The sequence below is a fragment of the Molothrus ater genome, chromosome 24 (assembly GCF_012460135.2).
Source record: "Molothrus ater isolate BHLD 08-10-18 breed brown headed cowbird chromosome 24, BPBGC_Mater_1.1, whole genome shotgun sequence".
Classification (NCBI taxonomy): Eukaryota; Metazoa; Chordata; class Aves; order Passeriformes; family Icteridae; genus Molothrus; species Molothrus ater.
In genome coordinates, this window is record NC_050501.2 from 5396836 (window position 1) to 5656181 (window position 259346).

General features: G+C 53.0%; 24 protein-coding genes and 1 long non-coding RNA gene across 42 annotated transcripts in view; 9 read left to right on the plus strand and 16 right to left on the minus strand.

Moving 5' to 3' along the window:
* Positions 1-867: 867 nt before the first annotated feature.
* On the minus strand, positions 868-19706 carry HDAC1 (histone deacetylase 1). The gene is made up of 14 exons (XM_036396934.2): positions 19586-19706; positions 14141-14253; positions 13634-13751; positions 12354-12428; positions 9710-9848; positions 8292-8433; positions 7257-7349; positions 6633-6741; positions 5670-5810; positions 4012-4120; positions 3794-3924; positions 2395-2541; positions 2089-2158; positions 868-1007 (listed from the first exon to the last, which is right to left on the minus strand). The coding sequence occupies exons 1-14, from the start codon at positions 19632-19634 to the stop codon at positions 980-982; spliced, it is 1464 nt and encodes a 487-aa protein (XP_036252827.1). The 5' UTR covers positions 19635-19706; the 3' UTR covers positions 868-979.
* A 1005-nt stretch (positions 19707-20711) lies between these two features.
* LCK (LCK proto-oncogene, Src family tyrosine kinase) lies at positions 20712-26890 on the minus strand. Of its 3 annotated transcripts, none has more exons than XM_036396931.1 (12): positions 26789-26890; positions 26587-26668; positions 26411-26501; positions 26169-26267; positions 25610-25713; positions 25366-25515; positions 24413-24565; positions 23420-23599; positions 22542-22618; positions 22288-22441; positions 21884-22015; positions 20712-20914 (listed from the first exon to the last, which is right to left on the minus strand). In XM_036396931.1, the coding sequence occupies exons 1-12, from the start codon at positions 26888-26890 to the stop codon at positions 20712-20714; spliced, it is 1527 nt and encodes a 508-aa protein (XP_036252824.1). The 3 variants fall into 3 exon arrangements, with proteins under 3 accessions (XP_036252824.1, XP_036252825.1, XP_036252826.1); XM_036396932.1 differs by having other exon boundaries at positions 26587-26637; positions 26779-26890; XM_036396933.1 differs by lacking the exon at positions 24413-24565.
* A 6855-nt stretch (positions 26891-33745) lies between these two features.
* FAM167B (family with sequence similarity 167 member B) lies at positions 33746-34640 on the minus strand. The gene is made up of 2 exons (XM_036397203.2): positions 34354-34640; positions 33746-34009 (listed from the first exon to the last, which is right to left on the minus strand). Exons 1-2 carry the CDS (start codon positions 34624-34626, stop codon positions 33746-33748), a joined length of 537 nt encoding a protein of 178 aa, XP_036253096.1. The 5' UTR covers positions 34627-34640.
* A 1586-nt stretch (positions 34641-36226) lies between these two features.
* Positions 36227-41570, plus strand: LOC118695536 (myotubularin-related protein 9-like). The gene is made up of 10 exons (XM_036397140.1): positions 36227-36410; positions 36842-36950; positions 37107-37232; positions 37345-37518; positions 38351-38568; positions 40258-40419; positions 40497-40638; positions 40716-40936; positions 41028-41179; positions 41285-41570. Exons 1-10 carry the CDS (start codon positions 36229-36231, stop codon positions 41467-41469), a joined length of 1671 nt encoding a protein of 556 aa, XP_036253033.1. The 5' UTR covers positions 36227-36228; the 3' UTR covers positions 41470-41570.
* Positions 41571-42444: 874 nt separating this feature from the next.
* EIF3I (eukaryotic translation initiation factor 3 subunit I) lies at positions 42445-47960 on the minus strand. Its single transcript, XM_036397173.2, is given in 12 exon segments — positions 42445-42808; positions 43095-43187; positions 43371-43444; positions 43861-43950; positions 44230-44340; positions 44975-45102; positions 45835-45984; positions 46805-46870; positions 47358-47445; positions 47531-47623; positions 47830-47921; positions 47924-47960. Coding segments are annotated over 12 exon segments (1104 nt in total). The 3' UTR covers positions 42445-42726.
* Positions 47936-51783, plus strand: TMEM234 (transmembrane protein 234). Of its 2 annotated transcripts, XM_036397174.1 has the most exons (5): positions 47936-47971; positions 49307-49458; positions 50651-50717; positions 50843-50935; positions 51458-51783. In XM_036397174.1, exons 1-5 carry the CDS (start codon positions 47959-47961, stop codon positions 51517-51519), a joined length of 387 nt encoding a protein of 128 aa, XP_036253067.1. In that variant the 5' UTR covers positions 47936-47958; the 3' UTR covers positions 51520-51783. The 2 variants fall into 2 exon arrangements, with proteins under 2 accessions (XP_036253067.1, XP_036253068.1); XM_036397175.2 differs by lacking the exons at positions 47936-47971; positions 50651-50717 and having other exon boundaries at positions 48097-49458.
* A 759-nt stretch (positions 51784-52542) lies between these two features.
* LOC118695599 (coiled-coil domain-containing protein 28B) lies at positions 52543-59074 on the minus strand. Of its 3 annotated transcripts, XM_054517192.1 has the most exons (10): positions 57816-58619; positions 57528-57682; positions 56894-57048; positions 56769-56791; positions 56331-56584; positions 55810-55953; positions 55653-55712; positions 54703-55120; positions 54099-54208; positions 52543-53543 (listed from the first exon to the last, which is right to left on the minus strand). In XM_054517192.1, exons 1-10 carry the CDS (start codon positions 58306-58308, stop codon positions 53436-53438), a joined length of 1920 nt encoding a protein of 639 aa, XP_054373167.1. In that variant the 5' UTR covers positions 58309-58619; the 3' UTR covers positions 52543-53435. The 3 variants fall into 3 exon arrangements, with proteins under 3 accessions (XP_054373167.1, XP_054373168.1, XP_036253125.1); XM_054517193.1 differs by lacking the exon at positions 52543-53543 and having other exon boundaries at positions 54201-54279; XM_036397232.2 differs by lacking the exons at positions 52543-53543; positions 54099-54208; positions 54703-55120; positions 55653-55712; positions 55810-55953 and adding an exon at positions 59028-59074 and having other exon boundaries at positions 56446-56584; positions 57816-58052.
* Positions 59075-60089: 1015 nt separating this feature from the next.
* Positions 60090-71478, minus strand: TXLNA (taxilin alpha). 2 transcript variants are annotated; one of them, XM_036397201.2, is made up of 11 exons: positions 71291-71478; positions 70161-70294; positions 68153-68467; positions 67223-67314; positions 65967-66137; positions 64270-64464; positions 63503-63622; positions 63248-63322; positions 62808-62900; positions 62526-62621; positions 60090-61966 (listed from the first exon to the last, which is right to left on the minus strand). In XM_036397201.2, the coding sequence occupies exons 2-11, from the start codon at positions 70267-70269 to the stop codon at positions 61673-61675; spliced, it is 1560 nt and encodes a 519-aa protein (XP_036253094.1). In that variant the 5' UTR covers positions 70270-70294; positions 71291-71478; the 3' UTR covers positions 60090-61672. The 2 variants fall into 2 exon arrangements, with proteins under 2 accessions (XP_036253094.1, XP_036253095.1); XM_036397202.2 differs by lacking the exon at positions 71291-71478 and adding an exon at positions 70636-70895.
* A 593-nt stretch (positions 71479-72071) lies between these two features.
* KPNA6 (karyopherin subunit alpha 6) lies at positions 72072-95608 on the minus strand. Its single transcript, XM_036397239.2, has 14 exons — positions 95561-95608; positions 85249-85358; positions 83862-83957; positions 82675-82774; positions 82302-82396; positions 80634-80765; positions 80373-80461; positions 78779-78878; positions 77837-78000; positions 77132-77210; positions 76916-77041; positions 76280-76407; positions 75264-75442; positions 72072-73641 (listed from the first exon to the last, which is right to left on the minus strand). Exons 1-14 carry the CDS (start codon positions 95562-95564, stop codon positions 73457-73459), a joined length of 1587 nt encoding a protein of 528 aa, XP_036253132.1. The 5' UTR covers positions 95565-95608; the 3' UTR covers positions 72072-73456.
* Positions 95609-96332: 724 nt separating this feature from the next.
* BSDC1 (BSD domain containing 1) lies at positions 96333-105034 on the minus strand. Its single transcript, XM_036397216.1, has 11 exons — positions 105016-105034; positions 104166-104226; positions 103514-103630; positions 102635-102802; positions 102499-102553; positions 101904-102019; positions 101643-101711; positions 101417-101498; positions 100173-100694; positions 98946-99049; positions 96333-97972 (listed from the first exon to the last, which is right to left on the minus strand). Exons 1-11 carry the CDS (start codon positions 105024-105026, stop codon positions 97940-97942), a joined length of 1338 nt encoding a protein of 445 aa, XP_036253109.1. The 5' UTR covers positions 105027-105034; the 3' UTR covers positions 96333-97939.
* Positions 105035-105134: 100 nt separating this feature from the next.
* Positions 105135-114296, plus strand: ZBTB8B (zinc finger and BTB domain containing 8B). The gene is made up of 4 exons (XM_036397231.2): positions 105135-105190; positions 105910-106779; positions 109115-109293; positions 110594-114296. The coding sequence occupies exons 2-4, from the start codon at positions 105912-105914 to the stop codon at positions 110903-110905; spliced, it is 1359 nt and encodes a 452-aa protein (XP_036253124.1). The 5' UTR covers positions 105135-105190; positions 105910-105911; the 3' UTR covers positions 110906-114296.
* A 1092-nt stretch (positions 114297-115388) lies between these two features.
* On the minus strand, positions 115389-117375 carry LOC118695388 (uncharacterized). The gene is made up of 2 exons (XR_004981524.1): positions 117264-117375; positions 115389-117042 (listed from the first exon to the last, which is right to left on the minus strand). It is a non-coding gene; the product is annotated as an uncharacterized LOC118695388 (long non-coding RNA).
* ZBTB8A (zinc finger and BTB domain containing 8A) lies at positions 117079-124676 on the plus strand. Of its 4 annotated transcripts, none has more exons than XM_036396903.2 (4): positions 117079-117096; positions 118449-119434; positions 119982-120151; positions 121935-124676. In XM_036396903.2, the coding sequence occupies exons 2-4, from the start codon at positions 118477-118479 to the stop codon at positions 122265-122267; spliced, it is 1461 nt and encodes a 486-aa protein (XP_036252796.1). In that variant the 5' UTR covers positions 117079-117096; positions 118449-118476; the 3' UTR covers positions 122268-124676. The 4 variants fall into 4 exon arrangements, with proteins under 4 accessions (XP_036252796.1, XP_036252792.1, XP_036252793.1 ...); XM_036396899.2 differs by lacking the exon at positions 117079-117096 and adding an exon at positions 117305-117415; XM_036396900.2 differs by lacking the exon at positions 117079-117096 and adding an exon at positions 117310-117439.
* Positions 124677-124748: 72 nt separating this feature from the next.
* On the plus strand, positions 124749-133738 carry LOC118695386 (zinc finger and BTB domain-containing protein 8A-like). Of its 2 annotated transcripts, none has more exons than XM_036396904.2 (4): positions 124749-127401; positions 128435-129402; positions 131287-131456; positions 132679-133738. In XM_036396904.2, exons 2-4 carry the CDS (start codon positions 128463-128465, stop codon positions 133009-133011), a joined length of 1443 nt encoding a protein of 480 aa, XP_036252797.1. In that variant the 5' UTR covers positions 124749-127401; positions 128435-128462; the 3' UTR covers positions 133012-133738. The 2 variants fall into 2 exon arrangements, with proteins under 2 accessions (XP_036252797.1, XP_036252798.1); XM_036396905.2 differs by having other exon boundaries at positions 124749-127076.
* A 2015-nt stretch (positions 133739-135753) lies between these two features.
* On the minus strand, positions 135754-142155 carry ZBTB8OS (zinc finger and BTB domain containing 8 opposite strand). 5 transcript variants are annotated; one of them, XM_054517203.1, is made up of 10 exons: positions 142007-142155; positions 141802-141901; positions 140723-140759; positions 140571-140683; positions 139241-139265; positions 138356-138477; positions 138084-138166; positions 137774-137826; positions 137571-137607; positions 135754-136955 (listed from the first exon to the last, which is right to left on the minus strand). In XM_054517203.1, the coding sequence occupies exons 4-10, from the start codon at positions 140656-140658 to the stop codon at positions 136869-136871; spliced, it is 495 nt and encodes a 164-aa protein (XP_054373178.1). In that variant the 5' UTR covers positions 140659-140683; positions 140723-140759; positions 141802-141901; positions 142007-142155; the 3' UTR covers positions 135754-136868. The 5 variants fall into 5 exon arrangements, with proteins under 5 accessions (XP_054373178.1, XP_036252803.1, XP_036252799.1 ...); XM_036396910.2 differs by having other exon boundaries at positions 140571-140759; positions 141890-141901; positions 142007-142154; XM_036396906.2 differs by having other exon boundaries at positions 140571-140759; positions 142007-142154.
* A 172-nt stretch (positions 142156-142327) lies between these two features.
* Positions 142328-151029, plus strand: RBBP4 (RB binding protein 4, chromatin remodeling factor). 3 transcript variants are annotated; one of them, XM_036396971.2, is made up of 12 exons: positions 142328-142466; positions 143614-143761; positions 144023-144168; positions 145149-145322; positions 145854-145969; positions 146258-146418; positions 147307-147433; positions 147543-147620; positions 148790-148866; positions 148981-149038; positions 149135-149245; positions 149944-151029. In XM_036396971.2, the coding sequence occupies exons 1-12, from the start codon at positions 142451-142453 to the stop codon at positions 150007-150009; spliced, it is 1278 nt and encodes a 425-aa protein (XP_036252864.1). In that variant the 5' UTR covers positions 142328-142450; the 3' UTR covers positions 150010-151029. The 3 variants fall into 3 exon arrangements, with proteins under 3 accessions (XP_036252864.1, XP_036252865.1, XP_036252866.1); XM_036396972.2 differs by having other exon boundaries at positions 143617-143761; XM_036396973.2 differs by lacking the exon at positions 142328-142466 and adding an exon at positions 142678-142805.
* A 355-nt stretch (positions 151030-151384) lies between these two features.
* On the minus strand, positions 151385-157516 carry SYNC (syncoilin, intermediate filament protein). Its single transcript, XM_036396970.2, has 4 exons — positions 157363-157516; positions 154702-156133; positions 153451-153575; positions 151385-151950 (listed from the first exon to the last, which is right to left on the minus strand). The coding sequence occupies exons 1-4, from the start codon at positions 157404-157406 to the stop codon at positions 151887-151889; spliced, it is 1665 nt and encodes a 554-aa protein (XP_036252863.1). The 5' UTR covers positions 157407-157516; the 3' UTR covers positions 151385-151886.
* A 13193-nt stretch (positions 157517-170709) lies between these two features.
* On the plus strand, positions 170710-185690 carry KIAA1522 (KIAA1522 ortholog). 2 transcript variants are annotated; one of them, XM_036397152.1, is made up of 7 exons: positions 170710-170876; positions 179661-179816; positions 180021-180076; positions 181110-181227; positions 181582-181698; positions 181786-184653; positions 184872-185690. In XM_036397152.1, the coding sequence occupies exons 1-7, from the start codon at positions 170789-170791 to the stop codon at positions 184892-184894; spliced, it is 3426 nt and encodes a 1141-aa protein (XP_036253045.1). In that variant the 5' UTR covers positions 170710-170788; the 3' UTR covers positions 184895-185690. The 2 variants fall into 2 exon arrangements, with proteins under 2 accessions (XP_036253045.1, XP_036253046.1); XM_036397153.1 differs by lacking the exon at positions 170710-170876 and adding an exon at positions 178040-178270.
* Positions 185691-185854: 164 nt separating this feature from the next.
* Positions 185855-191375, minus strand: YARS1 (tyrosyl-tRNA synthetase 1). Its single transcript, XM_036397154.2, has 14 exons — positions 191315-191375; positions 191150-191214; positions 190584-190730; positions 190329-190504; positions 189316-189445; positions 188985-189065; positions 188617-188709; positions 188288-188423; positions 188029-188114; positions 187559-187694; positions 187143-187237; positions 186837-187030; positions 186601-186742; positions 185855-186481 (listed from the first exon to the last, which is right to left on the minus strand). Exons 1-14 carry the CDS (start codon positions 191328-191330, stop codon positions 186371-186373), a joined length of 1608 nt encoding a protein of 535 aa, XP_036253047.1. The 5' UTR covers positions 191331-191375; the 3' UTR covers positions 185855-186370.
* A 1302-nt stretch (positions 191376-192677) lies between these two features.
* Positions 192678-200371, plus strand: S100PBP (S100P binding protein). The gene is made up of 5 exons (XM_054517182.1): positions 192678-192816; positions 192868-193703; positions 193894-193991; positions 194666-194770; positions 200296-200371. Exons 1-5 carry the CDS (start codon positions 192678-192680, stop codon positions 200369-200371), a joined length of 1254 nt encoding a protein of 417 aa, XP_054373157.1.
* A 4128-nt stretch (positions 200372-204499) lies between these two features.
* Positions 204500-219820, minus strand: FNDC5 (fibronectin type III domain containing 5). Its single transcript, XM_036397144.2, has 6 exons — positions 219447-219820; positions 211162-211277; positions 210666-210864; positions 209178-209270; positions 206804-206937; positions 204500-206193 (listed from the first exon to the last, which is right to left on the minus strand). The coding sequence occupies exons 1-6, from the start codon at positions 219523-219525 to the stop codon at positions 206152-206154; spliced, it is 663 nt and encodes a 220-aa protein (XP_036253037.1). The 5' UTR covers positions 219526-219820; the 3' UTR covers positions 204500-206151.
* An 8103-nt stretch (positions 219821-227923) lies between these two features.
* HPCA (hippocalcin) lies at positions 227924-229696 on the plus strand. Its single transcript, XM_036397130.2, has 3 exons — positions 227924-228301; positions 228830-228935; positions 229127-229696. The coding sequence occupies exons 1-3, from the start codon at positions 227924-227926 to the stop codon at positions 229222-229224; spliced, it is 582 nt and encodes a 193-aa protein (XP_036253023.1). The 3' UTR covers positions 229225-229696.
* A 190-nt stretch (positions 229697-229886) lies between these two features.
* On the minus strand, positions 229887-232330 carry TMEM54 (transmembrane protein 54). The gene is made up of 6 exons (XM_054517207.1): positions 232318-232330; positions 231615-231808; positions 230651-230710; positions 230329-230517; positions 230119-230253; positions 229887-229979 (listed from the first exon to the last, which is right to left on the minus strand). The coding sequence occupies exons 1-6, from the start codon at positions 232328-232330 to the stop codon at positions 229887-229889; spliced, it is 684 nt and encodes a 227-aa protein (XP_054373182.1).
* Positions 232331-233244: 914 nt separating this feature from the next.
* On the minus strand, positions 233245-247194 carry RNF19B (ring finger protein 19B). Its single transcript, XM_036397158.1, is given in 12 exon segments — positions 233245-234035; positions 234657-234788; positions 236251-236458; positions 236618-236758; positions 237209-237323; positions 237752-237914; positions 238848-238992; positions 241330-241535; positions 246521-246641; positions 246644-246745; positions 246748-246845; positions 246847-247194. Coding segments are annotated over 12 exon segments (2148 nt in total). The 5' UTR covers positions 247089-247194; the 3' UTR covers positions 233245-233560.
* A 5269-nt stretch (positions 247195-252463) lies between these two features.
* Positions 252464-259346, minus strand: part of LOC118695371 (uncharacterized) — a 17294-nt gene continuing 10411 nt past the window's right edge. The window contains exon 5 of the mRNA XM_036396885.1: positions 252464-252594. Coding sequence (XP_036252778.1) covers positions 252464-252594 — 131 coding nt within the window. The remainder of the gene's footprint in view (positions 252595-259346) is intronic.

The window sequence follows — 259346 nt, forward strand, 5'->3', positions numbered from 1 at the left end:
AAACTTGGCTTAAAAATCAGGAAAAAATTGGGTTTTAAATTTTTTTTTAAGGGCACACATGAAGAAAAGATGGCAGCCGGGCTCTGGGCTGGCTTTGAGGGATTTCTGGGCTTTCAGGAGAAAAATGAAGCCAAAAGGGGAGGAATTTTCTCCCCTCCCAGAGAAGGGAATAAAAACCCAGGTAAAAAATCCCAGCCCTCTCCTCCCTGGAGCTGCAGCAAACGCTGCCACAATCCCTGGATGCACATCTTGGAAAACTGAGCCACCCCTGAGGGTGATTTGCATTGGATAATTTTCTATTTTCCAGATCTGGGGCTGATTCGCTTTAAAAAAAATAAACCAAAAACATAACAAAAAAAGGGAATTTTTCAGGTTTCTTTTCAGCTGCTTCATCTCTTTCCCCAGGTTTGCTGCAGGGAGGAGCCAACTCTGTTCAAGAACTGCACAATTTTGACCCTGAGAAGTGGCACCAGCTGGGCAGGATTTTGTTTTTTTCTTTTTTTCTCTCGGTGGAATTTTAACTGGAAACCACAAAAGTCTCTCCCAGGCTTCGTTTGGGAATTTTCCCATTAAAAACAGCAAAAAAAAAAAAAAAAAAAAAAAAAAAATTCCAAGAAAACCAAGAATTGATGGCCATCTTTCCACCTAAGCTGAAATGCAGACACTACTTCTACTTCAATTATTCTTTTCCAAGGTTATTTCGGAGAAAGGCAAGGGCAGGAAGTGATTTTTGTGTTTGTAGAGCCACACCAAGGAGGGAGGTGGAAGGCAAAGGGTGAAACTCCCTGGGCACCAGAGCTGGGCTGCTCAGAATCCTCCCCTGGCTGCTCCCAGGGCTGCAGCGAGGAATAATTTACAGTTCTCCAGTCATTTGTACAATTCTATAGAAATATATACAGAAAACATATATAAAATAGAAATCCTGTGGGGAGGGGGCAGCCCAGGAGCTGAACCCACAGCAGCCAGGCAGAGCAGCCACTCAGGTGGATTTTGTCTCTTCCTTCACCCTGGGGAAGCAAAAACAACAGAAGGATTTGGTTGAAATCGATAATTTGGGTTTGGATCTAACAGCAAGGATTAAAAGTGTTGCTTATTTGTTCATTTTCAGCTAAAATTTCATTTAATTTGGGTTTGGATGGAATAACAAGGCTTAAAAGTGTTGCTTATTTGGTTGATTTTCAGCTAAAATTTAATTTAATTTAAATATATTAAAAGATATTATTTTAATAGATTTAATAATATTTTAAATATATTAATAATTATATTAAAATGTATTATTTTAATAGATTTAATAATATTAAAAATATATTAATAATTATATTAAAATGTATTATTTCAATATATCTAATAGTATTTTAAATATATTAATAATTATATTAAAATGTATTATTTCAATATGTGTAATAACATTTAAAATATATTATTAATTATATTAAAATATTAAATAAAAATATTAAATAAAATAAATATATAAATATTAATAATATAATATTAATAATAAAAATAAAAACATTACTATTTATATAAATATATAAATAAATAAAATATTAAATATTAAATAAAATATTAAAATATATTCTTTTAATATATTTAATATTTAAAATATATTGTTAATGAAATGTTATTAATTTAACCATTAATTTAAGATTTTATGTAATTATTTTATTATTTTAAAATAATTAATCATTATTAATTCAATTAATTTATTTAACTAATGTATTATTTTGATTAATTACTCTAATAATTATTAAGTTAATTAATTAACTTTTATTATTTTAATTAATTAATCTACTCATTATTAAGTTAATTAATTCATTTCACTATTTTATTATTTTATTATTTTAATTAACTATGATTCATTTAATTATTATTCCTTTATAATTTAAATCTATCACCAATTATATTTAACATATTAAAAATCCGATTTTTTCATCCATTGCTGAAAGAAAGGGCAATATTTTGATTTTTCAGCCCTCTCAACACCTGCAAACTTCTCATGAGGAATTTGTGACAAATTCACCCAAATTGTCACATCAGCCCTTGAATCCTCCTAAAGCCCCTGGGCATGGCAGGAGGAGCCAGGCTCACCCTTTGGGTTCTGCTGCTGCTGTTGCTGCTGCTGCTTTTTCCTCTTTTGCTTTTTCCTCTTCTTTCTCATCTGGGGGGAAAAAAATCAAAATTAAATTAAAGACAAAGAGGAGGAAAAAATGAAATTAAAGACACAGAGGAGGAAAAAATTAAAGACACAGAGGAGGAAAAAGTTAAATTAAAGACACAGAGGAGGAAAAAGTTAAATTAAAGACAAAGAGGAGGAAAAAATGAAATTAAGGACACAGAGGAGGAAAAAATTAAAGACACAGAGGAGGAAAACTTGCAGGCAGCTCTGCTGCTCACCTTTCTTCTCCTGCTCCTCCTTCTCCTCCTCTGCCTTCACACGTTTGGCTTTTTTGAAGTTGGCCACGTTCTTGCGGCCTCCCTCGCCCTCGTCCTCGGAGTCCGAGAATTCCTCATCACAGGAGATTCTCTTGTTGGAATTTCGGACTGGAAGGGGAGAGCACAGAGCAGATTTCAACCTCAGGAGGTTCCCAGCATTCGTTGTCTGAGTGGAGCTCACAGAAATCAGGGTGAGGGTGTGATCAAAGCACTTTTTGTGGCAGCTGATGAATCTTTGAGCTCATCCCTTCCCCACCTGCTCCAAAATCATGTGGGCAAGTGGGATCAGGCACAGTGGGATGTCCAGACCTGACACTGCCAAATCTGTCTGCCAGACCCCAGGCTGGAGAGAAAACTCAAATTTTCACACCCAGGATTCTCCCAAGGATTCTGTCCCAGCCCTCAGCAACTGCTGGAATTCTCCCTTAAAAATCCAAGTTTTTCCCATCGTGGAAATCAGCGGGCAGGAGAGATCCTGCAGGGCCCTGTCCTACAGAAACCCAGCAGGGAGGTGGGCATGGATTCAAAGCAGAGAGGGTGAAACAGGAGTGGAAACCCTGGGACAGAGCCTGAGTGAAGCTCCAGCCCCTCCCTGGGGTTTGTGGGGGATCCACGAAGCTCCAGCCCAAGGGTTTGACTCTGGGTGTCCCCACAACCCAAGGGGGCCAAATCCTTGGATTGAAACCCAACATCCTCCTCATGCAGAGCTCATGGACCCTGCTCAGCTCTGGGGTATTCCCAGCACAATCCCAGCACAATTCCATTCCCAGCACAATTCCCAGCACAATTCCATTCCCAGCACAATCCCCAGCACAATTCCATTCCCAGCACAATTCCCAATATAATTCCCAGCACAATTCCATCCCCAGCAGAATTCCCAGCACAATTCCATCCCCAATACAATTCCCAGCACAATTCCATTCCCCAGCACAATCCCAGCAGAATTCCCAGCACAATCCCAGTACAATTCCCAGTACAATCCCATTCCCAGCCCAATTCCATCCCCAGCACAATTCCAGCCCAATCCCATCCCCAGCACAATTCCCAGTACAATTCCAGCACAATCCAATCCCCAGTATAATCCCAGCACAATCCCCAGCACAATTCCCAGCCCAATCCCATCCCCAGCACAATCCCAGCACAATTCCCAGTACAATCCCATTCCCAGTACAATTCCCAGCCCAATTCCATCCCCAGTACAATCCCATTCCCAGCACAATTCCCAGCCCAATCCCATCCCCAGCACAATCCCCAGCACAATTCCCAGCCCAATCCCATTCCCAGCACAATCCCCAGCACAATTCCATTCCCCAGCCCAATCCCATCCCCAGCCCAGTTCTAACCCAACCCCAGCACCTACCTGAGATGCGTTTTTCAGGATCATCCTCCTCCTCATCCCCGCTGTCCTCCTGGACCGCATCCTCAGGAATTGGCTGCATCTGGACGCCAGGAGCGTGAGGGAGCATCCTCAGGTTCTCAAAGAGCCTCTGCCTAGAGCCAGCCAGGGAAGGACACTTTGTCACCAAGGGCCACCGAGGCCCCCAGCCCCCGTGGAAGGGCCGTTCCCCCGGTGCTCACTTGATTTTCTCCAGGTACTCGTTGGTGTTCTGGTTGGTCATGTTGGAGGGGCTGATGTGGAGCTTAAAGTCTGGCCCAAAGTACTCAAAGTAGTCGTTGTATGGAAGTTCTGAGGGGAAATTAATGGTAATTAACACCAGATTCTCAGCAGGGTGCAGCACTCAGGAATCCAAAAGGGAACATGCAGAGGTAAGAGAAGCCCAGCAGCGGCAGCACGGCCCTGAGTGTCACAGACACATTTTATGGAAAATCCTTTCCTTAGGATTGTTCCTCCTGAGAGGCCTCAGGAACAAAATGTAACCAATGGTTATCTGTGCTGTGGGATGCAACAGGTGCATCTGGGATTGGCTCATGTGGTTGTTTCTAATTAATGGCCAATCACAGCCCAGCTGGCTCAGACTCTATGGTCAGTCACAAGATTTTATTATCATTCTTTTCCCTTTCCCTTTCCTTTCCCTTTCCCTTTCCTTTCCTTTCCTTTCCTTTCCTTTCCTTTCCTTTCCTTTCCTTTCCTTTCCTTTCCTTTCCTTTCCTTTCCTTTCCCTTTCCCTTTCCCTTTCCCTTTCCTTTCCCCTTCTCTTCCCTTCTATTCTTTAGTATAGTTTTAGTATATAATTTTCTTTTAATATAATACAGATCATAAAATAATAAATCAGCCTTCTGAAACATGGAGTCGAGATTCTCATCTCTTCCCTTGTTGGGGTTGCCTGCAAATTCTACACCTGAGCTCTTGGGGTGTTCCAGACTGCAAGGCAGGATGGATTCTGTTACCATCTGCATGGCAGATTGCCTTGGGCAAGTGGGCAGTTTGCCTTATCTCTCTCTCTGAGTGACCACAATCACTCCTCTCTGGGAGGGGACACCTGCTGATAACAGCTCTGGAATGTCCCTGCATGGCTGATAAGAACTACAGCATGCCATTGGCAGATGGGAGCCCAGAGGGAGGAGCCAAGCATTCCTACCCGGATAGAATCTGAGATTTCAAACATTCCTACCTGGATATAATCTGAGATTTCAAACATTCCTACTTGGATATAATCTGAGATTTCAAACATTCCTACCCAGATAGAATCTGGAGATTTCACACATTCCTACCCGGATATAATCGGAGATTTCAAACATTCCTACTTGGATATAATCTGAGATTTCAAACATTCCTACCCAGATAGAATCTGGAGATTCTGGAACACCAGCACGGCTTCTGCACTGGATTGCCCAGAGGAACAGCAGCTGCCTCTTGCCCTGGATCTGCAGAGGCAGAGACTGCACCTTTCTCCAGGATCCCTGCTCCAGCAGAACCAGCCCTGGCACTGCAGGAGGGCTGAGCCACAATTCCAATGGTTCTGCTGCCACCAGCCTGACCCACAGGGTGTCAGGCTGGGTTCTGACTCTGGCACTGTTGTTCTAGTGCACTGCATTGTTTATTTTATCTTTTTTATTTTCTTCCCTATTCAAGAACTGCTATTTCCTGCTCCCATAATTTTCCCTGAGAGCCCCTTAATTTAAAATTTATAACACTTCAGAGGGGTGGGGAGGGTTCACATTCTCCATTTCAGGGGAGGCTCCTGCCTTCCTCAGCAGCCTCCTGGCTTTCCAAAGTGAGGCAGGGGGGTCTCAGTGAGGCCAGGCCTGCCCCAGGGCTGCAGGGGGGGAGTTACCATTGGGGATCTCAGTGTCCAGAGCCACAGCAGTCTCGTAGGTCCAGCAGCGCGCCACGTTGCGGATCGTGTACCCCCCTCCTCCCAGCATCAGCATGGGCAGGTTAAAGCTCTTCACAAACTCCACACACTTGGCATGGCCTGCAGTGCAAATAAAAAGGTCACACTCGTGGTATAAATGCCAGTGTAAGAGCCAAAATGAGGGATGTGGGACTCTAGGGGCTCTCCAAATGCAGTTTATTGTATCCAAAATGCAGTTTATTGTATCCAAGAGGTTCCAGCAGTCCAGGGTTGTGGGTGACAGAGCTGTGCCCACAGCTGTCAGCTCCAGCTGCAGGCAGGCCTGGAGACCCTTTGGTTTTGGTTACAATGCATTCTATACTTTGCTTTGGTTACAATGCATTCTGTACTTTTCTTTAGGTCACAATTCATTCTATGCTTTTCTTTCCTGAGCATCTCAATACAGCAGAACCAATCTATACCTGAACTTTTATCTACAGCCTATCATAACTACTGTAATTACCATATTCATGTCACTGTTCTCCAATCACTAACAGTCAGTACATTACAGTTTAAGGTAGAAGTTGGTTTTCAGTTTTCTTGCATTCTGAGAGCTTTTTTCTCCTTGCCACATTTGCTGCCTTGTTTGCCTGTGCTCTCTTTCTGCTTGGTAAAAACATCTTCTTGTTTGGGGTGGGTTTATCCTTTGCTCTAAGCCATAAAAACCCCTCATAATAACTCACACCCCCTTTGCCTCCTTGGTTATCCAGTCAGACTGGCTCAGCAATTCTTTTCCTCTATACCAAAACTTGCTTCCATCTCTATTCCTTCATCAGACTGTACATTTAAAAATCTTTCTGCCAAGCACACACACATCTGTCAGACTTTTTTGTCAAACTTTCATCCTTCCCAACATGCCAGCTTTTCCATGGCATTCCTGCTGAGCAGCAGCTCAGCTCCTACCTTTGATGGTGAGGTTGAAGCAGCCCAGCCTGTCCCCAGACAGGGAATCAGAGCCACACTGCAGGACGACAGCGCTGGGCTGGAACGTCTCCATCACCTTGGAGATCACCTAAAAATCAAAGGCTCTGTCACCCCCCTGCCCACAGGCCACTGTCACAGCAGCACAGTGACAGCCAGGCGTGTCAGGCCATGCCTGGTGCTCCCACAGCTGGGACAGAGCCTGAGGTGAAGCTCCAGCCCCTCCCTGGGGTTTGTGGGGGATCCACGAAGCTCCAGCCCAAGGGTTTGACTCTGGGTGTCCCCACAACCCAAGGGGGCCAAATCCTTGGATTGAAACCCAACATCCTCCTCATGCAGAGCTCATGGACCCTGCTCAGCTCTGGGCTTTTCCACAATTCCATTCCCAGCACAATTCAATCCCCAGCCAACACTGGGGCTCTCACACCCAGGAGCTCCCACACAGACCCCGATTGTTCTGGGGGGAGAACAGAGCCCTTGGTTGAACCTTGTCCCATTTAAAAAAAAAAAAAAGTCCCACAAAAACTCAATAAAATCCCCTAAAGAATGGCCCTGAGGACAAAGTGGGAGCACAGAGGATCCCTGAGCAGAGGAGGTTTCACTCACAGGTTTGAAAATGGCTTCGTAGGACTCGTCGTCGATGCCGTCCCGCAGGGGATAATTGACAGCGTAGTATTTCCCTTTGCCTGCCCCAATGTCCTGCGGGTTGAGAGAGCAGAACAGAGCTCACCAGAAACCCAAATCCTGCCCCAAACTGGGAAAGGAAGCTTGGAACCCAGCCTCATCCAGATATTAAGCCAGAGTAATTAATATTGTTAAATATTAACGATTTACTGCAGACATGAGCAGCTGGGCTGGGCTGGGCAGAGCAGTCACTGAATTTATTCAGTCACTGAATTCTGCTTTTAAATAAAAATAAAATATTCTGCACTAAAATATTATATATTTTAAGGTTTTTATCACGTTCACAGACAAGTGGTTTATTAAAAATTGGTTTTTTTTCATTTATGGTGCAGCACCAAGTTCTTGGTAGGGCTGAAAAAATACAAATCCCGTGTGAAAGATGAGAGGATTTAGACCAAAAAAAAAATCACAATTCTTGTAAAAATCCCTTAAAAATAAGTAAAGAACCTTTCACCCCCGAGAACAGAAGTTCTGGTAATGTCACAAGTCACAGGTGACACTCTGAGTCACTGCAGGAAGTGCCAATAAAAATCCACTCCCTCAGAAACCTTCACCAAGAGTTTGTGTCACCAAGCTGGGGCTGCAAAGCCACCAAAATGTCACATTTGGAGTCATTTTTGTGAGCACAACCCCACCAGAGAGACTGAGAGCGAAGATTTGGCTTTAAAAAATGATCATCCACCCCTCTGCCCTCAGCAAATGGGTGTCACACAGGGACAGGGTGGAAAAGCTGGAAAAAAACCCAAAAAAAGAAGGAAAAAAAATCCCAAAAAAGCTGGGAAAAAAAACCAAAAAAGCTGGAAAAAAAAACCCAAAAAAGCTGGAAAAAAACCCCAAAAAAGCTGGAAAAAAAAAACCACAAAAAGCTGGAAAAAAACCCCCAAAAAGCTGGAAAAAATCCCCAAAAAAGCTGGAAAAAAAAAACCCCAAATTTCCTGGGAATTTGGTGGCTCTCACCCTCAGGTCCCCAGTTCCTGGGAAATATTCTCCATATTTGTGGAAGGACACGGTCATGACCCTGTCTGTGGTGTAAAAAGCCTCCTCCACCCCATCCCCGTGGTGGATGTCGATGTCAATGTACAGCACTCGCTGGTGGTACCTGGAAAAAATCAGAATATTGCATTTATTTATGGGAAAAACTGCCTCCAGAGCAGGGAATTCAGGCCAGGATCTACAGGGGAAGAAGGGACAGCAGTGGGACAGAAAATCAAGTGACTTTTGCTGCTGAGTTTGGTTCAGATTCAGCCAATAAAGTGGATTTTTCTGCACATTTTTTTCTGCACATTTTTCTGCACATTTTTCTGCCCAAGCCTCCCACAGCGAGGTTTGCCTGGAGCCAGAGGCTGTCACACAGCCATGGGTGGGACAAAGAACAGCAGCAAAATAATGTGGCACCCAAAAAACCCCAAAAATCCTCTGCTCCTGCTGAGGCAAACCCTGCCCTGGTGGAATTCCAAATTCCCTCTCTGATTTCAGGGGCAGCCCTGAATCCATGAATTTCCCTGTGCCAGGGAGAGCCCAGCTACTGCTGGGGGAGAAATAAATCCCAGAGGAGCTGGGATTGATTTACAATCCCCCAAAATTAGAATTTAATTAATTTACAATAAATGTAATATAATTTTTATAATATTTATAATAATATTATAATGAGTATATTTATGGTAATAGTAAAAATATTATAATTATTTTGAATAAAATAGATAACTATAGTACATAATAATCTGTATTATAATTATTATAATTATATATCTTATATATTATATTATGCATATTATTATATATTTTTCTAAATGTTATGCTGTGTAATGTTATAGTATATTATATTATAGTATATATTATATATTTATTATATTATAATATATAATATTACATTATATCACATTGTATCATATTATATATTATACATTATATATTATATGTTATATAATATATTATATATCATATATTATATAATGTAATGTCATGGCATATACTATATTATATTATATTATATTTTGCATATTATATATTATCATATTATCATATATTATATATTATATTATATAATGTAATGTCATGGCATGGCATATACTAAATTATTATATATTATATATTATATATTATATATTATATATTATATATTATATATTATATATTATATATTGTATATTGTATATTGTATATCACATATTATATAACACATATTATATAACACATATTATATATCACATATTATATATTATATTCCCAAACATTTTGGAGGTTTTTTTTTTACCAAAATCCCTTTTGGGAGAGAGGGGAGCAGAGCCCAGAAAAAAAACAGAAAAAAAACCAGAATAAATGAAAAATGCTGAGGAGAAGCAGTGAGGAAGAGGAGGCAGAGGCGCTGCCCGTACTTGAGGAGCTCCAGGATGGCCAGCACGATGTCGTTGACGTAGCAGAACCCAGAGGCTTCTGATTTCTTGGCATGGTGGAGACCTCCAGCCCAGTTGACTGCAATGTCTGTCTGCTGCTTGTTCAGTTTCACAGCACTGGCTGGGGGAGGAAATCCCACACAGGTTAAAGCAGGAGGGGAAAACCTCACACAGAGCCTGAGGGGAAGCTCCAGCTCCTCCCTGGGGTTTTTGGGGGCTCCAGAAACTCACGGGGTGAGTTTCTCCAAGGTGTCTCCAAAAATCAAGGGAAAATGGGAAATATTTCTCATTTTTTCCTCAGAGCAGGAAAATCCCCAAAAATCAGCACCCAGCTGGGGTCACACTGAGATAATCTGGGTTTTTCAGAGCCCTGAACAGGGCAAGGTTTGAGGAGGAAATCCCAATTACAAGAAATTAAGGCAGGAGGGAAAAGCCTCAATCAGAGCCTGAGGTTGAAGCTCCAGCTCCTCCCTGGGGTTTTTGGGGGCTCCTGCTCCAGGGTTTGACTCTGGATGTCCCCATAAATCAAGGGAAAATGGGAAATATTTCTCATCCCTTCCCACTTTGGCCTCAGAGCAGGAAAATCCTCACAAACCCAGCACCCAGCTGGGGTCACACTGAGATAGTCTGGGTTTCTCAGAGCCCTGAACAGAGCAAGGTTTGAGGAGGAAATCCCACACAGGTTAAAGCAGGAGGGAAAAACCTCACACAGAGCCTGAGGGGAAGCTCCAGCTCCTCCCTGGGGTTTTTGGGGGCTCCGGAAACTCACGGGGTGAGTTTCTCCAAGGTGTCTCCAAAAATCAAGGGAAAATGGGAAATATTTCTCATTTTTTCCTCAGAGCAGGAAAATCCCCAAAAATCAGCACCCAGCTGGGGTCACACTGAGATAATCTGGGTTTTTCAGAGCCCTGAACAGGGCAAGGCTTGAGGAGGAAATCCCACACAGGAGGAAATCCCAATTACAAGAAATTAAGGCAGGAGGGAAAAACCTCAAACACAGCCTGAGGTTGAAGCTCCAGCTCCTCCCTGGGGTTTTTAGGACCTCCAGAAACTCACAGGGTTTTTGGGGGCTACCTGCTCCAGGGTGTCTCCAAAAATCAAGGGAAAATGGGAAATATTTCTTATTTTTTCCTCAGAGCAGGAAAATCCCTAAAAATCAGCACCCAGCTGGGGTCACTCTGGAGACAATCTGGGTTTCTCAGAGCCCTGAACAGGGCAAGGCTTGAGGAGGAAATCCCACACAGGAGGAAATCCCAATTACAAGAAATTAAGGCAGGAGGGAAAAGCCTCAAACAGAGCCTGAGGTTGAAGCTCCAGCTCCTCCCTGGGGTTCTGGGGGCTCCAGAAACCCCTGGAGTTTTTGGGGGATTCACAAAGGTCCTGCTCCAGGGTTTGACTCTGGATGTCCCCATAAACAAAGGGAAAATGGGAAATATTTCCTACTTTTGCCTCAGAGCAGGAAAATCCCCACAAACCCAGTACCCAGCTGGGCTCACCCTGAGATAATCTGGGTTTCTCAGAGCAGAGCAAGGTTTGAGGAGGAAATCCCACACAGGTTAAAGCAGGAGGGAAAACCTCAAACAGAGCCTGAGGTTGAAGCTCCAGCTCCTCCCTGGGGTTTTGGGGGGCTCCTGCTCCAGGGTTTGACTCTGGATGTCCCCACAAACCAAGGGAAAATGGGAAATATTTCTCATCTTTTTTCCCAGTTTTGACTGGGAATCAAAGGTTTGATCCTGGATGTCCCCATAAACCAAAGGGAAATGGGAAATATTTCTCATCCTTTCCCACTTTGGCCTCAGAGCAGGAAAATCCCCACAAACCCAGCACCCAGCTGGGGTCACCCTGGTTTCTCAGAGCCCTGAGCAGAGCAAGGTTTGAGCTGAGATTTGTTCAGGTCATGGAGTGAAAATGCATCCAGAGGAAGTTCCCCTACCCCAGCCCCTTCCACCAACTTTGTGCACGTTCTGGAACCTGCCAGGATCCCAATAAATCAGGAATTCTGTGGAATTCTGCAGCCCTGGGAGCAGAGAGAGCACAGAGCTGCTTCAGAAGCTGCTGCAGTCAGTGCTGGGCTGCTGCTGGCACAGGAAATCCAGGCTGGAGGTGTCACTGTGGCAGCAGCAGCCACAGAGCTCAGGCTGTGCACACAAACAGCTCTGCTGGGACTTGTGAGAAAATAAAAAAAAAAAAAACAAAATTTCAATGTTCCAGCTCTCAAACCTTTCAGTTTCTGCTTTGCCTCATGTCCAGAGTTGGTGTTTTTTTTTTAAAACAGCACCTAAGCCACACTGGTCTTTCCTTTTCAGGTTGTGCCTGCTCAGAGTGAGACTTTTACAACTTTTATTTGAATGTAAAGCTCAGGTTGATTTTTTTTTTTTTATTCAACTGTGCTGTTGTGGTTTTGTTTTAACTCTTGAACTCTTTCTGTTTTGTTTTAACTCACTGGTGTTGTTACAGAGCTCCTCACTCCTTCAGGGAGGTAACCCAAATTAGTGATTAACAAATGAAAAGGGATTCAACAGGCAGAGAGCTTGGAGAAACCTGGATTTCATCATTAAATCAGCAATAGGTTCACAGAGACAGAAAATAAAACACAATAAAAAATCCACAGGATTTGTGATCTTACCAACAGAGCCTCCAGCAGAGAGCTGACAGAACTCAAAGAGCCCATCAAACACAGGGCAGTCCTCCCCAACATTAACTGGAAGAGAATGGGAAAAAAAAAAATCATTAAAATAAAAGCAGAAATAAAATCAGAATTTTACACCAATATTTGGATTTGTAAAGTGGCCAAAAGCGTTAAAGGAAATGCAGAGATCAAATGATGCAATGGAAATGTGTGGCTGACACTTTGCACACTCCTTTGACTTCAAATCCCACAGCTTTGGCTTCTCAGCACTACTGGAGTTTTAGCCTCAATAAATTTTTGCTGTAATTAATTCCACCATTAAAAATAGTCACTCATTACCAGAAATTAAACTTCAGGCCCTTTGATTTACTCTGCCCAAGCCTGGCATGCCAAAATGGAATTAGAGACTGCTCCAGCAGGTTTTGTTGAAGAAAAGCTCTGTCCTTTGCATGTTTCATTTTCACATTTTGACTTTTGCTGGAATAACAAACAGTGCAGAAAACACTGAGCACCAGGGAGAGCTGAGTGTTCATGAGCTGTGGCTGCTCCAGGGGTAAACAGGTCACTTTGGGTACAAAAATCCATTTTGCTGGATGTCATTTGGTGGATTAAAGAATATCAGGGGCTGGGGGGAGGCTTTCAGTGTGTATTAATCACGAACCTCGTGCAGAAATATCTGTCCCCTTCAGCTCTCAGGGGGTTTCCAAGAGTGAAATGTTGTTTAAATGAAGCTTGAGCTCTCCCCACTGGTTGTCAGGGCTGGTTAGAAATTTATTTTGCCATAAAAACATCAGCTCAGAGTGGCTGAGACACCAAAGCCAGGGTTTTGTGCCATTAAAGAGCTGCTCCGTGGATTGGAGAGGTTGGAATAAGAAATTAACCCATAAAATCATCAGGTATTGATGAGTATCTCACCCTGCCCTGAAAATCCTTCAGATTTGGGGTAGAATTGAGGATTTGGGGCTTTTTTAATTTGCTGGTTTTAAATTTGCTGGTTTTAAACCAACTCTTCTGGTTGAAGATGAGCACAAACACAAACTCCACACAGGTCAGAAATGGAGCAATTCTGTCATCTCCAACCAGGAAAGAAATTTAGGCAACAAAAAACCCCCCCCAAAATACAACCAGGTGAGAGGATTTCCCTCAGCTCCTTGAGCTGGAGAGTGGGACCTGGTTTTAAATTCTTTATTCACCAGAAAAATCCCCCCCCCCAAAAAAAAAAGCAAAGTCAGAAATTTATCCCAAACTTCCAGGTTTTCAGCTGCAGCATCACTCACATCTCTGCATCTGCTTGCTGTACTCAGACATGTTGTCAGGGCGGATGGACCTCAGGAATTTGATGTAATCATCGCTGTGGTACTTGGTCATCTCCTCTGCATTGGCCTTGTGGGGACGCTGCAAGGACAGCAACACAGCAAGGCTGCTTTGGGATTTGCTTTGGGATTGATTCCCTCCCCAGCTCCCATTTCCAGTTCCCATTTCCCCCCAGGAACTGTGAAAAGTATCAAAGCAGCAGTGCTAAGGGAGAAAAAGTGAATTTGAAAGGTAAGAATGGCACTGTTGGTGAGTGTTACATAGGCAGACGTGGAAATAAATTTAATTTCAAGGATTAAAATCAGTTTTGCTGTCTGCAAAGCCTCTCTGAAGCACAGAACCCCTCACTTTCTGAGAAGAAACCAGAAATGCACCAACACAACGGATTGGGGTTTGCTCCTTTCCTCCCAGAGAAAAGCTCCACAATTAAAGCATGAAACATCAATTATGACATCCAATAATGAGCTTACATAGATCTCCATCTTCCTGTAGAGGCCATAATTGAGCAGGAGGTTGTGGGTCATGCGGATCCTGTGGGGTTTCATGGGATGTCCTTGGCCATAATAATAATTCCCAACATCCCCTGGAAGCAGAAAGGAGTTTGTCAGCAATTCCTGCAGGGGGAATCATCAGCTCCTCTGGGATTTGTTTCTCCTCCAGCAGTGACTGGGATTTCCCACCTTCCTGGCACAGGGAAATCCATGGATTCAGGGTTTTCACCCTCAAATTTCAGACAGGGAATTTGGAATGCCACTAGAGGAAAGGGGCTGGAATTGGATCAGTGCTGCTGGATCATCTCCCAACCCAAACCATCCCATGGCTGCCAACCCAAACCATTCCATGGCTCTGAACCCAAACCATCCCATGGTTCTGAATCCAAACCATCCCATGGCTGCCAATCCAAACCATCCCATGGCTCTGAATCCAAACCATCCCATGGCTCTGAACCCAAACCATCCCATGGCTCCCAACCCAAACCATTCCACAGCTCCCAATCCAAACCATTCCATGGCTCTGAATCCAAACCATTCCATGGCTATGAATCCAAACCATTCCATGGCTCTGAACCCAAACCATTCCACAGCTCCCAATCCAAACCATTCCATGGCTCTGAATCCAAACCATTCCATGGCTCTGAACCCAAACCACTCCATGGCTCTGAATCCAAACCATTCCATGGCTCCCAATCCAAACCATTCCATGGCTCTGAACCCAAACCATTCCATGGCTCCCAATCCAAACCATTCCATGGCTCTGAACCCAAACCATCCCATGGCTCCCAATCCAAACCATTCCATGGCTCTGAATCCAAACCATCCCATGGCTCTGAACCCAAACCACTCCATGGCTCTGAATCCAAACCATTCCATGGCTCTGAATCCAAACCATTCCATGGCTCTGAATCCAAACCATTCCATGGCTCCCAATCCAAACCATTCCATGGCTCCCAATCCAAACCATTCCATGGCTCCCAACCCAAACCATTCCATGGCTCCCAACCCAAACCATTCCATGGCTCTGAATCCAAACCATTCCATGGCTCCCAATCCAACTCATTCCATGGCTTCCAACCCAAACCATCCCATGGCTCCCAACCCAAACCATTCCATGGCTCTGAACCCAAACCATTCCATGGCTCTGAATCCAAACCATTCCATGGCTCCCAACCCAAACCATCCCATGGCAGTGCAGAGGAAGAATCTCCAAGATTGGGAATCTCCAGGGATATCCATGGATTCAGGGCTGCCCCTCAAATTGGAGCCAAGGAATTTGGAACACCACCCATTGCAAGGTGTCCAAAACTCCAGCAGAGAGGTGGGAATGGATTCAAAGCAGAGAGGTTAAAACAGGGACAGAGCCTGAGGTGAAGCTCCAGCCCCTCCCTGGGGTTTTTGGGGGATCCACAAAGCTCCAGCCCAAGGGTTTGACTCTGGATGTCCCCACAAAGGGACATCCCCTTGGGAAGGGGCTGGAATTGGATCAGTGCTGCTGGATCCATGGATGCAGGGTTCACTCTCAAAGTTCAGCCAGGGAACTTGGAATGCCACCAGTGGAAGGTGTCCCTGCCTTTGGAAAGGGGCTGGATCATCTCCCAGCCCAACCCATGGCATGGCTGGGGCAGTGCAGGGGAGGAATCCTGCCAGCTTTGGGCTCAGAGGGGCTCAGGGCTCAGTGCCAGGGATGTTCTCCCAAATTTGGGCTCAGAGGGGCTCAGGGTTTAGTGCCAGGGATGTTTCCCAGGTTTAGGGTCAGGGCTCAGTTCCAGGGATGTTTCCCAGGTTTAGGGTCAGTGCTCAGTCCCAGGGATGTTTCCCAGGTTTAGGGTCAGGGCTCAGTTCCAGGGATGTTTCCCAGGTTTGGGGTCAGTCCCAGGGATGTTTCCCAGGTTTGGGGTCAGTCCCAGGGATGTTTCCCAGGTTTAGGGTCAGGGCTCAGTTCCAGGGATGTTTCCCAGGTTTGGGGTCAGTCCCAGGGATGTTTCCCAGGTTTAGGGTCAGGGCTCAGTTCCAGGGATGTTTCCCAGGTTTGGGGTCAGTCCCAGGGCTGTTTCCCAGGTTTGGGGTCAGTCCCAGGGATGTTTCCCAGGTTTAGGGTCAGGGCTCAGTTCCAGGGATGTTTCCCAGGTTTGGGGTCAGTGCCAGGGATGTTTCCCAGGTTTAGGGTCAGTGCCAGGGATGTTTCCCAGGTTTGGGGTCAGTCCCAGGGATGTTTCCCAGGTTTAGGGTCAGGTTTAGTCCCAGGGATGTTTCCCAGGTTTGGGGTCAGGGCTCAGTCCCAGGGATGTTTCCCAGGTTTAGGGTCAGGGCTCAGTCCCAGGGATGTTTCCCAGGTTTAGGGTCAGGGCTCAGTCCCAGGGATGTTTCCCAGGTTTGGGGTCAGTCCCAGGGATGTTTCCCAGGTTTAGGGTCAGGGCTCAGTCCCAGGGATGTTTCCCAGGTTTAGGGTCAGGTTTAGTTCCAGGGATGTTTCCCAGGTTTGGGGTCAGTCCCAGGGATGTTTCCCAGGTTTAGGGTCAGTGCCCAGTCCCAGGGATGTTTCCCAGCCCCAGCAGGAGCCCTGCAGTTCATCCCAGCTCAGGGAGTGACTCAGCCCAGGAACACCCAGCCTGAGCCTCACTTTCCTCCTGTTTACCCAAGGGAAATGGGATCCAGGGAACTCTGAACTCTGCAAACACCACCCAGCTCTGCTTTTACAGCCCCACTCTTCTTTTCACCCCTTTTTATTCCTTCCAATCCCCCCAGAGCATTCCCAGCCACCCCTCAGGAATTCTTTTACGGCCCCAAAGTCCCCTCCTGATGTGGATTTCCTGCTCCAAGCTGAGAATTGGGATTTTTACCCCACCTCCTTTCCCTGGGGCGCTCATTTCCCTGAAATTCCCAGCAATTTCCCTTTCAGATTTCACCTTTGGCTGCAGGGAGCAGGAATCTCTCCCAAGCCTCATTTTCCTGGGGAAGCAGAGCAAGCTGTTCCTGCTCCTTTTGGGAAGCAGGAGCTCCAATCCAGTCTGGCCAGTGACTCAGAGAGCAGAATTCAGATTTCATCAGCACCCTGCACCTTCAGCACAAGCAGTTTTCCCTCCTCTGGCCATGGATGGATTTTCAGGAGATGCCAGAAGTGCAAATCCCACATTCAGGCAAATCTGCTCCTGTTTGTGGAGCTCTGGGGGAATGTTCTTTCACTAAACAGATTTTTTTTTTTTTTTTTTTATCTAAATACATTTTTTTTTTCCCCACTGGAAATAATTCCATTTTCTGAAATGTTGCCAATCCACACCGTGCCACTTTCAGGGATGTATTTTACCACCTCAAAAATCAAAATTTGGGGGAACTTTCAAGACATATTTGAGGTTCTGCAGAGAGAAAATACAAGCAGAGAACTCAGTGAAGCTTTTTTAAAAAATCCCCATTTTTGAATGGGCCAAGGCTGAGCTCGTGTTCCCTGTGCTGAGCACATCCCTGGATGTCAGAGCAGATTAAAAAGTGTGAATTTAGCAGGATCTGCTGGGGTTAAACCCCTCCAAAGGGAGCTCTGAAAGGAGAAATTCCATCCAAAGCTTCCCTCACACCCCAATTCCTTCATCCCATAAAATTCAGGGAATTCTCACCAGCAGGTTGGGCTGTTTTAACCTCCCAGGGTGGAAAAAAACGAACAAATGATTTATTTCCTCTCAGTTTTTTTACCCCCTCAGCTGTGGATGTTCAAAAGCTGCTCAGAAATGAACAGTGAAAAAGCAAAAAAAAAATTTAAAAATCACCAAAAAAAAAAAAGGCACTAAAAGTTAAAATATTAAAGGCACTAAAAGTTAAAAAATAATAAAAAAAAGGCACTAAAATCTCACCACAAAGTATGGAACTCAAATTTGTAAAATTCTTGTGCAGCAAAGACCTGCAGGGTAGCAGCAGCATTTCAAACAAAACAGCTGCTCTTATTTCATATTTCAGATAGAATTAAATGCCTTTAAAAATTAGAACCCAGCAGGGCTGAAAATCTCCCATTTAAGGGGGGAAAAAAATCACATTTTTAGAGGGAAAAAAAAATCACATTTTAGAGGGGAAAAAAATCACATTTCAGAGGGAAAAAATCACACATTTTTAGAGGGAAAAAATCACATTTAAAGGGAAAAAATCACAATTTAGAGGGAAAAAAATCACATTTTTAGAGGGAAAAACCCCACATTTTTAGAGGGAAAAAATTATATTTTTAGAGGGAAAAAAATCACATTTTTAGAGGGAAAAAAATCACATTTTTAGAGGGAAAAAACCCCACATTTTTAGTGGGAAAAAAATCATATTTTTAGAGAGAAAAAAAATCACAATTTAGAGGGAAAAAAATCATATTTTAGAGGGGAAAAAATAGGATAGGATTTTCTCCTGCACTGGGCACATCCTTTGAGGGGGAAAAAGCAGCAAGAAGAAGTTTTTATTTGGTTTCAGAGGATTGCACAAGGTCTCTGACACAGGGGGAGCCCAGAGCCAGTGAAAAAGGAGCAGGGGAAGGGAGAGGGGCAGGACTGGGATTTCTCAGCCCCACAGGACACCCAGGGAAGGGTTTGGGATTTTTCTGCTGCTCAGGCAGCCCCAAAAGGAGCCAGAGCTGAAGGATGTTCCTGGCTCCCTGCACACACAGCCAGCCTGGCTCCCAAATCCTTTTTGTCCCCTCCTGACCCCAAAGCGCTGTCCGAGGAGTGGCTCAGTCTCCTCAGAGCCCGTCCAGCACCTCCCCAAAATCCTCCTCCAGCATCTCAGCCCCCAAAGCCTCTCCTGGCCTCGAGCCCCTCTCACCAACCTGGACATTTCCCTGCCTTTCCCATCTCCCAAATCCCCAAATTCCACATTTCCCCATCTCCCTGATCTTCTCCCAAATCCCCAGATCTCCCTATTTCCCCATCCCATCCCCCTGATCTTCCCCTAAATCCTCACATTTCCTCATCCCCCCGATCTTCCCCCGAATTCCCAGATCTCCCCATTTCCTCACCCCCCCCGATCTTCCCCCAAATCTCCCCATTTCCTCATCCCACACGCCCAATCTTCCCCTCTCATCCCATTCTCCTCCCCAGTGCTCCCCACATCCCTGCCATGCCCTCCCACACCACCCTTGATCCCCATGCCCTGACCTCCCCTGCCCATCAATACCCCCAAGATCCATCCCCAAACCTTTAAACCCCCCCTCACCTCCATGACCCCAATGATCCCCCATTCCCAACCTCTCATCCCACCCCCAGCACCCCCATCCTCCCTCAGTGACCCCATTACCCTCACCCCCCCTCCCCATTCCCCCTCAGTGACCCCTCGCCCTCACCCCCCCCCATTCTCCCCTCACCTCTCAACCCCGCCCCCTCAGCCCCCCACTCCCCCCCGCCCTGGGACGGCTCCCCCGCGGCCCGGCGGCCCCGGCGGGTGCCCGCAGCCCCTCACCATCGTAGTAGTAGCAGACTTTGCGCTTCGTGCCCTGCGTCAGCGCCATTTTCCTGCCTCCCCTCACAGCGCCCGACCCGCCGCCGCGCCGCGCAACCAACCCTGCCCGCCCCGGGCCCGCGGCCCCGCCTCCCGCGCCGTTTCGTCCAATCGCAGCTCTCCGTTCCGCCCCCTCTCGCCAGCTGACCAATCGCAAGCCGCAGCGGCACCTAGCAAGTTAGGCTGAGCGCCGGGGGAGCTTGGGCTGTACCACTGAGGCGGGGAACGAGGGGGGGAGGATGTACCATCGCTGAGGGGTGTCCAGGTGGGCGGGGAGGAACCATTCCCTAAGGTGGGGGGTTAAGGGGGGGCTGAACCATCCTAGGGGAGGGGGGACCCCAGGGCAGGGGGTGGGCGAGGGAGGGTCTGGGGGGGCTCCCAGGGCTGAGGTGGGGTCAGGGGGGTCCCAGGGGCTCCCCGGGCTGGGTTGGTGCGAGTGGGGTCCGTGTACCCCCAGTGGGGTCCGTGCGCCGCGGGCATCACCCCACATACCCCATCCCATGGCAGTCCGGCCCTGCGAGGCCCCCGCCGCTGAAATGGCCTTTATTTCCCCAAAATTATTGTGGGAGAGGTCCTGCAAACACCCTGGGGCAGGGGGAGAGGGAGCGTCCCGCAGCCGAGGGGGTGCAGTGGGCAGCGCTGTTGGGGGGGCTCCTGCCATCACTGAGGGGTGAAGGGGGCACAGAGCGGGCTGAGGGGAGCCCTGAGGGGCTGGGGCCGGGATGCGGCCCAGGGAAGGGCAGGGACAGCAAAGTGGGCACCGGATAGCAGGGTGGGCACCCTTTGGGCACCCTGTGCCATCCCTTAGCATTTGGGGGTCTGTTCTGGCCATGCCCAGGGGGTGAAGGGGGCACAGAGTGGGCTGAGGGGAGCCCTGAGGGGCTGGGGCCTGCCTGGGTGTGCCCCTGGGAAGGGCAGGGACAGCAAGGTGGGCACCCTGTGCCATCCCCCAGCGCTTGGGGGTCTGCTCAGCCCCTCCTGAAGGAGTCAAATCTGCTGCTCCCAAGCTCTGGAGCGCTGCAAATGTTCACAGAGTTCACCCCCAGGCTGGGGCGGCGTCCATGGGGTCTGTGGGGACCCCAAAGGCTCAGGGCTGCTGCTGGTACTGGCCCTCGGTGGCAGTGAAGAAGTCCTCGAGGACGCTCCTGAGGAAGTCGAAGGTGGGGCGCTCCTCGGGGTTCTCCTTCCAGCACTGCCTCATCAGCTCGTACAGCTCCGGCGGGCACTGCTCGGGCTGAGGCATGCGGTAACCCCGCTCCAGGTTCTGGATCACCTCGGGGTTCGTCATGCCTGGAGGGAGGGGAATGATGGTGGGGATCAGGGTGGGTCACCCCCGTGGTGGAGGAGACACCCTGGGGTTGGTCATCCCTGCCAGGACCCAGTTTGGGTCACCCCCAGGACTCGGTTTGGGTCACCCCAATGTTACAGAGACCATCCGGGGGTTGGTCATCCCTGCCAGGACCCAGTTTGGGTCACAGGAACCATGCCAGGATTGCTCTCACCCCTGCCTGGACAATGCCCAGGACCCAATTTGGGCCACAGGGACCACTCCAGGATTGGCCATTCCTGCCAGGACAATGCCCAGGACCCAGTTTAGGTCACTTCAGGTTTTAGGGACCACCCCAGGCTTGGTCACCCTTGCCAGGACAACACCCAGAACCCATTTTGGGTGGCAGGGACCATCCTGGGGTCAGTCGCCCTTGCCAGGACAATGCCCAGGACTTATTTTGGGTCAGCCCCAGGTTTTAGGGACCAGCTTAGGGTTGGTCATCCCTGCCAGGACAATGCTCAGGACCCATTTTGGGTGGCAGGGACCCCCCCTAAGATTGGTCACCCCTGCCAGAACAATGCCCAGGACCCATTTTGGGTCACCCCAGGTTTTAGGGACCACCCCAGGATTTGTCATTCCTGCCAGGACAATGCCCAGGACCCATTTTGGGTGGCAGGGACCCCCCTAAGACTGGTCACCCCTGCCAGGACAGTGCCCAGAACCCAATTTGGGTCACAGCTGCCACCCCACCCTCCCAAACCCCGCATCGGGGGCACCTCCCACCCCCGAAACCCCTCCCCAGGTGGCTCCGGTGCCCGGTGCAGCCCCGTTGGGCAGGGAGCCAGGCTGGCAGTGGCGTGCGTGCAGCACTGCATGCACACACACACACACGCCCACAGACAGACACACAGACACGCACACCCACAGGCGGACACACAGACACGCACACCGAGGGCGTGCCAGCCCCGCAGCTGCCCCAGAATCCCGACCTGGATACGGGATGCGGCCGTAGGTGACGATCTCGGTGAGCAGGATGCCGAAGGACCACACGTCCGACTTGATGGTGAACGTGCCGTAGTTGATGGCCTCGGGCGCCGTCCACTTAATGGGGAATTTGGCTCCTGCGAGGAGGGAGGCGAAGGGAGGGGATGAAGCGCCCAGGCTGAGCGGGAATCGCAGCGTTAATCCCGGGGACAGTCCCCAGCCCCCAGCCGGGCTCTGTCGCTGCGCTTTGGTGGCAGCCGCGCAAAGCAGGAGCCCCGCTGCAGCTGCGGGCGGCGAGATGGAAAAGGGACAATCATCCTTGCACCCCTCTCCTGCAGCTCCCCGAAGATCCAGGGCCCCTGTCCCCATGTCCCCAAGCCCTGTGACCCCCGGGCCGGGCGGGGCTCACCCTCCCGAGCCGTGTACTCGTTGTCCTCGATGAGCCGGGCCAGCCCAAAATCGGCGATTTTGCAGCACAGAGTGTCCGACACCAGGATGTTGGCGGCCCTCAGGTCCCTGTGGATGTAATTCTTGGCCTCGATGAAAGCCATGCCTTCAGCAACCTGGGGTTTGTGATTATTAATGAGTTGCAGTCGTTAATTAACGGCTCCAGCCGTGCAGAGCTCTCTCAGCTCCGTCCCCATCTCTCTGCTCTGCCCTCACCTGAGCTGCCATGTCCAGGAGTTTGTTGATGCTGAGCTTGACTCCTTCCGAGGTCTTGAGGAAATCCACGAGGCTGCCTGAGATGAAAGCAGCAGATCTCAGCTCCTGGGGGCTCTGGGGGGGTCACAAGGACACTGCCCCCCCCCCCCCCCCCCCCCAAAAAAAGCTCTGGGACTGTGGCCAGGAGAACACACAAAGGGATTTTCGCCCAAACTGGAGGTGGGAGAGAACAAAGGCAAAGCTTCCCCGGGGCTGGAGGCAAAACAATCTCTAAAATTAACAAATTTCCACCTTGCCAATCTTTCATTTTCACTGGTTTTGGAGCCTGCACTGGGAGGTGCTGCAGTCACATCCCTGGAGGGGATTAAGGAATGACAAGCACAGCACTGTGTCCCTGCCAGGACAGTGCCCAGGACCCAGTTGGGACCACAGGGACCCCCCTAAGATTGGCCACCCCTGCCAGGACAATGCCCAGGACCCATTTTGGGTCACTCCAGGTTTTAGGGACCACCCCAGGCTTGGTCACCCTTGCCAGGACAATGCCCAGGACCCATTTTGGGTGGCAGGAACCACACCAGGCTTGGTCATTCCTTCCAGGACAATGCCCAGAACCCAATTTGGGCCACAGGGACCACCTCAGGCTCTGTCACCCTTGCCAGGACAACACCCAGGACCCAATTTGGGCCACAAGGACCCCCCTAAGATTGGTGACCCCTGCCAGGACAATGCCCAGCACACATCACTCTGCCAGTTTAAATGGGAATTTTTCCCAGCTTGAACTTTATCCCAAAGAGCTTTTCCAACCTTAAAACCCCAGACCTCCGTGGCCACATCCCCGAGGACGGGGCAGCGCCTGGAGCCCCCCGGGGTGGCCTCACCCTTCTCCATGAACTCGGTGATGATGTAGATGGGCTCCTTGGTGACCACGGCGTAGAGCCGCACCAGCCGCGGGTGCTGCAGCTTCTTCATCAGGTTGGCCTCGGCCAGGAAGGCACTGGGGGACATGCTGCCAGCCTTGAGGCTCTTCACTGCCACCTTCGTGTGCCCGTTGTAGAAACCTTGGGGTGACACGGAGTAGAAATTTTCTAGAGTAGAAATCCACTTTGATTTAGGTGAAATGTCCATCTTTAAGTTTGTAGTTTGAAAACTACAGAGTAGAATTTTTCTAGAGTAGAAATCCACTTTGATTTAAGTGAAATGTACATCTTTAAGTCTCCAGTTTAAAAACTACAGAGTATAAATTTTCTAGAGTAGAAATCCGTTTTGATTTAGGTGAAATGTGCATCTTTGAGTTCAGTCTGTAGTTTGAAAACTACAGAGTAGACATTTTCTAGAGTAGAAATCCATTCTGATTTAAATGAAATGTAAACTTTGAGTTCAGTCTGTAGTTTGGAAACTACAGAGCAGAATTTTTCTAGAGTAGAAATCCATTTTGATTTAGGTGAAATGTCCATCTTTAAGTCTGTAGTTTGGAAACTACAGAGCAGAAATTTTCTAGAGCAGAAATCCATTTTAAGTGAAATGTACATCTTTGAATTGTCTGTAGTTTGAAAACTACAGAGTAGAAATTTAGAAACTTTCTAGAGTAGAAATCCATTTGGATTTAAGTGAAATGCACATCTTTGAGTTCAGTCTGTAGTTTGAAAACTGGAAATGGATTTCTACTCTAGAAAATTTCTAGAGTAGAGATCCATTTTGATTTAGGTGAAATGTCCATCTTTAAGTCTGTAGTTTGGAAACTACAGAGCAGAAATTTTCTAGAGCAGAAATCCGTTTTAAGTGAAATGTCCATCTCTGAAGTGTCCGGAGTGTGAGATCCCAGCTGGCGGATCCCGCTGCTCTCCCTGTGCCTCAGTTTCACCCTGACTCACCCATCCAGACCTCTCCGAACTGCCCCGCTCCCAGCTTCTCCACCAGCTTCAGCGACTCCCGCGGCACCTCCCACTCGTCCTGCCACCACGGCTTCTGCGGCTTCTGCGTCTGGCAGGGCTTGCCCAGGCGGCAGCAGAGCCCGTCGGAGCTGCCTGGGCCACGGGGAGGCAGAGCTGGGCCAGCGCCGGCACCCGGCAGAGCCAGGGCTGGCCTGGGGCAGCGGGAGCAGCGGGTCCTGCTCATCGCATCCCGTCCCATCCCATCCCATCCTGTCCCGTCCCATTTCCATTCCTTCCTGTTTCACCCCATCCAATTTTCTTCTCTTCCATTCCCATTTCATCTTGTCCCACATCATCCTATCCCATCCCATCCCATCTCATTCCATTCTATCTCCATTTCATCTTGTCCCATATCACCCTGCCCCATCCCATCCTGTCCTGTCCCATCCCACTCCCTTCCCATCCCACAACTTTCCCATCCCATCCCATTCCCATCCTGTACCATCCCCTCTTATTCTCTCCTATTCCCATTATCCCATCATATCCCATTCCCATTCCATCATGTTCTACTCCATCCGATTCTCTCCCATTCCCATTTCATCTTGTCCCATATCACCCTGCCCCATCCCATCCTGTCCTGTCCCATCCCACTCCCTTCCCATCCCACCCCACAACTTTCCTATCCCATCCTATCCCATTCCATCCTATTTGGTGCCATCCCCTCCAGTCCCATCCCATCCTGTACCATCCCCTCTTATTCTCTTCGATTCCCATCCCATCCCAATTCCATTGTGTTCCACCCCATCCAATTCTCTTCCATTCCCATTTCATCTTGTCCCATATTGTCCTGTCCCATCCCATCCCATTCCCGCCGGTTCCCGCCCCATTCCCGTTCCTGCCCATTCCCTCCTGTTCCTGCCCCGTTCCCATTCCCATCCTGTTCCCGTTCCCACGTGTGTAGTGCTGCACCAGCTCCCTGAGGCTGCTGAAGGGGGCGCGGGGGGAGATGTAGAAGCCGCCGTTGTCCAGGTTCCGGATCTTGTAGTGCTTCACCGTCTCTCCCTGGCTCTCGTCCAGGTCCCGCACGGAGAGCGAGTACGAGCCTGGGGACAGGGACACGCGTGGGACCCCCGAGCCCTCCCGGGGACCCCCGAGCCCTCCCGAGCCCCCCGAGCCCCAGGGACCCGCGGGCAGCACCTTTGGAGGTCTCGCTCTCGCGGATGAGGAAGGAGCCGTGGGTGTTGCCCGAGGCCAGGAGCTGCCGCTCGGCGTCCTTGCGGCTGATGTTCTTGAAGAACCACCTGGGGACACGGCAGGGTCAGGGCACAGGGGACCCGGCCACTGGGGATTTGTGGGGTGCTGCAGGCTCCTTCCCAGAGATCAGATCCCGCCGGGACACATCCATCCATCCATCCATCCATCCATCCATCCATCCATCCATCCATCCATCCATCCAATTCTCCATGGATCCATCCATCCATCATCCATGGATCCATCCATCCATCCACCCCTTTGTCCATCCATGGATCCATCCATCTAGGGATTCATCCGTCTCTCCATGGATCCATCCATCCATCCATCCATCCATCCATCCATCCATCATCCAACTCTCCATGGATCCATCCATCCATCATCCATGGATCCATCCATCCAGGGATTCATCCTTCTCTCCATGGGTCCATGGATCCATCCATCCATCCATCCATCCATCCATCCATCCATCCATCCATCCATCCATCCCTCCCTCCCCACTCACGGCTCGGGCTCCAGGCTGTTCACCAAGGCCACGAAGTTGTGCGGGATCAGCCCCTCCTGGCCCGTGGTGAGCGACTGCGCCTTCCACCACTCCCCGTTCCTGCAGGGACAGAGCTCAGTGAGACCCCCAGGCCCTCAGTGAAACCCCCCAGATCCTCAATGAGCCCCCCAGACCCTCAATGAGCCCCCCAAGCCCTCAGTGAGACCCCCAGGCCCTGCCCCAGCCCCTCTGAGGCTCCTCACTCTTCCAGCACTCGCAGCTTCTCCCCCTTGCGCAGCCCCAGGTCCCCGTCGTGCTTGGGCTCGTAGTTGTACAGGGCCACCACCAGCTTGTCTGTGGGGACAAGAGGAGGGACAGGGTGGCAGTGACCGCTCTGGGGGTGTCACAGTCCCCCCCCCAGGCCACAGCCATGCCTCACCTTGCATGGGGGAGCACGGAGGTGACAAGGACTCGTAGGACACCAGGGGGTCTCGGACCTCGGAGCCGTTGCGGATCGGCCTCTGCCAGGGGACAGGAGCCTCGTGAGCCCCCAGCTCGTGGGGTTTGGGCACCTCTGGGGGTGTTTGGGCACCTCTGGGGGTGTCTGGGCACCGGGATCAGGGTCTGTCACCCCTCCTCACCTGGCGCTTGCTGTCGGGCTCGATGGGGTAATTGCAGTGCTCGCAGATGTCGATGTTCTCGATCCAGTCCTCGTCGTAGTCTGAGCTGCAGCAGCAGCCCATGGTGGCTGTGGGGGACACAGGGGACACAGGGCAGCCCCATCAGTGGCTCTCCTACTGCTCCAGGACATCCCCGTTCCTCCATCCATCCATGGATCCATCCATCCATCCATGGATCCATGGATCCATCCATCCATCCATCCATCCATCCATCCATCCATCCATCCATCCATCCATCCATCCATCCATCCATCCATCCATTCCTGGGACATTCCCTGACTGTCACCAGCCGTTATTTCCTCCTAATCTATCCTGCCTTCGTTAATTAAAACCACTGAAGGCAATTAGTGCCCAGCCTGAGGCTCTTCTGTGCCAGCTCCTCCCTGCTGTGCCACCCTGGGGCTGATCCCTCTGCTCTCCCTGCACATAACAACCTCCTCATTAACATCCCATTAGCAATTAACATAGCAATTAACACGCTCCTGCGGCTCGCCTTAACGAGCTCTGGCTGGGCAAGCACCTCCCCGACCCTAAAACCCATCTCACAGCCGGATGTGGGCACGTCCAAACTCCTTTTCCTACAAATTCCCATCCCACATCCCCACATCCCACCCAGCCCCATTCCTGCTGCAGCAGGGATGTTCCTAAACCCCCAACCCTGCAATGCCCTCGAGGCTCAGCCACGGTGACAACGGTGTCCCCACGATGCCACCAGGGTGTGGGAACCTTTGTCAGGATCTCTGCAAACCCCACGGGCACCTCTGGGATTCCTGAGAGTGGCACAAACCCCACGGGCACCTCTGGGTGAGAACACTGAGTGTGGCACAAACCCTTGTGGGCACCTCTGGCATTCCCAAAAACGCTGAGTGTGGCACAAATCTGGGCATCTCTGGGATTCCTGAGAGTGCTGAATGTGGCACAAACCCTGCAGGAACCTCTGGGTGAGAACACTGAGCATGGCACAAACCCCGTGGGCACCTCTGGCATTCCCAAAAACACTGAACATGGCACAAATTTGGGCACCTCTGGCCTTGCTGAGAGTGCTGAACATGGCACAAACCCCGTGGGCACCTCTGGGTGAGAACACTGAGAGTGGCACAAACCCCGTGGGCACCTCCGGCCTTCCCAAAAACGCTGAGCGTGGCACAAACCCGGGCACCTCTGGCCTTCCCAAAATGCTGAACATGGCACAAATTTGGGCACCTCTGGCTTTCCTGAGAGTGCTGAGCGTGGCACAAACCCCATGGGCACCTTTGGCTTTCCCAAAAACGCTGAGCGTGGCACAAACCCCGGCAGTGGCGCGTGGGCCCCGGAAAAGTCTCTTCTGCAGAATCCCCCACGCCCACGGGGCCAGGATTTGTCCCCAACCCCTCATCCCAGGTGTGACTTCCGGCCACCAGCCAGCCCAGGTGTGTCACAGCCCCAGCTGTGGCCCCTGACGTGGCAGCCAGGGCACGTGGGGCCTGTTCAGTGAGGGTTTGGGGTCCCCAGGGAGGGTTTGGGGTCCTTAAGGAGGGTTTGAGATTCCTAGGAAGGGTTTGGGGTCCTTAAGGAGTGTTTGGGATTCCTAGGAAGGATTTGGGGTCCCTAAGGAGGGTTCAGGGTCCTTAAGGAGAGTTTGGGGTCCCTAAGGAGTGTTTGGGATTCCTAAGGAGGATTTGAGGTCCTTAAGGAGGGTTTGGGGCCCTTAAAGAGAGTTTGGGGTCCCCAGGGCGAGTTTGGGGTCCCCAGGGAGGGTTTGGGATCCCTAAGGAGGGTTTGGGGTCCTTAAGGAGGGTTTGGGATTCCTAGGAAGGGTTTGGGGTCCCTAAGAAGGATTTGAGGTCCTTAAGGAGGGTTCGGTGTCCTTAAGGAGAGTTTGGGGTCCCCAGGGGGGGGTTGGGATCCTTAAGGAGGGTTTGAGGTCTTTAAGGAGGGTTTGGGGTCCTGAAGGAGTGTTTGGGATTCCTAGGAAGGGTTTGGGGTCCCTAAGGAGGATTTGAGGTCCTTAAGGAGGGTTTGGGGCCCTTAAAGAGAGTTTGGGGTCCCCAGGGTGGGTTTGGGCTGTCCAAGGAGGGTTTGGGATCCCTAAGGATGGTTTGGGGCCCTTCAGAAGGGTTTGAGGTTCTTAAGGAGAGTTTAGGCTCCCTAAGGAGGATTCGAGGCCCTTAAGGAGGGTTTGGGGACCCCAGGGAAGGTTTGGGGTCCCAGGGTTGCCAGTCTAACCCCCATCCTGCACTTCCAGGTTTGATTTGTGAGGAGCCCAGAGGTGACAGGAGCCCCAGGACTGTCCCCACAGTGCCAGAGGAGCAGGTGACAGCTGATTCTGGCCGGGGGGACACTCAGGAGTGAGGTCCCCACACCCTACAGCGCTGCTTTGGGCACCCCAAACCCACCCCGGTGCCTTCAGCCCCTGGGGACACATCTGGGGACACATCTGGGGACACATTTTGGCACCCAGGAAGGGCTCTGGCCACACTGCAGGAAGGGTCACGGTTTCCAAACACAAATTTCCTTTTGCTGACTCTTTCTTTACAACTCCCAGCACCACCAAGACCTCCTACATCTCATCCAGGTAACCAGGAGAGCAAAAAAATCCAAAAATTCACCAACATTTCGAGGCCTTTTTTGAGCAGGACCCAACTCAGGCCCAGATCTAAGGACCAGAACAACCTCAAAGTGCCCACATCTCAACCAGGTAACCAGGAGAGCAAAAAATCCAAAATTCACCAACATTTTGAGGCTTTTCTGAGGAGAACCCAGTTCAAGCTCAGCTTTTAAGGACCAGAACAGCAGCAAAGTGCCCACATCTCAGCCAGGAGAGAAAAAAATGCAAAATTCTCCAACATTTTGAGGACTTTTTTGAGCAGGACTCAACTCAGGCCCAGATCTAAGGACCAGAACAGCATCAAAGTGCCCACATTTCAGCCACGTAACCAGAAAAGTAAAAAATCCAAAATTCACCAACATTTTGAGGCTTTTCTGAGGAGAACCCAGCTCAAGCTCAGCTTTTAAGGAGCAGAACAGCAGCAAAGTGCCCACATTTCTTACCAGCCCACATTTCAGCCAGGTAACCAGAGAAGTAAAAAATCCAAAATTCACCAACATTTTGAGGCTTTTCTGAGGAGAACCCAGCTCAAGCTCAGCTTTTAAGGAGCAGAACAGCAGCAAAGTGCCCACATTTCTTACCCAGAGCTACAGGACAGCTGAGAGATCCCAAACCCACTCCCCAGAGCCCTTCAGACCCCTCCAGGAGCTGCTTTTCTGTTTTTTCCTCCCGGGCTGAGGAGGGAGGTGCTGCTATTGTGCTTTTCTTTTTTCCTCCCGGCCCCAAGCCACAGCGTAATTTCCACCCAGCAGCCGTTTCACGAGAAAAAGAAAAACCAAAAAAAAAACAAAAAACCCCAAAAAAGGGTGTTTGAAGTTGTGGGTTTTTTTCTCTTTTGGTGCAACCGAATTTCTTTGTGCCAAAGGGGCTGGCAGGGAGGTGCCCCCCGCGCGTGTCCAGGTGGGCACGGGTGTCTCTGCCAGGTGTGTGCTTCAATTTTTGGGTTTTGTTTCCTCTGGGTTTGGGCTCCCTGTCCTGTCCTGTGCTGTCCCTTCCTCCCACGTGGCCCTGCTGCTTTGTCACCGGGGTGGGAGGGCTGAGATCTGCGTTGTCCCCATCCCTGGTGCCAGCCTGAGCCAGCTGGGAGCCCTCGGCATGGGCACCCGGGGCTGGCACAGCCTGGCAGGGCCACCAGGGCCGTGCCCCCAGTGCTGTCGCTGAGCCAGGCACCGAGCCGGCAGCGAAAATGGGAGTTCTGAGGGCCTGAGACCCAAACTGGGCACCAAAAGTGGGAATTGGGCACCAAAAATGGGAATTGGGTACCAAAAATGGGAATTGGGCATCAAAAATGGGAATTGGGCATCAAAAATGGGAATTTCTGAGGGCCTGAAGCCCCAAATTGGGCACCAAAAATGGGAATTGGGTACCAAAAATGGGAATTGGGCATCAAAAATGGGAATTGGGCATCAAAAATGGGAATTGGGCATCAAAAATGGGAATTTCTGAGGGCCTGAAGCCCACGTTGGGCACCAAAAATGGGAATTTCTGAGTGCCTGAAGCCCCAAATTTGGCATCAAAAATGGGAATTGGGTACCAAAAATGGGAATTTCTGAGAGCCTGAAACCCAAATTTGGCATCAAAAATGGGAATTGGGCACCAAAAATGGGAATTTCTGAGGGCCTGAACCCCAAATTCGGCACCAAAAATGGGAATTTCTGAGGGCCTGAACCCCAAACTGGGCACCAAAAATGGGAAATTCCCAAACTGGGCCCCAAAAATGGGAATTTCTGAGTGCCCGAAGCCCCACATTTGTCACCAACCTTGGGAAAGCAGCGCGGAGCTGCCGCGGGTCGCTCGGGCACAGCCCTGGGCACGGAGTCGCTGCTGTGCCCTGGACATGGAGCTCTGGGGAGGGCCCCGGCCCCGGCAGGGCCCCCAGGCGGGCGGGGGACGCGGGGACAGCGCCCTGGGGCCGCCATCCCGGGATGCCCCGGGGGATGCGGGGCCCAGCCCGGCTCGGAACGAACCCGAGCCCCCATTCCCATCCCTCCCGCCCCACGGGTGCCCCCCAAACCCCGCCGGGGCCGGGCCCCCTGCCCGGCTCTCACCTGGTGAGGGAGAGGAGCGGCCGCTGTCACTGAGCCATGTCCTGCGCCCGTCACATCCTCCTCATCCTCGGCAGCCGCGGAGGAGCCCCCCGGGCCGGGAGGGGGGCAGAGAGGAGGCCCTGAGCCCTGTGGGGTGCGCAGAGGAGCCCCCCGGGTCTGTTGGGGTGCACAGTGGAGTCACCCGATCCTTTTGCTGTGCGGAGAGGAGCCCCCCGAGCTGGGCGGGCTTAGAGCGGAGCCCCCAGAGCTTTGTGGGGTGTGGAGAGGAGCCCCCCGAGCCCTTAGGGGTGCAGAGCAGAGCCCCCCAAGCCTTGTGGGGTGCGGAGAGGATCCTCCCGAGCCTTTCGGGGTGAAAAGCGGAGCCTCCCAAGCCTTGTGGGGTGCGGAGCAGAGCCCCCGGGTCCTTTGGGGTGCAGAGCAGAGTCTCCCAAGCCGGGTGGGATGCAGAGAGGAGCCCCCTGAGCCTTGTGGGGTGCAAAGCAGAGTCCCTCGAGCCTTTTGGGGTGCGGAGAGGAGCCCCCAGGTCCTTATGGAGCGCAGAGCAGAGTCCCCCAAGCCTTGTGGGGTGCGGAGAGGAGCCCCCAGAACCTTGTGGGGTGCAGAGCAGAGTCTCCCAAGCCAGATGGGATGCAGAGAAGAGCCCCTCTAACCTTGTGGGGTGCAGAGCAGAGTCCCTCGAGCCTTTTGGGGTGCAGAGAGGATCCCCCCGAGCCTTACGGAGTGCAAAGCAGAGCCCCTCGAACCTTGTGGGGTGCAGAGCGGAGCCCCCCCGGATCTTTTGGGGTGCAAAGCGGAGTCCCTCGATCCTTTTGGGGTGCAGAGCGGAGCCCCCCGGGTGTTTTGGGGAGCGGAGCGGAGCCCCCGGCCCCGCTGCGCCGCCGCTGTCCCCGCCTCGCCCCGGTTTCCGCCTCATGAGCGGAGCCGAGAGGAGCCCGGAGCCGTTCTCAGCTCGCCCCCGACCGCAAGAGCAGCGAGTGACAAACCCCGATGGCTTCCTGCCACCGCCGGTCCCGTGGCGAGGGCACGCTGAGAGCCCCGGGGGTGGCACCTGCTGCCAGCGCCCCTCGGTCCCTGCGCTGTCCCTGCGCTGTCCCCTCTGTCCCTGCGCCGTCCCTGTGCTTCCCCCTCTGGGCCACCCTGCGCTGTCCCTCTTCCCCCCCAGTGTCCCCTCCTGGCACTGCCACCCTCCTCCCTGCGCCCCAATGTCCCCTGTGTGCGGTGGGACACTGCTCGGAGCCCCCTTGGGCTGTCACCGCCGTGTCACCGCCGCCCTGGGCAGCCTGAGAGCCGCGGTGACAAGGAGCGGAGGGGAGCCGCGGTGGCCCCGGGGGTGGCAGCGCTGTTTTAGGGACAGCGACCACAGCGACATTGTGCTGGCTGCTTTGATCGGGCGGGAAGCCGCAGGCACAGGCAGGAAGTGCAGAGGTGACAGGGCAGGGGGGATGCGGCAGCCTGGGGGCACATTCGGGCTCTGCTCGTGTCCTGGGAGGGAGGAGCGGCCCCCAAAATGATCAAAATGATCCCCAAGGCTCCCCTGGCGCTGCTTCACCCGGGGCTCTGTGAAAGTCGCATCCCCAAGTGGCACCTGGAGGTGTCACCCGCCAAAAAAAGGGCGGGAGTCACATCTGGAGGCACAGATGAGGAAAAGCCATCGGCTCCCAGCCTCAGCTCCTTTTATTCCACCTCAAAGCGCTGAACCCCACATTGCCCACGGGGCTGAACCCCAACAACCCCAGGGCCGGGCCCCAAAACGCCCCGGGGGGGTGGTGACACTCCTGTGCCCGTGGGGATGGTGACACCTGTGGGGATGGTGACGCTCCTGTGCCCGTGGGGATGGTGACACCTGTGGGGATTGTGACATTCCCGTGCCCTGGGGATAGTGACATTGCCATGCCCTGGGGACGATGGTGACACTCCCAGTGCCCCACAGGGTTGGTGACACTCCTGTGCCCATGGGGATGGTGACACCCATGGGGATGGTGACGCTCCTGTGCCCCACAGGGATGGTGACACCTGTGGGGATGGTGACACTCTGGGATGGTGACATTACCATGCCCTGGGGACGATGGTGACACTCCCAGTGCCCCACAGGGATGGTGACACTCCTGTGCCCATGGGGATGGTGACGCTCCTGTGCCCCACAGGGATGGTGACATCCCCGATGCCCTGGGGGCAACGGTGGCACCCACGGGCACGGTGACACTCCGCTGTCACCGCAGCGTGTCGCTGCCCCCAGAGTCCCGAGGGCCCCGAAATGCCCGCGGTGCCCCGGGCGGGGCGGGCTCAGCACAGCGAGAAGCGGCGGGAGTTGATGTTCATGCGGGTGACGCCGATGTGCTTGAGCGGCGTGGAGAGCAGGAAGGCGGCCTTGGGGGGGATGGTGCACAGCAGATCCGAGTCTTCCTCGCAGCCCTCGAGGCCGAAGGTGGCGTCGTCCAGCATCTCCTTGTGCTGGTGGCAGGCCTGCTCCACCTTCAGCCGGTGCAGCCGCGCCCGCAGCCGCATCAGCTGCTGCGCCAGCCGCTGGTCCAGGGCCTGCATCTCCCGCTGGGGGGACAAGGGAACCACCGTGGAGCCGCGGGAGCGGTGCCCGGGCAGCGGGGACGGCGCTCGGCCAGGCCACAAACCCCGCGACCGCCCCGCGGTGCCAGGCTGGGCACGGCCACGGCTCGGATCGTGCCCTCCGTGCCACCCCCAGAGCGGCAGGACGGGGTGACGAGGGGGTGACCCCCACAAGGCCACGACCCCGGCAGGGCTGTGGCACCCCAGAGCCACAAAAACCTCGGGAAAATCCAATTCCCGCACGCCCAGCAAGGCGGGCAGAGGAGCCCAGAGCCCCTGACGCTGCCGTGCCCGGTGTCCCCACCGCTCCGTGTCCCCGCGCCACTCACCAGCTCCGTCCTGAGCCACTCCAGAGCCGCCTCCACGGTGGCAAAGCCACAAACGCCACCAGGCTGCTGCTCCCGGGGGTGCGGGGGGCTCTGCGGTGCCCCGGGGGTGCCCCAGCGCTGCCCCCTCACCCGCGCCTCCCACTCCAGGTACGAGGGGCGCCGCGTCTGCAGCTTCAGCTTGGCCGCCAGCGCCTTCAGGCTCTCCAGGTTCTCCTGCTCCCAGGTGGGCTCCTCCTCGCCCAGTTCCTTGAATTTCAGCTGCCTGAAAGCCATGGTGGGACAGAGCGGAGCGGCCCCAAAACCCCGCGGATCTCTGCGCCCTCAACGCCTCCCCACGGGTGAATGAAGCCCCCGCCCTGCCCGCGACCACCCACCCACTCCCTGCCCCAGCTGCGCCCGCTTCCCGGCTATTTATCCACCCCTCGAGGACAAATCCGATGGGCAGGAATTTCCTTATCTAGAGGAGTATTTTTGGCTTGTTGCGTTGTTTTGTTTTTTTTTTTTTTTTTTGATAGCTTTTTTTTTTCTTTTTTTTTTTTTTTTTCCTTTTCTTTTCTTTTTTAACATCATTGTCTCCGCCTGGGAGGAGCCTCCCCGTTCCCGGACGGAGCCTTCGCCAGGCACGGAGGAGCGGGAATGATTTCATGATTTATCCTCGGCCTCAGCCGCCCCTCCCCGCTTCTTGGGGGGGCCCAAAAAAAAAAAACCGAGGAAGGAAAAAGAACCGGGGGGGGGGGGTGCCCAGGGGGGGCAGCCGGGGTCCCGCACCCGGACGGGACCTTAAGGTGGAGCCGCGTCCGGATCTGTCCTGCGCCACCTCCCCCGTGCCCGCCGGGCTCCAGGGGCAGCGGGGGTGGCTCAGGGGTCTCACCTGCCCACCCTCATCCCCTCCAGCCCCCCCAGAGTATCCCCAAAATCCCCCCCGTGCTCCCCCCGCGCCGCTCCCCAGTCCCGCTGTCCCCTCGCGTGTCCCCTCCCGCGGCCCCTCCGGGTCCCCTCGCTGTCGCAGCGCACGCAGGGACCCCAAACCCAGCCCCAAACCCAGCCCCAAACCCAGCCCCGGGCATCGCCGCCTCCCTCCGGGCCGGGCCGGGCCGGGCCACCTTAAACCCGACATCCGCCAGCCGGGCCGGGCCGGGCCGGGCTGTGCGGGGACATCGCCACCCCCCCTTCCACGCCGAGATGCCCCAGCTGCCCCTCCCGCAGCCCCAAACCCCCGCCCGAGCACCCCGAGCTCCCCCGCTGCCACCCCGGGGTCCCCTCCTTGCACCCTGAGCTCTTCCGTGTCCCCCAAAATCCCCTGCTTGCGCCCTAAAATTCCCGTTTGTGCCCCAAAAGTCCTCTCCTTATGGCCGGCAGGTCCCTGTTGGCGCTCTGAGATCCCGGCTTGTCCCCCCAGGTCCCCACCTGCCACCCAGCCCGAGCAGGTAAGCAGAGGGGTGCCCGGGCAGCAGCACCGCCACCCACCCTCCTCCTCCTCTTCCTCCTCCTCCTCTCCTGCCCCGTCCCCAGCCCCGGGGGTGGCTTTGGGGACAGCAGAGCCCGTGGGGACCGGGGTCGCTAACGGGGTCCAGCCCAGAGGGGCGGGGAAGGAGCGGGAGCTGCTCCCTGCGATCCCAAAAATCGCCCCCATAAATCCCCTCCAGCACAGCCAGCTCAGCCCTCCGTGCCTCAGTTTCCCCGCTGCCTGGCGGGGCCATGCCGCGTGCTGGAGGTGGCAATGTCACCACGGAGAGGGGACAGCGCGCCGCCTGACGCGCAGGGCAGGGGTTTCCAGGCGGGCCCAGAACCGCAGGATTTCCCCTTTTTTTTTTTTTTTTTTTTTTTCTTTTTTTTTCCCTTTCCTCCTTCCCCGGCCGGGCCCAGGCGGCGCCCATGGAGTTCTCGGAGCTGATCAAGACGGCGACAGTGGAGGACGTGCTGCTGTCGCGACAGGGGCTGCCCGCGGTGCGGGGCACGCTGTGCATCACCAGCCACCACCTGCTGCTCTCCTCCTGCCCCCGCGGCGAGCTGGAGCTCTGGCTGCTCATCCGCAACGTGGACGCCGTGGAGAAGAGGTGGGGATGTCCCCAGGGCTGTCCCTGTCCCCTGTCCCTGTCCCTGAGCTGGAGGATCCCCCCCTCTCCCGGTGGGCTCCCCACGGGCACCGCGCTGCGCCCGGGCACCGCGTCCTTCCTCTTCCTCCTCCTCTTCCTCCCGGGGGGGGCAGAGCGGGCATTGCCCCCTCTCCTCCTCCTCCTCCTCCTCCTCCTCCTCAGAGTGCAGAATTTAGGCTGGTACCAACCCCCCCGGAGCGGCGGCTCCCTGCGGGACACCAGGTTTGGCTTTTTTGGCTCTGTCCCCTCGCCCCATCCCGGCTGCGGTGGCAGATGAGAGCCTCAAATCCGGCACGGCCCCCGGGGGGGAAGAGGGCGGCTCGGTGCTGTCGCCGTGTGTCCCCAAAGCAGCCCCGACTGTCCCCAAAGCAGCCCTGACCCCGCTCCCGCAGGGTCTGCGGCTCCTCCGGCACCATCACGCTGCGCTGCAAGGACCTGCAGGTGCTGCAGCTGGAGATCCCGGGCATGGAGGAGTGTCTGAACATCGCCAGCTCCATCGAGGTGAGCCCGGCCGGGCAGCAAAGGGTTGGAAAAGCGCTGCCGTGTTTGCTCTGGGTCCGGCATTAACTGGGTAAACACGGCGCTGGCACACGGCGCTGGCACACGGGGACAGTGCCAGCCCCGGTGTCCCCGAGCAGCCCCGGTGTCCCCGAGCAGGCGCTGTCCTCGGTGGACTCGGTGATGATGCTGTACCCGTTCTTCTACCGCCCCCCGAGCCTGCAGCTCCAGCAGGGTTGGCACCTCCGTGTCCCCGAGCGCCACTTCCAGCGGGTGGCCTCGCAGGTGAGCCCGCCCGGCTCGGACCCGCCGCCTTCCCCGCGCTCTGCCGCTCGTGTCGCTGATGTCGCTGATGTCGCTGATGTCGCTGATGTCGCTGATGTCGCCTCTCCCCCAGACGAGCCGCTGGCGGCTGAGCACCGTGAACAGCGATTTCAGCGCCTGCCCCTCGTACCCGCCCGCCGTGCTGGTGCCCGCGGCCGTGGCCGATGACACCGTGGCGAGGGCGGCGCGGTTCCGGCAGGGCGGGCGCTTCCCCGTCCTCAGCTACTTCCACCCCAAAAACGGCACCGTGAGTCCGGGCCGCCGCTCTGCCGGCCCCCGCTACACCCCCCGGCCTCTCCAAAGGGGGATTCCATCGTCTGAGGATTCCAGAATTGGGTGGGAAGGGATCCTAGAGCTCATCCAGCCCCACCCCTGCCATGGCAGGGACGCCTCCCACTGTCCCAGGGTGTTCCAGCCTGGCCTTGGGCACTGCCAGGGATCCAGGGGCAGCCAGAGCTGCTCTGGGAAAACCATTCCACCCCCTCCCAGGGAAGAATTCCTTCCCAACATCCCATCCATCCCTGCCCTCTGCCAGTGGAAAGCCATTCCCCGTGTCCTGTCCCCAATCTCTTACCCCAAATCCCTCTCCAGCCCTCCTGGATCCCCTTTAGGCTCTCTAAGGTCACCCGAGACCTCTCTCCTCCAGGTGGACATTCCCTGTGTCCTGTTCCCCAATCTCTTATTCCCAAATCCCTCTCCAACCCTCCTGGAGCCCTCTCTCCTCCAGGCTGGATATTCCCAGCTGTGCAATCCCTTATCCCAAATCCCTCTCCAGCCCTCCTGGAGCCCCTTCAGACTCTCTAAGGTCACCCTGGAGCCCTCTCTCCTCCAGGTGGACATTCCCTGTGTCCTGTTCCCCAATCCCTTATCCCAAATCCCTCTCCAGCCCTCCTGGATCCCCTTTAGGGTCTCTAAGGTCACACCCTGGAGCCCTCTCTCCTCCAGGTGGACATTCCCTGTGTCCTGTTCCCCAATCCCTTATCCCAAATCCCTCTCCAGTTCTCCTGGAGCCCCTTCAGGCTCTCTGAGGCCGCCCTGGCGCCCTCTCGCCCGTCCCCAGCCGTGTCCCCTGTCCCCAGGCCCTGCTCCGCAGCAGCCAGCCGCTGACAGGCCCCAACCGGCGGCGCAGCCGTGAGGACGAGCAGCTCCTGGGGACGATCCTGGCCGAGGGCGAGCGCGGCTTTGTCCTGGACACGCGCTCGGCGCAGGCGGCCAAGCAGGCGCGGATCAGCGGCGGCGGCACCGAGCACAAATCCGCCTACCCCGGCTGGCGGCGGCTGCACCGCGCCCTGGACAGGTGAGGACGGCGCTGCCACAGCTCGGGGAAAATCCCCTCCTCGCCGGGATTTGCTCCTGGGGAGCTGGGAAGCCTCAGCTGCTCCTGCGTTGCTGCTCCGGGATGTGGGCTGGAGCTGGTTTATCCAGCATGGGAATTGTTTTAACTTCATGGCCAGACACGGCCAGATGGGTCGAGGCTCTGAGGAGTCACCAGCTTGCACTGACATTCTTGTTAAGCCTTCTGTAAGTATCCTTTCTCTATTCTTTAGGATACTTTAGTATAGCATTCATATAATATATCTAAATAAATATCTAAATATCTAAATAAATATCTAAATAAACATCTAAATAAATACATAAATAAATACATAAATAAATACATAAATATAGAATATAAATATACAATATAACTAATAATATAAATATATAATATAAATATTATTGTACTATATAATATAGTATAATAATACAATATTATATAATACAATAATACATAATACATAATATAGAATAATACAATACAATATAATCTATAATACAAAACATAATACATAGTATAGAATATAATGTAATATATAATATAAAATATAATGTAATACATAAATATAACATAAAATATAACATAAAATACAACATAAAATATAAAATATAATATAAAATATAACATATAACATATAACATATAACATATAATATATGACATGTAATATGAAATAAAATGTAATGTAAAATATAATGTAATATACTGTAATATAAAATATACTGTAATTTAAAATAGAAATTATACAATACAATACAATAATAAATGAGCCTTCTGAGTACATGGAGTCAGATCCTCAATTCCTCCTTCATCCTGGGGACCATCACAAATACCACAGGGTAGGGCAGGGTGCTGTCCCCTGTGTGACAGTGCCACCGTGTCCCCCCTGTCCCCTGTGTCCCCAGGGGCCATGTGCTGCAGGACAGTTTCTCCAGGCTGGTGGAGCTGTGACAGTGTCCCCCGTGTGTGAGAGTGTCCCCTGTGTGTGACAGTGACCCCCGTGTGTGACAGTGATCCCCGTGTGTGACCGTGATCCCCATGTGTGACAGTGTCCCCCGTGTGTGACAGTGATCCCCGTGTGTGACAGTGATCCCCGTGTGTGACAGTGTCCCCCATGTATGACAGTGTCCCCGTGTGTGACAGTGTCCCCCATGTATGACAGTGATCCCCATGTGTGACAGTGATCCCCATGTGTGACAGTGATCCCCGTGTGTGACAGTGACCCCCGTGTGTGACAGTGTCCCCCATGTATGACAGTGTCCCCGTGTGTGACAGTGTCCCCCATGTATGACAGTGATCCCCATGTGTGACAGTGATCCCCATGTGTGACAGTGTCCCCCGTGTGTGACAGTGTCCCCCATGTGTGACAGTGTCCCCTGTGTGTGACAGTGTCCCCGTGTCCCCAGGGGCCGTGTGCTGCAGGACAGTTTCTCCAGGCTGGTGGAGCTGTGACAGTGTCCCCCGTGTGTGACAGTGTCCCCCATGTGTGACAGTGTCCCCGTGTCCCCAGGGGCCGTGTGCTGCAGGACAGTTTCTCCAGGCTGGTGGAGCTGTGACAGTGTCCCCGTGTGTGACAGTGTCCCCGTGTGTGACAGTGTCCCCCGTGTGTGACAGTGATCCCCGTGTGTGACAGTGTCCCCCGTGTGTGACAGTGTCCCCGTGTCCCCAGGGGCCGTGTGCTGCAGGACAGTTTCTCCAGGCTGGTGGAGCTCTGCAGTGACCCCGCTGTGACCATGGAGCGCTGGCTGGGCCGCCTGGACAGCAGCCGCTGGCTCGGCCACGTCAAGGCCGCCCTGAGCACGGCCTGCCTGGCTGCCCAGTGCCTGGACAGGTAAGGGGGCCCCAGCTCGCCCGCCCTGCCCCTCTGTGAGCCCCCAGCGTGACCCCAAAGCCGGGCTGGCCCCGCAGGGAGGGCTGCACGGTGCTGGTGCACGGCGCCGAGGGCACGGACACCACGCTGCTGGTGACGGCGCTGGCCCAGCTGATCCTGGACCCCGCCTGCCGCACCCTGGACGGCTTCCAGGGGCTGCTGGAGCGGGAATGGATCCAGGTGAGGGAGTTCTGAGCAGGGTGGGGGGCCCAGCCTGGCCGGGGGCCGCACTCTGGGTCACCATGGGGGTCCCACAGGCCGGGCACCCCTTCCAGCTGCGCTGCGCCCGCTCCGCCTCCTCCCACGCCCGGGGCAAGCAGGAGGCTCCCGTTTTCCTCCTCTTCCTGGACTGCGTGTGGCAGCTGAGCCGGCAGTTCCCCCTCTCCCTGGAATTCGGGGAGCAGCTGCTGCTCACCCTCTTTGACAACGCCTACGCCTCGGCCTACGGCACCTTCCTGTGCAATAACGAGAGGGAGAGGTGGGTGCGGGGGACAAACCCCTCCTGTCACAGCTCAGGTGACACCAAACCCTGCTGGGGACTGGGATGGGTCCCCCCTGTGCCCCCACAGGAGCCTGTGTAAGGTGAAGGAAAGCACCCACTCGCTGTGGGCATGGCTGAACCAGCCCGAGGAGAGGCACAAGTACCTGAACCCTCTGTACTCACACAACCCCTTGGTGATCTGGCCCTGCGTGGAGCCCCAGAGCATCCAGCTGTGGCAGGGTGAGTGGGATCCTCCCAAAATCCACCCTCAGAGCTCAGGGGCGGCTGCTCTGCCTCTCCCTCTCTGACAGGGCTGAGCTCAGCCCCAGTCCCTTCTCTCTCCAGGCTTTTTCCTGCGGTGGATCCGTCCCTCCCAGCACCTGGAGGAGGCCTGGGGGCAGATCCGGAGGTTGGTGCAGGGGAACAGCTCCTCCCTCCAGGAGAGCACAGGGAAAAGGCAGAGCCAGCCCCTCCCTGAGCCCCCTGCAGGGACAGGGAATGGTGAACTGGGGACAGCAGGGACAAGGTGACACTTGGATTGTCCCATGGAAGGGCTGTGCAGGACACGGAGCCCGTGGGCAGAGCTTTCCCAGCCTTCAGCTGCCCAACCTGAGCTTGTTTCAGTAAATTTCTCTCCCAGCCTTTGCCTGTGTCCTGCTCTTCCATAAGGAAGCTGCTTCTCCCCACTGGGATTGCAGCAGGGCCCGTGGATGGTTCTGGGGATGAAGGGCAGCAGATGACACCAAAAATCCAGGAGATCACACAGAAAACCCCAGCAGATCACACCAAAAAATCCAGCAGATCATACCAAAAAAATCCAGCAGATCACACTGAAAAAGTCCAACAATCACACCAAAAAACCCCAGGAGATCACACTGAGAAACCCCAGGAGATCACATCAAAAACCCCAAAAGATCACACAAAACCCCAGCAGATCACACAGAAAAAACCCCCAGCAGATCACACCAAAAAAACCCCCCAAAAATCACCAAAAAAACCCCACCAGGACACACAAACCCAACATCTGCCCCCGAAATCCCAAAGGCTGCAGCCTCTGTGGTGCCAGCAGCTCCGAGCCCAGAGCCAGCCTGGGAATTCTGCCCTTGAGCCCAGTTTTGAGGAAGGAAAAAGGAAAAACATAAAAGAGCCAGGAGGGTGGGAGGGTGAGGATCTGCACAGGAGCTCCCAGGGCAGGAAAAGGAAATATCTGTTCCATGAGGGAGCTGGCTCGGGGTCAGCCCAGCAGATAACGGAGCAGCAGGACCAGGCGTGTGCAAAACAATTCCTGGCTGCTGCTTTTGCAGCTTCTTCACACTCCAGGGCAGGGCCTGAGGCTGTGGAGCCTCCCTGGGAGGGAGTTCATGGATGGCAAGAGGTCCCAGGAGGAGCAGCACTGCTCCATGGGTGTGGAACAAATGACAACAGAGCTGGCAAAACAAAGTCCTTGGGTTCATTTTGATCCAGATGGGGAAAACCAACCTAAAAAAAAAACCCCACAGAGGCGCTTTTCCTTGTGTTTAGAAAATATTTCTATTTATTTCCTCTTTTTTTCCCCACCCCCTGGTTTATAAATATGCCCAGCAGGGCAGGCAGCCAACCCAGTTCCCTTCACTCTTGCCCCAGTAAAAGCCACTGGAGTTCCCACTTCCCCAATTTCCCACAGCTCCCCCCAAAATCGCTGCCAAGAACAACTTCAGGCCTTTCCTGCAGTCCTGTGGTGGAGCCCCTGGGCTGGGCAAGGGGTTGGAGAAGGGAAAAGAAGAGGAGAGGAGAGGGAAATTCCTCCTTCAGGCTTCAAACTCGAACTCGAAGTACTGGGGATCGAAGTAATGGATGCGGACGTAGCCGTCCTCACCCCCACTGCTGTAGCTGCAGGGAGGAAAGGAAAAGTCAGGAATGGCAAAGTCAGGAATGCTGCTGGCAGCAAAACCAGGAAGTTTGGCCTTCCCACCCACTCCTGAAACTGATACAGGAATCACAAAGCGGAAAACAAAAATCAGGGATGTGGCCCAAGTGTGGGGCAGGGTGTGGGCGACTCCCTGGGCTGGCTCAGGATGGGAGAATTCAGGGCCTGGTTCCATTCCCAGCCTGAGTCTGGTCACATCCCAGTTCAAAAGTGGACCTGGGTGGACTGGGGACACTGCAAGGCTCTCACCTCTTCCCATCAGGGTGGAAGGCCACGCTGTTGATGGGCCCAAAGTGTCCCTTGACTCTGCCAAACTCCTCCTCAAAAGCCAAGTGGAAGAACCTGGGAGGAGGAAGATTGAAATTGTCACAAACCCGGGAGGGACAAAACCACAGAATCCTCAAAAACAAAAGAAAAAGAGCTCAAGGGTTTCTCCAGCACTGCCAAGTTCCCAAAGGAAAGGGAAGAGCAATCCCTGGCGTGCTCTGGGTGAGGATTTTCCCTGCCACAGGGAGAAGGACCAACCTGGCCTCGAATTTGCCAATCCTGGTGGAGGTTGTGGTCACATCCATGGCCTCCTGCCCTCCTCCCAGCACCACCTGCAGGGGAGGGAAACCAGAGAAACCAAAACCAGAGCCCTTCAGTGCTTCCCTCTGGGATTTGGGGAATCCTGGCATCACCGGGGTTGGGAAAAACCTCCAACACTGATCTCCACCTTGAAACCAGTTTAGGGCAGTGAGTGCCTGGCCCAGAGGTTCCCTGGCCACTTCCAGAGGTGGTGACTGCCTCCAGCACTTCCCACAAATGCCACAAAGCCACCAGCAGGCTCCAGCCCCCTGAGGAATTCCCCCCTCCCTGGCACGTTCCATCAGAGCACACCAGACTTTGCTCCCAGTGCCTGACCCAGCAAAAACTCCCCAGGTTCATTGCAGAGCCCTGGTTTTGGGCTGGACTGGGAAGAGCCACGATGCAGGAATGCCAGGATCAGTGACAGCCTGAGGGAGCTCATCCTTACGTGGTCAAAGATGGGGGAAAGGGCAGCAGAGTTCACCGGCCGCTCCGTGCGGAACGTCTTCAGGTGCTCCAGGGATGTGCAGTCAAAGAGCTGCAGGGGAAAAAAGAGATCAATTCATTAATTATCTCCAGCTGCTGGGCCTCACCTGCCTGGATGTTCCCTCTCCAAGATCAAATCCCAAAAATATTCCCCCAGAAAGGGAAATCTTCCACCTTCCAGAATTTAAACTGCAAATGTTCTACGGAAATACCAAAATATTTCATTTTCAATGCTTGGCTGTTCATTCCCTTTCTCACTGAACATTCCCAAGGAAAAAAGAAAACCCCTGTGAGGAGAGATCCTGCCAGGAAATGTGCAGGAAAAGCTCACCTTGGCTGTGTTATCCTTGGAAGCAGTGATGAACATGGTCATGTCCCTGGAGGTCTGGATGTCGTTGATTTGCTTGGTGTGCTCCTTGATATTGGAGAGCTGCTCCCCTGACTGGAGGGGAAAGGGAGTTTTCAGGGAGCTGGGAAGTGATTCCCTCATTAAAAATTACATGGAATGGAACCCTGGAAGTGATTCCCTCATTAAAAATTACATGGAATGGAACCCTGGAAGTGATTCCCTCATTAAAAATTACATGGAATGGAACCCTGGAAGTGATTCCCTCATTAAAATTAACATGGAATGGAACCCTGGAAGTGATTCCCTCATTAAAAATAACATGGAATGGAACAGGGAATGCTCAGGGTGGGAATTTAGGAATGGATTCAGTTCCACGTCTCTGTGCTGTGACAATTCCAGCCTCGCTCAGGGGAGCCTCAGATTTAAACAGGGAAAGGGAAGAGGAATTTTCAGGGAGCCGGGAAGTGAAGCCCTCATTAAAATCAACATGGAACAGAAGAGATGATGGAATAAAACCTGGAATGCTCTGGGCTGGAAGGGAATTTAGGAAGGGAATTCAGGAAGGGAATTCGGGAAGGGATTCAGTTCCGCACCCTGTGCTGTGCCGACTCCAGCCTCACTCAGGGCACCCCCGTATTTCAATGATCCTTGCTGAAGCTGCTCTTTGGAGCCCCCAAATCCCACATCCCAGCCCTGATCCCCCCAGGAATGCTGCCCAGGCCCTGACCTTGGCACTGAACTGGTTGAGCTCCCCGTTCTCGTGGCCAGCAATGATGAACTCCCCGAGCGGGCCCCACACGGCGCTGGTGATCTTGGAGTCACTGCAGGGAATCTTCATGTAGGGCTCGTTGTTCTCTGGGGCAGGGAAGGAGCAATCAAGCCACCCACAGCCACCATTGATCCCTTAGTGCCCCATGCTCAGCCTGGATTTGGGATTTTTCCAGCATTTCAAGGCGGATTTTTATTTGTGGAGCTCAGATTTCCAGGGGCAGCATTTTGGAATCTCGTAGGGAAGAGGATGAAGGAATTGTGTCCTTGCTGATGTGATCACCCCCCTCCCAGCAAAGAGATTTTTTTAGGGAAATTCAATTTTCACGTGCAGGAATTCAGGGTGAACCCCCTGCTGCAGCATTCCCACAAATTGGCTCTTCCCTGTTCCTGATGCTCCTGAGGTAAAAGGGGTTTGTTTGGGAGCTTTATAATCCCCTAAAAAAATTAAGATTTATCCTTTTATGTCCCCTGATTAGCTTGGATTTGGGCTTTTCCAGCATTTCAAGGTGGATTCCTTGGTGATTTTTATTTATGGAGCTCAGATTTCCAGGGAGCTCAGGGGCAGCATTTTGGAATCCCATAAGGAAAGGGGATGAAGGAATTGTGTCCTTGCTGATGTGATCACCCCACAACCACTCCAAATCACCCAGCAAAGAGATTTTTTTAGGGCAGCATCCCCTCTGCTCCATCCCTGAAAACGCTCCAGGTTAGAGCAACTTGGGATAGGGAAAGGAATCCCAGCCCATGGGAATGGGGTGAGATTTAACCCCAAAAAGCACAGTGGGACCCCAGAGGGGGATTCCCCTGGCCCCTCACCGATCTGGCTGGGGTCCCTGAGGTCGAAGAAGCTGACAAAGCACTGGTAGCCCATCTGCTTGTCCGTGGAGAACATGATGATGTTCCCTCCAAAGTCGAAGCCGCACGTCCTCACGGCCGAGCTGGTCTTCACCAGGGCCAGCTGCTTCCCTGGGGAGCAGAGCAGGGGAAAAGGGATTTTTCAGGGAGCTGGGAAGGGATTTCCTAATTGAAAACACCTCGGGAGAGCGTGGAATGGAAGCTGGAATGGTCTGGGTGGGAATTAAGCAGCAGATTCAATTCCGCGTCTCTGCGCTGCGACAATTCCAGCCTCGCCCAGGGGAACCTCAAACTTTAAAAAGGAGAGGGGAAGAGGAGTTTTCAGGGAGCTGGGAAGGGATTTCCTCATTAAAAAAACACCTTGGGAGAGCATGGAATAAAATCCTGGAATGCTCTGGGTGGGAATTAAGGAGTGGATTCAGTTCCACACCCTGCACTGAGGTGGCAGTTCCAGCCTCGCTCAGATTTTACCAGATCAGGGGAGGAGGAATTTTCATGGAGCTGGGAAATGATTCTCTCATTCAAAACACCCATCCTCATTGGGAGAAGGTGCTGGAATAGAATGGAACCCTGGAATGGAACCTGGAATGCTCTGGGTGGGAATTTAGGAATGGATTCAGTTCCACACCTTCTGCTGAGGTGGCAATCCCAGCCTCGCTCAGGGCAGCCTCAGATTTTAGCAGAAGAGGGGAAGAGGAATTTTCAGGGAGCTGCAAAGTGATTTCCTCATTAAAAACACCTTGGGAGAACATGGAATAAAATCCTGGAATGGTTTGGGTGGGGAGGGAATTTAGGAATGGATTCAGTTCCAGGTCCCTGCTCTGTGTCAGTTCCAGCCTTGCTTGGGGGAGCCTCAGATTTTAACAGGGGAGGGGAAGAGTCCCAGCTGTGTCCCAGCTGTGTCCCCCAGGGGGATCTGGGCTGGCCTCACCTGTCTCACAGTCCCACAGGCGGCAGCTGTTGTCTGCAGAGCCGGTGAGGACGTGCCTGGTGTCCCCTGGGCCACCATTAAGGGAAAATCAGCCCCAAATTCCACTGCCTGGGCACTCACAGAACGGTTCTGAACCCAAAAAAAGGGAATTTTTGGGCCAAAATCTGCCCCAGGGAAAGGAATACAGAGCACAAGTGTTCTCATGGCAAACCCCATCTTTTCCCCATGAAATTTAAAACAAAGGGTTCAGTTTTTTACATTTAAACAATTTTTCCACACTTTTATCTCTGCTGCCTGTGGAAAACTTCCCCAAATATCCAGAGAAGCAGCAAAAGGCACAACAAACCTAGAAATCCATTGGAATGTTATTTCAAATGGGAAAACACCCAAAAAATGGGAAAAGAAGAGGCAGCAGAAGGAATGGATTCAGTTTAAAAGAAGAATTTAAATGCTGCTCTTGGAGAGGAATATGAGGAGCAGCCGGGAGGAAGCACCGGGAATGATTCAGACACTAAAATATGAAATAAAACCGGTTTTTGGGATCAAAGGATACAGTCAGCATCCACACACCACACAGCTCCCGTGTGTCCATTGTAGGTTCCCAACCTCTCGCCGTTCACCGAATACCAAACATTGACAATCTGCGAGGAGGAGGGAAAAAAAAAAGAGATTAAAATTAAGGATTAATTAATGGACGGTTAATTAGCGGGGGTGGGGAGCACTCACGGGATCTTTGGCCACAGTGAACAGCAGGTCTCCCTCGCGGTTGTATTTGATCTGAGTGATGGAGCGCTCATGGCCTTGCAGCAGGATGGGCTTCTGTAATTCATGATTAAATAATTAATGAGGGTGAGGACGGGGTGGGGGGGCGAGCGCGGCCCCTGGTCCGAGGCTTCTGGGACGCGGGGGGGCGGCCAAGCCGCCCCCCCCACTCCCAGGAGTCTCGGACCGGGGACGCGGAGCCGCTAAATCATCGGTGGGACCAAAACTCGCGGCCCCCGAGCCCGCGGCCATCCCGCTCTTACCATGGCGGCCACGCTGAGGTCTGCTGGGGGCGGCACTTCCGGGATGGTGGCGGCGCGCCGGAAATACGTCACTATCTCCATGGTAACAACGGCGCTTCCGGTAAAAGCAGGAAGTGCGGCGGCGTTGCCATGGCGACCGCGGGTGAGGGGGGAAGTGATGGCGGCGCGGGGAGGGTTTGGTTGGGAAGGGGGGAAACGTGGCTGGGGGGGCCTGAGGGGGTGCGAGGAGGTTGGGGAGGGGGGGTCGGGCTCTTGTGGCAGGACGGGAGCGTGGAGCGGAGCTGTCAGTCCCGCGGGCGGGGACGGCTGGGGCTGCTCCGAGCGCCATCCGGCCGGGCCTCGGGCTCTGGCCGGTGCTGAGGGTGATGCCTTGAGGGACTCCCTGGAACAGAGGCTGGACGCAGTTAAAGAATAAAACAGGGATTTATTGAAAATCCTTCAAAGCGTACATCCTGGGCAGTACAAGAGCCTGGCTGTGGCTACACCCAAGATGGACCCTGAGTCACGAGTTTTCACACTTTTATAAGTTTTGGTCCATTTCCATATGGGGTTAACTGTCCAATTCCAGCTCCAGGTGATGCAGTCCCACCCTCCCAGTTTGCTCCTCTCCATTCCTGCTGTTTGCACTTTTTGGGGCTGAGGCTGCAGCGGTGTCCTTGGTTGTGGGGCTGGAAACTGCTTGTGGGACTGAGCTGTGAGGAGAACTTGCTAAAACACTGTGTTCAGAGTCCCACCCTGAGGCAGTGCAGAGTATGAAAAATATAAAACCTAAAACTGAAGGCATCAAGGGGGCTGAGACCGGGCTGGCTCCATGGCTCTGAGCCCGGTGTTCCCAGGGCTGGGCTGGCTCCATGGCTCTGACCCCGGTGTTCCCAGGGCCGGGCTGGCTCCATGGCTCTGAGCCCTCTGTTCCAGAGGCCGGGCTGGCTCCATGGCTCTGAGCCCGCTGTTCCAGAGGCTGGGCTGGCTCCATGGCTCTGAGCCCGGTGTTCCCAGGGCCAGGCTGGCTCCATGGCTCTGACCCCTCTGTTCCAAAGGCTGGGCTGGCTCCATGGCTCTGACCCCGGTGTTCCCGGGGCTGGGCTGGCTCCATGGCTCTGAGCCCTCTGTTCCAGAGGCTGGGCTGGCCCCATGGCTCTGAGCCTGGTGTTCCAGAGGCCGGGCTGGCTCCATGGCTCTGACCCCGGTGTTCCCAGGGCCAGGCTGGCTCCATGGCTCTGACCCCAATGTTCCAGAGGCCGGGCTGGCTCCATGGCTCTGAGCCCTCTGTTCCAGAGGCTGGGCTGGCTCCATGGCTCTGAGCCCGGTGTTCCCAGGGCCAGGCTGGCCCCATGGCTCTGAGCCCGCTGTTCCAAGGGCTGGGCTGGCTCCATGGCTCTGACCCCGGTGTTCCCAGGGCCAGGCTGGCTCCATGGTTCTGACCCCGCTGTTCCCAGGGCCAGGCTGGCCCCATGGCTCTGAGCCCGCTGTTCCGCAGGGCAGGCGCTGGCCCTGGCGCTGGTGGCCGCGCTGTGGGGCGGTACCGGGCCGTTCCTGAGGGCGGCGGCGGCGGGCATGGAGGAGCTGCAGGGCCGGGGCCGCCTGCGGCAGCTGCTGGCAGAGCTGCACTTCCTCAGCCTCAACTGCCAGGTGAGAGCCCGCCCGTTATAAATTATAAATATCACTAATGGCGTCCTTTCTCCTTGGTGTGTTGGCTTCTGCAAGTTATTACTAATCACAAAGATCCTGATTTAGTGCAATTTGTAATCCCTTTTGACTGTAATATGATATGATATATTATATGATATGATATAATATAATATAATTATTAGATATTAATCTAATATATAATATAATATAATATAATATAATATAATATAATATAATATAATATAATATAATATAATATAATATAAATAATATATAATAATAAATCAATGTAATAGATAATATAGAATGTAATTATTATATGTTAATATAATATATAATATAATTAATATAAAGTAATTATATGTAAGGTAATGTTATAATATAATATAAATATTATATAATCAGTTTTTGTATGCACCGTGTAGTTTATATAAATAATGATCTGATAAATATAGCTTAGACCTTCTCATGCTATTAAAGTAGAAACTATGTGCTGTTAAATACTTTTATTTGTGGAACTAACTCACATAATAGTGTAAAATAGCTCTGTTAGTTCAAGGTATTTGTGGACTGCCTTATCTGAATCATAAGGTAACAGTAACAAGAACCAGGACATCAAGAGAAAAAGTAAACTTTGCTGAAAGTTTAGTATCCTTGCTGAAAGTCCAGTATCCACAATTCCCCATCCTCAGGGGGTTATTCCTGCAGAATTCCCACCTCTCCCAGGTGTCCTGGCCAATCCCCCCGACCCTAGGCTGGCACTGGCACTGACAAAACCACAGAATCCTCAAAAACAAAAGAAAAAACTAAAAAAAAAAAAAAAAGAGCTCAAGGGTTTCTCCAGCACTGCCAAGTTCCCAAAGGAAAGGGAAGAGCAATCCCTGGGGTGCTCTGGTGAGGATTTTCCCTGCCACAGGGAGAAGGACCAACCTGGCCTCGAATTTGCCAATCCTGGTGGAGGTTGTGGTCACATCCATGGCCTCCTGCCCTCCTCCCAGCACCACCTGCAGGGGAGGGAAACCAGAGAAACCAAAACCAGAGCCCTTCAGTGCTTCCCTCTGGGATTTGGGGAATCCTGGCATCACCGGGGTTGGGAAAAACCTCCAAGACTGAGCCCAGCATTGAAACTGGAACCAGTTTGGAGCAGTGAGTGCCAGGTGGGACCCTCAGGCAGCTCCGTGTTCTCCTGCAGTACCTGGTGCCCTTCCTGCTCAACCAGGCTGGATCTCTGCTCTTCTACCTCACCTTGGCCTCCACAGGTCAGCTCCTGCTGCTTGTTTTGGGGTGGTTTGATGGGATTTTATGGGTCAGTGATTCAGCCAAACAGCTGCCTTGGAATAATCCCAAATAAATCAAATTTCTCCACCTGGATCTTGCATTTCAGACCTGTCCGTGGCAGTGCCACTCTGCAACTCCCTGGCTTTGGTTGTGACCTTGGTGACTGGGAAAATCCTGGGAGAGGACATTGGGGGGAAAAGTGAGTCCCACTTCCAGCATTTCCTCAAGAAATCAGCTTTTATTGGATTGAGATTATTTGATTTCTAATGTGGGAATTTGATTTTTAATGTGGGGGATTTGATTTTAATGTATAATTTAATTTATAATCTAATCTGAGGACACCAAATACCCCACAAGGCTTGAACTGGGTCAGAGCAGCTTTGGCTGCAGGGAATTGAAATGGGAATGGAAAATGGGAATTTTTTTTTCCTATTGAAAAGGGAAAGGGAATTGAAACAGATTTTTGGGCAGGACTGGTGAATTTAAAGTCAGAATTGGCTGTTTAAAGCTAAAAGGATTTAAATTTCCCTCAGGAGATGTTTAACCATGAGTAAAATGCCCACCATGGAAAAAGAGTGGCCCAGAAGTCAACGTGCCCTGCTCAGGTGGTCAGGAAAAAGCCGGAAATTGGGGAATTTCAAACTGCAGGAGCTGGAGGTGGTTGTTTGGGGCAGATTCCCAGTTTTTCCCCATTCGCTGATTCTGGATTTGTTCCTTCCAGGAGCTGTGGCAGGAATGCTGCTCACCATGCTGGGGGTGTCCCTGTGCCTGGCTGGGGCCTGAGGCAGCAGCAGAGGCTGACCCAGGGTCCTGCCCGGGCCTGGGGGCGCTCCTGGCCCAGCCCCACCTGGGAAGGGGTTTTGGGATGGATCCCAAACAAAACCCATGGGCTGCACCCCCAGGGTGGCCCCACTGCAGGGACAGCAGCCAGGTTTGTGCCTTGAGGGGATTTTGGTGGCTTTTTGAAGGCCACAGTGACCAAAGGCCACAGTGTCTTGTCCAGCACTGAAGGGGGGTAAGAAAGGGTTAATAAATTATCCAGTGTGACCTCCTGGCACTGATGGATTTTCTGATTAGCCCAAACCCTTCTGAGCACCCCTAAACCCTTCAACCAGCCCCTCACTGAGCCCAAACTCCTCTGCAAAGCCCAAACCAAACCATTCTGGCCACCCCAAACCCTTCTGGCAATCCCAAACCCTTCTGAGCACCCCAAAACCTTCAACCAGCCCCTCACTGAGCCCAAATCCTTCCAGCCACCCTAAACCCTTCCAAGCAGTCCCTCACTGAGCCCAAACCCTTCTGCCAAGCCCAAACCAAACCCTTCTGGCAATCCCAAACCCTCCTGAGCACCCCAAACCCTCCTGTGCATCCTCCTGCCCACCCCAAACCCTCCTGATCACCCCAAACTCTCCTGAGCACCCCAAACCCTCCTGAGCATCCTCCTGCCCACCCCAAACCCTCCTGAGCACCCCAAACCCTCCTGAGCATCCTCCTGCCCACCCCAAACCCTCCCTGCTGAGCCCAGCCCAGCTCCCATGGATGCAGAGGCAGCAGCAGAAGTTGTGGCCACATCCAACACCCCCAGAGCAGCAGGAAGCACAGGGATCTCTGATCCTGCAGGATTTGTCCCCCAGGATCTGATCCTGGCACGTTCCCACCAGGATTTCTGGATCAGCAGCTCGTGTCCCCCCCCCTGCCCAGGTGCTGTCACCTCCCTGTCACAGTTTGGGAAGTCCCAAAGGTCCTGTCCTGTCCTGGCCACCTCCCCTCAGCCATGGACACACCAGCGAGCCAGGCAGGAACAGCTTCAGCATCAGGAAAAGATTTTTTTTATTCCCAAAAAATAAAAAGAATTTCAGAATTCCAGAGCAGAAGGATCCACATCTGCAGTGGGGTCAGGGCAGGGGAGCACAGCACCATGGGGAAAGTCCCTGAGGGAGCTGGGATGTCCCTGGATGTCCCTTTATGAGGGATCTGGGATGTCCCTGGCTGTCCCTTTGTGAGGGAGCTGGGATGTCCCTGGATGTCCCTTTCTGATGGATCTGGGATGTCCCCTGGGATGTCCCTTTATGAGGGATCTGGGATGTCCCTGGATGTCCCTTTGTCAGGGATCTGGGATGTCCCTGGATGTCCCTTTCTGAGGGACCTGGGATGTCCCTGGAGGTCCCTTTCTGAGGGACCTGGGATGTCTCCTCTATGTCCCTTTCTGATGGACCTGGGATGTCCCTGGAGGTCCCTTTCTGATGGACCTGGGATGTCCCTGAGCTGAAGGAATTCCCAAAGCACCAGGTGCTTTCCTGCCTCTGCCCAGGAGAGAATTCCCAGGCAGGAATGAGCCTCATCCCAAGGATCAGGGGCTGGCTCTCCCTCCCCACTCAGCACTCCCAAAAATCCCCTGGGACACCCAGGATAGTGCAGAGCCACCCCAAACCCGGATTCCCCCATGGAATCCCCACAGTTCTGTGGGAAGAGCTCCTTCCTGCAGCTCCAGCTCCTCCACAGCACCTGCTGGGAGTGCCAATCCTCGTGTCCCACCTGGATCCTCCAGCTCAGCCACAGCAGGGATCTCCTGGCAGGGGTGGATCCCTCCAGGACACTCCCCACGGCTGCTGCTGCTCAGTCCTGCTCACACCACACGTCCCCAGCAGGATTTTGTTCCATTTCTCTGGAGTGAGACATCCCCAGCTGTCCCTGTGCCATCAGGGCTGCTGCTGCTGCAGCTCCAGGGCTTCTCCACAGCAGGCCAGGAACTCGGGAATGCTGCTGGGATGGGCAGGAACCCCCAGCTTCTGCTTCAGCAGCAGGAACTGCAGGGACACACAGCCTGCTGTGCACTGCCTTCACACTGCTTCGTAATACCTATCTATTTATTTACATTTTCTTTTATATCCCTTTATATTTTCTATTTCCTTTTCTAGTGTCTTTGATATTTCCTTATATTTTCTATTTTCTTTCTATTTTCTTTTATATTTTCTTTTCTATTTCCTTTTCTATTGGCTTTGACATTGCTTTATATTTTCTTTCTATTTTCATTTTCTTTGATATTTCCTTTCTATTTTCTTTTATATTCCTTTATATTTTTTCATATTTTCCTTGATATTTCTTTATTTTTTAATATATATTTTCCTTTCTATTTTCTTTGATATTTCCTTTCTATTTTCCTTGATATTCCTTTATGTTTTTTAATATTTGCCTTGATATTTCTTTTTTTTTTTAATATTTTCCTTTATATTTTCTTTGATATTTCCTTTATATTTTCTTTGATATTTCCTTTCTATTTTCCTTGATATTCCTCCATATTTCCTTTTCCATTCCCTCCACTCCCCACCCCAGACCCCCCAGTCCCCAGCCCTGTCCCTCACGTGTTTCCTGCTGGCAATGGCCTGTTGGACCCACAGCAGCTCCAGCAGGAGCTGAGTCCTGAGGGCCTGCAGCTCCCAACGGGGCAGCCCCTGCAGCTCCTCTGGGATTCCTGCAAAAAAAACAGGAAAAAACCCAAAATTCAGCCCTGTGGGGGCTGCCCCTGCAGCTCCTCTGGGATTCCTGCAAAAAAAAACAGGAAAAAACCCAAAACTCAGCCCTGTGGGGGCTGCTCCAGCATTCCCAAATATCCCTGAGTTTCTGTGTCCCTCACCTGGGTTTTTGTGTCCCTTGTGTCCCTCACCAGTGGCTCCCAGCTCACTGCTGGCCCTGGCCCACCCCAGGGCTCCCTCCTCTTCCTCAAGGCTCTGAGCAATGCCACACCCCAAATCTGAGGGGTTTTGAGCAGCACCACACCCCAAATCCTCTGGGATTTCTGCCCAAAAACCAGGAAAACCCCAAAGCTCAGCCCTGTGGGAGCTGCTCCAGCCTTCCCAAAATATTCCCAAAATATTTGGTGCCCCTCACCTGGGCTGGCTCCCAGGTGAGAACCCCAAAGCTCAGCCCAGCATTCCCAAAATATTCCTGAGTTTCTGTGTCCCTCACCTGGGCTGGCTCCCAGCTCGCTGCTGTCACTGTCCCACTCCAGGGCTCCCTCCTCTTCCTCCTCGGGGCTTTCAGCAGCACCACACCCCAAATCCGGGGGCTTTGGGGTGGTTTTGGGGTTTTTGGGGTTTGGGGTTGTGCCCCGGGGCAGGGGGGCTGAGGGGGGGATGTTCCCACCCCGCTCTGCTCCACCAGGATTCAGCTTCTCCCGGGTTTTTCTGGGAATGGTTTTGTTCTCTGCAGCACCACACCCCAAATCTGGGGGCTTTGGGGGGGGTTTGGCGTTTTTGGGGTTTGGAGGGGGGATGTTCCCACAGCTCCCACCCCGCTCTGCTCCACCAGGATTTGGCTTTTCCTGGTTTTTTCTTTTTTTGTTCTCTGCAGCCTCCCCTGGCTCCGAGGGTTTCCTTGGAGAGGGCTGGAAAACAGGAAAAAAAAAAACGAAAAGAGGAAAAAAAAAATCCCAATACAATGGGAGAGGGAAAAAATATGAGAAAAATATTTTTAAAAAATCAAGAATATGAGAGGAATAGGAAGAAAAAATGAAGATGAATAGGAAGAAAATAGGAAGAAAAAATAAAGGAATATAAAGAAATATAAAAGAAAATATAAAGAAATATAGGGGGATATAAAAGAAAATATAAAGGAAAATATGAAGGAATATCAAAGAAATATCAAAGAAATATAAAAGAAAATATTAAAATACAATATATACAAGAAAATATAAATAAATTTAAACATACCAAAGAAAATATTAAAATAGAGGAAATATGTAATATATAAAGAAGTATCAAAAATCAAAGAAATATCGAAGAAAATATTACAATAAACAAAATAAAATATATTTTAAAAAATAGAAAGGTCTGGAACATGGCTCTGCTGCTCTGGTTTGAGCCATCCCAAACTTTCCTGGGCTCAGGACAGGTGGGACAGGGAGGGGAATCAATCACCTGGGCAGGCCGGGCTGCACCTGGAGCGCCAAATCCCGCGGGGACAGGGCCGGGAGCGTCCTGCGGGCAGGGGCACACGGTCAGCGCAGCCAACGGGCACAACCCCCGCCCCGGGGATGCTCCCGGTGCCGCTCCCGGTGCCCCGGGGCTCACGGACCTCGGGGCCGAAGCGCGGCCGCTGCAGAACGCGGCCGCTCCAGCGCAGCTGCCTCAGGTCGCCCTCGATCTCCAGCACCACGGCCTCGAACTCCTCCCGCACGCTCCGCAGCCGCCTCCGCAGCAGGAACCCCCTGGCACAGGCCTGGCACGGCCCGAGGAGGACAGCGCTGGAACCGAACCGAACCCAACCGGGCACCGGCACCGAGCGCGGCCGAGCCCGGGCGGCAGCGCCGGCTGCAGCATCGCCCGCCCGGGGGTGCCCTCATGGAGGTGCCCTCATAGAGCTGCCCGCCCGCCCGGGGGTGCCCTCTCACGGGGGTGCCCTCACGAGGGTGCCCTCATGGAGGCGCCCGCCCCGAGGTGCCCCTACGGAGCTGCCCGCCCGCTCGGGGGTGCCCTCACTGCCCGCTCCAGATGTGCCACCCCAGGGGTCTCATCCCGAAGTGCCCCCCAAAGGCCCCATCCACCTTTCCCCTTCCCTTCCCCGCTCCCCGCCGTTCCCCCGGGCCCGTCCCGCACCTGCAGCCGGGTCACGGAGCGCAGGAGCCGCCGCCGCCCCTCAGCCTCAGCCTCAGCCCCGGCCCGCGGGCCCGGCGCGGCCGCCATGGCCCCGGCGCCGCCTGCTGACGTCATCAAACCGCGACCGCCGCCGCCATGGCGGGGACAGGGGCCCGGCCCGGCCCGCGCGGGGCTCCCGGGGGTGGCGGGGACGGGGCCGGGGTCAGGGCCCCGCGTCCTCGGGGTCCGAGCTCTCGGCCAGGTGCAGCTTCTGTCTGAGAGCGGGTCAAGGGGAAGCGCCAGCACCGTCACTGCCACCACTGTCACTGCCACCATCGTCACTGCCACCTCCATTCACTGCCACCATTGCCACCCATCACCACCATCACTGCCACCCCTGCCACTATCACCACTGCCAGTGCCACCCCTGCCACTGCCACTGTCACCAGCCAAGGATACATGGAACTGCTGAGCTCTTCCAGCTGTGGGAGCAAAGGCAGAGCTGAGGGAGCGGAGGGGACGCCGGGGTGTGCCAGGCCTGGCATGGGACAGGGGTGTCACAGAGGTCACAGGGTGCCACTCACGTGTGCCAGCAGCTGGTCCAGGTTCCTGTCAGCCGCCGCCTTCTTCTGCTCCTCGGGGAGCTCCTCCACGCACACGTCCAGCCCGAAGTGCAGCCGTGCCAGCTTCTCCTGCATCTCCCGCACGTGCTCCAGCTGCTCGAAGGAGCACTCCTTCCCTGGGGGCACCCAGAACCTTCCAGAACATCCCTGGGGAGGCTCCAGCACAGCCCCAGAGCACCTTCCCTGTGGATCAATCCCAGTCCCCAGCCTGTCCCTGCTCTGTGGATCCATCCATCCATCCATCCATCCATCCATCCATCCATCCATCCATCCATCCATCCATCCATCCATCCATCCATCCATCCATCCATCCATCCATCCATCATCTGTTCATCCAGCCCATTCCTTCCCTTCAATCCAACATTTTCCCCATCCCACTCCTTCCCCGTGGATCCAAAATTCCCCAGCCCCAAAATTCCCCAGTCTGCTCCTTCCCCGTGCCCATCCCACCTCATAGACCCCATCCCATGGATCAAACCCCATCTTATCCCATCCCACCACATCCCATTCCATGGATCCCATCCCATCCCATCCCATGGATCCAATGGATCCCATTCCATGGTTCCCACCCCACGGACCCCACCCCTTCCCTCACCGAACGCCTGCAGCTTTCCCGAGTGGAAGTCGCTGAGGAGGCTGAGCAGCCCCCGCTCCATCTCGCACACGTCGGACACATCCGTGAGGAAGCTGTGTTGGAGCGGGGCCCCCCGGGAGCCCCCCGCGCCCACCCGCGCCCGCTCCTTGCTGGCCCTGCCGGGGAACGCGGCATCAGCACCGGCACCGGTACCGGCATCAGCATCAGCACCGGCACCGACACCGGTACCTCCCGCTCGGGGCCGCCCCGCTGCCCCCGGTGCTCCCGGTGCCCCCGGGCCGCACTGACCGGCGGGGCCGCGGGCGCTGCCGGGGCGAGGGCAGCGCGGGCAGCGGCAGCGCGAAGGACGCGCTCTTGCTCGGGGGCAGCGGCCGCGGGGCCCCGGCGGGCGGCGGCTGGGCCAGGCAGCTCTGAGGGCTCCGCTTCTTCCTGCGCTCCTCCATGGGGACGATGGCACCAGGACCGGGACCGGGACCGGGACCGAGACCCGGCGTGCGGCGGACACGGCGTGTGGAGGCTCCTTCCCTGCACGGAGATAACGGGGAGAGGATGCGGCTGCCCGGGGCACGGCGGAGGGGCCGGGGGACCCCAGGGACAGCGGAGGGGCTGGGGGAGCCCCCGGACAAGGGGACACAGCCAGGGGCACCGGGACCTCCGGGTTAAGCAGTGACACCCACGGGCACCCCGAGCCGCCCCGGGGCTCGCTGGCGGCGGCAGGACCGGAGCAGGAGCTCGGTGCCCGTTCCCGGGGGGCTCCGCTCCCTCCCCGCGCCCGGAGCATCCCCGCAGGAGCTCAGTCGGGGCCTGAACCGCAGCCGCAGCTCTGGCAGGGCCCCGGCGAGATGGAAAAGTGGATTTCGGCCCCAAAACACCCCGGCGAGAGCGGAGCACAGGGGACCGCATGGGGACCGTCACCCCTTTGTCCCGCCGGGCCCCTCCGAGCCCCGCGCGGCGCCGGGACGGGGCAGCTCCGGTGCGGAGCCTCTTTGTCCCCTTTGAACCCTTTGTCCGCAATCTCGGGCCGCCGTCCGGAGCGCCACGGCCGGGACTGACCTGAGCCAGGCCCGCTCCGGCCTCCGGGACCCGATGGACACCCCGACCCCACCGGACACCCCGACCCACCGGACACCCCGACCCACCGGACGCCCCGATCCCGATGGACACCCCGACCCACCGGACACCCCGACCCACCGGACGCCCCGATCCCGATGGACACCCCGATCCCGATGGACACCCCGACCCACCGGACGCCCCCCGCCCGATGGACACCGTCCGCACAGCCGGGATTTGCATTTAAAGGGAAAGGGAACTTCCTCCGGGAGTTCCCTTTCCCTCCGCAGGATCCGCGGATCCGCGGACGTGACCCGGGATCGGCCCCGGGATCAGCCCCGGGATCAGCCCCGGGATCAGCATCCCGCAGATCGGGAACGGGGCAGGATCCGCTCCCCGAGCCCGCGGAGCCCCCGGGTCGCTCCCGCCGCCCCCCGGCCGCGGCTTTACCCCGAGTCCCCTCCGGTGTCCCCGCGGGCTTCACCCCGAGTCCCCTCCGGTGTCCCCGCAGCGCCGCGGGATCCGTCCCTGCTGGAGCAGCCGGGAAGGGCCTCCAGCCCTGGCGCAGAGCCGGGATTAACAAATCCCGTCCGTCCCCCCCCGTTCCAGCCCGAGCGCGGCTGCTCCTGTAAATCCCGGCAGGATTTTTAACCCATCTTGGACATTCTGGAGCCGATGGGGGCACAAGGGACCAGCCGGGAGGGGGGAGGTTGGTACCCCCAGGGCCGGGACCCTCAGGGCTGGTGGCTCTTGGTGGCTGCGGCGTCCCGGGATGGGACATGCCAGGGACTGGGGACACCTGAGCAGGGACATCCCATCCCCACCGCAGCAAAGCTGTGCAATCCCTGCCAGCCTCCCGCAGCTCATTGCCGGGGAAAGGAGGAGCAGAGCTCTGGGACACGGCAGGAGGAGTTTGTGGGGTTTGGGAGTGGGGCTGTGTGTAGGAACAGAGCTTGTGGGGATTGGGGTCTGTGTGTAGGAACACAGTTTGTGGGGTTTGGGGTACACAGTTTGTGGGGTTTGGAACAGGGGCTGTGTGTAGGAACACAGTTTGTGGGGTTTGGGGGGGGTTTGGAATTGGGGCTGTGTGCAGGTACAGTTTGTGGGGTTTGGGGTACACAGTTTGTGGGGATTGGGAGTGGGGTACACAGTTTGTGGGGATTGGAACAGGGGCTGTGTGTAGGAACACGGTTTGTGGGGTTTGGGGGGGTTTGGGGTACATAGTTTGTGGGGTTTGGAATTGGGGCTGTGTGCAGGTACAGTTTGTGGGGTTTGGGAGTGGGGTACACAGTTTGTGGGGTTTGGGGTACACAGTTTGTGGGGTTTGGGAGTGGGGTACACAGTTTGTGGGGTTTGGGAGTGGGGCTGCTCCCCAATGAGCCCAGCTGTGAACAGCAGGTGAGCCATGGAGTGCCCAGCTGTGCTGACCAAAGGGCACAGAGGGCACACAGGTGCCCTGCATGAACGTGAGGGGTACAAAGTAAAGAAGAGAGAGACACCAGAGGCAGCAGCGAGGTTGGGAGTGTTTCTATTGGATACAGGATACACACGAGGAGGTTTCTGTACCTTAACAGGGAAAAGACAGAGAAAAAGGGGGTTTGGTGAATTTCTAAGGGGTTTTGCTTTTTCTGCAGTCCAGATGTCAGCAGCAGCCCTGCTCAGCCTGGCTGGGTTACATTCATGGATCATCCCAGAGGAACCAGCAGGGGCTGGAAGACAAAGCCACCACAGCTCCAGGGACTGTCCCAGTGCATGTCCAGCAGGGCTCTGTGGAGCCTCAGAGCCCGTCCATGCTGCCCTCCTCAGATCTGGATTCCCAGGAGGAAAAGGAGATGTGGAGGCAGGTCCTTCATGGAGGGGAGATGTGAGAGCAGCTGTGGTGCCAGAGGAGAGTCCCAGAGGGATCCACTGGATACACCCAGGGTGGGGATCAGCTCCCAGCACGAGGGAGGCAATGCTGGGAGTGAAGTCTGTCACAAACAGAAGCTGCAGCGAGGTTCCAAGCGAGCCGAGTCTTCCAAAAGATCAGGGAAAGACAAAGTCCTGACAAACCAAGGAAAATCCCAAACCCTGGTGCCAGCAGGTGCCACAGCTGTCCCCAAACTCCCTCCCAGCACACGCAGGCCCCTGGGGTGAGGCAGCACTGGGGAGATGCTGTTCCAAGCAGGGAGGGAAAGCAGAGGTGGGGCTGGGGTAGCACAGGCACCCCCAGGAGCAGCCCCAGGTGCAATCCAGGAGCTGATCCCGGCTGGAGCAGCAGCTCCAGGAGCTCACACAGCTCTGAGGTTTGATCTGATCCTCCTGCAGCCCCAGCTCCGTGGATGCCTCCAGGGCCAGGGGGCACCTCCCCAGTCCCTGTGCACAACGATGCAAACACTTGGGAATGAGACCTTTGGGATAACTGTTTAATACACTTTGTGCACGTGTGCGTTCAGCAAAGAGGCAACTGTGAATTATAAGGCGGTTTTGAGATTGGCAGGGCCTGGCAAGAGCAAAAAATTCCCAAGGGTGGGACCAGGCACCCCCTTTTGCTGCTTCTCCTGGTCCCCATTGCAGACACAGGGCCCACGGAGAGCAGGGAACGGCCTCTTGTGCCCTCAGCTCACACACGAGCTGCCAGCAGAGCCAGACCAGGAGCTCCCTCCTGCCTGGCAGGGGGAAGAGGGAGAATCCAGTGCTGGGAATGTTCTGGAATTCTCCCAGCTCTGCTGTCACTTCAGGGTGGAGTCCTTGTGATGGTGGAGGCGTGTCCTTTGTCCCTGTGCTTGTCCCTGCCAGTGACCAGGTCCTTTAGTGAGAGGGACAATCAGCTGAGGCTCCATATTTTCAATATTCACACAGGCAGGGAGCTGGGCCCTTCTGCTTCTTATGGATATCCATAGATATAAAGTGTTGCCCTGCACATTTTTATATATCTTATATATATATATGTATATATATATATAAAATCTTAAAAAAAAAACCCTCCAAAAACCTAAACTAGGAAATCTCCCATCCCCAGGAGGGCTGTGTCCTGTCCTTTCCCAGCTGTCCCAGGACAGGGAGAGTGGAATCTAAAGCAGCTCCCAGGTCACCCTCCCTCCCCCAGCTGGGGCTCAGTCAGTGCCCTGCTCAGTCCCGCTCTGCCCTGCTGCCCCCGTGCTCAGTTCTGCCAGGGCTCCTGTGGGATCCGGGCTCTGTGGGGCCTTTCCTGGGCTCAGGGAGTCTGGAGCTGCCTCAGAGCTGTCCCGTGGGGGCTCCTTCAGGGGCTCCAGCAGCTCAGTGTGGGCACACAGGTCCTGCACCTTCTTGTTGAGGTCGTTGCGCTCCGTCTGCAGCGCCCGGCACAGCTTCTCCAGGCGCTGGATCTTCACCTGCAGCCCCTCCAGCTCCTTGTCCCGCAGGGTTTTCTGCAGGAGAGAGGCACAGAGGGAGAGCTGAAACCTCAAAAGGGACAGGAGAGAACAGGGACAGGTTTGAAATGCAGGGAGGGCAGGGTTAGGTGGGATCTTGGCTGGCACAGGGTGCTCCAGCTCCTTGTCCCACAGGGTTTTCTGCAGGGAGAGAGGCACAGAGGGAGAGACAGAAGCCCAGAGGGATAGGAGGGGATAGGGACAGGTGTGAAATGCAGGGAGGGCAGGGTTAGGTGGATATTGGGATGGAATTCCTGCCTGTGAGAGTGGGCAGGCCCTGGCACAGGGTGCCCAGAGAGGCTGTGGATCCCTGAAGTGTCCAAGGCCAGGCTTGGAGAAACCTGGGATAACTGAAGGTGTCCCTGCCCACGGCAGGGGTGGAATGGGATGAACTTTCCACCCAAACCATTCCATGGCTGATTCTGGGGAAACCAAGCAAACCCTCAGCACCCAAAGCACCAAGGAGCTTCCTCCTCCCTCTGCCCTCACAGAGCACGAGGCAGGGCCTGTCCTGTCCCCATCCCACCCTCCCCAGCTGCTCCAGAGCCTCCCTCACCTCCTCTGCCATCTCCAGCAGGGCCTTGTTGCTGCTCTCCCAGCGGGAGCGGTACATGGTGGTCTCCTTCTCCAGCTTCTTGATTTTCTTGGTCATCTACAGAAGCACAGAAAGGGCACAAATCGAGTCACAAAATGTCCTGACCCCCACAGGGATCAAAAGAAACACACCCCAGGGAGAGCAGTGCAGTGACATCCCACAGGTCCTCATGTGTCACCCCAGATTTTGGGTGTAGACCTAAAATTAATGAAATTTGGAGCTGGGGGAAAAAGCAGCACCCACCTTCTCCATCTCCTGTTTGAACGTTGTGAACACTTCACTGCTTTTGGAAAGGGTGTTCTGGAACTCCTCAAACTTCTCAGTGTACAGAGCCAGCTGTGGGGAGACACAGGGAGCTCATGGCACCAGGGCCTGGGGAGGGGAGAGCCCAGCCAGGGCTGAGCTGCTGCCCTGGGACAAGGACAAACAGCAGGAGCTGCTCTGCCAAAGGCAAATTCTGTCCCAGGGAAACATCCTGAGAGCACAGAGTTCCACAAACTCCTCCTGGCTGATCCCATGACTGCTCCCAGCACTGGGAAACAACCCCTGAACAAAGTCTCAGCTCATAAAACCAAAGCCAGCAGGGATCCTGCCCCTCTGTTTTCCAGATTAAAGAGCTTTGGGTTGTTCAGGGAGGGAAGGAGGGAAATCCCCAAACAAAACAAGCTGAGCAGGGAACTCACCTGCTGCTTGAGGTGGGTCTCCTGCTGCTTCATCAGCTCACACATCCTCTGTGATTCCACAGCTTCCTTCAGCAGCTGGGGAAGGAGAGCAAAGGAGTTACCTGGGAATGCTCCTGGCCCAGCCCTGCTCAGGAGAGGCATGAGGAGCACAGCAGGGCTCCAGCCTGGCTCCTGGACATGCCAAGATCTGGGACAACACCCAGGGATCCACACTAAGACCCCAAAAGTGCCTCAATCAACCGCTCCAACACTTACAAAATCCTTCTCCCGCTGGTGCCTCTCCTCTGCCTCCTTCAGCATCTCCTGGGCCTGCTGCAGTTTGGCATCCACCAGCTGCTGCTGCAGCTCCTTGTGCTTGAACACCTTGTCAATGTGCTGCAGGGGGAACAGCACAGCTCAGGGCACACCCAGAGCACCAGGAAAGGCTCCCAGTCCTGACCACAAAATTCCTCTGCCTGCCCTGAAGGCCTCCAGCCCCTGCCTGGGGGGCTCAGAGTCAAAACCAGCTGTGCCTTTGATTTTAGCCCTTAGAATAAACAATTCCCACCTTTGCATGAAGAATTACAAGTCAAGAGAGTTTAGGCAGAATGACAGTGAATTTATCACAGGGTGAAAAATAGATTTTTTTGGGGTTTTTAGAATGAGAGTTCAAGAAGCAAGATAGAAGAATCCAAGTGTGTCCAGTCTTTCTCCTTCTTCTTCTTAGTCTCCACCTCCCACTGTGATGGTGGCACTTTTAGATTAGTTTACAGTAGAAGCTCACTGTCTAACATAGGTAATAGGTATTAGGAAGTTATAGTAAATATTTTACATGTAGTTTTTAGTATAAAAAGATAACACCAGTGTGCCTCAACCTTGCCAGACACACCTAGGGCGAGTCAGAGAAATAATGCTATAAATAAGAAATAATAAACAATAAACACAAAAGAACCCTGACTCGTCAACTGCCAGGCTAAGAAAAAGAAGTTTTCTGTATCTCAGCGTGCCTGTGGCCATGAGAGGCTGTGGAGAAGCTGACCCACCTCCTCCCTGAGCTCGTACTGCTCGATGAGCTTCTTGAGCCTCTCGGCCAGCTCCATGTTCTCCTGGCGCAGCTTCGAGTTGCGCTCGTTGTGCTGCTCCATCTGCAGCTGGATGTCGTTCAGGGTCACCTGGAAGTGAGAGGTCACCTCCTTCCTCTTCTCCTCCTCCTCCCTGGCACGCTGGACGCCCTCCTCCTGCAGCAGGGATGGGGCAGGTAAGGGAGGGACTCCCCAAAGTTATGTTTCCAACCTATCTGCTCTCCCGTTATTCCTTATATCCATCCCAAAACGATGTCCTTATGTCCACCACAAAACCTTCCTAAAACTGTGTTCACAACCCATTCAGCCTCCCATTACTCCTTATTTCCATCAGGAAAACTTCCCAAAATTACTCCTTATATCCATAAGAAAAACCTCCCAAAATGATGTCCTTATAACCATCAGGAAATCTTCCCAAAATGATGTTCACAACCCATTCAGCCTCCTGTTATTCCTTATATCCACAAGAAAAACTTCCCAAAATTATGTTCCCAACTTATCCATCCTCCCATTATTCCTTCTATCCCTCAGAAAAACTTCCCAAAATTATATTCCCAACCCATTCAGCCTCCTTATATCTATAAGAAAAACTTCCCAAAATTATGTTCTTACATCCATCAGGAAAACTTCCCTAAATGTTCCTAACCCATTCAGCCTCATTCCTTATATCCATGAGGAAAATTTCCCAAAATTATGTTCTTATTTCCATCAGGAAAACCTTCCAAAATTATGTTCTCAATGAATTCAGCCTCCCATTATTCCTTATTTCCATAAGAAAAACTTCCCTAAATGATTTTCCCAACCCATCCAGCCTCCCATTATTCCTTATAAGAAAAACTTCCCAAAATGCTGTTCTTACATCCATGAGGAAAACTTCCCAAAATTATGTTCCAAATCAATTCAGCCTCCCATTATTCCTTATTTCCATAAGAAAAATTTCCCTAAATGCTGTTTTTACATCCATCAGGAAAATTTGCCTAAATGTTCCTAACCCATTCAGCCTCCTGTTATTCCTTGTATCCCTCAGGAAAACTTCCCAAAATTATGTCCTTATATCCCTCAGGAAAACTTCCCAAATTATTTTCCTAATCCACTCAGCCTCCCATTATTCCTTATATTCCTCAGGAAAACTTCCCAAATGATGTTCCTAATCCACTCAGCCTCCCATTATTCCTTATATCCCTCAAGAAAACTTCCCAAATGATGTTCCTAATCCACTCAGCCTCCCATTATTCCTTATATCATCAGGAATGGATATAAGGAATCCCAAGATGATGTTCCCACCCCACTCAGCCTCCCACGACTCCTTCCACCCCTCAGGAAAGGACTCTGGGCTCTCCCCATTCCCTCCCTCCAGGGCACAAACCCTGAGACACCACCTCAGACACTGCAGGCAATGATGGCCCAACCCCAAACCCCAAACCCCAAACCCTGCCCCAGAGGGGTGAGGGCGCCCAGATGGCCCCCGGGGAGCAGCCCAGGGGTAGGGCAGGATGAGGGGGCACCCTGAGGGTGCGGTTGTGTCTCTGCAGCTCCCGGCACAGGCTCTCCAGCTTGCTGCGTGCCAGGATGGCCTCAATCTGCAGGTGATCCACCCCAAAACCACCCCAAACCCCAAACCCTGCCCTGCCCCAGAGCGGGGGCACCCCTGGCAGCACCTTGAGGGTGCGGTTGTGCCTCTGCAGCTCCCGGCACAGGCTCTCCAGCTTGCTGCGTGCCAGGATGGCCTTGCTGTGCTCGCTCTGCAGGTGATCCTTCTCCTGCACCAGCTGGCTCTGCTTCTTCTGCAGCATCCTCATCTGCTTCTGCGAGGTCCTGTGCTCCTCCAGCTGCGACAGGGCAGAGCACAGGCTGGGGGGGCAGCAGGGCAGAGGTGTCCCCATGAGGGGACACCATGTACCCTGCTGAGGGGACACCTGAGGGGACACCATGTACCCTGCTGAGGGGACACCTGAGGGGACGCCATTTACCCTCCTAAGGGGACACCATCTTCCTTCCTGAGGGGACACCATCTCCCCCCCTGAGGGGATACCTGAGGGGACACCACCTGCCCTGCTGAGGGGACACCTGAGGGGACACCATCTTCCTTCCTGAGGGGACACCATCAGCTCCCCTGAGGGGACGCCTGAGGGGACACCATTTACCCTCCTAAGGGTAAATGCTCAGGGTGTTCAGGGTCTCCATCTTCCTTCCTGAGGGGACACCTGAGGGGACGCCATCTTCATTCCTGAGGGGATGCCATCCATCCCATTGAGGGGATAGCTGAGGGGACACCACCTGCCCTGCTGAGGGGACACCTGAGGGGACGCCATCTTCCTTTCTGAGGGGACACCATCTCCCCCCCTGAGGGGACGCCTGAGGGGACAGCATTTACCCTCCTAAGGGGACACCATCAGCACCCCTGAGGGGACACTTGAGGGGACACCATCCTCCCCCTGAGGAGACACCATCTGGCTGTGTGTCCCAAGGCCAGCAGGTTTGTGACACCTCAGGGCAGAGCAGCAGTGACACAGAGCCCAAGGGCTTTTCCTTTTCTCCTTCCTCAATTCCCACCCTGCTGGAATTGGAAGGAGCTCCACGCTCCCCCAGCACAGGGAAAAGCCACCCATGGGGCACTTTGGACATGCACAGGCAGCCCCAAACCTCCTCCAGCTCCACATCCATGCTTGGAACTCCACCTTGGCTCTGGTTAAACGTGGGATCAGGCTTTGTGTGGCTCAAACTGAGCTCCTCTTGCACCCGGATTTGCCAAAATCCCTTCCACAAACACCACCAGGCTTCACCCAGCAACACCCACCCTCTCCTGGGCAGGGATGCAGTCCTGCAGGGATGCCAGGACACCACAAAGCTCCAGTGTGACCCTGGAAAGTCCCTCTCAAAGGGCTCTCCTGCCTCCCCCAGCCCCAGCACTCACCAACTCAGCGTATTTCTTGCACAGAGCTGCCAGTTTCTCCTCTGACGTGCTCAGGGTGTTCAGGGTCTGCATCAGCAAAGTGATTTCCTTGCCTGGAATGGGAATGATGTAATAAATGGCATAAAAATGGCTTTACACAGAGATCTGGCTTGGAAAGGTGGAAAAAGGAGGGGCTGAGCAGGTTCCCAGTGCATTCCCAGGATCTCCCCATGGTGGGAGAACAGCTGGAGCAGCTGGATTTTGTTGATTTTGGAGGGGAAAACCATCCCTGGGCTGGCTGGAGCCAGCTGTGCCCAGCAGAAGACAAACCCATAGAATTCAGAGGCTGCACTGGGTGCAGAACAGAATGGAAGGATGCTCCCAAACACATCAAGGCTCTGACTTCCCCCAGTGGATAAAACGCTCTTATCCCCAATTTTATCCACCTTAAATGGACAAAATCCATTTATCCATGCACTGATATCCTCAGGAACAGGTGGAGCAGGGAATCCTTCCCCTAAACCCTTGGGGAGCTGGGAATCCTTCCCCATAACCCCTGAGGAACAGGGAATCCCCTATCTAAACCCTTAGGGAGCAGAGAATCCTTAATCTAAACCCTTGAGGAGCTGGGAATCCTTCCCCTAAACCCCTGAGGAGCTGGGAATCCTTCCCCATAACCCTTGGGGAGCAGGAAATCTTTCCCCATAACCCTTGGGGAGCAGAGAATCCTTCACCTAAACCTTTGGGGAGCTGGGAATCCTTCACTTAAACCCTTGTGGAGCAGGAAATCCTTTATCTAAACCCTTGGGGAGCAGGAAATCCTTCCCCATAACCCTTGGGGAGCAGGAAATCCTTCATCTAAACCCCTGGGGAGTTGGAAATCCCTCACATAAACCCTTGGGGAGCAGAGAATCCTTCCCCTAAACCCCTGGGGAGTTAAAAATCTCTCACCTAAACCCTTGGCTTTCTTTTTCTCCTGAGCTTTCTTCTGGTCCCTGTCCCCAGCGTCCTCTCCAGGCCGGAACTCCTCGCTGCCCTTGGAGTTCTCCTTCTCGCCGTTGATCTCGGGGCCCCCCGGCTCCTGCTCCCCGTTCCTGGGGGAGTCACTGCGGCCCTTGTCGGGCTCCTCGGGGGTGTCCCCGTGCCCCCCATCCTCCCCTGGGTTCTCCTGGCTGGCATCCACACAGTAGGTGCTCAGGATGTCCTCCAGCTGCCGGCTCAGCTCCTCCGAGACGTCGCGAGAGGATTTGGGATCCTCCTGGGGAGCTGGGAGGGCAAAAGGAACAGAAAAATGGATTCATTAATTGGTTTGTTCTCCTCCAGCCAGCTCTCATAAGCTCCTGGAGGTTTATATCACACCCAAGATAGCTCAGCTACCTTAGAAGGTATAAAATCAGCAGGATGGGTTCTGTGGGAGTGTTGGAAACCAAGCCCCTGACATCTGTCAAAAGGGAGAATTTCCCCTCTCCCTTCTTCATTTTTTTTTGTGTGTGAGCTTGGAGCTTTTTAGCATGAGAATGGATTTGAAACCTGGGTAAGAGCAGCTGGGGATGGAGCAGGCAGAACATCCTGGCAGCAGGCAGGAGAGGGGAACTCCTCCAGGAAAACAGAAATAGGGGAAAAACCAGACTTAATAAAAGGCAAAATAACAAAACTCTTTACAGAGAAAAACCCAGCCAGGTGCAAGAGGTTCTTGCTCCTGGTAAAACACCTCACAAAAGCAATTGGTTTCTTTGGGCTCTTCTTTTTCTACTAAATTGCTCAGGCAATTTTTTTGCTCCTGTCCAATTGTCCATCCTTACGTTTGTGGTGAAGTCCCCCAAGTCCTATGAGATTTCTTTTTACCTAATTAAAGACAGAAACTTCTGAGCTTATTTCCTTTTTAAGGGGACAAAAGACACTTTTGTCACTCCATCAAGGGGGCAGATTCCTATAAATTGGGATTTTTTCCCCCTTCCTCTCACCCTGCAGGAAACAGGGGGTTTTTCCTGGCTGGATTTGCAGCAGGACAAATTGCTTTGTTCCATTCCCAACAGCCTCTCCTTTGATCAGCAGAGCATGACCAAGCCCCTGACATCTGTCAAGAGGAAGAATTCCCCCCTCTCCCCTCTATTTTTTTTTTAAAGGAAAGCAGGTTGTGTGTGAGTTTTCCCCATCTCCAGAGGAATTGGAAGCTTCAGGGCTGGGATTTTTAGCATGAGAATGGATCTGAAACCTGGGTAAGAGCAGCTGGGATCAAACCGGGATGGAGCAGGCACAAAATCCTGGCAGCAGGCAGGAGAGGGCAACTCCTCCAGGATGCACACACAATAAAATAGGGAAAAAAACCCACAGTTTTCTGCTCTGGAAAACCAGGATTTTCTGCCCAGGAAAACCAGAATTCTCTGCCCAGGAAAACCAGCATTTTCTGGCCTGGAAAACCAGGATTTTCTCACCAGGAAACCCAGGATTTTCTGGCCAGGGAAACCAGGATTCTCTGCCCTGGAAAACCAGGATGTTCTGGCCTGGAAAACCAGGATGTTCTGGCCTGGAAAACCAGGATGTTCTGCCTTGGAAGCCCAGGATTTTCTACCCAGGGAAACCAGGATCCTCTGCCCAGGGAAACCTGGATTTTTCTGCCCAGGGAAACCTGGAATTTCTGGCCTAGAAAAATCACAGTTTTCTGGCCTGGAAACCCAGGATTTTCTGCCCTGGAAAACTGCAACTTTCTGCCCAGGAAACTCAGGATTTTCTGCCTGGAAAAACAGGATTTTCTGCCCAGGATTTTCTGCTCTGGAAAACCAGGATCTTCTAGCCTGGAAACCCACAATTTTCTGCCCAGGAAACCCGGGATTTTCTGGCCTGGAAACCCAAGATTTTCTGCCCTTGAAAAGCCACAATTTTCTGCCCTGGAAAACCAGGATTCTCTGCCTGGAAACCCAATATTTTCTGGCCTGGAAAACCAGGATTTTCTCCCCACCTTCTGGGGGAGCTGCAGCCTCTGGCGAGTCTCCCTCTTCCAGCCCCATCCCGCTGCTCGTTCTGGAAGGACGTGGAGCTGCCTTGGTCTCCACTCCCTGGTTCTTCATCACAGCCTTTGCACCCTGTCAGGCTCTGCAGAGACAGAAGGGAGAGGTTTTGAGGACATCTGCAGGATTTTAGGAGTCATCAGCCCTGGCTGGCAGGAAGGAGCCTGTTCTCAGCAGCAGCTCAGTGCTGAGGAAAGCATCTCTTGATTCCCAGTTTGTGTCAGGATAATTCCTGGTGGAATCTCCCTCTGGAGCAAGGCAGCACCTCCCAACCCACAGATACAGGATTTTCCCACTGGGAACATCCCCTCAGCCCTTCCCAAGTCTGGGATTTCAAACCTGACCCAGAAATCAGAGCTGGCACAGCACAGAGGTCAATTCCTGCTCAATTCCCTGGCTGAAATCCCAGCTCATCCTCATCCTCACCTCTGAGGGGTTTGGATGTTCTCAGCTTTCCCATTATCACCCTAATGAGGAGCTGGGGGTGCTGCTCCTGCTGGTCCCGAGGGAAAGAAGGGTTCCCGGTTATACTGGGAGTTACCGGGGTTCCGGGAAGGGAAACCCGCGGGCACAGCGGCGGCAGAGCCCGACCCACGTGTGGGTGTCCGGGCAGCGCCCTTCACCTTCACCGGCACCTGCCCCGCGCCCCGGGCGCTCCTTTTCCGCTGCTGCACCCGCGCAGCTCCGGGGCCAGAACCGGGGCACGGGGGCGAGAACCGGGGGGCCAGAACCGGGGTACGGGGGACGATAACCGGGCCACGGGGGCGATAATAACCGGGATACAGGGGCGATAACCGGGATACGGAGGTGATAATAACCGGGGTACGGGGGGGATAACGGGGTTCGGGGGTGACCCAGCCCCGCAGCCCCCCGGAGCCCCCGGCCCATGGCTCCCTCGGCACCGGCAGCCCCGGTCCGCCAAGCCCAGCCCCGCTGCCCCCGTTCCAGCGGGACCCGGCCCCCCCCAGCCCCGTTATGGCCCCGGGCGCGGCCGAGCCCCCGGTGCAGCCTCCGCCTCCCCCCCGGTTAAAGCGGCCCGGCGCTGCCCCCTCCCCGAACCGCCGTGACGTCACGCGCGCACCCCGTGACGTCAGCGCCGGCGGTCTGACGCAGGTGTCTCCTCGCTCCTCAGCCAACGGGCGCGCAGGGCCCGGCGGGGGCCCGGCGCATCGGCGGGGCGCTGGGTGCCGGTGCCCGGCCGGTGCCGCTGTGGCGGCGGTTGTGGCGGTTCCGGCGGTACCGGCGCTGAGGGAGCGGCTCGGCCCGGGGCCTCCAACGGCCGCGCGTGCGCCCGCCCGCGCCGCCGCCCAATCAGCGCCCGCCGCGCGGGGGCTGCCGGGAAGCACCGGGGAGACGCGGCAAGCGCGGCGGGAGGCGCTGAGGGGACTACAGCTCCCGGCATGCTCCGCGAGAGAGCGGCCACAGGAACTACAGCTCCCGGCATGCTCAGCGCGGGGCCCACCACAGGAACTCCAGCTCTGTAGGGCTCGAAGAGGATGAGGAGGAAGGGAAGAGGGAAAGAAACTGTATCCTACAACTACCGTCATGCCCCGCGGTTGGGAAAGAAGAGGATGAGAAGGGAGACTGTGGCCTACAACTCCCAGCATGCCTGGCGCATCCCTGAGGACAACAATTCCCGCCCTGCTCCTCTGGAAGAAAAAGGAGATGAGGAGGAAGGAGGGGGAAGAAGGGAAGGGAGTGGAGGAGGAGGGAAAAGCGTGGCCTACAACTCCCAGCATGCCCTGTGCGTGCCCACCCCGAGACCACAACTCCCAGCATGCCCCGCGCGCCCCCGCCGTTACCGGGCACCGGGAACCCCTCCCAAGGTCACCGATCACCCCCGGTACCCCCAGCACAGCACAGCCGGACACCTGCACAGGTGCAGTTTATTCGTTCCACAACAAGGGACACCCCAGAACCGGGGTTTGCTCCTCTGCTTTGACCGAAATCGTGGCAAAGTGGCCCAAAAAGCGCCGCGGGGGCTCGGGGAGCTCCGTGAGCACCGCGGGAGGAGCGGCGGGGCAGCCCCGAGCCCGGGGGTTTGCAGGTGTGCCTGCCTCACAGTGCTCATGTACAGCAATCACAGAAATTTCATATAGAGTTTTCTCTGTGGCCCAATTAGACAAATATCTCCCTATCTATAATATAAAAAATACAGAGATTTGTTGGTTTTGGAAGTAAAATGTGCATTTATCTGACTGTGAGCAGGAGGTAAACCTGAAAACCTGGTGCTGCTGGAGCTCCCATCACCGCTGGCAGGTGGAGCCAAATCTTCCTCCACCCCAAACCACCCCAAGGCAGGAAAAACCCAGAATTCAGCCCATGTTTCTCATGGCAAATAAAGTATTTCAAGTAAAGATGAAGGTGGGTTTCAGCATTTCAGAGCTCTCAGATCAGTCAGTACAATGCAAACCAAACCTGTGCAACAGCAGCTGTGCTTCCTGCTCCAAAAAAATCCACCCCAGTTCCCATCTTTGGGCTCTTGTTGCTTTTTACTTTTGCTTTTTTTTTTTTTTTTGTTTTGTTTTTAATCCTTGGAAATACCACTAGCAGTTCTTCAAAAAAAAAAAAAAAAAAAAAAAAAAACAAACCAAAAAAACCAAAACAAAAACAAAAAACAAAACAAAAATCTAGACAAAGGGAAGCAGCAGAAAAAAATTAACTTCCCAGCAGTGAGAGAACTTCTCATTTTTTCTGTCCATTTTCAGTATTTTTCATCAGGGAACTGGTCCTAGCTTCACCAGGACTGTCCACCTGAAGGAGGAAGGCCAGGGCTAAATTTTTGCTCTTGGCATATTAAAGAGTCTTTAATAAAGAGTAACATGTGCAAAAAAAAAAAAAAGAAAAAAAAAAGAAAAAAAAAGAAAAAAAAAAAGAAAATTTAAATAGATCAAGCCAGGTTTTGCAGAATTACTGTGGCCAGAACAGCTCCCTCCTCTCTGTGTCCTCACCCAACGAGGTAAAAACTGCACTGGGGAGACACCACCACAAAGAAGAAGCCACCAAGAGGTGTCACCTGTCACCTCAGTGTCCTTCCTGCCTCCAAAGCCAAGGTGAGCAGCACCCAAAGGAACCAGGAGCAGAAATTCCCCTTCTCTCCAGGAGCTCTTGGTATTTGCAGTTTTCCTAAACAGGTGCAGTGGGTGTCCAAACCTTCCCAGCCAGGACCAGCAGCTGCTCTCCCAAACTTTCCAGAGAGTTTGTGGTGGGTTTTTTGGGGGGTTTTGTTGAGTTTTTTCCCCCAGGATTATAGCTGGAAGCCTTCCATGGGAGCCTCAGCTTGCTGGAAGATGTATTGCTGCTGGTTCTCGTCCACCTGCGGAGCCACCGCTGCGTCCTCCTCCACCCCAAAGTAGTGCTCGATCAAATCAAAGGCTTTCTGGTAGATCTCCTGGTTCTCGTGGCTCTGGAGGAATTCTATCTTATCCAAACCTTTGGAAGAAAAGAAAGTGGAATGGGATGAAAGGCAGAAATTCACTCTCTGTCCTCTAAAGAATTCTGTGAGCAGAACAAATCCACAGAGCCAAACCTGGCCCTATGGTATTTTATGGAAAATCTTTTTTGCTGAGATCTTTTTCTCCTGAGAAGCCTCAGAAATTAAATGTAAACAATAATTATCTGCTGCTGTGGAATGCAAAAGGTGCATCTTTGATTGGTCTCATGTGGTTGTTTCTAATTAATGGCCAATCACAGCCCAGCTGGCTTGGACTCTCTGATCAGTCACAAGATTTTATTATAATTTCATTCCATTCCTTTCCTTCTAATGAAATCCTCACTTCTATTCTTTTAGTGTAGTTTTAATATATCATTTTCCCTTAATATATTATATTTTTATATATATATATATATATATATATATATATATATATATAAATACATATAATATATATTTAGTAAGTATAATATTCCATATATAATATATTAATAAAAACATATAAAAATCATATTTATATATAGATATATAATTTTTATAAATACTTATATATAGGTATATAAATATATAAATATTTATTTATACATAAATATATTTATATAAAAATATATATAATTTATATCTATTATTTCTTAAGATATATGATATATAATATAGAATTATTATTTATAAATTTCATAAACATATATTTCTATATAAATATATTTATATATTATTTATTAAGATAAATTATATATAATATTACACATAATTATTATTTATAAATTTTTATATTTATTTATATAAAAATATATTTCTATGTAAAGATATAATTTATATATATTATTTCTTAAGTTATTATATAGATAGAATATTATATTTATAATAAAACAATAAATCAGCCTTCTGAAACATGGAGTCAAGAGTCTCATCTCTTCCCTCATCTTGGGACCCCTGTGAGCACAACCACACAAACCCAGCTGTGCCAAAGCTCTGGATCTCAGGTTTAGCCCATCCAGATGTGCTCCCAGCTGCAGGATGGTCCCAAATTCCAGTGGGATTAGAGATGAGGGATTTGGTAGCTACAGGAGCAGGTCCCAGGAGCCTCCAGCTGCCCCAGCTGAGTGCAGTGAGCACAGCAAACATCCATGCACACTGCACCCTCAGGAATTCCAGGAATTGTCCTTCCAGGGAGAATCAGGACACTCAGAGTAATGAGAGGGCAAAGCAGCCACTGCCAGCCCACAGGGAGCTTCAGACCAAAATAGGAACTTGTTCCTCCTCGAAGCATCCAGAGCAGGACCAATAAAAAAATAAATCCATCAGCGCCAAATTAAGTCACTCCAGGGAAAAGCAAAGTCTCCCTGGGTTTAAAGCGTAAATCTGGGTAGATTCAGAGCAATTTTAGAGCCAGAACTGTCACTTTTTCCTTAGCTCAGCTCATTTCTGGTTCATATTCCCACCTGGTGCAAGCCACGATTTCCAGCTTGGACTCCAGGTCAGAGTTTTTACTTCCAAGTATCTTCTCATCACCCACGAAATGAGTTTGAGAAGATTTTGGAACAAATATTGGCTACTTTGGAATACAAAAAGCCCTTGGACAGAGCAGAAAAGCACCTGCAGTGCCCAAGGCCCCACGTACCATAGGCCTCCTCAATCAGGCTGCAGTAGGGGTTGATCCCAGTCCCACTCTGGTTGGCTTCCTGCTCTCCCAGCCTCAGGATGTTCTCCAGCCCGTTCAGTGCCACCAGGACAATCTTGGAGTCCATGACAGTCAGCAGGTCACACAGGGGCTTGATACAACCCAAATTCACCAGGTACCTGCAGGGAGAGAGCAGCACCAGCATCACTGCCTGCTCCATGGGAAAGCAAAGGAGATGAGTCCAACTAAAATCCAGAAATTTACCTTAAAATACACATTCACTGCTCTGCAAGGTTAATTTTGATCCATTTATTTGCATTGCATGCAACCCTATTTTCTGAATTTTTGGTTTTTTTAAGGAAAGGAGCCACTTCTGAAATCCAGGTGCTGCTCAATTAACTCCACACTGGAATTTTATCTGTCATTAAATTCGGACATTTAGCCTCACCTAACGCCTTCTGAAATCCAGGTGCTGCTCAATTAACTCCACACTGGAATTTAATCTGTCATTAAATTTGAACATTTAGCCTCACCTAACCCCTTCTGAAATCCAGGTGCTGCTCAATTAACTCCACACTGGAATTTAATCTGTCATTAAATTCGGACATTTAGCCTCAACTACCCAAAGCCTCAACCACCTCAACTACCCTACTGCCACTTCTGAAATCCAGGTGCTGCTCAATTTAACTCCACACTGGAATTTAATCTGTCATTAAATTTGGATATTTAGCCTCAACTACCCTACACTGCCACTTCTGAAATCCAGGTGCTGCTCATTTAAGTCCACACTGGAATTTTATCTGTCAATAAATTTGGACATTTAGCCTCAACTACCCAAAGAAGGATGGAAGATATTTGGGATTAAATTATCCCCATCCAGAAGGAAATCAATCACAAATTACACCCCAGCTCTGCCTGGCTCAGTTACTCTCTGGAATCCCTCCAAATTCCTCCTTTGCCTGGCAATTCCCCTGCAGGCAAAGCTCCCAGGAGCTGAGGCAGAGGCTCAGGAATACCTGATCTGCTCGGGGGTCCCTCCTGAGGTGGCGTTGGTGATGGCCCAGGCCGCCTCTTTCCTGGTGCGGAATTCTGCCTTCTGCAGGATCTCGATCAGCACCGGGAAAATGTTGGCATCAATCACTGCCTGGGAAGAGAGGGCAGGAGAGGCCTTGGCATTGGCAGCACTTCCCAAAAGGCTTCCTGAAAGAAACCTTCATTTCCATGGCCCCCACGTGAAGAACATCCCCAGCTGAAGGGTTTATTCCTCAGCCAAATCCCATGAAAAGCAGATATTCCACAACCAGCACCCTGGAATTGCAGCAACACTGGAGGAATTCTGAGATCTCTGCTCTGCTTGTGGAGGTCAGGAAAAGGGTAATTAAACCTCAAGGAGCTCCAGCTCTTCCAAGGGATTGAGGATGGACAAATAGGGGCTGTATCTCCTCTAATTCCCATGATCCAGGCTGTGAGGTTCACTCCATGTGCTGCTGCCATTCCCTAATTTTCATCCCCATTTTTTAGCTCATTTGGCTGCAGAATAAGAGAAATGAACCAATCCAGCCTCTGAGGGTCAGGAGAAGGAAAAAGCTGCAAATCCTTAATGCTGAGATTGGAATGTGGGATCACTGCAGGCAGGCTGGAGAAGACTGTACCTGGATTTGTGCTCTGTTCCCTGCTGTGATGTTGGATATGGTCCAGCACGCCTCTTTCCTGATGGATTCCTTGGGACTGCTCAATAAATGGAGGAGGCAAGGCAGGGCTGAGCAGTTTAGGATCACCTTTGGGGGGAAAAGGAAGCACAGGTGAGATCACCAGTAGCAGGCACTGCATTCCCTGCAGGGAATTCCTCTCCTCTCCTCCCCTCTCACCTGGGTCTGGATGTCATCCCCTGTCACGATGTTGCCAACTGCTCTCAGAGCTGGAGAGGCCACTTTGTAATCGTTGTGCCTGCAGGAAAAGTGGGCAGAGACAAACCCAGCTCCATCAGATCACCGGGATATTCACCATGTTCCCTCCCCATGATCCCATCTGCAGGATTTCCTTAGGATCCCGTCCCCTGCCACACAGGACACGGCATAAAGCCACTGAAAACAAAGCTGCAGCACAGTTGGAGCCTTTGCATCCCAACTCCATCCCCTTCTCCACAGAGGTTTTGGAGAAACAAAGCCAAGCTGATTTCTCCTAGCCACTGGTTTTGATGTGCCTCGTAACCAGGCTTCCATCTGAAGTTTGAGAGCACACAACACTCTGCAATCATTAAGGAAATCTGGGAAAGGAGAAAGTTCTTCCCAGTTGTCTGGGCAGTTGGCCCACACTCAAAAATTGGCTGAATTCAGAAATTTATAGGGATAATGTTTGTTTTATCAGTGAATTTGTAATTTTTGAGGCAGATGTTGAGACCAACACAGGTATCTTTTCACAGTGTAGAGCAGAACTGGAAAATCTCCAGCTCAGGAAGCCAAGCCAGCAAATCCCAGCTGTGAACCTGCTCCAGACCCTCCTGGGGTGCCTGGATCCCGTGTGCAGGAGGCGTTTGGTGGGATTTAGATGGATTTAGATGGGTTGTCACTCACATTAAGAGCTCCACCAGCCTTCTGCACACCCCAGAGTCCACCACAGCCTGGATCTTCTCGTTGGGACCATCGGACAGGTAGGACAGAGCCCAGCACGCGTCTGCCAGCAGGTCAGAGTCACTGTTGAACAACAATCGGGACAACACTGGCAGGCAGGGGGACACCTGCAACAACAGCCACCACCCAGGGTTAGTCAGCAGGCCAGAAGCTCCACAGCTGCAGGAAAACACCCCCTGCTCCTGCTCTCTGCTCAGGTCAAGCCCTGCATGGCCACAGATCCCTTCTTGCACAGCTCCAAAGGCACCTCAAGCTTGGTTGCTACACTTAAATTACACTGAGGAGTTACACTGAGCTTCAGGGGCTCCTTCTGCTCCATTTCTGACTCTCAATGTTCACCTCAATCATTTCTAAGTGGGTTTATATTTACACTCAATTCAGGTTTCACCCCTCACCAAAGGCTCCTCAGCTTTGATATGTGAGGTTTCACTTAAATCAGCATGTTTGCACTTTTTTTTAAAAATATTTTTGTGTTGCCAAAGGAGGATGAGATAGCTGAAAAGGCAGCAGGACCTTTAGTTAGGTCCCCTGAACAGGGAAAGGGAAGGTATCACAGCTCACAGCTGTAATATCACAGCTCAGGAATTCTGGTTTCTATCATTACCAGGTCTCAGAGTAGTTGTTGATCATAACTGAAGTTTCAAAATTCTAAAGTTCATAAGAAAATGGTTTAGAGAAACTTTCTAGGGAAGCCTGGGCCTGTCCCTCATTTGAGAGGTGCAGCAGAAATGTTGGGAAAAATGAAACATGCAGAAAAAAACCTCAGCAGGAAGGAAAAACCTCATCCTGTGCCCTCCTCGAGTTCAACACCCCAAAATAACCCAGGCAAAGCTCTTAAGTGGTGTCTCCCCATCTCCTGGCTGCCATCAGGGCATTTCTTCTCACCTTATCAAATTCAGGAGGAGGACTCTTCCCTCTGCACAGGTTTGACAAGGCCCAGACAGCGTTTCGTGTCATTGTCAGCCTGGTGGACGTGGTGAGGAGCCTGAAGAGAGAATCAGCAGGGATTATTGTCCTTGGTGTGGAAGAGAAGGAACCAAAAGAATTAAAACTAAAAATATTTAGCTCCAGTTCAGCCCAGGAGAACGCTCCCAGTTATCACCAGAAACCAAGTGACACAAACTGCTCAGCCTGAGCTCAGAGTCCTGTGGGGTGAGGAGCCAGGCTGACACCAGGAGCAGCAAAATCAAATTTGTGGGACAAAACCTCACTTTTCCAGGGTGGAGAGAGGATTAATTCTTGAGCAACAAGAGCCCAGGCCTGACAGAACTCTATCACCACTGAGGGAGGTGGTGTGAGAGACCTGATCCTGCTCCAACCCCAAAAATCCACAGAGAGCAGGAGCTGAGGGACACCCTGTGACTCCACAAGGAGCAGCACCCTAGAGCAGCATGAAGGAGTTTTATCCACAAAAATCTCACTCCTCTGAGGCAGAGGTTTGATTCTGAGGGATCCCACAGTGACAGGGAATCTGTGAGGAACGTTATCCACAAAATCCCACTCAGAACCAGAGGTTTGATTCCCAGGGACTCTGTAGGGAATGTTCTCCACAAAATCCCACTCAGAACCAGAGGTTTGATTCCCAGGGACTCTCTAAGGAATGCTCTCCACAAAATCCCACTCAGAACCAGAGGTTTGATTCCCAGGGAATCTCTAAGGAATGCTCTCCACAAAATCCCACTCAGAATCAGAGGTTTGATTCCCAGGGACTCTGCAGGGAATGTTCTCCACACAATCCCACTCCCCTGAGGCAGAGCTTTGATTCCCAGGGATCCCACACTAACAGGGAATCTGTAAGGAATGTTACCCACAAAATCTCACTCAAAACCAGAGTTTTGATTCCCAGGGACTCTGTAGGGAACATTCTCCACACAATCCCACTCCTCTGAGGCAGAGGTTTGATTCTGAGGGATCCCACAGTGACAGGGAATCTGTGAGGAACGTTATCCACAAAATCCCACTGAGAACCAGACTTTTGATTCCCAGGGACTCTGTAGGGAATGTTCTCCACAAAATCCCACTCCTCTGAGGCAGAGTTTTGATTCCCAGGGATCCCACACTGCCAGTGAATCTATAAGGAATGCTCTCCACAAAATCTCACTCAAAACCAGAGGTTTGATTCCCAGGGACTCTGTAGGGAATGTTCTCCACACAATCCCACTCCCCTGAGGCAGAGGTTTGATTCCCAGGGATCCCACACTGCCAGTGAATCTATAAGGAATGCTCTCCACACAATCCCACTCCTCTGAGGCAGAGGATTGATTCTGAGGGATCCCACACTAACAGGGAATCTGTAAGGAATGTTACCCACAAAATCTCACTCAAAACCAGAGGTTTGATTCCCAGGGACTCTGCAGGGAATGTTCTCCACACAATCCCACTCCCCTGAGGCAGGTTTGATCCCCAGACAATCCGTGGCCCAGCTCCAACCCTGCCCCCTGGTACAGTGGCACTCCCAGAGCTGCTCATGGCTACTCACATTAACAAGGGAGGGAGAATGGCACAGTTCAGGACATAATCTCTGCACACAGAGCTGTCTCCAGCAATGTTCCCCAACGCCCAGACAGCCTGAAAGGAAACAGCAACAGCTTCAGCATTCATTTTCTGACAGGGAGAACACAGGCACTGTGCTGAAAAAGCGATTTTCCTGCAACTCCAGGCAGCTGGGATCACTCCATTTGAACACTGCATTTTGAATATGTGGTTCTCCCCAAAATCCCAAAGTGAGGAGGGATCTTACCTGCTCCTGAACATCCTCAAAGTCAGAGTTTAGGAGCTCTATAAAGATGGGAACTGCCCCAGCCTCGATGACTATTTTGGTTTGTTGGGAGGTGCCCGAGGCGATGTTCGTCAGGGCCCAGGCAGCCTCAAACTGAAAGGAGGGATAAAGGGAATAAGATCAGCCTGAGCCAGCAAAATAAAGGAATAAAACCAGCCTGATCCAGCAAAAGAAAGGAATGAAATCAGTGTGATTCAGAAAAATAAAGGAATAAAATCAGCCTGATCCAGCAAAAGAAAGGAATGAAATCAGTGTGATTCAGAAAAATAAAGGAATAAAATCAGCCTGAGCCAGCAAAATAAAGGAATGAAATCAGTGTGATTCAGAAAAATAAAGGAATAAAACCAGCCTGATCCAGCAAAAGAAAGGAATGAAATCAGTGTGATTCAGAAAAATAAAGGAATAAAATCAGCCTGAGCCAGCAAAATAAAGGAATAAAACCAGTGTGATTCAGAAAAATAAAGGAATAAAATCAGCCTGATCCAGCAAAAGAAAGGTATAAAACCAGCTTGATTCAGAAAAATAAAGGGGTAAAATCAGCTTGATCCAGAAAAATAAAGGAATAAAATCAGTGTGATTCAGAAAAATAAAGGAATAAAATCAGCCTGGAATAAAACTAGCCTGATCCAGCAAAACAAAGGAATAAAATCAGCCTGATCCAGCAAAAGAAAGGTATAAAACCAGCTTGATTTAGAAAAATAAAGGGGTAAAATCAGCTTGATCCAGAAAAATAAAGGAATAAAATCAGTGTGATTCAGAAAAATAAAGGAATAAAATTAGCCTGATCCTGAAAAATAAAGGAATAAAACCAGCCTGATTCAGCAGAATAAAGGAATGAAATCAGCCTGATTCAGCAAAGCAGCTCTCATGACATTCTGGCTACAACTCCTACAAAGGTTTTGGGAGAGAAAGGAGGAGAATGTCTCAGCACTCAAAGGATTTTATTTTCTTGAGCAATAAAAGAGCTACAAAGGATGAGCAAGAGATGGCACCACCACCTCATTTCTCTTCCACAACCATTTCCCAGTGCAGGAACACACAAAATAGAAAATTTTCTATATTTCATCCAACAACCCAAAGATGCTGTGAGTTCAAGGGAAGCTGAGCAGAAATTCCCTGATTTTGGTTTAAAACCAGATTTCCATCCAGCTCTCCTGGAAATGAATTCCCTTTGGTCCATGGGGCCAGAAGGCAGGGAGAAAGAGGAAAGCAGTCATAAAAATTGGATGAAATTCCATGTATGGGAGTCTCTTTAACCCCTCCAAAGAAACCAGGATTGTTTTCCCTCAAACATTTTCCTCCTGCAGCTTCATCCCATGGCTCCACCAGCTCCCAGCAGAAATATCAGCTACAGGAAGGCCAAACTCTTTTCTGCTGCAGCTGAATTAGGTGATTTTTGCCAGAATTAAATTTTTTTTTGCCAGAATTAATTTTTTTTTCCCAATAATTTAATTCAGAGCAATTTACAATTTAATTTTTTTTTTTGCCTGAGCATTACAGACTAGTTTTGCCTTCTCCCATAGATCACATTTTTGGGGTTCAAAATTTCATTTTCCCCTCACAGCACCTGTGGGTTCACAGGATAAACAGCTCCACACCCCGAAGAATTGATAACAGAATTTCCTTTACCTGTAATGTGCAATTTTCACTTCTTTTCAGGAATTCCACGAACCTCTCCACCACTCCCTGAGTGTTTATCACCTCATCTATTGGAGGATTTGGCTCTGAAACAGCAAGGCAGTGTCAGGGAGTGAACAGGTCTCCTGCAGGGGACTAACAAGCCTGAAGTGTTAATTAAATTATCTCAAATTGGGCTGAACTCATCAGGGCAGCTTGGGAGAATTATTTTCTGTACCAATCACAACTGGCAATGATCAGTGATACAAAAAATGATCACATTTCTCAATTATGGATGTTTTTTTTTCCCCAACCTGCAAAGCTTTGTGTACAAATCCCTGTAAAAGTCTCTGTTGGATGCTGGGCAGGGATGAGTTATTTTTACCTTTGGAGAGTAATTTCCTGAATTTTTGAGTGGTTGCTAGCTGGAGGTCAGGGTCATCTGAGAACAGCATTTCCACCATCTCTCCTGTGATCAACCCCTCCTGAAAAGAGGCAGAGGAAACAGGAACGGTTTCATTTCAGACTGGGATTATTCCAGGCACCACAGACATCACATCCAACAATTTGGGCTTAGCCAGAAATCCAAAGATTCAAACCTGGGGATCCCAGCACAGCAGAAATCCCCCAGTTCACATTTGCAGTGCTGGGGGGAATGGGATAAAAGAGGAGGAGAGGGGATAAAATGGAATAAAAGGACACTGGAAGAGGATTTTGAGGATTTTGCAGCTGGGAATAACCCTTGATAAATCAGAGTGAGCTGTGGGATGAGGATTTCCTGGCAGGGGCTGAGCTATGCAAGGCTCATGGCTCTATTGGTGTCCCTCTGGATCCCTCAGGAATGAATTTTCCCCTCAGGAATAGGATTTTCCCCTCAGGAATAGGATTTTTCCCCTCAGGAATAGGATTTCCCCCTCAGGAATAGGATTTCCCCCTCAGGAATAGGATTTCCCCCTCAGTAATAGGATTTCCCCCTCAGGAATAGGATTTTCCCCTCAGGAATAGGATTTCCCCCTCAGGAATAGGATTTCCCCCTCAGGAATAGGATTTCCCCCTCAGGAATAGGATTTTCCCCCTCAGGAATAGGATTTTCCCCTCAGGAATAGGATTTTTCCCCTCAGGAATAGGATTTTTCCCCTCAGGAATAGGATTTTTCCCCTCAGGAATAGGATTTTCCCCTCAGGAATAGGATTTCCCCCTCAGGAATAGGATTTCCCCCTCAGGAATAAATCTCCTCTTTGCATTTTAGCCAAGGGTTTGTGGCTGTCCCAGCTGCCTGCACCAACTTACACAAACATTGTTGACAGTAAAGGAATAAAACCATTGGATTTTGGCAGTTCCATGGAAGCACAGAATCCCAGGATGGTTTGGGTTGGAAGGAGCTTAAAAATCATCCAAGTTCCTGTCCAAGGGCAGGGACATCTTGCACTACCCCAGGGTGCTCCAGCCCCATCCAATCTGGGATAATTCCAGGGATGGGGCAGCCACAGCTTGTCTGGGAATCTCTGCAGGGCCCCAAAACATGACATTAAATTAAATCTAATTAATGAAATCTGTCTGAAGGCACCTTACCCCACACGTTGTGGAAGTGACATAGGAATCCACCAGGAGAGTGTCAAACATGGAGTCATCCTCACTGATCAGCTCCACATTCCTTCTCTTGAAGAGCTGGTGGGGAGCAGAACACAGGGATTGTTATTAGAAAATAACCATGAACAGGCTCCACAACTCGATTTTCTTGTTCCTCAACCAAGATCCCTCCTGGACTGAAGCAACCTGAATAAAAAGGGGTCATTAATGTCAGCTCTGCACTCTCAGGGACAGTCTGGCACACAAAATAAGGGTTAATTCTTGCTCTCAGATATTCAAATGTCCAAATCACTGAGCCACAAGGGAAGGCAAGTGCAGAATTTGACCAAAATCCGGAAAAATGGGCAAAAAGGTAGCTTGGATAAGGTGCTAATAAAGGAAATATTTAGTTCCAGACATATCACTTGGGAATCACCTCATGCTTCCAAAAAAGAAATGCACCCAGGGTTGAGGCCATGCTTTCACTTGCTCTTCCTGTTTCTCCAGGAAATAATCCCATTTACTAATTATATCTAAAAAAAAAAAACCAAAACCCACCTTTAAAATCAAAGATCTGTGGGAAAAAAAAAACAAAAACAAAAACAAAAAACCCCAATCCAAGCAAAAAACAACTCGAGTAGCCCAAGAACAAAACGCCTGGGAAGCTCTCCATGTGAGCTGGGCCCAGAGAAAAGAAAGGGAAAAAAGCAAGAGCTCAGTTAGAATAGAAAACATGACTGCAAACAAATGTTAATGAACAGAACCTTGAAGATTGCAGCAGTCTGGGCTGTGCTGAGGCTGACACAACCTGGTACAGGTGAGTTCCCTACAAGATCCCAGTCAGAACAGGAAAAATAAAGATTGCAAACAAACTTTAATTGACAGAAAATTGAAGATTGCAGCACTCTGGGCTGACCCAGCCTGCTCAGGTGGGTGAGTTACTTGCTGTAAGGTCTCAGAACAGAAAAAATAAAGACTGCAAACAAACTTTAATTGACAGAACCTTGAAGACTGCAGCACTCTGGGCAGACCCAGCCTCTCCAGGTGAGTTACCTGCTGCAAGATCTCAGTCAGAACAGAAAAAATAAAGACTGCAAACAAAGTTTAATGCACAGATCCTTGAAAATTGCAGCAGTTAGGACTGACACAACCTGGTACAGGTGAGTTACCTGCAAGATCTCAGAACATAAAAAATAAAGACTGCAAACAAAGTTTAATGCACAGAACCTTGAAGGTTGCAGCAGTTAAGGCTGACCCAGCCTCTCCAGGTGAGTTACCTGCAAGATCTCAGTCAGAACAGAAAAAATAAAGATTGCAGACAAATTTTAATGCCCGGATCCTTGGAGGTTCCGCCAGTCCGGGCCGTGTGAGGCTGAGCTGAGTGATTTACCTGCTGCTCCCGTTTCTGCTTCCTCAGCTGAATCCCCTCCTCCTCCCTCCTCCTGCGCATCTCCTCGGGGTTCAGGGCTTTGTTCTTGTAGCTCTTCATTCGATAGTTTTCTGTGAAAACAGGAGGGATTCTGCAATTCTGCCCCAGGGCTCCTGCACTGCCTCTGTGTGTCCTTCCCATGGGATAACCAGATGGAATACCTTTATTTACTCCTCGGTTTTCAGCAGCAATTCCTATTTCCCTGCCAGCAGCACAGCATTTTTCCCAGATATTTATTCCCAGGGAGCAAGGAATGGAGTTTATAACACCAGAGCAGAGCTGCAGTGAGGCACAGGCCCTGTGTCCCACCAGGTGTGCAGGACCTGACCCACTTCTGAAAAATGCAGCAATTCCAACCTGATTCCTACACAATTTCCCTCCCAGTTTGTGTTTGCTCCCACTTCTGAAAAATGCAGCAATTCCATCCCGATTCCTACACAATTTCCCTCCCAGTTTGTGTTTGCTCCCACTTCTGAAAAATGCAGCAATTCCAACCTGATTCCTACACAATTTCCCTCCCAGTTTGTGTTTGCTCCCACTTCTGAAAAATGCAGCAATTCCAACCTGATTCCTACACAATTTCCCTCCCAGTTTGTGTTTGCTCCCACTTCTGAAAAATGCAGCAATTCCAACCCAATTCCTACACAATTTCCCTCCCAGTTTGTTTTTGCTCCCTCCCTGCCAGGGAAGGGACACTCCAACGTCTGGCACAGCTGAAGGCAGCCAGGGCCAAGCTGTAACTGAGGACGGCAGCCCCTGACTGCCCCAGCAGGGCAGGAATTCCCCAAACTCTCTCATTTCTGACATTATTTGCACATTTGTGCCTTCCTCAGGACAAACCTCAGAGGCTCAACTAGCCCTGGACCGAGTCACTCCTTCAGAACTCATTTGAAAAGCAGTATTTTTGTGGGTTTTTTTTTTTTTTTTCCCAGCTGCAGGGAGGAAGTTTGCAGTTTTATCTCCTCCTCATTTCGTGGCTCACAGAAAGTTTCAGCCTCACTTATCAACAACCTCCAGCCACTCTGGAGCCCTTCCAAGATCAACTGCAGAAGTGTCAGAACCAAAAGTCCACATCCAACCCAAGAAAAAACATCAACTAAATACAAATATCCAGCTTTTCATTACTAAGGAGAGAGAAAACAACTGGAAAAAAATTAATATTTTAACGGGAGAGGAAACAAAATACTTTCAGTTCTGTGATTTCCCAAAACCAGCTAAAAAGACACCAAAAAAAGAGAGAAATCTACAGACTTTAGGGGTTTATATCTGACCATACAACAGCCAGGTGTCAATTTTCATTCAGAAAATCTACTGAAGCAGCACTGTTAGGTTTTTATTTGTATTTCCACCCCATTGTGCCTCACGCAGCCACAGGGGAGAGCCGGAATCGACAGCTTAATTCTCCAAACAAATTAAGGATTTCATCCTCCTTTTGGAAAGCAAAGCCTCCAGTTAAAAGGTGGTTTGGAGGAGGAGGAGGAGGAGGAGGAGGAAGGAGAAGCGAGGATGCCCAGGAGTGCCATGAATAGCCCAGGGACTCAGGACAGCTCAGCTGCTCCAGCCCAGCTGGGCCAGACCCAGGGACACTCAGCACCTCCTCCCTTAAGGGATTTTATTTTCTGTCCCAGAGCACCCATAATTCTCACCCTGCAGGGAAACCCCAAAGAGAATTCTTCAGGGCTGCTGTAACAAAATTCCCTGGTTTTTATCCCACAGTTTAGCCCTGCAGATGATTCCCATTGATTTTTGGGGGTTTTTTTGTTTTTTTTTTTTCCTCCCAGCCCATCATCTTTTGGCAGGAGAATGCTGATTTGGGACATTCCAGCCCATTTCCATGGCAACTTTAGGGTTTTATAGGGTGGGAGAAATGCAGGATCAGGAGCTCCCAGGGAGCTCTGGGCTGCAGCAGGACCAAAGCCACGGAATGAAACACAGCAGGAAAAATTCTGTGTTTGGAATATTTCAGTACCAAATACTCAGTTCATTTAAACTCCAATTCCATCTGTGGGAATATCCCCAAACCCATTAATCAGGATCTGGGAGCACTGGGCTCTCAGGAATAGGGAATAAATACATATATATTTATTATATATAAATATATAAACCCATATATATTTATATATAAATATATTTTTATATTCATATTTATATATTTATATGTATTTATTATACACAAATATTAAAATTATATTTATAGTATTTATATTTGTGTTGTTTATATTTTATAATTTATAATTAAAATTTTATTTATATATTATATTTAAATTATTATAAATAAATAAATAAATAAATAAATTATATATATATATATATATATATATATATATATATATAAACTGCTGCTCCTAAGGAAGAGATTCCAGTCACAGATTTTCACTTTATTCTGGAGAGATTTGCTTTTACAGAAGAAGTGCCAGTGGGCACTGAACTCAGAGATTTCACTCAAGAAAACAACAAATCTTCCAAGATTTAATTAAATTTAAAAAGTTCTGATCCAAAAGCTTGGACAAAACATCGCTTCTGCTTTGGGAATCCCACAGTTCCCCAAGCTGTGCCTTTTGTGGCTCCCTGGATTAGTGCACTTCATTCATAGCTCCAGCAAAAAAATTAAAAAAAAAAAAAATTAAATTTAAAAATTAATAAATTAATGAAAGAAATAAAATATAAATAAATGAATACATTTAATAATAAATTAAATTTTAGTAATAAATAAATTAAATAATAATTAAATAAATTTTAAAATAAATACGTTAAATAAAAATAAATTTAGAATAAATTTTAAAATAAATTAATAGATAATAAAATAAATTTTATAAATAAATTAATTAAAATTTTAAAATTAATTAATTAAATAAAAAATAATAAATAAATTTTAAAAATAAATTAAATAAATAAAAATTAAAATAAATTAAATTTTAAAATTAATTAATTAATAGATTTAAAATAATTTTTTTAAAAAATCAGTATTTGCTGAAACTTAAGGATGAAACTGAACTTTCCCAATTTCCTGTGCAAAGGAAACTCCCTCAGGAGCTGGAAGGAATTTGGCCCCTCTTGCTTTCACTGAGGGTAAAAAATTCCTGCAGCTGTCAAAGCATTACAATTCCAAGCTGCCCCACTCATAAACTGGAGGGTAAGAAGGTATTTCCCACTTGAAATAAAGGAAAAATGAGGTGAAATTTTGACTTGGAAGGCTCAGCAGGGCCCTGAAATCCCTGTAAATGCAGCACAAAGTACAACAAGAAACCGGAATTCCAGAATTGTTACTGCAACAGCTTCTGGATGCTCCTGGGTTGGGGAATCCAAGCCTGCCTCTTTTTAAATTTTTTTCCAAGACAAGAAAATGTTGAAAGCAAATTTTTCTTCACTGCTGAAGCCCTGGGAGCTGAGTCACTGCAGGATTTTGTTTTCACTGAGGGTAAAAAAATTCCTCCAGCTGTCAAAAATACAAGCCCAAGCTGCCACTCATAAACTGGAGGGTGAGAAGGCATTTCCCACTTGAAATAAAGGAAAAATGAGGTGAAATTTTGACTTGGAAGGCTCAGCAGGGCCCTCAAATCCCTGTAAACGTAGCACAAAGTACAAGAAACCGGAATTCCAGAATTGTTACTCCAACACCTTCTGGATGCTCCTGAGGGGGGAAATCCAAGTCTGATTCTTTTTAAATTTTTTTGCAGGACAAGAAAAATTTGCTTTCAACCTTTTCTTCACTGCTGCTGAGGCCCTGGGAGCTGTCACTGCAGGCTTGTCCTCACTGAGGGTAAAAATTTCCAAAATTCCTGCAGCTGTCAAAGCATTACAATTCCAAGCTGCCCCATCCATAAACTGGAGGATGAGAAGGTATTTCCCACTTGAAATAAAGGAAAAATGAGGTGAAATTTTGACTTGGAAGGCTCAGCAGGGCCCTGAAATCCCTGTAAACGCAGCACAAAGTACAGCAGGAAACCGGAATTCCAGAATTGTTACTCCAACAGCTTCTGGATGCTCCTGGGTTGGGGAATCCAAGCCTGCCTCTTTTTAAATTTTTTTCCAAGACAAGAAAATGTTGAAAGCAAATTTTTCTTCACTGCTGAAGCCCTGGGAGCTGAGTCACTGCAGGATTTTGTTTTCACTGAGGGTAAAAAAATTCCTCCAGCTGTCAAAAATACAAGCCCAAGCTGCCACTCATAAACTGGAGGGTGAGAAGGTATTTCCCACTTGAAATAAAGGAAAAATGAGGTGAAATTTTGACTTGGAAGGCTCAGCAGGGCCCTGAAATCCCTGTAAATGCAGCACAAAGTACAAGAAACCGGAATTCCAGAATTGTTACTCCAACAGCTTCTGGATGCTCCTGGGTGGGGAATTTTTTATTTTTGTTTTTTTCCAAGACAAGAAAAATTGGATTTGAACCTTTCCTTCGGGTGCTGAAGGCCTGGAGCTGAGTCACTGCAGGATTCTGTGCTGCTGAGTCAGGGCCAGGGCACGGCCAGGCCTGACCGGGCTCTCCTGGAGCCAAAGTGTCCCTTCCCAGGGGGAGATTCCAGGAATATTCCAAATATTCCACAGGGAACCTTCCCAAGGTGGCTCTGAGCACTCAGCAGCTGCTCCCTGCTCTGGGAATTATGCAAGTGAAATAAATACACTTGAGGAACTCCAGCAGCACCCAGTAGTGCCCCATGGGGACGCTCCCAGGTGACCTCCAAAGGACCTTTCCACTCAAATTTCCCCTTGGGATGGGATAAAGTTGGTGATTTACAATTTAAACTCCTGGACAAATTCATTTTAAATTTATTTTATTTAAATTATATTAAATTAATAAATAAATTTATTATTTTTATTTAAATTTTATTTATTTAATATTTATTTTATTTTATTTAAATTATATTAAATGAATAAATAAATTTATTATTTTTATTTAAATTTTATTTATTTAAAATTTAAAATAAAATAAAATTTATTTATTTAATTTATTTATTTGATTAAAATAAACTTTAAAATAAATTTTAAAGTTTAAAATTTTAAACTATTTAAAGTCCTGGACAAATTTATTTTCAACTTATTTTAAGCTTTAAATTAAAATAAAATAAAATTTATTTATTTAATTTATTTATTTGATTAAAATAAAATAAACTTTAAAATAAATTTGAAATTTTAAAATTTTAAACGATTTAAAGTCCTGGACAAATTTATTTTCAACTTATTTTAAGCTTTAAATTAAAATAAAATAAAATTTATTTATTTACTTTTATTAAAATAATATAATTTTTTAAATTTTAAAGTTTAAAATTTATTTTAAACTTTATTTTAAACTATTTAAAGTCCTAGAGAAATTTATTTTCAACTTATTTTAAGTTTTAAAATAAAAGCTTAAAATTTTATTTTAAGCTTTAAAATAAAATTTATTTATTTATTTATTTTATTAAAATAATATAATTTTTTAGATTTTAAAGTTTAAAATTTATTTTAAACTTTATTTTAAACTTTATTTTAAAATAAAGTAAAATAAATTAAAATATATTTATTTCTTTAATTTATTTTATTTTATTAAAATAAACTTTAAAATCAATTTTAAAATTTTAAACTATTTAAATTCCTGGACAAATTTAGACAAATTGCAGTAAAATAAATGGAGTGAACTGCTGAGTTTCACCTCATTCCTCATCTATTTCCAATTCCCTGAAATCCCAGAGGATCCTCCCATCATTAACAACTCCAGAGGACTCTTCTAGAAAGAAAAATGTGTCCAGGACAACTTTATTAAGTGAATTCAAACCCTACAAAAAAAAGACTAAATCATCTGGACTACTTAAATCCAAATCAAATGAATAACTCCATCAAAATAGCTGAATTCATGTGTAAAAGAACAGCTCTGAGCTGCTGGCAGAAATCACTCAAAATCACTTTTTTTAAAACTGTCAGTGATAGTTTTGCAGTGAATTAATAGAAAAAAATAAAAGGAAAAAAATTCACTTTGTTTGCTCAGAAGACACAACAAAAAAAATCCTGTCAAATAACCCCAACTAACCCATTTACTACTTAAATCCAAATCAAATGAATAACTCTATAAAAATAGCTGAATTCATGTGTAGAAGAACAGCTCTGAGCTGCTGGCAGAAATCACTCAAAATCACTTTTTTCTGCTGTCACCAATAGTTTTGCAGTGAATTAATAGAAGGAAAAAAATTCACTTTGTTTGCTCAGAAGACACAACAAACGAAGCTCAACAGGAGAACAGCTACACAAGAAAAATCCTGTCAAATAACCCCAAACTAACCCATTTACTACTTAAATCCAAATCAAATAACTACATAAATATTATTGAATGTGAATAACTACATAAGTAGTTATTAGTAGAAAAAAAAAAAATTAAAGGAAAAAAATTCACTTTGTCTGCTCAGAAGACACAACAAATGAAGCTAAACAGAACAGCTACACACAAAAAATAAATAAAAATTCCTGTCCAATAAGCCCTGGCAGGCAGGGATGTGATATCAGCCTGGAATGTGCAGCGCTCACAGGGGGAAGGGACAGGCAGAAAATTCTCTTTGGGGAAAGTTCAGTGGCAGGCAGAGTCTGCTGCTCGTGTGCCAGGGCTAAAACAAAACCAGGAATCTTTTTGGAATGTCCCCGAGCTGCTGGAAAAAGGAACCCAGCAACTGCTCAGTCCATCCCAACACCTGAGGGTTTTCAGTTCTCTTCACTCTGGTTCGTGCCCCAGGGTTAAAACAAGATCAGGAATCCCTTTGGAATGTCCCTGCCCTGCTAACCCAGCACTCCTCAGTCCAGTTCTCAAAGATTCCTACCCCTAATTGGATTTTTTCATCCCAAAATTTAAGGGTTTTAAGCTCTCTTCAAGCTGGTTCGTTGCTCAGGGTTAAAACAAGATTATTAGGATATATTATTATATATATATATATATATCTACTAGATATTATTATATTAGGATATGTTATTAAAAGGATCCTGACAAGCAAGATCATTTTAAATGATCATTTCAAAATGATCACAGGAACCCTTTTGGAATATCCCTGCCCTGCTGGAAAAGGAACCCAGCACTGCTCAGTCCAGTTCTCAAAGCTTCCTACTCCTGATTTATCTTTTCTTGAGGGCTTTAAGTTCTCTTCAAGCTGGTTTGTTGCTCAGGGTTAAAACAAAATTATTAGGATATATTATTATATATATATATATATATCTACTAGATATTATTATATTAGGATATGTTATTAAAAGGATCCTGACAAGCAAGATCATTTTAAATGATCATTTCAAAATGATCACAGGAACCCTTTTGGAATGTCCCTGCCCTGCTGGAAAAAGGAACCCAGCACTGCTCAGGCCAGTTCTCAAAGATTCCTACTCCTGATTTATCTTTTCATCCCAAAATTTGAGGGCTTTAAATTCTCTTCACTCTGGTTCGTGTCCTAGGGTTAAAGCAAGATTATTAGGATATATTATTGTATATATCTAATATATATTATTAAGTTAGGATATTATTATAAGGATCCTGGTGAGATCCTGACAAGCAAGATCATTTTAAATGATCACAGGAATCCTTTTGGAATGTCCCTGCCCTGCTGGAAAAGGAACCCAGCAACTCCTCAGTCCAGTTCTCAATGTTTCCTACTCCTGATTTATCTTTTCATCCCAAAATTTGAGGGCTTTAAGTTCTCTCCAAGCTGGTTTGTATCCCACGTTTACAATAAGATTAGGAATATTTTTGGAATATCCCTGTCCTGCTGGAAAAAGAACCCAGTAACTCCTCAGTTCAGTTCTCAAAGCTTCCCTACCCCTGATTTAATCTTTTCATCCCAAAATTTGAGGGCTTTAAATTCTCTTCAAGCTGGTTCGTGTCCCAGGGTTAAAACAAAATTAGGAATCTTTTTGGAATATCCCTGCCCTGCTGGAAAAGGAACCCAGCAACTGCTCAGTCCAGTTCTCAAAGCTTCCTACTCCTGATTTAATCTTTTCATCCCCAAATTTGAGGGTTTCAAGTTCTCTCCAAGCTGGTTTGTCCATCCAGATTTCCCTCAAAAATGGACAGATCAAGCACAGGTGTGAGCTGAGAACAGTCCCTAAAACAGGGAACAACTTCATCCACTCAAACTCGAGCCAGCAGAGCTCCAGATTAAAACCAACCAGAGATAATTACAGAGAAATACGAAATTCCAGGAAATCCATCCCTTCCAACATGTGCTCTGCCTCAGCAACAAGCAGGAGTGTGTGATTTGCTGAGCAGATTTACCTGGAGCTCAGCAGGACTGAAAGCCTGAAGGAATCAGGACTTTCACTCTCGCAGGATTTTAATGATCAAACTCTCCCCCTTGACAAAGTTCATGTTTGCTCTGCTGAACTAAAGCAAACAGAGCAGAGCAGCCAATTAACTGTTAAATTCATCAGCCACGGGGGTTTTATTGAGAATTGAGCATTAACGCTGCTCCATGGGTTAAACAGCACTAAAAAAGGCATTTAAAGGGCTCATTTGCATGGCAAACAAGGAATGAACTGATGACAATTTCCAGCAATATCATTAACTTAAAATAATGAAAAAAAAAAACCCAGCCTTAGCTTGTTTAAAAAAAATAATAAAGTTACATGAGGATAATTAAAACAAGGGGGAGATTCAACTCTTATGGGGTGGGGAAGCTCCTGTGCACAAAGTTCTCAGCTCCACACAAAACATAAAACCGAAATTCTCAGCTCCACATAAAACTGCCCCAAGAATTTCCAGACATTCCTAGCAGGCCCCAGGACATTTTTCTCCTCAGAGCTGCCACTCCAGGTTTTACATCTGAATTTTTCCAAGCTGTCCAGGGCAGCAGCCACACACAGACCTGGTCACTGACTTCTCCTAGAGCACCACAGGAGGGTTTGGAGGGGGAAGAAAAGTTCCTGGTGAGATCCTGACAAGCAAGATCATTTTAAATGATCATTTTAAAATGATTACAGAGCATTTGTGAAGCTTCCCTGGTTTGGAAGGAGCTGAAAACTCATCCAGTGCCACCCCTGCCATGGGCAAGGACATTTTCCACTGTCCCAGGCTGCTCCAACCTGGCCTGGGATAATTCCAGCCACAGCTTCTCTGGGAAATCCATCCCAGCCCCTCACAGAGAAAAATTTCTTCCCAATATCCAATCTAACCTTGCCACTTTAAAGCCATTAAGCTTCTGAAGGAGCTCTGGTTAAAAGACAACATTGCAGGTGGAAAATGGAAACATTTTAATCTTTATTTCCAGAAGAGCCTCACAGGAATCTTAAAAAAATAAAAATAAATAAAATAAAATCCACCATTCCTCCTTGAGCTGGGACCTCCCACATCAGGCACATCAAAACTAAAAGCTGCTGGAATTAAAACACTTTTTTTGAAGAGGAAACAGAGCAGGGATTTATTTGCAGGGGACAGAGACCTGCCCGTAACAGATGCCATTGCTCCCTAGCAGTGTGGTGTCACCCACGGTGGCACAGGGACACCCACGGTGGCACTGAGGGCTCAGGATGGATTTTAATAAAAATCCCAACACCCAAAGCCCCTCTGGGTTACCAGAACCCAGGAGAGGTTTGTGGGGTTCTGCCCTGAGCCCCGAGCTCTGGGGGAGCTCAGAACTGAACTCCAGCACTGGGGGAGAATTTAAACAGAGCAGGGATCTGAGAGCCAGGTGAGACCCCAAATACCCCAAAGTGAAACAGTGACACCCCAAAACCGGGCTCTTACAGCTCTCACACCCCAAAGCTGGACACTGGAGCCCTGGTACCCCCAAACCCGGGGTATCCCACCCTGGCACCAGCAAACTCGGGTTCTTACAGCCCTGGCACCCCCAAACCCGGGGTATCGCACCCTAAACATCCCCAAACCCGGCGTATTCCACCCTGGCATGCCCAAACTCGAGTTCTTACAGCCCTGGCACCCCCAAACCCGGCGTATCCCACTCCGGTACCCCCAAACCCGGGGTATCCCACCCTGAACACCCCCCGCAGCTCCCGCCCCACCCGGAGCTCCCCAAAGGCGCTGTCGGCGCTGCCCAAAGCGGTCACAACCCCCGGGCCACCCTCACCGAGAGCCCCAAAGACCCCCCCGCCCCCAGGAGCGGCCCCGGGATGACTCAGCGGCCGCGCCGGCTCCGCCACTTTCAGCCCCGGCAGCGCCCGGGACGCCGGTGAAAGGCGAGGGCGGCGGCAGCGCGGTGCGGAACGGGCTGTGAGCGCTGCCCGGCCTCGGGACGGCTTCTCCGGCTGCACCCCACGCCCTCGGCCGTGCCCGGAGCTCCCCCGGGCCGCGCCCGCCCCTTAGGGCCCTCACCCATCGCGGCGGCTGCGGCGGCGGCTCCGGTGGTGGCGGCGGCGGCCAAAATATGGCGGCGGCGGGCGGGGCGCGGGCCGGACGGCGGCCGCTTGGGGCCAAACCTGTGCGCGCGGAGAGCGGCGGGGGCGGTGCTAGGGCGCCCCCAGCGAGCGGGGATGGAACTGCAGGGGCGGTCGCATCCTGTCACTCGTGTCTTGTCACTCGCGTCCCCTCATTCGGGTTTTGTCACTCGTATCCTGTCACTCGTGTCCCCTCTCATGTGTCCCCTCCATCCTGACACTCGTGTCCGGTTCCCTTGGCTGCAGGAAGGGAAGGAGCTGCTGCAGCCCAGCGCTGCCCCAGGAAGATCCCTGAGGAACCCTTGGGACCAACTCCTGCGGTGCCAGCAGCCCCTGGAACCCTGAATGTCCCCACTGGGAGGGACTGGGTTGGTGTTTGTCACCCACCCTGGGAGCTGTGCCAGGCAGAGACGAGCTCTGGGGCACACCCGGTGGATTTATGGGGTCACTCAGAGCCCCAAAAAAGCAGGGACAGAGTTTGAGGACTGGCTGGTTTTATGGGGTCACTCAGAGCCCCGAAAATTGGGGGACAGAGTTTGAGGACTGGCTGGTTTTATGGGGTCACAGTTTGAGGACTGGCTGCTTTTATGGGGTCACTCAGAGCCTGAGGAGCCTGGGGCAGCGGGGGCTCCTTTCCCTCTCCTGAGGGAGATGGGAGGAAAGGAAAATTTGTGTCATCCCCACCCCGGAGGAAATGAGAACACGGCAGAGACTCTGAGAACTCCTTTAATTGCTGTTAACTGCAAGTCTGTAAAAGGTTTGGAGAAAGTCATTGTTACAAAACTACCAGCTGTTAGAATTGTTCCTGGTTTGTCACCCCAGCTAGAAAAGGCTCAGGGAGATGCGGAATAGTTCAAGAACAGAGAATATTGCACAACCAACCCCACGGTTAATTCCACTAAAAAAAGGAAAGAAAGTGACACAGATGCTGCAGCCTCGAGCTCTGCTGTGGGATCAGCTGGAGCTCACAGCAGCCCCAGGTCCCCACTGGTGTCCCCTGTGTCCCCTGCCCACCACAATCCCAGCCAGGACAAGGAGAGGCTCTGCTGGACCCAGGGCTTTGGCAGGACAGGGATGCTCCCAGCAGGAATCGCCCTAAAGAAGGAAAACCCAACCCCAAAACCCCAACTCTTCCAAGTGCACCTCGTTTAGTGCTGTCCAAAGCCAGCAGGAAACCCCCAGCCCTGGAAGGGGCAGGACAAAGGCAGAAAGTGTCACCTCAGCACCCCAAGGGCCAGGGAGGGCACTGTCCCCTGGGGGTAACTGTGCATGAGCAGCATCTCCTGTTGTGACATGAAACTGCCCCAAAAAGGAGTCGTGGGGCTGAAGGGAGTGAAACAAACAGTGCCAGGGGCTGAAGGGAAGGAACCCAAAGCTCGTGGTGGCTGCAGGGGCTGGCACGGGTGGGACAGGGCTCAGATGGGGACACACAACAGGGACACCCCAATTTGGGAGCCTCTGTCCCCCCCAGGCTGGCCAAGCTGAGGTTGAAGTGGGGCCAGGTTGGACCTTTGCAAGTGGCCACCAACACTGGGGCTCTGTCCCCAGCTGACCCAAACCAGTGCCACCAACACTGGGGCTCTGTCCCCAGCTGACCCAAACCAGTGCCAGCCCAGCAGTAAGAGCAAGCCAGGAGGATTTTGCTTGGAGAATTTAACTAGAAAGACACAAAACCCAGTGCAGGAAGGTGGTGCAGCTGCAAAAGGGGAGAGCAGCGGGCCTTGGCTCTTCTGGAGAAACTGCTGGAAATGGGAATTTCCATGAGAAAAAGCTTCCAAGACAAAAAGCCAGGCAGAAGCTGAGGGTTTGGCAGGGGGTTTGGCTCCTTCCAGGGTCAAAGCCACGAGCCAAGTGCTTTTTTGTGCAGCACCTCCAGGCCTCAGGCCCTCCCTGGGTGGGAATTGCAGAGCAGCGAGCAGGAGCCTCTCAGCTGAGGGTTCCACGTGCACACACAAGCAGGGAAGGAGCCAGCTGGCAGCCTGGCAGCACCCAGCACAGCTGGCAGGGCTCTGAGTGCCCAGCTGGCCCCAGGGACCCCTCACTCTGCCTCTTCCCAACACAGCAGGGTCAGTTTTGGCTTGGCCAGTCTCTAGGACCTGTGGAGAAGTCGGGCTCCTGTGTGCCAGTGACCTCCTGCTTCCTCCTCCTGGAGCTGGAGGGGTCACTTGAGTTGCCCCCAGGTTTTTGCAGGAATGGGAACTCCTGCAGGCTGGGGGTGCAACCCCAGCACAGTCACACACAAAGGAACAGCTGGTCCGAGGTTGGATTCACGTTCGGTGTGGAAATGAGCCTGTGACACACACTGCAAGCAGCTGCTTTATTCCCAGTCTTCCCACTCTTCATCTTCCAGCTGCAAACAAGAGGAAATTCACTTCTGAGCTGCTTTCAACTGTTTGTTTCTGTAACACAACAGATTCCCCCTTGGGACAGCTGCACACTCACCCCACCAGCCCCTCTCTGCTCATGCAGCACCACCCTGAGTGTCACCAGCACCTTTTCTGAAAAATCCTCTTTGCCCAGGGGTTTCTCCTGGGAAACTGAGAAGCCTCAGAGAGGAATGAAAACAATAATTATCTGCTTGCTGCTCCTGTGTTTTGCTGCTTTGGAATGTGGCCTGGACATTGTTTACCAACAGGTGAATGCCTGACTGGTTCCATGTGAATTGTTTTTACTTAATGACCAATCACCATCAGCTGTGTCAGACTCTCTGAGTCAGTCACAGCTTTTATTATTCATTCTTAAACTTTCTGATGTCTCCTTTCTCTTTCTTTAGTATAGTTTTAGTATAGCATTCAATATAATAAATATAATAAATAAATATAATATAATTAATATAATAAAAATAATATAATATAATATAATATAATATAATATAATATAATATAATATAATATAATATAATATAATATAATATAATATAATATAATATATAGAATGGATATAATAAATAGAATGGATATAATAAATAGACTAGAATAAATATATTACATTATATCATATCCATATATTTTTAATTTATTTATTTTATTATTTATATTATATTATATTAATAAAATAAATATAATAAATAAAATAAAGATGATATTATTTTATATCATAGATAATATAATATAATATAATATAATATAATATAATATAATATAATATAATATAATATAATATAATATAATATAATATAATATAATATAATATAATATATCAGCCTTCTGAGAACTTGGGAGTCAGATTCTCATCTCTCACCTCGTGCTGGGGACCCTCACAAACACCCCACCCTGAGGGGCTGGTGATGCTTTTGGGGGGCAGTTTTGCCTGCCCTGACTCACCTCCCCAGACATTTCCACCTTGGACAGTGCCAGCTGCACCTCCTCCTCTGTCATGTCCAGATCAAAGTCCTTTTCCCAGTCCTCGCTGATATCCGTGCTGGAGCCTGGAAGCACAAATGTCCCCACTGAGCCAGCAGAGCTGGCCCCAAAACCCCGGAATTCCCAGGGCTCAGAGCCTCCACATTGCCAGGATCAGAGATGGGGTGGGCTGAGCCTGCTCCCCTCACAGCCAGGGCTGGTGCACAACCAGGGGGAGAGGTGGGTGCTGGAGGATTTTCTCCTCTGGCCTGGGAGAACTGGGATGTGTCAGGTTCCAGCCACACAGAAAATGCAGGAGATAAGGAATGACAGGAGGGACTTTGATATGGGGACTGTCATTGTCCCAGCAGGGCAGAGAGGAGGAATCACCACATCCCCTCCAGGGAGCTCAGCCTTTCCGGGCAGCCAGGGACCAAGGCCTGGTCTGCTCTGTCACAGACACATTTTATGAAAAATCCTTTCCTTAGGATTGTTCCTCCTGAGAAGCTGAGAGGCCTCAGGAACAAAATGCAAACAATGGTTATCTGCTGCTGTGGAATGCAACAGGGGCATCTGGGATTGGGCTCATGTGGTTGTTTCTAATTAATGGCCAATCACAGCCCAACTGGCTCAGACTCTCTGTCCCAGACACAAGCCTTTGTTATCATTCTTTCCTCTTCTATTCTTAGCCAGCCTTCTGATGAAATCCTTTCTTCTATTCTTTTAGTATAGTTTTGGAGAAAGTAATTGTTACAAAACTACCAGCTGTTAGAATTATTAATATAATATATATCATAATAATATAATATAATAAATAATATAATATATAATGTATAATATATTATAATTTATAATAAATAATAATATATTAATATATTTTAATATATGCTATATAATGAATATAATAATATATACTATATTAATATATAATATTATAATATATGAAATATTAATATATAATATAGTATGATATAATATTAATAAATATAGAATATTTATGATACATAATATAATATATATCATAAAATAATAAACCAAGCCTTCTGAAACATGGAGTCAGATCCTCATCTCTTCCCTCATCCCCTGTGAACACTGTCACACTGCTCAGCCAGCAGATCACTGATTTCTTTCCCTTTCCTCTCCCTCAGCACCATAAACCCAGAGCTTTCCCCAGGGGCCCTCCCAGGGTTTTCCCAGCCCCACACAAACCTTTCTTGCCGTTGTTGGAGGGGGTGGATTTGCCACTGTCCGAGTTGAGCTCGAAGACTCTCAGATCTGTGGGTCCTTCCTCCCTCAGAGTCTCTGTCCTGCCCTGCCCTTTGCTCTCCAGCTCCCTGAGCTCCGTTCCAGCTGCCAGCTCCGAGGGTGCTGCTGATGGCTGGGCAGGTGCACAAGGCTGAGCAGCTTCTGGGGGCTTTGGCAGGGAGCTCTGCTCTTCCAAGGTGGCCTCCTGCAGCCTCTGGGAGAGGGGCAGGGCTGGAGCTGCAGTCTGTAGCTGGGTGGCAGGCACAGGGGCAGGGTTTGCAATCTGAGTCACAAGGGACACGCTCTCGCTGCTCTCCGAGGGGCTCTGCTCCCCTGGCACCAGCTCTGGGGGCAGCACAGCCCAGCTCTCCCCACAGGGAGCCTTGGGGGCAGCAGCCTGGTGTCCCTCTGAGCTGGGTGCTTTCTGTGCTGCTCCTGGAAACGTGATGTTTGCACAAGGCAGGGGGGACATCCCCAAGAACTCCTCTGTAGGGAGGCAGAAGAAAAGTGAGAGATGTTTCAGGAAGGGCAGCAGCAGCTGGGCTGGGAGCTGGATTTCACAGAACCACAGAATGCTCTGAGCTGGATTTCACAGAATCACAGAACATCCTGAGCTGGATTTCACAGAACCACAGCATGTCCTGAGCTGGATTTCACAGAACCACAGAATGCTCTGAGCTGGATTTCACAGAATCACAGAATGCTCTGAGCTGGATTTCACAGAACCACAGAATGCCCTGAGCTGGATTTCACAGAACCACAGCATGTCCTGAGCTGGATTTCACAGAATCACAGAATGCCCTGAGCTGGATTTCACAGAACCACAGAATGCTCTGAGCTGGATTTCACAGAATCACAGAACATCCTGAGCTGGGAGGGACCCACAGGGATCACCCAGTCCAAGCCCTGGCCCTGCACAGACATCCCAAAAATCCCACCCTGGGCATTCCTGAGAGCCTTGTCCTGGAGCTGTGCCAGCTGTGGGGCTGTGCCCATTCCCTGGGGAGCCTGGGCAGTGCCCAGCACCCTCTGGGGGGAGAACATTTCCTGATTTCCAACCTCAACCACCCTGACACAGCTCCAGAAATTCCCTCAGATCCCACCACTGACCACAGAGCAGAGATCAGAGCTGCCCCTTCACTGCCCACTGTGATTTGTGGCAGTGAGGAGGAGCCACCACCCCATGAAAGCCCCCAAACCTGTCCCACCTTCATCCTCCTCCCAGCCTGGCTCCTCTTGCTGCATGCTCTGCTCTGCTCGCTGCTTCAGAGCCTCCCTCCGGGCTTCATCCTGCAGGAATCCAACACAGCAGCTGCTCACATGCCCAGCCCCTTTCCTCCCCCAGGCATTTCAGCTTCACTGACTCCAAGGCTCAGCCCAGATCCCAGTTTGCCCAGGAAAAGCCCCCCAGGGACCCCCCCCAGCCTGACCCACCTGCTCCAGGCGATGCAGTTTGTAAAAATAGCGCTGCCAGAACTCCAAGTGGGAAACAGCCACAGGGACCTGAGAAAGGGATCAGAGAAAGGGATGAGCCCCTCAGAGGGAGAGCTGTGCCCCTCTATCCTCCCAAAGCTTGCAGCTCCCATTTTATTCCATCCATTTTTCCATAGTTTCCACTCCAGCTGCAGGGCACAAACAGCTCAGGGCTTTCCTGCAGCATTCCCCACGTCAGGAGTTGCCCAGGCAGGGTCTCACCATTTTGGTGTAGAGTGCCCTGATGGAAGGGCTGGTGGCCAGCAGCTCTGCAATCTCCCCTTTCTTCTCCTCCAGGCTGAACTGAGCCAGCCAGGCCTCCAGCAGCTCAGCAGGGCCTGTTTGGGACAGGGATAAGAATCCTTGAGTTTGGGGAGGTTTCACTGGAGGTGCTGGGGCACAGGAGGAGGGAGCCACAGGGCTCAGAAATGCTCTGCCAGCTCAAGGCCCAGGTTAAATTGGGCTAGGAAATTCAGCCTAAGCTGGTCCTTGAGGTAAGAGACAGATCTGCTCTTCTGCAGCCAAGCCCTGCTGGCCAAAGGCTTCAGGGAATTCCAGCTGGCCCCTAAACCCCCTAGGGCAGCACCCTGGACCCCCAAACCCCCTAGGGCAGCACCCTGGACCCCCAAACCCCCTAGGGCAGCACCCTGGAGCCCCTGAACCCCCTAGGGCAGCACCCTGGAGCCCCCAAACCCCCAAGGGCAGCACCCTGGAGCCCCCAAACCCCCAAGGGCAGCACCCTGGAGCCCATGAACCCCTTAGGGCAGCACCCTGGAGCCCCTGAACCCCCTAGGGCAGCCCCCTGAACCCCCCATACCATCGGGCTCGTTGCAGTAGGTGGCTGGGTCGGACTGGAGGCTGTAGAGACGGGCCTGGAGGGGACACACAGGGACAGCTGTGAGGGGAGGGACAGCAGCAGGGCCAGGGGCCAGGGCTCAGGGTGCCACACTGACCTTGGCACTGTCGTAGGGCTCAGTGGTACCTGAGGGCGTTGCCATCAGGGTGATAACGTCACAGTCAATGGTCTTGTCCGGAGAGGGAGCGAAGGTGTCCGAGATGACCCCCAGGAAGTCAGACAGGCCCTTCCTCACCTTCTCAGTGGCACCTGAGCCTTCTGCCCTCTTCAAGGGAAGAGGCAGCACAGGGTCAGTAACATCCCAGGATTTATGGGTAAGATCCTTAAGGAAGCAGGATCTGCCCCTTCAGGAAGGGTGAGGTGGGAGGCACCTGAGGGGAACTGAGGAACTGAGCTGAGGCTTTGTGGGGGAAGCACAGCCAGGTTTGGGGCTTTGTGGGGGAAGCACAGCCAGGTTTGGGGCTTTGTGGGGGAAGCACAGCCAGGTTTGGGGCTTTGTGGGGGAAGCACAGCCAGGTTTGGGGCTGCCTGGTGTGGGGTGGGGCTGTGCCAGCAGCAGCTGTGCAGGGCTGAGGCTCACAGCTCGTGTGGAGAGCCTGTGTCCCCGCTACAGTGACACTGCCAGTGTCCCTCCTACAGTGACAGCACCTGTGTCCCCCTACAGTGACACTGCCAATGTCTCCCCTACAGTGACACTGCCAGTGTCCCCCTGCTCAGCACAGTGGAGAGGGAACCACGAGGGTGACAGGAAAAGGGGGAATGGCTTTAATCTGTAGGAAGTGGGGTTAGATGGGATACTGGGAAGAAATCCTTCCCTGTGAGGGCACTGGGATGGAATTCCCAGAGAAGCTGTGACTGTGCCATGCCTGGAGTTATCCCAGACGGGGTTTGGAGCAGCCTGGGAGGGTGGAAGGTGTCCCTGCCCACGGCAGGGGTGGCACTGGGTGGTGCTGAAGCTCTCCCAGCCCCTACTCACTGCCAGCCTGTCCTTGACCACGCTGGCCGTGGCGGCGATGGTGCAGGCGGTGTCGTGCTGCACCACCTGGGTGAACTCAGCCAGGTCCCTCTTCATGAACTCCAAAGCCTCTGTGGACTGCAAGGAGACAGAAGATGGATTCTCCAGACTTTTGGCTCCCCAACAAAGCTGGGATTGCTCCCAGCACGTTACAAAAACTCAGGTGGGAGAGTTTAGCCCAGATGAACCCTCACCCCAACCTGGGCAATGCATAAAACCAGAATAACCTGAACAGCAACAGCATCTGCTCTGCCCAAAACACATTCCAGGAGGCTCTGAAGCCAAGACTAGGAAAAACACAGGCTGGGAGAAGCTTGGGTTTAAGTTTTGTGTCTAATTAACACAGGCAATGCTGTCACAGCAGGAAGTTACACACCACAGAGCCATGCTGGAAGCACAACCCCCCTGCTCAGGGGGTGATTCCCACATGACAGAGCCCAGCATGACCCAGTGTTTGCTCGATCCACAGCAAATCCATCCCAATCCCACTTCGGGGAGACCCTCCCGGAGCCTCACTGGGCTCCCGGGGCTGGCCCCGCCCTCCCGCTCCTGGCGGCTCCCAGAGGTTCCTGGCTGTTCCCGGGGGCTCCCGGCAGCTCCCACCGGTTCTCACCTTCTCCTTGACGGCCTGGTAGCTCTGCTGGAGCCAGCTCCGCCACCAGCCGCCATCCTCCCTGCGCGGGACAGGCACGGCGTCAGCACACGGCCACACACAGAGCCCGAACCCAGAGCCAGAGCCCGACCCCAAACCAGGGTCCCAGAACGAGCTCCAAGACCCAGATCCCAAATCCCATATCCTGACCCCAGATTCAGATGCTATATTTTGATTCCAGACCCAAATCCCAACCCCATACACAGATCCCAGAGCACAGATCCAGATCCCAACCCCAGCTTCAGACCCTGACCCCAGATCCCAACTCCAGACTCCAATCCCAGATCCTGACCCCAGATTCCAAACCTAGACCCAGATCCCCACCCCGACCCCAGATCCCAAATCCCAGCCCAAATTCAGACCCCAACCCCAGATCCCAACCCCAAACCCAGATCCCGACTTCTAACCCAAATTCAGACCCCAACCCCAGATTCCATCCCCAACCCCAGATCCAGATCCCCGATTCTGACTCCTAACCCAAATTCAGACCCCAACCACACATTCTATCCCCAGACCCCGATCCCGGATCCCAACCCCAGACCCAGATCCAGACCCCAACCGCAGATCAGACCCCAACCCCAAGTTCCAACCCCCGATTCCATCCCAGACCCCAGATCCAGACCCCAACCCAAAGCCCCAACCCCAGATTCCAACCCCCGATTCCATCCCAGACCCCGGTCCCAGCTCCCACCCCCCAGACCCCGGCCCCGCTGTCCGATCCCCTCTCGCCGCCCCCTGCCCATGGGGTCCGTGTCCCGTCCCGTTCTCGTTCCCCCCCGGTCCCGCCGCCCCCCGGCCGTGCCCCGCTCACCCCTCCGCCATCTTGGCGGTGTGACGTCACCAATATTTACCGACCCCTCACCCCGCGGGCCCCGCCCCGGAGCCCGGCCCCTCTGACGTCACTTCCTGTCCCGCCCCGGGGGCGCGGCCCGGGTACGGCGGCCGGGCGGGACCGGGAGCGGGACCGGGAGCGCGGCTGGGCGGAGGTGAGCGATGGGCACCGAGCGCTGCCCGGGGCGGGCGGGGACGCGTTCCGGGGCACCCCGGTACCGGGCAAGGCGGTGCTTACAGCAGGGAGGGCTCCCGGTAACGGGCGATGCCGCCACCGGGAGGTCGGTGCTTGGCGCGGCGGGGGATCCCGGCACCGGGCAGGGTGGCCCTTGGCGTTCTAGGGGATGCTGGTATTGGGCAGGACGGTCCTTGGTGTTCCGGGACATCCGGTGGGTACCGGGCAGGACGGACTCTCCGTACCGGGCGGGACGGTCCATGGCGGGGTGCGGGACCCCCGGTACCGGGCAGGACGGACCTTGATGGGATGCGGGACTTCTGGGACCGGGCAGAGCGGAGACGCGGTACCGGGCGGGAAGGGGCGTGGAACCCCCCGGTACCGGGCAGGACGGACCCCAGGCGCCGGGCAGGACGATCCTTTGTGGTGTCCCCGCCTGTCCCGGTGTCCCCGCAGCGCTGGGAAGGAGTGGCAGTGGCGATGTCCCCGCGGTGCCGGTGTCCCTGGGGGTGGTGGTGTCCCCCCTGTCCCGCTGTCCCCTGTCCTGGCACTGAGTCTCCTCTGTCCCTGCTATCCCCCTGTCCTGCTGTCCCCCTGTCCTGCTGTCTCCCTGTCCTGCTGTCCCCCTGTCCCGATTCTGACTCTCCTCTGTCTCTGCTGTCCCCTCGTCCTGGCACTGACTCTCCTCTGTCCCCCCAGCCATGGAGGTTCAGTCCTACTACACCAAGCTGCTGGGGGAGCTGAACGAGCAGCGCAAGCGGGATTTCTTCTGCGACTGCAGCATCATCGTGGAGGGCAGGATCTTCAAAGCCCACAAGAACATCCTGTTCGCCAACAGCGGCTACTTCCGAGCGCTGCTCATCCACTACATCCAGGACAGCGGGCGCCACAGCACGGCCTCGCTGGACATCGTCACCTCCGAGGCTTTCTCCGTCATCCTGGATTTCCTCTACTCGGGGAAGCTGGATCTGTGCGGGGACAACGTCATCGAGGTGATGTCGGCGGCCAGCTACCTGCAGATGACCGACGTGGTCAACTTCTGCAAGAGCTACATCAGGTCCTCGCTGGACATCTGCAGGAAGATGGAGAGGGAGGCTGTGGTGTTCTACCAGGCTGACAGCGGCAGCTCGGCCAGGGAGGGCCCCTCCGCGGGCTCCAAGGGCGCTGCCTCCGTGTCCTCCATGCAGGAGAAGGTTCTGGAATGCCAGAGGGACCCTCCCTGCGGGGACTGCAGTGGCTGTCACCCCCTGGAGGTGGCGGCCAGGGACCCTCAGAGCAGTGACTCCCCCGATGGCTGCAGGAGGGTGGAACCCAAGGTGGAGTTTGACCCCGAGCCCGCGGGCGCGGCAGCGCTGGAGCCCATGGAAGAGGGGCAGCCCCTGGAGCTGGCCTGCAATAATTTGCACATGAAGCAGTTCCTGGAGGCTCTGCTGCGCAACAGCTCGGCCCCGAGGAAGGAGGACGTGGTGCATCACTTGGTCCGGGGATTTGAGGGTAGGGCTGAGGATGCTGGAGTGCCCATGAGCTCCATGGTGGACATTCACAGCGACTGGTATGGTGAGGACACAGGTGAGAGGACTCCGGGGTGCAGGGCAGGAGGGAACAGCTTTGTTGGGCTCCTTTTGTTATTCTTGTCCAAGAATATTTTGCTGAATTTTTGGCACGGTGAAATAAACTCTTGTTGTGCACTTTGAAAGCAGCTGTACTTGTTTGTTTGGTGCAGCCCATGGCAGGTGAGTATTGCTGACAGCTCTGCAGCTCCCAAATCACCCCAGCCTTCACTTGGGGTGATTCTTCTTTCATGAACAGACTCACTGGGACCTCGATGAATGTTTTTAAAGAGGATTTTTCCCTCCTGATGGTCATAAGGAGCAATCCAGCAGGAGCTGAGCTGCCACAGGAGGGACCTGCTGCAGGACCTGGTGCAGCAGCAGGAGCTCATCCCATCCCAGCTCCTGCCAGTGCTGCTCTGTTTGCAACTTCAGAGGGCAGGAATCAGTTTTATCCAACACTGAGGGACTCCTGCAAGTCCTTCAGGAGCACTGAAAGCTTTCAGTTCCCTGGCATGGCATAAAAATGAGGCTTTTTTCACTTTCCAGCTGCCCTGAGCCCAGCACCAGCTGGAATATCTCAGGAATATTTCCTGGCAGCACTCTCAGGAAAACCATGCCCATGTGCATTTCTCCTGATGTGGACAATAAAGATTTGGGCATTTTATCTGGTTTTTCATAAGTGCCTTGTCCAAACAGCTTTGTGAGGACAGGAGCTGGCTCTGACAGACTGTTGAGTGCCACAGGTGCTGAGGATGTGACAAATGCCACAGGGCTGGCACTGACTGTAGCCAGCAAATTTATTTTCCTGTCATCTGCAGCTCAAGCTGCCTGTGTGACTTTAAAGCCAATAAAAGTGACAAATCCTCTCAAGCAGGGCACTGATAAAATCACAACTGCAGGTTTACTCTCAGAGCAGGGCTGTCACCACTCACGCTGGTGCTTTTTGATGTGTGCCAAGGCAAGAACATCCAACACACAAATTTCACTTCTCTTTTTCCTCTCTCAACATCTCCAGGCTGTTCATGAGTCATTAAAAGGGAAATGCTTCCAGAGTTTGATGGGGAACATCAGGAGTCCTGACAGTGTATCAGAAATGTTGATGAGAGATGGGGTTTGAGTAGGAGTGAGGGAAAAGAAACCAAACCTTCCATTCCTTCTGTTTCTGTGCTAAAACAGGACTTGGTAGCAGTGAGGAGAGTGGGAGTTTCTCAGCTTTCAGTGCTGCTGCTGCCTCAGCTTCTTCGCAAGGCACCAGAAATGAGAAATACAAACTCCTGATAAAAGAATGGTGCACTCAGGTTAGGAGATGAGATAAATTTCACTTTTTTTCAAGCTTCCATCTCTGTTCCAGTCATCCCTCACAGCAGAAGGAGGGAAAACTGGCACCTGTAGAGCACTGGAAGCAAGGCAGGACTAAGAACTGGGTTTAAATGAAGCTCTAAATGCCCAGCAGGGATTTGCAATCCCTTGGGAACCTCCAAGACTCTCACTCACATCATTGATACCAGACACGCTTTTTTTGATAGTGAGTTGGGTAAACCTTAATACAGGGGGTGCTCTGCAGTCTCACCTGCTTGACACACAAAACATTTCCCTCAGTCAGGGCCTGGAACAGGGAAAATGAATCCTTTGGCATCACATCTCCACCTTTCTGCTGGAAGGGAAGCTGGTGCTGAAAAACTTGGCAGTGCCCACCTTTCTGTAAAATGGGATCTTCAAATTGAATTCTGTTCTTGCACCTGACTCCATAAATTGTGTATTACTTGTGGTTTGGTTTTTGGAACAGTAAAGTATTGTCAGGAAATATATTGGAGTCCTTCACCTCGTTATTCCCAACAGGAAGGGAGTAGAAACAGAGTCATATTTTCATACCTAAATATGAAAGAACATGGCCAAAATGTGCTCTTTCTGCCTGCAGCTTGTGTTAAAGGTTTTAGTTTCTGATGCTAATGGTTTAATAATTTTTAAAAAAAGGAATAGCCAAAATGTGCTATTTCTGCCTGCAGTTTGTGTTTAAGGTTTTAGTTTCTGATGCTAATGATTTAATAATTTTTAAAAAAAGGAAGTGGCTGAGATGGAGCAGAGACCCCACTTGACTAGAAGCAGATTATTGGTACTTAACTAAAAGGCTTCCTAAAATTAAATGAATGCTTTGCTGTCTTGAACAACAGACAGGCTGATTTTCCAGGGCACTGCAGCTGCATGAATTCTGCAATGGCACAGCCGAGGAACCCCCAGGTGAGGGAAAACGCAGTTCCCAGCTCAGGTTTGCAGCGAGCAGCAGCGCGAGGAGCCTGAGCAGCAGCATCTCAGCGGGCGCCCGAGCTCACAGCCTGTGTTTTGTCCCCAAGGTGACGTGCTGGTGGTGCCCATCAAGCTGCACAAGTGCCCCTTCTGCCCCTACACGGCCAAGCAGAAGGGGATCCTGAAGCGCCACATCCGCTCGCACACCGGGGAGCGGCCGTACCCCTGCGAGACCTGCGGGAAGCGCTTCACCCGCCAGGAGCACCTGCGCAGCCACGCCCTCAGCGTGAGTCCCTGCCACGCCCTGCTCACCTGCGGGGTTAGAGGGGGGCACGGGCCCGGGAGGCTGCCCCGGGGTTTGGGATTCGCAGTTCTTTAGTGGGTGGGTCTGGGGTTCGTGTTAGGGGGTGGTTATGGGAATTGCGAGGTGACCCCAAGTCTGGGAAGTGATTGGCATCTGACTCGAGGCTTTGGAATGCTGAACGCTGGCCTCATTAAAACGATATTATAGGACATTGCAGCTATACTAAAGAGAGATACTATACTATACTATACTATACTGTACTATACTATACTGTACTATACTATACTATACTGTACTGTACTATACTATACTGTACTATACTATGCTATTCTATACTATGCTATACTATTCTATACTATGCTATACTATTCTATACTATACTACACTATGATATACTATTTTATACTAATCTATACTATTCTATTCCATACCATATCATACTATACTATTCTATTACTATATTAGTACTAAACTATTACTATTTTATACTATACTATAGTACACTACACTGTATACTATTCTGTATTATTCTATTCTATACTACACTATATACTATTCTATATTATACCATACTATACCATATTATTCTGTTCTATACTATACTATTCTATGCTATACTACACTATGCTATACTATTCTATAGTATACTATACTATTACTATACTATACTATTACTATACTATGTTATTTAATACTATACTGTTACTATACTATACTATACTATTACTAGACTGTTATTTAATACTATACTGTTACTATACTATACTATTACTATACTATTACTAGACTGTTATTTAATACTATACTATTACTATACTATACTATGCTACACTACACTACACTACACTATATACTGTACCATACTATTCTGTACTATACTACACTAGATACTATACTGTACCTATTACTATTACTATTTTGTACTATACTATGCTATGCTAAATGATGCAGGGGCATTTTATCTTCCCAATCTGTTAGATACGATTTCAGGAAGGAATTCTGCCCTGTGAGGGTGGTAAAGGTGTGGATTCCTCATTTCTGGAAGCATCCCAGGCCAGGTTGGACGGGACTTGGAGCAACCTGGAATTGTGGAAGGTGTCCATGGGCTGGACAAGCTCTAAGATCCTTCCAACCCAAACCATTCCATGATTGCTACACTTGGGTAGCCCAGAATCAGGATGGGACTCCTTTAGCTGAAGCGTGGCTGTGTTCCTGTTGTGGCAATCTCTCCAAAGCAGCAAATTGCCTCTTTTTTTCTCCAAATTTGCTGTTTTCCCCGCAGGTCCATCGCTCCAACAAGCCCATCATCTGCAAGGGCTGCAGGAGGACCTTCACCAACAGCCTGTCCCAGGGGCTGCGGCGCTTCGGGCTCTGTGACAGCTGCACCTGTGTCACCACCACCCACGAGGACTCCCTGCCCATCAACCTCAGCCTGGTGGAAACGGCCTCAGAAGGGCAGGAAAAAGGAGATGCTGACAATGATTGGCCCATCTACGTGGAGTCTGGAGAGGAAAATGACCCAGCTGAGGATGATGATGGCGATGACAAGCAGGAAATCCACCGCAGTTTGTCAGACAGAGAGACTTTGATGTAGCAGTGAGAGGAGAGGGGGAGCACCGAGAGGTTCCCTGGCAGTGTCTGTGACAGAAAACTGCACATTTGCTCAATCTGTGACACTGTGCTGGTTTTTATTATTCTGGGTTTTAATTCAATTGTGAGGAGAACTGGATTTTTTGATACTTTTTAGGTTTTCAGTGCTGTGCACCAGAAATCTGTGAAGGATCTCCAGTCTGGGGCTCACAGAAGTTGGACTTGAGCAGTTTCTCTGCCTGCTGGTTTGGGGTTTGCAGGTGGAACACCTCTGGGTTGTTTTGGGGACAGGTTTTTTCAAATAATGAGTCATGGTCCTTAATCCCTGATCTGGAAGGGACACCACCTTTCCTCTGAAGATGACATAAAATGTGGTTTACATCTCTTACCTTGGGACTTTTCCAAGCTAATCTGTGATTCTTCTGTCTTAGGACAGTGTTAGCTAAATGATGAACCATAAATGTTTGCTGAGACTGGGTTTGACCTGGAAACCAGGGCAGAAAAACCAGGATAACAAGAAAAACCCCACGAAAATATGCTGCTGCTGAAAGGATAGACAGGAAGAATCCATCTGTTTCATGTAATTAATTGCAATAATTTATAGATCAAGCTTTTCTTTCTGAATTTTTACTGCATCTTCCTCTCCTGAGAGCTCAGGCTGTACATCTTCAGCTGTGTCTTTAATGCCACTCAGAATTCAGTAGTCTTGGCTTAAATATTAAGCACAAATAATGGTGTTTTAGTGGCCAGGACCAAGAGAAAAGCCCAAATTCTTTTCAGCTTTTTGCAATAGGAGTTAAAAGCTGTCAGGCAGGTTCCTTGGGAATTCTGACTGTGGCAGATTGAATAACCAGACCCACACCTGGTGTAGCTGAGGAGCAGTGAAATATCTGAGCTATAAAAGAGCTCTGGATGCCCTATTGGAATAATTTTCTTCCTTTTTTTCTGTAATTTCTTTTCAAATTCAGGGATCCTCTCAAGACTTATGTTTGGTGATTTTATCCAATATTTGTTTTTTTTTAAAAAACCTCCACTGTGGACCTCCTGTTTCTTCGCTGGGGCAGCTAAAGCTTCACAAAGGAGGTGAGATTTTGTCACCTTTCCAGCAGCAGGTTTTTAAGAGCTATGAAAACTCAGGCTGGGAAGCTTTAGAAGAAAACCCAGCACCACCAGAAAGCCTGTTTGCTTAGGGGTGACCTCCTGTTCCCTGACACAGGGACAAAACTGAAATGTACTGTGAAATAAGACTGTTAATGCTTCTTCACTCTGCTGCTCCTAAGTGTTTCACGAAAAGGCAAATTTGATGAGTCTTTTTTGGCTGGAGCAGAATTTTTTTTTAGACAGATTTGGCTGACAAAGAGTGAGCAGTTCCTCCCACTTGGTGCTGTTTCCTGAGGGTTTTTGGTGTAAAGATTTTCCACTTGGCAAACCTAAAAGACCCAAGAGCCTTTTGATTTAACCAGGGTTTGTTCTGCATACCTCGTGCTTTTCTTGTCCGCGTTGAAAAAGAACAGTTCAGCTTCTCCCTCTGGTGAAACTGCCCCACTGTCATGTCAGGTTTATTTGTGAGAGGTGATTCTGCTCTCACAAGTGCAGCCAAGGGTTCCTTGCCACGCCAGGTAGGATGAGGAAAGAAGAATCAAAGTTGTTTTTAAAGAATTCTCTTTATTGGTGGCTGCTGCAAAGAGAAGAAGGTGAAGAGATTTCTTTTGGAGTGGTGTGGTCCCAAGTTCTTGATGAGTGTCACCACGTAATGTGCTGGGTTTATTCTCTGTCCCTTAATTTGGGTGATTTTCAGTCATTCCTGTTCCAGATCAGCTGGAAATTTGAGTTTGTAGGAGCTGGAGCACAGGACAAGACCTTTACAGAATTCCCTGCTCTAGAGCCCCTGGTTTGGTCAATCTGAATTAAGGGACATTGAAGGGACAGCCCGTGGAGGTGCCACCTTTGGAGTGGAGCTCCTCTGAAATTCCTGCTGTGCTTTTGGCTCCTTGGAGCTCTTGAGCAAAGTGTGGGGTTTGTAAACCTTGCTGGGATGTTTGGAAAAGCACCTTCCAGCCTCCCAGGGCTCGTCTTTTGGACTGCTGGATTTTTGCTGAGTCCACCCAAAACCACAGGGCGATAAAGGTGATGAAGGAGGGACTTTCTGCCTTGAGAGCCATGGATAAATCTGATTTTTTTTTTTTTTTTTTTTTGGGGGACACTCACTGATGGAAGTGGGGCAGGAATGTAAAGAGGGATCAGATGAATATTTAGAATCATGAAGATTCCACCTCATTGTAAATACTGGTAGAAGCCACAAGACCTGGAGTATCACCTGAGCTGCTCCCGGCTCGTGCTCCACAAGGCTGGGAAGCTCCTGGTGTGGCTGAACTCTGCTGACTGAGCCTGTGGAGACACTTGGAGCAGGGAAAACGAACCCTTTGGAAGCTGCAGGAATGGCTGCAGAGACTTTCTCCTTCACCCTGCTGTCTTTGCTCTTAGAGATTGTCCTTGTGTGTTTGTGCCTAGAGAATGGAGCTGTCAGGGGGCCGGGGCGGGCGGGGGGAGGATTTTCCACAGGGAAATTTCCACCAGACTCGGTGGTTCCTGTTCAATTGTCATTTTGTGCTGCTTTGTTTTTGTTTTCTGTGGAGTCTTTTCAGCCTTTGGATGTAGAAGAGGATGGAGTTTATTTACCCACATGCTTGTGACCGGGGTGTTCATGTAAATCCGTTTTTGCTTGTGCTTTCCACTTCGTTTTCTGGATGTTTTTTCCTGAAATCTTCCATTTGTAGATCCAGCCTCTACAAGCTTTGAGAAAATGATGTTGGCTGTTAAAAAAAAAAAAAACAAAACAAAAAACCTTCCTGTGGTGCTTGATGAAGAATCAAAAATCATCTTTTTAGGGGAGCTATTTCTAATAGAATCTCTTTCTCAAAGGTTTTTAAAGGCCGTGAAGATGACATATCTTAAAACTTAGCTCGTTGTACTTGACTTTGTTTAGGAATACACATTTTAATGTATTTTTGCACAGAAATGCACTGTATTTCACTGAAGGAATACATGCTGCACTGGTGTTTGTAGTGCATTTAACCTCTTGGTGCAAAGCCCTTGTAAATCTTCCAAATGTGGTCGTTGAATTTCCTGATGTTTTGTAAGACAGTTTCATAACTGAAGTCCTTTAGTCCAGTAACAATGACAAATTCTTATAAACTGACCCTTATTTGTGGAAGTGACTGAACTATATTTGTGGATCTTGGAGCATTCTGGAGTTTTTTGATTGTCTAGAAAATAAAACTCTCTGAGAGGGTTGCTTTGATTTTTTTTACCGTTCAAATGTTGACTGAGTAAACCTGAGAGTGTCTAGATTGAGGCTCACCTTTCAATTTCTGGCATTAAAATGAAATAATTCATGTTTCCATTTCATTAATTTGGTTTAAAAATCAACATATCCATTTTTGGGGACAGCTGGATTGCAAGAAAAATAAGGATTTTGGAAGGAAGGACTAAAAGGATTCTGTTCACTTAAACCCCAGCCAAGTGAGATTTTTAGAAAATATTTTATTTTATTAATTTTTTAAACAGTCTTTGTAGTTTTATGTTAATTCAACTTTTTCAACTTCTCATTTTTCAAGCTGGGAAGCAGACACTGATCCTAGTTAGAAGGAGATGCACGTGGGGAGGACAACCTCCCAAATATGCTTTCCAGAAAATTTTAAATGATATTGAATATTTGACAAAAAAAAAATCTCGCTGCAAGTAGACAATTTTTCCTTTTTTCTTTCCATGGAAGATGTGAGACACTGAAGAACTCGAGAGGGGATGAGGGTGGTTATGAGGTGGTGAAAAGGATTTTTTGTGGGGGAAGGAGGAGGAGAGCAGGGGTCAGAGGGTGTCAGAGAAGTCGGGAAGGATTTGGGGAGGATTTGGGAATTGTTTGGGTCCAGCCCTAAGCCATCGAGGTGAGCTGTATGCAAACGTGGGGCATTTGGGTGTTCCAGGAAACTGGGTGAGATAAGAGCTTAACGAGGCTTTAATTGTGCTGCTGGAACAGGGTTAAGATTTGGGCTTCCACCAAATCTCAGGCTTTTCCTAAACTGGACGTTGCTGCTGCCGGGGGAAGGTTCCTCCCTGGACCGGGGGTTTAGGGCAGGACATTCTGATTTCCTGCTCATTTTGAGAAAGGAAGAGACCCCCTGCTACTCCACGGGTTTGTACTCAGAGGTTTGGGTTTGTGCTGGGACACAGAGGTGGAGCTCAAACCCTGCGTGATTCAGCTCTCCTGGCTTGGTCCTTGGCAAAGCTGAGGACAGCAACGATGATACAAATGAAGAAAACCCAAATCCAAGCTGGCAGTGATGACACGAAAATTGAAATCTCATTCCTAATTCATTTCTAGGCTTTGAACAGTTCCTTAAGTTGTTCTAGTATAGGCTCTTGAGTTTTCCTTGGTAAAAAATATCCCTGGATAATTAAAGTTAGAAGATGCACCCATCACTGAAGGCTGTGATTCATGAGGAATATTTATTTTGAGGAGAACTGAAATCTTTTAATTGGCGCCACTGTTAATTGAACTATTATAATATATTACACTATACCACGATATATTATTATTGTTAATCCTATTTAGTTACCAAACCCAAAGAGAAGTGCATGTTAATTTTTCTATGAGCAAGAAAGATGTAATTTTTTAGTGTGATTATTCTCTGAAGAGCAGACTCTTTGCACCCTGGCTGTGAGGAGCAGCTCCTTCACCTCCTTCACACAGCTGCCAAGCACATTCCCTCTGGATAAACTCTCCAAACTGCATCTCAAGTGGAACTTTCTCAGCTGAAATTAGCTCTAAAATTTAGAAACACAACCTAAAAAAAAAAAACCCCTCTCTGATGTCTGGGATTGTTTGGGATGCATTACTGTGCACAACAGGATGAAACCAACCCCATGGATGAGGAAACCAAAGTTTGTTCTGTGGCTGTTCCTGGATCCAGAGCACAGCAGCGAGCAGGAGGTGCTCTGAGGAAAGCACTTGCAGCATCTGTAAAAATTCTAATTAAGCTACTCCAGATAACACTGAAATTTCCCCCCCCCATGTTTTTTAAATTCTCTTGCCTGTTCCTGGCAGAAGGAGAACCCTCAAGCTCCTGTTGACATTGACAGAAAGCCCCAGTGACAGGAGTGAAAGCACCACCCAGGCAAGTCAAACAGAACAAATACCTCCAGATAATTCTTTTCCAAGGGAAGCTTTCAGCTGATTTGGGCAGAAATGTGGAAAAAAAATATGTAGAATGTTGAGCAACACGGTGTCCCTGCCCACGGTCTTTAAGGTCCTTTCCAGCCCAAACCATCCTGGGATTCTGTGATTCCATGTTAAATTAAAAAAGCTGCTACTTACTTGGCTTGACAGGCAAAAATAAACTTTAAAGGAATGAATTCAAGTGGTATTAAAACCTGATACTACAAATAAATGTTCTGGTTTATATATTAAACAATGTGGCTGTTTAGTTGATTATATTCTTTATTTCTCAGTGGTAAGAGCTGTGAGAAACTGGGGTGAATTCCAGTTGTTTCATGTTCAAGAATTTAGAATCTCACAGAAGCAGAATGGGTCTCATGAAGGTTTTAAGATCATGGCCTGGGTTGGAAAGGAAAATCTACAAAACTAATAAAATTTATGAAAAATGGGGAATTTTGGAAAAGAATATTATTACATATATATATATATATATATAATGAATGGATATAAATTGGAGATTAATAAATGTATATGAATTAGTGGGAGAGTGGTTCTAATGATTAAAGGAAGGAGTCTTTGGATTGTTATCTTTAGAAAAAGCCTTTAGTTAATTTTGCTACGCGGGGGAAAGAAAGATAAATTCTTTCAAGGTGGAATGTCTGAAGTTAGAGAAGGGAAGGCCAAAAAGGCCGCAAAGTGCTCGGTTAAGGAAGAACGGTTTCCATGGGAAAATAAATATTTATGAAAAATAACTAGGGCGTCAAAATCACAGAAAAGACCCTGGTGGTAAGAAGAGGAAGGAGAAAGATACGAAACTTCGAGGGAGAGAAGGTGAGAGGTTCAGGTTTCGTTTTCAGCCATGCTTTCTTCAGAAGATAACAGATACCAACAGAGAAAAGAGGATGTCACATCTCCTTTGGAGGATGCTGCAAGAGAAAGGAGAAGGATTTGGGTCATCGAGGCCCCTGCTATGGACAAAGGTGTGAAAAGGAGGCATCTGGGGCATCCCATCCCCTCCCCTCGCGGGCAGCATGCGGGTGCTGGGGCCGAGGCAGGCGCTGGGCTGCGGCTGCAATCGCTGCGTTGCCCCTTTAATTGTGTCCCCAGCCCTCGGGCGTCTCTGTCCAACGCCCACGTCAGCAAATACCTTTTGTTTCTGTGCCGTTCGGGCTCGCAGGGCTCGGGGCTGCGGGAGCAGCGGCGCCTGGAGGCACGGCGAGCCCCGAGGCGGGGCCGGGGATCCCGCAGCCACCGCCCGCTCCCCCCGGCTCGGCGGCAGCCGCCCGCAGCTCCCCGCCGGTGAGTGGCGGCTCCCGCACGCCGGTAGGCCGGGCAGGGCGCTGGGTTTGGGGCGGAACGGGCCCCGCAGCCAGCCCGGCTTGCGAGGAGGGCGGCGAGGAGGGCGCGGGGCTCCGCAGCGGCCACGGGCGCTTCGGTGCCGATCGGTGCCGCCCGGAGCCGCCCGGGGCCGCCCGGGGCCGCTCGGTGCCGGCGCTGCCGCGTCCCCGGCGGGCGCCATTTGCAGCCCCGGGCGCGGACACAAAGGGGCTGCGCGGGGCGGGCGGGGGCGCTGCCGGCGGAAGGGGCTGCGGGCGGCGGGCCGGGAGCGGCACCGGGCGCTGGGCACCGGGCACCGGGCCGGGCGGGGGGACACACGGGGGGCTCTGGCGGAGCCGCGGCTCCGTTCCCGCGGGCGGCGCGCCCGGCCCTGGGCGGTCCGTGCGGGCGGAAGGCAGCGCAGCCCGGCCGGGGCTGGCGGGCGCTGCGGTCCCCGAGGCGGGAGCGGGACCGGGCGGCTCCGGCACCGTCGGGCGTCCCGGGCCGCCGGGGACCGGCCGGGCGGGTGAGTGACGGCGGCCAATGCCGGGGGGGCCGGGGCGCTGCCGCCGAGCGTCGCTCCCGGAGCTTTCGGCGGCGGCGGCGGCGCGGCCCGGGCGGAGCGGGGCGAGGCGGAAGCGCCGGTTCGAGGCTCGGCCGCGGTCGCAGCCGCAGCTGCTCTTGGCTCCTCGTCTTCCCGGAGCTGCCTGAAGGCTGCGCAGCTCCAGCGGGCGGCACGGCTCCAGCCCCGCATCCAGCCCCGCATCCTGGGCATGGGGATGCTCCCGGCTGGAGCACACCCGTCTGTGCCAAATAACGCGGGCTTGGCTTTGTCATCCCTCTTGTCCTGTTGGAAAATGAATCCATGGTTGAGCATATCGTGGTTTAAATATATTGGTAGATTTCAAGAAATGAGACTATTTTTAAAGATAGCCGTAAAATTGCGTCTGACATTTTTGGCTGAGTTACACAGCATTGAAGTCAAGAGTGTAATCATTTTCTTCATTTTTTTTAGAGCAACGTTTCATTTCACCTTTTCTGGGATGGAGATTTCTTCTCATCAGTTTCACCTCTTGCAGCAACTAAATGAGCAGCGCAGGCAGGACTTGTTCTGTGACTGCAACATCCTGGTGGAGGGCAAGGTCTTCAAAGCCCATCGCAATGTGCTGTTTGCCAGCAGTGGCTACTTCAAAATGCTCCTTTCGCAGAGCTCGAAGGAGACGAGTCAGTCCACCACAGCCACTTTCCAGGCCTTTTCTCCTGACACCTTCACAGTTATCCTGGATTTTGTGTATTCAGGCAAACTGTCCCTCACTGGTCAGAATGTGATCGAAGTCATGTCAGCCGCCAGCTATCTGCAGATGACCGATGTGATCAGCGTGTGTAAAACCTTCATCAAGTCGTCGCTGGACATCAGTGAGAAGGAGAAGGATCGCTACTTCAGCCTGTCAGACAAAGATGTGAGCTCCAACGGCGTGGAGCGATCCTGTGTGTACAGCGGAGGGTGGAGGGCAGAGAGCAGCCCCCCACATCCCCACTCCAGCCCAGACCCTGGGACTTGCATGATGGGCGGCAACGCTTGGAGCAATTTCAACTATTACCCCAGCTCTCAAAGAAATGCCCAGCAGCAGCAGCAGCAGCAGCAGCTGTCCAAACACGAGCAGCGGCAGGATTCCATCAAGAAATCCCGGCACCTGGGGCTGCAGCAGCCTTCAGACATCCCCCACTATAAATCGAGCAAGCTGGAGGACAGGGCCGCCGAGCCCGCCGGCCACGCCGCGCCGCCCGAGGAGCAAGTTCACATTGACACCGAGGTGGAAGCTCCTCCTCACGTGGGTTACCAGTTCAGCCAGGGGGCTGAGGTGATGCCCAGGGCCTTGGCTGTGTCGCAGCAGGAGCACGAGTCACCCCGCTCCTCCAGCAAGTCCAAGTCCTCCAAAGCTGAGGAGCAGTACGGGAGCATGCCCTCCATCCTGGGAGTCATGGGGAACTGGGCTGAAGGTGAGTGGGGCTTGGACACCTGTGAATCCTCTCTCTTCCGGCTCTGAGAAAATAGGTCTTGCTCAATAGGAAAGCACAGTTGCCAAAAAGACAGATGTATTGTCCAGAAATGTACGTTTGGAAAGTTTAACTCGTGATCTTGAAATAATTTTGAGTTCTTGAAGTAGCTGGGGTATTAAATTTAAAAATAAATATAAGTTGGGATATTTTTAAGCTCATTTTCGTGAAATCACAGAATAGTTTGGGTTGGAAAGGACCTTAAAGCTCATTTTGCTTCACTCCCTGCCATGGGCAGGGGCACCTCCCACTATCCCAGGTTGCTTCAAGCCCTGTCCAGGCTGGCTTTGCCAGGTCTGTGTTAATGGTCCACTCCTCCTTTGTTGCACTCCTGTGTTATCTACAGGCAAACACAAAACCTTTGTGCTCCAAACAATCCATGAATATTATTTTAATAAAAGTGATGTGCTATTCTTCTCATAAAACACTTTTTCCTAGAGCATTGCACGACACAATTTTGAATTTTTTTAATCCCGTTATTTTCTGACAGATGACCTGGCCAGGATGAGGTTCAAGTGTCCGTTCTGCAGCCACGTGGTGAAGAGAAAAGCTGACCTGAAGCGTCACCTTCGCTGTCACACGGGAGAGCGGCCGTACCCCTGCGAGGCGTGTGGGAAGAGATTCAGCAGGCTGGATCACCTCAGCAGCCATTTTCGAACTGTGAGTATTTTTAGCAAGTGCATGATTTATTTAACGTGTAAATCTAGCTAATTAAACACAGTGTGAGTGTATCTGGTTGATCTAATGACTCCCGTAAAGAAGAGGGGAATAGAAAATTAATTTCGTTTGGTTGCAGTCGAATTGAAGGATAATTTGCAGGAAAGGGGAGGAATTTGTTGGTTAATTGATGGCTTGCAGAGGTTCTGCTCTCTGCAGCCTGTGAGAGCTCCAGTGGGCAATTACTGTGCCTGGGCTGGTGCAGTTCAGTGTTTGATGTCTCTCAAATTGAGGCAATGCTGTGTGTGGTATTTTCTGAGTCCCCTGTTGTTGGGAGGAAATGGTGAATCTGACTCCATGTTCAGAGAAGGCTAATTCATTATGCTATGATATGATAGAATGTTATACTAAACTATACTAAAGAATACAGAAAGGATACAGACACAAGGCTAAAAGATAATAATGAAAAATTCATGACTCTCTCCTCAGAGTCTGACACAGCTGATGGTGATTGGTCATTCAGTCAAAACAATTCATATGAAACCAATCAAACCATGACCAGTGGGTAACAATGTCCAAACCACATTCCAAAGCAGCAAAACACAGGAGAAGCAGATCAGATAATTATTGTTTTCATTTTTCTCTGAGGCTTCTCAGCTTCCCAGGAAAAGAAATCCTGGTGAAGGGATTTTTCAGAAAATATGACGGTGACAGTCTGTCACTATAGAGTGCAACACGGCGTAAAGCACTGAGACTCCATTAGAAGGGTGCATAAGAGAGATTTTTTATAGCAACACGTTGCCTTTATAGTTTTTCAAGATATTTACATTTACTTAACAGACACATTCACTGCCCATTGGTCATAAGAAAGAAACAAAGTTCTCTATTGGAATATTACCAATATTGCCAGATGGGACGTGCCTGAGCTTTTCTGGCCCCTGGGTCTGAACCAAACAGCAGCACTGTGGTGTTTTGAGGCGATGGTGAAGGAAAGGAGTCGGTTCTGATGGAGGGTTTGGATCCAGAGCTTCATTCTGGCCCACAGGGCTCTGAATGCAGCACCAGCTCCAACAGAACTCCCTGAGCCCGTGGCTGCTGCTCCTTTTAACTCCGGTGTGACCGTGTTCACAGGGGTCCAAGGATGAGGGAAGCAGATGAGGATCTGACTCCATGTTTCAGAAGGCTGATTTATTATTTTATTATATATATTATATTAAAACTATACTAAAAGAATAGAAGGAAGGATTTCATCAGAAGGCTGGCTAAGAGTAGAAAAAGAAGGAATGATAACAAAAGCTTGTGTCTCGGACAGAGTCCGAGCCAGCTGGGCTGTGATTGGCCATTAATTAGAAACAACCACATGAGGCCAATCCCAGATGCACCTGTTGCATTCCATAGCAGCAGATAACCATTGGTTACATTTTGTTCCTGAGGCCTCTCAGCTTCTCAGGAGGAAAAATCCTAAGGAAAGGATTTTTCATAAAAGATGTGTGTGACACCCCAGGGCAGAGGGGGAGGGAAGGGGTAGGGAGGCACCAAGCAGGTACAGGAGGGGAGGTCTCAAGGGACAAAGGACACCCTGGTGGCCCAATGCCCCCCCAGGGGTAGAGGGCATCCTTGGAGCCTGCCAATCACTGGAGATTGACAGACAGTACTCAGCAAGGGGCAAGGGAAGGGAAGGGAGAGGTGATCGACACACCCTGCAGGAAATCATCACGGGAGGAGCCGAGTTTCCGAGGTAAACGTTGACATCCCAAGCCAACTGCATCCCTTGTGCTTTGCCCAGATCCACCAGGCGTGCAAGCCCATCTGCAGGAAGTGCAAGCGGCACGTGACGGAGCTGACGGGCCAGGTGGTGCAGGAGGGCACGCGGCGCTACAGACTGTGCAACGAGTGCCTGGCAGAGGCCGGCATCGACAGCATCCGCATTGACTTGGAGGCCGAGGCACCTCTGGAGTTCCCCCAGGACGGGGACAAGGACTCCAGGTGGCACTACGGGGAGGACAACAGGTCTGACGTGGAGATCGTGGAGGACGGCTCCAACGACTTGGTCATCCAGCAGGTGGATGACAGCGAGGATGAAGCGGAGGAGAAGGAAGTGAAACCAAACATTAGGTAGTTGGAAGACGAGGATTGGGAGTTTTGTGGAAGAGGGAGGAGGATGTACTGTGAGCAAATGCCCTCTGCCAGCTGATCCTACAGGGACACGTGGTTGAACAGGTCCAGACTTGCATGTATTTATGGACACGTCATTGAGGCCATGCTGGTTTGTTAGCAGAACCCCCATGTGTTGTTTGGTTAAAAAAGATCCATCCTGAAATTATGGATAAACAAGGAAACTGCAGAATTAGTGGATAATTTTTATAGCAGAACCCCCATGCGTTGCTTGGTTAAAAAAGATCCATCCTAAAATTATGGCTAAACAAGGAAACTGCAGAATTAGTGGATAATTTTTATAGCAGAACCCCCATGTGTTTTTTGGTTAAAAAAGATCCATCCTGAAATTATGGATAAACAAGGAAACTGCAGAATTAGTGGATAAGTTTTATAGCAGAACCCCCATGTGTTTTTTGGTTAAAAAAGATCCATCCTGAAATTATGGATAAAGAAGGAAAATGCAGAATTAGTGGATAATTTTTATAGCAGAACCCCCATGCGTTGCTTGGTTAAAAAGATCCATCCTGAAATCATGGATAAACAAGGAAACTGCAGAATTAGTGGATAATTTTTATAGCAGAACCCCCATGTGTTGCTTGGTTAAAAAGATCCATCCTAAAATTATGGCTAAACAAGGAAACTGCAGAATTAGTGGATAATTTTTATAGCAGAACCCCCAAGCGTTGCTTGGTTAAAAAGATCCATCCTAAAATTATGGATAAATGAGGAAACTGCAGAATTATGTGAATAATAAGTTTTATAGCAGGCAATGGGGCACACCTCAAAGCCTCTTGCAAGGAGGTTTAAATACTTTTAAAAAGTCACAGATTATTGTAAATTGCCCATTTTTTACACTTGCAGAGAGATGGGGTTTATATCACTGGGCTATAAACAAAGTATAAAACCCCCACACCAACCTCTCTTGAGTGTTCAGAAGTGAAGAGAATTATCCATGAAATGTCATGAAATCTTCTTGTTATGATAAGGAAAACAGCAGCTAATTAAGAAAGAACATTTAAATGTTTTGGCACTTTTGTCTGGAAAAGGATTTCTGTAAAATTTATTAGGATGAGATGAATCTTTAGTAGGTCATATGTTCAAGACTTATTTCTTTCAAAGAAAATAAGCACATAAATGCTTAACACATCAGAGACAAACTGATTAAAAATTTGGATCATTCATTGATGGCAGTAGATGTTTTAGTCTCAAAATTAGGATCTCAGACAGGGCTGTTTTAATAAGGACTATTAAAATACTCTTTTTTTATATTTGGAAACCTCTCAAAAGTGCCCAGACATGGTGGGATTGTGGGTGTGCAGGGCCAGGAGTTGGATTTGGATGATCCTTGTGGGTCCCCTCCAGCTCAGCATATTGAATTCTGTACACCTTTTCCAGTTTGTGCCAGTAAAACCAAGATTTACTGGAAGTTCTAGACACCATATTGTGTCATTTCACCCACAATTAAGCTACAGAGATGAGTACTGATGAAGAAATTTTACTTCTCTAGCAAAATAAGCTTGGTTTTGCTGCTTGGTGAGTTTTTCTTGCCCAGCACTGTCGAGAGGAGAGGAGCAGGAGATGCTCCTGGGGTGCTGCTGCTCTGCATTCCTTGGACACACCTGAGTGTTATTCCAGCTCTTGGGATCATGGAACTCAATGGCTGTAGACTTAGAAAATTCTCTCTATTTTTTTTTTCTTTTTTACAGCTTTGTAAGCATGTTTGGCTGAACCCTGGGGTTTCTTACACAACAATCCCACATACATATATATAAATATATATGTATATGTATATATGCTATATAACCCTTCCCAGGGACAGCTAAAAAGTCACTATTTTCTTTTTAGTTGTGTAAAAACTGTATAACTTTCTTGTATCATCATGACCAGAGAGTGCAGAATTTTCATTCCAGGCTGCAGGTGACCAACAAATGACAACTTGAGAACTTCATGTTAAATTCAGTGTAAGCATTATGCACCCTCCTCTTGATGCGAAGCATCCCAAGGACACAAGAAACGGTGTTTTATTGTTCCTACAAAAATTATAATTTATTGGCTTAGGTTTGGGGAGGGGGTGACTTAAAAATCTTGGTGATGACCCAGATGAAAACATCTTAAACAAGACTTACACTTGATTTTATGGGACACTTGGTCAGCAGCCCAAAAATGGACTTGATGTGAAAACAGACATTTAATTTCTTGGAGCTTTTAAACTCCTAAAATGCCTGTTATTAAATGGCTTAGAAATATTCCTGAGCAACCTGGACTAAATCAAATACACAGAACAAGAAATATTTCAAAGGATATGGAGTAACTTTGCTCCAATTTCATAGATGTTTCCCTTTGCCTTTCCATTAAACAGTTTGACAACAAATCCCAGGTATCAGTGCCTGCTGTCCCAGGGTAAAAACGTGGCTGACTGGCTGGTTTGTCTGGGGATGGATGAAGGGGAGGGGAAAATGAAGTGTTCTCTCCAGACCTGAATTCTTCACTGCCAACTGCAAAGGTCACACTATTAAGTGATTCTTAATAGTGGGGGTGTTTTTAGAAGCAAAGGGATTTTTGGATCAATACTCAATTTAATTAGAGGTCATAAATCTAACAATACTGAGGAGCAGATGCTTCAGAATGAGATCTGAAGCGGCTCTAAATGGGCAAATGGAGCAATCTATCCACAGGAACACTTTTACTCTTTAAACACAGATTAATTGTTGATTTGCTGGGCAAATAAGGGCTTTTTTCTGGATTTATATGTTGTTATTCTCATTAGTATAACTAGATATCTGTAGTAAGTTTTGAAGTATCATATTAAGCTTGGAGGTTTAGCTCAAGGCTGCGATTCCCACAGTCAATGATGTTTTTCTGGTTTTTACAAGTTACCCATTTTTACATTTGTTGTCTTAATTTTGGTCATTGTTTCCTTCCTTTTGTATTGCAAGACAAGATAAATGTTAAGTGCCTTCTGTTTTCCACGTCCTTCATTTTACACTCCTATATTTTCCTTGGTGTTTTTTTTTCTCTAAATGAAAGTATTTTTCTTTTTGTCTCCTTCCATTGCCTCTGATTGTCTTCTTCACATTTCTGTGAGCATCACATGCCCCTCATCAGCTCAAGGAACATTTCCTTTCAAGGAGGAAAGTAAAGACCACACAGGGATGTTCCCATTGAATTTATTCATTTCCTTGTATTTCTTTCATCTTTATGTCTCTTAGGGACAGGGTTTAGTGCTGGATTTGATCTTAGGGGGTCTTTAAAGAATTCTGTGATTATTTTTGCTTGGTTTGTGTTTACTTTCGATTCACAAAAGCACAGTCAAGAGTGAAGTTCATCATTCTCTGATTAATGTCTCTTAACTATCCTTATTTTTGACAATATCTTCCCATCCTTTCAAAGGCTGAAATGCTGAATTAAAAAAACCCCTCTCTTCCTTTTCAGGTGTTTCTTACAGAATTCTCTCTGCCCCAAAAAACCTATGACTTGTGTGATGCTTGATTAGTTCTTTCACCGAATTTCACTTTTTTTTTTTGATTGCCATTAAATTACCTAAACATCCATATTTGCTATGCAAAAAATGTAATTTGTCCTTATCGTAAAGGTTAAACAGTTGGGTAGCCCCACTTAAAAAAAAAAAAAAAGATGTCAAAGACTGACTTTAGAATCAATCTCCCTTTCCAACCTTTTGTAACTTGGATTCTATTCCAGTTCTGAAGAACTGACATAAGAAAAAAAACCCCAAAAATATTGATTTAGGGTGGCTTTGAAAATACTGGAAGCCCACAGACCTCACAGAGGGCTGGCTCTGACTGCTGCAGGTATCCTTGCCTCACTCCTGGCTCTGCACAATGTTCCATCCTCCAGGATTTTGGGATCCATCTCAAGCCATGCCAATGTCTACCTCTCTTATGTTTTAGTTACTGTTGGTTGGAGGCAACAAGTACAAAAATGAAATAGAAGGAAAAAATCTCCAGTTCTGCCTAAAAGATCGAGTTTTGAAGAAAAGGATGTTCTAATCCTTCAGCCCTTGCCTTGCAGAATTTTTCCATTAGGTACAAATTCGTGCCAACACTGTTGAGTGATGGGTTTAAGTTGATAAGCTACTAAGAAAAGCTTGTAATATCATTTAGTTAAATATTTTCTATACTGTTTAACTTAAAACCTTTCTACAATGGAGGCGTAACCTTTCATCCTATTTAACTCATGAAATGCAAAGAGGAGGCTTATTCAGTGCATCAGGAATTTTAAACAGAGCAAGAACACAGAACAAGAGATTTTGTAAGGAAAATTGGGAGGAGTGGCTGGAAAGAGCCTTCCCTGTCTTGGCTTAGCTGCTGGAATAAATTAAACACTATTGAAGATCTCACCCGACCTTGCTGTGGAAATGGGAACTGTTCTTTGCCAGGTTCTTGCAGCCTGCTCTGAGGAGGGAACTGTACCGATGACTGCAGGGCTTCCTTCCCAAAATGATTCCATGAGCTCCAGGAATAAGACTGAAAAGACTGAAAGACTCTCATCTAACAGGCACGAATTTGAAAGTGTCTTGTCTTCTAACAAGCATCCTGATTCCATTTGCCACCCAGCAGGGAAAACAGGACAATCTGTGTATTGCACTCCTACAGTGCAGCGCTTTGCTTTGGGATTACCCTCATTGTTTGAATACCAAAATCCCGTTATAAAAATGCTGCGATATCGAGTTAATATCATTAATCCTACACCACGGAGCTCCGCATCTCTGCCGTTCCCGTTCAGGTGGCGCCTTCCCTTTGCAAACACAAAGGTAGCAACAACAAAGCGCGGTGTGAGCGGGGCAGCGGCTCGGAGCAGCATGCGGGTGTGCGGGGCGCTGGGGCCGAGGCAGGCGCTGGGCTGCGGCTGCAATCGCTGCGTTGCCCCTTTAATTGTGTCCCCAGCCCTCGGGCGTCTCTGTCCAACGCCCACGTCAGCAAATACCTTTTGTTTCTGTGCCGTTCGGGCTCGCAGGGCTCGGGGCTGCGGGAGCAGCGGCGCCTGGAGGCACGGCGAGCCCCGAGGCGGGGCCGGGGATCCCGCAGCCACCGCCCGCTCCCCCCGGCTCGGCGGCAGCCGCCCGCAGCTCCCCGCCGGTGAGTGCCCGTTGTGCTCCGCGCTGATGGGAAGGACCGGGCGGGCGTTGGGGCTGACGGCGGCTACGAGCGGGCGGCGGCGAGGAGGGCGCGGGGCTCCGCAGTGGCCGCGGGTGCCTCGGGCCGCCCGGAGCCGCCCGGGGCCGCCCGGAGCCGCTCGGTGCCGGCGCTGCCGCGTCCCCGGCGGGCGCCATTTGCAGCCCCGGGCGCGGACACAAAGGGGCTGCGCGGGGCGGGCGGCGGCGAGAGGGGGCGGCGGGGGCGCTGCCGGCGGAGGCGAGAGGGAGCGGCGGGACGGGAACGGGACCGGCCGGGGTAACCACGGGCGCCCGGCAGCGGGCGGACACACGGGGGGCTCTGGCGGAGCGGCAGCCGCGGCTCCGTTGCCGCGGGTGGCTGCGGGCGGCACGCCCGGCCCGAGGCGGGGCGGTCCGTGCGGGCGGAGAGCAGAGCGCAGCCGGCCGGGACAGGCGGGCGCTGCGCTCCCCGCGGCGGGAGCGGGACCGGGAGCGGGACCGGGAGGCGCCTCCGCGCTGGCGGAGCGGCTCCGGCGCCGTCGGGCGTCCCGGGCTGCCGGGGAGCGAGCGGCCAATTCGGCCGGGCGGGCGGGTGAGTGACGGCGGCCGCGGCCAATGCCGGGGGTTCGGGACGGGAGGGCGGCGACCCCGGGGCGCTGCCGCCGCATTCGAGCGGTCCCGGTGCGCCGGGGCGGAGGCTGCGCCCACCGTGCGCCCGCGTCAGCCGCGGCTCTGCCCAGGGCGGGAGGGCCAAGTTCTCTTGCAGAGTCTGAGAACCATCATGGCTTGGTCGACATAATTTTCATTCTTTTGGGATACGGAGTAATCCCGCTGGGACATCTTTTCACCTCTTTTGGAGTTAAGTTTCTTCTCTCTTGTTATGCAGAGTAGCGGCCGCAGGGAGATTTGAAATACTTTGGAATGTGATAGCGCTTTTTAAAAGAGAGCTCATCTCTTTGAATTAGGATTCAGCATCATTGATTTAGATGATCATGATGATGTTTTTTCCTTTACAGCGAACCTTCCTCTTCCTCCCCGCCTGGAATGGAGATTTCTTCCCACCAGTCTCGCCTCCTGGAGCAGCTGAACGAGCAGCGGAAGCAGGACTTGTTCTGTGACTGCAGCATCCTTGTGGAGGGCAAGGTCTTCAAAGCCCATCGCAATGTGCTGTTTGCCAGCAGTGGCTACTTCAAAATGCTCCTTTCGCAGAGCTCGAAGGAGACGAGTCAGCCAACAATAGCCACGTTTGAGGTCTTCTCTCCAGAGACGTTCATGGTCATCCTGGACTTTGTGTATTCAGGGATATTGTCTTTAACGGGTCAGAATGTGATCGAAGTCATGTCAGCTGCCAGCTATCTGCAGATGACAGATATCCTCAATGTCTGCAAGACCTTCATTAAGTCCTCATTGGATATTAATGAAAAGGAAAAGGATCATTACCTCAGCCTCTCGGCCAAAAGTGCGAGCACTGAGCCCACCCCTGCCCGCCCTGCTCTTTATCGCTCCAGAAGGAAAGCAAAGAGCAACCCCCGGCGTTCCTACTCGATCCCGGATGAAAAACCCAACGGGAATGAAAACTCCTGGAGCAGTTACAGCAGCTACCTGTCCTCACAGGTGATCCTGCAGCGGGCAGAGACGCAGCTGGCCAAAAGAGGCAGGAAACAGAGCTCCACGAGGAAGCGCCGCAAGCACCTGGGGCTGTCGCAGGGCCGGGAGCTGGGAGGGTGCAAATCGGACAGAGCCGAGCGAGCCGGAGCCTCGGATCCCGCCCACAGCTCCCAGGGCAGCGGAGAGGAGGCCGAGTTTGATGCCGAGAACGAGGTGGATCAGGATGACTTTGGAGCAGAGGCCGCAGCCAAGAGGTGGTCGGTTGCTCAGCTAGAACAAGAACTTTCCAGAACTCCTGAGTTCATGGAGTTAAAGGCAGAAGAACTGTACACCTCGATGCCCACAATTTTAGGGGTGATGAGTAGCTGGAATGAAGGTAAACAATAGAAACCGCTTGGAAAAGTTTGGTTTTATTTAGGAGAATTCAGGTGGTGATTTGGAAGGAATTTGTACGGCTGCATGGAAACCAGAAATGTGCCTGGAATTAGAGGTGATTTTATCGGCTCAATTTTGGTGCTAACACTGAGATTTTGAAGGCAGAACGGGGCATGGGAATTGGAATGGGACTGACCCAGGTATTCGGTACATTTCAGCCAAAACATGCCTGATTATTCGGGCCCAAGTGGAGTTTAATGGAGCCTTAAGGGCTGCAATTGGCTTGGGGACCTGAAGGACTGAGTTTCTCCAATATCTGGCAATCACAGGAGTGTTTGATCTCACCCCAATCCAAGTCCTTCACACGAGAGGTCCTGGCATTGCTGGGATGTTGCATTTTGGGGTCCAACCAGCCCAAACTTCTGCCAACACCTGCCTGAGGGGGTGGAACAAAGCCGACAGGTTTATTGCCATGTGCATTCCTTTGGGAATGAGCACATCTGTAGATCATAACTGCATATTCCAAAGACATCTTTATATATCACACAGAGATGATAAATGTCAAAGCTATGAACCATTAGCTGGTGGAAGAGTCAGATATGATGGCTATGTATAAACAGCTGCATATTTATGATAACCTTTATATCTAAAAAATGCTGTCAGGAGGAAAACACTATCAAGTGGTCAATTAGCATGTTAAATAAGAATAAAAATGCAAGCTGGGGGATATACAAGATATATATTTAACAAATCTATATCCCCCTTATTTATCAAACCATCTTTTAAAACTTAATTTTAGTTCAATTTCTCTCTCAGCGATATCTTATTCCATAACATTTCTAAATCCACATTTCTTATCTCAAAGTTTACATACAAATACATACTTTGTCAACCTTCTATCAAACTTTGAAAATTTTCTATAAATCCATTTCCCACATCCCCCAAAGCCTGTATTTTATGTACCATTATATACTATATCTAATATAATACATACCTATATAAGCATCCAAATATCCCAAATACTGGGGATTTTTCCTATTTAAAGAAAATTTGAGCTGTCATGTATTTTAAACTGCAAATTGATCAGAGTGCAGTGAGAAAGCTCTGCTGTGTGCCCTGTCCCTGCCAGGTGACTTCCCTGGATGCATTTCACGTGCCCATTCTGCACCCACATGATATAATTATTATATAATATAATACATAAGCATCCAAATATCCCAAATATTGGGGATTTTTCGTATTTAAAGAAAATTTGAGCTGTTACATATTTTAAGCTGAAAACTGCTGAAAGTACAGCAAGAAGGCTGTGCTGTGTGCCAGGTGACCTGCCCTGGATGCACTTCATGTGCCCATTCTGCACCCACATGATATAATTATTATATAATTATAATACATAAGCATCCAAATATCCCAAATATTGGGGATTTTTCGTATTTAAAGGAAATTTGAGCTGTTACATATTTTTTGCTGCAAACTGATGAAAGTACAGCAAGAAGGCTCTGCTGTGTGCCAGGTGACCTGCCCTGGATGCACTTCATGTGCCTGTTCTGCAAGCACATGATATAATTATTATGTAATATATAAGCATCCAAATATCCCAAATATTGGGGATTTTTCCTATTTGAAGAAAACAAGAGCTGTGACAAATTTTATGCTGCAAACTGATGAAGTACAGGACTAAAGCTGTGCTGTGTGCCCTGTCCCTGCAGGTGACCTGCCCCGGATGCGTTTCAAGTGCCCGTTCTGCACGCACATGATATAATTATAAGCATCCAAATATTGGGGATTTTTCGTATTTAAAGGAAATTTGAGCTGTTAAATATGTTGTGCTGCAAACTGATGGAAGTACAGGAGTAAAGCTGTGGCGTGTGCCCTGTCCGTGCAGGTGACCTGCCCCGGATGCGTTTCAAGTGCCCGTTCTGCACGCACACGGTGAAGCGGCGGGCGGACCTGAAGCGCCACCTGCGGTGTCACACCGGGGAGCGGCCCTACCCCTGCGAGGCGTGCGGGAAGAGGTTCACCCGCCTGGAGCACCTCCGCAACCACTTCCAGACGGTAGGAAAAGCACCCAAGCATTTTTTATAGCACAATCTCCACTCGAGGTTAAGCGTTTAGGAGAATTGGTTTAGAGTTGTTCAGCAAAGAGTCTGCTCGTTGTGGAAGTGTGAATCAATTCGGTGGTGGCAGCTCCAAACTCAACACCAGCAAAGCAGAGCATCAGCTTGAATTATTCATTATTACTATTTAATTATTTAATTATTCGTTATTTAAATGTGGCAAATTGTATTTAAAATTTAATTTTTTAGCACGATTCTCTGTCAGCCCAATAAGCCAGGACCGGGTAATAATTGACAAAGACTCCACACATTTACAGAAGGCTCATAATAATCTTTATTAAGAAACCCATGCTTTTATAGCCTAGTGTGGACCTAATTGGTCCTTTAATTAAAACACCATCACTATTGGCTAATTAATAAACCACGCTTTGGTAAACAAATCTCCATAACACATTCCACAGGTGCAGCAAGTTAAGAATTGTTTCTCACTCTTTTCTCTGAGCTTCTCACAGCCTTTCCCAGAACGACGCCTGGGAAAATTGTCTGTTCTCTCTGTGCCAAATGTTATGGTCTAAAATAAAAGGATGAAGGCTGACTGTGCCAGAACCAGGACATCCCTCTGGCTGTCCTGAGCAGCCCAGACCCCTGCCAAGGGGCTCAGAGACCCTGGCACAGAGCCCAGAATGCCCCTGTGGTTTTGATTATGACCCATGGAGCAAGTTACCCACCTTAGATGAAGCTCAGCAAGCCACAACAGTTTAGGGAGAATAATAGTGAAGTTATCATGGGGTGGAAAAGTAGATTTTGGGGTTTTTGGTATGGGGTTCAGGAGGAAAGATGGAGGGAAGTGGGCAGGTCCAGCCTTTCTCCTTCTTCTTCTTGGCTGTGATGGTGGCACTTTTAGATTGGTTTAGAGTAGAAGCTCACTGTCTAACGTAGGTGATAGGTATTGGAAGGTAATTGTAAACATTGTACATGTAGTTTTTAGAATAAAGACATAACCCTGCCCTGGGGGCAGGCAGAGTGCCTGGAACTGTCCTGCTGGACAGACCTCGGCAGGACAGGAGAAAGAATTTTATAGATAAGAAACAATAAACAACCTTGAGACCGAGAAATGAAGAGCCCAGACTCCTTCTTCAAACACCAGGCTGGGAAAAGAAACTTTGGAACTTTTTTAGCTGACGAGCTAAAGATCCTGCCGTGAATGTTAACCCTTTCAGATCCACCAGGCTGGCAAGCTGATCTGCAGGAAGTGCAAGCGGCAGGTGACGGAGCTGACGGGCTGCGTGGTGCAGCAGGGCACCCGGCGCTACAGACTGTGCCACAAGTGCTTGGCAGAGGCCAATTCCGACAGCATCCCCGAGGATTTCAACCCAGCTGAACGTTCTCCTGTCTCCTCCACGGGAAATAAACGGCCCAAATGGGATCTGGAGGAGGAGCAGAAGTCAGAGGAAGAGACAGGGGAGGAGGAGCCCTATAATTTGGTTGTGCGGCACAATAGCGATGATATTGCGGAGGAGGTAAAGGAAAAGGTGAAGCCAAATCTTAGGTAGGGCTTTGTGGATTTGTTGTTGTTGTGTTCAAGATTAAATGACAATGCTGGTATTCTGCTTTTAATAAAATGAAGTATTGTTAAAATTCTGTTCTGAGAAGCAACATTTGGACTAAAAGAAGGTGTTTTGCAGACATGGAACAGTGTAATTGCTTCTAAATGTCATCCAGAAATGAGGATCATAAAATAGCCTGAGTTGAAAGGGACCCACAAGGAACACTGAAGTCCAGCTGCTCGCTTATTATCTGGAAATTATTTAGAAGAATTGTTTTATATTTCATCAAAGAACTCCTGCTGTGAACCAGCTTACAGTTCTACAAAGGTTCTGTACGAAACAGATTTTTAAAAACCAAATATTGTTAATTTGCTTTGGAAAAACTCTTAGTGAGGTGAGCAGCTGAGAAATGTTCAACTTTTTTTTTTTTTTTGCTGATATTGTAATTAATTTGTACATAACACATCAGAAACTTCCTAAGAAAGGAGCGAGGGAAACAAGTGGAGTTCTTCCTGTTGAAGAACCTTTTTACTTTTGTTTTCTCAGTGAACTTCACAGCTTCTTATAGTTGAGAAAAGCATGATTTAGGAACTCCCACAGCCAGAGTAGAGTAGGTGAGCAGAGCATCTGTAGTGCAGATGGATAGTATGAAATTGCCTTTTTTTTGTACTGTGAATATTATAGAAAGATACACCAACGTGGTTCCAAGGAAATAAAAGTGCAATCACTGGAAGTGCAGTTGTCAGGTTTTTTCAATTTTTTTTTTTTTCCCAGGATTGATGCAAGATTTGCTTAAACCCATCTCTCTTGCTCTAGGAATAAGTCCCTTGAATTTCAGTGGGACATTTGTGACTTGAGATCATGGAGCTACTTTGGAAAGGCTCTGCTGCTTGTATAATTTTAGGGTGCTTGACAGCATAAAAACATTTTTTACAGCACTATTTCCCTCAGAGGTTAAGCTACCTCTTCTAATTCTGGAGTCTCTTAAGCTTTTCTAGTCATATTTATTTCCCCAGCCACTTGGATCAGAGAACCTGCATTTGGTAGAGAAACTAAAAATGCTCACTATTGAATTATTAAAAAAGAAAAGCTCAAGGAGTGCACAGGAGAAACCTTCTGCCTGAGAGCAGAGAATGGCATTCCCAGTGGGTACTCCTGGTAAAGAGCCACTCTTTGGTCTCATGTCTCATTTGATGCTGGGTTTCCTTTCCCGTTAGCAGCATCTGGAGCCTGAGGTTCCTGCCAAGAAAGCAGAAATTCCCCACAGAGAATTTGAGAACAGCCACATGGATGCACAGCCAGGTTCTGCCTCCAACAGCTGCCATTAACCTTGGCAAAAGTGAGAATGGGGCAAGATTCTGGAATAATTCCCTAATGCTCTCCCAGTCTCCAGCCTTTTTCAGTTCTCCTTGAGATTTGTACCTTTAGTAACCACCAATGCAGGTCTTTTCCAAGTCGTTCACCACTCTATCCATGAATTTCCTGTATCTGCAGGATCCTCTGGCACCCCCAGAAGGGTTTGCAGTCTAAGGGTGTTTTTTAATGACCCACTTTCAGTGGCCTCCTGTAAAGCCCTGAGAGAACAGCACTGTAAGCTGAAACTTGCCCCTGTCACAGCTGTGCAAATCGAACAAGGTGGATTTAAGGCCTGTTTTATAGTAAGTACTTAATAAATATTGAAAAAAAAATTGATTAGTGACACTTACTTAGTTAATTCCAAATGTTTTCTTAGCAAGCTCCTGTCAGCATTTCAATAAGTAGAGCACTTCAGTGTGTTACTATAGTCTGAGACTGATCTTGGGGCACCTCAGCGTTTGTCTGCAAAGTTAAAATTTAACCGCATCAATTTATTTTCTCATGTTTTAGAGAGCTGGGCTAAAGGAAGGCTGCCCTCAGCTCCTACACCCATCTCCCCTGAATTCCTTGCCCAGCTCCCCATAGCCCCAGCCCCTCACTCACCTCCCCATAGCTCCAGCTCAGGTCCTTGCCCAGCTCCCCCTCAGTCGCTCACCCACAGCCCTTCAGTCAGTGTCCATCTCCCCACACCACTGACCCTCAGCCCCTCAGTCCATGTCCATCTCTCCACACCACTGACCCTTGGTCCGTGTCCATCTCCTCTCACCACTGACCCTCAGCCCCTCAGTGTCCATCTCCCCACACCAGTGACCCTCAGCCCCTCAGTGTCCATCTCCCCACACCAGTGACCCTCAGCCCCTCAGTGTCCATCTCCCCACACCACTGACCCTCAGTCCGTGTCCATCTCTCCACACCACTGACCCTCAGTCCCAGCTCAGCCCCTCAGTGTCCACCTCCCCACACCACTGACCCTCAGTCCCTCAGTCAGTGTCCATCTCCTCACACCCACTGACCCTCAGTCCGTGTCCATCTCCTCTCACCACTGACCCTCAGTCCCTCGGTGTCCATCTCCCCTCAGCCCCCTCAGCCCGTGGACAACACAAGCCGCCTCAACTCGATGCCTGATTGGCCAAGCGCAGTCACGTGACCCACCCAGTTCCAGCACGGCCCCTGAGGGGCCTCAATGGCGGCCGTGCCCTCACTGCCCTTGGGGCTCTGCGTGAGGAGAAAGAAACCCCAAAGCTGTCAAAACTCACACTTATTTTGTACGATTAAACTAATATGTTGCAATTCTTACTGATAAAAATGAGTCTGCTCACCTTAGCAGGGAAAAAAGGACAAGTGCAATTCATTTGTGTCTGAATTGACCGGTCAAGATCACTCACAGAGCCATTAATGTTTCAGTCCAAGTTTTATTTTGGTATTGAGGCTTGCTTAAAAAATGAGAGATGTTTTATCCCTCAGTCTTTACAGCATGGAAATAAAACCAGAACTCTTTCAGATGATTTTATAAGATGAGCCACCACAGTGAGGCACTTGGAGCATTTATGGTAACAGAGCAGGCCAGGCCTATGCTCCTCACATTTAAATTAAATTAAAACAGCAGGCAATGCACATTTGCAATCCTATGATTAAAAAAAAAAACAACACACTTTTGATTCTTTTTGATTCAGTCAAGTCCATAATCCTCTGATATTTAAGGATTGTCTGTACTATTCTTTTTAAAAGAAAATTAGGCTGATCCAAACCATGATTTTTAAAAAAGACTCAATTTTCAGAATTTGAGAGTGAACCCAGGGAGAACCTGGGACATCCCTTTCCATTCCCTTCCAGCACAGCAGCAAAGCTGCCAACTTTTTAAAGTTATCATAGGTGATAAAAGCATTTCAGATACACAGTCACATGTTTTAGGATTTCACGTGGCAATTTATTTACAGCAATTCAGCACCACCTGCTGGCATGACTTCTTTTTAAAGTAGCTTAAAAGATGTGGTGGTTAGTTTGTTTAATTGGCATCATTTTTTAAGTGTCTAATTTTAAACACTCAGATTTTTTTTCCCACATTACATCTGAGCCACTGCAGCTATTTTGGATTGATGTAATATGGAGGAGGGATGTCAGCTCAGAATTAGAACACGAAATATGCAAATGAAATCAATCTAGATGAACATCATCTCCTGCCAGGCTGCAAAAAGGGAGTATTTTAGTTATCAACTCCACCAATTTCTGCATTTCATACAGCCCCTAGCACATGTACCAGCCTGAAAAGCTGCCAGCATTCCTGGGACTCCTCCAACCTGTACAAACTTCTCCTTCTCCATACCCCCTAAACTTCAAATAATTCTTATTCTCTGTCTCAGGAAAAACAGTCTGACATTCCCTGCAATTATTCCCTTCAGTTTCTGATTTTGACTGGCCAATTCCTGAGCTTTTTCCACAGGGATTACAGTTTTAGGGGGCTTTTGCCAGGTGATGACCAATATCCACCCAACCACACCGTTCTTGCTTTAAATATCAATGATGACAAAGACTTCTGGCTTTTCATCCTCACAGATCTGCATTGCTGAGTAAGTTATGGCTTTGACCTCTGTGCCCTAGGAAAGAGACACAAACCAGAATTTAGAAATAAATTTTATCCCTTTTACCAGCTCAGAACCCCAGTTCTCATCACTCTTCTCAAATGCTATCCATTTTTTTCCCCAAAAAAAGCTGTAGCTATATTTGTTCTGATGAATAAGGAAGCTGCCAGGTCAAATAGTGAAAAGGGAACTCTTCCCTTATTTTATTGCCTCTTAATATCACAAATTCCTTCTTTTACCTCTGACAGACCATCAACATTTGCTCTGCTAAAAATGACACAGAGCAAGACATCCGATTTTGCTTCTAACAATTCTTTAGGAAAAAAAGAAAGAAGAAAAAAGCAAAAACTGACTAAGCAGAAATCTGTACCAATAAATGCTGAATATAGACTGATTTTCTGTGTTATCAATATCACAAAAAGGAAGCCAACTGAGTTCATTTGTTGAGTTTTGAGGAAATGTCATGCTCAGTTTCAGGGACAGTTTCACCAAACCATGCAGGAACTGAGATATGGAGTTCAGTGGTACTTCAGCCACTTTTATATTTTAATCTGTGCAGAATTCAGAGGTCTGATTTAAGGGACACCACACCTCCTCCCCCTAAAATGGAAAAGAGGAACCACTGCCTACCTGTGGGTGTTTCTCTAAAGAGAACTCTTCTCCCCACCTGTAAAGGCAAAAAAAATACAAGAGAGGTGTTGTAATTTTGGTAATATTTACCAAATGCTGTAATTGGTTTCAGTGATGAGCACAGAAGAGTGAGATTTTCATTTCAAGCCTCAAAGGAAGCAAGAAAAGTCCCCAATCCATTTCAGCCAAGGCTTTAAGCTCACCCAATTGATCTTATCTTGAACTGCCTTCGGTCAATGTGAAGCACTTTCACTTCCTGCAGAGAGTGGGAGGAGAAGTGTGTCAGTCACACCTTCTACCTTCAGGCAGAAATTCCCACTAAATCCCACTTACAAAGGTTATTTCCCACTCTTTAGACACCTTCCACCAGCCCAGCTTGCCCCAAGCCCCATCCAGCCTGGCCTTGTATTTTTGTGTTCCTTTTCCCCTAAAATACCATTGCATTCAGAGCTGGGATTATCAGGGAACAGCTTTGTCCTAGAAATGGAAAAAAACTGAATCCACAGCACTCACCCTGGGTATAAAAAACTCATCAGCACTGAATTTATACAGCCACTCATCCAGGAAGTGGAAGAGAAGAGACAACAGGTCATGCCCTGTGTGGTTGAAGCAGAGATTGCCTCAGAAAAAAACATTTTTAAGAGCACCTCAGATGTTCAGGAGATTCAGCTAACAATGCTTAATTATATTTCAATGAACTGCACTAAGGCTATGTGTAAAGATTGAGATTTTTGGTGCCTTTCTCTCTCTCTTTTAGCTCCCCATAGGAGAAGTGCAGGCCTCACCTTCTGCCTCTACCTCCACTGTATCCACAGGTTCCACAGTGCCTGTGTCTGTCATGTAGCCAAACATGGCCATGGCACACTGCTCAAAGGCTTCTTCCAACGTGTCCCCCCAGGCATGGAGCCTAAAAACACACGGAACAATCACTGAATCAAAAAACCACATGGAACAATCACTGGAGCCTAAAAAAACACATGGAACAATCACTAGAATCAAAAAACACATGGAATAATCACTAGAATCAAAAAACCACATGGAATAATCACTAGAATCTAAAAACCACATGGAATAATCACTAGAATCAAAAAACACATGGAATAATCACTAGAGCCTAAAACCACATGGAATAATCACTAGAATCAAAAAACACATGGAATAATCACTAGAGCCTAAAAACCACATGGAATAATCACTGGAACCTAAAATCACATGGAATAACCACTGCAATAAAATTCTGGATCACACCAGAAAGAAACAGCCCCAAAGTCACATGCAGGTGAGAAATCAGAACATGGAATAAGCAGAAAACCACCTGTTTTTTCTCGAAGGAGTTTGGCAGAAGAGTTTCTTGGGAGAATATGGAAAATAAATGTTTTAGCAGCCACCAAGGAAGTTCTTTCCTAATGTGGCTAATTGGGGTCTATAAAAGTAAACCACACAGAAGGGATTTTGTTAAAAGGAGATTTCAAAAGATATTTCCAAATAACACAGAAGCACCACTGAAATACTAAAAAGGAAACCAAAGATAATTCTATGGTGTCCCAAAAGCAGGAATAAAATTGACCATATCAAAGCACCCAGTGAGTGAAATTTCAGAGCTCCACATCTGCAAAGTGTAAGAAATAATCAATTTGTCACCCTGAGAAATCTCAGCTGCCCACACTTACTGCACGTCTGCCGTGTGATCCAAATCTGAGGGGAAGCAAAAAGAAAAAGGAATGATGTCAGCAAAAGTATTTATAACATGAGGATTAAAAAAGAAACACCATAAATATCTGATTTTCTAACAGAACACTTTTACATTCATCTGCAGATGTGATAAATCTGTTTTGTAGTATATTAGAAAAATTTAGGACAGGTGGAATTTTGGATTATTTCTGTCAAAAACAACCCAAGTTTAATGGGATTATGTCAGTGCAGGCTGCTGTAACCCAACAGGCTTCCACAAGTTCACTGCAATAAAAAGAAACTTTCACCAGGAGTAAAGAGTTTATGCTGAAGCCTGCAGGACTGGAAGTTATTCATGCAGAGGAGATTTGCAAATATTTCCAGCTCAGTGAGGAAATCTACCTGTCCACACCCAAGAGGAGCCATTATGCAAAGAGAGGAATTTAAACCAGAGGATGGAATATAAAATAGAAGGCAAACTTCACTCATGGGGCATGATTAACATCCCATGCATCCAGTTGTACATGAACCTCATTTATATTTATTCAGAGGAATGAAAGAAATGCAAACTTCCAGCAGAACTAAATTGGGAAATGCTCATTTCAAATGAAAAATGATTCTGGTGCTGTTTGAAGAGATCACACACTACTAAAGGGTTCTCAACAACAGTCTCTAAAGCAAACAAATTCCTCTGCATGCAAAAGAGGGATAAAACCTCCTGCAGTTATGGAAACTGCATGGCTGTTGTGGTGTGGCACAATTGCTGCACTTTTATCAAAATAAGACCTGAAGACAGCCTATAAATAGAAATTTTATCACAGATAACAGAGGCTGTCCCTCCAGACAGGCACTGGTGACACAAAAACCAGGCAGGGAATTGTCCCCTGCCTCGAGCTGGCCCTTGGGCTGCCACCCACATCCTCTTAGGGGACATTCAGGGCTGGGGAAAGGGAGAAAATCATCTTTAAGCAGAATAAAAACAGCACACATCAAACCAGCACACTTCTGAATATCCCTTCCTACACGAGAGGCACAAAACCTGCTAAGAACTGGCTGAGAAGAGGAAAAGTTTTCAGGGTGAGATTTAAGTAATTTATTTCCATTGTGATTTTTTTTTTCAGTGCCCATACAAGGAAAGCACGATGAAGAAAATTGATTTTTCATTCCTAAATTTCCATTTATCTTCCTTGCCCTCACAACAGCAGCTGCCACACCCAAGCTGCATTTTTTAAAAAATCATTAATTATTTTAAATTATTAAAATAATTATTCATTTTTTAAATAAAATAAAAATTTGAATTAAAAAAAATTTAAAAATTCAAATACTCACATTCATATTTCTTGCAGAGAGGGGGGTACTTGTCTTTCACAGCCTTCTGCTCCTGGGTCAGGTTGTAGTCCCTGTCCTCAGCTGCCATGGCTGAGGGCTCCACAGGAATTGAATCCCTCCCTTCCTGCAGCTGGGCAGAGCCAGAATTCTCCTCCCTCCCTTCCTGGCTTCCCCACGGAATTATTCAACCTGTGGAGAACAGGGAGGGATCCTCTCAGGGCTAAACTGGAGTCATTTCAGGTGGTTTGTGTCACACTGGGAAATGAGGAAATTGGGAGTTCAATGCATGGAGTGAAGTTCGTTCAGCCAGCAGAGCCAAGGGAAAATGTTCCTTATGGGAACTGTGGACTTTGGCCTTTTCTGGGAGGAACTGTGTTTTGTCCTCCTTGTGTACACTGAAAATTCCATTCATTCATAAATAATAAAATACAGCCCTGATGGGAACAGCTGTAAAAGTGGATTAAACTTCTATGCTTTAGGTAAGTTTTAATTTTCTAATTAATTTTTGAAGGTGCTCAGCCCATTGTACATCACACACCTGAAGTGTGACTGCTCCCAAAACCCCTGATGTGACTTTACAGAGGATTTTTCTTCAGGAAAAAAAAGTTATGTCCTCTTAGGTCAAAGATTATATTTAAACCTCCAAACCTCAAAGCATAAATCCAGCTGTCACCCAAGTGTCAGGAGTTCCTGTGTTCCTTTTCTGGCTGATTTTTACTAATTTTTTCAATATTTTCAAAATTTAAAAAAAATCTTTTAAAGGAATTTTAAAATTTTAACTAATTTTAATTTAAAATGTTTTTAAATAAAACAAAAATAACTGTCTCAACTTCCTCATTGAAAGGTCAGATTCTCACACCCGATCTCACAAATTGCTGTTTTTCTGTTCTTTTGTAAACCCAACAAACTGAAAAACCCGATTAACTTCAGGCTAATTAATTTTCTCTCTAGATTTCCAGCCATCATAACCATTCTTTAATATTTTTATACATTATAAGAATTATCCACAGCTGCACCCAAACAACACAAATCATTTACAGATACCCTTAACATTTACCCAGGAGTTGCTTCTTACTCCAAGGCTTAGAAACAAGACACAGCATTTCCAATTTTTAATTTCTGCTGAAATCTAAGTGTCTTGAAGAGAGTTCTGAAATTGAGAACTCGGGCAGGAATTGAGAACTTCCTTGAGGAATAAACCCAGAAATTGATTTGATATTTGATTTTAAACCTGTTAAGCCTCAGCTGGGGACAGTCAGGTCCTGGGTTACCCTCAGCAGCGGAGCAGAACCAGCAAATTTGACACCTCTAAAACTCACCGCGGCACTGAACTGTGGAAAAAGGGAAAATATTCGTGAATACAGAGAATTAATAACGCCGAGAATCCCCGATGGTGCAGGGCGGCCCTGGAAGGAGGCCTCGGCCCACACACGCACCGCTCCGGTCCGCTCCCGCCCCAATACGCTCTGCCCACGTCTGTGGTGACCGGAGGAGCCGCAACCACCGGTTCTTCCAAACCGGGGACCAGAAGCGAGAACCGAAACCGAACCGAGACCCCTCAGCGCGGGGCGCGGCCCCTTTAAGAGCGCGCCGGGGGCGCTCCGGAAAATGGCGGCTCCCGCGGGGAGCCCGCCCACGTGACCGCCGCGCGCGCTCCCGTCCCCGCCCCCTTTCTCTCCTCCGATTGGCCGGCGCCTCCCGGCGGCGGGCGCTGATTGGGCGGCGTTGGCGCGCGAAGGGGTGCGCGGCGCCGGGAGCCGCACGCAGCGGGGGCAGGAAACAATAGACGGAGCCGCGGCCGGAGGGGTCGGAGCAGGGAGCGCCGGAACTGCCCGCCCGCCTCGCCCAGCCCGCCCCGCCGAGCGCCCCGCGGCCCCGCCATGGCGGACAAGGAAGGTAAAGGCTCCGTATGGGCGGCGCGGCCTCCGCCGTGAGGCGCGGGGTGCCCCCCCCGCGGTCGGTACGGCGTAAGGGGAGCGGGGCGGCGCCGCCAGGGGGCGCGCGGGGGCGGGGCCTGAGGGCCTCCTGGTCATGGCCGCCGCTGCCTCCCCGCGCCCGCGGCACCGAGCGGGGCGAGCGGCCCGGGCCGGGACCTTCTGCCCGGCCCTGTGCCCCTAGGAGGGGTTTGTGAGGCCGGGAGAGCCGAGCCGTGCCCTGCGTGGGGAGCGGGCGGACAAAGAGGTGGCACCGGCCCTGAGGGTGCCCCGGTTCGGCCGGGGCGCCTCCGTTCCATGGGTGAGCTCCGCTCCCGTCCCGTGGGCGAGCTCCGTTTCCATGGGGGTGTCCCCCCGTTTCCATGGGGCTGCCCTCCGTTCTGTGGAGGTGCCCTCCCGTTTCCATGGGGGTGTCCCCGTTCTATGGAGGTGTCCCCCGTTTCCATGGGGGTGTCCCCGTTCTGCCCGTGAGCTCCCCCAGCTCTGCCCGTCGCCGTCCCTGCACCGGAGGTTGGTGACAGATGGGCTGAGAAAGCGTTGGAGAGCGACAAGGCAGCAGAAGGAGCCTTGGGAAACTGGGTTTTGGGAATAAGTAGTTCAAGGCTGCTCCCAGACCGGTCTGTTAACAGCAGTTGTTGGATTTCCTGTGTTTAAACATCGTTCCAAGTCTGGGGTTTGCTTCCCTGTGCTCTGAGTCTCAGATTTTATTGTGCTGCTCTAACAGATTTGATGATGATCACCATCAAATCATCCCAGAATGGGTTGGGTTGGAAGGAAGTTTAAACTCATTCCATTACATCCCTGCCATGGCTGGAGCACCTTCCACTATCCCAGGTTGCTCCAAGCCCTGTCCAGCCTGTCCTGGGACACTTCCAGGCATGAAATTTGACATAATTAATATTAATTCCCAGCCATATATGCAGAAAAAAGGATTAGCATGTGCAACAGGGGGTTTTTAACCATTTAGCAACTACTCCAATACAGCAAATAGCAAACCAAGGTGTGATTGATGTACTTGACTCTAATCCATTGCCTGCCCACAGCGCTGTGTGCCTGTAAATCCATTTATAAATAATTAATTGCATGTATTTCTTGAAAAACCACTTCAGCAGCCTTTGATGATGCAGTGGAAGAGCGTGTGATCAACGAGGAGTACAAGATATGGAAGAAGAACACCCCTTTCCTGTATGATCTGGTGATGACCCACGCCCTGGAGTGGCCCAGCCTCACTGCTCAGTGGCTTCCTGATGTCACAAGGTAAAGGGACCCCTTTCAAGCAGAATAAACAGCAACTCCAGCCTTGGGCTGACTTCTAGGTTGAGATCACAGAATCCCAAACTGTCCCAAACTCATTCAGGGACACTTCCCACTAGCCCAGGTTGCTCCAAGCCCTTTCCAGCCTGGCCTTGGACACTTCCAGTGACGTGACAGCCGCAACTTCTCCTGTGCCAGCACCTCCCCATCCTCACAGGGAGGAGATTTTGTGATCCCTTTTGTTTTGTTCCTCTTCCCCTGCAGGCCTGAAGGCAAAGATTTCAGCATCCACAGGTTGGTGCTGGGCACCCACACCTCAGATGAGCAGAACCACCTGGTGATTGCCAGTGTGCAGCTGCCCAACGATGATGCCCAGTTTGATGCTTCCCACTATGACAGTGAGAAAGGAGGTGAGAGCCCAAAAAGGGGATTTGAACCATTTCCCCCTTCTTTTCTCTGTAGAAAATTTGCCTTTCCCTGAAGTTCAGGCAGCAAAGTTCAGATTTTACTCCTAAAAAAAATTTATTTCTAAGTGGTGCCTCCTTAATAGACAAATTCTCTGTTTCTTGAGTGTGTTCCCAATCTAATATTTCTAATGATGGAAACAGACTGTAAAGGTTAATTGCAAAATTATTTGTGTGGGAAAGCCTCTCCCTTCCCTGTTTCTCAGGAGCTGACCTGGATTCCCACACACTGCTTTTAATTGGTATTTTTATTACCACATTTGCATTATGCAAAGTCACTCAAAACATTTTCACACAAACTCATGTAAAAGAATATTTTTATTTCAGAGGGTTGTAACATTTCAAACATTCTCCATTTCTCTGTGAGTTTTGCTGCCTGATTGCTGTCCCAGCCCATCTTGGGGTGAAATTCTGTTTTATTCCATGTATCAGACTTCAATTTGATGCTTTGCAATCTTTGTGGCTGTCCCAAGTCAGACATTTCTCCTGTTTGCTTGGCTGAATCAGTCTTTCCACCTGGTGAAAGTCCTTCATGATCCAATGTTTGCTCTGCTTTTTACAGGCAGTTTGGATTGTGCAATGAGTATTTTGATCTTTGGGCTTCTTAAAGTTATTTATGCACCCAGGGTTGTCTAACAAATATGTGTTTATATTCTAGTTCAGTATTTCTCAAAAATATTTTAAATGAATTCTGAAAGAATCCCATCCCCATTCCTTTTGCCCAAATTTTTCAGTTTTCTGAATTATTAAGCTATTTTATGTATAAAGACAAGGGAGCTTTACCAAATTGTATCACAGTCCTAAAATTGCAGTTTGTTTTTACCACAGCTTTGTCTATTCTGGGAGCTTGGTAGCAAACCTTGAACCAACTCTTTGTGCCTTGTTCTGAAAGTGACTTTATTATTCACAACTCTCTTTTTTCCTAGAGTTTGGAGGCTTTGGCTCAGTAAGTGGAAAAATTGAAATTGAGATCAAGATAAACCACGAGGGAGAGGTGAACAGAGCCCGTTACATGCCCCAGAACCCCTGCATCATTGCCACCAAGACTCCCTCCAGCGATGTCCTGGTCTTTGATTACACCAAACACCCCTCCAAACCAGGTCTGTGCTCAGAGAGCAGCCACTCATCCCACAGAGGTCAAAAAAGAGCTCAGAAAATGCTGTGGCTTGCCCTTTATTTGGGATTTTAGGGATGTTGTGGGTGTTTATTCAAGAGGTTATTTTGTATGAGGCTTCAACAGATATATCCAAATGCATCCTTGGGAAAGGAAACCTTTTCCTGCACTTCCACACTGTGAGCTATTCCAGGTGGTAGAAGGTGGAATTTTGTTGGCTATGATTGCTTTGGTGGGCAGCTGAGCCTTTCCCCTGATATGCTGTAACTCTATCAACAGTCCTTTACCTATGAACTCATCAAGCTTGTTTAAAATAATTCCTTTTGCTGCACGTGGGGAGGATCAGAAGTGCCTTCCTCACTTGCTGAGTTCTTTGAGCAGTAACAGCTGAGCTGCAGCTGGAACTCAGGCCAAAGCATGGGGGTGTCCAGTAAATTGAATAAACTTGAAGCCAGGTGTTCCAGGATGTGCTGGGGATGATTGCAGGCCCTGCAATCCTTCCCCTGCCTTCTTGCAGATCCTTCTGGGGAGTGCAACCCCGACCTGCGCCTGCGCGGGCACCAGAAGGAGGGGTACGGGCTGTCCTGGAACCCCAACCTCAGCGGGCACCTGCTCAGCGCTTCTGATGACCACGTGAGTCCCTGGGGCACAGCTGCACCTGCTGGGCCCTGGGAAGGGCAAAAACATCCTGGCTTTGAGGGGGAAGGGGGTCTGCAAGTGCCATGTTTGATATTTATGGTCTTTTAAAGACTATTTGCTTGTGGGATACATCCTGAGGGGGAAGGGGGTCTGAAAATGTATTTTTTTTATATTTATGTTGTTTTAAAGACTATTTGCTTCTGGGATACATCCTGCATTTGAGGGGGAGGAGGGAAGGAGAGTCTGAAGATGTCAATTTTTTACTTTCTTGTTGTTTTAAAGACCATTTGCTTGTGGGATATCAGTGCTGTTCCCAAAGAAGGCAAAGTGGTGGATGCCAAGACCATCTTCACGGGACACACAGCAGTGGTGGAAGATGTGTCCTGGCACCTGCTCCATGAATCCCTCTTTGGATCTGTTGCTGATGATCAGAAGCTCATGATGTAAGTGGGGGAACCCCTTCCCAAGTTCTTTCTGCCCCTCACCTCTCTCAGCTCCCATGTTTTTTGCTCTGTTGTGTGTTTCTCGAGCTGTGTTTTCACATAATATTTCTTTCATTTCTATCAAATGGTTTTTGAAACCTGAGCCCTCAAGCAATAAAAGGTGTTTGTTTGTTTGTTTGTACCAAGGGTGACTGTTGGGTCTGTCTGTCTGTCTCTGCCCCGACACGCGTAGGGTGGTTCTGGGGCAGCCCACGTTTCAAAGGACGAGTCTGGACTCTTCAGCTTTTCCATCTTCAGATTGTTTATTGTTTCTTATCTACACAATTTTCTGTCTGCCCAACAGAGGTCTGATCTGCAAGGCAGCCACAGGCACTCTCTGACCACCCATGAGGCGGTCTTGTCTTTTTATACTAAAAACTACATAGATGATATTTACCTTTATTTCCCAATACTTTTCACCCATGTTGGCAAGTGCACCTTCACCATGAACCAATCCCCAAGTGCCAACATCACCACAGGAGATGGAGGACAAGAAGAAGAAAGAAGAAGGACGAGACACGCCCTGATCCCTCCATCTTGTCTCCATAACCCCCCTGTACCAAAAACCTTAAAGTTTATATTTCACCCTATGAATGTGTCCCTGTTACACCCTTCACTCTAAAGTGATTCTCATGTCCTCAAACTCTTGTCACTTCTGTGGATGGATCAAAATCAAGCCACCAAACACTCCTGGCAACATTCCAGGATTTCCGAGAGCCCCAAGGGTTCTCCTGGCATCTCTGGACATGGGGAGCGATGTGCTGAGATCCCACAGGTGACCCCAGTGTCCCTGTAATCAGCGAAATGAGGCACAAACCTTTGTAAATTCCAGTTGTTTTCCCCTCGCAGCTGGGACACGCGGTCGAACAACACCTCCAAACCCAGCCATTCCGTGGATGCTCACACGGCCGAGGTGAACTGCCTCTCCTTCAACCCCTACAGTGAGTTCATCCTGGCCACGGGATCAGCTGATAAGGTATTTCTGCCTGCATCCTGCAGCATCCTTGCTCGCTCTCTGGGGTGGATCTACGTGTTGGTTACTTCAATTACAAAATTTTTTTTATATTTTTTTTTCCCCCCCCCAGACCGTCGCTCTATGGGACTTGAGGAACCTGAAACTGAAGCTGCACTCCTTTGAATCACATAAAGATGAAATATTTCAGGTATAAAAAAAAGCATTTATCTTATATCCTCACAGACTCGATTCTACTCACCAGCCTGGAAAAAGAAAGTAATTCTTCCACAATGTTTTTACACTTTAAAAACTCATATTCTGTTATTTTACCTGCTTCTGTTTTTCTGGGTGTTGTTATTGTGGACCTGCAGAGCTCCCAGAGTCCAGAAAGGGATCAGGGAAATGCTGTGGAGCTTTAACCACAGCAGGAGGATGAAATGGTAGCAGTGCAGAGCCCATTAAATTATTCATGGCAGCAGATTGAAGCAGGAGGCCCAGGGAAATGGCTGCAGTGTTTGCATCTCCTCAGCCTGGTCCTGCAGGAAGCTTTAACACTCTCTGACAAAAGATAATTGCTGATCTTGCTGCTGTAGATGGAGAATGTTCACTCCATGGGCAGCACCTGCTTAGCAGATTAAATATTTCCATCTCCAACTCGTGCCTTAATCAGAGGAAAAATATGTAGGAGGTTTTTTTTTGGTGGAGGGATTATCAGTTCAGACTGTGTTATGTCTAAATAAAATTACAGAATCCTGAAATGCCACATTAGTGGGCAGAATTCTGTGTTCCTTCCTAATCCTGTGATCCTATTATGAGTGGTGTGTTCAGGAGAGCTTTATCTCCAGCAGAAGCAGTAAATGTGAGCTTTTGGGCAGTTAAGCTTAATTACAGTGATTTCTTTTCATGTGAGAGCTGTGCCTGCTGCTGAAGGAGTCTGGGGGTTCTGTTTGTGCAATCCTGATTAAGATAAGGAGCAGCCAATACCCTTGGGAGCTCTTTGCACTGGGAACACGTGGGTTTTGTTAGAGGACAAGCTCCAGGTGGCACCTTTCTGCTGAAATGTTGGGGTTTTTTTGTGTGTGAATATTCACAATTCTTCCTGTGATCAATGTTATTTTACACTGTTTGTATTTGTGTTGGTACCAATCTGAGTTCTTGTAGAGCTTTCAGGGCACAAAATGAAGTGTTGGGGAATGTTAGAGCTTCTTAAAACTCACTTTTAAATTGAATAAATAAGTGTATTATTAAATTAAATGAAATTTAATAAATTAAATGATATTTAATAAATTAAATGATATTTAATAAATTAAATTAAATTTAATAAATTAAGTTAAATAAATTTTTAAAAACTCACTTTAAATTGATCCCTGTCTGCAGGTTCAGTGGTCTCCCCATAATGAAACCATCCTGGCCTCCAGTGGCACAGACCGCAGGCTAAACGTTTGGGACTTGAGGTAAATCCCAAATTCCTCAAAATATTACTGATTCATTCCATCACACCTTAAAAGACAAACAAAAAAAACCCCTCAACCCTCACCTTTTCTTTTTTTTCCTCCTTTATTTTACAGTAAAATTGGAGAGGAGCAATCCCCTGAGGATGCTGAGGATGGTCCCCCAGAGCTCTTGGTGAGTCTTTTTTCACTCTCATGAATTAATTTCACTTTTCACTCACCCTGCAGTGCAAATTTCAAACCATTCCCCTTTTTGTTTCCCCAATCCCAGTTTATCCATGGTGGTCACACTGCAAAGATCTCGGATTTCTCCTGGAATCCCAATGAGCCCTGGGTCATTTGTTCTGTATCAGAAGATAATATCATGCAAGTCTGGCAAATGGTGAGTTCCTAGGGTGGGTGATGGTGCTGAAATTCCTGGATTTCAGCATTCCTGCTTTTATTTACGGCCCTCAGAATTCCCCAGTCTGTAGCACTGCTAAAATCTCAAAGGGGGCAGTGAAATCCCCTTTAGTTTTGTGTTAAAAAAAAAAAGGAATTGCTGGTGCAGAAGGAAATTTTTCCCTTCTGTGTTTGAATGAAAACAGTGTGTGAGAACCAAGAATGAAATTGAGGTTTCTGTATTATTATTATTAAAGAATATTTGAGATTTCATTCTCCAAAGATGAAAAAGGTGCTGGTGAACAGAACAGTTTGCTGGCCCCTACATTCCCAGCTGTTGAAGGTTTTGGAAAACAATCTTGACCTTTGACAAGACCATTTTCCTTTTTTGTTTATCTCTAAATTTTCTTCTTGCCTGCTTTCTGTGTAATTCTTCCAGAAAGTGCTGCTGAGTAGAGGATCTACAAAACAAATACTTGAAACTCTTTTGTAAGTCTTGCAGTGGAGTCTCCTTTAGCAGATCCCTTTTCACAGGACATTTTTTGAGTCGTGGGTTTCTAGATAAGATTGTTTGTGTTGCTGCTTCAATGTCAAGCAGGCATGGGTGATCCACACCTGCAAATTAAAAATTCCTGGGGGTGGAATCCTGTCCAGAGGGGTGGGAAATGCTCCCTGAGTGTCTCCATCCCTGTCCTGCAGGCAGAGAACATCTACAACGATGAAGATCCTGAAGGAAGCGTGGATCCAGAAGGCCAAGGATCCTAGATGGCAACTTCTCCCTGCTTTAGTCTTTGTCCTTCTCCTCCCTCTCAGCCCTGAGATTGACTCAACACTGGTTTTGAGACACACACCTTGACTTTGTGTTCAGCCATCCCCCTGTAGATCCCATCACAGCCTTTTCCACCCACACACTGAGATCCCACCACCCAAAAAAGAAAAAATAAAGGGCTCAGCCAGGTCCCTGCTGTGGCTCCAAAATTCCTACAGCTGCCTCCTTTATTGGTCTGCCTGGCCCCTTTTTACTGCCTTCATGCTTGGGATTAGTTTTTTTTTTCCTCTCTTTTGCTTGCTGCAGCCACAGGCTTTTTGCCTAATTTAAACAAAAGTTAAATTGGCAGAGCTGCCCGAGTGGGCTTGAGCCAACAGAGATGATCCAAGTGTTAATGCCCTGACAGCTCAGAAATGGTGTGGAAGGTCTTGTCCTCCTCAGTACAACTCAGAGACCTTGGAATTCCTTTACTTATCTCTACTTTGTGGCTTTTTCTGCCTTTGCAGATACAAGACCTGCAAGTTCTGACTTGAACTGAAATTTTCCTTTTTTTCTTTTTTTTTCCTCTCTCTCCTGGCATTTCTGGGTTTTTCATTCCTTCCTTCCTTTTCCCTTTCCTCCCTCCTGCTGGGTGCCAGCAATTTGGTTTTAGCTATTCCTGCAGAGCCTCTCTCAGCTCCCATGTTTTTTGCTCTGTTGAGTGTTTCTCGAGCTGTGTTTTCACATCATGTTTCTTTCCTTTCTGTGAAATGGTTTTTGAAACTTGGGGGAGCCCTCAAGTCGTAAAAGGTGTTTGTTTGTACCAAGGGTGACCCCAGTGCCCTCAGCAGCCTTGGCAGCTGGTGGAAAACAAGTGAAATGTGGATAAACTCAGCTTTTTTTAGGAGTTTAGTCCTTGACCACGAGGTCCTGCACGTCTTCCACTCGGGTGTCCAGTGCCACCAGCAGCCTGTTCTCTCCATCTCCTCGTGACTAATTGCGTGTTCTTCAGTTGGAATAAAGTTTTTCTACAGAAATGCTGCCAAGGTTGAGGAGTTTTGTGCTCTTTCTGCATTTCCTGCTTTGTTGAGGGTATTTTCAGGGTGGTCTCTGCCTATGTGTGTCCATGAGGTTTTGGGTGCTGGTAGGGATAGATTTTAATTTTTTAAGACATTAAATTGGACATTTCTCCCCCTCTCATTTCTGCTGCTTTGTGAGATAAATTAATGAGCACTCAAGCAATTGTTGTTCCCCTCTAGCCCTGCTGCTTTCTGCATTTTAACTCTGCCCTTTGCACAAGGCTTTTTTGTTATCCTGCAGCAGGACTTTGACACAAACACCTCAGTTTGACAAATTTGGGCTTTGGAGACACAGCTCTGACAGCGAAAAGGCTCCTTAAACTCTGACCTTTTATTTTCAGTGTGAGACTCGATATAAAGTGGAAACCTCTTCCCCACCACCTCATTTCTGTGGAGCATCTCCCACTACAGCAGAAACTCTTGAAATCCAAAAGAAAATCCTCTTCAAAGGAGAAAGCTTCTCTTGCATGTAAACTTTAAAAGTCAAACCCCTCCTAACACCAGCTCCCAGAACTTTCCGTGCAGGCTTGAACAACTCAACATTTTCCCAAACACAGCAAAACATCAATCAGTTACTCCTCATCCATATCCTTTGTTCAGTACCAAGATTGTTTGCTCTGCTCCTCTGGGGAAAAGCACTTTGACTACAAGAGCAGCAGCAGCAGCAGCACCTGGGGAAATGCCCAGGGAAATGATTGGAATTCCCAGCTCCAGGCAGCTGCTGCACATCAGGCAGGGTAAAGCAGCACGAGGAGACGTCCCTTGGATCCTCTGGCCGTTGGTTTTTTTGCTACAAAGAGGAAAATTCTGTGGTTCTAAGAGTCCTGCTCTGCTTTTTCCTCCGATTTGCAGAGGTGGCCGTAGATTTCTAAGCAGCTCCTGTGAGGGGAGAAAGGAAATTGAGGCTGTGGAATATTTACATCAGTGCTTTGGCTGGAGAAAAGAGGGGGGAAAAAAAAGTTCTTTTCATAATATGGAAGAAAAAGGAATTGGGAAACACTTGAAGGGGCTCAGTCCATGGTCAGGAGTGTGTGAGCCCAGCCCAGCCCTTCCAGAGCCCTTGGCAAATAGGATTTAGCAGAAGGAAATGTCATTTTTGGGGGGAGCTCATGGAAAAGGCAGCTCAGAACTGCACTTAACTCTGAGCTCCCCAGAGCAAATGTGAAAGCTCCTTTAAAGGTGTCGCTTCCAGGGATGGCAATTTGTGAACTGCAGGAGTTTAGGAGACTCCACTGCTGTATTTGGGATTAAATGTTGGGCTGTGATTTAGGAGAACCCCAGGCTGCAAGGACAGGGGGCTGCTGGGATCTGGGCTGAACCCTAAATGCAGTTTGCAGGCTGAGAGCTCATCCCTGTGCTGGGATAAAAAAACCTTTGGGGTTTTAATGTGCTCCTGGGTGGAGAAGGGGAAAAAGGGAATGCTACAGGAAAGGCTGCAGAAAATGCTTAGGAGTGTGTCCAGCTGAGGCTGGAATAACACAGCAGCTCCAAGCTGGATGAGTAATACAACCCACAAACTCATGGACGTTTTCTGGAGCTTTAGAAATTCCCATTGCACATCACTCACTGAGTGAAACCAGGAGAGAACAGCTCCAGCATCCCAGCCCAGCTTCCCAAAGCCAAACCTCAGCTCCTTTCCACATATTCCTGAGGAAACCACCACTTAAGCTGCCACACCTGCTCCTTGGGAAGCCACTCCACTCCTCTGTGGGAGTTCCCAGCAAATCCCTCTGTGCTGTTGTGCAAAGGAGCTGGAATTGCTGCTGGGGACCAGGAGCAGGAGCCTGTGGTGTCCCTGAGCTGTGTGACCCCGCTGTGGGCTCCTCTTCACCATCCCTGTGACCCCGCTGTGGGCTCCTCTTCACCATCCCTCTGTTCCTCCCAGCCCTGTGACTCCACTGTGGGCTCCTCCCCTGCATCCCTTCCCTTCTCCCAGCCCTGTGACCCCACTGTGGGCTCCTCTTCACCATCCCTCTCCTGTTCCCATCCCTGTGACCCCGCTGTGGGCTCCTCTTCACCATCCCTCTGTTCCTCCCAGCCCTGCGACCCCACTGTGGGCTCCTCCCCACCATCCCTCTCCTGTTCCCATCCCTGTGACCCCACTGTGGGCTCCTCTTCACCATCCCTCTCCTGTTCCCAGCCCTGTGACCCCACTGTGGGCTCCTCTTCACCATCCCTCTCCTGTTCCCAGCCCTGTGACCCCACTGTGGGTTCCTCCCCACCATCCCTCTCCTGTTCCCAGCCCTGTGACCCCACTGTGGGCTCCTCCCCACCATCCCTCTCCTGTTCCCAGCCCTGTGACCCCACTGTGGGCTCCTCCCCACCATCCCTCTCCTCCTCCCAGCCCCTCTGCCCCGCAGGGATGAGACCCAAGCTCACTTGTAGATGGAGAGCTCCCGATGGAGGCTGGTCCTGAGCTCCTCCAGCTCCTGGTTCTTGCGTTGCTGGAGCTGGACCCCGTTCTTGAGCTCCTTCAGCCTGTCCTCCAGCTCCTCCACCTGCTCCTGCAGGGAGAAAATGAGTGCAGAGCTGATTATTCTCCTCAGGGATCTCCCTGTTCGTGCTGCTGCTCGGGACAAGCACAGCCAGGCTGCCCCTGCCCAACCACCCTCTCTAAAAACCTCTGCAAAAAAAACCTTTAACACAAAGGTGGGGATTTAGGCTGGGCTGGGCTGTGTTTTGTCCTCAGGCTTCTCCTGGCTGCTTGGTTTTGTCCCCTGAACCACTTGCTGTGTGTTTTGAGAAGCTGCCAGAGCTGTATAAACCCGTGAGTCACAAGGAGATAAATGAGGAATTTGGGAAAAGGAAAATGTGGAGAGGCGCACCAGGGGTCCAAAAGACCCTGAAAACCCAGGCCAAGCCCTGGTGTGGGTGCTGGTGGCTCCGATCCCCATCCCAGCAGGGAGGAGCTGGGATGGAAGAAGGGCAATGGCAGCTTCCAGAAACTGCTGGGAGGAGGCAGCGATTGTGAGCTGAGAACTGGGAGTGTTGAAAGGGGGGAGATTAATTGTGGGGCCTCTTTGCCAAATGTGCTCTTGGAGAGATTGAATTGCCTTGTCCCTCAGGCCAAGGGGATGCCTGGCCCAGCCAAATGAGCCTCTCAGGAGGCAGCCTGGCCTGGGGCTCTGGGGACATGGGGGAGACCCTTCCTGGCAGCAGGGAGGGCAGAACCTGCCCCAGCAGGAAGGGGATTTGTAAGAAAAGCCACCTGCGTTTAAAACTGGCTTTTCTTGGCTCAGTGCTGTGCTCAGAGGAGCTGTGGCAACTGTCTGGTGCCTGTGCTCAGCAGCATTGCTGAGCTTTGGGAACAAATCCCCCATCCCTTCCACCTCATCCCTGGAGCCGTTTCTGAGAGGCCAAAACCAAGTGAATATATTCAGGAGAAACCTATTTTCCAAGCTGGGTGAAGCCCCACCACATCTCTGGGTTTGCCTTATGCCTGGGAGCTGCTGTTTCACCTGGCCCGTGCCAGGCTGTGGGATAATTTTGATTCCAACCAGCAGGAGATATTCCACATCCTCCCCATCCTCATCCACCCCGTTTCCCTGGGCCCTACAATCAAATCCTGGATGCCAAGCCCAGCTCCCACTCTCCCAAGAGGATGGAGCCGGTGCCCTTTGGGGCACGTACCCGGTACTGCCCGACCTCCTCGTCCCTTTTCTGCTTGACCAGCACGATCTGCTCCTCCAGGCTGCGGTTCTGCATCCTCAGCCGGCTGACCTCGCCCTGCAGGGGCCTCAGGGCTTCCTTCATGCCCTGGATCTCCCCCTGCATCTCCTGCAGAGCCTTGGCCCCGGCCTCACGCCGCTCCAGCAGCCGCAGCAGCTGCGGCTCGTAGTGCTCCTCCAGCCCCCGCCGGCTCTGGGCCACGAAGCTCTCGAATTCCAGCGACAGCCTGCGGCTCTCCTGCAGGTACAGGTTGTCCTGGCGGCAGGGAGGAGCCTCCAGGCGCTGCCTCAGAACTTCCTTCTCCTTCTCGCAGGTCTCCTTCAGCTGGGACAGCTCCCCCGAGAGCTGCCCCGCCTGGCTCTGCAGCTCGCCCTGGTAGGCGGCGTGCTGGGAGAGGTCGTGCCTGCGGCTCTCCAGCTGGTACTGGCAGGCCACGCACTCCTTGGTCACCCTGAAGAGTTTCTGCTTGATCTGGCGGATCTCATCGCGCAGGTTGTCCCTCTCCAGCTCCACCTTGGCCAGCAGCCTGCAGGCAGCCTGGATCTCCTCGTGGGCATGGCGGATCTCCTGCAGCGCCGGCTCGCGCAGCTGCGCCAGCTCCGAGATCAGCCTGTCCCTCTCCCTCTCCAGCTGCTCCACCACCTCGATGCACTCCTGGAAATAATTCCCCAGCTCTTCCAGGCTCAGGCATCGGTGCTCTGTGGTATCAGCGTCCAGAGGGCCGCCTGCTCCCTCTGTGTCCATGTCCAGCGGGATCCCTGCCCCATCTGCATCATCTGGGATCCCTGCCCTGTCTGTGTCCATGGCCAGTGGGATCCCTGTCCCACCTTCATCCACATCCAGCAGAATTCCTGCTGTATCCTCATCCAGTGGGATCCCTGTCCCACCTTCATCCACATCCAGCAGAATTCCTGCTGTATCCTCATCCAGTGGGATCCCTGTCCCACCTTCAGCCCCGTCCAGCGGAATTCCTGCTGTGTCCTTGTCCACTGGGATCCCTGTCCCACCTTCATCCACGTCCAGTGGAATCTCTACCCTGTCTGCATCCATGTCCAGTGGGATTCCTGTCCCATCTGCATCCATGTCCAGCGGGGTTCCTGTCCCATCTCCATCCACGTCCAGCGGGATCCCAGCCCCGGCTGCACCCTCACCCAGCTGAGCTCCTGGTGTGCTCATCTCCAAGGAAGGATCTCTGCTGGCAGCCTGCAGCTCCTGCCTGGAGTCTGGGCTGCCCCTCTGCAGGGGTTTAGATCCATTCCCTGCTGGGTCCAACGGGCTGTGAGGACGTTCTGGGTGTGGAGCAGCTCCTTCAGCTGCTCCCTGAGGGGCTGGGGATGCTCTGGCTTCATCCAGCGGCAGCTCTGGAGGGGGCTCGGGCTGTGCCATCAGGTCCCTGGGAAGGAGAGGGGATGTGAACCAGAGCAATGAGTGTAACAGGTCTCGGCCTTTCCTCCCCACCCTGTGAGACCCCAGAGCCAGGGGGTCCCACCACGGCCCTGCTGCTGTGACCATCCCTGTGTCACCCACACAACACCCTGGTGACAACTTGGGCCCGGAAAACAAGGAAAGAAAACCCCATTAAAACCCTATTCAAGCGTCTGAGTGCCACGGAGGAGGAGTGAGGGATGCAAACCCAGACCCCAAACCCCAGAACCGCTCCTGTCAGCACCAACCCCCGCCAGCAGCACCGACCTGCCCCGTGCAAGCACTCCCTGGAAAACTCGCCGGGATTTTCTCGCTGTGCCATAACCTCACGGCAAGGGAATGCGCTGCTGGAAGCCCGGCAGGCTCCGGGATGACGGAGACGGAGCAAACCCCACACGCGGAGCCCCGGGGCGAGCGGCAGCGCCTGCAGCAGGAGCCGCTTTGCCGAGTCATCCGATCCCATCATTGTCCCCACCACGGCACCTGCGGCTGCCACCGCGGCCAAACCCTCTCTGTGCCTCCTCCCGGCCGCTGCTTGGGGTAGGATGGACACGACAGAGCTCGGGGACGAGCCGGGGTTTTCCTGCTGCCGCCAGGATCGGTGGGATCGGTGGGAGGATGCTCTCACCTCTCGGCCACGCTGCTGAGCTCATGTCTCGTCATTCCCTGAGGAATGAGCGCAGGCTGGCACTCACAGGCAGCCCTGGGCTCGGAGCAACGGCTTTGAGCAAAGAACTGATTTTCCCCGATAGTTTCTCTCCTAATAAGGCAGTTTTCGGCACCGCTGACACATCGCAGCCTCGGGCTCAGCGGCCGGGCGGCTGGAGCAGGGGGCAGCCCCTGCAAAGGTGGGGAAAAGGCTCCTCTGCCCCGATTTTCCCTGCCCTCCCCGCTGCCCGGGCTTGTTTTTGGAAGTTCTTGGAGCCGCTTGGCACGGCCGGGACGGGAGGGGAGGGCACCGTGTCCTGCCTGCCCAGCGGCCCGGGGGGGCTCTGCCCCTCACCCCAGAGCCCCCCAAAACTCCTGCGTGCCCCAGAGGGACCTTCCCCCCCCCCTACCTGATCATTCCTGAGGATCCAGGAACGCTGAACCCCCGATCCCCCCACCCCATCCCTGCCCCACCTCGCCGAGGATCCCGCACTCACGGGACCCCCCCAGGACCCCGGCCCCGTCCTCCCGGCCCGGGTGGGCTCTTACCTTCCTCCCCTGGAGCCCAGCGCCGCCGGCTCTGCGCTGCACATGGGCTGAGCATGGGGCGGAGAGGGGTTATTAATAAACAGCGCTGGAAATCAGACTCCCCGAGCAGCCGCTTCCCCCCGGCCACCGCCTGCAGTGCCAGCTGCGGCCGCTGCCTTCCTCCGCCCCGGGGAGGAGGAGGAGGAGGAGGAGGAGGAGGAGGGCGGGGAAGGCCCGGCTGGCTGCATCCCTGGCAGAGGCAGCCGCAGGGACGGGCTGCAGCCAGCCCGCAGCCCCCATCCCGCCCCGGCTGTTCCCAGCCCTGATTTATGGGCGAGCTGGGGTTTGTGGCCCCTTCCCGAGCCACTGGCGGATCCGCAGGTCCCCATCCCGCCGGGATCCTGGGCAGGCTGGGATGAGGATAATGGGATGGGGATAATGGGGTGGGGATCATGGGATGGGGATAATGGGATGGGGATAATGGGGTGGGGATCATGGGATGGGGATAATGTGATGGGATAATGGGGTGGGGATCATGGGATGGGGATAATGGGATGGGGATCATGGGGTGGGGATCATGGGGTGGGGATAATGGGGTGGGGATCATGGGGATGGGGGTAATGGGGTGCCTCGGTGGGGTCCCCCGGGGCTGTGGGGTTTGGCTGCGGTGGGAGGGGAAATGCCAGAGGATGCAGCTCGGGGCCCTCAAATGCCACGGGGGGATGGAATGGGATTTCTGAGGCTGCACTCCTCGGGAATTGATTATCCATGGATTCAATCCCAATGTCTCGGGGTCCTTCCTACGCCCCACAAACCCACAAACCCCAGTAATGGCAGAGCACAGCCTCTGCTTCCTCTTCCGCCCCACAACCGATCTCTGCCACCCTTTTGCCTCTGTTTTGGGGATGCACAAGGTGACATTTCTCTCTGCAAAGGCCCGTGGTGGCCGTGGTCACGCTCCTGGGTGTCCAACAGCAACTCTGCCCTCACCCTCTTGGTTTCCCAGCTCTTCCCTCCCATGGCTCCCATCCACATTCTCCCCACTCTGTGGACCCTAACCCCACATTTATCCATCATATCGCCAACAAATATTTATCTAAACCCCCACATTTCGATATATTTTGCCACGTGGGCGTGGGTGCATCATCCTGGGGTCACCGTTTGTCCTGGCGGTGGTGGTGCTGCCCCCCGAGCCTACCTCTGCCCGCCGCCTCTCCTGCCGTGCCCAGGAAGTCGGCACTCGCCTCTCAGGAAGTTTCGGCTCTAACGCGCCCCAGGAGCCGCCAGCAGCGCCCAGCAGAGCGTGTGACATCGCCGGTGCCACCCCGCCGCCGCTGGCACCGTCACCTCGCCCATGGCGCGCTGGCCACGGGGCTGCAGAAATCAGGTTTAAAACACCAGCGCTGGGCCATCCTTCGGGAACAGAGCTTTAAAAGGAAAAGGGAGATTTGAGTGGGTTTGTTTTTTTTTTTTTCCTTCTCTTTTTTTGGATCCCGTTGCTTTTTTCAGCGCGACACACCTTCTTTTGCTCCCTCTTTTTTTTCCATGAAGCGCCTCTATTTTTGACTCAATCGGAGAGGAATGCCGTTAATTCGCACAAGTTGGGTGTATAAATATCTATCTAAAGCTGCGACTGCCAAGGGGAGAAACCTGCGGATCACACGGGCGGGGTCCAACAACCCTTGTAGGGCCTGGAGGGGACAATGACAGCGCCGAGCCCCGGGCTGGGCTTCATCTGCTGAGCTGCCAAGGGCAGGGTGGGGAGTGAGGAGGCTCAGCTGTTCCCCGTAAGCGGATACCCCGGCCCAGGCCCCGGCACGGGGATGTTTTGTGGATATAACCAGGCAACAGCCGGCTCCGGTGTCCCCGGTGTCCCCGGTGTCCCCGGCAGGGCCGGGCCGTGCAGGGAGACGCCGCCGGCAGCGAACAACGCGGACTTTGCTCCGGTAAACAGAGCTGGTGGGGCGGCACCGGCGCTGCCAGAGGCGAGGAAAAAGTCAGGGGAGAGTTGGGGAGAGCTGGAGAGAGCTGGAGAGACGGAGAGTTTGAGATGCGGCTGTCGGGATGGGCGGCAGCGCTGCCGGCCCAGCGTGAGGGGCAGTGGGGGCAAAGAGCGGCTGCGCCCCCTCTCTGGTGCCCTGGGGCTGTCTCTCCCTCCCTGGTGGGTTTTTCCTTCTCGTCACGCTCGGCAGATCTGCCCCTGGCACCAGGGTGGCACCAGCCTGGCACTGCCACGGCAGCTCCGTCCCCGGATTTCAGATCCTGCTGGATTTCAGATCCTGCTGTTGGGAATGTGGAGGAGAGGAGTGTGCTCAGTGACGAAAAAACACCGAAATGTTCCAAATCAAGAGTTTCACAAGAAATGCAAATGGCCCGGGTTCAGGTGCTTGATAAAGGGGAAGGATTGGAACCATTCTGTGCTTCTGAAATGCATCAATGCTCTGCAAAAAGAACATTTTCTCCCAATCTTTGCACGATCTTTAGGGACAGGCTGGAAGGACCAGCCCGACTTCGGGGCTCTGGCAGCTCTGTGGGGTGTCCCACGATGGGATCCCAGCTCCCGGTGGGATTCCAGCGTGGAAGGGGTTTAGGAGCAGCGCTGGCAGCCCCGTGGGGTGTCCCACAATGGGATCCAGCTTGCAGTAGGATCCAGCGTGGAAGGGGTTTAGGATCGCGGCTCTGGCAGCGCTGTGCCCGGGCTCGCTCTGTTTGCCGAGGGCGCGGGGGGTGCCAGGCCCGGCCCCTCGAGTGCAGGAGCTGCAATCTGATCCCAGGGAACGCGTGATTCATCCCTGGAGCCGGCAGCGCTCCCAGGGAAGGTCCCGGCTCCGAGGGCGGTGGCACCGTGCGCCACTCCCGGTGCCCTGGCCGGGTGAGGGGTCCCCGGTGACTCCCTGGGGGCATTCACCCAGCTTTGAGGGCTTGGATGCCACTGTCCCCTCGGGAGCGCACCTGGTTTGCTTCGCCTCGTGCCTCAGTTTCCCCAGTAAGAGTTGGACCCTGGAGAGGGAGGGGAGGGTGCCCAGCAGGGATGGAGGAGGAGGATGGGGAGTGAAACGTGGGCATGTGCCCAGCCGAGGCAGGGATGAAAGGGGAGCCCGGAGGCGCCGTCTGCCCCGCAGGGACCTGGGGATCTCCAGGGCGGCAGGGCCAGGCCGTGCCCCGGTGCCACCGGCGCCAGCGGCTCCCGCTTCTCTGGGTCCTGCTGGGTCCTGCGGGGAGGGGGATGAGGAAACCTCGCAGCAGCTCCTCAGGAGACCTCGGCCCGGCCAGGGAGGCAGAGGGGCTGAGGGCGGTTCCAGCAGCGGGGAATCCCGCTCGGATATCGGGATTAAACATCTGCCCCAACATCTGCTGCCGCGGCAGCCCCGGGCGTCACCTGTGTCACACCCGAGGGGATTTCACACCCCAGGCTGGCGCTGGGGGCAGCTCTGATGTGTCCCGCACGGCACCGAGGTTGTGCTGACAATCCCTCGGGATTTTCTCTTCCCGGAGAGGTTCGGGATGCTCGCACAGGAGCGGGAGATGCCTCTTGTGGCCGCCTGTCCCTGTCACCGCGACATGGGCGATGCTCCTGGGCTGTGCCAGGGCTGTCCCTGTCACCGCGACGGAGCTGGGAAGGAAAGACCCTAATTGCTGTTTATTCATCCCATTCCGTGTGCCCGACCCCTGGGCAAGGACACCAGTGCCTCCCTTTGCCTGTGACATTTTTAAAACCCATTTTTACAACTGAGCTGATTCACCAGCAGTCCCCGCGTCCCAACGATCGCGGCCCAGGCTCCGCGCTGGCTTTTTCCATGCCCTGGGGCAAGAAACGGGGAGCAGGAGGGGTTCGGGGGCCAGCAGCTCCTGCTCGGGGCACGCACGGGGCTCGGAGGGATGCGGGAGGACCTTGTCCCGGCGTTAATGAGTAATGAGGGAGCAGCCAGGGCTCCGTGTCCCCGCCAGGGCATGGAAATGGAGGCAGGGGCGGGATGAGCCCAGCCCGGCTGCAGGAGCTGCCGTGGCTGCTCAAGCGTGTGATGGCACCGCTGCCAAACGATGGTTTGGGTGCTGTATTCTGGGTTTCCCTTCCCAGGGGTCCCCATTTCGCCGGGGGGACGTGGCAGAGTCTCTGCCTCCCCCGTGCCTGGTGGGAGCTGAGCTCTTGTGGGAGCTGCTGTCCCCAGGAGGGTCCTGTGATCATCCTGGAAATGAATTACCCAGCTGGGGACCCTGCTGGAGCTCTCTGGGAGATTTCTGGGTCTCTCCATGAAGTCCTGGAATTTCTAGGGCTGGGACAATGTTCCTCTTCACCTTCCTCTTCACTTTCCTGCTGTGCTTCCCTCGCCCCTCTGATGGAAGCTCCCCCCACAGTGTAACTGATCCTTTCTCCCTCTCTCACTGATTATTTGGACAATGCTCCATTACTCTGGGCAGAAATATTTTTCAAACTGGTTCTGCTGCCCCACGAGGAGGGGAAAGATGAAGAATGGGATTTTTGGGGTTTTTTTTTTGGAGGTTAATGACTCAGAAGTCGGAGCCAGCAGCAGAAATTCAACACAAGCACCTTCATTGGGGTTAGGGTCTCCTCAGTGCAGCTCAGCTCGATGTGGGCCAGCAAAGCCCAGGGAGCAGTGACACTCTCAACCTTCATCCTGCCAAGGAATCGACCCCCTGGCACCATGGAGGGGCACAGAAATTTCTGCCCAACTCCTTCCAGTGCTGATTTCAACCTTGAGTTTGGGTTCAGATGGGTGAAGAGGAGGGGGGATGTGAGGCAGGGACACAAAACCCCAGCAAATCCCGACCTTTCCTCCGTGGATTTGGAGCCAAATCCCCGCCCCTGGTGACTGCTGCTCCTGGGAAGCAGCAGGATGCTCAGGTTTGCACAGCCCACAAGATGCCAGGGCCTGAATCCCACAGGAGATGCTGATGTGCTGGGAAGGCTGAGGGATGGGGAGGCTTCTTGCTTCAGAAACCCTTCCAGGCATTTCCAGCAGCTGGCAAACTCCTCTGGGAGCGTGGCCAGGCCCTGGGAGCGTCCGGGAAGGATGTGGCTCCAACACAGCCAGCAGGAAACACAGGAACCCGAACCCCTGGGAGCCAGGAGCCTGGAAATGCAGCAGAAAGCAGCTGAGCTCTTGTTGGGATCCTGGCCTTGGCTTTGGCACGTTCCTGTCACCGACCTGCTGCTGCTCCAGCCCAGTCCCTGCTCGTCCTCTTGTCCCCTCTCAGCTGGATCAGAGAATCATGGAATGGTTTGTGCTGGGAGGGAACTTAAAACTCATCTTGTTCCAACCCCCTGCCATGGCAGGGACACCTTGCACTGTCCCAGGTGCTCCAAGCCCCATCCAGCCTGGCCTTGGGCACTGCCGGGGATCCAGGGCAGCCCCAGCTGCTGTGGGCATCCTGTGCCAGGCCTGCCCACCCTCCTAGGGGAGGATTTCCTCCTGAAATCGAATCTAGATCAGATTGGAGTGATCACGCTCCTGAGCAGCACCAGGGCAGTGAAATCCTTCCCCAGATTCCCTTTCCCAGGCAGCTCCTGGAGCTCTCCCGGCCCCAGGCAGAGCCTGGAGAGCTGGACCCCCCCTCACCCTGTGTCATTCCATTTTCAGGAGCTGATTTGTCACCAGCAGCAAGCAGCAGCGTGGCACAGGCTGCAGGCAGCGCCTTGGTGGCCTCAGGTGTGCCCAGGATGGAGCCCCGTGTCCCCCTGGGCGCTGCCACCGGCGGTGACAGGGCGAGCGTCACCCCCGGGGCCGTCAGGTGAGGAACCGGTGGCGGCTGCGGGATGGGAGGGCCAGGGCAGGACAGGGCTGCCAGCTCCGGCTTCTCTCCCGGGGCCGGGACCGGGGCCAGGACCGGGATCCAGCGCCAGCCCCCCCGGGATGAGCGGACGCCGCCCCGGGATGACGATGCTGGAATTCCGCTCTCCCGCTCGCTGTTTCTCTGTTTTCCTGCTCTCGTCTCCCGCTGATGCTCAGCGCCTCGGGCGGGGACCACAGAGGGTCCCAAGGGCCGGCACCGACCCCCGCTGTCCCCGCACCGCCCCCCGCCCGCAGAGCGAGGGGACAAAGCCGGGACGCACCGGGCCAGGGGCCGAACACCTCGGGGAGCTCCGGCAGCCGCGGCAGCGCCCCCGGTGCCACCAAGGGGAGGGTCCCCGGTCCCCACGCCCCCGGGGCCACCTGCGGGTGACGGAGGGGCGGGGGCCGGTGCGGGCGGAGCTCCCGCAGCCCGGCCCCGCCCCGCACAGAAACTTTCCGTCGGCGCCGGGCGCTCGGCGGGAGCCCGGAGCGGGGCCGGGGCCGCAGCCGGAGCCGAGCCGAGCCGAGCCGGGCGGGCCCGGCCCTATGGGCAGCGGCTGCCGGCGGTGCGGGGCGGTGCGGGGCGCTGCCCGCGGCCATGTCCGCCGGGGCTGCACCTGCGGCGGGCGGCGAGCGGGACCCGGAGCGGGGCGGCGGCGGCGGCGGCGGCTCGGAGGGGGCTCCCGGGGATCCCCCCCGGAAGAAGAAGGCCCGGGCGAACTCGCTGCGCCGGGCGTTCAGCTGGCTCCGGGGCCGGCGGCGGCCGCCCAAGGACGGCGGCGGCTCGGGAGGGACGGAGGGAGCAGGTGAGGAGCGGGCGGGGAGGTGGCCACGGTGGCACCCAAGGAGGGGTCACGGTGGTGGCCACGGTGGCACCCAAGGAGGGGTCACGGTGGTGGCCACGGTGGCACCCAAGGAGGGGTCACGGTGGTGGCCACGGTGGCACCCAAGGAGGGGTCACGGTGGTGGCCACGGCGGAGGTGGATGAGGAGATTTCAGGGTGCTGCTCAAAGAGGTGTCGAGGTGGTAGTGGCTAAGGAGGATCATGGTGGTGGCCACATTGGGGTTGGAGTGATGGCAAAGTGTTGGGTGGTGGCCAAGGGAGTGGAAGAGGAGGTGTTGAGGTGGTGTTCACGGTGGTGGCCAAGGCAGTGGGTGAGGAGGAATGAGGCTGGTGGCTGTGGAGGGCTCCGGGTGGTGGCTGTGGCCAAGGAGGAGTCACAGCAGTGGCCATGGAGGAGATGGTGAAGGAGAGGTCAAGGTGGTGGCCATGGAGGCCGAGGAGGTGTTAGAGTGGAAGCCAAGGAGGGCCAGGCTGCTGACCCTGGAGGTGGCCAAGGAGGGGTCACCGTGGTGGCTGAACAGGAGTTGAGGTGGCGACCACGGATGTGGCTAAAGAGGGGGCACAGGAGGGGCAGAGGTGGGGTGGAGCTGCTGGCCGTGGTGGCAGCAGTGGGTGAAGGAGGTGGCAGTGGTGGTGGCAGTGGTGGTGGCAGTGGCCATGGTGGCCATGGTGGCCGTGGTGGCCGTGGTGGCAGCAGGATGGATCCGGCAGTCCCTGGCACGATCTGGCGCCGGCCCCGAGGGCTGGTGCCGGTTCACTGGGTAGGTTCTCCTGCGCTGAGTCAGAAGGTCACTGGGGCTGAGGGAAATCTGGAGGGATGCCAGCCCCTGCCACCTCCTCCTCCTCCTCCTCCTGGGCAGGGTGTTTGCGTGCTCCAGGTGTGGCCCTTCCTGTCCCAGATAGGGCCCTCAGCCCGGCCCCGTGGTGGCTGCTGCCTCCATTGCCCGCTCACGTCCCCGCCACCTTGGCCAGGACAATCCTGCAGGGAAGCTGCTCTGGGTCCCCTCATCCTGGAGCTGTTTTGGGGATCCAAGGGCTCAGCCAGGGAGCTTTGGCAGAGCCATGGCTGCTGGCTTGTCTGGTCATGCTCCTCTCCTCAGCGCTCCTTTGGCAGTAGTGGATGTCCCAATGAGGGAGGTATCACCCCAAAAACCCGTCCCACCCCACACTGTCGGGGACACCGTCTGTGTCACACCCCTGCCCTCCCTGCAGGCACCTCTGGCAGGGATGTTTTGGCTCTTTTGCCAAGGGAGAGGCCTCTCCTGTGGCACTCAAGCACAGCAGGGTGTCAGCTGGGACTTTCTTCCTCAATTTGCTCCAGGGAGTGAATTTCCAGGCATCTGAGCCTGCATGGTGTGTGGAGAAGCACACAGGGATCTGTGCTAGGACAGGAGTGGCTGTGGAAAGGGAAAGGAGGCTTGGGAGGAGCTGAGATCTCTCCTGGGCTGATCCATCAGATGCTGCTGGTGGTTCCTTCCCAGCCCTCCGTGTGTGGACGCCGCTGCCACAGCCCTGCACTGAAACCTGAGCAGAAAAAACGAGATGTGCTGGAGCATGTGATGTTCCTCCTCACGGCAGAAACGCCCCCAGCAGCTCTGCCAGCCCTTTTTTTCCATTTTTTTTTCCTTCCCCTGAAGTTGTACCGTTCACCAGCTAATCCTCAAAATGCCAAGTCACGGCCTGTCAGGGTCACAGCTCGGGGACCTCGCTGTGGCAGCCAGGGCTCTGTCACTGCACTGCCACCCTGCTGTCCCATCAGATACATCCAGGAGAGCTCCTGAGTGCCCACAGCCCGTGCTGGTGATGGAGGGGCCGTTCAGTGCCCCAGCCTGGGGGACTCTTCCCCTCTGTCTGCACTTTTGGGACGGGAGGTGCCCCAAATTCCCTCACACCTCCCCTGGTGCAGCAGCACAGATGTGCAGCGGTTGCAGCTTGCCCATGTGACTGAATCAGCCTCCCCGTGCAGTTCCAGCACGGAGAGCACGCCAGGAACCCCTCCCTGCTCCAGCGCCTCCGGCTCCGCTGCGCCCTCCAGCACAGCCGGGGTTACCGGCATCCATCCATCCATCCATCCATCCATCCATCCATCCATCCATCCATCCATCCATCCATCCATCCATCCATCCATCCCCGGGATGGGGACGGCGTTTCCCGGGGGATGGGGCTCAGGATGCCTCAGGAGCATCCCTGGAGGATGCCTCAAGGTGCTGGGCAGGGCTGTGGGAAGGAAGCAGTGTCAGCCCTAGGGGTGTTTTCTGGGGAGCAGCACCAGCCGAGCCTTCCTGCAGCGGGACCGGCTGGGAATTCTTCCAAACATCAGCTGGGAGCTGTGGGAGGGGGAGAGGGGGGAGCTGTGGTGAGCTCTGAGTGCCCTCAGCGTTCCCTGTGTCCGTGTGGTGCCAGGAATGTCGGATCAGGCCCGAGGCCCATCACCCTGCCCTTCCCCAGGTGGGTTTGGGACAGGCCGTGTCTGACCATGCTGGGGTGGGGAGGGTTCCAAGGAATGGGAGAGAGAGAGAGAATTCAGAATTCATCCCAGGGCACGTGGATCATCCTGAGCATCCACCTGCTGTGCTGTGGGTGCTGGTAAGGCTGGCATTGCTCAGCACTGAAAGCAGGCAGGGGGAGGATGAGAACATTCCCACTTTGGATCAATCCCGTGGCTCCCTGGCTATCAGCAATCCCATCTCTGGCTGCCCAAACAGCTGAGCTGTGAGGAAAGGCTCCCTAATCCCCCTCCATCAGCCGCCTCTGGGGGACACCAGCGGCTCTGGGAGCGGGGGGTGGCTCCATCCCAGCTGGAATCGCATCCTCTGGATCCAGCCTGTTTGGGTGGATGGGCCCTGCTGGCTGCAGGTGCTGTCCCAGCCCTTCCAGCCGTGTTTATTTCCACAATAGAAATAAAGAGCAGTGCAGAGCAGCGACCGAGCCCCGGGGTGGGAGCTGAGCAGCTGGGCCGTGCCAAGGGTCAAGCAGAGCAGGGATTTGGGGTGCCCGGCTGCTGCCACTCCCTGGGCTGCATTTCTGGGTGCAGAGGTGTGAACACAGCTCTGGGATGAAGGATGAGCTGCTGCTGCTGGGGTCCGGTGCTTTTAGTCTGGTTTTTTTTGGCTGCTGCTTTATCCAGCTTTCACAACATTCCTCTTAATTCCTTGATGAAGTAAAGGAATCGATGTTCCAGAAATATTAAATTAGGGAATTAAGGTTGGCTTTTTTTTTTTTCCCTTTTTTTTTTTCCTTTTTTTTTTTGATGCCAGCTTAGTCCAGCAGCAATGATTTCCTGAACCGGGGTGGGGGATAGTGATGTTAAAAATAAAGCTTTCAATGCTCACAGCTGCTTTGTAGCAGCAGCAAGTGCTTGTTGGGACTGGGGATTTGCCATGTGCAGGGTGAGCAGAGGGTGGAGGGGCTGGGCTGTGGTGGGGATCGTGCTCAGTTCCTTCATGGAAAGGGTTTTTAAGCACTGGGAGGCGTTCAAGAAACAGCTGGACGTGGCACTCAGTGCTCTGGGCTGGCTGACAAGGTGGGGTTTGATCACAGGTTGGCTTTGATGATCTTGGAGGGTTTTTCCAACCTTAATAATTCCGCGATTCTGTGCTGGTGCCATTTGATGCCACAGGGTGCACGCGAGCCCTCGGGGAAATGTGGGGCTGAGCTGTGGAATCTCCCTGGACAATTATTTCCTCCATCCTCTGCTGCCACGCAGGGTTTGGTGTAAACACAGTTGAGCTCCGAGGAGAGGGGAGAGGCGTGGGGATTGCTCCGTGTGTGTGTGTGGGAATGAGTTTGTTAATCTGCCAGAGGCACAGAGTGACACTTCAGCAAATGTGAGCAGCAGGAATCCCCTGGCTGGCCTGGCCTGGCACCGGCGAACAAAGAGAGGTGTGTCTGCAACCACAGCTATTCCACCTGGAGACAACTGGGAGGATTTCTCCTGAGAATAACGTTCCGTAAGATCCGATAAAGCGATTTCAGCGGGGTCATGTTTCCCCCGTGGAAGGGAGCTCTGGTTTCATAAGACAATATCATCATTGACTCCAGCCCCGGCAGCGATGGGAACAGAACCCGCTGCAAGGTGAAGAGCTGGGCAAGGATGAAGTGAAAAACCATTTCCCTGCCAAGCAGGAGCCAGAGCCTTGGGCTGGGCGTGCTGTGCATGGATAAAATCCACCTGACCCTGAGCAGGAGCTGCTCTCCCTCCACCTCTGGGGGCTGGAGCTGGACCTGTCATCAGCAGAGCCGGTCTGGACTCCGGCTGGAGCAGGAAATCATTTGAAACCCTTCTGGTTATGTATTTCTGTTAATGATTGGGGATCTCAAGTGGGGTTTTTGCGTTACCTTTGCCTCGCTGAGCTTTACTTCCCCGTGAAGGGAACAAGGGCTGAATTCCTTTCTCATTCAGGCAGCTCAGCTCCTGCTCTGTGTTTGCTGGGAGATGGGGTCAGGTTTAGAAATCTCCAGAAGGAGGGGGTGAAACAGCAGGAGGGATGGACAGAGCACCAGGAGGGACAGATCTGCCCCCTGTGACAGCACAGAGGGGTCCCCATGCCTGGACTGGCCTCTCTGACCGAGGCAATGTGTGACTTGTGAAGATCAGATGTGCTTGGGGCAGTCACGCTGTGCTGACCAGATCTGTATCTCGTGAACAGCTTCTCTGCTGCTCCAAGCTCTTATCAGAGCTCTCTCAGTGAATCAAACCCGGGATTTCTGGCCTGGAGAAGAGATTCTGCCTGGAATCTCTGGCCCCCAGCTCCCCATGGGAGGCTCAGGGTGTTTCCCCTCCCTCCCTCCCCTCCCCTCCCTCCCTTTGGGCTGCACTGAGGTTCTAACACAGAGCAGGGAGCTGGGGTGCTCAGCTGTCTCCAGGCTCCCTGAGCCAGATTTCTGCTCGCAGCAGCATCAGCCCTGGCATGCAGGGTCAGAGCAGTGCTGCCCTCAGCTTTCAGCAGCAATGGGGTCCGTGGGGATGCTGGAGCTCCCCATGCTGCTCCCAGCCCCCCAAATCCAGCAGGGACTGAACCGCGAGGCGCAGGTGGAGCTGCAGCTCCCCGTGGCTGAGAAGAAGCCACAGAGAAGCCACTCGGTATTTTTGGCACTCGCGGGGTGCCCGGGGCCGGCTCCTCCCGGAGCTCTGCCGGCACAGCCCGGGCACAGCCCGGGGGCGGCGACGCCTCGGTGGCCGCGTTCGTTCCCTGAGCAAGTGCTGGCACGGAGGGAGGGAGGGAGGGAGGGAGGGAGGGAGGGAGGGAGGGCGTCTGTTTTGGGAGTGGAGGGGGAAGTGTCTCCCTGGATCTGGGGCAGGCTCCAGCCTCTGCTTCTCCCAGGGAGAGAAACACAAGAGCAGCACCGGGAGATTTGTTCTGGGCGGCTGCAGAGGAGCCCCCTGGGGCACTGGGTGGGTCCGTGTTTTGGGATGGGCATCCCAGGGATGCTGGGCAGTGGGAGGAAGCCTCGTCCCAGCCTGGGTGACCAGAGGAGAAATGATGGCACACAGTCACTCTGATCTGCTGCTCGTGTGACCATGGCCTCGTTTCATCCCCGCTGCCCCGAGGTGGAAGGGCTGTCCTGTGAACAGGAGTGGAAAACGGGGAATATTTCCCACTGGATGCCCTCATCTCCTTAACAGCTCCCACAGCAGACGGGGCAGCAAACCCACAGGCCCAGCTGAGTGTGCCCTGGGCACCCAACCAAGCTGCTGAGGAGCTGAACCATCAATATTTCCATTGCTGAGGAGGAGACTGAAGTCCAAAGATTAATTTGGTGCCGATCACCTCGGGAGGTCAGGACAAAGCTGCTGGTTGATCTTTAATTTTTTCCTTTCTTTCTTGCACCACCTCTCCGGTTCTGTGCCTTTCCCACAAAACCCTCCTTCCTATTTATCCCGGCCTTTGATGAATCACCTAAGGAACATAAACATTGCCAGCAGGAATTGCCCACCACTGCCTGCCTGGCTGACCCCTCCCTGCCCTCGCAGCATTTAATGTTCTAATTAAAATCCAGGAGGGAAAAGTGGCCTTCGGGAAGGGGCCGTGGAGGGGCTTGGCCGGCTGCTGTGGGCAGATTTTGGAGCAGCAATTCCCGTGGTTTCCCCCTGCCAGCCCTGGCTGCTGCTGGAGCAGGGAGAGGCTGAGGTGCACGGGAGAGGGTAGGAAGGTGCCGGCAGTGTGAGCAAGGCGCTCGTGACTCTCCCCAGAGCCAGGAGTGGCCGTGGGGAGGGCGCCGGGGGTTGCCACCCACGCCAGGCTGGCGTGTGGGTGCTCGCCCCAGCTTTGGGCAGCGGCAGGACCCAGCCCGTGGCCTCGGGCGCTTTGCTCCAGCCTTGGTGGTTCTGTCCCGGGCTGGGTGAGGTCTCCCCATCCCCAAATCCCACCGAGGGGGGAGGTTTGTAGCACCTGGAGCTGGGGACAGCCAGGAGCGGGGGCAGCGTGGCGACCTCCGGGGAGCGGCGAGCGCGGCTGGAGGCGAAATCCCCGCGCTGCTCTCGCCCTGCTCGGGGCTCTTTGGCCACCGGGGCGTCTCCCTGAGCCCGCTCAGCCTCTCGGCATCACCCAGGCATCCCCGGCGCAGGGATGGGGCTGGGAGGGTGCTGCGATCCGCCGGCTGATCCCGGCAGGCCCCTCCTCTCTGCCCGCACCATTGGCTCCGGCACGGCCGCCTGCGAGCGAGCGCTCGGCTCCGCCGGGGCCGGGGCGATGGGAGCCGGCGGCTGAGCCGTGGCCGGCCTCGGCTGTCCCTGCACGGCTCGGCTCGGCTCGGCCATGTAGCACCGCGGTGCCCTCCACCCGGCCGCGGTGGAGGCGGCAGCGGCCTCATGGGCAACGCGCACCGCAAGAGGAGCCCGGCGGGCACCAAGCCCGGCTCCTCCTGGCCCTTCGGCCGCGCCGGGAAGCCCAGGGCAGGTAGGAGCCCTGGGGATACCTGGGGACACCTGGGGGACACCTGGGGATGGGGGTCCCCGCTCCGGGAGCTGGAAGGGATCGCTCTGGGAAAGTGGGAAAGTTCTCCTGTTCGGCTGGGATGGGCAGGAGTTGGGGGCGAGGGGAGGTTTCGCTGTGCCCTCCCGGTGCTGGGGGGGCAGGAGCGGCCCCCGAGCCCGGTGTGGGGCTGGGGGAGCCCCCCTGGCTGCGGGCAGGGCTGTGCCGGGAGCAGCCGTGGGCTGGCCGCGCTATCGGCACGGGATCAGCTGGATTAGTGACTGATTTGTTTTCCAAGTGGGATCCCAATCAGTGACTGATTTGTTTTCCAAGTGGGATCCCAGCGCTGCCTTCCTCCTCGGCCCCCCGCTCCCGCCCCGTGCCTCAGCTTCTCTCTCTGTGCCGCGGGGATCCGGGAGTGTTTGCAGGGGCTGCTCCCCCCTCGCTCTGCGCGTCTGTCTCTCTGTCCGTCTGTCCACACACCGATTGCCCCACTGCTTTATGCTGCGTCTCTACGGAGGCTGGAAAGCCCAGCAGGAAGCAGGGGTTGAGATCTTTTGAGATCTTTCCTGCAGGGAAAGGGTCCCACACCAGGCTGGACCCACTCGCGGCTCAGTGAACCCCGTGGGGTGCCTGGAGAGCTCCCTCCGTGGTCCCCCCATCAGAGCAGGGGGATGCCAGCAGGGAAGGTCTCTCACAGTACATCGAGGGAAGGTCACTGACAGTAACACCGTCCCCATCCCGGGCTTGCTGACTGTCCCAGTGGTGTCATTAAACTGTCCCCGTGTCCCCAGCCCAGCCCGAGGCAAGGAGCAGCCTTGGTGGGTGCGTGGGCAGGAGCACAGGAGCAGCTTAGCAGGACCCAGGGGTAACTGGGGCTTTTCCCCCACCAGCCCTGTGGGATCCTTGGCCCTGCTGTCCCTCCTGCCCTGTTTCCCTTTGCGGGCAGGTGTGAGAGCCCAGGGTGAACAGGGCCTGGAGTCAACTCTGCACAGGCCTGGGGACAAAACCATCGGAGCAAAACCATCCCAGAGGTGGGGCCGGGCATGGGGAGACCCCGCAGGTGCACAGGGAGAGGGAGCAGGAATGTCCTGGCTGCGAAATCCGCTCAGTGCTTGGGGAAACTGAGGCAGGAGGTCACACATCAGCCATGGCCGTGCTGGGACAGCGCCTCCTTCACTGCAGGCTCTCCACACCCTCCTCTGGGCGGCTGCAGGCTCCTCTGGTCGCGCTCTCCGTGCAGGAAGGGCTCGGTGCCATTGGCCAGGCTGGGCTGGAGCTGCGATCCCCGGCACATCCTCGCCCTTTCCACGTGCCGTTCCTGCCCAGAGCTCCATCTCCTCTCCATCCCCTGCCAGCCTTGGCTGTCCCTTGTCAATCCCGAGCCCTGCTCCACCCGGGATGCCCCGGAACGGGCGGGATGTGGGACTGGCACAGCCGGGGCAGACCCCGGCAGGCGAGGGCTGCCTCTGGGGCCGAAGGCCGTGGGGTGGAAGGTGCTGAGAAAACATGGGGCGAGTTGTGTTTGTTCTCTGCCACGGCTCCATGGCAACGGCGCGGCGGCCACAAAGCCAAAGAATTTGCATTGTGTCGCTTCAGCGTTTCGGAGGGCGCAGCCGGGATCACCGGCTGGGGGCTGGGTGTGCCGGGCCCCGCCGCCGCTGCCCTCTCCCCCTGCACGACCCTGGGTGCCTCTGGATTTCGGGCTGGGGAATTATTGCATATGGCGGGCGGCTGGACCAGTGTCCCCAGTTCCTGCCTCTTTGGTGACTGGAAATTAATTTGGCCCTGCCGTGCCTGGTGTTGGCACACCAGCCCTGGGCAGGCACTGGCAGGAGGTTTTGTGCTTGTGCCATGTGTGCAGAGGTGTGGGTGCTGAGGGTGACACCCAAGCCTTTGGGTGCTGAGGGGACAGAGCGGGGGTCCCCAGGGGCAGGGTGGGCACGGCCGAGGGCTCCGGGGTGGCTCTGACGCTGAGCCCACCCAAACTCTGCCCAGCGGTGCCAAAACCACGCACCCCGTGCCCACCTCCCCATGCCAGAGCGGGGCCTGGCTCGCTCCGGGGGCATCCCCAGCCTCTCGCCCATGCTGGGGAAGGTCCTTGAGCCCCAGGGAGACCGGAGCCTCTTATCGCCTCCTTATCGGGACTCCCCGCCGGGCCCTGCTGAGTCAGGGCGCAGGAACGTGGCTGCGGGCCAGGCTGCGCCCCGCGGAGTCAGCGGCCATGGAGCTCTGGGTGTGGGGTCACCCCGCACCCGCCTCCCCTCGGTGGCAGCTGGGGTGGCTCGCAGGGAAAAAAAAAAAAAAACAACTATGAAATTGTTTGATTTGGAAGGGACCTTGAAGCTCATCGCGTTCCACTCCACGGGCAGGGACATCTTCCATTATCCCAGGCTGCTCCAGCCTGGCCTGGAACACTTCCAGGGATGGGGTATCCGAATGCCCCAGGGTTTCCTGTGGCTGTGAACGCCCCCAGCAGCAGCAGCAGCAGCAGCCGTGGAGCCCCTCGGCAGTGCCGGCTCCTGCGGGGCAGCTCCAGGGTGGGCTGAGCAGCTCTGAGCTCTGCCCGTGCCAGCGCCACGCTGGGCCGGCTCCGCAAACACCCGGGGGGCGGATGAGAGCAGGGCCCGGTCCCGGCGGGGGACACAAATGCGAGATTTACACAGGCGCTTCCTCCAGCCAGCATCCCGCTGTGTCCGGGACACCGAGCCCTTCCCGGTGCCCCTCCTGCTCCCGGGGCAGGGCCGGAGCGATCCGCGGCTGTCCCGGGCAGGCAGCTCGGCTCTGACACGCCGTGCCGTGCCGTGCCGTGCCGTGCCGTGCCGTGCCTGCCGTGCCTGCCGCCTTGGCACCTGCTCTGTGCCTCTGGGTTATCCCCCGCCCCGTCTTGGTGGCAGCTCCTCTCCGTGTCCGTCCCCATGGGAGGATCGGCACCTCCGCAGCTTTCCCTGGAAAAGCCCCGCGGGGTTGGGAGCTGCTTGCAAGGACGGGGGATCCGTGCACGGAAAAAAACCTGCAACGTCTTGTCCTTAATCCGTCTGCCGGGCTGGCTCCTGCGGGGAGCCAGGTGCCTGCTGTGACAGGCAACGCCTCTGCCGCGGCAAGAGCACCCGGTGCCCTGCAAACACCGGCACGGGCCGGCACAGCCAGCCCGGAGCACCGGAGGGGCTGCAGACACCGAGGGGAGGCCATCAGGAGCGATGAAGCTCTGGGGAATGGAAGGAGGAGGTGTTGGTGGCCCGCCCCTGGTCACAGCGCCACCGGTGTCACCCTCTGTGTCCCCTTCCCTCTCCCGCCCTGCGCTCCCCAGCTGGGATGTTCCCGCCCGGATCCGGCTCCTGCTCCTGCCTGGGGAACGCTGTTATTTACCTTCAAACCTGTTTGGTGGCTTCTCCGGGGTGGGGACGTGGTGGGCTGGAGGCTCTGCAGGGATGAGGCACAGCCGGGCACTGGGGGGGCCCTGCCCCAGGAGCCCCTCTGGTCTGCTACCCGCGTCTGGGATAACTCAGGGAGCAGGGGACACTCTGTGCCACCTCAGGGCTGGCTGTGGGGCACTGTGGGACAGCAGCGAGGTCAGGGCCCGTTGCACAACCCCGAGCGCTCCTGTCACGACAGGAGCCGTGGCTGGAGGCGACTGGAGCCACGGCTCTGCTCCAAGTGGGATTTCACCCTGCACCAGCTCCTTCTCCAGGGCCTGCTGGCTCACCGAGGTGACACCAAGCAGCTTTCTGCACTGAGATTTAGAGGAAGAAAAAAACAATCCAAGTTTGTTTTCCCAGTTGAAATTAATTTTAGTTCAGGCTCTGCGTGGGATCGTGTTTGAGAGCCGAGCCAGCAGCAGGGATGGGGTGGTGTTTATTTGCTTGCTGGAGATGTTTTCCTGGCTGGAGCGGCCCCCAGGTGTGGCCCAGGGCAGGCTGGCAGCAGGGGCTGTGTAGCCAGAGCCACTGTCAATATTATTGTGCTCTCACCCTGCCTGGAGAGCTCAGGGTCCCCCAGGGTGTTCCAGGGCGTGGATGCTGTGCTGAGACAAGGGTTTGAGAAACAGATTCGTTGCCTTTAGGGGCTCCCAGACACCCTAAAGAGTTCAAGGTTGCAAAGGCAGCAGAGGGACAGGATGCTGGAGCAGAAGGGCTGGATAAGATCCCTTCCAAATCAGAATATTCTGTGATACTGGAGCAGAGCTCCATCAGGGTCCAGCCATGTCCTGACAGCTCCATGGAGCTCTGAGGAATGGGGTCCATGGTGCACCCCACTGCTGTTATCAAGCAGAGCAGTCCCCAGGCCTGGATGGGGGAGGCCCATCCAGGGCCCCCAGAGAGGTGGGAGAGCTGGGAGGGACCCCCAGAGAGGTGGGAGAGCCCCAGCCCCGTGGCCCAGGGGGGCTTCTGGCTGCTCGGGCTGCCGGGAGAAGGCGCTGAGAGCAGGACTCGGGTCCCCTTGGGGACCTCGCAGCCCCTTCCCGCCCGCCTGGCAGCTCCCCCTCCTCCCCATTTTTGGGCGGTGAGTCAGTGGCGGTGGAGGGGCGGGCAGGAGCCGCGGCTGCCGCCGCAGGACCCGCGGAGCAGGCAAGTCGGGGCAGTGCCGAGCAGGCAGAGATGGATGTTTGCAGCCCAGCCCGGCCAAACCTGCTGCTCGCAGGAGGCACAGGCCTGCCGAGGAGGGGGACAGGAGATGGGATTTTCTCCCCTGGCTCTCTCCAGGCGAAGAGCAGCAGAGTGAGAGCTGGGCCAGCACCGAGTTCTGCTTGCAGCATCGGGCTGGGCGGCCCTGGCCGTGCTCCCGTGGGGTCTCAGCCCTTGTGGAGCCCATTCCCACTCTGGAACCTCCAGCCTGTCTCAGGCAGGGTGCCTGGGGGTCCCTGTGCCTCCCTGGGCCTTGCTCTGGGGATGCTCTGCTCCCTCAGCAGCAGGTACCAGCTCCGAGCTGGGGAGCCCGTCCTTGAGGAGTGCCTGCCTCCTTATCTGGGAGAACCCCGCTGCCACGTGTGGCCCAGGCACGTGTGTCAGCCCAGCCCGGAGGGCACGGGGAGATCCGGGCTGCACCAAGGAATGCACAGGGGCCGGGACACCGGCTGCAGCCGGGCGTGTTGCTACCGGCAGCGGCTGCAGCTGCAGCGGCTTCCCCAGCCCGCCGGGACCCCTTTCCCTGCTGCATTCCCCCCGTTTCCAGCAGCTTTCACCGTGTGTTGACAGAGCCGGGGTGAGGCTGGCCGGGTGAGGATGATGAGGTAGCGAAGGTCACAGGGAGTGGGAGAAGCGGAGCTGCCACGAGGCTCCTCTGTGCCTGGGCAGCATCGGGCCCTGGCTCAGCCCTGGATTTTCTTCTGGGAGGTTGCAGCTCCTCCTCAGCGGTGTCACACTGGAGAGGGACACGTCTCCATCAGTGAGGGACGTTCTCCAGGTCCTCTGCGTGGGCAATGGGCCACAGGCAGGGAGCTGGAGCAGGGCCAGCCTGGCTGCCAGCACCTGGAATGTCCTCAGAGCCCTGGAAGGAGCTTCCACCTGGGCTGCCATCAGCAGATCCACGGGGCTGAACTCAGCTGTGCCTGGGCCCTGCACCAGCAGCTCAGGAGGGGCTGTGTCCCTTTACTGGGGGTGCTCCTGGTGCCATGGAGGGGGTCCTGTTGCAGTCCCTGGTGCCATGGAGGGGGCCCTGTTGCAGTCTCTGGTGCCATGGAGGGGGTCCTGTTGCAGACCCTGGTGCCATGGACAGGGGCCTGTTGCAATCCTTGGTGCTATGGAGGGGGTCCTGTTGCAGACCCTGGTGCCATGGGTGCCATGGAGGGGGTCCTGTTGCAGACCCTGGTGCCATGGAGGGGGTCCTGTTGCAGTCCCATCCCTGTGGGCAGAGCTGGAAGGCTGGACCCTGACCTGTGGAGCCGGGAGCAGTGTCCCTGCCAGCTGCCACCACCCGTGGCCCTCTCTGGGCTCAGGCTGCCCAGAGCAGAGGGCAGGGCTCAGCTCAGCACGTGGCTGCCTGCTTTGTGCATCCTCAGCCCTTTAATTATGTCCCTTTTCCACTTGTGCTGTGAAAAGAGCTGGGGAGCATCTGCCCAGCCCCACCAGCACCTTCTGGGGGGCGTGTGGGCAGCAGGGCCCATCCTGCCTGTGCTGGAGAAGGTGCTGGCTCAGGCACAGCCAGGGAGCTGCTGCTGTTTGGGGCCATGGCCATACTGGAATTCCAGGGAAGAAATCCTCACTGAGCCCAGAGCTGCCTGGCTGGGGAGACAGAGATGTCCTTCACAAGGTCAAACTGTCCCTTGGGCTGCACAGGCACTGCTGGGACCCTGCACTGGGTGAGCCCACCCTGCATCATGCTGGAACAGACCCTGGCACAGCCCGTGGGGAGCTGCAGGGTAGGGACAGAGGGTTTGGCACAAGGACACGGCTGCCTGCTGGGTAAACACTGGGTGCTGTTCACTTTTTGGGGTAAAACCCCTGTAAATGAGGGGGATGGAGCTCCCAGAGGTGCTGGGCACCCACTGCCCTCCATGGTGGGGACAGTGACCGGCAGTGCCAGGGCAGTGCCACTGTGTGACCACGTGGCATTTCTGCCCCAGCTTTCACCTGCCTCCGCAGCAGCAGCTGGAGCTACTGGTTAGACTGGTCCCAGAGCTGGTTTTCCCCCGGTGCTGCCAGCCCTTGTGACCGTGACGTGGCCCTGTCCCTAAGGACAAACAGCCTTGGCCCTGTCCTGTGTTCCTGCCTGGAATGGGGCCTCTCCTGGCAGGGTCCTGGGGGCACTGGGGACAGGCTGGGATGGGGAATGTCACCCTGCTGCCTGTGCTGTGTCATAGCCAAGGTGCAAAAGCCTCCCAGTTCCTCCCAGTTGGCTGCACTGGTGTGGAAGGGAGCGACTGGTTTGTGCCCAGCAGGGTCCTGGGGAGTCCCGAGGGTCCAAGAGGGAGGAGTAGGGGAAATGCTGGCCCCGAGCCTGGAAGAACAGATCCCTGTGGTCTGTGCCGTGCGTGGGAGGAGGCGGGAGGGCCGGGGGCCAGAGGAGGGGCCCCCTCTTCCCTTCTCCCGCGGCCGCGGAGCGCGGTGGGCGCAGCTGGGACTGTCCCCTCCTGCCACCGCGCAGCCGTCCCCGGCTCAGGCTGCTCCCTGCTCGCGAGCAGCTGCGCCGGAGCGTCTTCGCCTGGCCGAGCATCCTCCCGCCCGTGCGGATGAGGACGGAGGGAGGGAGCCGGGGGCCGCCGGCATCCGCCCCGCCGGTACACGCCGGGTGAGAGCAGCCCCAGCACAAGAGGCTGAGCATCCTCGGGGGGCTGCGGAGCCCCCCCGTTCCCTGGGGACCAGACCCTCTTCCCCCGGCCACCATGGTGGTTTTCATGGGCAGGAACCTCTCCTCGCTCCTGGCTTTCTTCAAGAAGAAGGGTGAGTGAGCAGCGGGCAGGGAGGGAGGCAGGGAGCAGAGCCTTGTCCTTACACAACCCCTGCCCGCCGGGACCCCCCGGCCCGGGATGCTCGCCCACCCGCAGCGGGCAGGGGCGCTGCCATCCCCGGGGGAGGGCAGGGAAGGTCACCCCCGCCCTGGCCTCTCCCGGCGCGGAGTTACCGGAATAAATCACTGCGCTCCTCTCCCCAGCACGTCTGGGGGGTGTCAGGCGAGGGGCTGCCGAAACTGGGGGAGAAAAGCGGATGAGGGACGCGATGCTGGGGGGGCTGTGGGTGTCTTGTGTCCCCTGCAGGGATTTTGCACCGGCACGGGGGATCGGGGTGGCAGCCGTGCCGGGCGGGCCGTGCCCCGGTGCCCGCTCGCAGCGCCGGTGCTGGCGGAGGCAGAGGCCGGCATGGCGGCAGGGCGGGAGGCTCCATTGTTCCAGGCCTGCTCCTTTGTGTGCCGGAGACACAGCACGGCTGCCTCGCTGCCTGCCTGGGCTGGCCCTTGGCGATGCAGGGACACGGGGGGCACGGGGGACGAGGGGTGGTGTGTGCTGCTGGCGATGTGAGCAGCAGGTGCCCCTGGCCCCGGGGTGCCAGCCCCGACGGTTTCCTGCGCTCGCCCTTCCCTTCCTCAAGATTGTTTTTGGTTTTTTTTCTGGGCAGGAAGAGTTTGAGGCATCGCTCAGGCGTGGAGCGGGCAGGGCTGTGCCACGGTGCTGCAGTGCCAGGGCTGGGTGATGCCAGGGTAGCCCTTGGGTGCTGGTGGTGGCTGTGGGGAGGGGGCTGCCAGGCTGGGACTGGAGGCTCTGTGCTGCCCCAGGCGTGGCTGATGGGGTGTTCAGCATCCAGAAGGGTTTGCAGCAGGGATTTGGGTCCTCTGGGATCTCTACCCCTGGATGTGCCTCAGTTTCCCTCTCCTGTGCAGTTCCCAGCCTGCCGGGGCATGGGGGGAGTCCCTGCTCTTGGGGTGATGAGCAAAGCCTGGGAATGATGCAATGCTCTGAAGGGAAAGTCATCCTCATGCTCATTCCCTCCACATTTAATCCCCTCCCGTGCTGCCCCTTCCCTGCTCAGCTCCCCCCAACCCCACACAATTCAGGGGTGAATAACGAGGTCCTGTTACCTCGTTAGCTCCTAATGAAAGCACTGGGGGAGGAGGGTGGTCCCACAATCCCAGGGAGAAAAGCAGCAGAGACATCCTGACTCCAGAATATCGACTGGAATGGGATGGGATTTCTCTCGGTGTTCCCAGCGCCCGTTTTGGAGCTGAGCGGGATAACATCACCCCAGGGTGGCTGTCACCACCCGGTGCTGTCCCCTGTGGGTTGGGTGGCAGCGTGGCCGTGTCCCCCCGGCCCAGCTGACCCTGCTGTCCCCACAGGTGCTGCCAAGGGCGAGGGTGAGAAGCGGCTGAGCGTGCAGTACACGGCGGGCCAGGAATGTCCCGACAACGTCTTCTTCCCCAGCACGCGGCCCCCGCACCTGGAGGAGCTGCACAACCAGGCCCAGCAGGGGCTGAAGTCCCTGCAGCACCAGGGTAGGTGTCCCCAGCTCCAGGGTGGCCTTGGGGACACGGCGGAAGGGCTGGCCCCAGCTCCTGGCTGGCCGGGCGGTGTGGGCGGCGCACGGGGCTGAGCAGAGTCCAGTGCTGGTGGCTGGGCTGTGCAGGGGGCACTGCCAGCTCAGCAGCTGCTTCCTTCGGATCCCCTGGAGGGATTCACCTTCTGTCTTCCCTCCACAGAGAAGCAGAAACAGACCAAAAGTGCCTGGGACCACGGGGACACCAGCAGCCTCCAGGTGAGCCCTGCCAAGTGGTGCTCCTGGGGGTGAGGGGACACAGGGGGGCTCTTCTGTCCTCTCTGGGTGGTGTTTGGGGGCAGGACCATGTCCAGGGGGGTTGTGGCGCTGGAACTGGCCGTGTGTCCCTTGGCGTTGTCCCCTTTGCCGCATGAGGAGCTGTTTTCCTCATCCTCAGCCTTGGCACGTCCTGCTCTGCCCTGTGGGGCTCTGCCATGGCCCCCCCTGTGCCCCCTGTCCCTTCCCCACTGGTGTCCCCTGGGAGCCCTGACTGAGGAAGGGTGACCTGGCGGCACATGGGGACTGTTGGCCATACCCAGCCTGGTGCCCCTGCCCCTCCCTGGCTGCTGACGAGGGGAAACTCCCCCTCCTTTGGCTGAGCTTTGGCAATCCCTGGGCTCTGACCCCGCTGCCAGTGCCTCACCCTGTTTGTGTTTGCTCAAGCTGCTGCCTCTGGTTGGCTCTCAGCCCCTCTAACCCCTTGGAAGTGGAGGACTGGGAACCCCAGGATGGGCAGAGCCACAGGGGCAGTGAAGTTAACTTCAGGTTAACTCTGAAGTGTCTCTTCCCAACCTCTGCCTGTGCCAGGGCTGCTTTGGAGGGATGGGGAAACAGCACGGGGCTGTGTCCAGGGAGTGCTGGGGATCCTCCCTGTCCCTGTCCCACACCCCTCTCCCAGCCATGGCAGCCCTCCAGCCCTGGGCTCTGGGGCACAGCAGGGCTGGGAGCACCCACGGAGTCATTTTGGGCTTGGCACGGGGGCAGCTCCTTCAGGTGCTCCTTGCACACTCCAGCCCCCTCTCTCCTGCCCTCGGGGGGGGCTGCAGAGCCATGCAGGGTCCCAGGGGCTGCTCCCAGCCCTGCTCCTGGTGGGAGGACTCTGGATGCCGGCGTGGCTGACTCAGCCTTTGGCCCTCGGAAGAGCTTTTGTCTCGCTGCAGAGTCAGTTCGCGGCGGGGAAGGGGCCTGGCCGGGGCTGGGGCAGCTCTGTCCCCACAGCCCGGGCTCTGCTGAGCCCTCTGTGTCCCCACAGTCCTGTGCATCCTCGGAGGATGACAGCCTGTCCTTCCGGAGCCGGGCAGCCTCCTGTGCCACGGACAGCGCCTCTGAGGATGCGCTCTCCATCCGCTCCGAGATGATCCAGCACAAAGGTACCCGGCCGGGCTGTGCCAGGGGGCTGCCAGGGGGGCTGGGGAGTGGGGCAGGGAGCTGGGCTCTGCCCTGGTGTGCCCACGAGCCAGCACAGGGATTTGGGGGCCCTTGGGAGAGATGAGAGCAGCTCTGGCTGAGTCAGAGCGTTGGGGCTGGGTGAGGGGGATGGACGGACAGACAGACAGTGTCTCCTCCCTGCTCAGACTGTTCAGTTGGTGCCTGTTCCAGTGCCTCAGCCTGGCTTAGCCCAGAGCACCTCTGGCAGTGGGAAGTGCTGGGGATACTGGGGACACTGGGGACACTCTGGCCAGGGCCTCCCCCACACCAGCTGGACCCTCTCACACCTCTTGCAGGTTCCACCTTCCGACCACACGACTCCTTTCCCAAATCCTCAGAGAGGGCTGGCAAGAAGAGGAAGGAGAGGAGGACGACAGTGCTGGGCATCCCCCAGCACGTCCATAGGGAGCTGGGTAAGCTTTGGGGCAGCAAGGGGGGATTTTTAGGATCTGTTTGCTTTCCCTTGGCATCACACTGAGGTCATCTCTCCCTGCTCCCAGGTCTCAGGAACAGCCATGGAGCCAAGGGACATCCTGAGGTGGATGGGCGAGGGCCAGCAGGCTGTGGGGACAGCCAGGCAGTGCAGCCCCTGCTGAACGGGGGGCAGGTGTCGGGTGATGCCATCCGCATCCCCACCATCGACGGGAAGCTGCAGCCCCTGCCCACAGCCGGCGGAGCCCGCGTCTGCCTGGGAGTGCTGGAGGAGGCCGATGCAGCCCTGCAGAAGCACATCAACAGGGTTTACTACGATGACAGCTTGCTGGGGAGGAAGACAGCAGCCAAACTGTCACCCATGGTGAGGCCGAAGTCGCTGGCCGTGCCGGGCATGACCACCTACGCCAACCCCCCAGAGATGCTGGTGGGCCCCGTCATGTCCATCTCGCCCCAGGGCACCTACATGTCCAAGATCATCCCCAACGCCATCCTGCCGCCCATGGTGGACGTGGTGGCCCTGACGAGCAGCAGCGTGCGGACGCTGAGCCGCTGCAGCCTCGTGTCGTCCAGCCCGGCCTCGGTGCGCTCCCTGTCCCGCTTCTCGGAGCGCGGCCCCCGCAGCCGTGAGCCCTCCTCCTCCAGCGACAACTGGAGCCACTCGCAGTCCACGGAGACCATCGTGTCCAACAGCTCCACCATCTCCTCCCAGGGTGGCTGTGACCACCGGCAGCCCGAGGCGGGGCCGCACGGTGAGGCGGACACAGCAGCTCGCTCTGACACCGACCAAATCAGCATCTACAGCTCCACCAGCTTCGCCAGCTCCTGCTCCAAGCCTGCTGCCAGCCTCGCTCCCACAGCCCCTGGGCTCCTGGGCGTGGGCAGCGGCCGTGCATCCCCTGCCTACAGCACGAGCAGCCAGGCGGAGGGCTCGGACACGGCCAGCCTGGCCAGCGAGCGCTCCTCCACCCGCAGCGTGTCCCTCAGGAAGATGAAGAAGCCCCCGGCCCCTCCCCGCAGGACCTACTCGCTGCACCAGAAGGCTGACGGGGAGCCCAAGGTGCTGGGGCTGCCCCCCAGGCCCGAGCGGCGGCCCCAGCGGGAGAGCAGCGCGCCCTGGTCCCCGCGCCCCGAGCCCTTCAGCCCCACGGGGGAGGATGAGGTGTTCTCCCCAGCGCTGAGCGAGACCAGCAGCCTCCGCTCCGAGAGCCTGGCCGGAGCCAGCTCCCCCGAGGTCCCTCGGGGCCGGCCCGGGGTGACGGTGGTGCTGAGGGAGCCCCAAGCTCAGGCCAAGTGGAGCTGCCCCGATGGCTCTGACCGCACCATGTCCCCCTCCAGCGGCTACTCCAGCCAGAGCGGGACGCCCACACTGCCCACCAAGGGCTTGGGACCCCCGGCTGTGTCGCCGGGCAAGTCTCAGCCCCAGAAGCCAGACCGGGTCTGCTCCCTGCAGTCGCCTGCGCTCTCCGTGTCCTCCTCCCTCACCTCCATCTCCTCCTCAGCCTCGGACCCGACCCCCCCCGAGGTGCCGACCACTCGCTCAGACCGGTTCATCATCCCACCGCACCCCAAGGTTCCTGCTCCCTTCTCCCCGCCACCCACCAAGCCCCAGCAGCCCCCGGCCCCCGCCGGCCCCCTGCAGCCCTTACAAACCCCCCCAGCGCCCAGCACTGCCGGCCAGGAGACCTCGGCCAAGCCCAGCAGCAAATCCCCACCGCCATCACCGCCGCCTGCCTACCACCCGCCTCCCCCGCCGGCCAAGAAGGTGGAGGGGAGCCCCCAGAGCAGCAGTGAGCCCCCCGCCGACACCGCCTGGCCCCCGCCACCACCGCCGACCCCCGAGGAGCACGACCTGTCCATGGCAGACTTCCCCCCTCCGGAAGAATCCTATCTCTGCAGCCTGCCCGAGGCCACCTCGGCCCCGGCGGACGGGCAGACGGCGACACCGAGCCCGGGGGCTGCTTCTTCATCATCTCAGCAGCAAGAGCCACCCACCGGGGCTCCACAGCCTCCACACCCCGCCGAGCCCCTTCCCACGGCCCCCGTGCCCCCGCCACCGCCGCCGCCTCTCCCGCCGCCCTCCGCTCCGGCCCTGCCGCCCCAAATCAGCCTTAAGAAGGCGGCCAACGGCCCCCGGGCGGAGGCCAAGAAGGAGCCGGTGTCGCGGAGCAAGAGTGGCCCGGCGGCCAAGGAGGACGCCAGCCTGCCCATCGTCACCCCCTCGCTGCTGCAGATGGTGCGGCTGCGCTCCGTCAGCGTGGAGCCCGCGGCCGGGGCCGGAGCAGGGGCCGCGGCCGGAGCAGGGGCCGCGGCCGGGCCCGAGGAGCGTCCGGCCCCTCAGAAGCCCGTCCGGCGCTCCCTGTCCAACCGGCAGCCGCCTCCCGCCCAAGACGCGGTGCCTTCCAAGCAGCTCCACCACGCCGTGCACCTCAAGGCCGCCGCCTTGGCCTCCGCAGAGGCCGCGGAGAAGCCGCCGGGCGGCCGAGCGGCCCAGCCCGGCCCTGAGGGCCCCGCCGGGGATGGGCAGCTGTCCCCCAGGAGCAAATCGCCGGCCTCCACCGCCAGCTTCATCTTCGCCAAGAGCTCCAGGAAGCTGGTGATCGAGACGGCCTCGTCCCCCGAGGCACAGGCCGACCTGAAGAGGAACTTGGTGGCCGAGCTGATGAATTTCTCGGGGCAGCGCTCGGCAGCCCCGGCTGCTGCCGCCCCGCAGGGCCCCGGGAAGGCGCAAACCCAGAGGAAACCCGGCAAGATCCCCCCTCCAGTAGCCAAGAAGCCTTCGCTGGGCTCGGGGCCGGCTCCTTCCCCGAAGGCACCGGGGGCAGAGGTGTTGGACGGGGATGCCAAGGTGGAGGAGAGCAGGACTAAGAGCGAGCTGGCAGGGACGGAGGGCAGGAACGGCGCGGAGCCGCCGGCTCAGAGCCTCCCTGCACAAGGTACGTGGGGTGGGAGCCACGGATGATGCTGCTGGAGGTTCAGCCTCGCTGCTCAGCATCCTGAGCTATGCATTCCCAAGGGATAAATTGGACACCCAGCACGGCTCCTGGGTTGTGTTCCAGCTGGGAAGCACTGGGACAGCAGGGACGGAGCCTGGTAGGGCTGTGGGAAGCTGGGATTTGGGGTGGCTGATGGTCTCTTTCCTCCTGCTTTGCAGACAGACGGGGAGAGATGGCCTGAAGGATGACACTGCAGGACTGGAGCCCCCACGGACAGGAATCCAAATCTCTCAGGGACCTGGGCAGGTCAACGGACGAGTGTGGAACTGGCAACTAACTTAATACAGGAAGCAAACAGCCTTAGCCTCCACGGCCTTGATGATATTTATGCAAAAATGGTGTTGGTTTCACTTTCCTAAGTACTACAGCTTTATTTTGCTTTTTTTTTACTGGACTCGAGGCCCGTGCCCAGAGCCAGCACCTCCTCCCTGCTAAGCTGATGCTCGGTGTGGGTGTGTGGAGCTGAGCAGCCACACCCAGAGGAGTTTGGGGGCCAAAGACATCGGAGCTGGGGCCGAAGATGCTGGAGCTGGAGCCACTGCTGCTGGCCAGGCAGGCCCACGAGGAATGGAAGCACTTTGGACAAAGAATGGGAAGGCTTTGGCCACGACAGCACCTGGGGAGATGAAAACAGGAACAGGAGGGGATGGAGGTGCTGGTGGGGAAGGATCAGGGCTTTGGCTCTTGATGGAAAGGCCAGAGGGGCTCGTGGTCAGCACTGGCTCTGGCCACTCACCACTGCCCAACAGGAGGAAGGGCCTGGCTGCCCCTTGAGCTGGCCCTGGGCTCTGGGGTAGAGCCTTGATTCTGTTTCTGTAAACTCGGGTCACATTTTGATTTCTTTGATTGTAAAAAAAAACGAAACAAAAACCAAACAAAACAACAAACCCAACCAAACCAAACCAAAAGCAACTGACCCTCTGCCGCCGAGTAGCTGCTCAGAGCTCTGTACCTGGCTGGTAAAAATGATGACCGAAGCTTGCTGCCTCCTGTTCTTCCTGGCTTATGGTTGCAGGTCCCTTCTGGTGCTGCTGAGCTCCAGGGAAACTCCTGGGCTGGCTCCCAGCACCGCTGCCCAGTAAAACTCCAGGGCAGGGCTGGCTGCCAGCTCCCCTGGACAGATGGGCACAGCCACGTGCAGTCAGCTCGACATTTTATTGGGTTTGATGACAGACAGATGGTTCCCGAGTCAGTGTTTAAGGCCCACACCCTCCACAGGCTCAGGACAGCTCCACGGGTGCTGCCTGGGCTCCTGGCCAAAGAGCAGCACCAGTGGGCTGGGGGTGGAGCAGGGGACGGGGCCTGCCGGGCTGTCCCCAGCTCTGGTAGCAGCAACACAAGGTTGGAGAAGCAGCTTTTCCCTTCTGCCCTCACCACAGCAGCCACACACGGCACCCCAGCGGGCAGGGAGTCCAGTCTGTGGCACAGCTGGGTGGCCCCAAGGCCATGGGGATGAGTCACATGAGGCCCTTGGGCGTGGTGGCACCTCCAGTCCCCAGAGGCCCAGGGGGATGGATGATGGAGGCAGCTCTGGGCGAGAGGCTGCAAGTTCAGTCCCAGAGCCCCCAGGGCCGAGCACTGGTGGGGAGATGACTGGGAGGAGCCTGGCTGAGCTGCAGGAGTCAGGCAGGAGGCACCAGAGCAGCCCTGGCACTTGTTAGCTGATGCTGCCACCCCTCAGGCTTTTACAGGAGACACACCCCAGCTTGGTCAGGAAGTTTCTCTGCTTCCACTGCGCCACACAATCCTCAGAGATGCAGAAATCGGCCTGGGGAGCACAACAAGGGAGCAAGATGAGCCCTGGGAAGGTTCATCTCCTCCACAGTAACATCTGGGGTCACCCAGAGGTGGGGACAGTGTGGAACTCCAGCCACTCCCAGGCCTCACCTGCAGCTTCTCAAAGACCTTTTTCTTGGGTTTGAGCTCCTCGTCGGGCTCCCCACCCTCGTAGCCCTCCACGTAGACGCGCTCCCCGGCACAGCACCCGGCGGGGGGGTCCAGGGGCTCCACTTGACGGGGCTCCCCCACACTAAGGAGAGGTGTGGAGACACCAGGGTCACCCCAGGGTGCTGGCCCTGAGGCAGGAGGGGTGCTCCAGCCCCGGAGTGCCCCGTGTCCCTCACCTGGAGGCACACAGCACCATGCCCTGCGACTCCACCCCCCTCATCTTCTGGGGTTTGAGGTTGCAGAGCAGCACCACGAGCCTGTCCTGCAGCTGCTCCTTGGGGACAAAGTGCACCAGGCCGCTGACCACGGTGCGGGGCTCGGCCTCGCCCACGTCGATCTTCTCCACGTACAGGCTGTCGGCATCTGGGTGCTGCCAGGGGGAGCAGGGGTGGGAATGGGGTGGCTGAAAAGGTGCCAGTCCCACCAGGCACACCCCAAATGTCACCACAAGGCAGGGTTCCTCCCCTCTCCTCTCCCCGTACCTTTTCCACACTGATCACTTTGCCCACACGGATGTCCAGCCGGGATGGGATCACGTCCTCTGGCTCTGAGTTCTTGGTGCTCTTCTCTCCAGGCTCTGCAGGGTGAAGGGAATGGTCACAACACTCAGCACAAACCCAGGCACGTGCTCAGCCCCAAATGCAGGCCCTGGGGGTAATTCCCTGCAGGGAATTCCATCCTTGTCCCTGTACCAGAGAGCAGAGTCCCTCCTGTGCTGGCTTTCCTCACCTTTCCCAGTGTTCTCCATGGGTGCTTTTGAGTCTGGAGCTTCAAAACTTTTCTCTGACCTCAGCTCCTGGAGGGAGCTGTCCCACTCAGCCCCAGCCCTGCATGGCCAGAGCCCCATTTCCCTGAGCTCCCAAGGCCCCCCTTCCCCAGGCTCCCAGCCCCTCCTTACTGGCTTTGGATGGGGTGGGATATGCAGCACTGCTCAGCTTCTTCAGCTCTGGGCAGTTGAATTTCTCTCTGATGGGGTCAAGCAGTTTGTTCAGGGCCACTTCCACAGAGTTCTTCAGGTCTCCAGGGTGCACAACCTGTGTCAGGACAAAGATGTTCCTGTCTGAGGCCACGGAGACCAAACAGGGTGGGAAGATGAATCCCAAACCCTTGACCTGATTCCCCTTGGTCATCAGAAGTTTCTGGACACTTCTACCTCCAGCCTCTGCTGGGAACAGCTGGGAAGGGTTGAAGTGCTGCTCTGCTCTGATGTGCTGCTGTCCTGACCTCACACCCTTCACTCACGCTCTCCTGCCTGGGAGCATCCCACACAACCAGCCACGCTCCACACCTCCTCCCAGTGCAGATTTCCATCTCCCAAATTGCTCCCAGGAACCTCAGGCAGAAGGTTCAGCCCCTCCCAGCACTCACCTGCTCAGCAAAGTCCTTCTCCAGGGCCTCGTAGGCCGTGTAGGTTTTGTTTCCTCCCCATTTTTCCTCTCGCAGGACCACAAACTCTGGGACAAAACAGGTTTTAAAGCTCAGATTAACTCAAGGCTCAGCTAAACCACTCACCCCACCCTGCCCAAGAGCAGGGGCTGGGCAGGTGGCACTCAGGGACAGCTTTGTCTCAGGGGACACACTCCTGTCCCCTCCTCTTATCCACACCCCAGTGTGGGGACCCCCTCACCTGACTTGAGGGGGAAGAGGACGTGCTTGATAAAGGAGAGGACACCATTGTTCTCCACATTCCCTGGCTCACAGAAAGCCTTCTTCAGCTTCTTCTTCACGTCCTCCTTGCGGTCCAGAAGATCAATCTTGGAGTCCTGCAGCAAGAGATTTCCTCAGCCCTCCACCCAAGCTTTTACCCAGGAAATTCATGCTGGAGTTGCTGCACCTTCTTAGAACCCATGTGAATGGGAGGAAGATCTCACCTTCCCTGGGATGGTTCCCTCTCAGCCCCCAGCCACCAAACTGTCCCCCCAGAGCCCCCTGAGCACAGCCAGACCCAGGACCAACCTCTTCTGATGAGCTCATTTTGCCACCTGTCAGCCCAGGAACCATGGGGTTCATCAAATGGACGCGCTTGGCATAGCCCAGGGAAGGGAGGCACTGGGAAAACACGAGGAGGCGAGTCAGACACAAGCCTGATTCAGCTTTAATTCCCAACCCCTGTTTGCTCCTGGCTCCAGGTAACTTTGGGATGTGGGGTAACAGCACCCAGGAAGGGCAGGGTCCCAGCCAGGGATGTGTGGCTGCACAGAGCACAGGAGCAGCACAGAGAGCTGTGACATCAACCAAAATCCCACACCCTTCTCCCAATGGATTTGGGAGCAGCCAAGGCCTCCCTCAGGCCCCAGTCTGGCAGAAATCCCCCCATTCCTGACCTTCTCTGCGAAGGTGAAGATCTTCCTCTGATCCACCCCTCCAAACTGCGCATCCACCTTGAGATATTCCTCATCCAACGCCTGTGGAGAGACACAGAGCCTCGAGGCTGGACCCAGAACAGTCCTGGCCTGTCCCTCAGCCTCTCCTGGGCCACTCCCAGCCAGGGAAAGTCAGAAACATTCCAGACTGTTTGCTCTGTGCTCAGGCCAGCCTTTGTGCCACCGCAGCTGTGACATTGGGGTGGACAACAACGACCTTGGCACTCAGCCCCAAACACCCCCCGTGGCCCTGGCTGTGCCAGCACCTCCCTGGCCACCACCCCTGCCTCACCTGCAGGCCTGGGTAGAGCAAACCACTCAGCAAGGGATGCTCCACCTGCTTCACCACCTCTGCCCCTGCCTTCTTGGTGTCGTGCTGCGTCACCACGGAGGAGAGGCGGTACACGTCCAGGGTGTACTCCCTGTGGGGACAGCACTGTCACCAGGGGCATGGGGACAGCTCTGACAGCTGCTCCTGGCCACGCCACTGTCACCACAGGCAGAGTAGGGAGACAAAACAATTCCTACTCCAGCTGAGGACCAAGGACAAATGATCCAAATCTCAGGCCCAAGAGCAGAAATAACGTGGGCTGAAGAAGGATTTGGCTTCATGGTTGGAGCTGTAATTGGACAATTAACTCCAATATGCAAATGGAGCAGAACTTATAAAAGCGAGAGGTTTTGTGACCAAGTGTCCATTTTGTGACCATTTTGGTTCATCTTGGGTGTAGCCCTGGCTGGGCTCTTGTGCTGCCCAAGGTGGATCCATTGAGGCCTTTTAATAAATCCCTACTTTTAGGGATAATACCATATTATATATAATAGTATTAGATACTTCTATATTTATATATTACATCTATCTATCTATCTATCTATAACATATATACATATTTTACATATATCTATATTTATAGATATAAAATATTAGATAATTCTAATAAATTTGTACTTTTAACAATAATACTGGATAATACTACTATATATTATTAGACACATATATATATATAAAATATATATATTAGATACTTCTAATATTAGGTACATATATAAAATATATAATTAATAATAATAAATAATATATAATGATTTTATATATGTATATATATGTATATACACACACACACAATATTAGATACTTCTAATAAATCCCTACTTTTAGGGATAATATTGTATTATATGTGATAATATTAGATAAATATATATAATATTTGATATTCCTAATAAATCCCTACTTTATTCTTTAACTCCACCCAGCCTCTGTCCTAGCTTAGCCTCCCAGGGCACCCCTGGCTGCCCAGGACTCACTTGCTGAGCTGGTAATCGGTGCCCCGGACGAATCTGAGCTTCTCCAGGGGCACCCCGATGCTCTCCAGCATGGCTTTGATGATCTCCTCATAGTACCGGGTCCGCAGCTCCAGCAGCTCCCATGGAGCCTTCATGTTGTCCAGGTAGGCGTGGAGGTCAGCAAAGAGGATTGTCACCTAGGACAGGAGACAGCGGGGTCAGGGGAGCTGTCCCTGCTGGCTGCAGGTGCCACCCAGCAGGGTGGCAGTGCCCCACCTCGCAGCCAGCCTTCAGGAAATCGGCGATCTTGGACATGGGCACGAAATAGGCCACGTGTGGCTTGCCCGTGGTGGCCGTGCCCCAGTAGATCTTCAGCTCCCGCTCCTTCAAGATGGACATGAGCTTCTCCTCGCCCAGCACCTCCTGCCAGGGGACAGAACACGCAGAGCTGCAGGGACAAATCCCACTGGGACAAATCCCGCACGCCGTGTCCCGGGGCCTGCCCTGCCTCAGGTCCCCCCATCCCGGCCTCCCCATGCCCCGATTCCGCCCCGTTCCCCCTCTCCGACCGCAATCCTGCCGTACTCCCCCCGGTACCCCCATCCTGCCCCAATCGCCCCCGCTCCAGCCTCAACCAACCCGGCCAGCCTGGATTCCGCCGCCCGACCCCGATCCATCCCCGCTCGTCCCTCAGATCCAGCCCCAATTCCTCCGCCGGACCCCGGCCCAGCTCCGCTCGTCCCTCAGATCAGCCCCGATTCCTCCGCCCGACCCCGGCCCAGCCCCGATGCCGCCGGCCCGGCCCCGATGCCGCCGGCCCGGCCCCATCCGCCTCCCGGTACCTGCAGGTTCCGCGTGATGAGCTGATATTTCTCCTGCGGGCCGGGCGCGGGCTCCATGGCGGCGGCTGCAGGGCAGGACACGCGGTTACCGGAGCCCCGGTTCCTCCTGGTACCCCCCCGGTTCTCCCCGTTTCCCTCCCCGGTTCCCCGCCCGGTCCCACCGACCTGCCCCGGGTTGCATCAGCCCCACTCGGCGCTCGACTACCACGCCTAAGACCTGCCGAGCGCCGAGTGGGGCTGATGCAAAGAGCAGGAAGGGGGGGCACGCTCCTCCAATCAGAGGGCGTCTCGCGCTCCTGTGGGCGTGGCCTTGGCGCCGTTAAGATGGCGGCGGGTGAGCGCCTTTCCCGCCAGGCCCGGCCGGGCCGCGGCCGCTGCTTTGCCTCAGTGCAATTTAATTCTCCTTCGTTTATTTTGGGCGGTTTTACCCGTTGTTTTCCGGGGCTCGGGGAGCTCCCTGTGTTGGGGTGGGCCGGGAGGAGGAGCCAGGGGCGGGGCGGGCTAGGCCCCGCCTTGGGGCGGTGCCGTTGAGGCGCCGGTTGCGCGGTGCCCGCTGTGGAACGGGCGGGTCCCTGACGGAGAGAGGCGGGGGCGGTGTTGCCGTCAAACCCTCGGTGAGGGGAGAGCGACGCGGTGCCGCCTCCTGAGGTTTTAGACTGCATAGGGGAAGGCTCCAGGGTGAGCCAAGTGCGGGTTTTTGGTGGCTCGAGGGGCTCTAAGCTGGATGTAGGACAAGGGCCTGAGGGACAGGACACAGGGAAGGCTCCCACTGCCAGGGGAGAGGGGATATTGGGGAAAATTCCTCTCTGTGAGGGCAGTGAGGTTCCAGATTGCTCAGAGAAGCTAATGCCTTGTGAAGGCCTAAAACAGAGGCGAGACAGAATTAAAGAATAAAGTAGGGATTTATTAAAAGGCCTCAATGGATCCACCTTGGGCAGCACAAGAGCCCAGCCAGGGCTACACCCAAATGAAGGATTTTGTGAGAGTGTCTCAATGACTAATTCCCTGACAGAGTTCCTCTTCCTTTACTCAGTTTTCCCAAGTCAAAAAAAGTTTTGTTTTTTTTTTAATGTGTTTATTTGTATCTCTGAAGGGCGGAGGTGGGGGTTGAGACACTTGGAGATTTTATTTAATGCTTCAGGCGTGTTCTGCAGTTTAAAGCTGTGATTTGGGATTCCTGGGGTCTGCTGTGAGGGACTGGCAGCACTTTGGGAGGAGAGGGCACAGCCTGAAGGTGTTTCCAATCATTGGGGTTTCCTGCTCGAGGGAACACTCGGGGATGAAGGATTGTTGGGGACCTAAAACAGTCAAGAACAGAGATCAAATTGTGGTGGTTTTTCCTTCCCTGTTAAATCCCAGCATTTTAGGGATACAGCTGAGCTCCTTTCACTGAGGACGTTGCTTTTGCTGGCAGGTTGGAGCTGACTCCTGCTGATCCCTCCTCTGGAAGGGCTGATCAAAGGCCAGCAGCAGCAGCAGCAGATGAGCCTGTAGAGCTGGAAGCAGAGCTGCAGGAAGGCACAGAACCATGGCAGAGAGCTGCCCTCCCTCCCCTGGCCTCCATCAGGGCTTCAGGCAGGATCCAGTCCCCAGGGCCAAGAGGCTCTCGGATTCCACGGTGCAGGTGCAGGCCCTGCAGTCAGCCAAGAAAGCCTGCGTGCTGAGCTGTGACTGCAGCACCCCAAAGCCAGCAGGGAATCCCCTGCTCCCTTCCCCAGGCTCTGGCTGCTCCCTTTTCCTGGATGAGAGTGGGCAGGATGAGCTTGGGGCCAGTTTTTCTGTGGCCAAGTACGACGACGTGGCCATTTCCCTGGACATCAGCAGGTGCTTCGACGACAGCGAGCTGGATGATTCCCTGCTGGAGCTGTCAGGCAGTGAGAAAGGCAACTCTCCCTTTGATTACACCGAGGAAGAGATCCAGGAAATCTTGGCAGATGATTCCATGGAAGCTGAGCAGCAGCAGAACCTCCCTGGTGAAAGCCACCTGAGCCAAAGTGAGAGTGGGAAGAGCGACCAGGGGACATCGCTCAGCGAGGTCACCCAGGAGGCAGAGGAGCCCCAGGAGCATCCCTCAGGCAGCTCTGGCTGTGATCCTGGCTTTTTGAGTGGCACTGCTGCTCTGGATGGGGCCCAGAGGCTGCAGCAGGAGCTGGACCTTGACCTGCAGGAGCTGCTGAGCCTGAGCCCGTTCACTGCTGCCTGTGCTGATGAAGCTCTGGAGGAAAACAACCTGGAAAGAGAAACTTTGGATGCCATGATAGATGATTGCTTGGGATATTCCACAGCTGCTGGGAGCTGCATTCCTGAGAAATCCTCGGAAAGGGTGATGCCTCAAGATCAGGAAAGCCTGGCTCAGGATTGCCTGGGAAAATCCCTGCCCTCATCCAGCCTTCCCTGTCGCCAGAGCACAGGGGATGAGAGTCCAGCATCTGTGTTGCCACCCAAAAAAGAACTTCCCAAAGCAACACTGAGCTGTTTGTCAAGGAAATCAGGCTCTCCAGAGGATGCTGAAGGGGAATCCAGAGGAGCTGAGCAGCCAGCAGGCAGCACTAAAGTAAACTCACATCTTCATTCTTGGAACTTGAATGTTTTTAATCCCATCCCTTTGGATTTGTCCATGTGCACACAAGTGCTGTGTTGATACAGGGGAGGTTTTTCAAGTGGATTTTTATGTAACTCTAAAAGCAAAATGTACATGGAGAAGTTTTATTACATGTTAATCCCCTTTTTCCTTCTCTTTCCAGTTAAGGGACACAGCTGTAGGCCAGAGTGGGCAGGAAGAGCCACCCCGTGGGAAGAAAAGTGGCAAAGTAATTCCTGTCCCACAGGAGGAGGAAGAAAGGTAATTTCTTAGCAAATCTGCACTTTAAAACCCGTCCCAGCTGTTTCCTCCACCGCTGGGTTTATTTCTATTTTTAAATTAAATCGCACTGAAACAGTGGGAAAACAAGAAATATTTCACCCTGTAAGATACCGGAAGAGGGGAAAGAATATCGGGAAGGGGCAAAGGAGGTGGGTGAGGCGATTTTGGGCCGCGGTTTGCAGGCAGGAGAGGAGGGGACGTTTGTGCCTCCCTGGCTGCTCCTCGCGGAGCCGTTCCCTGCAGGTGGCAGCAGCAGAGCGGGTCGGGACGCTGCTCCTGCTCTTCCCCGCTCCTGGAGGCGGCACATCGGGGCTTTCCCCCCTCATTCTGGGCCATTTCCATTCCTATTGCGTGGAAAAAAAAAGCTTTTTCCTGCCTTTGAGAGCTCCCTGCGCGTTGCCGTTGTGGTCAGCAGGGCAGTGACCGCCTGGGTGGCTCAGCTGCTTTGCTCTCGGCGTGGTTGATCTTTGGCAGCTTTACTCAAATAAATACTTTCTTTTTTTTTTTTTCCATCCCAAAACAGTGCTACAAGAATGTCACATCTGCCATAGTTCTGCAGGGCTCTTTGCCCTCTCTGTGAACTGTAACCTGATTTAACAAATAACCTAAAAAAAAAAAAAAATTAAAAATTAACACAATTTATTATTTTCAAGGCTAAAACAATGGAGCTGCATTTCAGAAGCACAGCCTGAGCAAAAGAGACGTTTCTCTCCAGGCTGTGCCAATCCAAGTGAGGAAAAGTGTGGCTATTACCTCAGGTAACCCCCAGGTGGGAGGGGATGAGGCTGGTGGGAGGGGAAAATTCAGCTCCTGGCTGCACTTGAGTTCTTTATTTGGAGTGTGTTTGTTTTCAGAGGGGAATAAAAAGTGCCTGTGACAATTTGTGCACTGCCACACACAAAATTCCTGCACAGGAATCAGCCTGGCTCCAGGGCTGGCTCAGAGGAGTTTTACAGATTATCTGGGAAATGTTGTGAAGGGGGTTTGGTGTGGAAAATCAGAAAATCAGGAAAATACCAAAGCAGGTTTGTATTCCATGGGAAAAGCAGAGCTGAGTTCTGCCTTGTTCTGTTGGGGATTAACTTGGCCTTGTCAGTTCACAACTATCCCAGAATCATCAACATTGGAAAACACCTCCAAGAACACCAAGTTCCCACCTTCTCACCAGCCCAGAGCTCTGAGTGCCTCCTCCAGGACTGCAGCACCTCCCTGAAACCTCACACTGGGGCAATATTGAGCTCAAATGCTGAGATTTGGACTCAGACTGGGGGAATTGAGCTCAAGTGCTGAGATTTTTGAGTTTATTTTTGACACTTTCTCTGTGTTTGGCTCAGTGGTGTCATCCAAGAGGCACCGACTGTGGGGGTGTGGAAAGGAAGGTGGTTGGGTTTCAAAGAGGTTTGGATTTCAGCTCCTGGGGGGCGGGGGTGGTGCCAGATCTTTTCTGAGAGTCTTGATAAGTTTGGATTTTTAAAAACAACGACTCCCCCCCTGGTAAGCTCTCCCCAATTTCTCAGTATTAATCCCAGGGGACAACTTTTGGGGTGTTATTATTAAAACACTCACAGGAGAATGTACACCCCAGGTTTTAACAGTTATGAGTAGAAATTAAATAAAACCAGGGAGAGAGGGAGAGGAAGAAGAGACGAAATTTAAATCCCTGACCCTTCAAAGTCGCAGCATCAGGAGTTAACCCTTGCACCACCCCTGCTGGTGTTTCACCAGCAGCACTGCAATCCAGCCTCAGTTCTCAGAGAGCGTTTCCCTGGCTGCCAGCAGGGGAGATGGGGAGCACTGCACCCTGCCTGGACTGGAGTACAAAACACCCCTCACACCCACCTTAGGTGCTGAACAGAATATCCCTTCACCCACCCACGTGTCTCTGGCAGCTCCGGGGGTTCTTGGGACACCTTCCAGACTGCAGAGCTGGGTGTTCCCCTGGCTCTGCCCCAGGAGGGTTTCCAGGTGTTTTCTGTCCCTTTTGATCCTTGTGAAGGCTGACCCAGAACAGAGGCGAGGCTGAGTTTAAGAATAAATTAGGGATTTATTAAAGGCCTCAATGGTACTTTGGGCAGCACAAGAGCCCAGCCAGGGCTGCACCCAAGATGAACCAAAATGGTCACAAAATGCACACCTGGTCATGGGTTCTCTCACTTTTATAATTTCTGTGCTGTTTGCATATTGGAGTTAATTGTCCAATTCCAGCTTTGGGTTATGCAGTCCCAGCCTTGTTTTTCTCTCTTCAGTCCATGTTGTTTATGCTCTTAAGCCTGAGATTTGGATCATTTGTCCTTGGTCTCCAGCTAGAGAATGAATTGTTTTGTCTCCCTGCTCTGTGCAGAGAGCTCACCATCCCCTAACATGAATCTCAGAACTACACACTAAAACAGCACAGAACCTGAAAAATAGAAATGCTAAAACCTGATGCATCCGACTGGGATATTCTGAGAGCCAAAATATTCTGGTAGCTTCCAGCCACGGCTCCCTGTGGTTATTTAGAGTGTTCATGGGTGCAATAATTGCCATTTCTTGTGAGGCACAAGGAGCTGACAGTTGTGTGTGTGGAGCCTGCACTTAGGCAGGCAGCAGGAGCAGCTGCATCGCCACAGGGCTGCTTCCAGAGGATGAATCCAGCATAAGTAATGCAGAGGGGACAGGCAGGGAAAGCTAAAATGGCCTGTTTTCTCTTGCTTTCCAATTAAAAATGCAAGACGTATGTTGTGAGTCACAAAAAATCAGGCAAGGAGCTCGGAACGAGCCGGGCTGACAAGTGAAACCCAGCTCTCTTTTGCTGGGCAAGAACATTGTCTGTGATGCACACAATTTGATTTTCTTATTAGTGCAAACCTTTCTTATTGCAAATAGCTGTAGGCTTGGAGCTCAGCCCAGCAGGCAGCGTGGGCTGGGCCAGGTTTGTCCCAGGTGCAAAAAGCTCCAGGGTGGGCTGGCAGTGCCCTGGGAGCTGTGCCCTGCCATGCCCTGTCTGTGCCAGCTGCATGGGAAGTGCTGAGTGATCCCGAGGAATTCATGAAGGAAGGAAAAATCAGCAGGTTTAGAGCCAGCAAGGGAATTCCTTCTGGGATGCTGTAACTAATATATTGCTGCTACAAATCTTCAGCTCTGTTTTGAGTTGCAAATCTCCTGGCATTTGTCTCAGGGTAATGTTTGCTTTGCTATCCCATCTTTTACGTAATCTGTCTGTTCTTCCTTGGATCCTGGCTCTTGCTGCTGTGCTGTCTGAGGGAATTCCAAGCTGGCTACAGGAGAGATTTTGTCTTTTCCCTTATCTGCACGCTGCCTTGCACTTGCAGGAAATAGAATTTTCATATATAAAAATACAACTTCCATCTCTATCAAATCCATTTTATATATATATATATCTTTTATATCTGCATATATCTCATATGTATTCTTATATTGGGTGATTGAGTGCTAAAAGTCACACTGACTAGTTGGAAAAAAATCCTTTTATATTCAGAATAAACTTCTCCCATTGAGCCATCTCCAGTGTGTTGGGAGAGACCCCCATGGCTCGACTTGTGCTTCCTCTCATTCTGCTTTCTAGATGCTGTTAAATCCTAATATATTCATTTATCTGCAGCTTCCCCTAAGAATTTAAATGCTGCTGAGGCTGTGCTGGAGCAGATGTAAAAATGAGCTGTGATTTGAGCATCTGCTTGGCAATGGGGGGCTGATAATTGACCACACAAGATTTCTGCCAGCTGACCATTTGTCAGTGTTTGCACTTTGTTATTGCCCTTTATCCAGCAGCAAATGGAATTATTTCCTTCCTGATGAGATCCTCCTTGGCAATCCTGGGGCTGGATCAGCTGCACAAATAATGAGGCTCCTAAAACTCTGTTATTTGGAGCAGAATCACAGAATGGCTTGGGTTGGAAGGGACCTTAGAGTGATCCTGTTCCACCCCCTGCCATGGGCAGGGAACTTTCCACTGCTCCAGGCACCTCTGGGAAGCTCAGCTGGCTCCTGTCTGACCTCCATCCATTTTTTTTCCCCAACCAGGACTCCATCAGGAGCTCTCCTCGAGGCTTGGTGTGCTTGCTAGAGGTTTTTGATGCTTTTAGAAATTTTATCAGCCTTTCTCACAACCTGGCAGAAAGCTGATAAATTATTTCCTTGGATCTCCCTGGAATCAAAGGGAATGGAGGAGGAAATACCTTATAAAGAGGCACAAACCATCTGGTTTTACTGTAATAACAAAGATCAATATCTTCAAAAAAACCAGACAGTGTGTTTAAGGTGATGGAAAGGGATAGCAGAGTCAGGGAACAGATGGAGAAACAAATCTGTGAAACACAAATGAACTCTTTGCTAGCAGACTCTGCCTTGAAAGACTCTGGTCTCTTGATTGATGCTGAGCTGGCTGAGGGGAAGGAAAAATCCTTAATCTTAAAGCAGTTTCTACCTGCCCAAATTAATTTTGCTTGGATGGAGAGTGGGCAGAGAAGGTGCGGGGCTGGGGCTGTGCTGACATAAAGGAAAGAATTCCATTTAGTGGCTGAGCTCAGGAGGGAGATTTCACTTCAAAGCAAATGAAATCCACCTCCAAACCCTACATTTCAAGAGATGTGGGATGGAGTAAGAACTGATAAAGTGGATTTCTAAGTTTATGGTGAGGGGAATAAGAAGTTCCCTGGTTTCAGAGGGGCAAACTCCTGGTCCAGGGACTTTTCTAATGACAAAGCTGAAATAATCAGAGCTCCTGGTTCCTAAATGAGTGGAACTTGCCTGAAAACCTCATCCCAAATCTGCAGTTTGGTCTTGACTGCTGTGGAAGGAATGAGGATGTGCCCAAGGAGAAAGAAGTATCTTTTTTAATCTTTTTTTATCTTTTTTTATCTTTTTTTAAGGGTTTTAAGCACTGTCCCATGGCAGCTGAGTTTCTCCAGCCCCTTTCCTCAGGCCAAAAGGCCTCTGAGCCCTGGGGTGGATGCTGAGGCCCTGGGATCAGTTTCTCCAAATATTTGGTGGGATTAATTTGCCCCTGGGACTTCCCCTGTTGGAGAGGAGCTCAAATCCTTTCCTGGAGTGACTCAGGGTGAAAGTTTGTGCAAGTCCTTGTCTCTCCTCAGGGCTGAAAAGTGCACCCCTGGCAGCAGGAAATGTTCCCTCTGTTTTTATGACCCATTTCACCTCTGACTCAGAAGGCCAAAGGAGGCAACTGAGATGTAGGAAGGCTCCAAATCTGTAAAATAAAGTTGGGATTTCTCCTACATTTGCTGCAGACAATGGGAACTGCTGTGTACAGCGAGAGTTTGCCTTGGAGAACCTCCCTTCCTCCCACACAGCCCGTGGATTTCTCAAGAAAAACTTCTAAAAATCCCTTCTAGAAGTATCAGGTTTTGGCAAGAAGTTGTTCCTTTGGGTAAGCAGGAGCTGATCCTGCAGTTCATGAAGGAGGCTGGGATTGCTGGGGAGAGGAGCTGTGATTCACATCCCTCCCATGACTGCAGGATGGAAAATCTTGGGAGTTTGGACTCTGGGAAGGGCAGAATTCCAGGGAATTGGCCTTTCCCTGAGCTCTGAGTGGAATCCAGGCCAAGCTGCTTTCATTGGAGCCCTTCTGGTCGCTTGCTGAGCAGTGAAAATACAAAACTGTGCTGTGACAGAGGTGACAGCCCGGTGCTAGGCAGCTGGCCCTGCTCCAAACCAGATGTCTGGACAGTGGTTTTGCAGGAGTGACCCCCATGGTTGGATTTTGCTTTGAAAACCAGAAGGATTTGCAGTTCAGAAATGTGATTTCCTGAGTTAGGCTCATCCATGCGCATAAACAACATCAAAATAAGGCAGCAAAGTTGGATTTTTTTTCCAAAACACAGATGGGGCAAAGCTTTGTAGCACTCTGAGGCCTGCAGATAACCAAGTCCCTTGAAGTAATTTGGGTTTTAATCTTGTTTTTCTGAGGCTGCCTCATGTTGGTGGGGTTTTGTCTTGCTATTTCAGGAAGTGCAAATGAGAGGATTGAAGGTGGGTGCAGCACTTTGTGAGGAAAATTTCCTTTTTGTTTGAAGCTGAACCTTCAGCCTTTGTGGTGGGCCAGGGAGAAGGAGCTTTGCAAAGGTGGGGATGAAGCACCAGGCAGAATTCCTGAAAGGAACTTTGATGTTCTCACTTCTCAAGGTGCCTTCTGAGGATGTGGTTTCACTTTGAAAAGCTCCTACCAAGAAAATCAGGTACCAGCTGCCGGCACCAAGGAAATGGAGATTTGTTTTCAGAGCTCCTCTTGTGTTTGTTTTAACTTTTTCACCGACTTTTTTTGCAGAAATTCCCCAAATTCCAACCCATCCCAGTGGGTGAGCGAGAACTTGGCCAAACCACAATTTCCAGAGAATTCCTGAGCACTTCCAGTGCAACCCCATTGGATTTTGCTGCTGAGGGGCTGTGCTGGTTCTTGTTCTGCATTTAGAGGTGTTAATTGGTCTGGTTTTCAGTGGTTTGAAGTTTCATTTGTAACTCCTTCTGCAAAAGCATTTCATGAGATTTGCACTTGAGTTTATAAATATTTTGCAGCTTTTAGATGTCATTTTCTTCTTTCCTGTGCTACTGAGCAACTCCAAATGAGTTGGAGGTGGATGGGTTGATCTTCCCAATGTTCCTCTCAGGGGTGCCAGCAGGGCCTTGTGACTCCTTTAGGTATTTATAAGTGGAATTTTGGAGAGCAAATTAAGTTTATTCAGGCAGCAAATCATCTCATATTTTTATCATCGCAATCTGACTATTTTTGGAGATGCTTTTGGCCCATGTGATCTTAAAGAAATCAAAATTTCAGCTCAGCACTGAAGTTTTTTAACCTTTTGGTTCATAGATTTTATTTTGTGACGCCCAGGGTGGGACAGAAACTTTGGAAAACAGGCAAAGTTTCTCCCTGCCCTGAATGTGCAGTGCCTGAGACAGGGAGAATGGAACTCGTTTGTCCAAAGGATCAGCAGTGAAGCTTGGAGCAGAGCTTGGCTGCAGAAAATCCCAGAAATCCCAGAATCCAGGCAGGAAGGAACCCATGGACGGCACTTTTGGGGCTGGGGCATGGCCACTGTCAGGGCTTTGTGATGTGAGTTTTACCTCTGTAAATTCTCTTTACAAAGAGCTTTGCACTGAGGGAGAAGGAGGAATCCCTTGGAAGCACAGGGGAGTTGGCAGCACGTGGTGGTTCGTGGATTTCAAACCAGTGAACCCCACAAATTCAGTTCTTTGGAAAAGGAATCCTTTACCTGTGGTCTGGGGACAATGTCACTGATACCCATGGAATCCCAGGGTGGTTTGGGTTTAAAGGGGCACAAAGATCATCCAGATCATCTCAGTCAGGGCAGGGACACCTCCCACTCTCCCAGTTTGCTCCAGTCCCTGTCCAACCCAGCCTTGAACACTTCCAGGCATGGAAATTCCCAGCAAGCAGCTCCTGCCCGTGCCAGGGAGGTGCTGATGGTGGCTCCATCATCCCCTCAGGTTTGTGTTCTTCGGGAGTGTAAAAAACTCTGCCATGAAGCAGCTCTGCCCTTTGGGAAGGATTTGGGGCTGCAAATTTCCTTCTTTGACACTGCAAGTGATCCACAACTGAATGGTGCAGAGAGGAGGGAGGGAGGGAATGTGGGTTAAGCCTCCATGGAAGGACAGACAGACAGACAGTTTTACTGTATTTGCTCTTAGAGAGTAGCCAAGGGCCCTGCTGATGATTTTTGCTGGGGTAGAACCCAGTGATATCAATAAAAACTGGAATAAAACTGGCTTTGTGTGAGCCCTGCGTGAGCTCTGACAAAATGCATCACAATTAAAAATTTAACAGTGTTCATCAATGCATTGCAGCTGGAAAACAAGGAGACTGAAATGAAACCACTGTGTGGGGGCTTTTTTTCTGCCTTCCTCTCAAAAACTAACCAGCTCTTGCCTGTAAAGAGGAAGAAATTACATCCTCAAACGGGAAATAGCGGAAGCTGATAAAATTCTCCCTTTGGTTTGGGAGGATATTTAGGTGCAGAACAGGTCTGGATGGTATAAATGGGTTTTATTTAGCAGTTGGTGGCATTAAAGGTGAGGGTTTTGTGAGTTCAAAGGGACAAAGACGCTGCAAAGTGTCAAATGGCATCGTGGGGCTCCCTCATTATTGCCACTCAATGCTCTGCATCCAGCATGTCCAAATTGCAAGGAAAAAGAAGATTTTTTCTGGCTGCCAGCTTTGCTGCCTCCATCTGGGAATCTGAAATTCAAGCTGTGCCTTCCCCTGCTCTGTCACTAATATTGAAGATCCTTCATTTGGAACTTACTTAACCAACACTGAGGCTGAAGGAGAAACCAGCTCCTCTTTCCTCCAGACGTGTGGGCTGCAGCCCCACCAAGGGGGAACAGCATCATTTCAATGCCTGAGGTCAGCAGACAAATTCAATTAGACGCCAGATTTGTGGAGCAAACAGAAAATATTTTAGCATAACAAGTGCCTTGATGGGGCAGCTTTTGAACAAAAGCTGGAAGAGCCGATTGAATTTGGTCAGCTCTGCTTCCAGACGAGGCTGTAATAGCTCATTACACGTCGTTAGGAAGCTTTTTTTGCTGCGAATCTGGGGGAAATTACATTTGGTGCAACATATGGTGTCATCTTCAGCTCCCTCCTCGGGAAGCTCAGGCCTCGCCGAGGTGCCGCGTTTGGCCGGGCAGAATGGATGTGCAGCTGTGACATTGGCTTTGCAGCGATGTCACCTCTCCCGTCTTTGGCAAGCGCCGCCACCAGCAGCCTGTTCCTCTCCCTTGGCATCTCCATCACCAGCTGAGATTGTGCTAACACTTCCCTCCGTGTAGGTGTTTCCTCCTCGCTTTGCATTGAAGTGGCAGCGCCTCAGAAGCGCCTCGTGTTGCCGTTTTTCCTGGGAGCAGGAGCTGTGCCGGTGCCTGGTGGCCCGGGGGAGGGGGTGACAAGTGGCTGGGGCTGTGTTGTGAGTTGGAAGGACACGCTGTGCAGGATTGTTTGCTCCACACTTCCTCCCGCGGCTCCTCTTTTTGCTAAAACTCGTGGGGGAGGAATCTATTGGTTAAATTGTACTTTGTAGGCATAATATTACAGTGCTGGGAAGGAGGGAGGAGAGCCGTGCTCAACTCCAAACACGCCCTGAGTGCGCTGCCAAAGGGTTTTGTTTGCAGCTCCCTGCTCCTATTGTGCCCCAAACCTCTGCTCCGGTGGTTCTTGGAAATCCATGGGATTCATCCCGAGCCAGCCGGGAGGGCTTTGCTTTCAGACCTCGGCGGGGAACCGGCCTCTCTGGCATCCCTGGCACAGCAGCCCACTCCCACTTGCTGCTTTTTAGTATTTCTTGAAACCTCCCTTTTTGCAGCTCCCGCTTCCAACAATGAGTCAAAATCAGCACTCGGGGCAAAAACACGTGGGGGGAGTGGGTGGTCAGGAGGGTGGGCTGTGCCGTGGCCCAGCATGACTTCCCTCAGTGCGGCTTGGGTTTATTTTTGCTTCTTCTCTTGCCTTTATTGACTGTAAAACACCTCAGGAGGATCTTTTGGCAGCTGCTGATGGGAGTGAGGTCTCAGTTCTAAAGATGGGTTTAGGGTTGAGCTCACACAGTGGCTGACTCTCATGGGTTACAGTGGAATTTAGTACCCAGACAGCAGTTAAAGCTTTGATGTTTATGACCCTCTGAACAGCAGCGTTTTAAGTAACTTTATTCTCCTATAACCTTTCCCTAAAGTGTGGATTTACTCTTCACTTCACTTCAGAGTGGCAGGAAAATTTCCTTGAAGGGAATCACTTGGACTGAGAGGTTTGGAGTCCCTGTCTGAGCTGAATTCTGCCAGCCCACATTTGTTTCTCCTCACAAATAACATTTCCTTACTCTCCAAGCCTGCAGTTATAGGTTACCAAATGCAGGTTATCAAAATAACCCTGGCACCTCCTGCCACATGTGAATATTGAACTCTGCCCCTCACTGACACTTCAAATTTAATTCTGCTCTACCAAATGAGCGATCACATCTCTGTCAGGAAAGAAATTGCTTAAACCCGTCCCTAGGGAGCAACAACTGTGGAAAAACAGGGATATGGTCTGAATTCCCAGGGACAAGTGGCTTTAAAACAGCCGCACGACCCCCAGACCTGCCAAATTACCAGGCTGGATTTCCTCTGGAGCAGCTCTCTGCCCCAGGATTAGGAGAGAGCATCTCCCTTATCATTTTGCACATGCTGTACCATCTGTCCTAAATCTCCCTTTGTAGGGCTGTGCATTCCAAATGCTGTTTCTTCCTTGGGAGATAACAGACGTGGCTGAAGAATTTTGTTAGGTAGGGCTGGGGTGCTATTTATGGTGTAAGTTTTTTTAGTCCTGCAGCCAGAACCCTCCCTGGTTTTCTCCACCCAGACACTGAGAAAATATTTAATTTTGTAGATCTGTTAAAGTTTTAGGTCTGGGAAATACAAAGTTTTAGGCTGTGTGTGCTGCTCAAAGCAAGTGAATATAAAATAATTAAATTCAGGCATTACAAGGACACAAGAGATGCCTTTAATCTTTTATTGTACATTATAAAATGTTTATTGCTCTGTCTGTATCAGAGGTGGTGACCTCTCCTTCTTGGTGATGGAAGAATCTGTTCAGGCAAAGGATCCTGGAGCCACCTTTGGGGTTGGCCTGCCTGGAAGCAGGAACATCTTCAGGAGAACTTCCCGGTGCCTTTTTCCCAAACCAGCTCTTTGGGAAAAGCTGGTGGCAGGGGAAGAGGAGAGGTGGCAGCTCCTCACTGCCAGGCTGTTCCTGCTCAGGAGCTCCCACCCAGGCTTCTCCAAAGCTTCCTCAGGCCAGCCTCTGTTGGCTTTTGATGGAACAATTCGGATCCTACCTCATCCCCTAAGTGCATGTGGAGTGGTCTTGTGGAGGAGTTAAATAAACACAGATACCCCATGGCACACTACAAAGAATAAATCTTTTCCATGTCATGGTCCTGCATCTCCCAGCTTTCCAGAGCACCAGCAATCCCCAGGGATCCTGTCAGCTTACAAACATCCAGCACTTGTTAAGAGAGAGGAGAAGCTCAGCCCTTTCCCCCTCCATCCTCATCCCTTTTTGGGAAGGGCTGTCTCCAGCAGACTCCTGCCATTCCAGGAGAAGCAGCCCTTCCCACACAGAAACTTTACTAAAAGAAGCATTTTAAGAACTTAAGCCCTCAAAAAAAGGCCCCTCAGGCCAGAGCCTTCCACAATAAACAGCTCCTGCCCCTGGAGACCTTGCATAGCAACCAGTATCATCAGGTATTTTGTCTTTTTCTGGTTTTTTTGTTTTTTTTTTTTTTTTTTGCTGACTGGCTACATTTTTATGGACCTTTTATCCCATTGGTGGTGGAGTCAGGCCCATCTGAAAATACCACAAAGGAAATGGTTGAAATTATCCTGGAAGCTAAAGAACAGCTTCTGGTGTTTCCCCTCATGTTGGTCTGTGCCTCAGTGTTCCCCGACTTGGCTGAGGTGAAGAGCACCAGTGTGAGAGAGGAGAGACAGCAGCAGTGGAGAATGTGCTGCAGCCCAGCTGGAGATCAGCCAGGGAAGTTCTCCTGGTGGAAATGGAAACCGGGGGATGCCTTTTTCCTTTGAAAAACCCACCTGCAGGACGTGGTACACGACACACATCGATGGACGAAGCGAGGCCCGAGCGCGCTGCAGCCAAAATTTGGCTTCTCGGTGGTGTTTGCCATGAGCTTCCCTCCATTCCTGCTCAGAGAGGGATGTGCCTGATGCCTGGGAGTACTGCCAGGGATGGAGTGACAGTGAGAAAGACACAACAGAACCTTGTGCATTCCCAAAAACCAGGAAAACTGTCCCAGAAGATGGAGCGTGAGCGTGGGAGACGTTGCTCCAATCTGATTCACAGATCACTCCAGCATCACTGATTCTTCTCCATCTTCTTTGTTTGGGTGTCAGGGTTTGGTTTGTTGGTTTTGTTTTTTTTTTGTTTTTGCAGGATTTCCTTTCCTGGCCAGATGCTTTGCAGAAACACGGATGAGGAGGTGGATGCCAGCGAGTGACAATCACGAGGTCTTGTTTTGCAAATCGCTCCGACAATGTTTCACCTCCCCAGTCATCACGGCTCAGAGGCAGAGTGAGAGTGAGGCATGGAGTCCATCTCTCAGGTGTCAGGCTGTCATGCTTCGATGATGTTCACTGAGGGCTTGTTTTTTGGAAACTGGGAGAGGAAACAAAGGAAAAAAAAAACCGGATGTGTAGAAGGGAAAAATCACATCAGAGCTCAGTGCAGTCTGCAGGTTGTGTTTTGTGAAAATTCTCCTTCCCACACCTTCATGGTGATGAGAAAGGTTTGAGGTTTTAGGCTTGTGGGGCTCATCGCTGCTTCTGAACCATCAAAACCCAGTGAACTATTTAAAATAATGAATAAATATGGCGGGAACGTGAACAGAAACACGAGGAAGTTACATTAATTGAAAAAAGTTGGGATAAATGAAAGGCTTGACCTATTTACACTTTGCCATTGTGTTACCATCGTTGCTCCTGCTGATTAACTCTCCAGTTAATTACAGCAGCAGTGTCCTCTTTGCCACGTGCTGCTGTGGGAGGACCCGAGGAACTCGGTTTGTTTTTTTTCCTCCAGAGACGCTCAGATCATCCAGAAACGTGGCTCGAAGTCTGATTTCTGGCGGCCACGCAGGATCCCGGAGGTGGGAGCGAAGCGCTGCCGTCCTGATCAGCAGAGCCGTGGGTGTGGAGGGTGTTCCCTGCGGGGGGAGGATTTCGAACAGAGCTTTTTTGGGCTGATTTAGCACAAATCGGGCACTCACCTTGCTCCGCAGGAGGCCCCCGCCCTGGTGCTCGGGTGTGCTGTTCTCCGAGGCGCTCTTGGCTTTCTCCTTGCTGTTGTTGGGCTCGTTATCTTTGATGATATCGTATTGTCTGCAGAACAGGGCGATCACCCCTGCCGGGAGAGAGCATCACCATCACACCCAGCAGCTCGGCAGCCTGCAGAGATCACAGATCCCTCTGGCCCGCCTCGGCAGCGTTCCCAGTTCCTCCCAGACCGCGGCCAGGCTGCCCTCTGGCTCTTCCCTTCCCTCAATTCCATGCTAAACTAGTTAGACAGGACGACAGAAGATTAATTCGATTCCAGCCTCCCTGTTATGAAGTGTTTTAAGCTCTGCATTTGGACCTCGACCAACACCAACCCCGTGGTTCAGTGAGCACTGGAGCTGCGGGAATTTCTGCCTGGTGAAAATGTGTCCTCTGCTCCTTGTCCTCTGCTCCTTGTCCTCTGTTCCTTGTCCTCCCTGTCCTCTCCTCCCTGTCCTCTGTTCCTTGTCCTCTCCTCCTTGTCCTCTGCTCCTTGTCCTCTATTCCCTGTCTTCTGCTCCTTGTCCTCTGCTCCTTGTCCTCCCTGTCCTCTCCTCCCTGTCCTCAGGACCCGGACCTGGCAGAGGAGAGGTTCTGAACCCTCCAGCACCTGCAAATGGGCACCAGCACAAGCTGCAAGTGGAAATTTCCTCCCCCACAGCCCCAGGCACGTGGAGAGGGAAGCAGGGGCAGCCCTGGCACGGAAGATGACTGCAAATGTCTGTCTGAGAAGCTTTTATGTGATGTTTCCATCAAATAACCTCTCTGCCTGCACATTCCAGACACGTAGGTGAAGTGGATCCAGGCAGATGCTGCTTTTCCCTCCTTGAAAAAAATCTTCCTTAATAGCAAAATATATTTAAATCTTCCAGCATCCTGCTCTATAAAACCAGCGTGGCAGTTGCCCCCAGGCTTTACTGATAAACATAGTGGCCCAAATTCTTTCTTTGGGAATGTGGGTAAGTGGCTGATTCCAGGAGAAAAGGCGTTAACATCTGCCACAGCCATTCCTGGTGTGATTTCCTTGGGTAAAACTGACACACAAAGAAGAAAAATGCCATGAAAAATTCCAGGAACACAAGAGCTGGGTCTTGGCTCAGTCCAGAGCTCTGGGAATGGACTGGTTCCATTTGGATTTTCCCAAATATTGTCACACAGGACAGGTGAAAAGCTGGAAGGAGGTGTTTGTGTATTGAGACTTTTTAAAGAACCCATTTGATGTAGAGAGATTCTCCCCACACCCCTTTTGCTTTTTAAATGTAAGCAATTTGTCTGGAAGGGAAATTGTGGGATTAGCAAATTCTTTGTTCCCAGCTGATCCCAGTCTCAGATTATTCTACAGCAGGAGATGAATCAGTTGTTCAGTCACCCCATGTAATTATTCATGATTATTTTCCCTGGCAGGGCATTGAAACTGGGATGTGCACAACTAAAACATGGCATAAATGCTGAAAAAATAATGGCCTAGAGGTTCTGGAAATCTTCTGAGTTCATTTCGATTTTCATGTGATTGTTTGCTTTAGGAATAATTGCTGTCCAGTTTCTGGAGATGCAAATCAGGGGGAACAAAATATTATTATACATGGATCTGATGCAGTGTCACCTGGATTCCTGCATCCCTTTCTGTGATGGGGAAATTTCTGTGGAAAAGTTATAAATATAAAAATATATTAAATATAAATATATAAATAAATTTACATCTAAAGGATAGAACTATACAAATATCTACAATAATATAAAAGACATTAAATATAAATATAAATATAAATATAAATATAAATATAAATATAAATATAAATATAAATATAAATATAAATATAAATATAAATAGTGAGTGTGGAGATCAGGACTCTAAATCTCTATTTTGCCTGAGCATTGGAGTCTTATAATATCCAGAAAATTACTGCAACCTCTAATATCTGAAGGATTCAAGGCATATCCTGTTGGATATTTGGATTCCTGGAAATGTTCCAGGACAGGGCTTGGAGCAACCTGCTCGGGTGGAAGGTTGGGTGGAACAAAATGATCTTTATGTCCCTTCCAACCCAAACCATTCCATGATTCTGTGGTTGAGAGCATCATAATCAGGGCAGTCTGGAAAAAATGAGATTACAGGATTAGCCATAGGGAATTGCTTCCATCAAATCCATTTTCTGCTTCCTGGTGGACCCAACTCGAGCTGCAAAACCCAACTTGAGGTGCCCTTACAGTGAAAACTCTGGGTTTTTTTTTGGGAGGAAGGGTTTCTTCCAAGGTTCCATGTGCAGCCAGGCATTCCTGAGGATGGATATCCTGTGGATATTAAATTTGACAGGAATTGGGACTGACCTGCCCACATGAACAACACCACAACAATGATGAGAACTTCCCCCGCTCGCAGCTGTTGGTTTTTCTTCGCCATCTCCTTCATTGTCACCTCATCTGCACAAGGGCAAAGAGACACCGTGAGACCCCAAGGCCAGCTCAGAGCCTGGCTTAGGAGTGCTGACAGAGTCCTGACACTCCTCAGGGCACTTGGATTGGGATTTAGGAAGGAATTTTTCCCTGTGAGAGAGGCTGGAATGGATTTCCCAGAGAAGCTGTGGCTGCTCCATCCCTGGAAGTGTCCAAGGCCAGCTTGGATGGGGCTTGGAGCACTCTGGGATAGTGGAAATGTCCCTGCTCATGGCATAGGATGAGCTTCATGTCCCTTCCAACCCAAACCAGGCTGGGATTCCAGGATTCATCCTGTGACACCCTGAGGGGACAGGGCAGTGTTATCTGTCCCCATGGCTGCTCTCTCTGCTGTCCCTGTCCCTGTTAGTGCCATCTGCACCTGTCCCAAAGCCTGGCATGCTCCAGCAGCTCCAGCTCAGGAGTGTGGAGAGCCTGGCAGGATATTTTTCAGCAGAGCTCTGGGATTCAGAAAGGAGCAGAGCCTTTTTGCAGGGCATAATTCGCCTCCTTGGCTTCAAAGCATTAAGGAGATTACAGTTCAGGCCCCCAGGAAAGGAGCAGTGCTCCTCTTAGTGCTTCCAGATAAACAGCAATTCAGGATTTACAGCCTCCAAATCAGTTTAATAAAGAGAGTCAAGGACTCACATCCTCAGAACCACGGCCAAAAGCCCTGGAACAGGCTGGGCCCTCAGCAGGCAGGGGGGGACCTGGGTGTCCCCACAGCCCTGCACTGCCAGGCCCTCCTTGGAGCTGACAGAAAACCCTCAAGAGCCTGGTTTGGCTAAAGAGGAGCAAGTGAAGGAGTTGCCAGTGAGGAAGTGCCTGATTTTCCCCCTGGAGATACGGAAAACCCAGCTGGATCTGATCCTGCACAACCTGCTCTGCTTGACCCTGCCTGGGTGAGGTCCCTTCCAAGCTCATCTCTCTGTGATTTGGCAGAAATATTGAAAATGTAAGAAAAGTGGGAGCCTCTGGGTATTTTTTTCCCTGAAACCCAAGCACAGGAGGTGCTGTGAATCCCACAAGTGCCCTGTGAGCACAGTGGGATTCCACATGAGTTCACAGGCTGGCCAGGAATTCCCCCTGGCATTCTCCACTTGTAGGGAGCAGCACACAGAGCTGCAAACTTCCTCTTCCTCACTTTGTTAGATCTCATCTGAGATGGGAGAAGGAGCAGCCACCTCCAGCAGCACCTCCCTGGCACCTTGTGCTCCCTCAGCCCATCCTGAGAGGACACTCAGCCCCATGAGTGTTTATCTCACAGCGTTTATGTATTTATCACCTATTTATTCTCCCAGCTCCTCTCAGCACACAGGATCCTGGTTCCTCTCTGCAGAGCCCTGTGTCCCAGGGGCCACATAGGAACTCACCCACACTTGCCTTTATTTTTAGAGGCTAGTTTCTCAGCTTCCCTGGGGGTCTTGAAGAGGACTGGCTCACTGGCAGGGCTCTGGCCTTGGATGCTGATGGACTGGACATGCACAATGTACTCAGTGTCCTCCTCTAGGTCCCAGAGGGCACAGGAGCGGGTGGTGGTGTTCACCTCCTGGATGAAGCGCAGCATCCGCACGTCCTTCTTCTGGAAGCCGAGAGAGGAGAGCACAGAGTGGTGGAGAGGCTTCTCCACGTGCATTTGTTGTCACCTAAGGCCACTGATTCCTGCCCTGCCCACCAGCGTGGATGTGGAGGAACCGTCAGGATCTTTCCCTCTCTGCAGCCACTGCTGCAAAGGGGATGGGGGAGCCAAATCCCCTCCGGGACCACGAGGGACAGGACCTGAAGGAATGGGCTTAAACTGCAGCAAGAGGATTTGGGAACCAAGGGCACCTGGGGGGAGATGGACATGGCTGGAACTGGGTCATTCTAGGCACGGTACCTGCTGGGAAATTGCAAATCCAATGACAACTTCATCTTCCAGGACATCCCAAGTGACCACGGCCGAGTTGGCTTTCAGGTGTTTGACTGTGACATTGACTGGAGCCGAAGGGCTGTCTGCAAGGAGGGAGAGCAGAGCCTTTACAGGGACAGGACACACAGCAAGGGCAAGGAGAGGAGTGGGAAAGGACCTTCTCCAGGATCTGCTTTGGATTTGTGACCTGGAAATTGCAGGCACCCCAGGTCTCAATTCCAGTGTGGAGCTAGGAGATGTCAGCTGAGAATAAGAGTTACATTCAACACGGGTTCCAACGGATAGAGGGGAAATTTAAGTTAAATATAGGGAAGAAATCCTTCCCTGGGAGGGTGGTGGAGGTTGCCCAGAGCAGCTGTGGCTGCCTCTGGATCCCTGGAAGTGTCCAAGGCCAGGTTGGAGCAACCTGGGAGAGCGCAAAGTGTCCCTGCCCATGGGACTTCCAACCCAAACCATTCCATGACTCCATGTGTGAAATACCCAACCCTTGGGAGGAATTTGTTGACCACCACAGCCAAGCCCTGAGCAGCTCATTCATGCCATCCTCCCCAGCCACATTTTTGCCTGTCACAGTCTGACAGTGACAGCTGGGAGGAAATTCCAGCTCTGCCATGGACGTGTGCACTCAGAATGCTTTGAGGAGCATTCTGGAGGTTTGAAACACAGGAGTGAAATAACTGTGAGAGTTTATTTTGTTTTTCCCTGGCAGAAAATGGTTCCTTACAATGTTTTGTGGCTGATGTCAGAGCACATCCAGCGAGCATCCACTTGGAGCTGCCAGGACCTGGTGGATCCTGCAATGTGGAAAGGGCAGGCCAGGAGAGCAGGAGCCTGAGGCTCTGTGTTTATTCCCAGTTCCAGAGCACAGCTGAATTTCCAGTAGAATCCCCCAGGAGGAGAGCTGAGCTCCTGCACAACCTCCCCAGGAGCCTCTTCCCAAGGGAGCTGCCCACTCCAAAGCCCTCCCTGGCATCTCAAGGGAAGGTTTTGGCACAGCTCTTCCAGCTGGACTCTGTTCCCACTCTGGTGAGATTTAATTCACAATCTTCAGCTTTGCTCTGAACCCAAAGCAATGAATGCTCTGAGTAGCCCCAGGAGGTCAGTAAGGTAGGGAAGAGTAATTTTATTCCAATTTTTATGAGAAATGAATACTTTTATTTCATGATAACCACCCCTTTGTGGCTGGTACAGGTCACCAGTACAAGAGGGGTGGACCTGTGCCCATCTCCAGTGACACTTGTTGGATTTATGGTCATTCCCAGCCGCCTGGATGGAGCTGAAAATACTCAAGCTGTAGTGTCAGTGTCTGACATCACTCCTGGTGAATGCTCCCCCTGGGAACAGAGGAGCCCAGAATTCCCCAGCTGAAGGTCACTTGGCACAGTGATCCCTCGTTCCTTTCACAGCCAGCAGGTAGAGCCTTAGGAATAAAATGTCTGGAGAAGCCATTCGAGCCAGACTGATTCTCAGTAAACAAAAAAAAAAAGTCACTGAATGGCTGAATTCACACAAATTTAGGACTGATTCTCAGTAAGAAAAAAAGTCACTGAATGGCTGAATTCACACAAATTTAGGACTTTAGGAGGAGCAGCAAGTCTGTGATTCCACAGAGGGATGTCATTCCTCTCTGGACTAACAATGGAGTCGGTGTCGACCCGAAGCATTCTCATCTCTGCCCTCATGGAATGAGGCAGAATTCCCCAGCCTTCCTCTTGGAGGATGGGATCCCTCACCCTCCTCACCCTCCCTGCAGCAGCAGTGCCAATGACAAGCTGAGGAAGGAGACAAATCATCCTCCCCGTCCTGGAATAAAAGTCCCTTCCAAAGCCGGCTGTGACACGAGGAAGGGACGTGGGTCTGCAGCTCTTCACCTTCCCCCGTGACTGAAGCAACAAAAGTCGAGTCTAATTTTAGGAAGGGGCGGTCAGCAGACAGGAATGTGCACGGGGAAGGTCTGTGAGTCATGCCTGATGAATTTGCTGGAACATACGGAGGACATGACGGAGTTGAGGGATGGGAGACAAAACATTCTCCAGCTGCAGCCAAGCACTCGGCCCTTCCCGGCTGCAGAGCTCAGTCCCGCCCTGGTTGTCTTCCCTGGGTATTTTTAGGAGCTAAATTTTAATTTTTTTTTTTTTTTAGGAGCTACCACTGATTTAGCCAGCTTCAGTTGGAGGAGGGCTTTGAAAAGAGATGAATTAACCCCGCAGGAACAGAGAGCAGAGATCACGGGAAAAAAAAAAAAAAAGCCGGGAAAAGGGAACAGCACTCGGAGTGTTCAGGTCCCCTTTGAAATTTGTGACCTTGAGGGAGGCACAGCATAAAAAGTGTCCGAGTTTCCTGATGGCATAAGATGTGGGGGAGTTGGGAGGACCTTGAAGAGCTGGAGGAGAGCAAAAAACTCTCCTGGGAAGAGGTGGGAGAGGGTGGAGAGCTGTGAGGCAGGAGGGAAACACTCGGCAAAGCTGAAAGCCAGAGCTCCAAGCCTCCAAAACTGGAATCTGGATGGAGGTGAGGGAGAATCCCCCTGGAGTGGGTGGTCAGGAACATTCTAGAACCTTTCCTTGTAGGAGTACCTGAGAGAGGGATGGGGTAGTGAAGGCAGCAGCTCTAAAATCCAGGAATCCAGGACAGCAGATCCCAATGTGCCTTCCCTTGCACTGCCACACCCAAATCAGTGGTGTCAAACCAGCATAAAAACACTAAAAAGAGAATTAAACCGTGTTTGACAGAAATACAAACCCAGGAAAATGAATTTCCTGCTCCCAGAGCTGCGGGGATAATTTGGAACCAAAATTTTCATCCATGAGGTTGCTTTTCTCCCTGTTCCCAAGAGATGAAATGATGAGATCACGACTTCCTAAGACCTAAAACACTGTTCCAAGATATTCCACAGGACTTTTGGCTCCCTGGCCCTGTTGCAGCTCTTTGTCAGTGCCAGCCTGGCTGAGATCAGGTGGAAAAGGTGCAATTCCTGTAATTTCCCAGCTGGCTGCAGGGGGTCAGCAGCTCAGGCAGGGCCTCGAGGTGCCAAATCCAAATTTTTGTTTCCTTCTAGAGTCATGTGCAACTCCTGGAAACTTTGCTTCTGTGCCTGTGGCAGCCAGGAAAGCTGCTGGTGTTCTGGGAGTGGGCACAGGGGGTGGGAATGCTGCAGGGATAGCGGGGAATGGGTTGTGGATCAAGGTTTTTATTTTTGTGCCTGTTTATTCCAGAGCTGCTGAGGGCGGCACATTCCTTGTCTGCTCCATTAGGGAATGGTGCAGGATTCCTGGTTTAGCACTTTAACTTCATTCCAGTGCAGGATGCTGGAGCAAATCCCACCCTCCAAACTGACAGAGGATATTTACCCAAATTTAGATTGAAAAAAAAAAAAAAATTCTCATTTTCATGTCAGCAGAAAATCACCCCACCCCTCATTAAGGGAAACCCTGATGACTTCAGCTGAAATCCAGACTTTTAAACATGAATAGCAGCTTAAAAACAGAGGGTTTCTAAAATCCCATCTGGTTTCCTTCCCACAGAGTCAGGAATCTCTCATCCCCCAGGCCCTTGTATCCCAGCCCTCCCCGATTCCGCCGCACCTGGGGCGCCTTTGGCAGGAGCAGGTCGGAGCCTCCGCTGTGCACCAAGAAATCCTGAGCCCTGGAGATGATCCTTCATCCCTTCCCCGTGCTCAGAACCCCTCCCAGCCTTCCATTAAATGTTTTCCTCGTTATTGTTGGACTTTAATTGGAGAGAGGGGAACACGGCTCACGCTTTGCAGCTCATGCTGGGCACAAGTGGCACGAGGAAGAGGAGCCCCCCCCTGCTTCCCTGCGAGCTGGATTCCTCATGGGAGCTCTGGCATGGATGGGAGGGGTGGGAAAAAGAGCAGGGGAAAAGTTTTGTTCCATCCCACTGCTGCTGTCACCTGGGAATGGGGAAGATGCTGAATACTGGGGTGTCCAAACCTTGGGGTGTCTGGGAGGATCAGGGAGGTACCCAGGCCAAAGCAGCATCACTGAAGGAAAGAAGGAACCTGTGGGGATGTCACACCCTTGGGGTCACCTCAGGCCAGCCAAGTCCAGAATTCCACAGGTCTGGAATAAAGTGTATTTCTGCATTTATCTCCCCAGCCAAGGGGTGCCCAAAACCCCCTGAATTCACCTCTCCCGTGGAGCTGCTTGGAATTGCATCCTTGCCGAGGCTGTGCTGTATTCCCAGCGTTTCCCAACTCACTCAGCTCCTCTCCCAAGCAGCTCCTTCCCTGCTGGGAAGGGCTTGAGCTGCCTCAGAGCCCCAGGGCCATGGTCCGGTGAGCTGAGGCTCTGGAGCAGCTCATTCCCTGCTTTCCTGCAGCAAGCAATGAATCCCAGCCTTAATTCCCAGCATCTCTTGATTTCTGCACCACAACCTTCCCTGGAGATGCAGGAGGTGAAAGGACACGACCTGGAAGGAGCATCCCTAAAATCCACGTGCTGTTTTCTGCCCTTTCCCTGGGTGTGGATTCACACAGAGCTGCTTTTGCTGCTTTCTCTGTGCTCTCCCAGCATGGATCCCATCCGTGGCTGTAATTGCTTGTGGGTTTTATGGGCTGTGTGGGAAGGGCTGGCACATTGCTCAGCATTCCCAAGGGTTTTGATGAAGGGAGCCCCAGGGGGATGTGTGGGATCATTGCTGCTCCCAGCCCCACGGGAAGCAGAGCTGTTTGCTAAGATCCAGAGATTTCAAAGAGCAGAGAGGCCAACTGGTGGCTCTTTAGCTGGGAAAGAGGCAATTATTCCCTGCTGACCATTCACTTCCCTATAAAAATGGGATATTAATAGGCCCCCAGCCCCCTCCTGCCCACCCCTTGGCTCTGTGGCTGATTCCCCAGGGAGCAGCTGCCCAAACGTGCTGGAAATGCTGCCAGGAGTGTGGAGCCTTTCCAGGGAGCGCAGAGACTGTGGCCAGCCAACCACTGGGAGTTCCTTGGGGCTGCAGGATGGAATATTTCTACCCTGCAGAGTCCCAGAGACAGGCAGGATTCTCTCAGGTCTCCCCAGTGCCACAGTTTGAGTTTAAATGCTTCCAGCTCAGAGCAGAGTCATTCCCATCATGGCATTTTTAATCCAGGATCTAAATATCCACGGAGAACTGGGTCCCACAGGCTTTTCTAGCTCCTCTTATCCCACACCTCTGTAGTATCAGAGCAATCAGAGGGGGTGAGGAAGCCTGGGGATTTCCTGGACAGTGCTGGATGCTGACACCAGACCTTTCCCAGGATTGTGCTGCCAGTTCCTGGCCCAGCTCTGCTCCTGGATCCCACTTTGAAGGTTTGCAGCTTCATTGCTCAACACATTCCTGCTTTTAACTGAATTATACTTGATCCAGGCCCTAATTGAGCCTTTGGGCACTTCATAAACCAGCAAGAGTTTGTTTAGCAGTGAGCATCCAAAGGGTGAGGATGAATCCAGGAGCAGCAACGTGCATGGCACTGCAAGCACATCTCTCTGGGAGGAATCTCCCTTTCCCACAAGCAGAATCCCAGCAGGAAACAGCATTTGGAAGAGGATGGCTCAACCTTGGCCGCCTCTCACAGCACCAGCCCTGCTGAGAGCCTGACACAGGGTGAGAAACCTCCCCATGCCAATTAAATCCCTCCCACGCCGAGCACAGCAATCAATAAAGCTCTCACACCATCCCCAGCCAGGCAGGAACCTCCCCGGCCTCTGGGATGGAGGGAGAGGCTGCAATGGGCTGCATTGTTGCTTCCAGATTGCTGAGACACCTTTTGCTGCTCTCCTGAGCCTGCTGAGCTTGTTGCTCACCCTGATCCACGGCTGATCCCAGCTCCCTGGGGAGCACATCCAGCTTGGGCAGCGCCTGGAGCCAGATTGGTGCCTTTGCTGTGCTCTCCTTCCCCCCACAGGGCTGGGGGGCTGCCTGGGGAGGGGGTGAGGCTGCTTGGAAGTGGCTCAGGGGGTGAGGACACGCTTCAGAACCCAGCTAGGGGGGTTTGGTGAGGTGGGGCAGCTGTGAAGGGGCTCCTCAAACCAGAGCTCGTCCTGGTCCCAAGGGCTGGCCCAGGGCTGTGCTGGCAGGGGAGGTTTTACCTGAGCTGTGTCACCTCTGCTCTCCAGCTGACAAAAATAAACCTGACCTGAGCTGCTCCACGGGCTGGCACCTCCCAGTGAGGCTGTTTGCAAGGCACAGGGGCTGTGGCCTATTTTGGGGTCTGCCATCATCACCCCCCTGCTCTTTGCGCCCTCAGCAGTGCCCCGAGCCCAGCCCAGCTCCCCTCTCTTCGTTAGCTCAGCCTAATGAGGAGGGGACAAAATTAAATCCTATTCCTGACTTGCCAACCATCCTGAGTGTTTCCTCAGGGACCTTCTGGAGCAGGGGGAGCGATGGGAGGGCATCACCCACCCGGCTGGGATTTGGGGTTGCCAAGGGGCATTGGTGTGAAGATTATTTCTCAGCCACCTCATGCTCCTGCTCCTGCTTCCCCTCCTCACTCACCTTGGCATCACCTTGGCAAAAAATGGTCCTGCCTGGCCAAAATCCCTGAATTCAGAGCAGGGCCTGTGCTCGGTGCCACTCACCAGCCCTTGCCCTGGCATTGCCAGGGGGGAATTTGCACCAGTCCCTCCTGGGCATGGCAGCTTTAATCTCTCATGACAGGAATTATTTTAAACCCACTCACACAAGCTCTGGGTGCAAAGGGGACAGACCCTGGAGCCTCCATCCCTGCCTGGGACTGATTTCCTCCCCATGGGCTTTTCCAGTGACTCTGGGCTCGTGTGCCTTGGGTGGCCTGGTGGCCACATCATCAGCAGGGCTGGGGACACGGAGCTGTCATGGTGGTGACGCTGCCACTACCTCTGTGTGACCTTGGGAAAATCACTCTGTGCCCTCATCCCTGGGAAACGGGGACAGCACAAACCCTCTGCCTCACCTGGTGCAGGGAGAGCCCATCAGGACCCTTGGCACGGGTGACACAGGAGCAGGAGGCGGTGGGGGTGCATGGCAGCACCCCAAAGTGACACAGCTCACTGGGGACATGGCACAGACACCTCCCAGCCCAGGCAGGAGCAGGGGGAGGTTTTGGGCAGGGACACAACTCCCTGTCTACTCTGGGGTGCTGGGTGAGGTGATCCAAGGATAAGGAAGAGCAGGGAAGTGGCCCCGTTGACAGAAACCCCGAGTGCTGTCACAACTGCAGACGCCTCCATTGTGTTTTCCACGGTGTTTTCCTCATCCCTCCCTCCCTTTGGGAAGGTTTCATTAATCTCCCCAGATCTGGCAGTTGTGAAACAGCAACTTCAGGAGTCAGTGCCTGGCCAAGGACGGGTGGCAGAGCTGAAGGCATCCAGGGCTTGCTGCAGCCCTGTGTGTGACCCCAAATGGAACTCCAGCAACTTCCAGGGATGGCTGGAGGGGAGGAATCTCCACTCCCCGGAGCTCTGCATCCCTAATAATCACCCCCAGCCTCCTGGAATGCGAGATACCCTGGCAATCAGCAGGCTGCAAATCAAAGCAGCTGTTCCACCAACATCTTGCAGCCAGCAAAGCAGCCAGCCCTCAGCTGCTTGGGGCTGGGGAGCTCCCCCAGCACTGCCCACTTGACACCCACACAGGGGCTCCTGGGGCCAGTGAAGGCAAGAATGGACTCGAGTCCATCCTGGTAGCTCCAAAATTAGCTCCAGCTCAAGGGACCACTGCCTTCACCAAAGATCCCCACTCCAGGTGAGCTGCTCAGCTCGGAGGGGCCTGGCTTTTGTGGCTGGGATGTGCAGTGCCCCCGGAGAGGTGCTTCCTCTGGGGCCACCGGGGTTCCTCTGGGACCACCCGGGCTCCTCTGGTGCTTCCCCAGCGTTCACAGAGCTCCCAGCAGAGCCCGGCTGGGCCCTGGACAGCCGGGAAGGGACATGGACAGAGCAAACCCGGCTTTGCCCCCTCCGCTCCGGTTCAGCCCCGTGACACCAACCAGAGCCGCTGCTCAGGTGCCCCAAACCTCCCCCTGCCCCTCTCCCTCCTCGTTTCCTCTCCCTCTCCCCTTTCCCACACCTCGGTTCCCGGGGATGCCGCGAGCTCCCGAGCCCGGTGCCGGGGGCTGCGTGTCCCAAATCGCCGCCTCTCCCGCACCCAAATCCCGCCAAAGTCCCCCCAAACTCCGGCCCCTCCGCGCAGCCCTGCCCGCTCCCTCCGCTGCCCCCGGGGGTCTCTCCTGGCACCGAACCCGCTCCCCACGGCTCCGGCAGCCGCTCCCGGGGCCCGGCCGCCCGTACCTGCCTCCACCGGGCGCAGACCGGCGTAGCTGAAGCAGAGCAGGAGCGCGGCGCCGGTGCAGCCGAGGAAGGGCTCCATCCCCCGCGGCCGCTCGGGGCCGGGCCGGGCCGGGCCGGGCCCCGCCGGCGGCGCGTCCTGCGGGCTCGGCGGAGCCGTTCAGCACCGCGGAGAGCGCCGGGGCCGCCGGTACCGCCGGTGCCGCCCGGTGCGGCGCGGCTCGGCTCGGCTGGGCTCCGCTCCGCCCGGCTCGCCTCGGCTTGGCTCGGTTCGGTACGGCACGGTACGGGTCGGTACGGTTCGGTACGGCTGGGCTCGACCGGGAGGCGGCCCCGCCGAGCCCCGGCTCCGCCCGCTGCAGCGCCGGGCAGCCCCGCTCCGGTCCCTCCCCCGGCCCCGGGGGCGGCGGGACGGGGGCGGCTCGGGCCCCCCGCCCAGCACGGCCCCGCTCGCTGCCTCAGTTTCCCCGTCCCGCCCCCGCCGGGGTCCCGGCACAGCCGTTTCCCCGTCCCCTCGGACACCGGGGGTCCCATCCCGGCCGGGAGCAGCCCTGGGGGCACAGCGGAGGGGACCTGGCACCCCCGGGGTGTCACACAGCCCTGCGGGGCAGCGGGCGCTGGGTTCCGGGGGAAGAGGATCCGAGGAGCCTCTGCAATCAGCCGTGCCTCCAGGGCAATTCAGCGGCACCCTCTGATTGATGCTGGCGATGGGAACAGAATCCAAGTCCCAGCTCAGCTGCCAAATCCTGCGACACTGGAGGGGGGCCCTGCTGTGACCCCCCCCGACCAGCAATGGGGTGTCCTGGCCCTGGGTGGCTCCGGGCACGGGTGGCACCTTCCAGCACCCAGGGACAGCCCTGAGTGGGGCACCCACCCGTGCTGAGGGTGGGCAGTGCTGGCTGTGTGTCCCTCACTGTCTGTCTGTCTGTCCCAGGTGTCCATCTGCCACCTGCCCGCGTGTGCTGGGGACTCCCAGGAGCATCACTGGTGTCCCATATTTTTGGCAATCCTGGTCCCTATGGTTTGGTTTACGGCCTGGTGGTTTTTCCCTGCTCTGGATGGAGAGGGGGGTGAAACAGGAGTGGGGGGGCTCTGGCAGCCCCTGCCACCCTCCCCTTGCCACCCTCCCCTTGCCACCCTCCCTCTGGCCATGCACGGACACAGTGAGAGCCCCCCCGCCCCAGCTGAGGAGTCCCCAAAGATCCTTCCTGGACAAGGGAGAGCCAAAATCCTCTGCCAGAGCCAGGGGACAGCCAGGGGACAGCCCTGTCCTGCCAAAGCTGTGCCACTCCAGCTCTTCCCCAGCCTGGGTGATGACGATTCCAGCACGGTGTCTGTGCCTCAGCCCCTGCTGCATCCAGGGAAATGCCTGTGGTGCCTCCCTTTCATCCCTGCCTGGCAGCAGATTTAAAATTTCATCAATTCAGCGCTGGAGAAGGTGCAGGGGAGGAGCAGGAGCCCCAGGATGGACAGGGTGGGGTTCAGCCCCTCGCTGGAACTGCCTGAACTGAGCTTGGGGGACCCCAAATCCAGCCTGGGCTGGAAGGAGCAGGATTTGGGCATTTTCCTGGGGCTGGAAGGAGCAGGATTTGGGCACAGCCATGCAGGGATTACTGGGCTGGAAGGAGCAGGATTTGGGCACAGCCATGCAGGGAGGTGGCTCCAGGCCAGGCTGCTGCGTCCCCTGGGCCTTCCTTCCCCAGAACACGAGGCTGGGCAGGAGACGCTGCCGGCCTCAGGCTGCTGGTGGTGCCTCCTCCATGGGCTGCACACCTGGAGCAGCACCACAACCCTGAGTTCTGCTACCAGTGATGCCAGAACAGCTCCAGGAAGGCAAAGCTGAGGTGCCAGCAGCAGCAGCAGCAGCTTCCCCGTTCCGCAGAGGGAATTCCAGGTCCCCCAGCAGTGAGATGCAGGGATTGGCACAGAAACTCGAGGATTCCCTGCCTGCCTGGACCCCATCCTGGGCCAAGGCTGAGCCCCACATGTGGGACAGGGAGTGTTTTGCCCCAGTGGCTCCTGGCAGATGTGACAAGGCTGGTCCCTGTCATCCCACTGCCTCCCAGGCTCCCACAGGAGGGTTTTGGATGTGTCCTGGTATTTTTCCAGAGGCTGAACACAGCTAGCACCACAACGCCTTGGCTTTTTCCTTTCCCCCTTTCCAAATAACGGAGGAACATCGCTCTATTCCATCCCCACGACATCTGCCACGCCCAGCCGCTGCCCTGGGATGTCACCACCGTGCTCATGTCCCCTCTGGGGGCTCAGGCCCCGGGTTCCCCGGGACAGCCCACGCTGTGTTTGTCCTTTCCCTGTCCCCTCTCCTTTCCCACCACCTGCCAAAGCTTTTCGGGGCGTCCTGGTCCCTCTGGGCTCCCTCTGAGCCTCCGTCACCTCCCCAGCCCATCACTATTCAAGTCACACGACGCCCGTCACGCGTCCCCCCGTCTGCCAATTAAGTCGCAGCTCTAATTACGCACTCAGGCTCCGCAGACGCTCCAGACGGACACCTGGGAGCCGCCAGCTGTCCCACCCCTCACAGCCAGCCCTCCTCACCGCGCCGGGCTCTGCTGGGGCCGAGCACCGAGCCCGCAGCCCGGGGACACCAAAAAAATTGTCCCTAAATCGGTGTCGTGGCCCTTGGGAGGGGCTTTCCGTGCAGCCCACCGGGGAAATGGGGGTGGGTGTCCCCCAAAAGGGACAGTCCCAGCTCTGGGGGGATGTGGTGGCACAGAGGGGTGCACTGGGGGGGGGCAGGGGGTTCAGAAGAAGCGGGGGGTGCGGGGGGTACAGGGGGTTCTGGGGGTTCAGGAAGTGCAGAAAGTGCGGGGTTCAGGGGGTACAGGAGGTGCAGGGAATGAGGGGTACAGGAGGTGCAGGAGGTTCAGGGGGTTCAGGGGGTGCAGGATAAAGGGGGCTCAGGGGGTTCAGGAGGTGCAGGATACAGAGGGTTCAGGAGGTGCAGGGGTTTCAGGGGGTTCAGGGCGTTCGGGGGGCTCAGGAGGTGCAGGATACAGAGGGTTCAGGGGGTTCAGGGAGTTCAGGAGGTGCAGGATATGGGGGGTTCAGGGGGTTTAGGGGGTTCAGGGGGTGCGGGGGCCTCAGGAGGTGCAGGATAAAGGGGTTTCAGGGGGTTCAGGGAGTTCGGGGGGCTCTGAAGGTGCAGGATACAGGGGTTTCAGGGGGTTCAGGGGGTTCAGGGGGTTCGGGGGCCTCAGGAGGTGCGGGCAGCGCGGGCAGCCCCCGCATGCCGGCGCTGCCGAAAGCCGCTGCTGCCATCTGCCGACACCGCGCCGGCCCCGCGGGGCGCAGGGAGGGGATGGGGGGCACAGCCGGGACCCCCCAACATCCCCCGGCACCCCCGGCACGGGATCCGCACCCCGGCCCCGCTGTGTCCCGCGGGTTCCGCCGCAGGGGCTGCGGACAGGAGGGCACAGGAGGGCACAGGAGGGGACAGGAGGGCACAGGAGGGCACAGGAGGGCACAGGGGTGTCCCCGCTCGGAGCCCCCCGGATCGGGGACCCCCGGCCGAGCCCCCCGGCCCCGCTGTCCCGGCTGCCGCTGCCCCGCCGCGTCCCCGGGGGTCCCTCGGTCACCCCATGGGAAGGGACGAGAAGCCACGAGAGGGAGCCCGGGGCCCGCGCGTGGCCGCTGCGCTGGGGACAGCGGTGGCGCTGGCGGTGGCGGTGGCGCTGGCGGTGGCGTTTAACCCCTGCGTTCCTTTTGGCGGGGGGACAAGGGACCAGTCTGGGTGCAGAGCCCTCCCAGTGTCGCCCATTCCTGCGCGATGGGACCGTGCCCTTGCCAGGGTGGCAGTGCCACCTCCGCACCCTCAGTCCCCAGGGTGGGACACACAGGGACGAGCTGCAGCCCCCAGGCAGCCCCGGGCATGGCCTGACCCCCCAGCAGGGCCCAAACTGGGGGAACTGGGGACAGGGACAGGACTGTGCCCAAAGTGCCCCAAAACGCCGGGCACAGCAGTGACACTGAGGGCACGTGGCCAGGTGCCACACAGTGTCCCCAGGAGCCCCGACCTTGGCTGGCAGGGAGAGAGGAGTGGGACGTGCTGCAGGGTGGCACCATGGGGACACGGGGACATGGGGGACATGGGGACATGGGGATACAGGGGACATGGGGACACGGGGGATATGGGGACACAGGGACATGGGGACATGGGAGATATGGGGACATGGGGACACAGGGATACAGGGGACACGGGAACATGGGGGACACGGGGGAAATGGGGACATGGGGACATGGGGACACAGGGGCACGGGGACATGGGGATACAGGGACATGGGGGACATGGGGGATATGGGGACACAGGGGGCATGGAGACATGGGGACACAGGGTCATGGGGACAGAGGGACACAGGGACACAGAGGGACACAGAGATGGGGACACGGGGTATACAGAGACACGAGGACATGGGGGACATGGGGATACAGGGGACGCGGGGAAATGGGGACACAGGAACAAGGAGATATGGGGGACACAAGGACACAGGAACACGGGGGACACGGGGACACGGGATGGAGCCGCTCCGTTATGAAATGTTATGAAACGTCCAGGTTTAGCGAGAGAGTGGCTCCTGATCCCGATGAGATGGGGCATCACAAAGGGCTTTGTATTCCAGGAAGCCTATTAGAGGTTTAAATTATACAAATGGGCTTTTTCCCAAAGATCCTCATTATCTCGGTATTTGCTCTTAATCCCCGGCTCTTCCCGCAGCCCCTGCCCCACCCTGCCCCGCTTACCTTCCCCGTGTGTCACAGGACAGGGCCAGGCCCTGGGGACAGGGACACACTCCTGGGCCCGTGGGGAGGGGTCTGTAGGGTATTTGGGGCACCCTGGTTGTGCTCACTGATACAACGAGGGGCTGAGCCCCTCCTGCTGTGCCCCGTCCCGGTTTGTCCCAGTACCCCAGAAGGTTTTAGGGACGGTGTCTGTCGTGTGCTGAGCACCAAACGCCCCTGGACACACCCGGGCTCCTTCAGTGCCACCCAGGCCCTGTGGGCACCCACGAGGACGCTCCCGTGGGCACTGGGGGGTGATGAGGGCGGTGAGGCTGATGCTGGACCCCAAATCCCCGAGCTCTGAGCGCCCTGAGCATCACCGAGCCCCATCAGCTTGGGGACCACAGCCAGGGCCGGGCCGAGGCCACCACGCACTGCCCTGGGCACACAGAGCTGTGTGGGAGCCCTGAACCCCGTCCTGGGGCACGGGGACACCGCGGGGTCCCCTTCCCGGCATGTCCCTTCCCGGGATGTCCCCTCTCGGGATCCCCTTCCCAGGATGTCCCTTCCCGGGGTGTCCCTTCCCAGGATGTCCCTTCCCGCCGTGTCCCCTCCCTGCAGCCCCACCCAGCTCTGCCGCAGCGAAGCCTCGGGGGCTTCACGGCTGCCATGGCAACGCAGGAAATTCCCACCGAAATCCCTGCAAGGAGGAGGAAAAACCGAGAGGAAAACCCCGGGCAGGCACGGGCAGCACCCCAGTGTGTCCCCAGCAGCTTTGGGACAATGGGGACAATGCCACGGTGGCACCTGTGGCTGTTTCAGCCTCTCCTGGCGGCACCTCCGGGCCAGCAGGACCAGCCCTGGCACCCCCAGGGCACCACGAGCTGCTGCCCATCCCCGTGCAGGGGGGGCTGAGGGGGCTCCAGCCAGAAACCCACAAAATTTTGGGGTGGAGGGGGTGGGAGCCGGGCAGGATGAGCCGCCCCCCGTGCCAGGGACCCCATAAATCCCTGGGGGTTGGTGTCCCCTTCTGTGCCCCCCTCCTGGGCATTATCCTCCCTGTCCCTCCTGCAATCCCTTCCAGCTCGGGGATTATTTGGGTTTAGGGTCGGGTTGGAGTCGGAAATGGGATGTTTGCAAATCAGCCTGCGTCACTTGTGCCTCTGCCACTCATGCCCAGGGGGATTAAAATAGATATGAAGATTATCAGAGGGGGGCTGGCACCCCCACCTTGGGGGCCCCACTCTCCCCCAGCCAGGCCTGGCACTGCTGCCTGTGGGGTGCTCAGCTCCAGCCCCCCAGGATGTCACAAACATCTCCCTTCTCCTCACCTTTCTGCTCACACCCCATCCCACCCCCTCCCCAAATCTCTTTCTATGACAGGAGAGCAGAAATCACCACTGCAGCACGTCCCCTCCCCTGTTCCTGTGTTCCCAGCACAATCCCGTTCCCAAAATGCTGCACTGGGCTGGATCCCACTGCCCAAACCCCAAACCTGGAGCACAGGGAGAGTTCCCAGTGCCTAAATCCCTGCCTGGAGCTCAGTGCTGGATCCCAGTGCCCAAACCCCAAACCTGGAGCTCAGGGCTGGATCCCAGTGCCCAAACCTGGAGCTCAGGGAGGGTTCCCAGTGCCCAAACCCCAAACCTGGAGCTCAGGGCTGGATCCCAGTGCCCAAATCCCCCACCTGGAGCTCAGGGAGGGTTCCCAGTGCCCAAACCTGGAGCTCAGGGAGGATTCCCAGGTTCCTGAGTGGGAATTTTTCATTCCTGTGCTGTGTCAGGTCCCTGTGCTCCTCGGGGCCTGGGCTGCTCCTGTTCTCCATCTCTCTTTGGTCCAGAGCTGCTCACTGGTGTTCCATAGCAGACCTCAGGGGTTTGGGTGCTGTGCCAGGACTGCTCCCTGTCTCCTGCCCTGGCTTTGAGGCCTGGAGGTGCCAGGAGGTGCCCAAAGCCCCTCAGCCTCACTGACCATGGCCTGGTTTGGGTTGGAAACTCACCCAGTGCCGCAACCAAAACCCGAGGGCTGGGAGGGTCAGCCACAGTTTTTTAATGCCCAGGAGATTTTGGGGTGAATTAACCCCGTGTTGGCTCCTTCCCCCCAGCTCCCCATGGTGGAGCAGCCACCCCAGCACGTCCCTGCTCCCCCATGGGGCCCTGGCTTTAATCCCTTGATGCATTTTTGTTTGTGTAATTCCAAGGAGAGTGGCTCCTGCTCCCATCTGCCCCTGCCATCTGCTGCCCAGGGCTCTGCAGAGGAGGGAGCTGCTCCTGGGAACCCAGCTGGGAGTGGCAGCTCCTCATGGGCAGCATCTGTCCCCACTGCAGCCCTTTCCCTGGCTCCCAAAGCCACTTTGCTCCTTGCTGGACTCACTGAGGATGCTTTGCTGCTCTCACCTGAGTCCTGGGGACAGCCAGCCCAAAATGTCCCTTTCTAGTCCAAAAATGTCCCTTTCTAGTCCCAAAAAGCCTGGCCTGGCACCTTCTGGGGCCAGTGGAGACAGCGTGTCCCAGTGCTCCCAGTGCCCTCCCGGTTCTCCCAGTGCTCCCAGTCCCCCAAGATTTCTCAGCGTTCCCAGTGCCCAAAGACCTTCCAGTGCTCCCAGTGCTCTGAGCCTTCCCATTCCCCAAGACCTTCCAGTTCTCACAGTGCTCCCAGTGCCTGAAAACCTCCCGGTGTTCCCAGTGCTCCCAGTATTCCCAGTGTTCTCAGTGCCCAAAAACCTCCCAGCGTCCTCACTGTTCCCAGTGCCTGAAAACCATCCAGTATTCCCAGTATTCCCAGTGTTCCCAGTGCTCCCAGTGATGCTGCCGGTGGTGCCCCCTGTGCCGGTGCCCCCCCGCCCCTCGGCTCCCCCAGGCTGCGGGGAGGGGTCACAGACCCCGGGCATTGGGGGTGGGGGTCGTGGCAGCCCCGGGGGGACAAAACCGGGGACCCCTGAGTGGGGGGGGACACGCAGACCCCTCCTCGGGCTGCTGGAGCTGTGGGGGGGGGGAATGGAGAGACCCTGTGGGGTCCCAGCCCCCCATAACTGGGGGGTCCTGGCTGCTCCTCCTGGGAGTCCGGTTTGCCCCGAGACCCGAAGGAATTTTTGGGGAATTTGGGGGTGCTGGGGTCTCTCCCTCCTCTGGATAGGGCAGCTCTCGGCACTGAAGCCTCCACTGCACCCCGGGCACCCCTGGATGGTGGCAGCGGGTCAGGGTCACCACGGAGTCCCCAGGGTGGGTGCTGGACACGGTCCCTGTGAGCTGATCCGGGCTGGGGACACAGAGCCCCGAGCAGGTCCCAGCCACCCCCAGCCCTTCCTGGGGCTCCAGAGCCCGCCGGAGGCGCCAAATATTAACGGAGAGAGCGGAGGAGCTGAAAATAACCCAGCTCCGAGGGATCTGACCCAGATCCGGCCATCCCAAAGCTGGGCCGGACCCAGAACCGCAGGCACGGCTCTGTCCCCTCCTCGGGCGCCGCCTGATCCCACCTATATATCACCTATCTATTATGCAAATGAGCTCTAAGGGATAATTACGCAAACAGGAGGGGGCTGGCGCTGCCTGGAGCTCCCCGGGGCCGGCCCCGAGCGCTCAGAGCGGCCGGCGGGGATGGAGGCGGCAGCATCGGCGTCCGGCCGGGTGTCCGGGGGCTGCCAGCGAGCTCTGCCCCGTCCCTGTCCCCTCCTGTAGCGCACAGGGACCCCCCGAGCCCGGCCAGGCCCCTGTCCCCGCAGCGCTGTCCCCTGTCCCAGCGCGATGGGGAAGCAGAACAGCAAACTCCGCCCGGAGATGCTCCAGGACCTGCGGGAAAACACGGAGTTCTCCGACCTGGAGCTGCAGGGCTGGTACAAGGGGTTCCTGAAGGACTGTCCCTCGGGCATGCTGGACGTGGAGGAGTTCAAGAAGATCTACGCCAACTTCTTCCCCTACGGCGACGCCTCCAAGTTCGCCGAGCACGTTTTCCGCACCTTCGACACCAACGGCGACGGCACCATCGACTTCAGGGAGTTCATCATCGCCCTGAGCGTCACCTCCCGCGGCAAGCTCGAGCAGAAGCTCATGTGGGCCTTCAGCATGTACGACCTGGACGGCAACGGCTACATCAGCCGGGAGGAGATGCTGGAGATCGTGCAGGTACCGGCCGGGCTGTCCCGCCCTGCCCTGCCCTGCCCTGCCCTGCCCTGCCCTGCCCCGCCGCGGCTCCCGGAGGGCGGCTGGGCTGGGGATTTCTCCCCGCGGAACGCCCCGGGCAGGGTTTTGCAGCGGCAGGGATGAAGCTGTTGCTGCCTTGCAGCTGTGGGTGCAGGGGTTGTTTCATCCTGGAGCATCCCGAGTCCTTCCCTGCCTGGATGTCCCTTTGTCACCTCATCCCGGGGCTCTCCCCTGCTCCCAGGGCGGGCACTTGTCCCCCTGCACGCCTGGCGGTGTTGGCAAACGGGCAGGAGATGCTCTCCTTGCCCTGATCCCAACCTGGTGATTCTCAGGGCCATCCCAGTGGCCAAATCCTGCCTGCAGGAGCAGCTCCTGGGAGCTGAAGCCCTGATCCCATGGGAAGGGTGATAAACACCAGCCCCACGCCCAGGAAAACAAAGCCCAGAGCTCTTTCTCTGTCCCAGGTGGGCAAAGCCAGGACCCCACCCTGACCCCCTGTCCTTCCCCCAGGCCATCTACAAAATGGTCTCCTCTGTCATGAACATGCCTGAAGACGAATCCACCCCGGAGAAAAGGACGGACAAAATCTTCCGACAGATGGACACTAATAACGATGGTAAATGAGAGGAGCTGCAGGGGATTAGGGAAAGGTCTCATGGCTAAATCCAGGGCTATCAGGAGGAGCTGATTAAATGGCTCATGTCCGAGGGGTGCTGGGTGCTCCCCCCGGGTGGGGAGGGGTCCGTGGGCTGCTCTGGGTGGTCTCTGGTGCCGGGAGGTGCCTGAGCTGTGTCCCCTTCCCCACAGGGAAGCTCTCGCTGGAGGAGTTCATCAGAGGGGCCAAGAGCGACCCGTCCATCGTGCGCCTGCTGCAGTGCGACCCCAGCGGGGCCATGCAGTTCTGAGCCCCCCAGAGCCGCCCCTGCCACCCCCCACCCTGCTGATGGTCGCTGTCCCTCGCCCAGTCCCCGCTGTGCCCCGGCAGCCCCTGTGGGATGAGAGATGGAGCCTGGCTGGTATTGGGGTGAGGGGGCCTGGGGGTCAGTCCCCATCCCTGGGGGTCCTGCACTGGTTTCACTGGTGGGAGGGTGGAGGCAGGGTGTGCCCTGAGTGAGGACAGAGCCCCCAGCACTGGGGCTGGGAGCAGGGACAGCCCAGCCTGGTGGGACAGGTGTGGGGACAAAGCCCCCGTGGCTGGGGGTCCCCAGCACCCAGCCCCACATGGAGACCCCACCATGGGCAGGGCTGGTTCAGCCCCTTCCCCACAGGGTGGGCTGCAGAGGGGCTGAGCCAGACTTCTGGGCTTTAATACCTGCAGAATAAAGTTTGTGTCAGTGCAGTCCGTGCTGGGAAAGGGGACACGGAGCCCCTGGGGAAAGTTCAGCCCTGCAGGCTCTGGATCCAGCCCAGTTCCATCCCTCCCTGCAGCCCCAGGCCACGGGATGGGCTCCTGTTCCAGGGGATGTGTCCACACATCCTGGGAGGCAGCTGAGTCCTGTCCTGGGGCTGTGCTGGTGCTGGAATGGGGCAGGAACAGCCAGGACACATCCACAGGGTCATTTATCCCTCAGAGCCGGGCAATTTCTCCACTGTCCAGTCTCAGCAAGGCCAGGCACTGTCCAGGGCCGGGGCTCTCCACAGGGGCTTCCTGCAGAGAGACCTGGAAGCCAGAGAGAAGGATGAGAGTGGGAGCAGAGGGCTGGAAGCCTTGGATCCACAGGTCACCCCTGGGCACAGCCAGGTCTGCCCCAGCCGTGCAGGGGAGGGGTTGGGGGCTGAGCCCATCAATCAGAAATCACCTTCATCCGGAGCATCCCGCGGCAGCAGCAGCCCAGGCGCAGGAGCTCCAGGGTGAGCAGGAGGCAGCGGATGCTGAAGAAGATCCCCATGGCCTCCAGCAGGAGGGAGATGACCCAGAGGGACAGCGTGGAGCTCTGGGAGACAGGAGGAGCATCAGCCCCTGCACATCCTCGCCACCCCGGGCACATCCCCAGCCCCGGGGCACTCACGTAGACGCGGGTGGGGTCGAAGGGGCACTCGCGGGACACGGGGGCCAGGGTGGCACTGCCGACGGAGCAGGGGCCCAGCAGCACCCGGCCCTGGGTGCCCAGGGTCAGCCCGATGGCCACGAGCAGCCCCAGCAGGCAGCACAGGCAGCAGAGGCTGCTGCAGGCGCTCAGGGCCAGCAGAGCCCATTTCTGCAGGGGGGAAAGGAGAGGAGAGGCAGTGCGGGGACAGGGGGATGTCCCCTGCCCAGGAGGGACCCCAGAGAGGGGCTGTGGGGGCTGTGCAGGCTCCCTGGGTGGTGGGAGAGGGGCTGGGGGTGCTTACCAGGGCAGCGGGGCCGAGGTACCGGGAGAGCAGCAGGGCACAGACTCCACAGGAGATGGTCTGTGGGGAAAAACGGGGGGGTCAGGCAGGAGCAGCCCCTGCCCCAGGGACACCGAGATCCTCTTTCTGCTGGGAATGTCCCTGGGAGCTCATCCGGGGGGGCAGAGCTTCACCTCCCACAGCCTCACCCAGCAATGAGACCCGGAGCATTGAACTCCCCAGGAAAGGAGGGCTGGATCCCCCAGGGAAGGAGGGCTGGATCCCCCAGGGAAGGAGGGCTGGATCCCCCAGGAAAGGAGAGTTGGACTCCCCAGGAAAGGAGGGCTGGATCCCCCAGGGAAGGAGGGCTGGATCCCCCAGGGAAGGAGGGCTGGATCCCCCAGGGAAGGAGGGCTGGATCCCCCAGGGAAGGAGGGCTGGATCCCCCAGGAAAGGAGAGTTGGACTCCCCAGGAAAGGAGGGTTGGATCCCCAGGAAAGGAGGGTTGGATTCCCCCAGGGAAGGAGGGTTGGATCCCCCAGGAAAGGAGGGTTGGATCCCCCAGGAAAGGAGGGTTGGATCCCCCAGGAAAGGAGGGGTGGATTCCCCAGGAAAGGAGGGTTGGATCCCCAGGAAAGGAGGGTTGGATTCCCCCAGGGAAGGAGGGCTGGATCCCCCAGGAAAGGAGGGCTGGATCCCCCAGGAAAGGAGGGTTGGATTCCCCCAGGAAAGGAGGGTTGGATTCCCCCAGGGAAGGAGGGTTGGATCCCCCAGGAAAGGAGGGTTGGATTCCCCCAGGGAAGGAGGGTTGGATCCCCCAGGAAAGGAGGGTTGGATCCCCTGGAAAGGAGGGTTGGACCCCCCAGGAAAGGTTTGTTTCGGGTGGGGAAGGGGGGACAGAGCAGTGTCCATCCTGCATCCCACCTCCCCACCCTCCATCCCTCCCCACGTCCCCCCGTGTCCCCAGCGCTGTTCCCGGCCGTACCAGCAGCGCAGCGATGGCAGCGGCGCTGTTGGTGACCCCGTAGTGCAGGGAGGTGGCGTCGCGGGCGGTGAGCACGAAGCGCAGCACGGTGCCGTGCACCAGCGCCCCGCTGATGAAGATGAGGTGCCCGACGATGAGGAGGATGAGCCCCGTTTTCATCAGCACTGTTCGGTGGCTGCCGGGGTCGAGGTGGCCTGAGACAAAAGGAGAGGAGGGCGTGTGGGGTGGCCAGCACCGAGCTGTCCCTGCCTGGCACGGGAATTTGGGGACAGCCCCAGAGGACGTGGCCCGCGCTGGCAGAGGGATGAGGTGATGTGGAAGCCACCGGTAGCCCTGGTATGCAGCCCACTGGTCCAGCCAGCTCTCCTGGGACTGGAGCAAAGGTGTGGGGCCAGTGGCCATGGGGACAGGTCCCTGTGGGGCTGGGAAGAGCTGGGGCTGCTCAGGGTGATGAGGAAGCTCTGGGAGAGCAGCTGGCCCCAAACGGCAGTGCCAGGGCTGGGTTCTGGCAGCCAGCACTCGGAGGAGTGGGGCTGCTCCCCCTCTGGAGCCCACTCTCACAGAGCCATCACCACCAGGGCTCAGCCAGCTCCTCCCCTGAGCGATCTGAGCCCTCCTCTCCCTCCCTCCCTGCCTCAGTTTCCCCTGCAGAGGGCAGAGATGGAGCCCTCCTGTTGTGATCCCCACCCAGAGCCGGACTCACCCACTCGGCACATCCTCACCGGGCCGGGATCAGCCCCTCAGAGCCCTCCGGTGCCCTGCCCTGCCCTCAGCCCCCGGATCCATCGGGTCTGGCACGGGGCAGGACCGGGACACCGGGGCCACCCGGAGCCACCCTCCTGCTGCTCCAATTCCTGTCAGACCAGCTCCCCGGGACAAAGGGATAACTCCACCTTTTCCTGCGTGTCCCACCCCTGCCCTCCCCTTGCTGCCGGGCCAGCAGCCGTGCCGTGACATGCCCTGCCATGCCGTGCCGTGCCATGCTGTGCCATTTCACCATTCCGCGCTTCCTCACCCCCTCCCCACGCCCCCAGCACCCCCCGAAGCCATGGCAGCAGGCTGGGAGCAGCCAGGCAGGTCCCAGGCCACAGCTGAGGGTCTGGGAAGGGGCAGCCCTGGGGCTGGGACACTGCCAGGCCACAGGGCAGCAGTGCCAGGGACTGCCCTGCAGGGCCAGGGCAAAGCAGAGGGGCCAGGGCGGTGGTGACTTGGCCAAAGGTGACTCAGAGGAGCTGCTTTGGTGGCCATTGCCCTCAGGGAGCTTCCAGGGAAATCCCAGGCACTGGGATGGGGACAGGGCCTTGCTGGGGTGGCTGTGGGAGGGCCCGTGGGGTCCAACAATTTAATTCCAGGGACAACTCTGGTTCCTGGGGCTGCTCTGGGGAAAGCATTGTCCCCAACGTCCCACCTGAGCCACTGCTCTCAGCATCCTCAGCTCCCACACACCCACAAAGTGCTGGAAATTTGCCTTTTTCTCCTGTTCTTGCCCTCCTTTCACCTGTACCCAGCCCTGCTGCACGGGGAGAGGGAGAAGAGAGACCTCTCCTCTTCCCAAGCCTTTGGGAACAGCATTCACGTGGGCAAAGGCAGCTGGAAGATTTCCCTGCAGCTTTGGAAAGGACGAGCTGGATTCAGGTCGAACGACAACCAAGAGTCTTTATTCCAAGAGTCCCTTAGGATGGTTGCAGACATACAGACACACGTACATATTTACACTCTTACACACCTCACAGAGTTTGAACCAATAAATTAAAACAAAAAGAGGGCGAGGGGGATTTCTGTTTTTTTTTTTTTCCTTTCCTTTTTTTTTTTTCCTTTTTCTGTCATGTAAGAAACAACTCCCCAAGGCGAGGCTGGGGGAGCCAGCTGGAGGATGGCAAACAGAAGCCAACAGGGACACAGCCCTGGCCCAGAAGCTGCAGAGTGACAGTGGGAGTGTGCTCAGCTCACACTCTGGCCTCGATGCATTCCAGCTGGACCATCTCGTCCAGCCGGCAGCCCTCGGCTTGGGCACAGTGGCTCAGGTGGGCACTTGGGCTCTGGGCACCTCTTGCTCGGGGGGTTTGGGGGCAGCCTGCTGCAGTCTGGCACTGGGGGGACTCGCACTCGTCCGAGGTAAGGTCGGGCACGTCGTCAGACTGGCTGTCCGAGCTCTCCAGGTCGCTGCGGATGCTCTCGGGCTGGGCCAGGGTGATGTCCCACGTCTGGCTGCCAATGCAGTCCTTTTGCTCACAGCTTTGGTGTTTGCACGTCTGCTCCTGCTTGTCCTCCTCCTCCTCCTCCTCGTCCTCCTCCTCTTCCTCGTTCTCTGCCATCTGGGTGTGGACGTGCAGGGAGTCCTCTGTGCTGCTGCCGCTGGTCAGCTGGTAGTGACTGGGTTTGGCTTCAATGTCCACCTGGATCTCCATGTTATTGCACTCCCTGCAGGGACAACCACCACCCTCACGTTACTGGGCTCAACTGGGAGGATCACACCCCCGCAAACAGGAGCAAGATGCTGCTCATCACCCCACAACCCACTGCTCTCCTTGAATCCTCCCAACAGAGCCAAGATCATCCCAAAGATGAGCCAAGGAAAGCTCCAGAGTCCCCTCAAACTGCCAGAACAGCCCCTGAGGGTGCTGGGCTGCAGATCCCCTCCCCACACATGGAGGCTGCTCCCAAACTGTCCCAGCCCTTCTCCTGTGCTAGAAGGATGGAGGATCACACCCCCCAAACACGAGCACGAAGCTGCTCATCACCCCACAACTCACTGCTCTCCTTGAATCCTCACAACAGAGCCAAGATCATCCCAAAACTGAGCCTGGGGCTGGGCTGGGAAAGCTCCAGAGTCCCCTCAAAGTGCCAGAACAGCTCCTGAGGGTGCTGGGCTGCAGATCCCCTCCCCACACATGGAGGCTGCTCCCAAACTGTCCCCAGCCCTCCTCCTGTGCTAGAAGGATGGATCCCTGTGCAAACACAGCCATCCCACCACCCACAGAGCCTGCATTTTTCCAGGACAGCCTCCACCAACGCTCTCCCCAGCACTCCAGGTCCTCCTACCTGTCCTGGGGGTTGTAGGAGCTGATGATGGAACCAGCCATGGCTCGGGTGCTGGCGTTGTCACTGATGGCCCCCAAACTGACTGAGTCTTTGGGGAAAATCTCCTTCTGCACATCTGCCTGGACTTCCAGCCTGCAGGAAAGAAGAGGGTTCCTCAGAAATGCTTTAGGGGCACCAACCCATCCCTGCTCCTCAAGGGAAAGCAAGAATCCCCGTGAGCTGGCCCAGGTCAGTGTGACAGCAGTTTAAGCCCAGTGGCTGCTCTCGTTGAGGCTCATTTTTGGCTGCATTTAGGCAGATCCATTCTGTTTTCCATGACGAAAGTAAGGCCGTGTTTACATCCATGACTCACACGATTCCTGCTCAGAGCTGATTTCCATGGATCTCACAGAGCCGTGATTACATCCTGGCTGCCACATCAACACGTGGCTCTAATTACCCAGCAAACTGACTCACAGGCAAGTTAGGAGGAAAACTGTGGTGTAACCTCCTGACTTGGAGAGCCATGATCCTGCCTGCAGAACAGGAAGCATCAAAGCCTCCAGGCTGGGATAACAGGGCTGGAATAGCTTTAAGCAGGGCAGGCAGGAGCTCTGTGCTGTTCCAAATTCAGCTGAAGCATCAGCTCTGTGGTCTCAAGGAGCTCAGGAGGGATCTGTCCTCCTTGCAAGGACTAGAAACAGAATCATGGAATGGTTTGGGTTTGGAAAGGACTTTAAAGATCATCCAGTTCCAACCCCCACATACAGGAACGCTTTCTCCTAGACCAGGCTGCTCAGAGCCCCATCCAACCAGGTCTTGGAATATCTCCAAGGATGGGGACCCCACAACCTCTCTGGGCAATCTGTGCCAGTGTCTCCCCACCCTGACTGGCTCTGGGTTCCAGATCATCCTAAGTGATCTCCTAGACCTGGTTATTCTACAGCAGACCCAGACAAAACACCACGACACAACCCCTAGATCCAAGCAGCTTCATCACACTCCTGGAAAACTCCCCAAAACAAACCCACTATCCACTATCAAACACACTTCCCACTCTCCCAGGGTGCTCCAAGCTCCATCCAACCTGTCCTTGGATACTTCCAGGGATCCAGGGGCAGCCCCAGCTCCTCTGGGCATCCTGTGCCAGAGCCTTGCCACCCTCACAGGGGAGAATTTCTTCCTCACATATGATCTAAATTTTTTCTCTTTCAGTTTAAAGCCATTCCCCCTTGTCCTATAACTATCTTCCTTTGCAATTAGTTGTTCTCCAGCTTTTTACTAAGACTCTTTAAGCACTGGAAGGCCACATTGAGGCCTGCCCTTGTGGACATGGCTGCTTTCAAACCTCCAGGAACTCTGCTGGGGGGGATTACTCCAGAAAGAAATGTGTCTAACCCTCCCATGGAATGGAAATAAATAAAAAAAGAGGTAAAAAAAAATTACAACTTTTCATATCCAATGAAGAATTTATCCATGATTTTTAACCTCCATTTATCATTTATCCAAAAATCATTTACCCACGATTTTTAAGCCGAGCCTGTAGGCTCACTGAAGTGAGCCAACACCCACACAGCCCTTGGGGAGCCCTCTGCTCTCCCCAGAGCCCAGTTACCTGCTGTACTTCCCCTTGCTCCCCGAGAGGACCCCTCCGCTCAGGGTGCCCCCGGACAGGGCAGCAAAGCTGGCGGTCTCGCTGTAGTTGCCCTGGATGACACTGAGCCCGTCTGTGGGGCTGCCACTGGTGCTCAGCACGCTGGTCAGCCCCTCAATGCTGCTCTCTCCAATGCTGGGGTTCTTCAGGGCTCTCCAGGCGTCGGCCACTGCGGGGAAGGAGAGCACACAGAGGGTTGGAATTGGCAGTGGGAGCGCTCGGCTGTGATGTCTCAGATTTGGGAGACATCAGGACCTCAAAGCATTTGATTACAAGAGGCAACAACAAGAGCATTTTGCTTCACCCCCTTCCCATCACCAGTTATTACCTGTGATGGGTCCATCATCTTCATCAAACTCGATTTTCACCCCCTTTCCATTGGCTGTGCTGACCCCGCAGCCGCCACCCCGGCACAGCGAGATGGGCACGACCCCATAGACGTAGGCCAGCATGATGGGGACCCCAATTCCTGCAGAGGAGGATGAGCTGGGTTAAGAGGAGCTTAAAGATGTGTTGGGCAGACAGAAAAGATTTTTTAGAGACTCTCTCAGTCGTGTTTTTGTTGCTTTTAAAGGCTCCAATTCACAATTATGCAGACAGAGAGTGGAGGAGCACTGTGGGCTGAGTGGGGGAACCCCAAGAGCACTGAACCCCCAAGGCATCAGCCACCAAAGCATGACAGGAGACAGCTCTGTGTGACAAAGGGACTCCAGGATGGGCTGTGGTGGTGCAGACAAGCCCTGTGCTGGCTGTGGGCCAGCCTGAGCACACCAGGATGTGAGACAGCATTGTGCCCAAAGCCACAGAGAGCCACACTCTGCAAATTGTCCTTTGGCCACCCCCATGGCACTGGGCTGGGCCACCCCCATGTCTCAGTGGCTCCTGGGCCAGCAGAAGGGACAGGGCTGAGCCCACTTACCAACACTGACAGCAGCAATGACTGGGGAGGCAATGACAGACAGGGTGACCCCACCAGTGATGGCCAAGTTCCTCTTGTGCTTGGAGGTTTTCTTCCCCTCATACCTGCTGTGGATCTGGTGGAAGAAAATGCACCAGGTGAGAACAGCAGAGTCCCAGAGGACATTAAGAAGTGATTTTACAGCTCTGCCAGCTGCCAGAGCCCTTGAAGAGCCTCATTTTGAGCACAGATCTCCTCACAGAGCAGACCTGGCAGGAGGGTCTGTGTTGAAGAAAAAGCAGCAACAACGAGTACAGGGCTGATGGGCTCAAAAGGGACCCCCTGGGTGCTCCTGGGTCGAGGCAGAGGCACAAAAGAAATGCAAAATGCGCCAGGACTATCAGCCACCACCTTCCCCCTGCCCACACAAAGCCCAGGAGATAAGAGAAGCTTTAGAAAAGAAAACTGAATTTGGGTCCTATGAGAAGATCCACCCTTCCTATCAGCTCTAAATTTCTGGTCAGCACAGACAACATCCCAAACCCTTCTGCCCCCCACACTCACCTTCCTCCCCACGTACACAGGGATGCCAATGACCATGGCAGGGATGGCAATGCCAGCAATGAGGGAAATGCCCACAGGAGCTCCAATCAACGTGCCCAGCTGCCAGAGAATCTTCTTTTTACGACTCCATGGCTTTTTGCCCCAGAATGTACAGCCAGAGGGGCTTCATGGAAGGGAAAAAAATGACATGAGCACTCCAGCAATTCCTGCAAGCTCCTGAGAACCCCAAGGTCAACTTGCACGTGAATAACATCCAAAATTTAGGAAGCAGGTAGACAACACAAATAAGTTTTCTGTCTTTTCTACCCCCAAACTTAGGAAGGAGGTAGAGAACACAAGTTTTCTGTCTTTTTTACCCCCAAAACTTAGGAAGGAGGTAGAGAACACAAATAAGTTTTCTGTCTTTTTTATACCAGAACTTAGGAAGGAGGCAGACAACACAAACAAGTTTTCTGTCTTTTTTACCCCAAAACTTAGGAAGGAGGTAGAGAACACAAACAAGTTTTCTGTCTTTTTTATACCAGAACTTAGGAAGGAGGTAGAGAACACAAATAAGTTTTCTGTCTTTTTTACCCCCAAACTTAGGAAGGAGGTAGGCAACACAAATAAGTTTTCTGTCTTTTTTACCCCAAAACTTAGGAAGGAGGTAGAGAACACAAATAAGTTTTCTGTCTTTTTTATACCAGAACTTAGGAAGGAGGTAGAGAACACAAATAAGTTTTCTGTCTTTTTTATCCCCAAAACTTAGGAAGGAGATAGACAACACAAATAAGTTTTCTGTGTTTTCTACCCCCAAAACTTAGGAAGGAGGTAGAGAACACAAATAAGTTTTCTGTCTTTTTTTCCCCCAAAAGGTGATTATCACACTATTGGGTCCATGTTTAATAGTCAGTACACCAAGAGCTCCCAAAGGTAATCGCATCAGGAGCTTTGTTTGGTGTGGGAAGAGCATCTGAGTGCTGCAAAGTGGGACCAGAGGTCATCTCTTTGGGTCAGAAACAATAACATTTGGCTGAAGCAGGAGGGTGAAAGTCCAGCAGGGGCAGTGAACTCCTCCACAGAGGCTGGGAGAGGCACGTGCTGGTGCCCTGCTCACCTGAGGTAATGCAGGTCTGAGATCTCCTTCATGCAGAGCCAGCAGAACTCGCAGCCGCACACGGCGCACGTCATGTGGTTGCAGCTGCCATCGTTCATCTTGATGATGTAAGCGCTGCAGCGCGGGCACGGCTTGATGTCATCAGCTGAGGGGAGGAAACAGGGGATCCAGGTGGCATCGCTGCTCTCAGAGCCAGCAATCAGCCAGGGCATTCCCATCAAGGATTGGAATCTTTATTTGCTCACTAGCAGAACACCTCTGCTGCTCGCAGGGGATGGTGTGTCTTCAATTTATCTCAGAGAAGATAATTTTGATGTGACAGACCCCACCAACAGCAGGGACTGGGAACAACAGCCACTTTTAAAAGCTTCCTTCTAATCTTGAACGGGATGTACTCCAGAATTCATGCTTAAACACAGGGAACAAGTCCTACCTGCCCAGCACAAGGAGCCATTATTGAATTGCTCCATGCAGGTGATTCATGGGCCAAGAACAACACAACAGCTGGGAGAACAGGCACTGGAGAAACCCCAAACCTGGCCTTTAGGGGAGCAGGGGCTGCAGCCACGCACAGCTGCAGAGGCTGCCCAGGCCCCAGCCTGCTGCTGGCAGAGCAGGATAAGGGGTTTTCATCCCTTCCTTAATTCAGGCATCATCTGATCGTGGTTATGCAATGGCTGTGCCGTGGTTCAGGGCTCTGCTGGCCCCTGCAAAGCTCAGCAAGATGAAATCCAGCTGTGAGCCCAGCTCACACCTTATTAATCACCAGGCTGGATCCAGCACGGCAGGGTGGGGAGAAACCACTGTCTCAAAAACCTCCCTTCCCATGGCTAAGTGCCCTTCCTGGCAGGGATCTCTTTAACAGCATAGAAAAACTGGGTTTTTCTGCTGGCTGGGGCAGCATCTATGCTGTCCATTCTTAGGGTTCTCTAAATTTGGGCATGTTGGACCTCAGCACACCACTAAGCCACCTCAGAACCACCCACGACAGCTCCACGCTGGGTGAATTTAATATTTAAACTCCTCACACAGAAGGAAAACCAGGGTATTTTGTTTGGGGGTAGGGCAGAGCTTTAACAAATGGCCTCACTGCCCACTTCCAGAGTAAATACAGTTATTTTTAAGGAACACAAACTCAGCAGACACAGCAGCTCCAGCCAGGCAGTGGAGGAGTTCTGTGGGTTGGCATTTTTTTGGTAGCTGCCATTACCAAGACCTAACAGTGCACAGAGCAGAGCTCCCCACGCTCAGCTGGCCATGAATGCTGCTCTTCACCACCAGGCAACTTTGAAGCTGCAACAGTAAAAACGTGACTGCTTGTTCAGGGTTTAGATCAGCAAAAAAGCAAGAACATCCAAGATCAAAGGAGCCACAAGCAGAGCCGTGACACAAAAGGACCCAAAGCACATCATCACCTACTGATCTATTTGCTGCTGCTGGAAGAGATCAGATGTGTTCTAACACACAGGAGGAGGGGAAATGACTCTGGGTTTCACAGCTGCTGGAGAACTTCGAGGGGAGGAGGTTTGCACAGTGGTGCTGCTTCCTCATCACACACACACACACACAAGAGCCAAGCAGCCAAAAAATCAGGGTGTGACTCTTGCAGGGCAAGGAACTGGAGCCTAGTGGGTGTCTCTGAACTTGGGATATTGTAAGAGCCAAAATGAGGGATGGGTGGGTTCTTCAAAATGCAGTTTATTGTATCCAAGAGGTTCCAGCAGTCCAGGGTGGTGGGTGACAGAGCTGTGCCCACAGCTGTCAGCTCCAGCTGCAGGCAGGCCTGGAGACCCTTTGGGTTTGGTTACAATGCATTATGGACTTTTCTTTTGGTTACAAATTCATTATATACTTTCTTTTAGGTTACAATGCATTATATATTTTTCTTTTGGTTACAAATGCATTATTTACTTTTTTTTAGGTTACAAATGCATTCTATACTTTTCTTTTGGTTACAATGCATTATTTACTTTTCTTTGCTGAGCATCTCAATATGGCAGAACCAATCTATACCTTAACTTTTATCTATAGCCCATCATAACTACTATAATTACCATATTCATGGTACTGTTCTCCAATCACTAAAAGTTAGCACATTACAGTTTAAGCTAGAAGTTGTTTTTCGGTTTTCTTGCAGTGGAAAATTCTGAGCCCTTTTTTCTACTTGCAACATTGGCAGGCTTGTTTGCCTGTGCTATCTTTCTGCTTAGTAAAAATATATTTTTGTTTTGAGGTGGGTTTATCCTTTGCTCTAAGTCATAAGAACCCCTTCTGACTAAACCCTTTGCCTCCTTGGTTTATCCACTAAGACTGGCTCAGCAACTCTTTTCTTCTATATCAAAACTTGCTTTTATTCCTATTCCTTCTCCCGATTCCACATTCAAAAATCTTTCTGCCAAGCACACACACCTGAGAGAGACTTTCTTGTCAAACTTTCACCCTTCCCAAGAGGATATTTTATGGAAAAAGGGCGAATCCATACCTGGCCCGGACTCCTGGCCGTAGCTGAGGCCCGAGGTGTGCTTGGTGCGTACGCGCAGGGTCTGTGCCCGCTGCTGCCGGGCCATGTCACACGTTTGGTTGGGGTGCCAGATCTGCTTGCAGTGGTAGCAGAACTCTGTCTGGCAGCCCTCCCTCTCACAGGTCAGCTTGGGGCAGCTGGCACAGCCGTAGGCGATCACTGCGTACCTGCGGGCAGGAAGCGAAACACAGAGTTCCCAAGTGAGAGTTGCTTTTATAAAAGTTCCCAAGCAAGAGTTGCTTTTATAAAAGTTCCCAAGCAAGAGTCGCTTTTATAAAGTCACCAAGTGAGAGTTGCTTTTATAAAGTCACCAAGTGAGAGTCGCTTTTATAAAGTCACCAAGCGAGAGTTGCTTTTATAAAGTTCCCAAGTGAGGGTTCCTTCATTCACACCCAGAGCCAGCAGCCCACCTCGTTCCTGGTCACCAGCCTCCACACCAGACACATTCCTGGGCTCTGCAGGGCCTGGAATTAAGCAGTGCTAATTGGGTTACTCAGGGCAGGGACCTTTCATGCAGGCAGCTTGAGATGCTGAGTTGTTCTCTCCTCAGTAACTGCTGGCAGTTCTCACTGGCAGCTCACACAGGGCAGATTTGTCTGGCCCAGTGTGCCCAGCTAACTCCTTGCTGTTTCCTCCCAGCTGCTCTTTCCAGGCATCCCTCATTTCCTTAGGACAGATCTATGGATGGCCCAGAGGAGTCCAGGAAAGCTGAGCTTGTCCTGGGCACTTCTATCAACTGAATGATCCTAAAGAAGTGGAATAACAGATCCAGAATAACAGTTCCATATGTAGCTAAGTCAACAAGCGAGCTCCTCAGAGCTTCCTTTTCCAAAGAGTGGTGAAGAACAATGCCCTGCTTTTGGAACAAGCCAAAACTGGAGTGAAATAACCAACTGTGCAAGACAGAGAGGCCAAGCTCAACCAGCTCACTGTGACAGCAGCGTGACACGCCCAGAAGGAAGTGTCCTGTGTACACAGAAGCCTAAGCAGCATCACCAAGCAGTGCTGCAGAAATCTGACTGACAGGCACTGAGGATGAGGCTGTTTCCATTGGCAGGGGCTGACATGAGCAATTGCAGAAGCGCCTTCCCAGTCCTGCAACACCCATATGGCAAAAAGGGTATTTTTGTTAGTGGTCAGAGGAGAATAACTCCTATTTAAGGTTTCATATTTAGAGCTTGTGTGGCTCGAGTTGTATTTTGCCTCTTCTTCTCCGAGGCAGCAGCGTGAGAACCACTGAATGTGTCATACCACAATGATTCATATCCCGTGGGAGTTTGAGCAACTTCATCCTGCCAGGCTACGACAGCATCGCCAGAGAAACAACATCTGAGGGCTGCCAGGCACGACTGCAGCCCTACCTGTGCATCCACACACCTGCACCTGAGCCCAGCAGCAGGGGAGGTGGGAAAACTCCAGCCCTGGAAATGTCCTAGCCCATGAGTGGATGAATTTTAAGGTCCATTCCACCCCAAACCACTCTGTTCCTATATGATAATTCTGTGATGGAAATGACCCAGGGGGTTGGGAGGGATGAATTTGATTCCTGTGCATCTTGTCTAAGGAATATCTCACTAAATTTCCTCACCCTGCCCTTGGCAAAACAGAAAGGAAAAGCTTCATTTGCCCAGCTGTGTTGTGACACTGCTATTTCAAACCAGAACAGCAGCCTAGGAGAGCTCAGTGTAATATATTAAGCACACTCTAAATTAACTCCTCACTCAAAATGTTGCGTTTTTTTAAACACTCAAGAAATTTAAATCATCAGCATTTATATTTTATTGCTGGAGCTGAAATGATAAATACCATGCACAAGCCCACAGCTGTGGGGAAAGAAGCTCCAGGACTGTCTAGTGGGGATGGAAATAACACATCTCCACGTCAAGGTCAACTGGAAAGTGGGTTTTGAAGTGAAATGCTGAGGAACAGTCATGGCAGGATTCTCCTCTCCCACTGACCTCTGCCATATTGCTGGCTTAAATGACCATTTTTAGGCTCAATCCCTTCAGGTAAGAAGAGAAACTGAGTTCTCCTGCCTGAGTTTTCCCCACAAAGCAACGTGAGTGTCTTTCTGAGACCCCAGGAATGGCACAGCTCCATTTCCAGCCCCCTCCTTGGATGGCCACGAGTCTCCTCTGTCCCTCCTCCTGCCCATTCACGGATCTCAGCCCACACACCTCCGTTTTCTTTAAAGGTTCTGTTTTTCTCCCAAGCTTTTGGGAAGGCTGCAGTGTGACAAACACTAGACAGCGATACCACCCGATTGTAGCAAAGGGGGGAAAAAAAACCAACAAAAACCAGAGCTGCAAACACAGAAAATGATTTGTTTTGCGATTGATGGCGCATCAATTGACCAGCGTTTCCATGGCAACACGCACCGGTGTTGTGTTGCCCTCCTCCTCCTCCTCCTCCTCCTTCTCCCGGGCAGCACAGCCAGGCTCTTTCATTTAGGAAATGCTGTGGGATGCAGGAGGAAGGCACAGGATGTTTTTAGGGTCCTGTCACAGCCCTGCAGCCCCTTGGTGCTGCCACCTCGGTGGGGGTGACCAGAGAACGCCACCCCAGCCCTTGTGGGGCGGCTCGGTGGCATCGGAAATAATACAACTTTTAGCATTTTTTGTTGTGACTTCACTCAGGGGTTTTGTTGGCCTTTGCCCAGGGGGAGGGGAATTGAAGTTTCCCTTCAAAAGGCCGGGTGAGGCCTCATGAGCTGAACATCAACAGATTGGGAGGAGCCAGGAGAAACAGAGGAAGTAAAGGGACATCAACAAACATCACCCCCTGGTGAGGCTGGAGACACCTGGTCTGGGGAAAGGTCGATAAGAGAACCGAAGAATGAGGACAGAATTAGCATCGAAGGGATCAATAGCCAATAGGAGATGGAATCATTTTGGAATTTAAGACCAACAGTGAATTTCTTTGGGGTTTTTAATGTGTAAATATGTGAAAAGTCTGGTAAAGAACCAGGTGGGGTGAGGGGATTTTTCACTGCACAAGCCAGGCATGTGTGGATGAAATGATTTCTGCTGCACATCCTGGCCAGAATAAAGGAATACCTTGATTCTCTGACCCTGAAAGAGTCAGTTCGGGGTGACAGTGGTGGGTGACATCCAGTGCCAGACATCACCCTGCCGTGCCCCCAGCCCTACACTCCGTACTACTCCGGCACTACTACAGCGGGGAAAGCCCGCTGTAAATAATTCATACCCTGATTTTACATAAGCACAGCCACACAAGCTCTGCTGGGAAGAATGAATAGGGTGATTAATTCCTCTCCCTGCCGGAGGGCTGATTCCAACAGCCTTTGTTCGAGCGCTACAGACACACCAGCAGCGCTGGTCCACTAGAGCTGTCTCCAACATCTCCAACAGCCCCGGGGTGGCTTCTTGCTCTTCTGGGCAGCTGCGAGGAGGATGCCAGCATGTCACCCGGCCCATCCTGCTCCCCGAGGAGCCAGGGAGGAGGCTTTAGCTCAGAGAAAGAGCCGTGCGTGGCACCAGCCTGCCCAAACCCCCCCAGAGGAAGGGATCAGGCTGCGCTGCTGTCACAGAGGCAACGCCCTCCGGGCCGTGCTGGAGCTGGCTCCTTCCAACCAGCCAGCCCGGGTGACGCCGCTGTTCGTACACCTTATCCTGGGCACAGATAACATCACAACAGTCAGGGAGCTGAGATTCGGTGAGCAGGAACCGGATTTTCTCTAGCCGGTTAGCAGCAGAGGCATTCCCCCCGTGGCTGCTCTATCTCCCTGATCTTATCCCCAGCGCTGCTGAAACGTCGAGATCTTGCACTTGATTTGGCTTCAGAAAGGAGCAAAGGTGTTGTTTGCTGTTAACTTCACCCTCTGAAGGAACAAGCCCTCATACAGGATGCTCGAGAGGCCGTGAAATGGGTAACCTGAGCCAGGTTCACTGATTTGCATAGGATGCCTATTACAAGGCTCTGATTAAATCTTCGCAATCCTCCCACCAACTTTTCCATTCCGACTACTAGGTCAGACTTTCCTTTCATGTTCTTGCTACCCAAATTGCCATCCAAGCTGAGTCGTAGCTCAACTTCACAGCACTTCTCTTAAGTTCCCGACCAAGCCCTTTTCCAGGCAGCTTTGGCTCACGCCCGAAACAGAAACCTACCAGAGTTCGTTTAAAAGAAAAGGGAAGAGAAAATGAAAGCAACACGTTTGTAACTACACAGTCATCAGGCTTGGCTGGGCTGACTTCTGGACAGACAGACGTTTCCTCACTTGGGAAATGGACAGTGAGTCAACATCACTCCTCTCTGCTGTGTATTGTTGTCCTCATCGGGAAAAAGTGACTGGTTACTGTTCCTTCTTCCCCACTACTGGGGGCTGCAGCCTTGTCCCCATGCACTGTCCCCAGGACCGGCAGAGAAATGCACAGCTGGGAAAGTCCACACTTACCATTAGTGCAGGAGAAAAGGTTTCTGTTCTATTAGGGAAGCGATGGCTCTGCTAAAACCCCCTTCAAGTCATATCACTCCTACCCAATCTATGTTTTCACAACCCCCAAGGTCAACTCCTGCAGCTCTTGCGAGATAATGGGGATAGATGGAATTTTGGTACCCAAGGCCTCTCAGCTGTCCTGAACAGACTGCAGATAAGCAAAGAACCCCTGCACCGAGGCTCTTCATGGGACACAGCAGGACCAGTCGTGTATCATCAGCAGCACCCTGCTGAGGTGAGCCAGCGCTCTCGGTGCTGTCCTGTGACCCACGTGGGCACGGGCAGGACAGTGAATCCCAGTGCCATCCCGGCCGGATGCATCCGCAGGACCTGCTGGGGAGAGGCAGCAGGCACAGCGGTTCCGCTTCACCCAGCTATCCCAGCATCCCAGCACGTGTTGGGACAGGCAGCATCCCTCCAGGACAGGGTCTACCTTCCCAACACACCCCAGGACAGACAGACGGGGCAGCACCCTAAGGAGACAGCAGGTTTCCCCTGCCAAGCTGTCCCACGATGTAAAGGACACGCTGTGCCAGGATAGAGAGGACAGGAGGACAGAACCCTAGGGCACAGCTGTTCCCCACTCCCCAGGCTGTCCCAGGACGGAGAGTCAAGCAGGTCCCCCTCTGCCCGGGCTGTCCCAGCACGGAGCGGCATCACCCACGGCCACCGCTCGTTCCCCGCATCACTCACCCGCAGTCGGGGGCCGGACACCAGCGGCAGTCGGGATCGGCGGCGAGGCAGCGGCGCAGCATGAACTCCTCGTACTTGGCGACGAGGTGCGGGGAGTCGCGGAGCAGGCGGCGGATGTCGGCGGGTTGAGGCGCTCGCTGCACTCGGGGCAGCAGATGTTGACGCGGGACTCGGTGATCTCGATGCGCAGGTACTGCCGCAGGCAGGCCCCGCACGACCGGTGCGGCACGACAGCAGCCGCGGCGCGTTCTCCGCCGGCTGCCGCACCAGGCACAGCGGGCACTCCAGCTCCTCCTCGCCCTCCGGACCACCGGAGCCTCCTCGGGGGCGGCGGCGGCGGCGGCGGCGGTGGCGGCGGCGGAGGCCGGCGGGGCGGCGGGGGCGGCGGCGGGGCGGCCGGGGGCGGCTCGGCCTTGGCGCGGCGGCGGCCGCCCGCGGCGGAGGCGGCGGCGGCGGAGAAGACGCTCTGGAAGGAGAGGCGGCGGCGGCGGCCGGGCTTGGGGCACTTGGCGGCGGCCGAGTGGATGGATGAGGAGCGCGGCGATTCGGAGTCCCGCTCGGAGCCCATGGCGGCGAGGTTAGCCCGCGGTGTCACCGGCGGCGGGGTCCGAGGTGGAGGCAGCGGATCAGTGCGGGGGCCGGGCGCCGCGTCCCGCCGGGCGCTGCCTCGGCCGCGCTGTAACGAGAGCGGCGCCGGGCCGGTGAGCGCGGCCCCGCCTCGTCCCGCCCCCACCGGCGCGGCCGCCGCCGCCGCCATTTCGGTTGTGGGCACCGCCCCCGGGCAGTCCCGGAGCCTGCGGTGCCCGAAAGTGGCTCTGAAGGGTCTCAGTGAGGTAGAGCTGAGCCTCCGCTCTGCTTCTGGGCTCCCCTCAGTGTCCCCCGCCCTTCAGCGCCATTGCTCTCCTCAGTCCCTGCTCCCCCAGCGCCATTGAGCGCCTCTCTCCTCAGTCCCCGCTCCCCTCAGTCCCGCTTCCCCCAGCGCCATTGCTCCCCTCAGTCCTGCTCCCTCAGCGCCATTGCTCTCCTCAGTCCCCCTCCCCTCAGCGCCATTGCTCCCCTCAGTCCCTGCTCCCCTCAGCGCCATTGCTCTCCTCAGTCCCTGCTCCCCTCAGTCCCTGCTCCCCTCAGCGCCATTGCTCCCCTCAGTCCCTGCTCCCCTCAGCGCCATTGCTCCTCAGCCCCTGGCTCCCTCAGCGCCATTGCTCCCCTCAGTCCCTGCTCCCCTCAGCCCTGCTCCCTCAGCGCCATTGCTCTCCTCAGTCCTCTGCTCCCCTCATCCCTGCTCCCTTCACGCCATTGCTCCCCTCAGCCCCTGGCTCCCCTCAGCGCCCGACTCTCCTCAGCTTCCCGGTTCCATCAGCACCCCCTGCTCCCCTCAGTGCCCCCATGTCCCCTAAACACCCCTGTCTCCCTTCCATTTCCCCTCAGCACCCTTGGCTCCTCTCAACACCCGCTCCCCTCAGCCCCTGGGTCCCCTCAGCGCTCCCGTTTTCCCCTCACGCCCCGATTCCCTCAATATTTGGGAATATTTGGGTAACACTCTCAGGCACGTGGTGGCATTCATGGGTCCTGCATAAGGCCAGGAGTTGGACTCAATGTTCCTGATAGGTCCCTTGTGTCTCGGCTTATTCTATGATTCTCCCTTCAGCTTTACATCTCCTCAACATCCTCACTCAGCACTGCCATGGCTGCCTCACCTAGGGCCTGGAATAGGGGGAATCTGGCTGGATTGTGCAGAAAAAAACCAAAACGGTTTCTATTTAAAAAGAACCCTGGGCAGTTTGCTTTTTAACATCTCTTGTTGTTGAGGGGTGTCTATAACCTCAGGACCTCCTCTAAATCCATCCATCCCAGTGAAGCACCTTGTCCCCTGCTGTGTGTCCCTCCTTGATAAGGTTTCTGAAGATCACGTAAAGATTTACTCAGCTGGGAACTCCTCCCGAGTGCCAGGTTTAGAGGCACTGAAACTACAACCCACATTCTCACTGCACTCATGCAGAAAGTTAAAAGCCTTCGTTTCCTTCCAGGGTTCCCCTGTGCCCAGAGGGGTCTGCCAGCCTCACATCCCATCCAAAGGCAGATAAACTAACAGGAAGGATGCTGCTTCTTATTATGCAGGGAGATGAAGCAGAAAGATCTGCTGTGTCTACGAAGAGCCTCTTAAATCAGCACAGAAGGAGCTGCCTTGCCTTAGACTGTCAGCTCTGCCTGGACAGACTGTGGTTATTCATGTGACAAGTGTGGCTCCATCACTGTCTCCCAGCTATCACCATTCCTGAAATCATCTCCCTCAGCAAAGCCTGTTTGCATGATTATGATTAGCAGGATCCTTCCAAGAACTGGGATGGGAACAAGGAACCAGGATTTCGGTGCTGGTGCTGCTGCATTGCTGTAGGCAAAGACCCCCAGATCTGCCGCACCCCGAGGATAATGATGACACTTCCCTGTCTGATGGGTGAATGAAGGCACAGAAGGAGTAAATCACCTGCACAAATGAAGCTTCCTCCTCCTAAATGCCCTGCAGCAATCCTGCTTTTCCCTGTGCTCCTTCTCCATTAATTCTGTGCCTGCCCTACACCCTCCCTAGCTGCTTATCCCAAGATGTCTGCTACACCCAAGTCCTTCCCCAGAGAGCATTCCCAGACATTTGTCAGCCCTTCACGTTCCTGCCACAGCACACAGGGCTTTGGACCAGCTGGAAGTTTTGGACCACACTTAAGTTTGGCCTCAGATGTAAATTCCTGCCTGGGATCAAAAAACCCTGTTTATTAGCAAGTAAATTTGGCAAGGGCCAAACAGCTCTGCTCCAAGAGAAGCAGGGATGCTTCCAGGGTGTCTGTGGAGCACATTTTCCCTGAGCAGTGAGTTGCTGACTGTGGTCCTGGGCAGGCATGAAGATTTCCCTGATACTTTGTGGTGTGGAGCTCCCAGAGGAAAAGGACCCTTTTCTGGGAAAGGAGAGCTAGATGAAGAAGGGAGAGATGTTATAGTGGTGTAAAATGAGATTATATTGAAATTAACTACTCCTGTCTTGAGACAAGCCAGGTATGAGGCATTTTCAAATGGCTGTCGATGCCCATCTGTAGCAGAGACTGTCTTGCTTTGATGATTTCACTAGAAAAATCACACTCTTGACTGAAATAGAGAAACCTGAACAGGACTTGTGTGGACGGATCTCCCAGACAGCGCTGTGCCAGCTCAGCCCTACGTCCTCTGCAGCGCAGAAGCAGACTCGAACTAATTGTGGGAAGGTTTCAGCTCAAGAGCTAATGTGAGACAGGCCTGAATTACCAGTAGTGCAGACATAAGAGAGACAGGGAGCAAAACCATCTGGAGCTCCTGGGAAAGGATGGGCTGATGGGCAGAAATGACTCTTCACTGCCTTATATGAGGAATCACAATACCAGCAAGGCTGGGGAGGCCACGGTAAATCAGTGACTTCAGAGCCATCTTCCCTCCTCCCAAGCTGTGCACAGCTCTTGCCAGTGGTTATGCATCTGAGGGAACTCAGTGCTTTATGGAGCTCTGAGATACAGATTTCCAACTGTCCGGACCCCACTGTGGTCCCAGCTACTTAAAAACAAGTTCTCCATGGCAGAGGTGTTTCTCCATGTGTGTTTCCACAGCCCTTGCCAGGAGCAGGGCTCCTGCTCAGCGTTTCCCGACGAGCAGTTTGAACCCGGTAGTTTTTTTGATTCAAAAAAAAAATCCCCAAAAACAACCAACAAAACCACGCCAAGACAAACAGCCAGGAACTGGAGGCAGAGGGCAGGAAAGCAAGCTGCCAGGGAGGAAAGAGGCTGATTGGGAAGTCACCGGATTGGAGAGAGATCAGATCACCCCTCCCCGAGCTGCGGGAAGCTGCCACCAAGCCTGACCGTTAAACTGGGGGATATTTGAAAAGATAAACCCAAACCAAACAAACAAAAAAAAAAAGACACAGAACGGGCGTGGCAGGGGGGATTCAAACGCTGCAGCGAATCGTTCTGCAAATCCCAGCTCCAATAGGCAAATTTGCTTTTGCTTACGCTGGCAGAAAGCTGGAAGATTGCTGACTTCCGACCCCGCTGGATTCCACAGGCGGCTTTTAAAGCTGCCTGAAAGCGCTGTGTCCCCCAGGAAGGCTTCCAGGGAGAAGGCTTTGTCCAGACAACCGGTTGGAGCCACCCCACACTGCCCAGTGCCGTTCCCAGCCTGGATGGAGCCACTGGGAGGCTGAGCTGGGCTGGAATCTGCTTTTGGGAGGTATTTCTCTTTCCAGAGAAATATCCTCGTCACCCACAGCCCAAAAACCCCCCCAAAGCAGAGCGACAGCTCTGTCACTGTCGAGGAGGAAGCGCCCTCTGGTGATGTAATGAAAATTCCCCTTGGTAATTCAGAGAGTGAAAGCAGAGGCTGAGCTGCTGGGAAGGGATTGTGAAAGTCAGACTGCATGGAGGAACCGGGTGTGCCTGGCCAGGAATATCGCTGTGGCAGGAGGCATGTCCGTTTGTGTTTGCAGCTGATAAAATTGAAATTCCAGCTCCTACCACATCCCTTTTGCCCACCTTTCCCCCCTCCTGGTGACCCAAATATCACAGGTACGGGAAATACCTGCCTGGTGCTCTCCTCCCCTGGCGTGCAGGACACAGGGGGTGTTTGAAACATCTGTTCAGGACACACAAAGATCCAATCTGCCTTAAACCTCTGGAATGCAGGCACTGAGGTGTGGAACCCCTCCCTAGCACTGCCTCTTTTCTCTGGAAGTCCGTGGTCTCCTCAGGGTTTCTCCCACTTTTCCCAGCGGGATTGGGGCTTATTCAAGGGGACAGGCTGCATTGCAGAGTTTAGAGAAAACCCCAGCTCGTGTTGCTGCTTGCTGATGAAATGCAGGAAGGAGGGGAGCAGCTTTACACCAAATTCTTCCTCGTTTTGCACAGGGAGGCTCGAGAATGACTCAGCTCTGATTTTACTGGGCAGCTGAGACCTTTGGCCCTATTCAGGTGGACAGCCAGGGCTGTTAAAGTGATCCAGGTGCATCAGGATGCCAAAATGCAGATGGCAGTTTCAGGGGTCTCTCTGCTGAGGACCCACCACGGGCCCCACCTGAGATGTGCTGCTCACAGCATCTGGAGGAAGATGAGAGGGCAGACAGATTTAAGTAGCACAGAGGTAAATTTAAACCTCTCAGAAGTGCACTGAGAGGTGCCCCCCAGCTCCCTGCCCGGGAGAGTTGTGCCAGAGGCACGTGGGCGTCCCTACTCCTCTTTTTAGGGGTCCCAGCTCCAGGGCAGGATGTCAATCTCGGCTTGCCCGAGGCATTTGGCGAGGTTTAACCCCGAAGCCCGAGGGCTGCACTCGCTAAACACTGAATGTTCACGGGGAGCAGCTGTGATTGCAAGAACTGAAGCTCATTGGGGTCATTTTCTGCCAGGGCCCCGGAGCACTGGCTCATAATGACATGCACTGTGATCGTTTGTCAGATGGAGATGTCATTAACGGCCACTCATGTCTCTCCAGGGAAGACACCCGTGGCTGGGAGAGCTCTCCCCAGTGTGCACATCTCTGCCTCTCTCCACTTAGTTCGTGTTCTGTTTGCCTCTCCTGGTCCCCTGAGATGATGTTCAGGAAGGAAGGAGATGATTGTGCTTGACTCCTCTTTTCTCTGCTGGACTTAACAAGGATTGGACATTCTTTTAAATGAAGAGGAAGAGGCAGGAGATGAGAGCCTTGGGATCAGAAATGCAAGGCTCTTCCAAGAGGATTTGTTCTGGTTTAGTCTGTGGTTACACCTCCTCTCCCCTCCATCTCCCCATCCCACTCTGCTCCCTCCTAACACCCACACAGCAATCTTCCACTCCCTGCTGTGACTTCTGGGGAAGAGGCTGTCATGTGAAATCCTGGGAGAGAGAGGGAAGAGAGAGAGAGAGCGATAGAGTTACCACATGGAGCTCTCAGAAAGCATCACAAGAGGCCCTGCAGAGCAGGCCGGCAGCCGGAGAAGCGCCGAGCTCCCCCTCCCCCGAAATCCTGGGCGCTCCTCTCACGGCTGGAGCTGGGGGAGCGGGGAATCGTCTTGGAAGCTTGGGAGCCGCCTACACACATGGCAAGTCTTGTCAGCAGCTGATAAAAGAGGTGGGAGGTGGGGAGATTTCGAGGGGGAAGGATGTGGAGGCTCTGGTGCCCACATAGCTCCCCCATCCTGTCTCCTGCAGGGCTCCCACAGCTGGGATGGCCACGGGCTTGGCCCCGTTGGTGACACACGTGCAGTGAGGAGAGACCCCAAAAAGGACTCGGATGTACTTCAGCAATGACGCAGAGGTAGGGCCATTAAGCAATTACTTATAATAGTAATCTGACATGCTTTTCCCCTCCACAAAAAGCAGCATTTCCTTTTGTAATAAAAGCACAGGCTGTTCTGTGTTCTTTATTCACCTCCACGCTCACTGAACAGCTTTGGGGATAGAAGTGACAATGATCCCCGCTCTCAAGTCACTCTCGCCACTGACCTGCTACCCTTAATGATGGGGGATTTATAACTGAGAAGGTTTAGCGCTGTAGGGTGCTGCCATCAGATAGGCTGGCCAGATCCTATGGCAGGAGGAAGGAGCCAGACTCCCTCCTCACCTGAGTCATTGAATAGACAATTAAGTGTTTGGTGTTGGCGTAAACACAGGCAAATTGTCACTGGAGAAAACCTCAGTGCCTGTGATGGCTGGCTGTGGTTAGAAGGTGGTGGTGACAAACACCTGTGACAGCAGAAGGCCAAGAGGCATGGAGATGATGGCATGGCATGGCATGGCATGCTCCTGGCTCTGGAGTATCTCCTGATGCCAGCTGCTTTTTGGGATGCTCAGCATCTTGCAGGACACGAGCAAACCTGGCCACAGCAGAAGCAGCAAGATCAAAGTGAAATCTTCAGAAGGAGCACCCATGGAGAGCTAAGGCAGAGTTTGTCCCTGCCCTTCAGAGAGCAGATGCACAAGGCAGAGCTCTAGCACGGGCTTGGATTTCTGCAAGGAGAACAGAGTGAGGCACTGGCCTGGTTTCCAGAAAGGAAGAACAGTGTGTCACAGAGGAGGCATTGAAAAGACCTGAGGCTTCTGCCTCAGCTTTCGGTCTTACTCCTGCAGACACGTGGGTGCTGGTGAGTTCAAAAGGCTGAACTGGAGGCTGTGCTGCAGCTGGCACAGGACAGGAAAGCTGTGGCTCCCTCCTGCAGAGCTGCTGGAGCAGAGACCACAGAGGGTGTCCCCGTGTCTGCTGGAGATCCCTGCTCAGCTCACATCAGTCCCTGCAGCGCTGACCTTGCAGTGGGACTGTGGAATCCAAGATGGGCAGGAAGCTTGGTACAAGGCACCATCTCCAGTGCCTGGAGCCCCCCAAAGACACTGGCAGCCCTTCACAGCAAATCTCAAAACCTCACAGGATCTCTGACATCCTCTCCAGCTGGTGCATCCCACAGCACAGGTAGGGCTGGGCACACCACACATTCCTCCAGCTGACCCACCCATTTCCTATTTTCTGCAGACATGACAACTAGTGAGTTAATCCTGCAGGCCATAAACTAAGCTGTATTAGCAGACACCATCTGTCCTTTTTCATTTGCTGATGCACGACCTATTTTGCTGTGTAGTGGAGCAGGCACTGCAGTTTTGGGGCTTGCATGTTGCAGTGTCCCTATTGCCAGGGCATAATCCACTGTTCACAGGGACCTGCTGGTGGGAGAAAGCTCCATGACCTCGCAGCCACTGGGACCTGCTGCCATGGGCAGGTGGTGATGAAGCCTGTCCCTGTGGCTGCCTGGCCTCCAAGGAGGTTTGGGCTTCAATCCCACAAAGCACCTGGAAAGGAAAGGTCTCAGCAGAAGCTCCAAGGACAAGAGCACAAACTGCCCTCACAGGTCCTTCTGAAGCCCTTCAGCAATGGCCACATCCACATTCCCTCACTTGTCAGGAGGTCGTGGAGAGACCTGAATTCACATCCCAAAGTGGGGTTTATGGGAACAGGCTCAGCACTCCAGCCACTCTGCCTGGCCTGGAGTAATTCCTGTGCTTTACAGAGCTGAGCAATGGCAATCACACCAGGACAGGGAAAGACAGGAGAGAACTCTTCCTTTATCCCACTGTCCATGCCTTGGAGCAGTGTGGTGACCCTTGTCTGGGTACAGAAGTACAGACATGTAAAGGTCATAAAACCATCAGGATTTTCCAAGCCAGTTATTCTTTGACTTTACCAGCTCTTGAGGCAATTCCAAAGGTTAGTCCCTTGTCAAAAGAAGCCTCCTGAATTTACCAACTTTCAATTTAACTCAGCGCTGGTGGCAGGAATTTTCCTGAGTTCTGAAACAAAAAGCCAGGAAATTCTGTGGATGTGTGCTAAGGAGTCAGGAGGGAGCTGAGAGGAGGGCTGGGTGCTAACACACTCATCTGTTCCTCAGAGCCAGCATGATCAGTGGTCACTGAACCTCTGGACTCCCCAAATCAGCCAGAGAATTTCAGCTTCCTGCCTCACTGCACAAAAGCAAAGAGAGAGTGGAAGGAATTATTCAGACTGGCCTTAGCCAGACCACTCCTCTCTGATTTAGCTCAGTTGCATTATTTGGGTTTTCCAAAGGACTCCCAAGCTCCTGGCTGGGATGTGCCCAAACCCACCCCCTTCTGTGCCATCAGTGTCCTCTGAGATCCAGCACTGCCAGAAAGCTGGCCTGGAATCATTCCCCTTTCCTGCTAGTCCAGCTCTTTTCTCTTAGAAACTGGCCTAAGCTCTGAACCCTGGGGTTTCCCACCCTGAAATCTGTGGTAACTCCTGCACAGTCTCACTGCCTGCAGAGGTGTTTGACCCTCAGCTTCCAGCAGCAGCAACCCTGCTGCCTCCTTCCTGCCCTCCCTTAGCTTTGCCCGGTGCCCTTTGTGCTATACACTGCATCAGGTGTGAAATAATGTTCCACAACATGCCCTGGTGTTCCTGTAAGCTCTGCCTCCCCATGCTGCCCTGGAAAAGGAGAGCTGGTGTCAGATCTCTGTGCCAGGCACAGACTGACAGTTTGGGGTGCAAATCCCCACTGTGTGAGCTGATCCCAACTTTTCTTCTGTCTCTCTCTGAGCTTTGGGAGGACTGGCTCAAGAATTGTATTGATCTCAGTCCAGGAACAAACATTCCCCTTCCACAGGCCACAGCCTCCCTCTCCTGTGTGTCATGTGAGGAAGAGGAGCAGGAAGGGCAGTGCTTTGCCAAGACTAGAACGTACCCAAAACTGTGGCTGCTGTCTGGAGGTGGGAAGGGGAAAAGAGCCCATGTGGTCAGCCCTGGAAAGGGCAGTTCCTGCTGAGAACTGCCTGGGAACAGTCCCACTTCATACCAGCAACAGCTGTGAAAAGGGGAAAGAACAGCGATTCTGGACCCTGCCAGCAGCACCTCTTGCCTGCAGCCGGGCTGGGGGAGCAGAGAGAGCTCCCAGCACAGCCCTCTGGCCCCACACAAGGAAAACTTTTGTCATTTTCCAGAGGCTGAGCCAGCATTAACCGGGTGGGAATGTGTGAGCCTCTCACTCTGAACATGTGCTTGCTCAGGGTTCCCTTGTCTCAGCTGAGATCTTTCCCTTGGCTGCCAGGCCCCCGTTCCCCAGCTCAGCCCAGGCGGTGTTCCCCTGTGCAGTGTTCTCTGCAGCACAACAAGGTGGGCAAAGGGAGAGAGGAGCTGTAGTTTGTCCTTCATTCCTGGGCTGGCATGGGAAGGCAAATGGGGTTTGTTCTGTTGGGTTTTTGTTGCTGACCCACACCTTCCTTGATGCATGACCACAAGCCCATTCGCTCTAACTTGAAGCACAACCCACCTTTACCACAACCAGAAATGCCTCTTCTCCCTCACCCTTTACCACCATGAGAAACACTCATCCCTCGCTGGGGCTTGTCATCTGTGGGCTGTCTTAACCACTGTTGGAGCAAACTGCCCCCCTGTGCTGCCTCAGGCTGGGCTGTGCACAGCAGAAAATTGAGTAGGAGGTTTCTGGGGCAAATCAGTGTGCACTGAGACCTCAAATGCTTCTCTGAAAATCAGCCCTGCTGTTGCTCCAGAGCATCCTCTAACAGGGAGCAGCAGCCTCTCATCTGCCCAGCCCTGCCATCCCTTTTCCCTGAGCACCAGGAAAAGTCCAGTGCCTGACACTGAAACAGCAGTAGCTGCCAAGAGCCTCTCAGCTACCACTGAGTTTACAGAATCCCTCCCTGCAGGCTCTCAGGGGGAGCTGTCAGCAAAACCAGCCCTATTTAAACCAAGCAGAGACAGCCTGGCTTTACATGGCCTCCCTCTGCCTTTCCCTGCTCCTCTGGAATTGGCATTTTTTTGGGAAAAGCCTCTCAGGCAGCACCAGCTCCTGTGCTTTCCCCTGGATGTGAAGCTCAGCACTCAGCAGCATGCAGGAGTTCACACAGCTCTGGGTGCTGCTCCAGCTATTCCACTCCCCTTCCATGGATCTCCTGCAGGATCCACAGCCCAGCACCCAGGGTGCTCCCCATCCCCAACGGTGCCCTCAGCATGGGATGAGCAGCGAAATCACAGCTTTGAAAATCTGGCAGAGGACATGGAGCAGAGCCCTGTCCCCGGCTGAGGACCAAGAATGCCTCTTTCCATCCAACACGCCAAGGCTCTGAGCCCTGCCAAACCCCAGTGTTTTGTTCCTGCCTTGGCAAGCAAGGATGGCAACAAAAGCATGTGCGAGGCAGAAGGAGTTCAGTGAAGGAGGGAAGTGGGTTTGTCTTGGGTCTCTGTGACCTTTTCTGGTTTGGAAAAAACAGAGATGTGCAGAGATGCTCACAATGCACAGCAAGTAGGCGTTTCCACTGCCCCAGCAGCAAACAAACCTCGTGGCCTCCTTCAGTCACAAGGAATTGGAGCCCAGAGCCACAGCCCAGCCTTTGGCTGCCGGGGTGGAACCAGGAATCCAGCTCCTGGGAGTTGGGGCCTTTGCCTGTTTGCAAGGAAAATTTATGTGCAGCCATGGAACCTCACTATGTGCCTTGTCCTCCAGCCCTGGTTCTCTGGATATCAGCTCCTGCTGTGGGATGGGAACAATTTTTCTTCAGCTGGCAGCAGCTGACCAAGTTGTTTTGGAGTCCATGGACTGGGAGTTGTGTCAGCAGTGCCCTTCCATGAGGATCCCATTGACTCTCAACCTCTCTCCTTGGAGAAGCAAGCACAGAGAAGAGCTATGGGGCAGGGCCAAGAGAAGGCTGAGACTGAATGACTCCAGTGATTTCTCCGTGTGGCTTCCAGCCCTTACAGCTCAACCTCAGAGAGAAAAAAGTGGTGGCAGGAGGAAAGAAGAGAGTGGGTTCTGTGCAGGTAAATCAGGAATGCACCTCCATCCTTCAACAGCTGAGAGTCAGGAGCAGTTTATAGCAAAATAGAAAAGCTGATTTGGCCAATGGGATATATTTCTGTTGGGAACCAGAGAACTATTGATTACTCAAGTAACCTCAACTATTTAACAAACAGCTACCCAGCAGAAAGAAATTTCAGCCTGGCTTTAGGGAGAGGATCAAGGGTCTCCAGGTGGCCAGGCAGCCAGTGGGAATGTGTATTCCCACTCTCCTTGACTCTCCTTGCTGGCACTGCTGCCCGGCCTGCTCCCAGTGGCACCAGATAAGGAGTGAAAACAAACACCAGTAGTGCCTGTGAGGCCCCGACAAAGAAGGGGAAAAATGTTCACTGCAGTGGAGTCGTGGCCAAGACAGCCTGTGAAATAGGCAGGATTAAAATGTCTCACACAGGACGGCTCAGCTCCCAGCCTTCTCTGACACTGGCACAAAGGCAGCTCCTCCTGCTGCTCCAGGTCTCTGCAGAGGCTCACAGGTCCATAGCACTTTTCCCAGGAGGGAGCACGAGTTCCCTGTTAATGTATTTCTGTATTTTTGTGTGCTTGCCAGTGACAGTCTGTGGTGGGGCTGAACACACAGGTGACAGAGCATGGCTGTGGGGACAGGGTCACACCAAGCACCGGGAGCGGTCAGAGCTCATCTGCTGCAGCTGATGTGCAGATGCCAGGCTTTGTAAATATTCACATGATCAGCCCTTTTGCAGTGTAGGCAAGTATGGGGGAAAGCAAAGAGAGCCAGCTGAGCCACGGAGAAGGTCAAGGACTAGGAGGGGTGACTTGGCCTTTCTGTTTGTGAGAGGCCCTGTGCCGTTCCTGCACTGAATTTTGAATAACCTTGAAAAAAAATCAAGTTGGAACATGACTTTGAAGCAGTCTTGCTGCTGGTCATGCAGAACCACAACCTGGGAATGAAACTGCAGAAGAACAGCAGTGTTAACTCCTCCCTGCACCCTTCCCAAGCTGGCCTGGGAGCCCAGCTCAGGCTGTGCCCATGAGGTCCCCGTTGGGGCACAGGGGCCCATGCAGAGCTGGCTCCCTCCCAGCACAGCTGCCCTGGGCAAGCTGAGGGCTGGCACAGAGCACTGACGGGCCCTCCCTCCCTGCCTGCCCATGCCAGAGGCTTGGAATGCAGCTGGCCCTGCAGCCACCTGGGTGACAGCACTGCCTGTCACCCTCCCAGCATGGAGCTCCCACCCCTTGCTCCCAGAGAAGCCCCACAGAGCAGCACAAGCTGTTGCTGTTGGCACTTTCCATCCCACAAGCAGCAGTGGTCCCAGTAGGCCCAGCACGTGTGCCTTGGTGGGGAGGGACTGTGCCTCACACAGCAATTGCTTCCCCAGTTAAAGCATGTTTATGCTTCTTGTTTGCAGTTACACTCTCAAGCACTCCTGGCTGCATTTCTCCATGGTCCCACTGGGTCACAGCCCCCAGCCCTTTAAATGCCTCGGAAAAGTGTTGGTTCAACAAAAT

Excerpts from the sequence above, each read along its gene's own strand:
- TMEM234 (XM_036397174.1), top strand. Across the intron at positions 50,718-50,842 it reads CCTCACCTTGGCCTCCACAG|ACCTGTCCGTGGCAGTGCCA; the intron begins GTCAGCTCCTGC and ends CTTGCATTTCAG. Across the intron at positions 50,936-51,457 it reads AGAGGACATTGGGGGGAAAA|GAGCTGTGGCAGGAATGCTG; the intron begins GTGAGTCCCACT and ends TGTTCCTTCCAG.
- S100PBP (XM_054517182.1), top strand. The coding sequence starts at position 192,678 with ATGGCAGAGAGCTGCCCTCCCTCCCCTGGCCTCCATCAGGGCTTCAGG. Across the intron at positions 193,992-194,665 it reads CCACAGGAGGAGGAAGAAAG|GCTAAAACAATGGAGCTGCA; the intron begins GTAATTTCTTAG and ends ATTATTTTCAAG. Across the intron at positions 194,771-200,295 it reads AAGTGTGGCTATTACCTCAG|AAATTCCCCAAATTCCAACC; the intron begins GTAACCCCCAGG and ends CTTTTTTTGCAG.
- FAM167B (XM_036397203.2), bottom strand. The coding sequence starts at position 34,626 with ATGGCTTTCAGGCAGCTGAAATTCAAGGAACTGGGCGAGGAGGAGCCC. Across the intron at positions 34,010-34,353 it reads AGTGGCTCAGGACGGAGCTG|CGGGAGATGCAGGCCCTGGA; the intron begins GTGAGTGGCGCG and ends TTGTCCCCCCAG.
- HPCA (XM_036397130.2), top strand. The coding sequence starts at position 227,924 with ATGGGGAAGCAGAACAGCAAACTCCGCCCGGAGATGCTCCAGGACCTG. Across the intron at positions 228,302-228,829 it reads AGATGCTGGAGATCGTGCAG|GCCATCTACAAAATGGTCTC; the intron begins GTACCGGCCGGG and ends TCCTTCCCCCAG. Across the intron at positions 228,936-229,126 it reads GATGGACACTAATAACGATG|GGAAGCTCTCGCTGGAGGAG; the intron begins GTAAATGAGAGG and ends CCTTCCCCACAG.
- LCK (XM_036396931.1), bottom strand. The coding sequence starts at position 26,890 with ATGGGCTGCTGCTGCAGCTCAGACTACGACGAGGACTGGATCGAGAAC. Across the intron at positions 25,516-25,609 it reads CGAGAGCGAGACCTCCAAAG|GCTCGTACTCGCTCTCCGTG; the intron begins GTGCTGCCCGCG and ends CCCTGTCCCCAG. Across the intron at positions 22,619-23,419 it reads CACCGAGTTCATGGAGAAGG|GCAGCCTCGTGGATTTCCTC; the intron begins GTGAGGCCACCC and ends CTTTCATCTCAG.
- LOC118695386 (XM_036396904.2), top strand. The coding sequence starts at position 128,463 with ATGGAGATTTCTTCCCACCAGTCTCGCCTCCTGGAGCAGCTGAACGAG. Across the intron at positions 129,403-131,286 it reads GATGAGTAGCTGGAATGAAG|GTGACCTGCCCCGGATGCGT; the intron begins GTAAACAATAGA and ends CTGTCCGTGCAG. Across the intron at positions 131,457-132,678 it reads TCCGCAACCACTTCCAGACG|ATCCACCAGGCTGGCAAGCT; the intron begins GTAGGAAAAGCA and ends TAACCCTTTCAG.
- LOC118695599 (XM_054517192.1), bottom strand. The coding sequence starts at position 58,308 with ATGCTCCGGGCGCGGGGAGGGAGCGGAGCCCCCCGGGAACGGGCACCG. Across the intron at positions 55,713-55,809 it reads GGCCGCGCTTCGGCCCCGAG|GACGCTCCCGGCCCTGTCCC; the intron begins GTCCGTGAGCCC and ends CCCTGCCCGCAG. Across the intron at positions 55,121-55,652 it reads GTGCAGCCCGGCCTGCCCAG|CCCTCTCCAAGGAAACCCTC; the intron begins GTGATTGATTCC and ends CCTGTTTTCCAG.
- KIAA1522 (XM_036397152.1), top strand. The coding sequence starts at position 170,789 with ATGGGCAACGCGCACCGCAAGAGGAGCCCGGCGGGCACCAAGCCCGGC. Across the intron at positions 181,699-181,785 it reads GCACGTCCATAGGGAGCTGG|GTCTCAGGAACAGCCATGGA; the intron begins GTAAGCTTTGGG and ends CCCTGCTCCCAG. Across the intron at positions 184,654-184,871 it reads TCAGAGCCTCCCTGCACAAG|ACAGACGGGGAGAGATGGCC; the intron begins GTACGTGGGGTG and ends CCTGCTTTGCAG.
- KPNA6 (XM_036397239.2), bottom strand. Across the intron at positions 82,397-82,674 it reads CAGGAAATTACTCTCCAAAG|AGCCAAATCCTCCAATAGAT; the intron begins GTAAAAATAACT and ends TTGCTGTTTCAG. Across the intron at positions 80,766-82,301 it reads GTGAAAATTGCACATTACAG|TTTGAGGCTGCCTGGGCCCT; the intron begins GTAAAGGAAATT and ends CCCTCCTTTCAG.
- ZBTB8A (XM_036396903.2), top strand. The coding sequence starts at position 118,477 with ATGGAGATTTCTTCTCATCAGTTTCACCTCTTGCAGCAACTAAATGAG. Across the intron at positions 119,435-119,981 it reads CATGGGGAACTGGGCTGAAG|ATGACCTGGCCAGGATGAGG; the intron begins GTGAGTGGGGCT and ends ATTTTCTGACAG. Across the intron at positions 120,152-121,934 it reads TCAGCAGCCATTTTCGAACT|ATCCACCAGGCGTGCAAGCC; the intron begins GTGAGTATTTTT and ends TGCTTTGCCCAG.
- RBBP4 (XM_036396971.2), top strand. Across the intron at positions 147,621-148,789 it reads ATAAAGATGAAATATTTCAG|GTTCAGTGGTCTCCCCATAA; the intron begins GTATAAAAAAAA and ends CCCTGTCTGCAG. Across the intron at positions 148,867-148,980 it reads CTAAACGTTTGGGACTTGAG|TAAAATTGGAGAGGAGCAAT; the intron begins GTAAATCCCAAA and ends TTTATTTTACAG.
- TXLNA (XM_036397201.2), bottom strand. The coding sequence starts at position 70,269 with ATGAAGAACCAGGGAGTGGAGACCAAGGCAGCTCCACGTCCTTCCAGA. Across the intron at positions 64,465-65,966 it reads GGCACAACCGCACCCTCAAG|GAGGAGGGCGTCCAGCGTGC; the intron begins GTGCTGCCAGGG and ends TCCCTGCTGCAG. Across the intron at positions 62,901-63,247 it reads AGACCCACCTCAAGCAGCAG|CTGGCTCTGTACACTGAGAA; the intron begins GTGAGTTCCCTG and ends GTCTCCCCACAG.
- YARS1 (XM_036397154.2), bottom strand. Across the intron at positions 190,731-191,149 it reads TCATCACGCGGAACCTGCAG|GAGGTGCTGGGCGAGGAGAA; the intron begins GTACCGGGAGGC and ends GTCCCCTGGCAG. Across the intron at positions 188,115-188,287 it reads CCTCTTCCCCCTCAAGTCAG|AGTTTGTGGTCCTGCGAGAG; the intron begins GTGAGGGGGTCC and ends GTTTTGTCCCAG.
- BSDC1 (XM_036397216.1), bottom strand. Across the intron at positions 102,554-102,634 it reads AGCCCTACGACAGTGCCAAG|GCCCGTCTCTACAGCCTCCA; the intron begins GTCAGTGTGGCA and ends TGTCCCCTCCAG. Across the intron at positions 102,020-102,498 it reads CTACTGCAACGAGCCCGATG|GCCCTGCTGAGCTGCTGGAG; the intron begins GTATGGGGGGTT and ends TGTCCCAAACAG.
- ZBTB8B (XM_036397231.2), top strand. The coding sequence starts at position 105,912 with ATGGAGGTTCAGTCCTACTACACCAAGCTGCTGGGGGAGCTGAACGAG. Across the intron at positions 106,780-109,114 it reads CTGGTATGGTGAGGACACAG|GTGACGTGCTGGTGGTGCCC; the intron begins GTGAGAGGACTC and ends TTTGTCCCCAAG. Across the intron at positions 109,294-110,593 it reads TGCGCAGCCACGCCCTCAGC|GTCCATCGCTCCAACAAGCC; the intron begins GTGAGTCCCTGC and ends TTTTCCCCGCAG.
- FNDC5 (XM_036397144.2), bottom strand. The coding sequence starts at position 219,525 with ATGGAGCCCTTCCTCGGCTGCACCGGCGCCGCGCTCCTGCTCTGCTTC. Across the intron at positions 210,865-211,161 it reads GATTTGCAATTTCCCAGCAG|AAGAAGGACGTGCGGATGCT; the intron begins GTACCGTGCCTA and ends CTCGGCTTCCAG. Across the intron at positions 206,194-206,803 it reads GGGGCCTCCTGCGGAGCAAG|TTTCCAAAAAACAAGCCCTC; the intron begins GTGAGTGCCCGA and ends TTCCTCTCCCAG.
- HDAC1 (XM_036396934.2), bottom strand. The coding sequence starts at position 19,634 with ATGGCGCTGACGCAGGGCACGAAGCGCAAAGTCTGCTACTACTACGAT. Across the intron at positions 4,121-5,669 it reads GGACACTGAGATCCCCAATG|AACTTCCATACAACGACTAC; the intron begins GTAACTCCCCCC and ends ATTTCCCCTCAG. Across the intron at positions 1,008-2,088 it reads GCAGCAGCAGAACCCAAAGG|GGTGAAGGAAGAGACAAAAT; the intron begins GTGAGCCTGGCT and ends TTGCTTCCCCAG.
- SYNC (XM_036396970.2), bottom strand. The coding sequence starts at position 157,406 with ATGTGCAGCGCAGAGCCGGCGGCGCTGGGCTCCAGGGGAGGAAG. Across the intron at positions 156,134-157,362 it reads CTGGGCTCCAGGGGAGGAAG|GGACCTGATGGCACAGCCCG; the intron begins GTAAGAGCCCAC and ends TCTCCTTCCCAG. Across the intron at positions 153,576-154,701 it reads AGGAGGTCGGGCAGTACCGG|GAGCAGGTGGAGGAGCTGGA; the intron begins GTACGTGCCCCA and ends TTCTCCCTGCAG.
- LOC118695536 (XM_036397140.1), top strand. The coding sequence starts at position 36,229 with ATGGAGTTCTCGGAGCTGATCAAGACGGCGACAGTGGAGGACGTGCTG. Across the intron at positions 36,951-37,106 it reads ACATCGCCAGCTCCATCGAG|GCGCTGTCCTCGGTGGACTC; the intron begins GTGAGCCCGGCC and ends GTCCCCGAGCAG. Across the intron at positions 40,937-41,027 it reads TGCAATAACGAGAGGGAGAG|GAGCCTGTGTAAGGTGAAGG; the intron begins GTGGGTGCGGGG and ends GTGCCCCCACAG.
- ZBTB8OS (XM_054517203.1), bottom strand. The coding sequence starts at position 140,658 with ATGGCAGCTGAGGACAGGGACTACAACCTGACCCAGGAGCAGAAGGCT. Across the intron at positions 137,827-138,083 it reads ATGAGTTTTTTATACCCAGG|GAAGTGAAAGTGCTTCACAT; the intron begins GTGAGTGCTGTG and ends CACTCTCTGCAG. Across the intron at positions 136,956-137,570 it reads CTTTAGAGAAACACCCACAG|GGCACAGAGGTCAAAGCCAT; the intron begins GTAGGCAGTGGT and ends TCTCTTTCCTAG.
- TMEM54 (XM_054517207.1), bottom strand. Across the intron at positions 230,518-230,650 it reads ACCTCGGCCCCGCTGCCCTG|AAATGGGCTCTGCTGGCCCT; the intron begins GTAAGCACCCCC and ends TCCCCCCTGCAG. Across the intron at positions 229,980-230,118 it reads GCGGGATGCTCCGGATGAAG|GTCTCTCTGCAGGAAGCCCC; the intron begins GTGATTTCTGAT and ends TCTGGCTTCCAG.